At 44.3% G+C, this 257,183-nt stretch overlaps 3 protein-coding genes, 4 long non-coding RNA genes and 1 other non-coding gene across 12 annotated transcripts; 5 read left to right on the top strand and 3 right to left on the bottom strand.

The window, feature by feature from the left end:
- The first annotated feature begins 16,006 nt into the window (after positions 1-16,006).
- ABCA4 (ATP binding cassette subfamily A member 4) lies at positions 16,007-142,268 on the top strand. Its single transcript, XM_045801750.2, has 50 exons — positions 16,007-16,490; positions 24,102-24,195; positions 25,298-25,439; positions 27,360-27,499; positions 32,433-32,560; positions 36,779-36,976; positions 49,856-49,945; positions 52,460-52,700; positions 53,716-53,855; positions 54,467-54,583; positions 55,241-55,438; positions 70,025-70,230; positions 70,873-71,049; positions 72,998-73,220; positions 76,342-76,563; positions 78,444-78,648; positions 82,087-82,152; positions 84,856-84,945; positions 86,700-86,874; positions 89,088-89,219; positions 90,155-90,294; positions 90,722-90,859; positions 91,852-92,045; positions 93,111-93,195; positions 96,254-96,459; positions 96,819-96,867; positions 100,831-101,090; positions 103,545-103,669; positions 104,137-104,235; positions 105,260-105,446; positions 110,151-110,245; positions 111,734-111,766; positions 113,091-113,196; positions 113,300-113,374; positions 113,608-113,777; positions 115,456-115,633; positions 118,833-118,948; positions 119,899-120,046; positions 123,167-123,290; positions 123,632-123,761; positions 125,841-125,961; positions 126,405-126,467; positions 127,661-127,767; positions 130,166-130,307; positions 131,828-131,962; positions 132,771-132,874; positions 132,958-133,050; positions 134,744-134,993; positions 136,309-136,395; positions 141,889-142,268. The coding sequence occupies exons 1-50, from the start codon at positions 16,425-16,427 to the stop codon at positions 141,892-141,894; spliced, it is 6,816 nt and encodes a 2,271-aa protein (XP_045657706.2). The 5' UTR covers positions 16,007-16,424; the 3' UTR covers positions 141,895-142,268.
- A 2,817-nt stretch (positions 142,269-145,085) lies between these two features.
- Positions 145,086-160,059, bottom strand: LOC148109186 (uncharacterized). The gene is made up of 2 exons (XR_015726321.1): positions 159,387-160,059; positions 145,086-147,418 (listed from the first exon to the last, which is right to left on the bottom strand). It is a non-coding gene; the product is annotated as an uncharacterized LOC148109186 (long non-coding RNA).
- LOC123795198 (uncharacterized) lies at positions 152,897-170,343 on the top strand. 3 transcript variants are annotated; one of them, XR_015726319.1, is made up of 6 exons: positions 152,897-153,820; positions 154,533-154,601; positions 162,366-162,669; positions 163,955-164,257; positions 165,007-167,187; positions 168,355-170,343. It is a non-coding gene; the product is annotated as an uncharacterized LOC123795198 (long non-coding RNA). The 3 variants fall into 3 exon arrangements; XR_015726320.1 differs by lacking the exon at positions 168,355-170,343 and having other exon boundaries at positions 152,897-153,194; positions 153,671-153,820; positions 165,007-166,177; XR_006780396.2 differs by lacking the exon at positions 168,355-170,343 and having other exon boundaries at positions 165,007-165,217; positions 165,332-166,177.
- Positions 170,344-176,751: 6,408 nt separating this feature from the next.
- Positions 176,752-195,678, top strand: GCLM (glutamate-cysteine ligase modifier subunit). 2 transcript variants are annotated; one of them, XM_045801752.2, is made up of 7 exons: positions 176,756-177,199; positions 181,516-181,581; positions 182,871-182,955; positions 186,412-186,471; positions 187,480-187,682; positions 188,867-188,981; positions 192,929-195,678. In XM_045801752.2, exons 1-7 carry the CDS (start codon positions 177,074-177,076, stop codon positions 193,096-193,098), a joined length of 825 nt encoding a protein of 274 aa, XP_045657708.1. In that variant the 5' UTR covers positions 176,756-177,073; the 3' UTR covers positions 193,099-195,678. The 2 variants fall into 2 exon arrangements, with proteins under 2 accessions (XP_045657709.1, XP_045657708.1); XM_045801753.2 differs by lacking the exon at positions 186,412-186,471 and having other exon boundaries at positions 176,752-177,199.
- A 5,584-nt stretch (positions 195,679-201,262) lies between these two features.
- DNTTIP2 (deoxynucleotidyltransferase terminal interacting protein 2) lies at positions 201,263-225,516 on the top strand. Of its 2 annotated transcripts, XR_015726317.1 has the most exons (8): positions 201,263-201,730; positions 202,733-204,378; positions 206,820-206,958; positions 209,763-209,858; positions 211,512-211,676; positions 213,120-213,229; positions 220,504-222,957; positions 224,443-225,516. XR_015726317.1 is itself a non-coding variant. In XM_045801754.2 (7 exons), exons 1-7 carry the CDS (start codon positions 201,581-201,583, stop codon positions 220,595-220,597), a joined length of 2,400 nt encoding a protein of 799 aa, XP_045657710.1. In that variant the 5' UTR covers positions 201,263-201,580; the 3' UTR covers positions 220,598-225,516. The 2 variants fall into 2 exon arrangements, 1 of the variants encoding a protein (XP_045657710.1); XM_045801754.2 differs by having other exon boundaries at positions 220,504-225,516.
- On the bottom strand, positions 221,901-231,292 carry LOC148109185 (uncharacterized). Its single transcript, XR_015726318.1, has 2 exons — positions 228,426-231,292; positions 221,901-228,124 (listed from the first exon to the last, which is right to left on the bottom strand). It is a non-coding gene; the product is annotated as an uncharacterized LOC148109185 (long non-coding RNA).
- Positions 231,293-233,906: 2,614 nt separating this feature from the next.
- On the bottom strand, positions 233,907-233,991 carry TRNAR-UCU (transfer RNA arginine (anticodon UCU)). The gene is given in 2 exon segments: positions 233,907-233,942; positions 233,955-233,991. It is a non-coding gene; the product is annotated as a tRNA-Arg (tRNA).
- Positions 233,992-234,856: 865 nt separating this feature from the next.
- Positions 234,857-253,128, top strand: LOC123795201 (uncharacterized). The gene is made up of 3 exons (XR_006780398.2): positions 234,857-234,950; positions 236,336-236,484; positions 251,487-253,128. It is a non-coding gene; the product is annotated as an uncharacterized LOC123795201 (long non-coding RNA).
- The last annotated feature ends 4,055 nt before the right edge of the window (positions 253,129-257,183 follow it).

Genomic DNA, 257,183 nt, shown 5'->3' with positions numbered 1-257,183 from the left:
AAATATTTGTTGCAATTTTCATAAAAGTAATTTCACAGAAACAAGGTTTGTTTTTTTTTTTAACTAAATGTGTTTTTAAAAAGAACCCAAACTAAAACTAGTGTGTTTTATAGCTGTTTATTACATTAATTTAAATACACACTCGTATTATAAATTTACCATTTCATTCGAAGTGTACTTTTAATCTTTAATTATAATTTTAGGGATAAGTATTTCTATTGAGTAGGTAACAGTTTTTATCTAAAGCAGAAAAGAGTATTCACTAATTCCTATGCATCTTTTAGACAGAAAACCTGTTTAAAAACATTAAATATTTCTCTATAATTGTTCTGAGAGTGAGTCCATCTGTCAACTCGGACTTTTTTTGTCAAGGACTACCCAAGTTTGATTTTGATATTTAAAGTTGACAGCACTTTTCTCTTCTTTTCTCTTCTCTTCGCTTTGCTTCTTTTCTCTCTTCTCTTTTCTTTATGACATTATATACCTGCTTGCAGAACAAGAACTCAAAACATCATTCCTCCCTCAAGATGAAAAATGTCTGAAAAACCCCTGACTAACTTCTTCTAAAATCTAATTAGACCTGTAATTCTCCCTGTAGATAGACTACTTTTCGCAAGGCCTTTCAATGAGAGAAATGGCAGACACCAGAAATGTAAATTAAGACCAGTTTTGCAAGTGTTCTTCTAGAATCTGGAATATCACCATTTTGCCCATTGTGAAACCATCCGAGGGAGGTTAAGTAATTTCATTTTATCACAATGTGAACCCAGGCCGGTCTGACTTCTAAGACTGTGGTAGTCCCACTATCCCATAATATAGTGTACACTACTAGAAATGTTGATCAGAATACATAGCTAAAATAAATTGAGAATTTATTAGGTCAGGTACTGTTCCATTTACTTTGCCTCTACCTCTCAACAAACTTCAGTGAGCTCTCTATGGATTTATGAGGTTATACGTCTCTGAACTCAAACGTGGCTATTAATTAAATGCCCTTCAAGTTGTGTTTGTAAAAACTTAATTGACATTCATTCCTTTTTTCAGAAAACAACAGGTTTCTGGCCTTGGACCAAGATGTTCTTTTAAAAAAATGAGTAAATATCTAGACCTTGCTCAACTTCAAATTCTTGAATTGCTTTCAGAGCACTGAGAACATTGCAGTTAAAACATGCAATGACATTCTATCTGCCTCTTGAGTGACATCATTACACTTTATGTTTTGAAACTTACAAATACAACATGCCAACTTAAAATTTTTTTAATTCCATTGATTATTTTACTCCCATAAAGTGCTCTCTTTTAATCTATTTTCAATAAGGTACAGCTGTCAAATCGACAATACAATCAGTAAGATGCAGTTTTTCCTTCTAGAGTGGAACTTAGTGTGTGTTTTTAGAAATAATGTCTCTGGCTACAGTGGTTAAAAAAAATCTCTAATATAAATTATGTACTTGTAAAAAGAGATGACAGGATTTTTTTTTAACAGTTGTCTGCTGTTAAACATAAGCTTCTATCCTCCAAATGACAATTGACAGCTTCATTTTCAAATATTTTTTATAATAGCTAGCAACTATATTTATGTATCTTTATACCAGAATTACAATATTTACCAATGTCAGTCACCTGGATTGCATAAAGATGCATCTAAGCCTGTTTCTGAATCATGTGGTTTAGTTAAATCTCATTAGTTGGATTTTATTTTTTTTTAATTTTTTTTTTAAGATTTTATTTATTCATTTGACAGAGATAGAGACAGCCAGCGAGAGAGGGAACACAAGCAGGGGGAGTGGGAGAGGAAGAAGCAGGCTCGTAGCGGAGGAGCCTGATGTGGGGCTCTATCCCGTAACGCCGGGATCACGCCCTGAGCCGAAGGCAGACGCTTAACCGCTGTGCCACCCAGGTGCCCCTCATTAGTTGGATTTTAAAATATGCTGATAGTTTGTCTTTTGGCACTTAGTCTTCAACGTTTGTAAATTTTAAATTTCCAATCAAATTCTGTGCTCACAAACTTAAATATTTTATATAATGGTGAAAAGTTTCAGAACTAGATTACAGATTAAAAATCACACTGCATGCACAACAAAGCAGAAATATTGGGAGAGGATGAAGTCCTAGTGTTTTAAAGCCATCAAACCTTATTCTGAATAGTCTGACTTCTTTGAACCTCACAATTCAAAAACCAGATTAACTATTTTTTTTATTGTCAAGGGACACAAAACTGTCAACAACTGAAACGTGGGCATAAAAACAAACACAATACAGTTTTAAGCTTTTTTACAATTATATAAGACACTTAGAACTTTGTCATATATTTAGATCAATTACGTATATTATATATGTATCAATTATACATCATATATAATTATATGTCTTCTTTGTGGACAGTGCACAAATTGTTAACTAGTACAGAGATCAGGTTAATTTAAGCTTGTTTTTGAACAGTTGAGTAAGTCGTGTTATTTAGAGTATAATATATGGTTTAGAGCAGGGCAGCAAGCTGTGGCCCACAGACCACATCTGGTCTGCCACCTGTTTTTGTAAATAAAATTTTATTAGAACACAGTCATGCCATTCATTTATATAGTGTCTGTGGCTGCAGTGTCAGAGTTGAGTAGTTAGGACAGAACCCCATGAAAGGCCTAAAATATTTCCTATCTGTCCCTTTACAGAAAATAGTTTGCTGACCCCTGAATATGATGAAGGGGTCAGAGTGTGAGTTGAATATTTCAGTTGCTATTCCAATAAGTGCCATTTTTACCTACGGGAATTCTCTCTTCTAGCTTTTGGCTAATGTGTCTAAACGATAGCCAACATAGCCTAAATGTCCACGTTAGTCCAATCGTATCATATTTGCCTCTAGTAAATGTTCTTTATGGCTTGGTTATAGCCATACATACATACAGTGTATACATAGGTTGCACTTTTACAACCCATTTCAAGGACTCGTGGCTCCTCTGAAATCATGGTCTCTTGGGGTTTTTTTCAAATCTGTGAGCCATTCACTTGGTTTTCAATATTTGGAATCATACTTCCTTTGGCTGTGAGATGCAATACATTTCATGGGAAGTTATATTATCATTCTAAATGGCATTAAGAACTAGAGGTAAAAGAATAGCCCACCCTCTTTGCTTTGGAGTTTTTATTTTAGTCCTCGCTGTGTGAAATATTTGTCCTATTACTTAAGGAAACCTAAATAGAAAGATCATGGTAGCTAACATTGACTGAGCCTCCATCACATGCCAGGCGCTGGTAGGTACTCTATATATAGTCTCTCATTTTATCCACATATGCATAAGAAACAGGTTGGCGTGTTATCCCCATTTTACAAAAGAGGAAACTAAGGCTTAGTTAAGACACTTGCCCAAGATCACATGACCAGTAATCAACACAGCCAGGACTCCTGCATAGAGTTGTGAGATTACAAAGTCGGGGCTCTTAATCTTACCATTCAATAATAGGTGTAAGTATCTCTGCACTTTAATATACCTTCCCATGTCTTTTAACATGCCAATACAACCAAGCCAGAGAATATAATGGAATTAACCAGTAAATGGACATATTTGTCTTCTCTCACTGGTAAATGTCAATCGTTCCTTGCTGTCATTCCTTCCTTCTTGCCTGGTCTCCCTATCCACTCCCAGTACCCTAACCTGTATAATCTGAGACAAGCAGGGAAATTCTGCCTTTGGGGTCCCTGGCATCTCATCCTTTTTATAATCCTCAGCCTGTTGACACTCGCCAGCTTCTGAAGGCCATTGATCAAGAAGAGATGCTGCTTTTTCTATTGTGAAAATCACTAGCTGGAAGCTGACTTACTACAAATGGGCAGGGCGATCCATCTGATGGAAAAGAGCAATGGTGTCGAGCTTAGAAGCCCATGGACTACCAGTAGCCCTTGTGGCTAGTGAACTGTGCAGGTGCGTGAAAACTGGGATCTGCGGGCTTGGGGAATTCTAAGTAATCTGGCCTCAGGATGTGAAGACTCTATTACAAAGATGGGAGGGCATTTAAATATACTCCTTATGGTGCACACTCGGGTAATGAATATTTAGGGATACCAAGATGGATAAAGTGTGTTTCCTGTGATGAATTTTCAATCTGGAGACCTCAAAAGCAAACAGAATAAGACCCTCCCTTCCTTAGCTCATTTACTTGAAAAATGGTACCATGGCTTCGTTAGGCCCAGCCAGTAGACTGCCTCTTACATTTGTGAACTCTGGAGTTTATTTCAGGAATGTATGGATGGTCTTGTAACATAGAATCTATTCACGTAATTGTATTTGGGGTTGGAGCGGGGTGGCAGCCTAAATGTCTACATCATATTTAATGGATGAACACCACCAAAGGTGTCCTGATATAGAGAAACGTAGTAAGCACCTGTCACTGCTACTATTTACCATTGAACATTGTACTAGAAATATTGGCTAACACAATTAAGCAAGAGAAAAAATGTAGAGATAAAAAATTCAGCAAGGACGAGATAAAATGATCACTATTTGTGGATGAAATCTGATTGTAAACCTAAAACCTCAGAGAGAACCACCAACAAAGTACAAAGAGGAAGAGAATTCAGTAAGATGACCCAGTACAGGGACAGGATCCTAAATCAGTGAGTAGCACCTACGAGCTACTTTGGAATGGTGTCGCTGACCCACCTGCTGGTAGTTGTCTCTGGTAAGGGGTCACCACACAATTGACTGTTTTGTTTAGATTTTCTGATTCAGAAACAAAATGTTTATCCTCCCAACTCTGAAAATTCTCTTCAAGTCCATGTCCTCAAATTACGCAACAGAATCTTCCTGAACCAATACAGAGAATAAGGTAAGCTAATTAAGCATTTTTCCTAAGCAGCCTATTCAAAAAACAAAAACAAAACAAACAAACAAAAAAAAACCACCCTCAATGGAAGTTTCGGCATGTTTGTCATCTGAGGGCCACCTCAGTTTGTTCCTGCCCCGAAAATAGTGGTGGTCTTACCGGAGACCTGTCCACGTATGTGAATTGGGTCTTTTGAACATTTTCAAAGAAAAAGCAACTCCCCAGGCAAGGTGGTTGTAGCCCTTTCAGTAATCATCGTGCATATGTCTCCTGTAATAATACTTAAAATCAGATGACGCTGACCCAGTTAGAGCTGAGGATTAAGGAAATCTGCTTAGAACTGACTTGCGTCCACTAGAGCAACTGCCAAGAGAAATGCATTCCCAGAATGCCCTCCAGAGAACCTCTCGTCAGCCAGATGGCCAAGCCTCGATTTCTTTTCACTTGCTATACGACTGCCTGGATTTCATTTAAACATGGATATAATGTGCATATTTGTTTTAGTCTTTCATTTTTCCTGGATAACATACTCCATCTTATGCAGAACTCAGCTATTTGTAGCTCTGCCCTACAATAAAAATTGAAGTCCGTATCATCTTAATACAAATTGCATATACTCTGGATACTTGGTGCAATTTTTCTGTAACTTCCAATACATTAGAATTGTGAAAAAGTTAAAGCATTACCTTCTAAACTAGAACCAGTTTTTGACTATAAGCTTTTAATTTGAAATTCCAAAAACACCAACAGCAGAATCTGTTGCTCCTCCCATCAACCCGATGCGATAGAATCTGCCCAGAGATCTGTCTGTGTTTCGCTAGCCACTGCCAATTCTGCATTTATCCTCCCATCTATGCGCTTGTTTCTAAGTCGGATTTGATGTTATCTTTCGTTGTTGTGTTTTGTCTCTCATGTGTTCTTAATACATGTCCCCTGCCAGATGTATTTATATCAGCATCATCCATTATAGACTAAAAGTTCTCAGAAGGTAGGATTTTTAGCACCGTGGTCTTGAGCCTTGGCCTTGCATTAAACCCACTTGGGGCGGTTTGTGCATTCAAACATGGATGTTGCCCCCAAAGGTTCCGATTCAATAGATGTGGGGTGGGCCCATTCTGCAATATTTTGAAAAAGCTTTACCAGTAATTCTGACGCCCAGCTAAGGGTTGAGAGGCCCTCTTTTTAATATTATGTCTAATTCTATCCACAGTACCCAGCATACTGGCCTGTCGTGTAGACAACCCTTGGTAACTGGTTCTATAATTCGGTGAACTGGTTTGAGATGGAGGCTCACCGGAGGGGCATTGGCAGTCCTTGCTCAAGCCCAGCGATTGGAAGGAACTAGAATGCTGACAAAGCCACAGCTGTGCTTGCTTCACTTGTCACCTGAGCCCACCAGATTATTGATTTAACCCGGACAGGCATGACCTCTTTTGTAATTAAAAAAAATTTTGTGGGGTGCCAGGCTGGCTCAGTCGGTGGAGTGTGCAACTCTTGATGTAAGGGTCATGAGTTCCAGCCTTGCACTGAGTGTAGAGATTACTTTAAAAATATAAAATCTTAAAAAAATTTGTTTTAATTAAAAGATTCCAGGTGCTAACAATCTAAGATTGCAGAAAGAATAGGCTCCTGTTGTCATAAAACATTCTTTATATTTACGGAGTTTTTTCCCTTGACTTAAAAATGGATCAATAACCATCCCTTCCAGTAAAAGGTTCACATATAAGATCCCAGAATTGAGTTATATGATTCAGTAAGTTAAAATTCCCAGAGACTGGGGTGCCTGGGTGGTGCAGTTGGTTAAGTGTCCAACTCTTTATTTTGGCTCAGGTCATGGTCTCAGGGTCGTGAGATCGAGCTGTCTGTCGGGCTGGAGCTCAGTGAGGAGTCTGCTTCAGATTCTCTCTCCCTCTGCCCCTCCCCCCCAATAAAAAATCTTTAAAAAAAAAGTTCCCAAAGATTTGCCGGTGATGTAATGGAAGCCAGTGTTATATTTTCTTGGTGTAAATCAGTTCCATCCTTGGTGGCTCCTACAACAGCGGTTTCTTCGTAGCAATCCTAAAGCTGCGAGCATTAACGGGACTTGGACGACGGGGCCTGAAGGCAGCCCTCGTCCCCCAGTGGAAGAATGGCCTGTCTTTCTGATCTCCGCGGTGCTTCACCAATGCTAGGTGCATCAGAATCGCCTGGAAAGCTTGTGAAGCCTACGGATTCCTAGACCTCACCCCCAGAGACTTTCAGAGTGGCTCAGCCACAAAGCCTGGGAATCCGCATGCTTCACAGCCGCTCCTCGTTGATTCCGATGCAGGGGATGTGACACCGACAGGAAGACCGTGCTGGGTTGTGCTTTGTTCCGTTTTGTTTTGTTTTTCACTTCCAGTATCCGAAGGAAACTTATGGAAGAGCTTAACAACGTAGGCTAGCATGGGACTGTTCCCATGCTAGGCGTGTATTAAACTGTTTTTCTAACCTGTTTTCTAACAAGTGTATTTATACACCAGGGACCGCATCTGCCCCTTGGAGACATTTATTCCTGGTTGAAATTCAGTCTCGGAGTCAATGTTTTCAAACCCAATGAATTAAACTGTCTTATCAAAGCTACTGGGAGTGTTTTTACAAGTTCTACCCTTTAATCTGAATGAAGGTAAAATGTAGACTCCACTAAAACAACTTCAAATAGAACTCATTATCTAATCAAGAGAGAATACTGCTGATCATTTGCCCACATAAGAGTTCTCTGTAGTGGGCAGCAAGTTGGTAAACAGTGTTGCAAAAATGCTCAACTCAAATGGTGGTTCAGGCTGTGAGGTCTTTGTGGGAGGAGAGGAGCGAGGAGGACCTTTCCATTGGCTTCTGTGTTCCTGTGATCTGCCCTACCCTGGGCTGAGGCACTGGGACATGGACCTAAAGTTACACCCTTCCCCCATCTGCTCTCTTCTCCCCATTTACCTCCTCTCTCCCATCTTGGCTTCCCTTACTTTTTCTCGGAGGTGTAGTGAAGTCTGGGACCCAGAGACCTTTGAAGGGGGCTCTACCTGACCTTTGAAAAAGATGGCAGTGATACATTTGCGCACAGGATCTCAGTCAGAGATCTCATCTCACAATTGAAGGGCACAGCGGTTTCTAAAGCCAACCCAGCTTTTCCTCCTTTTGCATGCTCACAGTCTATCATGATGCTTTCTGAAACGGGGAGGAAACAGGAAATTAGTATCCCGAGACTGAACTGGAACCTCGGACAAGCTGCCAATGTGCGGATGAGTCACCGAAAGGTCTGGGAGCTATTTGCCATCTATCAACGCAGAAGGAGGTTAGAATGGAAATCAGCGAAAAACAAATGACTCAGTTTTCCTTTTTAGAAAATGCTCACTTCCAGCGGCCTGAATTCCCTGTTTAAATAAAAGGGATAAAACCATGACCAGCCAACGGCGGTCCAGTCGTAGTTAAGGACAGCTTCCTGCATCAGTGTCAGTCGAAGAGGGGGTGCTTCCCGCTGCTGAGTGCACTGGGTAACTTTTTGCAGAAGCTTATGACATTATGTACCAGGAAGAGGAGATGCAAGTCAGAGGAAGATTCAACCATGTATTTATTTCCTGCTTTGTCAGAGGCTCCTGTGGTTGGAAAGAATGAGAAGGCCTGTGTTTCCGTCCCAATTTTTATATTTACACGCTATGTGACCTCGGCAGGTCATGCAACCTTTCTGAGAGCCTTTTCTCCTCCATGAAATGAGAATGGCAACACCGGGCAGCCGTGAAGGGTAAGTGAGTTAGTATACCTGAGTCAGTGCACGTTTTTAAGCCCTATAAAAACGTGAGGTCATCTTTGCAGCCGTGAAGGTATATGGAGGGATGGCAGTGGTCACTGGGTCACAGAAATGAGGACGGAGAGACGAGAGAGCACCATGGCGGCTTCGAGGGGAGATAGTAAATGTTTGAGTGGACATCCCCGTTATCGCAGGTATGTTTTCCTATGTATGTAGATGGACCTCTGCTATAAAAACTCAATCATGTCCTCATTGATTTCAAAATGTTAGATAGCCAAGGCATCAACAGTAGACATTTCTGATGAAAGTAATAGTAGCCACTACTTAATACTCCCTTTAGACCCAGCACAGTGATAAGCTCTTCTTTCAGATTATCTCATTTAATCACGGCCCTGGGAGGTAGGAGTGCTCAACAGTCACTATCCCCAACAACCCCATGCATCGAGTGTTATTATTCCCACTTTACGGATGATGAAACTCATCAAAATTCAACTTTTACAAACTTTCCCAGGGTCATACACTATTAGGCAGCGGAACGGAGTTTCAAACCCAGGTGTGTCTGACTCAGAAGCACGTATCCTTAACCACCAAAATCTTGAAGAGAATGGAAGCCACAGTTTTCCACTGAATTGGAAGAGAAGTCCTATCTCTGTGACAAGCTGGCCGTGACCTAAGTTCCTGTCTTTAAAATTGGTGCATGATGATGAGAGTAGCGTAAACACACACACGCACACACACACACACACACACAGCTGGCCCCTGTCCACTGTGGTTTGCTAAGGAGAAGTGGATATAACCAAGGAAGAGTGGACACTCTAGTGAGGAGTCAGAAAGCTTAGGCTCTTCCTCCTGCCTTAATACTGACTAGCTATGTGTCGGTGAGTCAGGAATTTAAACTCTGAGCCTTGATTTCTTCCATGAGTGGAGTCCTACTGTGTGTCAGGCCCACCTCTCTGCACATTGCGAGGCTTAAGTGAGACGAAACATGAACACATTTACAGATACTAAAGAAAAGGGAGGGCTTTATTAAGAATCTCTTCAGCCAGAAAGAGGTTGGGAGGAGCTTTGGTACGTAGTACAGAAAAAGAAAAAGAACCATTAACCCCCTACCTGTAATAGTCACTCCTCTCACAATGTATTTGCTCATCTAAAGAAGCGTCTTACAAGCACAGTGTACCTACTGCTGGGACACAAGATTATTTTCAGAGGTGTGTGAAAAATGTATTTTAGTAGTCTATGCTCTCAAGTACTCTAGAAAAATATACAAAACCTGTGATTTCCCTGATCTGTTGAGGATTCAGCTAAGCATGAAAAGTGAGTCGGTTTAAAGTGGACTAATTATTACCAAGCACAGGTGTCACCCAGATCTGGCGATCATGGTCAGCCTAGAAGGCAGGTGCCTTTAGGAAGCATTGACGACACTTCCCGCGTTTGGAAACAGACTTCTCTTGGAGAAGTTTGTCTGGATTCTCTCTGCTTGATCTCTATTGATGTTTTCACGTGTTCACCAGCCATCATCGCAGCAGTGACGCGGTCCCTGGACATTCTCCCCAGAGCTCACCCCACGCCCACCTCCCCTGCTCTGGCCCAGTGGGCTTGAAGGAAACTTGAGCCAAAGGGCTGCTTTATTCCTTCTCTAAGAAATACACTTTTTATCCTGCATTACCGAGGATCCAAACCCGGATGCACCTTCTACACAGAGCATGAGTCGAGTTTAAAAATGTTCTTTTGACATCCTCAAAGTCCAGATCCAGCATGTTTCAGAGAGAAGGCCTAAGTGCTCTGGAAAAGGTTTACAACAGCCCTGCTGGGATTAATTCCTCAGTTTGGGCCCTGAGTGTTTGCCATTCTCAAGCTGCAGTTTAGCTGCTGAAGGTTGAAAGCCAGTGATAACTATTTTACTGCAAGGTTTGCTTTGTCTTTGATGACAGGACTTTCACTTAAGATGGTTTCTCCAGGCCTTGCTGAGAAACCAATATTGACCTAATGTGGCCTCTTAAAAAGGCAACACAGTTTTCTGTATTAAGGATCAGTGGACCGTGTTCCATCTTTCTCCAGGTATAATCTAACTATTTAAACAGTGGCTGAGAGAAAAATAAAGAAGCATCGTTTATTAAGAAAAAGAAAACTTCTTGCATTTTCTCAAGGAGCTCCTGGTTTAATGCAGGCTTTTTCTCTCATCATTTTAATAGCAACATCCAGATTTTTAAAACCTAGGGAGGTCTGGAGATTCACCAGCAGTCCACAGCTGAGGGGCAGATCTGAGATCTGAGCCCAGTTCTGTCTGGTTGCAAAGACCACACCGTTGTATCGTATCGCAGTACTCACACTCAACCCTATATTGAGCGTTAATCAAGGCATAGCGCTTTTTAAAGAATTTGATTTCATTAAGAAGTAAAGAGAATCAGAATTTGATGAAGCTATGGGGACAGAAGCTGCATGCACACCATTCACGGGGCCTCCAGGATGGTCGCTAAGGGGGGTTGCTTGGTCCCCAGCACGGCCATGGTTCTCCGTGTTCGTTAAAACGCCAGAGCAGCATTTCCACCAGGGCTGAGCCAGAGAAGAGTCCAGGGCAGGAACAAAGGCTGACACACCTCTTCCCCGTGCCTCCTTACCTGCCCAAAGGTGTAAAGAGAGAAGGAAGCAGAGGGCCAGGGGTGCTATGAGTCATTGAGGAGGGGAGCGGTAGGGCACTGTCTGAAGGGAGAGACTTCCTCACCCAAGAGAGGGTTTTTTTTTTTCCGTCTCTGACAAATTTAGCTGAAGGAATCCAACAACAAACCACAAGATTTTTTTGTTGGGCTGAGTAGGCAAGATTCATGTGAGTATTTTCCCACGCTGTTTCTGCCACCTCACGGAATACTGCCTGAGTCATTTCCATTTTCCTTCTGCTTCCGCCATTCTCAAGGTCAAACAGTAACTGCAAGACTACGTTGCCTTTGGTCATTGCTTGGTCTTGCCACTTAGCAGGTGAATGGAAGTGAGCGCCTCCAGATCATTCGCCTGTTGCGAGGCTGCCCAGGAGGCGGGCTCTGCACCTGTCGTGGAAAGTGTGTGGCTGGGATCTGCAGAGATTGCCATTGCCAACCTCCAGATGGCAAATGCCCCAGGGCGGGCTCCAGCTCCTCCTCGGCATCGTGAGGAGACACGCACCTTCCACACAGGGACCCAGACTCTTGTCATTACTTATCTCATTAAACGGAGCGCCACAAAGAACTTGTTCTGAATTAGTCCAGGTCCCTGGTTTCAAAAATAATTTTGGGCCCCCAAATGCCTCTTTTCCTCTGTTGTTTAAGTTTGTCATTTGGTTGTGTTGCCTGCCTCTAGCCAGAGCCCCTGGGAATGCCTGACTCTTGAAGCTGAGTTCACGATGCCCCGGGAGTGAGGTTACTCAGGTGTTATCAGACGTGCGCACCGCCAGCGGCTCAAAACCCCGCTCCAGCTCATGTGCCAACAGCCCAGACTAATGGTCTGCTATAAAACACTCCCCGGCATCCCCCAAACTCCGTTATCTGCGAAGCATTTTGCACTTAATACCCAGAAAATGTAAAATCTCTGGGCTCTGGTGGGTTTTCTGAATATCAAGTCAGCAAAACTCTAAGTAGCTTTTGAAGCAAGTGTATGAAATGTGCTTGGAATAGCAATTTGCCTCCTCGCTTTCGGTAACGGCTTGACTATGTTTTCTGCTAGAGCAGCGTTCTTCACACTGGGGTATGTGCCCTGCGCCCCTCCCTTACCTCCCGAAGTCCGCGAAGACTTTCCGAAGGTACCAGGCCAGATAGTTTACACAAATACCTTGCTAGATCTTTAATTTCCATGTGAATAATTTCCCCAAAGTCATCTGCCTTTGGAGGTGGGGGGTGCCCCTAGACACTTCATGCAGTCTAAGCAATGAGAAAAAAATGGAGCCAACTCCAGAGATCTGAGCTGGGCTGAGGGTCCAGGAAAGAGAAATACAGGGAAACCAACAGGGGGCCTTGTGGGGTGCAGCATGGGTGAGGTGGAGGATGAGATCCAGAAACTAGGACCTGGTCTTCCTTTGAAAACAGCAAACCTTTGAAAGGGACCAGTTCTCCTGGAGCAGAATTAACTGTAACTGGGAAAAGAATGTCCAGAGAACATTTCTGTTGGTGCTGATTATTGGTTTAAACTGTTAAGCTGAACCAAATAACAAGATTCTACCTGTGATTTGCCAACTAATTAGATGAATATAATAACGAGTGTGAGGGGGATTGTCTGTGGTGGGAAGGGGTTTATCCACGACTAATTTGGCTCCCGAGAGCTCTACACATTGTCTAGAAATTACTCTGCCATTATATTCCCTCCCTATAAATTGGTGTGTGTGTTATGATTTATAGTTCACAAAGTATTTTCACTTTATCTGACTTAATCTCTTTATTCTTCCTATGCCATAGGGAGGACAGGAGCTGCTAGGGTGAGCTCCCTCGTCTCCCAGCCTCAGTTCCCTGTGAATCCGCACCTGCACCTCCCTGGCCGCCTTCCCTGCAGTGTCCATGGAATGCAGAGTGCCCCTTCCCTGCCCAAGGCTAATTCCACCCCTTCCCCTTCCTGGGGACCCCATCAATCATCCCCCACTAACTTTAGCGTCTTTCTTTCAACTGGCTCTTTCCCACACACTAACATGGCCAAATCTCTCCTGTCTTCAGAGAAACGAAGACCTGGTTGACCTGATGTTCCCTCTGGCTACTGTTTCCAGCATCTGCCTACACGGTCAAGCTACGTGACGGCAGCTGCCTGCTCCCATCTCACTCTTCAGCTTTCTGCCTCTGGGTTCTGCCTCCTTAAAGCCATTCTCACAGGGGTCAGTCATCCAATCCAGCGGTCTTTATGCTGCCTCCTCTCCTCGAGCCATTTAGTACTGAGGAACAATTCCTCCTTTCCGTGGCTGCCAGGGCACCCCTCTTTCCAGACTTTTCCCCATCATATGTAGCTTATCTAGCTCAGTTTCCTTCACTGCATTCTGGTCCTTCAACTGCTCTTTAAAAAATGATGATTATTAAAGTATGACATCCATACAGAGAAGTGTACAAAGCCTGAGTTTACAGACTGATTTTCACCAGCTGAACACACCCAAATAACGGGCACTCAGATCAAAAGAAACACCAGCACCCCCAGAAATACCCGTTGCACCCGCTTACAGCCACCCAACCTCCCAAAGCATAACCACCATCTTGACTTTGAATGTCAGAGATCTGTTTTGCCTGTGCTTAAACTTTATATAAATGTGCACTAAAAATGTTTTGTGTCAGGCTTTTTTTTTTTTTTTTTCCTCAGCATTGCGGGTGGGAGAATTATTTGTCTCATTTGTTCATGCTTGCTGCTCTAGGAGCTTTGACGGAGAGACTACCTCACAATTCATTTATCTGTTCTTCTGTGATAGGCATTCGGGGAGTTTCCACATTTTGCTATTAGAAGGCGTGCTGTGATACAACACTCATGTGCCTGCTTCTTACACAGGGAACTCCCTAGATTTCCATTCTAGTTCTCTCTACGTGGTCCCTCAGAGTGGCTCTGGGATATTTTGGAGGCAAAGATTACTTAGACATGAGAGCAGTGTCTCACTAAGTAGGGAAGAAAGCCTGCAGAAATGTTCTAGGTGACTATGTTTTCAAATAGTACTATTTTCATATGCTAAAATTTAGTATCTGTACACCAGCCAAACAATAAAAACAACGTGAAGTCCAAAATTCTTGCAGGAAAGATTAAATTAGTGCCAGCTCTGTGCAAGATTCTCAGAGGAGAGATTAAATTAGAAAAATAGCATCTATTTCTCCATGTATGGAGCCAGTGATTCCATGATACCACTGAATGCTTAAGTTCTATTAGTTTGGTCTTAATTTCTCCTCCACAGTAATTAGTGATGGGACCTGGATCTCTTTTATGTAAATGTTTCCAGCAAGTCAAAGGAGAAAATGGGTATGCTTTTCTTGCTGCCGTGAGCGGCCACGTCAAAGCAATGTGCAATACCTCCAAGTCCCAAGACTCACTAATGACACCACGTCAAATAAGAGTCAAGATCGATTAATACATGAAATCAAACTAAATATTTTAGGTAAAAGCAAGGTTCTGGGGTTACACTCACATCAATTCTGTAAAAATTTTTATGCATTTTGTTATTGCTTAGCAATTCAGCGACTATTTTTATTTTGGTATAATTATTCTTGGAAAAAATATAAATTTAAATCTATCAATTAGTACTTCACAGTAATAGGTATTAATTCTATACTATCCTGAGGAGGTAGGGAAACATGCCCTACCTCAATTCTCATGATTTCTAATTTTTTCTCCTCCAAAGATATTTTTGAATATGGGACTTTTAGAGATTATTTTTCTGGAGAATTTCCTCTACTCTGTGCCAAATGGTTTTGAAATATTCGTCATTTCTCTCTGATGATAAACTATGTGGTGTTGCTTCCACTTTTAAAAACAAAGGAAAATGTGTTTGTAGTTTCACTTTGAGGCTCTTTGGAGAGAATTCTTGTAACAGTGAATGGTAAATAAATTTTAAACCAGAAGTTGGTTCAAAACTGGGAACAAATATCACTATCCCACTTAACTCACTGGCCGCCAAAGTGTTTGGAGAATCAGTTGATACAATTCTGTATATTTGGATCAATTAGAAAGTGGCTTAGTCCCAGCTAATAATGTATAATGACTGATGTGTTTTAAACCTGCCACACAACTTCCCTCTTGCTCTGCCTTCACACGGCTTCGCATGTTTTAAAACATTGTCAACCTTTTCCTAATAGATACAGGGGCTGACAATATTGAATATTTTGGAGTTCTTTTACTTCCTTAAAAGATATTCATGACACTGTAGTTCTTTTCTTTTAAACTTTGCTGCAACGCTTTTGAGTTTTCTGCTTGTATTAATATTGCAATCAGGTACCTACAGAGGAACCGTATGCAGACACACTCCCATAGGCTGCAAATAATTTTGTTGGCCTGATGTCAGTTGGTCCAGGCCACATCCTCTCCTTGACTAAGATAACTCACAATAGGCAGGAATCTTTTGGTTGCAACTGATAGGACCTGAATGAGCCAACTTGGGCAAAGGAGGATTTTACTGGAAGGACTGGGAATATCTCATATCTACACTGCCTGAAAGAAAAGCAGGGGAGCAGCTGTGTCCCAAGGACAGCTGAAATCAGGGACTGGGCCAAGCTGGGACTCATGCCCTCTGCCTCGGCCTCTCTGTGCATTCCCTTCATTCCCTCTTACTGCAGATCGGATTTCTCCGGTGCTGGGGTACGCAGCCTCGGGGCTCTGCCAGCCCATATGGCGCTGCTCTGGGTGGAGGTGACCTCACACTTGTATCGTTTGGTGAGCAGAAGGGCCCTTTGTGAAAAGAAAAAGGCACTCCTTTTTTTGGATGCAGTCCTCTAGCAGGGCCCAAGCTTCAGTTGGCAGAAGCAAGGGAGATCGCAGCCCAAGCTCTGTTCTTCACCTGGGCGCCTTTGCCCGGAGGACCCACCGCACAGCTCGAATTTCTCAGCTTCTGTCCGTGTGTAAGGGGGCTCACGCTTCCCTCACGTTCCCCGTGAAATGCCCCCACCTCCATTTGCCAAATGCCCAGCCACTCGTGTCTTCAGCTTTCTCTTTCTCTTCCTAAGAAGGAGCCAACAGAGTGGCAGCCTGCTTTCCTCAACAAAAGGCTTACGTGAATTAAAAGGGATTATGCTTTGAAGGAGGAAACTAGCCTTTAATCGCCCGGAGAAGGACACCGCTGGAGCCAGAGGAGCTCTGAGTGCCATTTATGTCCGTCGCTGTCCCTCCACAGACGGAGGGCTCCGAGTGATCTCCTGTTCCTGTGGTCACCAGCATGGGCTTTGCGAGACAGATCCAGCTTTTGCTCTGGAAGAACTGGACCCTGAGGAAAAGGCAAAAGGTAACAGGTGCAGTCTGCGGTCTCAAAGTGAGGTGTGGCGCAAATAAACAGTGGAGGGGGTGGGCTGGGGTAGGGGTGGGGAAGGTGAGCTGTCGGTGGGCTCATTGCCATTTAGCACCGAAGCAATGCTTAGGTGGATGCTTCCTGAACCTCTCCGACAACTGTCCTTCACAGGAAGACCTGTTTCTCTGTCCAGAGATGGACACTTTCCACCTGCAGCCCAGCATGGCCACAGTATCGTCTTCTTTTGCTCTCCCTGCATATGAATCCATTGCCTGGCCCTCCCTTCCCCCACGCCCTGGTTTTGAAACCTGCCAGTCCAGCCCACAAGCCCTTGAGCATCCATAGGGTGCTATGGGAAGATCCTAAGCCTCAGAGAACAGGCTCAAAGGAAAACAACACTCTCTAAGAGCCTCCCAGACCAATGACACTATGTTTCATTGATTCTATGAGGTACACTGGCTTTCCACTTTTCACATTTCTGACATGGGGACACAGCTCACAATCAAGTGGCAGTTTTACTAGACACATCGGTTTCTTTCTTAGTTGTGCAAAAAGTAACAGTGCACCTTACAAATGATGGTGTCTTAGATTCAGTGAGATATGATAACTTAACAACCAACACAGACGTTTACTGAGCCCTTTCAGGGAGCAGATCTAAGGGCTGGGCTGGACCAGGGAATTAAAAGCAAAAGACATAGATTCTGCCCTGGACTCCTAGTCTGGCTAGTGAAACCTGTAGTGTGTTTTTTCAGATCAAGAACAATGAAAGTAGCAACGGCCAAATATCCCCTGAGAAGTTCCGGCAAGAGCCACAGGCGATCAGAGGACCCCGAGACTGTACATGCAAATGCCACTTGGCTTCTAATTTTTTTCTGGAAAGAGATGAAGAGTGAATATGTAACTATAAGGAAACATGCACTTTGCTACAGCCTTGTGGTCTTGCAAACACCAAATGATGCCAAATGGCTAAAGACTCTGAAGGGGGGTGGGGGAAGGAAAGAGGGGTGAGTAGAGCTGAGATTAGACAGGCAGGAAGCAGGCAAGGCCAGGAGATTTTGGAAGGAGGACAGGGAGGAAGATTGGCTGTGAGGACGAAGAGAATGGATTTGTTCCAAGCATCAGTTTAAAATGGGTTTATGCAGGTGGGACACGGTTTTCTTGGGCATTGGAAAAAATGTTAGGAAAGAAGGGGGCCAACGGGTGGAACATCTGAAGGCCTGTGATTGAGTGTCTTGGTCAGGGTTCAGTCAGAGAGAATCTGGAATATAGAACAGTGTCAGCTAAGTACAAGGCTGGTCACTGAGTGGATGAGAGAGAACAAGGTATCATGGAGGCAGCAGTCGTACGATGGAGCTTACACCCCTAGCATTGAGGGAACCGAGGGAAGAACATGGAACTCGTAGCACTTGGGAACACAGAGGAGATGTTGATGGAGCTGTAACTTGGACCTGTGGGGAAGGGGCACAGTGAGGCTGCCGTTGGGGTCTCCTGCCCAGACCCGCCAAGAGGGACCCTGGCTAGGTTTGGAGCAGAGGGACAATAGCTTAATAATTAGCCCCAAAAAGAGCAAATAGCAAAGGACATAACCCAACCATGTGCACTGGTGGTCGGTCCTTTCTGCTGTGTGTCACTGGGACGGGACTTAGGGAGGCTGCAGGGGAAAGCCAAGTTAGGACCCCTCAGACATGGGAAACACCGCTGTCCTCAGGCTGCTTTCCTTGTCAAAGCTACTCTGATTTTCAAATTAGTGTTGAGGTTATTTGTTGCCCTCAGGAGCCAAGTGCTAGCAGTAATCAAGGACTCAATCCCTTGCTTCCAAAAGCTTCCCTTCCAGAATGAAAATAAAGTTAAGCAAGATTCACTATTAAATTCATATATTTATTAATGTGTTCCTTCAGTCAACAAATATTAGTCAGCAGGCACTGTGCCAGGTGCTGGGTACATAAGGGCAAACAAGACAAGCACGGTCCCTGGCCACATGGTGTTTACAGTCTATGAAATGCCAAGGAAAATCTAACAACTGTTTCTTTCTCTCTCTTTCTCATAAGAAATTAAGATTCTCACTTAGTTCTACCCTCGATGTGCTCTTTGCAGCCCCCAAACAATATCCTTGAGGATTTTACCTGCGGGAATGGTTCCATTTCTGTGGCAAGCATGTTGCTATTACAGAGAATAACCCTATTTTCAAAGACAGGGTTTGGCTCAGGGGCCCTCACAGCCTCTGCTCCCTTTCCCTGGTGTTGGCGGTTGTCCCCTGCTCAGGGACTCCATCTTTCCCGCATTTTGCTCCCTGGGGACACGTTGCCAGCCTCTCTGTGGTGAGAGAGGACCGCTCCAGCCGAGAACCCTGGCTGGGGGAAGCTCCCAGGACTAGACTAGTCTGGGTGGACATTCATTTGATGCCATCCTGCTGGCCTGCAATTTGAGATCTCTGTCTGGTGTGCCTCCAGCTGACTTGCCCACCACCACCATATTCCGGGAATGACCAGGATGTCTGAATAAAGATGGAGGCATCTTTCACAGCTCTGACAGGGGTCCGTGGCTCCTTCCCTAAGTTTTTGGTTCTTCTGGAAGGTTTTGCCTCAACAAAATGGTGACTCTAAAGAAAGGACAGCACACCTCACCCTTAACTCAATTCCTCGGGGTTTTTTTAACTCCTCAAACTTCCATGATGTTGGTTATTCACTGTTGAGAACAAGGGCAAAACAGATACCAAATTTCCCCATTCCTCTTCTCCCAATCCCTGAGGGCGTTAAGATGAAAATCTTTAGATCTCTGCATTCCTCCTTTCTTTTTATTTTCTTCTTCCGTTAACACTTGTCAAGTATTACTAAGTGTCTGGCACTGTACGGTCACCTCAGGTCCACGAGAGAGATACCACTAGTGTCCCCGTGGGGACTGAGGCTTCAGAGAAGCCTAGTGACTGGTGGAGCCAGCAGACATGGCCATTACCACACACTGTGGTCGCGGAGACTGCAAAGACTGGGTGGGGTGGCTGTCATCCAAACCAGGGCAGTTTTGAAAGTGAAAGGTGGTCCTAGGAACAATGGCAGCAGGGCAATACACGTAGTCTAACACTTGACCTGGCAAACTGGGCCGTACAGTCACCCCGTCCCTCCAGGACAGCCGGCTGAGTTAGACGCAGCCCCCACCCTCGGGGAACTCGGAGCCAGGTGGGAGCTCGCGCCTGCGCAAAGCTGACTGAATGTGCTCAGCTGTGTAGCAGGAAGCACGGGGTGGGGGGCGAGGGTGAGCCCTGGGGGCTCAGAAGAGAAATGGGGTTTGGAGAGCGGGAGAGAGGACTTCTCAAGGAGTTCGGCCATAGAACGGACACTTCCAGTGACAAGAGCTCTCCCCACCGTCCCGGGCAAATATCCACTGCCCATATTTGCTCTGGGCCGGGCCCTGTGCCAGGGACGGTTTATAGAGATCATTGGGTGTGCCTCCTTTCCCTGCGAGCTCACAGTGTCAGGCCTCGCTGGTGTCAGCCCCTTGTCCCAGCTTCCACGTCAGAGCAGGATATTTGGGGGGGCCTGAGGACTCAGGAGCGGAGGGGGCGTATCTTGTCCTGGACACCTGGTGCGGCTGCCAGCTCTGGTCCGGGACCCAGCATTAGGCAAGGAGAAGCTGGCAGGGTGCAGGGAGGGTGGGCAGCCCGCCGCAAGCGTACCCAGGTCCTGGGTCCGTATTCATCCAGGCAAGAATCCTGGCCGGATTGTGGGTGCAGAAGGGAGAATTAAACAGCTTGTTCCAAGCCTCAGCTACCCACCTTTAAATTGGAAACAGACGAGGAGGGAAGGAAATCTAGCTGGCTGAGATTTAAAACAACAAGCACAACTCTGCCCTTCCCTGCAACCCCTCCTCCCCCATGTAGATTGAGTGGTAAAAAGAGGGGGAGGGGAAGCAAAAAAAAAAGAGAGAGAGAGAACAAGGAAATACCAGTTTGGGGGGAAAAAATTTCCATCGGCCCCTTCTGAGCCTTGGCTGGGCTTAATTAAAGTTACAGACATGTTTAAAGGGAAAGGGTGGGGGGAGTCAGAGCCGCCCTGAAAACATGTTTTTAATTACGCTGTGGAATTTCTCCCTGGGGTATGCCTGTGCACAGTTGAGCATCAAGGACAAGGATGCCGCTTTGGGGTGGGGATGCAGAGCGCGACTGGGGCGGGGGCCACAGGGAGAGGTTGTTGTGAGGACCTGCCTGGCTGGAAATGAACCGCCGGTGGTCTTTGTGCAGGAGGGAGTGTGAAATGCAGCCCCTCCAAAACAAACCCTTGCAGAGTTAGAACAATAACACTGACCTCTCAATAAACGTTTGTCAAAGATTACCAAGCACTATGTATGCCAGTGGGTCTCAGCCCAAGGTGCACATTGGAATTACCTGGGAAGTGTTAGAAACAAAGAGCAACCTGATGTCCCACAGCAGAGAAACCCGGGTAATTGATGTGGGGCATGGCCTGAGCTCCTCACCTGATTCCACCAGCCGCCACCTGGGAGCTGCCTTCAAAGAGGGTAGTCAAGTGAGGGGCAGGGACTCGGGGCAAAAACAGCGGCCCTAACTCAGAGAGACGGGGAAGGCAGACACCTGCAAGGCCACATTCGTCCTAGGCCCGCCAAAGAATGAAGGAAAGAACGAGACTTCTGATCTGGTCCCCCCACCAAGGGGGTGGGCTTCATAACACAATGCCTCGCAAAGACCAGATACTTCAAAACTACAAGAACGAATGAGTGAGTAGAGGAGAGAGCGTATGACAAACAAAAGGGTGGGTTTGGGTGTTTTATCCATGCGCCAGGCCAGCCAGGCGGACTGATCCCTCCCCCAGTCCAAGCCCCAAGAGCGGGTAGAGAAGGGGACGGTGGGTGGTCACTGTCTCAGGAAGCCCCACGTTTCCAACCTGGCAAATGAGCAGTTCTGAATCCAGAAAGAGGGAAGGGGAGAAAACATGGACATGACTGGGGGGAGGGGGCTAAGAGCTTGCAGGTCGTTTTAACGATACCTCCTTGCTCTTCAGCCTGTGCAGTGTGTCGTGACCTACAGTGTCCCTGCGGTCTTTGTGGGAAGTGAGGGTCAGGAATAAAGGGCTTGTGTTTATTGAATGTTACCTCGTGCCAGAGTGTGCTCTGGGAGGTAGGTTCTGGTACCAGCCCCCTTTTTACAGATGAGGTTCTGAGGGAGCGATTGGACGGGCTACCCAAGGTCATACAATAGGGAGCAGAGCCGGATAAAAACCACAGAACTGACACATTCAACCCTTAGGGGATACTGAAGGAGAAAATTGTCTCATTTCACAGATAGGAAAACTGAGACTCGGTGATGAATCAAGCCCAAAAGTGATTCTTAACCTAGATCTTCCCGTTCCCAAACGTCTGACATACCAGACTACTCCCAGACAGACATTGCTACATGGAAGGAAGCGGACTGACTTGGGAGAAAGCCAAGGTTGCACACAATTGTCTTAAAGGGAAGAATCAGATGTGTGGAATCTGGACTGATTGCCTCACTTCCTCGGTGAAGACAGCACGAACAACTTCCGGTTTCATCGCTTGCTCCTATCCCTCACTCTGCGATCTTGCCAGACTTGCTCCACAATCTTACTCACGGTCGGAAGGACCTGGGATGGAAGGCATGAAGCCAGTGTACAGAACATGCCTCTGGGGGTGCGGTTTGTTAAATCTGCCAAGTGTCGGTGACCTGAGTGTCACCTCCAGCTTCCCAAGGAGACTCCTAGACCAGTCCTTGACAAAGGCTCACTCATTCCATATTTATTGGGCACCTATTATGAAGCTGGCCCTGTGTCGGGTGCTAGAATCACAGTAGTGACAAAGATAGACGTGGTCCCTGCCCTCAGGCAGCTCACAACCAGTGAGGGTTCCATTTTCATGAAGGCGTAATGACCCTGATTTATGATGAGTGATAAGACAAGGAAAGTGCAGGGTGCCGTGGGACCAGCAGCTGGTCTATAAGGGCGGGAGTGTGAACAGTGAGATAGGGTCCCTGGGGAAGAGGCTCAGCCCCTCCTCCTCCTTTGGTTTGCTGGCCCTGGGGGAACGGCCAACGTTCCAATGGCTATCAAGTGTGCTTGGGGTCAGTCTCTGTAACACTGGATGGGATTGTCCAATATTGATGTTTTGCCATCTTGCAGGAGAATGTGTTGGGGGAGCCCTGAAAAGTGAGTGCCTTAAGGAAAATCTACATCATGTATAATATATAATAATATTTTGGTGTGTTTCCTCTAACATATCTTCCCTAGACATATTTTGAATAAAACACTGAGTAAAAAGTTACAACTGCATAATTGCCATCTGCCCTAAACATTTTTTTTCTGCAATGCATTATCTCCCCCCCACACACACACACACCAATTTATGTTACAATTTGCCATAATTCTGTAGCCAGCAGAACATACTAGCAGGAAAGGAATAAACATTTACTGAGTACCTGCTATGGTGTCTACCACTTCGCTGAGCATTTATGTACATTTCTTTGAAAGGAATGACAAAGGGTTAAAGACCATGCAAATGGCCCCTAGCTGGTCTATGTATACTTAAGTCTCTATTCTCAGGGAGCGCACAAGTTCTCCTTCAGATCTTAGGAGTGTCCTTCCTAAGGTCTCTGGAGTGGGGGTTGGATAGAAGAGTTCTTCCATTCCCCAGATCACACCCCCTTCCTCCCCTTCCTCCCCACAACCATCCCACACCTGCAACCCACGCCCTTACGTGCAATGCCACGGAGTGAGGCTGCACCAACCAACTGCTTCTTCCTTTGGAGTCAGGAGTCCTTAAAACTCTAAGTCGAACCTAAATTTAAGTTCCGGCTTTCAACCTATGTTGTTGTCAGCAGCCTCTGCCGGTATTGTAAAAACTGACAGCAGTATGCCCCGCTTTCTTCCTCGAAGCAACGAGAAACTTGTGGAAGGAAAGATGTTGGTAAACCCAGATTTTTGTTGACTCTGCTGTGGATCACAGTGTTTCAGAGTCCTGTGTTCATTCATTCAGTGACCACGTATGCAAGGTCTAGTGTGCGCTAGAAGACGGCAGGGCAGTGGGGAAGGGCAGAAAGAGCACGTGAGGCACTCGAGAGCTCGTGGGGCCCTACAGAACAGGATCTGTGTTCACGTGCAGTGACATCTGAGAAGTACTGAAGCACACATCTTGGTGAAAGTCCTGTGTTAATGCAGTTTCCTGAAATAGAGGCAGAGTAGAACCTGGATGGACACAAAGTCTTGTGAGTTTAATATATCAGGGCAGAGGTAGTGAGGGAAAGGGGACAGGAGAAGGAAATCTGGGGCGCCTGGGTGGCTCAGTCGGTTCAGTATCTGACTCTTGATTTCGGCTCAGGTCATGATCTCAGGGTCATGAGATCGAGCCCTGCATCGGGACATGGAGCCTGCTTAAGATTATCTTAGATTCTCTCTCTCCTTCTGTACCCTCCCCCTGCCCCCGGCACTCTCTCTCTAAAAGAGACAGAGAGAGAAGGAAGTCCTTTAGGAAATATACCATAACCAAGCCCTATTGCACAGACACGTGCCGAGTTGTGTGTCCACTCTGGGTGTGTCGCCTGTAATCTCTTAGCATCACTGGTCTTTCTCTCTTTTTGTCTTGTTTTTCCAGATTCGCTTTGTGGTGGAACTTGTATGGCCTTTATCTTTATTTCTGATCTTGATTTGGTTAAGGAATACCAACCCACTCTACAGCCAACATGAATGTAAGCATGAAGGGGGGATACCCTGGCAAGACTGGAGGTCCAAACCTTTCATTTAGAAAGGTCTTGGGGACCAGGGATGTACTGTATGGTGACTAACATAATATAATAAAAAAACAGTAATTCCAAAGAAAGAAAGAAAGAAAGAAAGAAAGAAAGAAAGAAAGAAAGAAAGAAAGGTAGGTAGGTCTTGGGGGTTTGGGGTGCCAGGATTGGATCTACTCATCATCATGTCATGCCTCCAGTGCAAAAAACAGAGATTCATCAGCATGATACAAATGAACTTCTTAATCCTACATTTTTGAAAATACTTGTATGTGGTTACTAAAAGCATTGTGAAATTAGTTTTTGTTTTTGTTGGTCCTTTTTTTTCCCTATACCTAAACTCTTACTAGTTTTAGAGAGAGCAGATTATAAATAGGTACTTAAAATATTCTGGAGACCAATTTAGGAAATGATATATACGGTGCTAGACAAAGATGAGAAGGGGTGATATACAGCCATGTGTAGTAACATATTATTTCTTGGATCCCAGAGGTATCCTGGGACCTGGGAGGAGCCTGTGAATGCCTCTTTTATACTCTGCTCATAGGGTCTTGCCTGCTCCTCAGTCTCCTGTCCATCAAAGTCTTGCTTCTTTACCTTGTACTCCCTGCCCCCTGACCCCCAATCCCATCACCGCCCCCTCCCCCACTGCCAAAGGAGCCCATAACTTGCAACCATCTTGCATGCTTGGGGTAGGTGCTCATAAGAACAGTTATGGAAGGAGTAGATGAACCGCCTCTCCTGAAGCATGAGCAATGCTGTGGAGCCATCTTGAGCTAACATCCCTCCACGGTCCCCCTACCCTCTATTCCCTCGCCATGCCTCTATTAGAACATTTGTCGGTTACCCCACTGCACTGGGCACTTGAGAGGAGAGACCCGGTCTCCGACACTCAGCACAGGGCCTGGGTATATATTAGATGCTCCTGCTTCTTCAGTGTGGATGAATGAAAGAAAACACCAGAGGGTTGGGCTCCTTCCTGCAGAGGCCCCAGCAGCTGGAAGCAGCATCCCCCATGGTTTCCATAAGTGACTCCTTGTCTTCATTTCCTGTCTTCAAGGCCATTTTCCCAACAAGGCGATGCCCTCAGCAGGAATGTTGCCGTGGCTCCAGGGGATGTTTTGCAACGTGAACAATCCTTGTTTTCAAAGCCCCACCCCGGGAGAATCTCCTGGAATTGTGTCAAACTATAACAACTCCATGTAAGTGTTGAGATTCCCAAAATCTTAGCATATGGCTTGAGGGCATTGGTTCTTTACCTGGGGGGTTAAAGACCGTTCCGAGAAGCTGATGAAAACTGATGGCCCCTCTTCCCCCCAAAATGGACACACGCATAAAACATTACATGGTGCATAAGATTTCAGGGGACTTGTGGACTCCAGGTTAATGACCTCTCATCTGGGGTCTAACCCCCCATAGGAAGAGAGTCTACCTTTGGGGTTCCCTTTCAGAGCAGGAGGTGGGAGAACACGATGTGAGCATGTCCTGTAGACAGAGACTCAGGGATGTGCACAGGCTCCTCCTTCACCCACTGGGCTGATCTGGAGCTCACCTGAGGAACACCAACAAGGGCTTGCTGGGGAGTGGGCTTCACTATACTTATATAAACACCAGGTCAGACGGAAACAAGATATTTGGTTACTCCAGTTTTTTCCCTAAAAGTAGCTCTGGATATAATTCATCTGGAATAAGCCTGCATTTTGACTTAAAAAAAAGGGACACTTGGCAAGTCAGCCTAATGCTCAGAGGTAGCCTTCCCCATTGGGAACAAACTATGGTTGCTTTTGCCCTACCGCGGCATAGCAGAGTAGTTGTGATAGAGACCTACGGCCTGCAAGCCTGTAATACGCATCTGTTTGCCAAACCCCGGAATATAGAAAGAAGAGAGAACATCTGTCTTCCTGAGAATGTCAGGGAGGTGACGTTTTAGCTGGGCTCACAGGGTTGCAAACACTGCCTGGAGACTCTAATTTATAATCTATAACTTCAGCCTGAGTCTCCTTGAGGTTCCTGAGAAGGAACAGCTAGCCATCCGTAGAGACGGCACGGGGTCGCCCAGTGGGATCGGGGAGCCTAGGAGACACTGCAGTGGAGGCTAGCGGGGGCTCTGGTGGGACCGGCACTGGCGGTGTCTATAACCTGAGGGAGATGGGGAAGGAGGGCTTCAGACTCCACCTGTACTCAGCATTGAACCAGGAAATCTGGGTTTCACATTTCACACGCTCATTATAGGTGAAATACTGGCTTATTTAAGGTTCTTTTGCTTGCAAGGCACAGAAGCCCATTCCAACAAGCTGAAGCTCTAGAGGGAAATATATGATTTGGACATGAGACTTTCTTGCAAAGCCAGGGGAAGCCAGGCAGGCTCAGGAGAGACAGGACAGAAGCCAGATGGCTGCAGACCTGCTCTCTCCTGTCCAGGCCTGCAGGGTTCAGCCTCTGCCCCTTTCTGGGCATCTACTATATTTACCTCTCTCACTGACCGATGTCCCTGCTTCTCAATGCCCACACTGCCTCTGGTTGCCCAGCTCAGAGCACTTGGACTTGGGCAACTGGAAGAGCATTGTTGAAAACCATTCGAATTCCTGGGAACATAGCTGATTGGTTCAACTTCATTATCTTCGTCCAGTCAGCCACAGCAGAGTGTGTGTGTGTGTGTGTGTGTGTGTGTGTGTGTGTGTGTGCGCGCGCGCGCGCGCACGCGCGCGAGCTCGCTGCAGAGGAGGAACTTGTGGATTAAGCATGGCTGTCCATGCCTATATTCATAGGCTGGAAGGGCAGATCTCAGAGAAGTGGGAACAGCTGGAAGAACCTCCCACACTACCTTCTAATGTCATCCTGCTTAAGGCTTCTCTGGGCAGGAGACACGGTGCGTGGGGTTAAGAGGTGACTTGGCCCTGCCAAAGCTGGAAAACTGAACAAATTGCTTACCTGCCCTATTAGCTTATATGTACAATGAAGTCAAAATAGCCTTTTCTCCTTTGGCCTTGGCAGTATTAGAAGGATACGTAATGTCGTAGCTAGGTCAAGCATGTGGTATCTTAAAAACTAACAAGCAGTGTTATTACTATTATGAAAATGACAACGATATCTTTACTGATGAAGCTTTGTGTTTCTCACAGCTTGGCGAGGGTGTTTCGGGATTTTCAGGAACTCCTCATGCAGGCACCAGAGAGGCAGCACCTTGGCCATGTTTGGAAGGAACTTCAAACCTTGTCTCAACTCATGGACACCCTCCGGACTCACCCTGAGAGAGTTGCGGGTACGCTGGGCTTGCGTGTTCTCAACCATCACTTGCCTCACCCATCAGAGAGACCAAAGGCACAGGAAAGAGCAGGAGATTTGGTGGGAAAAGATACTGGAGGAGGCAGGAAGGAAGGGCTCTAGAGGTGGCATGAAGCTCACCTTGGTGAAGACTCCTCTTTCCATCAGCTTAGAAGTTTGGAAGTTGAGGAGGGCCGGAAAGTTCTCATTCCAGGCAAGTCTAGAGACAGAAAGGAGAATGCCGAGAGAGGTTGCACTCTAGGAAGGATGAGGCTAGGTTAAGTCTGGAAGCAGGAGGAAAGGGGTAAAGGGAAAGGTGTGGGAGCATTTTCATGGAGCACTAGAGAGTGAGCTAACCAGGACTGTGTGGAAGCAACGCCAAGTAAGGGGCCAGGGCGGTCAGAGCGCATATGTTTATCGTGGCGTAAATATGTACAATCGTTCCATTTCTTCCAAGGTTATTCAGCGTCCCGGGCCCCACGGCACAGCAGGTGCAGGGCTGCGGGCTTTAGGGAGGTACTGCAGAAGGTCCAGGAGGCAAGGGGTGAAAGGTGGTGACTGGAAAACAGGCATCAAGTCCAGGCTGCGTAAGGATGGATGGGAAGCCGGAAGTACTGAAATGGCCTGGGGAAGATGGGGGAACAAGGGAACAGAGGTCCCCGGGAGTTCTATGATCCTGCTTAAGGACTGGGTGACTGAGCAGGATGGAGGGCTTGATGACTGCGGTCAAAGAGTGAGCTCTGTGGCTTCAGGATTTGGAAGGCAGGCAGGAGCAGTGAGAAGGAGCCCCTGGGCGTGGCCATGGTGGCTGATGTGGGGCAGAGGCCAAGGTTGAGCTGATGAAGAGACTGAAGGAACGAGAGGTCAGGCTGTTGGGTCGCTGTGCAGGCAGGTAGAGGAGCTGGGCACCAGGGTAGGAGAGCCACTTGGGCTCAGGAACAGTGAGGGCTGGAGGTGGCAGAGGCCTAGGCGCCAGCTGGAAGCCTCCCCCACCACTCCTGCCATCCCCAGGAGGGCAGATGAGCAGATGTGAGGGAGAAAGCCCTGCCAGAATTCGAGGGCTCTCTGCAGTCCTACAAGTCTCCACCTGCAGGGGCTCGAGGCTCAGAGGCTGTGAAGGAAGAGGTTTGGAGATGCTGTATGCCTCCTATGTTCCTAGAATAGGGATGGGCAGCGGTGACTCTCGGGACGACCTCAGAGGATGACAGGGATAAGCAAGGGGTCTACCAAGGGGACGGGAGAGGCTGGATAGAATAGCTCTTGTTCAGGGTTCTGAACTAGAGAAGTGCGCGAATGGTACAAATCAGCCCTTTGGGGGTCCTCACCCATGCAGGTGGACCGATGGGACCAAGCGGGTGCCCATGCCAAGGGTTCAGTAGAAGGACTGAAAGAATAGTGACCACACCTTGGGGAGGGCGGTGGAGGGAAGCAGGGGGGCTTCAGGAGCGCCTTTGTTACATTTTAATTCTCTCAAAAATAGTAACACATGTACTTCGTGTAGTAATTTTCTACATAGCGGATTACAAACAGGAGCTTCTTTGCTGCCCTGGATAGAAGAGTTTACTTAGCTCAGGCTTGAAGGACTTTCTAAGGTGCGAGCACAAATAGCAATTTCGTAGTAAGAAAAACAGGGGGAGAGGCAGCAACCAGGAAGCACTGTTTTCCAGGATTAAAGAAGCAGATGGGAACATGGGCAGTCTAACCCCTGGAGTGATTGCCTACCCCATCCATCCAGTGGGATCTGGAATGAGGCAGACATTTTATTTTGTTGTCCCATTGTCAGATGGAGTCCAGCTGGGAGGAAATGTAAGGGAAGTCATTTCAAACCACAATTTATCTGTGGTCTTTACAGTATGTATATGAGAACCGAAGTCACTGCCTCCCAACCCCAACACAGGACTAGTTTTGAATTGGCATGCAGGTGGTTCCTTCTGCGGGCCTTCAGGCTGTGGGGGAAATTCTGTAAATGAAAGCAGCTTCAGAGGTCTGGGGAGACAGGGCCAGAAAAGGGCAGCCAAGTCTCCCCAAAGGAATTTGGGGGCCGGGGACAGAGATTCTACAGCACCCCTGAACATGGTGGCCATAAGAGGGGACAGGGGACCATCCCCAAAGTCTCCAAAGGAATTCCAGGCCAGGGACTGAGGTCCAGCATCAGCATGGCAGACTGTTTCAGGGTCCATCCCAGGGTCACTTGGGGACCTTGCTCACTGTGAACATTGAATCCTCGGCCCAAAGCCCCAGTGGAGGGTAAAGCCTTCGAGAGCAAGGTGGGCGGCTGTCATGGGTATGTGCTTTTGCCTGTCAGTTTCCAGTCACCTGGGAAAGTATGCTGATGGTTGACCCAGGTGGCCTTTTCTTTTCCTAGCAAACCTGTCTTACAGCATTCTCAGCAGGGGAGGATTAATGGTAAAACACGAGAAGTGAAGCCCCCTCCCCTCTCACCCCCAAACAAGCACTGTGGTCTCTCAATCATCTTCAGGCACCTTCTTCCCACGAGACCCACACATTCTCCTGGCTTCTCTCCCACCCCAACTCTCCCCTCCCCTCAGCTCCCCAGGCCTCAGCAGCCCCCTCCCCCAGCCTCTTCCCAGGGGAAACGAACAAGAAGAACCACATTTTAAACAAAATTTATTTTTCTTTCCTCGGGCCCCCAGTTCACATTTCTCCCTCGGGAGTCTAGTGGAGCTTCTGTCTGGTATCAGCCACCTCTTACATCTGGGTGGCCCCCCAGCCCTCTGCAGGTGTGTGGAACCAGCAGGCTCCTGCCCCTTCCGCCTAGGGCCACGGCAGCCCAGTCACGGGGTGGGGGTGGGGGATGGCTATCCTCCCCAGCAAGATATTCGTACCCAAGGTCAGGTGAGTGAGTTAAAGACTAACTAATTGATAAACAGTCAAACGGGGGTCCCAACTCTCAGGTCACGCCAACAGGTATTTATTGGGTGCCTCCTGTCATTCCATGGGTATTTATCGAGGCCCTGATTCCATGTCAGGCTCTCATGCTGGGTGTCAGAGAGAGGTGAGCTGAAGGGCTTGCATCTGTGCGCCCACCACTGCTAGGTATGATGAGGGGTATAATGAGAGCAGGGTCCGGAGCCCCCTCCTCTCCCGACACTGTGCGCGCGCGCGTGTGTGTGTGTGTCTGAGGGGTCACTGAGGCCAGTATATAACGTAATGCTGAGTGTGAAGGAGTGACTGGGAGAAAGCAGAATAAGGGAGCTGGGGTCCAGGGGAAGGAAGAAAGAAGCGGGGTTTGGAAGATGACATGACTTATGCCATCAGGAAAAGGGGAAGGCAAGAATAAAATAGAGCAGCCCCTTTCAGACCCCCTCCTGCTCCCGGGCTCCCTCCTGTATTCCGGTTCCCCTGAAGCCTTTGGGCTTTCCCTGTGGGAAAGGCAGTGAGACTGGTTGGTGGCACAACCCCTGAGAGGCTGCGATGGAGCCAAGTGTCAGGGCTGGTTGCCCCTGCCCTAGCTGCGTCGGCAGGCCTGTGAAGAGGAAATTAGCAGCAGCCTCCGTCTGGACAAGGCTCTTCAGGGAAAGGCACAGCCTGGAAACAGAAGGGAAGGCTGTCAAGCACGCGGGGGACTAGGCCTCTTGGTCCCCTGGCGAGGGGAGAATTTGGGGGAGAGAAGATGGGGTGCTGGGGTGTTAGGACCAGGAAGCAGCTGGGGCATTTGATAATTAGAGTTAGTTGAAGAAGAACTAAGGGGTAAGTAGTCAACCAGTCTCCCGGGGCGGGGGTGGGGGGGGGTTGGGATGTAGACATGGACACTTTCATGTAACCCAGACACTTTCCCTTAATGTTGAAATGATTTCCTAAGGATCTGGGCCTGTAACCTTCTTTGCTGGCCAGCGCCTCGTGAACTGTGGCAGTGGCCCACTTGAGGCTGCGTGTTGGCCCTGGAAGCAGGCAGCGGAGGTGGGTACCCTGGGGGTGAAGCCCCTGGGAGGTGTCAAAATATTAATGCAATCCGAACAAGCATCTGTGGAGGGGACTCACTGTTTCCAGGCCTAGGAGTTAGCCCTTCACAGACCTTACCCTGAGTCACCCTCAAAATAACCCTGGGAGGTGTGCAAAGGACAGACACAAAGGGTTCAATCACTTGCCACAGGGTCACCTTAATGGTTAGGAGTCCTTTATGCCTCCTTATAAAAAATTGCTGCTCTTTGTATGTTTTGAGGGAATCCAGAGAGAATATGACTGGGGCCGATCAAGGCACAAAATCAGAAGTCCAGGCAATAGACCATCCCCTCTTTCCCACTGCAAGCTTTTCTTGCCCCAAACAGCCCCATCTCTCCTAGTCCATGTCAGCACCCTGAGCTTAGAGCCTTAGCTGAGATGACAGAAATGCCAGGAAGAACACTCTACCCCATGACAACACAGTGTGGACACGACATGTGTGTCCTCTCATTCTAGACTAGGCTTTTTCAACCTTAACATTAATGCCATTTTGGACCAGATGGTTGGTTCTTTGTTTTGTAGTGGGGAGGGAATTATCCTATCCATTGTGGATGTGTTACCAGCATCCCTGGCCTCTACCCAGTACCAATTGCAGCACTCAAAAATGTCTCCGGACATTGCCAAATATTTCCAGGGGAGACAAAATTGCCTCACCCCCCATCTGGTTGAGAGTCATTGCTCTAGACCAACCCCGCAACGCATCTGATGACCCCTCTCCTGCCCTGAGCTAACTCTTTTCACCTTCTTCTTTTCACCAAAATAAGTTTTGCCTGGCTGTGTCATCAGTAAATGCTGTGACTGTGTTGGTGACAGCCCACTGGCAGGATCCCTGCCTCCAAACTCCCAGGGAACCCAAGAACAGAGCCTTCTGCGGAGAGCCAATTAGAAATGTTTCCAATCAGTTCTACATGTTCTCCCTTTTTTGACTTATTCCCCATTCGACACCCTGTTCTTTCACTCATATGCAGGAAGAGGGATACGAATTCGGGATGTCCTAAAAGATGAAGAAACACTGACACTATTTCTCATGAAAAACATTGGCCTGTCTGACTCAGTTGTCTACCTTCTGGTCAACTCCCAAGTTCGTCCAGAGCAGGTAGGTGGATATACTGGTCTCTGGACGGGAGGGGGGAGCCCTGAGCCTGAGAAAAACAGGGGAGACCTTGCATTATTTTCCCTTCTTGCTTTCACATTCAGAATCCATGATTTGTTCCAAATATTCAGAAAAATACCTGGGGGGTTGGTCACTTGAAACAATGCTCCTTCCCGGTATAGGACTCCCAAGCAGCCCAAATCCTGGCAGCACTTCAAACAGCTCAGATTTGCATAACTAGAAAGAACCTTAGAGAACACGTGGCTCAGAATCTTCTTAGAGTTGAGGAAACTGAGGTTTACTCATGTATTCATCAAATATTTAGGGACATTTTAGGTACCAGAATACGGTAGTGAACAATACAGGCAAACCCCTGACTCTGGGAGCTTGCATTCCAGGGGGACAACAGGGGATAATCAAATACGCAAAGATACGCAGCGTTTCCAGGTCGAGGTAGGTGAGAGGAAAATCTGGCAGGGTTGGGAGTTAGGGAGGGGCTGGGAGGGGCTCGGAGGCACGAAATGGGGGCAGCGTGAAATGAGATGGTCAGGGAAAGGCCTTCCTGCCGAGGTGGTATCTGACCCGACCTGCCTGAACAGAAGGCAGCCGTGGGAAGAGCTGGGAGAGGAGCGTTCCGGCGGGAGAAAAGGGCCGCGCCTGCGCAGTGTCTGAGTGCGCGGAGATAACCGGCCAGCGTTACAGACCTCTCATTTCCTGTACGTCTTCTTCTCGGTGCCAGGCAAGCTCCTTCTTCTGTCCCCACTGCACACTCTGATTCATGCCCCCCCGAAATCGATCTCATGCATTTTATAATCTCCTATATGTATTCAGAGCATTTTCCCCACTAACACATGACTTTCCCCATCTGTGAAAGTCTGGGCCTCATGGGCTCCTGCCCAGCATCCTGGGCGTGCGGGTTCCTGGCGTGATGAACACAGTGAGAATGCAAGATAAGCAGTGGCCCGATCGTGCAGACACCCCTCCCGCCTCTCCTGGCCAGGTCTGCACCTCCTCCAGACTCCAGGGGAGAGACTGAGACATAAACAGAGAATTTCAGGGCCTGTGTCAGTACTGAGATAAAGGTCTGAGCCCAGAGGAGGGAGGGGGACCCCCCAAGCCTGGGCAGGGCTGGCTCTGTCGAAAGGGGTTTTCAGACTGGTTCCCTGCGTAGCGGTGAAGAAGCCCGTACCTGCTTTTCTGGCTTCTCAGACCCTGAGGTTTTCCCTGAAACTGCACGAGGGAAACTGAGGGTCTGCCCTGAGACGGTGTGTCAGGGCCCTTGGAGCGCAGTGCCTGCAGTGCCCAGGCCCTTGAACTCAGGCCTCGCTGCCCTGATCCACTCTCCCTCCCACTCCCACCAGGCGGGGGGAGGGGGTTGTTGGCGGGGCAGCATCCATGGCTCATTCTCCCCTTTGCTTTCTCTTAGCTCATAAAACTCAAGTCCTGGAAATGCCTGTGATGACTTCCAGTTGGTAATAAAAGGGAGATGGAGATAAGGGCAGGAATTTAGGGGAAATTTCTCTCCAGTTCCTCACTGACATGACATTTGGATCTCTAGTTGCTGTGTTGCTGGCATCAGAGCTGAGCCTTTCATGTGGGGAGAAAGGGCTGTGTCACTGGGTTGTGCTATTATGTAGTGTTGCTTGCTCTGATTAGCTGGTGCTTCCCTCATTAGCAAACGTCAGAGCTTAAGAGGAAGCCCAGAGCCCCTGATCCTGGAAGAGGCTGGTCCTGTTGTCCCGGCTCTCTCTGGGCCCTGAGCCCTCCCTGCTTCCCAGCATGGTCTCCGGCTGCACCTGCCTCCCCATCTCTGTCTCGGGTCTCCATCCAGCTGCGCACTCCTTACAGGCGCCGTCCACCACAACTTTCTTCCACAATGGCGGTGTTCGCTCTCTGTGCCGTCCAAGATGGTAGCCACCAGCCACACATGGCTGGTAGGCACTTGAGATGGGCCTAGGGCAGCTGAGGAACTGAATTTTAAATATTATTTAATGTTGATTAGTTTAAATTTAGATAGCCACATGGGGCTTACAGCTCTCCAATTGGTCAATCTCAGCAAACATGGGATTTTGTCCTTCATCAGGACTGCATGTCCCTCCTGGGTCCTCTCTGCCCGACAGTGTGAGGACCGAGTACCTCTCTCCCCATCTAGGAAATTGTTAGACGATGAGAGTGGAAGAGTTGTTTGGTTCATCACTCACCCCACCCCCAACCCCAGCCTTGTAAACTCCTGGACTTGCTTCAATGCCCAGCTCAAGTGTTGCCTCCCCAGTGAAATCATTCATAAACCCTCCCTTCTTTGTTCTGCCCCCTCCCACTTCCCTACTCAGTGAAGAGCTAACCGGTAGTGATGAAGCACAAGCTCTGGGTTCAAATCTCAGCAAGGCCACACAGTTAACTGTGTGACCTCAAGCAAGTTAAATAACCACTCTATGCCTCTGAGTCCTCATTTATAAAATGGAGATGGTAAAAGTACCTATGATTATTAGGGGGGGGTCAAAAAAATTAATATGTGTAAAGCAGTAAGAACAGTGCCTGGCACACAGTAAACACTCAAAAAACACAGGCTATTCTTAACACTTCCTCTTCTGTGCTCTGGTTTTACTACGTTCAATTTAGCACTTACCACGCCTGCATTTCCAGCCAGCCGGTAAGCGCCTTGGAGAGCAGAAAACTCACCTTATTCTCTGTATCCCCAGTAACTGTTCTAGTCCCTGCAGAATGGGACTCAGTGAATGGGCATTGAATGAATGAGTCACTGTGTGAAAGAAGGAGCTGGGACCTTCATGCTGTTCCAGCTTTCCCACTAGTCTGCTGTGTAATTTCTCCTCCATCACTTTTCTCCCCTAGAATATTAGAGGTTTGGACAAAGTGAGCTCATTGACTCCCTCCACCTCTGAATGTTTTAGACGCTGGGATTAGGGCTGGGGATAAGAAGCAATGTGTGGGCAACACAAGAAGGCTCTGTTGGAACGTGCACCCAGTTACAGTCCCCTGAGATTGATGAAGTCCACACCAACCCAGTGTCAGCCATGACCTCAGGAGGTGGGGGTGGGGTGTGGTGTGAGTAGAGCCTGAGCCTGCTCTGCATTCCTGCCCTGAGAGCTGTGTAATCGGAAGCCCTGGGGAGACTACAGAGGCCAGGGAAGCCCATGAAACTGTTCATGGTACGGGTGTTGGGAGTCCAAGACTCCAGGAGGCCAATTACTGTACTAGGTGGCCAAGGGTCTCTGGCTAAGGCTGTGGCCTCCTTGGTCTCTGAGGCCAAAATGGGGATTGTGATTCACTGTCCAAGAGTCCTTGTCCATGAGCTCCACAGGCACTATAAGATGTGGGCTATCCAGCAGTTGGGGGTCACCAGATAAAATACAGGATATCCAGTTTAGTTTGAATTTCAGATAAATGAATAATTTTTTAACATAAGTATGTCTAATTTGGACCCTATTTGGGACATACCTGTACTAAAAACTGTTCATTGTTTATCTGAAATTTAAATTTAACTGGGTGTCCAGGATTTGTATTTGCTAAATCTGTTGAGAAAGGAGAAAAGGGGCTGGTCATATGCCATTGTTCCAGATGCATTCTAGCCACTCCCTGTCCTTAGCTTCAGGGAAGTAAGTCCTGATGGTCCTTAGCATCGCGCTGGAAACAGAGCGCTCATATTTTAAGTGGCTCTCTGGTAAAATGAGGCTTGGGAGGGTATTAGTTTCCTGTGACTGCTGTAACAAACCACCACAATCTTTTAGTGGCTTAAAACAACACAAATTTATTATCTTATGGCTCTGGAGGTCAGAAGTCTGAAAGTCAAGATGTTGGTAGGGCTTCATTTCTTACTGGGGGATCTAGAGGGAAATCCATTTCCAGTTTCCAGAGACTGTCCACACTCTTTGGCTGGTGGCCTCCTTTCATCTTCAAGGCCAGCAGTGGCCAGTCAAGTCCTTCTCATGTCACATTACTTTGACATTGTTTCTCCTACCTCCTTCTTCCACCAGGCTTTTAAAAAACCCTTGTGATACATTGGGCCCACCTAGATAATCTAAAATAACCTCTTTATCTTAAAGTCAGCTGATTAGCACCCTTAATTTCATCTGCAATCCTAATTCCCCTTGCCCTACAACATAATGTATTCACAGGTTCTGTGGGTTAGGACATGGACATCTTTGGGGTGGCTGGTATTCTCCTACCACAGGGAGGTTTCCAATTTTACTTCTCCTCCTGCAGTTTGCTCACGGAGTCCCAGACCTGATGCTGAAGGACATCGCCTGCAGCGAGGCTCTCCTGAAGCGCTTCATAATCTTTAGCCAGCGCCACGGGGCACAGACAGTGCGCGACGCCATGTGCTCCCTCTCCCAGGGTACCCTACAGTGGGTGGAAGACACTCTGTATGCCAATGTGGACTTCTTCAAGATCTTCCGTGTGGTAAGGGAGGTATTTAGCTGCTTACCCCTTGGAAGGTAATTCCTGGGTGCAGTAGGGCCTGCTGGCAAATCATCGGGGACTCATGAATTGATACTCAGGAGAGCATGAGCCTGGTGTTCAAGACAGTGCTTGAGGAAGTTCCAGGCTCCAAAGACTGAAGGAATCTTGACCGATAATATTTTTAGAGCAGTGGCCCAGGCACCCAGGAGTCACTGTTAGGTTCACCATTAGTTATGTGGTTTGGCAGGTCTGAGTCCACTCCAAATGTGGGATAAATCCTCTCCACCACCTCTAGCAGTGTGGAAAGGAGGAGGCCTGGTTTGACTCCCTGCCCTACTACTTTCTAAGATAGTTGACCTTTGCTGGCCCCATCACTCATCTATATAACAAATATAATACTTTATAGAATGGCAGGAAAAGATACATGAAAAAAACAGATGCAAATCATTAAATAAATTTTGATAAATCAGATCTTCACACTCTGGGTCTGCTCTTGACCACAAATGTTGCTGTTGCCGGGTAGAAAAGAATAACAGAAAATGTCATAGTCTCAAAAATTTGGAAAACCCTCATCTAGCTCAACCCTGTGTTCTAGAACTGCATCTCAGGTTCACTTCTTGGGACCTGATAATGCATCCTCTTTTGCTAGAAGGCTGAGAGGGAATTATAAAAAGAAGGTGAAGAACGGCAGTTCTTATACTTCAGAGTGCATGAACATCACGAGGGAAGCTGGTAAAGATGCAAATTCCAAATTGCCATCTCCAGAGACTGATTCAGAAGATCTGGGCTGGGTCCAGCATCTGCCCTGTTACCTTAGGTGATTCCAATGGAGGTCATTGTAGGCCATACTTTAAGAAACACTCAAAATTAGAATCTTTCAGAGAAGGTGACATATATAAAAATATACATATTGTTTCTATAATTATAAAATGTTTCTAGGATCCAATTGTGTTTTTTTCTTGTGCTTGCATTTTAATTTCTGAAACTGTGTTGTAGGGTATGTCAATTATGAGAACTTGGTTCAGGAATTTGTGTTTTGCCTTTTTATGGTTCTTCTCTCAAGTCCCAGAAAACCCACTCTCAGCTTGTCTTAAAAAGCAAGTTGAAGGCTTTTGAAAACAACAACAAAAATAAAACAACACCCCTCAAGTTTCTGGCAGAGTTCACACTTGATTCCTTTCAAAACATGACTTTCCCTTGGAACGTTACTCTCCAATGTTCCCAGCTCATCAGGGTGGGTCTCCAGAATGTTAAGAGGGGTTAGTACTTACATAAGCCATCACCACTGAGAGCCCAGAACCCCAGAGAAGTCCCCTCAGCTCCCCATGCTACAGGGAGAATAAAAAGGCATGTGGTTCAAACTTCTCTGTCTAAAATTCCAAAAGGAAGTCAATTTTCGATTGTTTTCAGAATCATTAAGAGTGAGTAAGGCAGTAAAGATCCCTTATGCTGGGCAGCTGAACACCAGCGAAGCTAGGGACCAGTACCTGTGTTTGCAGAGATGTTAATGTCCCTGGGCACCCAGGATGGTGCAATCCTCCAGGCAATAGAAAAAAGGCAGGGTCATGCATCTCTTTTTGAAGTATCTTGGCTGCTGGTATAGGTAAATGTACCTTTGGAGCATGACCAGCAATACTAGGAAGAACAGTTCTGGATGTAGCAGAATCAAGGGAGACCTGGGCAAAACTTTCCATTAGGAGCTGGAACCAAGCTCAGATCACTGGCTTCAGAATGTCTATCACACCAGAAAGTCTTTCCTTCTACAAGTGCTAGAGTTCAGAGACCAGAGGAGAACGTTGGCTGGTTGCCCTTACTGACCTGAGGCATATCCTGTGTGCTTGCTCACCACCTCTGTTCCTGAGTGCATGCACTCAAACGTGACCCTGGTGCCTTCAAGGGGCCAGGCACTGTGCTGAGGCTGATGCTCCAACCATGATCCTACCACCCTCACTGAACCCTTAGCCTGAGAAAAGCAAAAAGGCCATGTCACAGCAGTTGGTGTTAGAAACACCCAACACCAACAACATTTGGGCGCTGGAGCAGTGGTTCCCAGCCTGGCTGCACATTGAACCCTGAGAGAGCTTTTAAAAACTACCAATGCCTGGTTCACACCCCCAGAGATGTTGATTCCATGGGCCTTTAGTGTTTTTAAAAGCTCCCCAGATCATTCCAATGTCCAGCTGGGTTGGATTCACTGACCTAGAACATAGGAGTTTGATTTACAATCTCAGTTTCTGTAGACCAAGCATAATAATAATACCCCAAATGCCACTAAGGATTCAAAGCACTTCATTTGAGAGCACCCATGAGACCAGGGTGCTTTGGACCCATCCTCCCTGCCATGCTCCTAACAAAGACAGTTGTCCCAGAGATAGCCTGGAGGAAAAAAACCCAGCAGGAGGTGGGTCCCTAGGACCACCCCTACCTGCCCTCTTCTTGCCCCTGCTCATCTTTGCGTGGAAAGACCAGACCAAGACAGGACACGTGGAGTGCAGGCAAAGAAACAAACACCCTGTCTGGTGCCCTTGAAATGTGCTTCTTCATTTGACAAGTGGACAGAGTGGCTAAACGTTTTTGGTTTTTTTTTTTTAATTACTAATAAGGAAACCCAAAAGAAACTGCAGGCATAGAGAGACAGGATTTTTGCTTTCATTGCTCCTGTACCCATCTTATCCGTATTTTCAGAACAACAACCCTGAGGCAGCATAGAAAAGCTCAGGGAAGACCCTCAGACCCTCTGAGAGGGGCATCGGGGAAGCAGAGGCTGCTCCAAGGCCAGGGGTGGGGGCCTCTCTGGGACGAGGCTGTTATTGCAGCTGGTTGGCGGGCAGCCACGCTTAGCTCCAGCACCGGGGAATGCTGTGCCTTCTGTTCTCTTGGGCTGTTTCTCATACACATGTACACCAGTGCGCAAAGGTTTTATTAAATGCCAAGGCAGCGCTCATTAACAAAGAAAGAGGGGCAATGTCAGGAAGCCGGGGTGATGGCCCCAGCCCTTGCTGTGTATGGAGCTGGGGCGTGAGTGGGTGGGCGTGCAACCTCCAGACCCGGCCCTCGGAGCTGAGGAGATCCGAGAGGAGGGTTTGGCGGTTAGCACCAACTGGGGCCAGCTGTGTTTTCCCTCGGCCCCTTGGTAATCAGAAGCCAGTGTTCTCATCCCCAAATAATCCCAACACAATCACCGTGGCCTCACTCCACCCCACCCGTCCCCATACGTACTCACGCACACCCAGCGCACGTGCCTGCCGGAGCGTGCGCAGAGGCACGCAGACGCGCGCACGCACGCGCACTGCATGCCAGTCACCTAGGTGGGCTGTCAGGTGGTTGGATTTTTCTCTGAGGAGCTTCAGGCACGCTTGGTTTCAGCTTGGCTGAGTGAGCTTGAAAGAGCTTGCCTTCACCTGTGGTCCTCTCGGGCTTGACGCCCCCAGCTGGAAAACCAGCAGCTCAGCCCTGGCCTCACGGTATCAGTATCATGTATCATGCCGGCCAACACTACCTGAAACATTTCACACCTCGTAAAAATGGTATGTCAGTTTCGGGTGAGGGGTTGGGACGTTTCCCATCTGATTTGGCCCAAGGCAGGAATGCCCCTCCTCCTCCTCCTCCTCCCTCTACGGTCCTTCCTGTTTTCTCTCTGACTCTGGTGCACAGCTTTGAAATCTTGCTGAGAAGCAAATCTGTCCCTTCTGCTCTGAATGTTTATTTGTGGAAGTTCGGCAGGGGAACGGAGGCTGTGCCAAGACCTGCCACACTGCTGGGAAATCTGAATTTCCCTCCCTTCCCCCTTCTCAATGGATGTTGATAGAGGAAATTTGGCCTCCCCGGCATTTTGGCCCCCGGTTTTCCCCTTTGCAATCGCTTCCAGTGTGGCATGATTCAGTTTTCTTTACTTGCCCTCAACCACTATTCTGTCGCAGTTTTTACTTTTCTGACTTCATTTCACCCGTGTCTTTTTGACTGTGGGGTGGCTGAACATTGGTTTGGGACGGGCCAAAGGACCCAGTCTTGGGGGCCCTGACTACATGTGCCTTTCAATGTCCTGCTTTGTTCTTGGCTCTGCTCCCTAAATTGCTGAATCGTTGGGAATAAATGTGGGTGGACTACTTGCTGCTGCCCAGTGTGAGCTGGCCATGGTTTCTCTTCTGTGGGATCTTTCATTGCAGTTTGTTAAATTCAACTTACGCGTTTCAATTTTCGGATAATATTGAAGTGTCACAATTCTCTGGAAAAGCCCCACATCTCCAGAAATTTATAATGAGGTCCCATTAATGACTTAACCTCATGATTTCCTCTCCTTTCTGATTCTGAATCTTTGGACTTGTCAACTTTCTCCCACTTCTGTGTGAGGGTTTTGAGAGGGAAGGAGGGAGAGGAGTGATAGCCAGTGCCAGCAGTATGAGGTGGGGGGTGGGGGGGCAGCAGGGCTGTTGTTGGGTGACAGTATGACGTGGGGGGCAGGGGGCAGCAAGGCTGTTGGGTGAATATAAAATTAAGTCAGAAGGTAGGTTTTGGGGGGGGGTTGAAAATTATGAAACCCACAGCAAGTATATTTGATTTACAGCATTAGTATTTATTCTCCTTACATCTGTAAAACTATAGATCTCCTCTGGGTGAATGAAATCTCCCCTGGGTGAATGAATTTCAGTAAAAAAGAAATAAAAAGGAAATAGGAAAGAGGAACTTTAATGTACATTAAATGTTCCTTAGGCCTGTGGGCATAACTGTCATTGGCCTGCTTTGATTTCTTGTGGGCTCCAGACATACAGGAGGCCACAGCTTATTTTCATGATAGATTAGATGTCGTTTTTATGAATTTGAAAAGAAAAAAATACCGAGTAGTCAAAATTAAAATCACTTCAGACACAAGAAGACCCCTGTGAAGGTTGCTGTTTTGATGATGGGTCCTGGGTCCTGACCTTTATTTAGCTAATACAGATTGAATACCAATGTATTAGGGATTAGGTTCTCTCCAGAGTAAACTGGTTTTGAAAAGGATTTTGGCCTCTGATAGTTCATCTCTCCACAGAACAGTAATTCTTAACCTTTTTATGAATTAGGACTACCTTTGAGAATCTGATAACAGCTCTAAACCTTTTTTCTAGAGAAATATAAGTTCACACAAACACAGAAGGCGTAGGGGCTCATGGGGCCTCTGAAGCCAGGCCCCAGTTAAGAACTTTTGCATTAAAATTTCTTTCCTACCTACCATTAATATATGCCCTTTCCTAAAGTGTCTCTCACTCAGTATAGCCACAGATTCTTCCTTAACTTTACTTATGAAGTAGTCAGCTTCTCCCCCTGAGCATGGGACCCGATGGTGAGAGGACCAGAGGCTGGGCAGCCCGCTGGAGCACACACAGTTCTGGTGGTCAGGACACTGGGTTCTGGCTCTGGACTGGCCCCTAACTTGCTGTCATTTAAGTAATCCTTGCTTACTTGCTACACTTGCTACACTCTCCATCTGTAAAATCAAGGTAACAAGATCTATGCTACCTGTCTCAGAAGCTGATAGCAGAAATTCACATCAGAGAAGAGATGAACAAGCACTTGGAAGCAAAAAGCATTTTTGCTCTTACCAAAGCAAGAATGCAGCCGCTTTGCAGAGGCCCCATTGTTCCCTTGTCATTGCTACACTCTCGGAAATGTTCTTCTCAAACACTTAGGTGGGACGTTCTTCTTTCTCAGACCCCTCAGACCAGCAAGAGGTCTGTCTCATGCATTGACCTTTTGACTGCCCCTAGATTCCAAACGCTGTTCTGCTTTCATCAACCACAAATATCAGGACTGAAGTCACAGCAGAGAAAAAAAGCCCTAGTTTCTTTTGAGCCAAAGAAAGTACCATCACTTGTCTGTTCACATACTCCAGAGCCCACCCTCTCATCCTGACACTCTGTTCCCTTCAGTCCTGGGAGATAGCATGTCTCTGTGACCTCTCCTGGTAGAGACAGTTTGGCATTTCCCCCAAACCCGAGTGATTTAGTCTGAATTCTGCACTCATGACGCATTTCCTGGTACTCAGGGTGTCCCCTCCTGGTTGCCCCCTTAACCACTCAAGCCAGCTTCCTCTCTTTTCATCTGATGCTTAACAACTGTCAGGTTGCAACAAACATACTTCAAATCCACATTCTCCCAGTTGCCTAGCAACAACTTCCCTCCTGGATAAATCTGGATTTCCTGTAGCAGTGGCCCAGGACTGAACACAGTAAGCCTGTACTGTCTGTCCACTGCTTTGTCTGCTTTTCACCTCTGTCTGGGTGCTTTCAAGACAGCAGTTCATCCTTCTACCAGCTCCCAAAGGCCATGTCATCTGTGTAAACACACTGTTAACTGAAGGCTACCTATTTACCCTCGTGTTAGGTAGATCCTCAGCTTAGAAATAATACTGTTTTGTAGATGGTCTTCTTGAATCAGAGAAAGTAAAACAAACAAAAACTTCAACTCACAAAACATTCTTTTGTGCGCTGGCAGATTGGCATCCATTTGATTAATCTATTGGGTCTAAAGCATCAGCAAATATTGCTCAAACAAGTTTCTTTTTAGTAGCTAATATGCTTTGTTCTGCCCTAAGAAAAAAAATATTACATATTCCCATAGGACAGACATATTTCTTGTTCATTGAGAACCCAAACAGAGACCTAGTATAGTCAGAATCTTCTTGACTGCCAGCTATGGCCTTCTGTCCATTTCTTTGAGTATAGATCAAGGCCCAGGATCCCTCCCACCCCCAAAAACCAGCCATAGCTGATGGGAAATGATAGAGACATACCCTTTCCATAGCCCTATTTATATATCCAGTCTTTCTTCAGAGGCCTAATCAGATCTTGAAATTGGGTTGACAGTGCTGAGCCCAGTTGTTACATGGAAGGGTTACTAGTTATTTGGGAAATCAAGAGAATTTGTTGGCATAGGAAGCACTGGTGTGTGTGTGTGTGAGAGAGAGAGAGAGAGAGAGAGAGAGAGAGAGAGAGATGATACTTACCATTTTGGTCTATTAGCTTTTCTCCAGAAATGTTTTTACATTTTCATTCAAATAAACTTAACAGTCTCTTCCGGTTCTCTTGGCAGGAACAATCCATGTGAATTTGAATAGATAATGGGGGAGGGAACCAAAGGAAGAGGAGAGCCCTGGGAAAGTTATTTTATAATTTATGGCAACATCAGTCAGACAGTTGGTGGCCAGATACGTGTGGAGGGTTCCCTGGGGGGCCAGACACTGTTCTGAGTTGTAAGTGGTAACAGAGATGTGAATCCAAGACCCTCATCATTTACTATCTCCACTGGAAAGAGCCAGAAAAAGAATTGCAACTATGGTACCAAGGACATAGCTGGAGCTCAGTAAACATTTGAGTAATGAGCATCATTAAGTTATTAACAAGATCAAAAAAGAAAGTGTTAACTAGACCCAAAAATGCCTCTCAAGCTGTTGTTTTTCCTGTTCCCTCTCCCCCAAATTCCTGGTCTTGTTCTTATCTGGCTGTCTCTCTAGTCACTCTCTCCACATTCCTCTCTCCACCTGGAATTCCTGGCCCTCCCCTTCCATCCACAAACACTGCCCTTACCCTCAGGATCATCACCTTGTCTTCTTTCAAACATCAGATCAAGTGTTACCTTCCCCAGCCCCGGGTGGAACTGACCACTCCCTTCCTGTAAGTCACCATCATATCTGTAGAGACATACCTCATGGAACCCAAAACCTCAATAGGCTCTGTCTTTTTCCTACTAGATTTTAGCTAATTTACTCATTAATTAATATAAAATATTTATTGAGCATGTACTGTGTACCATGTCCTGCAGATATAAAACAAAATAAAGCCTATCTTTATGCTTACTGAGTTTACAGTATAGTGGAGAGACACATACATTAAAAATAATAGCAAATCAATACAAAAGTGATAAATGGATGCACTGAGAATTCTATTAGCAGCTAGGAGAAGCACCTAACACCTGGGGTAGGAAGCCAGGAAGAGCATGGAATGAAGAAAGGAAGGGTTTTTGGAGAAGCTGAGGTGGTTTCAGACGAGTTGACAATGGCCACTAGGGGTGATGGTGAGGATGCAGTGGAATGGGCTGAGTTGGCTGTATTATTTATTTGGCTCCAAAATAATGGGTGTAGTAGATTTGCAGAGGCCTACAAGAATGTTTGATAACTGAAAATGAAAAATTATGGCTCTGAAATACAAAGAAAAAGCTTTAAAACTGAAATCAATAAGTATTTCATTGAATGTTTAAGGGAAGTATTCAATTTTATTATTAAATTTAGTGTTCATAAAATTTGAAATTCAAAAACAAGTTTATAGGGGGCGCCTGGGTGGCACAGCGGTTAAGCGTCTGCCTTTGGCTCAGGGCGTGATCCCGGTGTTGTGGGATAGAGCCCCACATCAGGCTCTTCTGCTATGAGCCTGCTTCTTCCTCTCCCACTCCCCCTGCTTGTGTTCCCTCTCTCACTGGCTGTCTCTATCTCTGTCGAATAAAAAAAAAAAAAAAAATCTTAAAAAAAAAAAAAACAAGTTTATAGTTCAGGTTTATAGTTCAGTGTAGTCCCACTTTACAAACATTCCTAAGTATTTGCACTGATTGCTGAGAAATCATACCAGATCATTCATTAAATGAGATACTCAAAGCCAATAATTTCAAAAGCAAAATATATAGAAATCTAGCTAGAGGTATACATGGATATAGATACATATAAGTATGACAGAGACACAGGTGCTTTTCACTGTGTTGAATTTGCTGCAGGACAGAGTTTTAAGAACAGAATGTGCCTAGAACCTATGGAGGTAAAGGAAAAGCATTTTAGAGAAGATGCACACTTAGGCAGAACACAGCCACAGATCATCTCTAGCCCATAGCCAAGTGAAGAAAACAGACAACAAACTCACAAAGAAGGGGAAGTGATTATGAGCAATTGGAGCTGGGGACTAACTGATGTCCAATCTCTTTGGACACATGAATATGACAGTTCCTTATTTTCTGTGCTCTGTGCTCCTAGCCTTTCTTAGGTCCCTTCCCATTATGTAGGACCTGGTTATTTTTTCTCCGCACAGCTCTTAGGACTCCAGTCCTGATTCCAGCTTCCTCCAGTTTTTCAGATACCCCTTGGCTACCCTTTTTGCAAAGAGAGGGCTCATCCTGCCCCACACTCAGACCCAGTACCAGTTCCTAGGTCTCCAGGCTGGAGATTTTGACAATGGGATGGGGATGGGGAAGAGTGAGTGGTGACTTTCAGGCTTTTAGCTTTGGTGACAGAGCAGAAGGTGGTGCCACTAGCTGAAGAAGTAGTCACAGGAGCAGAAACCAATTTGGGAAAAGTGATGTAATCAGTCTAGGCTGAATTGGATCTGGCTGGGGGGTTAGAGGTACAGATTTAAAAGTCTCAAACAAAAAGGTAGCAGATTAAATGATAAAGGGAATGAGTCTATGCAGAGTGAGAGGAGTAAGACCACGGAGCTCAGGAACCTCAGCGCTGAAGGAGAAGGTGGAGGCAGAGGAGCTCATGGGAAAGCAGGCAAGGATCAGAGCAAACCAGACAAGAGCAGTGTCACAGACATCGAGGGGTGAAGAGGACATGATCAAAAGTGTTGAGAGAAGCAGAGAGGTCTGAAAAGACAAGAACCAAAAGTATCCATTAGACTTAAAAACTAGGAGGAAACTGGGGATTTAACTAGAATGTTAAAGTGTCTTCATTGGACGGTGAGGGTGGAAGACAGGAGTGTTGGTGAGAAATTGAAGTCACTGCACATGGACTACTCTTCCAAGAAGTGTGGGAATAAAGGGAATAAAGCGGGAAGGCAGTTAGACTGTAGCTACGGGGGAATAAGGCATCAGATCTTGAGCACATATATGTGATAAAAGTGAAGGGAAACTTGAAGATACATCAGTGAGATTCTTGCAGGTAAACTTCATGAAGGAAGGACTTTGTTTTGATCATTGCTATACACCCCCCCCAGCCGCTGGCGCAGAGCGGACAGTCTATACATATTTTTCAAATGTGTAATTATGTCATTTAGAAACTATAATTGGCTGCAACAGAATGCTGAAGAAACAGTGGCTTTCATATTCCTCCCAAAGTGGAGTCCTGTCATGGGTCATTCAGGATTGGTGTGGAGGCTCCACAAATTTCCCCAAGAACGCAGGCTCCTCTTCTTTTCCATCACTCATCCCTAGCATGTGCTTATCATCTGCTGATCTTAAGATGTCTCCTCTACATCCTGCAGCACATCAATGTTCCAGGCAGGCAGAGGGCCCTCCTTTAATAGGCCTTCCCCAAAAGCCCCACTCTGTGACTTCTCCTGATATCTTATTGGTCGGGATTTCGTCGCATGACCACCCCATGTACAATAGAGGCTGGGAAATGTAGTTTTTAGCCAAGCATTATCACCATTAGCAAAATCAAATGACATACATATTAGGAAATGTAGAAAGAAGTCCAGGAAGAGAAGCAAGAGAGAAGGTGAGAGGGGGAGCCATGTGTGTCCAGTGCTGGAGGCAGTGGGGAGCCATGTAAGATCTTTGAGCTGGAGAGGTGACATGGTTGGATTGGTCTGTTAGGTAACCCAGGCTACAGTGTGGGGAGTGCATTGGAAGGGAGGAATCTAGAGACAAGGGAACAGCAAGAAGACTATTCTGATGAAAGTGTCTGGGAGAGAGGCAAGGAGAGCGTGAGCAAAGGCAGTCCTAGTGAGGAAGAGAAAAAAGAGAGAAGAGAGTATTTATTTAGTATTCATTCATTCAGCTATTTATTTATTCTTGCATGCAAAAAGCCTCTTTATTTTTAAATCTTTCTATTACAAAAATAAGTATAAAAGTAGAGAGAATAATGTAATGAACTCCCATGGATCCGTCACACAGCTTCAGCTGTTTTCAACATTTGGCCATTATTATTTAATCTCCTCCTCACTTTTTTGTCCCCTGAAATATTTTAAAACAAATCACAGATAACATATTCTTTCACCCTTACATACTTCCCTATATATCTCTAACACATGGAAACTTACTTGTTTTAACAAAACCACAATTCTGCCATCACACCCAACAAAATTAACAATAATTCCTTAATATGATTTAATACCCAATCATGTTCACTTTCCTCTGATTGTTACAGCTGTTTTGTTCAGATCAAAATAAAGTCCACACATAGCATTTTATTGCTGTATCTCTTAGATCTTCTTTCATCTCTAATAGATCGTATTGGAGTAGTCAGGAGGTGAATCACAGGAGTTGGTGATAACTTGCCACTGGCACACATTTTTACCTGCTGGCTTCCTCCCTACCTACTGTTCTCAGCCCCACCCTCTCATGGAATTAAAGCAGGAATTAAAGTGCTTTGCCCAGCATTCCCTGAAACTATTTTCAAGGAGTTTGTAAAGAAGTCCTGGCAAGACCAACATCTAGGCTCAGTGTGAAGGTTAAGAAGAGAAGATGCTTCTCAGTGGTATAGTTGCAAGGGTGGTTTTGCTGCTGTTTCCTCTGGTAAATTGTTCTCCTGTCTGCTTTGTAGCCCTCATAACAAAGCCTTCCATTTTACAGTTCATAAATGAACCAGAAATGCTGATGTTCCATGAGTGTTCCTGTATTCATTCTTTGGTATCAGGACCAAAGAGACTGTGAGGACCCCAGCCCCGACAGCAGGGAGAAGAGAGGATAGGACCACTGCTAGAAATGGGAGGCTGGGCTGCTCAAACCTAACGCCACCTTCTCAACTGGGCTGCAGCTGGGTCAGCCCACCCATCATTTAGGAGAACCCCCTAGCAAATAAAAAGCTGAGATTTGTGGCTTGTGGTCCACAGATCCTTGAGTCACAATTACACATTGATCTTGTGAAAAATGCAGAGCCCCTGAAGACATACTCAAGATGCACACTTGAGTTTGAAAACCACCATCTTAAAACTTAGAATTCAGTCCTAAAAGACACAGGATCAGTGAGTCAATCAGTTTTGAAACTGTCAAGAATGAAGTCATTCAGGGGTACCTGGGTGGCTCAGTCGTTAAGTGTCTGCCTTTAGCCCAGGGTGTGATCCCAGGGTCCTGGGATCGAGCCCTCTCCCACTCCTCTTGCTTGTGTTCCCTCTCTTGCTGGCTCTGTCTCTCTCTGTCAAATAAATAAATAAAATCTTAAAAAAAAAAAAAAAAAAGAATGAAGTCATTCATTCAGGACTTGAACTTAGTTTCCGGAAAACAAGTTGTTCACGTTGGGCTCAGTTTTGGAGCCAGCAAACTTGCGTGCTTCCACATTCCCCATGTAAGTGAAAAGTGCATGAGTAGTTTTGTGTTGTCTCGTGGGCCTGGGGTCACCAGAACACTGCTGTCAAGTGGGTAATCTGCAAGGAAACTTATCTTCAAAGCTGCCAGCAGCAGCTTTAAAAGAAAGATGATATAACTAGCCAAATCTTCCATATAAGAAAGTCGTGTTGAACAGAAGAGACACAACCTACCTGAAAAAGCCTCAAAGGGAGCAGAGATGTGAACAGTGAGGAAGCCTGAGCTTGTCTGCAGAGCCCAAGGTGCTCAGATGGGCCTTCCTTTACAGTCCAGCAGCTGCGTCGGTTTCCTTCCGGGAGGTTTGTTTGGTGTTGCTAAATCAGCAATCAGAATCACTTTGGCAGATTTAATGTCACTGTGAAACTATTTGTGATTGACTAGCTCAGCAGGGAGCTGAGCCTGGAATCAGACTTGGAATAAGAGCCTTTGATTTTTCTCAATTAAATGAAACAAGTTTGTTTTTGAAAGTAATCCAGCAGAAGAGGTCCTGTGATCAGAAAAAAGGGAGGAAATGTTTGTTTTTCAAGCATACAGGAGATCAGATAGCACCATGTATAAATTATACATGTATGTATATACACACGTATATATTTTGTATTTTTTTCCTATCAATTACAGCTTCCCACACTCCTAGACAGCAGTTCTCAAGGTATCAATCTGAGATTCTGGGGAAGAATATTATCTGATATGTCGCCAAAAATTCAAGAGGTAAGCGGCCTGATGATACTAATGATAATGTTATTATATCTTTCTACCATTTTACCACACTTATTATATCAAACAATTTAATTGTACCTCAGGCCTGTTCAAGGAGAAATACATTTGAACTTTCTATCTAGCAATTTCAGAGCACCTGTTCACATCCTAAATTATCTGTGCTCCTAGGTTGGAGGCAAAAAGAAGGGAACCATCCTTCTGATTTCACACCTAGGGAAAGAATGCCACCATATCTTGTGTGGCAGATTATCAGTGGACTTACACTGAATCTAAGTCCTTCCAGTATCGATGTGGTCTATCCTATTATGCTCTTACAATACACCTAAATCTATACTGCTAATAAGAATAGCATACACTCACAAAGTGCTTACAGGCATTATTTTAAAGTCTTGAATATATTGACTCATTCCATCACAAAAAAACCCAATTGACGTTTTTGTGTTGTTTGGTGAAAGATGTGCATGTTTCAATTAACATCTGGTTGCATAACCTTTTTCCTGTATAGAAATTGATTCTCCACTCGGTAGATGAGAGGTGCTGGGTGCATAATGATGAAGAGACAGGTGTGGTCACTACCCTAGTGAAACATACAATCTAATGGGGGAAGAACAATGTGAAATAAACAATTACCTTCAAGTGTGGTGTATATTATGAAAGGGAGGCAAAAGGTGAAGCATAATTTTCCCCAAACATTTTCCCCTCCAATATGCTCAGCTGACTTGGGCTTAGCCAACCTGGAAAATTGCTTTGTGAAATCTGTGTTCATAAAACTAAGTTCAACCTGAGCAGAGTGTGAGTGCTACTGTTCAGGGAAGCTAGAGAAGGGCCCATTGTACTGATGACCATCTGCTCTAGCAGGAGTCTCTTTTTAACATTCTTTTCTTCATGAGCATTTAAAAAATTCTTATCAGTATAATAGGGTTGAAAATGATAGAGAATGTGAAAAAAGTCCCCAAAGCATATCAACACTCCTCAGTCTGTGAGGGAGTTCCAGAAGGTTTCTTGCCTGTCTAGAGAGCAAGTGTAAGCGTTTGTGAACTAGGTTGCTGCAGATGGCTCCGTTTATATTAACTGATACTAGACCATTTGACCCCAGAACAGCCCCTTCATCTCCCAAGTGCTTTGCTTAAATGAGCAATGTAATAATGATAATAACCCCTTATAAGACTGTCATGAGACTTACTGTTGTCGAAGCAATTTGAGATTCCAAGTTTATTATTGAAGCCTAGACTGTGATTATAGGCATGACTCACAGTGTGGATCCTACACAGCACTCAAGAGTTTCAGAGGGAAGTGTTGGCATGCGGACAAAGACAGGGATGACAGGTAAACATCACTTATTGAAGTAGGGGAACTGTTTTCAGTCTCACCTGACTGAATCCTAATGTTTTTTTTCAATTCCCAAGTGCCTTTGAAAATTAGTAATAAGTGTGTTGGAGGAATAAGAGCAGCACAGTTTTTATTTTGCATATTCCCCTAAAGCAAAGCCAGATGACATATGGGTGCTGAGACCCTTGCAACTCTGGCAACCCTCAACTTAGTTCTCAGCATTACAGATCTGCCTTCAAAAGATGAGTCCAACAAGGGCCACGGGTACTTATATGGAGAAGAGAAGGCCACCAGCCTTTTCTTAGTTTGGTACAGAATTTGAAGTGTTCTTCCATGGGTGCTTGGGTGGCTCAGTCTGTTTAGCACATGCTTTCGACTCAGGTCAGATCCTGGTCCTGGGGTCGAACCCTACCTCGGGAGCCTGCTTCTCCCTCTCCTCCCTTCTGCTGCTCTCTCTTGCTAGCTCTGTCTCTCTCTCCAAAAAATAAAATATTTTTTTAAAAATAAAATAAATAAATAAACTCTTCTTCCAAGAATGGAGACTTCATCTGTTCTATATTTGCTTAGATCTTAACACACACACACACACACACACACACACACACACACACAGAAACCACAAACCACAGATTTCAGGGAAATGGAAGAACTCACATTTGGTAAAATTAAGCTAATAAGAAGATAATTTTCCAAATATAAGAAACTAAATTCTAAACTACTTGGCCAAAGAAATTTGCTGTGATCTTGCTTTTCTAGGACAGAGCCATTCCTCCATCATTTTATTTCCCACTTTTTCCCCCAGTATTCCCATCTTGATGGGATAACAGAACCCAAGAGCTGGCTTACAAAGAAATACTCCTTACATTTGTCCAAGGACACATTCCCAAGGAATTCAGATAAAAGAGACTAGAAGAAAGAAGTGATATGAAAATACGTTGGGGTTCACTCTTTGATTTTCTTTAAGACTTGTTCTAGTTTCCTTTTAGGCTCTGAGTAAATGGCAGTAGGTTTTTATTTCACAGCTGGATTAAGAATTGCTGAGAATATGCATGTTTTCTTTTAAATGTGGAAGTCAAATGCGTATGTGGAGGTCTCCCCATACTTTGGAGCTCTGGCATCGCAGTGATTATGATGCTAACTGCCTTAAGATAACCTGAAGCCTTTGCTTTGCCATAGTTCATCCATCGACCAAGTGTTCAAGACTTGCTGTGGGTAGCCAGGCCTCTCATGCAGACTGGTGGTCCAGAGACCTTCACACAGCTGATGAGCATCCTGTCTGATCTCTTGTGTGGCTACCCAGAGGGAGGAGGCTCTCGAGTGTTCTCTTTCAACTGGTATGAAGACAATAACTATAAGGCCTTCCTAGGGATTGACTCCACAAGGAAGGATCCTATCTATTCTTATGACAAAAGAACAAGTAAGTTTTCTGAGTCATATATACAAAACAGCATCTGATGTTGTTGAAGCCAATGGCTTAACACTTCTAGGGAAACCCAGCCCTGGGGTTTAGTCGGTCCTGTTGAGGGGCCCTGAGCAGAAAGGCTTCTGCTCCCAGAAAGTCCATTTCCCCTTGTAGGAAAGGGGCGGTGCTCATAAAGAATTCTGAATATGAGCCATGGAAAGAACTGAGACCCACTTGGAAAGGGAACAGAGGGGACATTTCCCACTGATCTGATTGAACTAGGGTTAAGTTCTAGAGGAAGGGAAGAAAGATAAATGAGGAGACAACCCAGAGTTGCAAGCAAAGCTCAGGTCAGAAGGGCCCTGGCAAGTAAACACGGCTGTGGGATGTTTTAACAAACACAGGCAGGGAAAATCTGTGTGTGCAGTACTGAGTTACGTTCCAAATGGCAAGTCCCTAGCAAGCCATGTTTCCCCCCTTTTATTATTTTGGGAGGGGGAGGCTTCTGTGGGGTAAAGGAAGGTGGGGTGGGAGGAAATGCAACTGGGTGAACTTTGAGTTAAAAATTGAAAAGAAGCAGCAAGGCACGCACCAAAAGTAGTTGGGGCCTAATATAGCTCACATGACAAAGAAATTAAGCAGCTATGTGAAGGGAAATTATCGAGGCTAAAGCTGAGATTCCAAGGGGAGGTCTTGTTTGGCCTCTTGTCCCTTTCATGTGAGAATGGCATCTGTTCCTTGCAGTAATCCCAGGCAGGCTTCTTAGCCTCCTTCTAAAGCAGAATAAACCACAGGGCAAGCCCCATTCTTTGTTTCTCTGATGAGGCCCTTATTGAGATGCACTGTGGCATTTTGTTACTTACTAATGATGAGCTTGTTATTGGTGGGGTACAGCCTATTAATTTAGGTTATTTGTCAAATCCTCCAGCATAGGGTTGAATGAGACATGTGATTTGAACACACTAATGACTATGTTTAGCTCTGAGCAACGGGGAGTTTCTAAAAAAATCTGTCCCTTCTCTCCTGGCAGCAACCTTTTGTAATGCATTGATCCAGAGCCTGGAGTCAAACCCTCTCACCAAAATAGCCTGGAGGGCAGCAAAGCCTTTGCTGATGGGAAAAATCCTCTTTACTCCAGATTCTCCGGCAGCACGCAGAATACTGCAGAATGTAAGGTCCAAGCTGGGCTTGTCCTTTTTACTTTGGACCTCCCAGAAGAATGAGAGAGAGAGAGAGAGAGCGCGCGCACGTGCCTGCTCCAGCGCTCATAGTCTCCTGGTAGCAAGCCTTAGGTTTGTTTCTTGGTTAGTGGAGTCTTGGGTTCCTCCCCCATCCACAGCCATCATTGGAATGTTTTGCACCCCTGTCCCTGCCTGCGCCCTCCCTTCTCTACAAAACCTATGATGAGGTTTTCTTCCCCAGTGCCTGAATTTTATCCCTAATGGAAGGGCTCACAGTTCTCTGAATCCTGGTTACCCGGAAGAGACAAAGGCAGGAAGGGAGGAAGAGCATTTCCTTACAGGGAGTCTCTGGGACAATGACATTGTCAGTATTACATGGGTCTCTGAGATATTAAGAAACTAGATTTTGGCAGTGTGGAGGCTAGGAAACAGCAGATTGTTCTGAGAAATATCAGTAGACTAGGAAGTAAAGACACTTCCTTGAAAAGCCTTTCCCAAACACTGAGGGTTTGTGACAGACATAGGGAAGGTACAATCAAAAGTTCTCTCTCACGTTTTTCCTCCCTGTTCTTGTCTCTGTCTGTCTCTGCCTGGTTTTAGGCCAACTCAACTTTTGAAGAGCTGGAGCGCCTTAGGAAGTTGGTCAAAGCCTGGGAAGAAGTGGGCCCCCAGATCTGGTACTTCTTTGACAAGAGCACACAGATCACCATGATCAGAGTACGAATGGTTGGGGGGGTGGGGTAGAGAAGGGCCAAGAAAGTTCCATAAATTTCCTTTTCTCAGTAAAGGGTTGATCTGCTGGAGTTGGATCAAAATATAATAAGCAGGGGCCAAAGGCACTAGTTCCAGAAGCTGTCACCAAGTGGAGTCACTGACTTTGGGTGGGAACTGTTTCTTGAATTCTGGGAGAAATGTAAAAACTGATCAATGGCTTCCTGCAGTTTCTTGCTTTTTTAAATTCGCTTGAGGGCCTCAGATTCAAAGGGACATCTCCCAGGTGGCCAGCCTTGTAACTGCAAAGGTGGTTGAGTATGTCTCTGCTGTCATTTCCAGCTTTGCAAAGCCAGGAGATCAGAGTCTTATATAGCAGGGATAATTAAAAGAAAACAACAACAACAAAAACATTAAAAAAAAAAAAAAGAAAGAAAGCTTCCTATATACTATTTTTCCAGTCCTTCTTCCCCAACCCCCAACATTCACATTTTCCTTCTAGAGAGGAAGGAAATTCCTTATCATGGAATAAAACCCACTCACTCGCTTTTTAGGGAGGCTTAATATCTATCCCTTTTCATTAAAAATCAAAAATGGCCTGAAAACAAGACCAGAGATCCTGTAAAATTTCTAAATACTGTGACTGTATTTCTTCCTCCCAAGGACACCCTGGAGAACCCAACAGTGAAAGGCTTTTTGAATAGTCAGCTTGGTGAAGAAGGTATCACTGCAGAAGCCGTGCTGAACTTCCTGGATAGGGGTGCTCGAGAGAGCCAGGCAGATGGCGTGGCCAGCTTCAACTGGAGGGATGTATTTAACATCACGGATCGCACCCTGCGCCTGGCTAGCAGATACCTGGAGGTGAGGAATCTCCTTTTCCGCACTGATGCACCAAGAATTCTCACAGCTCCCAAAGAGAGATGGATCCTGTTCCCTGGTAGCTTATCCACATGTAGAACGGTTCCCTTTTCACATGTCCGCCCTCCTCCTGGCTCCCTGACTCCTCCTGGGCTGCTCCTCCTCCCTTGTAGCCTGTGAAGGAGTTGCATCTGTCCTCCCCCCTCTCTTGTCTGCCATAGATTTGATCATCATTGGCCAGAAACCTCAAGTTCTCAGGTGCCACTGCTTGCTGGAAACTCTCACCCCCAGCTTCTACAGGCATATCACGCTCAAAGTAGCTCAAAATAGATTTGTGTTCTCCTCCCCAGAGAACCTGTCTTCCTGTGGCATTTCCTACCCTGACCCTTGTCCTCAGCATTATTCCAAATGATCAAGCCAGAGACTGGGGGTCATCCTTAGTTACCTTTCTTCCTCACCTTCCACACAACAGCTGTTATTGATTGAGGGTTTCTTTGTGCCAAGCACTGTGCTCAGTGCCTTCGTACACAATCACTCATTTCATCCTCGCAAGAGTTCCATGAAGTGTGCGTTGTTACCATTCTTATTTTAACAGATGCAGAAGCTGAGGCTTAAAGAGGTTAAATAAGATTGCATTCCGTAGCTGTTATGTGTAGCAGATCACAGCCAGATCTGGGTGTGTCTGAATTCAGAGCCCGCCCTTCTGACCCCTCTACTGTCTCTTTCCTGTCCGGTCACTGAGGACAATGATGCACCCAGTTCCAACACATGATGGTTTTTCCCACACCACCAAGAGATTCTTCAAAACCAGCTGGTGTCCTGCAGTTCAACTCAGTGCTGATGCTACCTGGAGATAGTGACAGATCCCCTCGGTTAAGGGCTCAGTCCCATGACACTGGCGCCCACCCCCACTTCTGCCCACAGGTTTAGATGGCAGGTTCCCATGACCCCTTCTTGGATTCCATTAATTTGCCAGAGTGGCTCACAAGACTCAGAAACATTTTACCCATTAGATCACTGGTTTATAATAAAAGGATGTAACTCAGGAGCAGCCAAATGGAAGAGATACACAGGGCAAGGGATGAGAAAAGGGTGTGGAGGAGCTTCTTTGTGCTCTCTAGGCACACCACTCTCCCCAAACCTCCACATGTTCACCAACCCGGAAGCTCTCCAAACCCCATCCTTTTGAGTTTTCGTGAGGGCTTCATGACTTAGACATGGTTGATTAAACCATGGCCATTAGTGATTGAACTCAGCTTCCAGCCCACACCCCACGTCTCCCCTCCCGCCCTATAATCACATGGTTGGCTCCTCTGGCAACCAGTCCTCATCTTTAGGTGAGGTCCAAAAGTCACCTAATGAACATAACAAAACACACATTAATGGTGTTCATCACTTAGGAAATTCTAAGGGTTTTAGGAGCTCTGTACCAGAAACAGACAAAGACCAAACACATATATCTTATTATAAATCATAGTATCACACTGAGCTTTGACTATCTCCTAAATATGTCTCAACGCCACCTCTTGCTTTTAAGGCTCTCTGAGTTCTGGAAGCATTGTCATCTCTCTACCAGCCTCTTCCAGTGGCTTCCTCCCTGGGCTCCAGGGTCCAGTCTCTGTTGGCTCAGGCATTTCTCCACACTGCCACCAGAGCTACATTTCAAACACACATCTGCTATCATCACTCTCATGCTAAAAATCTCACTGAGTCAGTCCCCAGAGAGCACAAGTGGCTTCCACACCTGCCACAGCCCGCCTGCCCAGCCAGCCCTCACTCACACATCTGCTGCTCTGCTCCACTGGCCCTTTTGCCACCCTCCGGCATACCCTGACTGCTCATGATTTTACCCTTTGCAAATGCTGCCACTGATTAGAGCTTTCCTGCTTAAACAAAAAAGAGAATTTATTCGTTGACCTACCCCGGAAGTTCAGGGGATCTAGGGATTGAACACCACCATAAGACCCTTGTGCCCTTCCATGTCATGGTTGTGCTTGCCTCTGCCTAGCTTCGATCTCAGCGAGGCTCTCTCCATTTGATGGTGCATCAGCTGCTCACAGCCCTCAGTTGTCAGCTTTACCCCAGAAAGCCTGCAGAAAGAGGGAGTGGCTTTCCCATAGCATAAGCAGTACTCCTGGACCATTTTCTGATCAGCCTAGCCCTACCTATCTCTGAGTCTCTGGGGGGATTGTGTACTATGATAGGGAGGTGTGGGTCATACACCCACTATGAGGTAAGGAAAGCAAGATTAGCTTAATCTGAATCTCAGGGACTGAACACGATTACCGTGAAGTGGGGGAGGCTGTTTCCCCCAAAAGAAGAAATATAAGGTAGAAAAGCCTGAAATGACTTTTCCTTCCCCATCTGTTGAGCTTCCATTTCATTTGTTCTTTGAGACTCAGCTCTCAAGTGTCACTTCTGCTTTAACATAAGTTTAGCTATTCACTCCTCTGAGCTTTCTCTACCACATGTGTCCCCATCCCTGGCCATGTCACCACCATCCACCTGCTGTGGTTATAACAAGGCAGGGCTCTGGGAGGGGGTGTGGATGGGAGAGAAGAGCTGTATTCCTTTACTCTTGCAGAATGGAGTTCAGTGGTTCTCACAGTGTTTTTGTTAGGTACATCGGTAGTAAAGAATACTTCTTGTCTTTTGTTTGACTTGACATTTGCTTGGTGACATAAAGGTCTTATTTTCTTTTTCTTTTTTTTTTTTTTTAAAGATTTTATTTATTTATTTATTTGACAGAGAGAGAGACAGCCGGCGAGAGAGGGAACACAAGCAGGGGGAGTGGGAGAGGAAGAAGCAGGCTCATAGCAGAGGAGCCTGATGTGGGGCTCGATCCCATAACGCCGGGATCACGCCCTGAGCCGAAGGCAGACGCTTAACGACTGTGCCACCCAGGCGCCCCAAAGGTCTTATTTTCTTGTAGGATTATTGTGCTTGTGCTTCATGTAGTGCCAGGCATCCAACAGGAACTTAATATATACAAACTGCTTAGGTGGATAAGAATTCAGTTTCTAGAACCAGACTGACTGGGTTCAAATCTCTGCTACTTGTGCCTCAGTTTCTGAATCTGTAAAATGGAAATATTAATAGTACTTACCTAATAGACTTGATATGAGAATTAACTGAGTTATTTCAAGCAAAGTACTTGGAACAATGCCTGGAATATAGTAAACACTTTAATACTAACTTTTTAACAAAATACAAACCAACCAAAAAGACTGCTTAGGAGAAAGACAGTGGCATTAGTGAAATCAGACCCAGCCACTGAGCTGTTCCTGGTGCCCCTCTAAGGATTATGAGTAGCTAATTACATCCTGCCTCAGCCACCAAGATTTCCAAGGGCCTTGCAATCCCATTAGCTGAGCTAAGTGCTCCTAAGCAAAGGCTATGGTGGCCACAGGTCAGTGGCCAACCCCAGGGGTTCCTAAGAGGGATTTTGATGGAGGCCAGAAGCCCAGCAGGTGATTATGATGAGGTTTCTGGTCTTCCTGCTCTTTCAGGGGTCAGAGGGAGGAGGAAAGCAAGGGGGTGCTGAACTGAAAGGAGAATGTAGGAGGGGGAAATGTGCGATGAGGAAGAAACCAGTCATTGCAATTGGTCCCGGAATGTTCTGCTTTTATTCTGTGCTTCGGCAAGTCTGGAAGAGCCTCAAAGACCCTCCAGCTCCCAACCTGAGGCCTGCTCAATACCAGACTGGGAGGAAGACTCTTCCCAGATGGCTTTAAGGGTCTCTTCAGGACAGGGCAAGAATGTTCCTTCACAGCCTTGTTTAAGACCTGACTGAAGCTCTCCTTTCCAGGAATATGCCTTGGACTAAAGAAGTTTGAGAGCTTCCTCCTGGGCCAGCCTTGTTGCCTACTTCCCCCCCTATTTAAGAAAGAAAAAAAATCATATCAGGACAATTAAAGGAAAAGTAGTCTTTTAAATGAAAATTATGTTGATCTAGGTCAACATGGCACTCAGATGTGATACTGAACAGTAACAGAAGCTCCAGAACGAAAAGCAAATACCTTTAAGCCTTTTGTCCTTATAGGAAAAGGGAATGATTCAATAGGTTTTCTTCTTCAACTAATAGAAGAGCTAAAACCCCTTCCTTTTTACTTGAATGAGGCTTTAGTTACTGGACATTCCATTAAGTAGCCTGGAGAGTTCCCATTCCCCAGGAGCCGCCTTGTTGGGTCATTTGTATGCCATGTTAGGCCACTGAGTGTGGAATCTTCTCACCTGTCCAGTGAGGACAGATGGGCCTGAATCTCTGCTTCTCATAAGCTATGTCACTCTAAGAAATTCACTTTACCTGCTAAGGCTTGATAAGGTAAAATCCAGATAACACAACAGACCTCATAGAGTTATTGTCAGGACAAAATGAGAGAAGTGTGCAGAGCACACACTTCATGACATTGACAGTTAGGCATGTGTGTAAATTCTCCACCTTGGGTTCTTTGGCTGTTAGGTGGGAGGGGTAACGCCCTCCTTTCCAGGTAGCTGTGAAGATGAAACAGGAGAGGGCCGACACATAGTAGAGATGTTCCATGCATGGCAGCTCTTCCCCTCTCATGAACCACTTGAGTGTCTTCCCCTGAACCATAGACTAAGTGAGGTCTTACTCAGATTGAAACACTTTGTGTAAACATTAACCAGACACTATGAAACTACTCTCTATATCAACCTTAGTGAATTGGCTTAGAATTGGGCCTGCCAGACCATTCCTAAAGACCCAGCAGGATGGCCCTGCCCTGGGTGCCATTTTGTAACTTCTGTGGACAATGGTCTAGAAATTTTGTTGTCCTCAGAGCACCAGCTCAACAAGGGGCTTCTGTAATTTCATTCATTCCATTATCACATTCTGTCTTTCCCCTGATTCCCTGCCCCTAGCAGAGAAAAATAAATGAACAAGAGGCAACCCCCCTAGTGAGAAGGTGGGCAGTGGGCTAGGGAAGGGGGTGAAGGTGGTATTTGGGGAGCCCCACATCTCCAACATGTGAAGAGATTCATTTCTGCAGGCATTCAGATCATCCTCTTCCCCAAATTTAAAGAGACTCAAGGCAAATGAGTCTTCACATAAGTTAATCTCTTAACGTAACCTCTACGTATATTTTTATAGCCATAATTTCTGTGTCTTATCCACATGTATTTTTCTTCTTGAGAAAAAAAAAGAAAAATTAACAAATTTTTCCTCTGATTACCCTTTAGTTAAAACAAACATGCGCACCCCTCCCTTTTGATTTCTTCATTTAGCGAAAGGTTAGCCTGGCACAGATGGAATACTATTTAGAGTTCACAATGTACTTAAATTACATAGTAATTTAATTCAGGTCTTGAATTTCACATCAGGCAGGTGAATTTAGCCAAATTTCAATATGAAAATACCTCTGATCAAGGCATAAAATTGTACTTTAACCAGTCACAACTACCTTTCCCTAAGTCTTGAGAAAACTTGTATTCATTTACTGCTTTAGCCTCTGCTGTCCTCATAATCAATATATGTGCATAGCTAATATTTATTATCTTCATGGTAATTATCTTGTTGATGAATTAGCAGTAGTGGGATATTTTGGATTCATTTTCCTCTGTACCTTGCATGCTCCTGGCGACATGCCTCCACCACCCAACCAGAATGTGCTCAGGGAGTATAGTTTTCAGGCTAGCCTAAGAAAAAATAGGATTAGGAAGATAAAGCCACTGATCACAAATACCTTCAGGGTCAGATATATAGATTTTTGTGGAGTATATACTGCTTTCTTCTGTCGATTTCACCGGCTCCAGATATACATTGGGAAGTTAGAAGGAAATCAGGGGAGAGGTAGAGTGCAGAAGTCTACACCGCAAGAGCAGCGTTATTTCAAGGGCCATGAACTGGATCATAAGTGACCTTATTTTATGCCTCTCCGGTCTCTCAGAAGCATAGAATGGGACTGAGGAAGGAGAGTGCAGGTGAGGGGTGGGCTGGGGTCATGGGTGGAGGGAAGGGACTTGTATCTGAGGCTCTTGCCAGCCAGCCACTGTGTCTGGCACTTTTATGTGCCCTTTCCTGTAACCCTCCCAACCGCCTGCCTGTAGGCATAATTGTTTTCATTTTACAGAACTAAAAATGGAGGCTCAAAGAAGTTGACTAACTCACCTAACAACACAGCAGATAAGTGGGGGATCCAGAATTGGAATCCAGACCTGTCTGGATTCTAAAGTTCTTATTCCTTTAATATGAGGGGCACATTAGTGGGGCACATTAGTGTAGGCTCAGTATGTATTGTTTGGATAAATTATATAATGAGTTGGATGAAGACAGCAATTATTTTATAATACTCTGAATAACAGACACTGTTCTGATTGGGTCTTTTCTGCATGAAAATAACTAGATTTAGGGTAAGAAACCAAAAAGATTTTAGCTGACTTGGTCATTCATATATTCGCATGCATTGAACTATCTACATCTGAATAAATACAAGTAACCCCTGACCCCTAGAAGCTCACATTTTATTGGGAGAGAGAAGCGTGTTATCAAATAGTGCCATATTAATGGTCTCTCAAAGGACTACTACAGCAATAATTCAATCTGAGGGAGTAGAAACAAATTGCACAAATCCAAATTCAAGTGTCACACATCCTCTAAGAACTGTCAGTTCTTCCTCCAAATTATCTCTGAAATCCCTGCTTCCTCTCCCTCTCCATGTATGGCCTCTTTACAGAGTCTGTACCATCTCTCCTAGCTGGCCCCTGGACCTCCACCCTCTGCTGCTTCTGCTCAGCTCCCACATTGCCTCCAGTGGGATCTTTCTAAAACCCGTCTTGCCATGACGTTCCTGCTTAAAGTTCCTTAGTGACACCTGGTTGCTGTAAAGGTGAAGTCACTCCCAGTCTAGCCCCTTCACAGGTCTTCCACATTGTGTGGGATGGCATGCTGCCCCAGGCCTCCTACCTGTGCAGGCAGACTCCTTGCCTCCTGCACCCCCTGGCTCCCCTTCAGGACTCAGTTCCTGTGTTTCAGGCCTTCCTCTACACACCATATTCCTCCATTGTAGCCCTTGATAAATATTTGTTCATATGCCTCCCCATCCCTGTAGACCTGAGCCACTTAAGGGCTGAAACTCTGTCTTATTTATCTTTCGATTTCCCATTTTATGTTAGTGGAGCTGCAGTGACATAAAGTAGACACCAGTGCAAGCCATTAAAACTGAAAATACATTTATCCTGAGCCTTAAAGACTGAACTTGCTGGCTAAGCAAGGCAGAAAGACAATTTCAGACAGAAGCAAGAGCATAAGACCAGTGCAGAGGTGTGCTGTAGCATCAGGGGAGTAGGTGGTAGGTGGGGGTGGGGAGGAGCAGTAGGGTCTGGAGGTGCAGCTAGAAGGTCAGCTTTACCCCGCAGGCTACAGGATGCCATCTCCAGCACTTACTTATGGGTTCTGTCATTGGGGGCCACAGTGCTGTTCCACTGCCGGAAAAGTGAGGATGACGTCTTGTGCTACAGTTTGGGGAGTGTTCGCAGCTATGGTGGAACTTGGTTATTTGCAACCAGAATGTGTTCTCATTGGTCAGTGCCTGACTCTGTTGATTATGAAATATCTTTGATATAGTAACACTGACCTCCCAGAGTTGGTGGGATGATTAAACCAGAAAGCGTTGAGAGCTGGCGTCTTCTGGTTACCAGCCAGGTTGTTGTGTCTTCCCTCGGACCCAATTAGGTAAGAAGCATTACCTGGTGGCTTTGCCCAGTGTGCGACTTGGCGCTCCAACATGACTTTTTGTTTCATTATTTATTTATTTTAGAAACAGACATATTTTAACAGCTGTGCATTTCCTGTCCCTTTGTTTTCCAGTCGTGGTGCATTTCCTCACTCTTTGTTGTAGAAGGTTTCAGATGTCTGTTTCACAGTGCCTAGTGTGTTAGATAAAATTTATGGTAGTGCCTTTGGCCTCTGTCTCACCATCCCAACCAACTCAAACAGCCCACAGCTATTTTATTTAGTGGCTTTTTCCATGTGGTGGGAAATGAATCTTGAGTGTTAGAGCCTAGATCTGCCAGGAAATTCATTCTGGGATGTTTGCCCACATCCATTGGCATTTTTCAAAAGGAACCCCAGGTGTCTACATTAACACCAGCAGGACCACTTCAGGCCTCCATGGGCATTCATCAGCTGCTTTGTTCTCAGCCTAAGTATGGAAGTTAAAGATGTAAGAGGCAGGATTGTAGAGCCAACATCTCTAAGGGTACAGCCCCTCCCTTATCCTTGGACTCACCCCTGACACGTCCTGGGTGTATTAGTCAGAATACGTCAGCACAGGGTGCCATCCCCCACTTGATTATCAAGTTCAAACAAAAAGAAAGATTCTTTCTTTCTTTGCTTCCACTAGACAATGTTTCCCACTTAATATATAATTTAATTCATCTGTTACTTAATGTGTTTGAATTTAGAGTCTGGCAGGTCAGAGATGAAGAAGGAAGCCTGCTGCTACTGCAGCTTCTGCTCCCAAGGTGGTGTTTGATTTAGCGGTATAAACAAATGACCGCATTCTCAAGAGGTCTTGGGCACAGCTGCCTGCCCTGGAGAGAGCTCGAACCTCTTCCGCTAGGGTGAACTCTGCTTCCTGGGGAGTATCAGCAAAACAGCCGACAAGGAAATGTAGGACTGTGTGGACTTCAAATAGTAGTGGCCCTGCCACCAGTGTTTGGCTACAGCAGTTGGGAAATGAGGGGAAAAAGGAAACCTCTTTCTTTTCTGCCCTTTGCTAGCATAGGGCATTGTAATGGTTCTCTTTTAGATTCTGAACTCTGGTTGCAAAATTTGCCCAGAATTTGCCTCTGAGGCCATAAGACACTGTCCTTTTATTCACTGAAGATGCCCTTTGAATTTTTTCCCATTAGCAGTGCTGCCTTTATGTTGAGCCCCCTAAACTAGTCTTCTTATCTACCTACATTATTCTTCCCTAACATCCAGGACCATACAGTTTCTCTGTGTGTAGAACCAAACAGCTTTTATAGATAGACTCCATGGCATCAGCCTTGTTAGAATCTACTGTGTTTTCACTCGTAAGCTAATCAGACCAGACCAAATATGTCAAAATCCATGACCCTGGCTATGGGTTTAGTCATTCATCTTTGCCTCCCAAACACATTCATGCACATACTCACATAAACATACGTGTCAAGATTTTAACTTCAGGGACCAGAGCAAGTACCAACAGAGAATGAGGCTACTTTCTCTGCAGCAGGTGACCTCTGCATGAAAAGCAAGGGTACATCATGAGTCATACCTCAGAGAATGACCCAGGAACTTCTGAGTTATGTCCAAAGCAGCTTCCATAATTGATGTGCCTTTACTTCAGGGAGATTTGGTGAGGATGGCGTTCTGGATGATCTTCATAAGCCCTTCCTCTGGGTAGAGTTGTCTGACTTTCACTTACCACTGAGCAGCTAGTGAACACCAGTGGTTTAGGACTCACCCCCAACCCTACCCCTATTGTCCAGGTGGGACATGGGGCTTTAACTTCAGTCTATAGCATTGTTGCAACCAGAAGATCAGCTTGGGATGGGTTGTGTTCTCAGCCATATTATTTAACAAACAAAACAAAACAGAACAAAACTGCCTTCCTCCCAGACAGACAGCTGTCACAAATGAAAGGTAGCCTGGCAGGGGCTTAAGAGCCATCAGACTCTGTTGACTTTTAAGAGATTTTGCAAAAACAGTAATAAAAATGGTATTTATCAAGTTCTCATTATTTGTGAGACTGGTTAATATCCTCCAGAGGAAGGTTGCCTTATTATGCCTCGTCAGTGAGCTTGGAGTGATCACTATAACCGGCCTCATAAAGTGGTGGTAAGGGCTCAAGGGTTCATATGAGCAGAGCATTGGGCCAATTTGGGTGCAAAATGAGCCTCCAGTAAGCACCAGAGGCACTGGCTGGCCCTCCCCAAACACTGTCATGTGATCCTTAGGATACACCTATGAAGTAGGGTATATCTTACTTTTGCAGATAGGGAAACAGACCATACAGTTAGAAAACAGCAGAGTAGGGATGGCATTCAGGACTGTCTGTCTCTTCAATACTACACCATACCACTTTCCAAGATGGAGAAAATAACCCAACTTTGAAAATGGGTCAGATGTTTCAGGATAGAAATGAGTGTTTGAGAACTTGTAAGTTTTGTTTTTTTCACAGAGTATCAGGGTACTAATCTAAGGGGATGCAGCAGGAAACATGACTGTGAATCCACTGCCTGATAAAACAGCCAGGATGGAGCCCACGTCACTGTGGGGCTCAGCAATGTCATTGAAAACATCAGCTGCTTATTCCAGTATGGATTTCCCTTTAAAACATGAAAGGAGAGTTCAAAGAGAATGAGCTAGCTGGCTCAGAAAGCTACATTATTATAATATGTTTGTTTTTGTTAGCTTTTTTGCTTCAGTGAGAATTATACTCTCATTAACATTGTACCGAAAACTCACTTTTCACTAATTATTTCTAGTTTATGCTCTGAATCGAGGGTGCACAGGATTATGTTCAAAATACAGTAGTAAAGCTGTATTTCTTACAGCAATCAAGACTTCTAAATTTAAATCAACTCAATTCAGTAAACACTCATTGAATTCTTTTCATGAGAAAATACTCTGCCAGAGACCACAATGAACAAGAATGACCCCTGACCTTCAGGAACTTACTGTCTCTAGACTTGTGGTGACTTACACAGTAACCAGGGGCCATGTGTGGCTATTTAAATATCGATCAGAAAAATTCAGTGCCTCAGATGCACTACACACATTTTAAGTGCTCCACAGCTTTCTTTGGTTACTGGCTACTGTGTTGAATATGGCAGATATAGAACATTTCCACCATGCAGAAGGTTCTCTGGACAGTGCTGCTCTACCAGACAGGGGCAAGAGATCTAGTTCAGGAATTCCATTGCTCCGACTTTGTGGTTGGAGTGTGACTTACTCTTAGACTAACAAGTGGAAACAGTACCACCCTTCAGACTTGACGTCTGAAGACATGGATTCAGATTCTGCTCCTGACCTATATTGACATTGGGCAAGGCCCTTTGTCCCTGTGAGGCCGGTTTCCTTACCAGTAAAGCAAGGACATCAGGTCACAAAACCTCTATGACTCCTGTCCAAATGCCCTGTGATGCTGTGAGTGAATTGGTAGGGTATTCTGTGTGTGTGTATATGTGTCATAATGTACCACAGCTAAAAGAAGCTACAAAGAAGAATTTCCATCTCCCAAAATAATTTTTTCATTTTAGAAATTTAATTTCAAATTCACTTTAATTGTCAATGTTAAAATTCTATATATGCAGACCTAAACTTACTAAACTGATTTATTTTTTTATTTTTTAAGATTTTATTTTTAAGTAATCTCTACACTCAACATGAGGCTTGAACTCACTACCCCAAGATCAAGAGTCCCATGCTCCATCAACTAAGCCAGCCAGTGGCTCCCGAACTGATTTTTTTTTTCTAATTTTTTTTTTAAGATTTTATTTATTTATTTGACAGAGAGAGAGAGCCAGAGAGAGAGGGAACACAAGCAGGGGGAGTGGGAGAGGAAGAAGCAGGCTCCCAGCAGAAGAGCCTGATGTGGGGCTTGATCACGCCCTGAGCCGAAGGCAGACGCTTAAGGACTGAGCCACCAAGGCGCCCCTGAACTGATTTTGTTTTTAATGAGATTATTTTATTATTCATTTTTGTAGAACAAGGTCTCTCCCCAGGGGAAACTTAAAGGTGTTTCTTTTTCTTTCTTTCTTTTTTTAATGTACTCTAGCAGTTTAGTTTTGATGCTTCCTTGCCCAAGCAGGTTGCCAATTCTCTGTCCCCATAGTGTGCTGTTAAGTGCTGACAAATGCTGGGAACCAGGCCCTTGGTCTTCAACTGTGGTGAAAGTCTACATTCCCCATCAAAAAAGACCAAAAACCAAAAACCATAAAATAGCAAACCCTATGTTATTTCTAGAAAAAAATAAACACGTATTAAGGACTTTCAGTGTCATGAGGTACTTAAGTCCTTTATCTCATTACAGGACTGCCCAGTGTTAAGCTGGGTGGTGCCTGTTTGCAAAAGAAGAGCGGGGTAAAGAGAATTTCCTATTTTTCTTAATTCTATGATATGTGACTACACTTGTATTTTTTTAAAGAAATTCCACTTCCATTTAAAATACCTATCTTCTTAGAATGGTGTCACTTAAGCCTTGGCTCTCTGTATCTTCTCATTACCTGTGTTCCTCTTTCCCGTATCAGCTGGAATGCTGACAGTTTCTTTTGTTTTCTTTGTTCTTATCTAGAAGACTGAGAACATTACATGAGACCTGCTCCCAGGATATGGAGCCCAAGGTGGGACAGTTTAGTTCAGGAGTCACAGGGTGGGTGTGCGGTCCTCTGTTGTTCAGATTCAGCTCCTCGGCACAGTGAGGCTTCTGGCTCGCCCTCCGAGGTTGCCTGAGGGGGACCTAGCAGTGAGGGGGTGGGTGAAGGAATGGGGCTTGCTTGTTTCTTACCAGGTTTGCGGGAGCTCGGTCCTCTGATCACCTCCTTATGACCTGTCAACCTTCCTCTCTTCTCTACTTCTCCTGGTACGAGTTGTAGGATCAAATGAACTGGAGTTTGACCCCTACTCCACCACTTTGGGAAGTGACTCAGTTTCTTGGAGCCTAAGTTCCCTGGGCTTCAAAGGGAGGATAAATAATAACTGTGCTCTCCCACTCTACAGGACAGCTGGGAGCACGTGGAGGGCCATGGAGTGGGCTGTACCTGTGGCTCCTGATATGGGGGGAATAGTCTGGGCCTCTGGAAAGTAGGGAGGGAATCCAGGGCCAGCCACTTGCTAGCCGTATGACCTCTAGCAGGTCTCCTGGAGTTCAGTTTCCTCTTCAGTAAACTGAGAATTCCAGGTAACTCACAGGCTCTATGTGAGATGTGTTCCTTTAAGCCTGTGTTACAACAGTCTTCTAACCAAGCTTCCTGCTTCCCCTCTTGCCCCCACCAGTGATTGTTTGGAAACACAATTGGATCTCACATATCCTACCCTTGCTTAAAACCCTCCACTGGTTTCTTAGGGCCTTTTAGAATTTGCCTGGAAGTCTTCTGGTCTTAGCACGGAAAGCCTCTTGTCCTAGGAAGCCCCTTGTTGGTTGGTCACACTGCAAGTCCAGCAGGGCAACTGACGTGGTCCCCACCCACCTTCCTTCTCTAGTGCTCACCTCTCATCACTTACCTCTGGTTACTTCTACTTCTCCGCACAGTGCAAAGACCTAAGGAGCATTCAACACAATGCTGATGCCCTGGCCCTGCCTTTTAAGAGTCTGATTTCATTGCTTGGAGTGGGCCCTGAGAGTAGGTGTCTTTTTAAGGCTCCCCAGTGGTTCTAAGCACAGCCAAGGATGGGAACCACTGCTCTTTTCTTACACGTCTCCAGACACCCCATGTGTTATTCTCTGTGCTGGAGCTGATCTTCCCCCTTCTCTCTTCCTTTGGCTAATTCCTTCTCATCCTCATCCTACTCAGGAGTCCTTTCCTTCAGGCAGCCCTCCTGCACCCCTCCAGGTAAATTTAGCTACCGATGGGCTCCCAGACTACTCTGGGCTTGCTTTCATCAGAGCCCAGTCATTTTGCATTATGATTGCTGGTTTACTCCATACCTCTCCCTCATTAGGTCTAGAGTTTCTTTCAGGAAGAGATTTTATCATTCCTCCTTGTATCCCTGGAGCCAAGCAGGCTCTGGCACACTACAGGGCTTCAGTAAGTATTGGGTGAACAAATTAATCAAGACAAGGCCATCTGACCTCTTGTGAGTTACATTCTAAGAAAGAAATATCGACACAATAACCCTAGTGTATTATAAGAACAAGAGGTTAAGGAAAAACCAGATTCCAGTATAGTCTAATACTTTAAAAATCTACAGATTTATTGGACAACCCCCAATATTCAAATTAAAAGAAATTCTTAGTTTTGTTTTCCTGTAGGTAATGATTTTTTCTCTTCCAATGGAGAGAAAGAAGACCTATTAGGAAATTCCTCTCCCACCCCCATTACCTGTCAGAACTGTAACTGGAAATGATTTCTCTGACTAAATCATTCTGACTCTCTGTTATTTTCTTTCTTCCCCCTTACTCTTCCCTCAGCTGGCCATCATTGTGTGTTTGCAGAGAGGCAGGAAGGTTCACTGCTACGACTGCTCCTCTCCCTCTTTAAAACTCTTTTATCGGCTTGCTTTCTGATCTTCAAAGCAGTCTGTATCCTGTGTGACCCCACTCCCTTGCCTCCCCATGCTGAGGAGTGAGAGCTGGGAGTATTTTTTGTCATTTTGAAGGCTTGCATATTTGGACAGCCTTGGACAGCCGGGTAGTGCGGCCCTCACCAAATCTGCAGGGATGAGAGCAAGTCAGCATTTGTAAACCCCCTTTGCCCCCCAAATCTAGACACAGTGACAAATTGACACCAGACGCCACAGTTAAGCAAACAATAAGTTTATAGATCTTGCAATAGGCCCATCCCCTGGGGCAGCAGCCCTTATCCCCTGCCCTTCTTTTGCAGTTGAGTCTTTGCTGTTGGTGTTCTTCACATGTTCTCAACCTTTGTGATTATCTACAGTGCTTGATCCTGGATAAGTTTGAAAGCTATGATGATGAAATTCAGCTAACTCAAAGAGCCCTGTCTCTGCTGGAGGAAAGCAGGTTCTGGGCTGGTGTCGTGTTCCCTGACATGTATCCCTGGACCAGTGCCCTACCACCCCACGTGAAGTATAAGATCCGGATGGACATCGATGTGGTGGAGAAGACCAATAAGATCAAAGACAGGTGATGTCTCAGGGAATCTGAAAGGCCCTGCGTATCCCCAGGAATGTATGTGGCAAGGAGCAGGGGCTCCTCTGGGCTCAGGTCCCCATCTTCTCGTAGGGACAGGAGGGTTACTTGGAAAGGCACAGAAACACTTGAGTATTAGAGAACTAAGCTCACTAACCAGTTGGCCCTGTTAATTGGTGGAACCAGGAGAGCTCGGTTGCCCTCTCGTCACTCCCTCAATTTAGCACTTGGCCCTGGCTGGCCTTTGGGCAGTTTGGAGATGGAAACCTCTAGGTATTGAATTATCTTCACATAGAGGTTCTGCAACTGAAGCTTCTCCAAAGTCACTGGGAAATTACATTTGGTACAGAGTGAGGGATTGAGATGGGACTCCGCCTAAAAATAGTAAAATTAAGAGGAGATAAGATATTTTGTAAAGCTCAATGTAGAGTCCTTGAATTAAAACAATTACAAGTCACTGTGGCTAATATTTGTAACTGAGATTTAAACTGTGAACTAGAAAATAGAATCAGTTTGGAACATTTTAGGGGTGAGGTTTCAAGGGAGTGAGTTTCGAGTCCCCTTGTGCCTGTGAACTTGCAGTAAACTGTCCATTCCCATTCACATCCATTGTCCCTCCCTCCGGTTTCTTTGTAGGTACTGGGATTCTGGTCCCAGAGCTGATCCCGTGGAAGATTTCCGATACATCTGGGGAGGATTTGCCTATCTACAGGACATGATTGAACAGGGGATCGCCAGGAGTCAGGCTCAGGTTGAGTTTCCAGTTGGAATCTATCTCCAGCAGATGCCTTACCCCTGCTTCGTGGATGACTCGTGAGTCAGAGGCTTCCAGTCTCCCCCCCAAGACACACTCATCAGGTTGCTGGGGTGGGATGGGAATACTCCCCTGGCTTCAGTCTCTTTGGAGAGAAACCCAGGGAGAGGGGCCAGCTTGAAGAGAAGGAGCTCTGAATGAGGAGCCGGCTTCTCCCAGACTCCAGGCAGAGCCAGATGGGCAAGTGAAGTGGCAGGGAGAAAGGAGTTGGTGGTGTGGGTGGAAAAGGGAAGGTGAAAATAAAAGCAAGGGAAGTGAGGTTGGGAAAGGGGACAAAGGCTTTTTAAGTTTCCACTACGTAGTATGTTTGGTATGTGGAAGAGTTCTGGTCAGAGTGTTTGCCCAATGATTGCCAAATCAGCAAATTAGGACTCTGCATTGCAAGTAGGTCTGGTTCCTAGGAGCCTCAGAATAATGCAGCTCCTTCCCTAATTAACATTCCCATGGTGCATACTTAATGAGAAGGTAGAGGAATGTGTTGGATGAGCTGGAACCCTCCCTTCCTGCCCACCCCCACCCTCAGGCCTGTACATGTGTTGGCTGATAGCAAGCTAAGCAAGTAGCCTATATTTTCTGAACATATACTTGGGGGGTGATAGAGAGAGGGACAGAGAGGAAGAGAGGACTAGGTGGACTCATTTACCATGGTGAATGGGGGCAGGAATACCCCCAGGACAGCAGCAAAGACCTACAACTGGCTTAGGTTTCAACTTCTAGAAAAAAACTGGGAAGTTCACCATAGCACACATTGTGTCAGTGGGGTTCAGGGAGGAGAGGAACACTCACAGCCTGAAGAAAGGAAAGGTCAAATTGCCACCTGACGAACAGTTAAGATAAAGCCCAGTATGGGCAAAGGAAGCCCTCTATCAAAACTCTGGTCCAATTGGTTCTCCTTCCTCAGCTCTACAGAAGACTAAAGAGATAACGGTGGCTGTTTTGCAGTCAGTTTGGGTTTGGACAATAGGCGGAGATGGGACGCGGAGCCAGGAGCAAGAGCCCAGTTCCATATTTAGGATCAGAATGGGGGTGTCTGGAAGGGTAGTGGGGTACACAATAAGGAGGCAGTGGGGAGTCTAGCCATTTAGAGTGGGAGAGCCCTCTGGTGGCAGATCCTAGAAGTGCAGGCTTTGTGCATTTCTGGTTCTCTCCTCAGGGCCATCCTGAGAATCCTCCCACACTGGAATTGGCCCTTCCTGTGACAACCAACAATTTTCGCTACATAATAGTCCCAAGGGCTTTACTAGCACATCAAGCACAGGGAAAATATGTGTAAAGTTCACAATAAAATAATTCCAGAATATAAAATCTATCCTGCTTGCTAAATGAACATCCATGGAATTACTCTATTGGTACATGGCTGGTGGAGTTAGTCGCTATTGGATCACTGATTGATTTATTGATGGGTCAATTGCCTCTGCAAGTGCCACACTGAATAGTTATTTTGTGCCTCTTCCTGCCTAACTGCGGTTTTATCTCCTGGGATAGATAGTGCTAAGGTGGCTGACGCCCCTGGGGAGCCCAATTATTTCTTTCACCGCCAGCACCAGTTCCCTTTGTTTGTGGTTCACTTTCTTGGACTTCAGCGTCAGTTAGCATGTATCTATTCCAGTCACAACCACATCAAGTTTGCAGTTCTTTCCAGAGAGATCTTGCAAGAAGGTGTATATTGTGTAACATACAGAGTACAATTTTATTTTATACATACAACTTGTAGAGCATTCATCTGGACTAACCAAAAAGCTACCATCTTGCTCTAAGGAAAAAGTAATCCTTCGGGGCAAAGTGCAATGTATTTAAAGGATTCAAGCCCACTGAATGGCCAGTGGGGATTTTCTGCCTTTCCCTCCATGTGGGCTTTGTTCTCAACACATCCAGTCAACAAACATCTACTCCTCCTCTACCAGGTACAGGGTATTCTACTATTCTGCTTCTCTCCTCTTGCTTCAGTTTTATGATCATCCTGAACCGCTGTTTCCCTGTCTTCATGGTGCTGGCCTGGATCTACTCTGTCTCCATGACTGTGAAGAGCATCGTCTTGGAGAAGGAGTTGAGACTGAAGGAGACCTTGAAAAATCAGGGTGTCTCCAATGCAGTGATTTGGTGTACCTGGTTCCTGGACAGCTTCTCTATCATGTCAATGAGCATCTTCCTCCTGACCATATTCATCATGGTAAGCCAGATAGAGAAGGCCCAGAAAATCTTGAATAGTTTTGTACCTCTCACCTTTCCTCCTATTAATGAACATATGCCTGCATTAGTCATCTGGCCACCAAGGGTAGCCTGACATGTAGCTACCAAGCCATTTTAGCCAGCATGGCCACATGCAGCTGCCCAGTCATGTCAGCCAAGGTAGAAACACTCAGAGTGCCCCCCCCAACCAGGAGCCCCAGTATCATAATGTGTTCCCCGCTCCCACTTCTGCCTGGGGAGCCACAGTCCACATAGATTATCTAGCCCCATTCCATGGACTATCTGGAGAAGCTGCTGTTAGGAGAGCCCAATGCAGCATGACTATATGTGCAAAGGGTTCTCTCTTTCTAGGCACAGAAGCAATGAGTACAAAGAGTGTTTTCCTGAGATTACTGTCTCAACCAGCAGCTGGGGTTGGAATGTGAAGAGCCTTTTCATTGTATTAGGAGAGCAGACCTAGACTGTTTATTAATTACCATCATGGTCACACCATTCATGGCTTGACCAAAGGAAATTCTGCTGCCTGAAAAGTCTCCAAAGCATTTTAAAGGATAGAACTTAAAGAGTCCATCCTTTCTCAGCAGTAGGAATTTTTATAGCTGCGGGCAGCATGCATAGGTCCATCGTCTGCAAGCCTGCAGCTCCCTCACAAGCTGGACTTGGAAATAAAACATTATTTCATAATATGTTCTTTCCCTCCATTTTTAGTTCCTCCATAGTAGATGATCTTTTGTATTTGTTAAACGATAAGTTCATAAGTTAGTGTAGTTTTTTATATTTATTTGATGGGATTTGGCGTAAACTTCAGACTTTAGGCTTTGCAAGCTCCTGTTATGGTGTTATCAAGTTTGTTTTATTTTTCTACCATTGTCATATTAAGTGCCGCCCTACAGTAAGCAGTATGTGTGCTGAACCATAGACTCTGGCTAAGTGTGTCCCATCCCATGCTGGACCATACTGGTGCCAGGAAAGTTCTATCACATATCCTGTCCATCCAGCAGATGTTCAGTTAAACCAAATCCTACCCTTTCTCTTTGCAGTAAAATGTACTAATTCTGAAGGGTTTTGTTTTCGGCCTTAGTCAAAGCCTGTGCTAGAGCCCTATCAAAACCAATGCTGATATAGAGGTCATTCTGCTCAAGCAACCTAGCTTTAAATTTGTGGCTTTAAATTTGCAGGGTCCTTGAGCTCCACAAAGATGGGGGGAGAAGCTGCGCTCCTTGTCATCTAGTGGTTCCTTGTTCCTTCCCATCCTTCAGTCTGCCCCTTTTCCCATTTCCAAGATGTTTTGTGTCCTCCAAATTAAAGGAGTCAAAATGCAGAAGTGTCTGACTTATGCAAAGTACATAAACATGTATGATATCCTGCAATGTCTGTTAAGTGACTTTGAGATCTGCCTTCCTGAGAGTGGGCATTAAGACTTCAAAGCTTTTAGGACGTGAGGTAAAGAATGTTCACCAAGAGTTTCTTGCACAAAGGGGTTTCTCCTTGTGGGAACCAGAACATTGTTCCAGTGATGACGGAAACAGAGCTTTGCACACAAAATAGGATTCCTTAGAATGACGCTCCCATCTTTGCCTTGTCCTTCCTTCCCACCTCAACTATGCAGGAAAGAAGCTGGAAGCTGGGACAATGGGAAGGTTCCAGTTATTCAAGCTATTAGGAACAGAAAAGAAAAGTGGTCATTAGAGGAAGCCAAGGCCTGTGAAGCTGTTGGGTCAGCCCAGTGACTTTCTTTCATCTCTGCCTGAAGTCATTGAGAGACTATATGGGCCTAGAAGCTTGTGGGACTTTGTTTTGAGCTGGGATAAGAAATTGATTTCATTCTCCTGAGAATACCAACAACCATCTTAAAGTTCTTCCAGCCATAGCCACGTGTTCAGCCGTGGACTCGCCTTTCCTGGACTGTGTAATTAAGGAAAAGGAGTGAGCTTTCCAGGGTGATGTGGAGAGCTCTTTGATACACAAAGTCAGGAGCTCTGAGTCCTAATCTTGATTTTCATTTAGAGTTCCTCAGAGTTTGGTTCTAGCTACGTGCAGCCCTCTTCCAACCTCTTTTGCCATTTGTTTTATTCTGTTTTTCAATCTGTTCCATTGGTGCCTGGCAGGCACAAGAATATGAATGAGGGAGAAACAGTAGCAATGGAAGACAGGTGGCACATTTCTTCCTCTCAGCTCTCGCACACCCATGACAGATAATGCTCATTGTCCCTCTCTTCAAGAACTCAGCACTTCAGGTCACCACTAACAGTTGATTGGAACTCATTCAAGAGATGAACCTGTTTGTACATTTACATTCCCAAGAAAAGAACAAGATGATCTATATGTATTTGGAGTTCTGTGCAGAGAGTAAAATTCCTCATAGGAAGTCTGTAGTAAAGGAGAACCAAGAAGGCCTAATAAATTTGAACATCTCAATGCATCCTATAATGGAAGTGGGCAGCAGCTCACTTAGTGCAAATTGTTAATTTGGTCCTCTTTTCTACATAGCCAAAGTGATTGCCTCATTAGGCTAATGTCAAAGATGTGGAGTATTGCCCCAGGTTCTATGTATTTGTATGATAGTGATGAAAGGGGAAGATTAATCCACTTCCAAGTGATATGGATTAATTGCTGTTATTTTCACCAGTGTGAGTGGTAAATCTCAGAATGCAAGTATATATGATTGAGTCAGCAGGCCAGGCCCCAAACAAAATGTTACAGATTGTTGGGGGGTCTCTTACCTCCCTTTTTTGTCCCTCATTTACTTAGTGTGTCTTGGAGCTGTTGATGTTCTAAGGTCTTCCTCCCCCGCTCTAGGCTTATTTCTCCCTTCCCACCAAGGATTTGCTTACTTAAATACATAATAATTACTTGTACTGATAGGCAGCCTAATGCGTTGCCCTTCCAGGGAGAACGGCACTCGGAGGATTAAAGGAATTCAACAGCATTGGGTCTCAACTATGGAAATTTGGCACCCATAAGAGGTGGTGGGAGAGATCTCTCTGGAGTAGAGGGCTTCTGAGGGCCCAGAATCACGGCACAGAGGCTGCCCCCCTGGGAGGGATGGTGCCCTGGACATGGGTGGAAAGTACTGACTCAGATGGCCTGTTTGGTTTCAGCATGGAAGGATCCTGCATTACAGCAATCCATTCATCCTCTTCCTGTTCCTGTCGGCTTTCTCCACGGCTACGATCATGCAGTGCTTCCTGCTCAGCACCTTCTTCTCCAGGGCCAGCCTGGCAGCAGCCTGCAGTGGCGTCATCTACTTCACCCTCTACCTGCCACACATTCTCTGTTTCGCCTGGCAGGACCGGATGACAGCTGACCTCAAGATGGCTGTGGTGAGGGACCTTGGGCTTGCCCCTAATACGCAAAACACTTTCGAGGAGGCCTCTGTAGTAGTCCTGGAAAACTGGCCTGCCCTTTGTGGGATCAACTTTGCCTTTTGGACTAAAGGGACGTAAGGTGTAAAGGCATAGGGACAAAAGTTGGGACAGTCTTCATCCTGAGCTACCCAACAGTCCCTCCTTAACAAACCTGCCTGAGGAGTCTGCCCTGGGAAGCAATCAAAAACCAGTTTAACTCACAGGTCCTTTGTGTGTCCACAAGAGGAGAATAGCCTGACCCATTTCACTCACTTTTCTTTTTGCAGCGTGTGAGAAGATTCAGAAGGGAGGGAACTTGCCCCCAACTGTTCTGCCCAGAAAGATGTTTCCATTCATTAAAAGCATTTGTTTCTCTCCATAAAAACTTGAATCCGGGTAGCTTACAAGGGTCTTTAGCATGCTGTACCACTGCATGCAGAAAGGAGTGCAGTAATGAGCCAGTTAAGAACCAAGCCCTCTTGCCAGGAGAGGACTCTAGAAATTGACTTGATTGCTTGAGAGACAGACCTCTTGGTTCACAATTCCCAAACTAACAGCACTGTCTTCTTCTCTAATCAGTTTCAAATGGGCCATTTCTACCCTCTCATTAACCAGGCTAACTGGCCTCCAGGTTCTCTAGGGTGCAGCTTCCCTTGTGCTCCAGAACTTCCCTCCAGTTCTCTATGCAGTGGAGTCAAGAAAGGACTACCACCGACTTCTTATTGGGGAAAGATCTAAGATATAAGTTGTTCTAATAATCCAAACTTATTTGGCTACAGAGCTGCCAGGGCATCTGTCTTTTATTTCTCATGTTAAACAAGAAATTAATTGCTGCTATTTATAACACCCAATTTTCTAAAAAGATCACAGTGGGCTAGTAGGAAAAAATCCTTATGACTCAGCCTATGGGCAGAGCTGGGCTATCTGATATACTGGGTAGACATCAGTGCTTTGAGGCCACAGCTAGCTTCATGGGTGTGTGGATCCACCAAGAAGCTATAGTTCGGGCAGTGTGTGGACTGGGGCTGAGCTGAGATTTGTTAAATGCTTTTTGTGAACATACAGCTGAGGAAATCTCTTCCTTCTATGGAGAGATGGTTTCAACCCCACCCTGGGTCCTACAGACCACAGAGAGGCCTCTGGGCGGAGGAAATGAGAATAGCCCATCGCTGCGTATGTGCTTGTGTGCTTTCTGCCATGCCGGCAACAACCTATGGGGACTTGGCTGAGGGTCCTCCTCTTCAACTTCCATTTGCACACCACCTGTTTAGTTGACTTGTTCTCTCTACAGAAAACCTAAGCAAATGATTGTCCTTAGTATGGAGAGGAGAAAAGATGACCTCAGTGGAATCTGAGGCTCTTCTGGCCTCACCGATAGGCCTTGGAGGTCATGGGACCATCCCTTGCCTGGCCTCCTAGACTGTCCCAGGACACTGATGACTTTGTGGACCCTTCTAATGGGATTCACACAAAACAGCTCAAGTTATCTTCTTTGTTTTATCAAGAACTGTGTGATCTCAAGAAGGAGGTAGGAAGAAAGGGGAAAAGGTAGGAAGGTAAACCTGAGGACCTTTGGTCTTTTGGTATGGTGCGTTTTGTGGTGTTTGTCTTTCCCATTACGCAACTACACTCCATTGAACAGATGAGAGTTGGCTCGGTGAGTATTGTGTGAGGTCCCTGAGGCATTTCCAGAATTCCCTTTCTGTGGAAAGACTGCCTTATGCCCTCCCTGGGTTATCCTGGACACAAGCTGGACCACTCTTTAGGTCCTCGTCCCTACCTTGTGGGCAAGGGGGGCTGTTGGGTGGGGTGAGAGACCTCCACTCATCTTGGGTGCCCTCTTTGCCTCACTGCAGAGCCTGCTGTCTCCTGTGGCATTTGGGTTTGGCACTGAGTACCTGGCTCGCTTTGAGGAGCAAGGCCTGGGGCTGCAGTGGAGCAATATCGGGAATAGTCCCATGGAAGGGGATGAATTCAGTTTCCTGATGTCCATGAAGATGATGCTTCTCGATGCTGCTCTGTATGGCCTGCTTGCCTGGTACCTTGACCAGGTGTTTCCGGGTAAGGGTTAACTCCCACAGGGTAAAGGTACTGATATTGGGTTCTCTCCCCCACCGTTCATCTAGTTTAACTCTTATCCTTTCTAAGCTCTTTCAGTTTGGGTCCTCAGAGCCAGCATTTGAAACTTATGTCAAAAATCCATCAGTGAATGCTGGTGGTTCTACTTTAGAAACAGGTCTGGAATCTGATCCCTCATCACCACCTCCACCACCACCTTCCCAGTCCAAGCCTCCTTCCATATCATTGCCTACCAGTCTGCTCTCCACACTGTAGTCAGCGATCCTTTCAGAATCTGGGTCAGATGATGTCTACCTTCTGTTCACATCTCTCCAGTGACTTTTCCTCTTGTTCAGAGTAAAATCCAGTGTCCCAGTCCTGGCCTATAAGATGCTTCATTATCAGCATCCAACTATCTGTCTTCCTCATTTCATGTCCTTCCCTTCTCCCTCATGTTCTCTGCTCCAGCCACATCTGCCTCCTTACTGGCTGTTCTTCAATACGCTCAGTACATTTCTTCCTCAGGACCTCTGTACCTGTTCTCACTGCCTGCAGCATGTTTCTGCACCCCACCCCCATATCTGCAGGCTTACTTCCTCACTTTCATTCAGGTCTAAGTTCAGATGTCACCTCGGCACTGGGATCTTTCCAGATTGAAAATATCTAAATATCTGCCCCTATATATATATCACATTCCTTCAGTGTTTCTGTCCCCTTTATCCAACTTTATTTTTGTGACATCACTATCTGACATGATGTATTTTTCCTTGTTTGTTTATTGACTCTCTACCTCTAGTAGAATATGGGCCCATGACAACAGGCCCACAGTCTATTTTGTTCAATGTTATAGGCTCAGTGCCAACAAATAGTGCCTGACTTTTGGTGGACATTGAATAAATACCTGATTAATCTGCAGCATGGAAAAGCAGCTCCTGAGTCAAAAGTGGGTGTTTGCACAGTTTCATATTTGCTTTGTTAAAATCAGCTTTTCCTTCAGATTAGTATTTCCTCGTAGCTAGAGAAGTCCCACTTCCATCTGAGTGGGCTCCAAGTCAACCAACAGCCACCTTGTGCTGTGGCCTGGAGCAGGCGGGGGAGAGAGGCTGGGCCCAGTCCCTGAAGGGAGAAACGCACATCATCTTGGGGCAGCCTTTGTTGGGAGAAATCCATGGGCAGCAACCCTGGAATAGGAGAAAGATTGCTAGGCTGAGCCAGGAGGCCTGGGTTTGGATCCTAGCCATGTGATTATATTAGTTTTCTAGGGCTGCCATAACAAAGCACCACAAACTGGGTAGCTTAAAACAACATTTTTTTGGTCTCACAGTTCTGGAGGCTAGAAGTCGATAATCAAGGTGTTGGCAGGGCCATGCTCCCTCTGAAATCTGCGGGTGAAGGAGCCTTCCCTGCCTCTTCCAGCTTCTGGTGGTTTTTCAACAATCTCTGTCTTCACACGGTGTTCTCCGTGTGTGTGTGTGTGTGTCTGTCTGTCTGTCTGTCCTCACATGGCCGTCTTCTTAAAAGGACACCAGTCATATTGGATTAGGCTCCCATGTAGTCCGATGTGACTTAATCTCAACTAAGCACATTAGCAATAACTATTTCCAAACAAGGCCAAGGGTTATGACTCTGGTATCTTTTTTTCCTGATACCAAATGTGTCATTCCCCGCCCCCCTCCAATATCGGCTCTTTCTCTAATACAAATCAGGTGTCCAACAATCAGTTCAGTTCTACCCAGTTCAGTAACTACCCAGAATTAGCGCAGACCCCACAAACAGATTCAGTCCTGCAAGACTGCTCCCACTTCAGAGGCCAGCAGCAAATTCAGTGCCTGGGCTGCCTACACTTTTGTCCAACTGACTATAAATTCAGGAGTTCTCACAACCACCACCTCCCAGGTTCAGTTATTCACTAGAACCACTCACAGAACTCAGGGAAGTAGTCTACTTGCAGTTACAATGTATGATAAAGACTACAGCTCAGCAGCAGCCAAATGGAAGAGATGCCTAAGGGGAGGGACAGGAGGGGCGGGCATGGAGCTTCCATACCCTCTCCAGGTGCACTACCCTCCCAGCACCTTGATGTGCTCAGCACCCTGGGAGCTCCCTGAATCTCCCTCCAGAGTTTTTAGAATTCGATCTCCAGCCGCCTTCTCCTCCCTCAAGATGGAGAGTGGGGCTGAAAGTGTGCATCCTTTTTGCCCAGGCCTGGTCTTTCTGGTGACCAGCCCCACCCTGAAGCTCTCTAGGGGCCCTCCCCTGAGTCACCTCATTAGCATAAACTCAGGTGTGGTTGAGAAAGGGGCTCTGCTCCTTGTGAACAAAAAAAGACGTTCCTATTGCTCAGGAAATTCCAGGGGTTTTACAAGCTCTGTGCTGGGAACTGGGGACAAGACCAAGTATTATTTTGTACTCTCCCATGGGCCTCAACATACCTTTTTGTGAGGGTGGGGCGGGCACAGTTCAACCCATAACGGTGATTTTGAGCAATACATTTGACCTTGCCCTGCCTCAGCTTTTCTATCTTACTGTACCGCTAGAAGGAGATATAATAAGTGAAAACTAGTTGGATTGAAAATGAAGTTTGTCCATGATTCAAGAGCTTTATTTTAGGCCAGCTAAAGCTTTAATTTGTCCAATAACTATTTACTGACCAACACCTATATGTTAGGCTCAGCACTAGTTTTGGGGAAAAAAAGGATGGAAGAGACAGACCCAAACCTGCCCTTGAAGGGCTGACAGTCTAGTGGCCATGGAACATGGGACAGTGTTAAATAAGCAAAGATAGTGTGTTCTCACAAAATTAAGATTTTATAGGGAGCAAAGTCCACTAAGAGAACTAGCTAAGAAATTTGGGAGTCTTTTCCTTGGAATCCAGTAGAATGGGGTGGTTAAGATCAGGGGTATTAGAACCAGATTACCCATATTGGAATTCCCACACCTTTGTTTAATTAGCTGTGATCTTGGGCAGATGATTCAAAGTCAGTGTGCCTCTGTTTCCTTATTCACAGGAATACCACTACCTATCTCTTAGGGTTGTTTGGAGAATTAAATTTTTAATGCCTGAAAAGTGCTTACAATAGAATACCTGACGTGGGAAGAGCATCCAAGAAATGTTACTGACGATCGTCATCATTGCTATTATCTGGTAATTGTGGAGAAAGGGCATGATTAAATTCTTTAATAACACGTTTTCTTGGAAAACTATTATCAACCAAGATTATCATTCTTAGCATTGCTGGTTCCACCCAAAAAAAAAAAGTGACTTTTAAAACCAAAACACGTTAGAAGGACTAGTCTTTGTGGTAGCCCATGGATAGCTGTGTAATGCTTATGAACTATGAATATCTGTAGCTATGGTTTGAGGTGCAGATAAATTCTCGACTTTGTAGAGCTGTGGTAGGTCTATCAAGGCTTTTCCCCTTATTTCTCTGTCATTTCTAGGGGACTATGGAACCCCACTTCCTTGGTACTTCCTTCTACAAGAGTCCTATTGGCTTGGTGGTGAAGGTGAGTTATTTAAATTTTTTTTAATTAAAAATAACCCCCCCCCCAAAAAAAACCCTTCGTGTTTGAAACTAGCTCCTTTGGCTATGTCCTGCATATGTGTGGGCTGTGGAGGGGGCTCCTTATGTCAAGTGTGTGGTTCCTGATTAGTCAGCTACCTCCTGGGCTCTGCCACTGTGGCGCAGCGTCATAGCCTCTGGGAACACACCTTCTGTGAGTCACTGGGCCAGGGTGAATGGCTGAGCACTGACAAACCCTCGTACCCCATACAACTGGTGCCCAAAGGATGAAATTGGCCTCGTGAAAGAAGGCCAAACCACTCTGGGGAGCAAATGACTTTCGCAATTCCTTGATTTAAAGCAGAGATCCACAGAATCATGAAGTCTTTGCACTGGTCTTCTGCCTCCTCTCCTGCTTTTTTAATCCTTTCCAAAATATAAATTAATTCATTCTCCTAAGGTGAAGGCCCATCCAGAGGCTGGGGCAGAGCTATGACCTTCAAGGCAAACACTCCTAGACTCTCCTAAAATTCATCTTACTTTGTGATTGGGGAAGAAGGCCAAGGGGCATTTGCCCAGATTGCATCTTAGATAAAATTTACCTTTACTAGTAAACAGGACAGGAGGCCCAGGGAGAGTTCTAGAAATTCTATAGACTCTATTGTGAGGTATGAAAAGGCAAGAAATTCCTGACCTGGGAGCTGGGGACTTCATTGGAGCTGGGAGTTTCTAGAAGCAAAGGAAATACTTTCCAATCTGTTTGTTCCTCACCTACCTGCCCTTTACTTTGTATTTCTGGACCTGGGCAGGATTTATCCTTTAAGCACTAAGATAGAGGTTTGTTTTCTCTAGGGCGTTAGCCTAGGGCCTTTAAAAGGCTTGGGCAGTTTTTTTCTTTTGTTTTGTTTTTATGGTTCAAACAAATAGCACTTCGACAGCTCAGTATTTTTCCATTATGTTGGTTTGTCTGTCTTGTCTATGAACTTTTAAATTTCAACTACGATAAGGTTATAATCCATTATAAATGGGAATTTCCGACACAGGAGTATGTTCTTGGAATATTTCTAATTTCAATGAATATCAGGACTTGTGGGCATTTTTTTCCCTCTATAATCTCAGCAGATAAACTGCCCCTCAAAAAAAAATTCTTAAGACAAATGTGCTCTTTCAAAAATGAATCATATATTTTTGCTAACAGAAGCCAAATATTTTTCACCTGCCTCACAGGCTAGACTGAAATAGATTCCTAAATCTCTCTAAAATCAGAAAAGAGGGGCGCCTGGGTGGCTCAGCCAGTTAAGTATCCAACTCTTGGTTTCAGCTCAGGTTGTGATCTCAAGGGTCCTGAGATGGAACCCTGCGTCAGGCTCCACTGAGCATGGAGCCTGCTTAAGATTCTTTCTCTGCCTCCCCGCCCTCGCCCCACACTTGCATGAACGTGTGCGCTCTCTCTCTAAAAAAATAAATAAAATCAGAAAAGAACTGAATTTCCCCACCTAACCCCCTCTTCTCACAGATGAAGAAATGGTGCCCAAGAGGACCAATGTCTTGCCCATGTTCCTGCTGATCTCTTGGGACAAAAATCTGGAACTGGGAAACACATTTCCTGGCAAGGAACTCATCCCATGACTGAACTATGTAGAAGAATATTTCCCCCTGCTATTTTGCTGCACGTTAGTGCAGTAGGAGAGCTAGTAAAGTGATCCAAGGCATTGTGGGCAGTAGAACTGAAAATCGTTCAGGTGGCAGAAATAGAAGTGCTGGAGGTGACAGGTCCCTGACCACGAGGCCCGCTCCTTGCTGTTCCGCCTTCAGCCCGCAGATCTACAGAGGGCAGCCAGGAGTGATGGAGGCTCTGGTTGGCTGCTGCATTAAAAACTCCCCCTATCCACATCTGTGCTCTGGAGGCCAGAACTTTTAGATGCATGGCGACAGCAGTTTCCTCCTGCCCCTGCTTTCCTCTCTTGCTGGCTCGCGCCTCTGCTTCTCTTCCCCTTCCAGGATGTCCGGATGTCCTTTTAAACCAAATGCCAAATTTACAGAAAAAAAAAAAATTGCCTCTATGTGTGTGTGTGTATGCATGTTTGATGTGTGTGAGAGAGTGTGTGTGTGTGTCAGTGTGAGATTGTGTGTGTGTGTTTACACCACACTTCACAATTTATATAAGCCTGTACATCAACCAGGCTCAACTCTGGTGTTAGCCCCGAAATCTATAATTTAAGCTGGCTATCCGTCATACCACCTTGAGTGAGTTTTCTCAAGGTTCTCCATGTCTTTGATATGTTTTTGGTTGGAGCAAGAAGTACTGTTGGTGAGGTAAAGAAAATTAATCTATTGCAAACTCAATCCTGATTTTGTGAATAGTTTTTAAAATTATAATTTCTGACATTGTGGGCCCTTGCTGGTGTGTTAAGAGGATGAGGTGAAATGCCTATCATTAAACTCCGTCTGGGTTCGGCAAAGGTTGACAAGCCAGCCAGCCAGGAGCCACTGGCGGTCATTTGCAGGACTTTACAGCCCACAGGTCAGTGGGCGGCAGAACCATGCTCAGGGCTGGTCCCTGGGAATGCTGACTTGGCCTTTTGAGGGAACTGTGTTTTCTACCTGTGGTAGGGAACTCTTCCACCCCTGCCTTCTCCCCTCCTTTTCCTGCCTTTACTGATTGTTAGCTCTCACGAGGAGTAACCTTGGCTTCTGGTTGGTGCAGGGTGTTCAACCAGAGAAGAACGGGCCCTGGAAAAGACAGAGCCCATAACAGAGGAAATGGAGGATCCCGAACACCCAGAAGGAATAAATGGTAAAACAAACAAACAAACAAACAACAACAACAAAAACCCCACACACATCAGTGAACACAGAGCAGAAGCAAGGAGAAGGGCAGAGTACTGTAAAAGGATGGAGCAAAGCACTTCATGACTGGGGTGGAGTGGACCCCAGGAAACTGACTCTGTTGACAGGGGCTAAACCTGATAGCTTCTCAAGGGCCAAGCTGCACGTGTGTGGAATGAATGGTCCAGCCAGACATTAACGCATATTTCCTGGAGAAAGCAAATCCCGAGTATGTGGTGTGTTTGTGCCCTTGTTAGGCAAGTCCCGAGTGAGTTGCACAAATGTGCTGACTTCCGAGGATTTAGCAAGAACAATAACTTGGGTCACTGAGACTTAAAGCGGATATGAGCTATAAGGAAAGACAAAAATAAATGCTTCTGTGCACAGGAGGAAGGAGTCTAGTGGAGCTGACCACACTTCATTCGTGGTTTACAAATCTACAAGCCCATTCATTCAAACCATCAAAAGCCTTTCCTGACTGTGGAAGTTACCTAATAATTCCTGAACTAATGGATTAGGTTTGCAAGTGTTCCCTTGGCTTTGCCTTCCTTACCTTCTCTCTTAGACCAGTTCCATACTTCTCCCCATGTTCTCCCTTCCCTAAGCATATGTACTTCTCTGTGAATGCTAAAATACTCTTGCTATCCCCACCTTGGGTTCAGAGTTCCACCCTCTGGACTTTGCCTGCAACTGTGTGAGAAGGTCCAGCCTCCAGACCTCTGGCCCAACCCAGGTGCCATTTCGCAAAGCTGAGCTCAGTGGCCTCTGGCCCCTCAGAGAACTGGTTTGCAGTCAACACACAGTGCCTCTGGGATGGCCCTCCTCCCAGAGTGGAATTCTAAGAGCAAAATCAGAGGGCTGGGGCCTGGTCCCATCGTAGTTACAGGAGAGACCAGAAGGCACACATAGGAGAAGGATGTTTTTTTGCAAGGGAATCAAGGCTCAGAACTAGGGTGTTAACAAAGTAAGTGGTGTTGTACAGGGTGAACTCAAGCAGAGGGGGACTAGAGGTTGGGAGAAGTGGACAGAATGGTCATGAGAGTCTGTACTAGGAAGGGCATGGATGAGTGGAGAGGTGGAGTTTGAGGGGCAGTGATGAAGAAGAGTGGACTGTCCTAACCAGTAACTGAGAAACTCTCAAGTTCTGAGAAGCAAGAAGTCCGCAAAGTTAACACAAAGGCTTGAACCAAGGTGGCCAGGAGAAGGGCAGTTACAGAAGTGGACGTGGGAGTGTCTGAGGGAAAATTGTGTTTTGGGAGTATGATAAGGAGCCCGAGCTGGTACCAGAAGCCTGTGAGGAAATGCACCACAGACTGTGGGAAAGGACAGCTTCAGGCTAACTCTCCATATATACAGTGAGTGCACCTGGGTTCGAATTCCAGCTCTGCTCTTCATGAGCTGTGTGACCTTGATTGGATAGTTGATGTCTCTGTGCCTTAGGTTTCCCCATCTATAAAAATGGTCATAATAACATCTCTCCCCAGGAGCTGTTATAAGGGTAAAATGAGGTAATCCATATAAAGCACTTAGACAATGCCTGGCATTATAGTAACTGCTCAATAAAGGTTAGGTACTATTATTACCATGATTATTTTGTAGTCATCCTTATGAAGGTCACAGCAAAAGCCATGCGGGCAAAAGACAGTGGTCTGAAGATCGAGCCTTGGGGAATGTGTACATTGAAGCATTATACTTACATCATGTTCATTTTTTTCCTCCAAGACTCCTTCTTTGAACGTGAACTTCCAGGCTTGGTTCCTGGGGTATGTGTGAAAAATCTGGTGAAGATTTTTGAGCCCTACGGCAGACCAGCCGTGGACCGTCTTAGCATTACCTTCTACGAGAACCAGATCACCGCGTTCCTTGGTCACAATGGAGCGGGGAAAACCACCACCTTGTGAGTTTTCAGGCAGAGCCTGATTGCTCTTCTATCCTGTCGTTCTCTGGCTCTGTTCTGCCCCATTAGCTGCAGTCTGCTCTTTCCCATTGAGTATTAGTAACAAAATTGTAATATGTATCTGTGTCCCAAGAATATGTAAAGCACACTGCAGTATTCAGAGCTCATTCATGTATGTTGTTTTATTTGATCCTCATAAGAAGTGAGAGAGGGATGTGAAGGAAGTTTACTGCCCCCTTTGTGTGCTGGGGAAGTGGACATCTAGAGAGTCGAAGTGACTTTCTGGGGTCGCCAGTTTGTAATGGTTCAGTGAGGGCAAGAGCCAGGTCTTTTCAGTTGTCTGGTTTCTGGCACTGTGAGCCTGTCCGCCCAGCCCCAACCTCTCCAGTGTTACTGCCATCAGTGATGGTGCTAAAGTCATGGCCATCACCATCACATGCCCTTGGTCCATAGAGTACTACTTATTTTCAAAGAGGATTCCTTTACCTACCTGTTTTGGAGAAAGTAAAAAGGGTGTGCTTCCTAGAGAGGCCTGTGAGGTAACCACCCGGAGACTGAAGATAAAGTTCAGGGAAGATGCAAGCTCTGCATAGAAAGGTCAGGAAACTCCCCCTTGCTTTCGAAGGGACCAGAGCTCCATCTGCTGAGAAGGAGAACAGGGCTATTTAAGGTTTCTCAAGGAGCGTCAGAAGCAGCCCTCTCAGGGGTCTGGGAAGCCTTGTGATACATGGTCTTCAAGTCCTTTGACCTCTTACATAGCGCCAGGAAGGAACAGCAGTATACACCCTACATTGGAATGTTCTCTGAGGGAGGTTCAGTGTCAATGGAATGTGGGGCTGGTGCCATTATATTTGGTTCTGTTTCCCTCTAGTGGTTGATCAACAGAGATTTCAGCTTCTAAGTACAAGTTCAGATAACCTGAGATTGTATCTAAACTCAGGCACAGAGCTGGCTGGGCCAGATAGCTCTAAATCCAACTGATGGCTCACCTTGTTAACTAACACGGTCAGAGAACCCGGAGCACCACCCAAGACCTCAGGGCTTCTCGAGGCAAACACATTACTTCATCAGCTGCTGAAATGCAACTTCCCCTGGGGGTTGAAACACAGTTTAATAAAAATAGTAATCATACTTTTGAGTTTTACTTTATGCTGGCACAGTTTTAAGTGCTTTACAAGTATAAACTCATTTAATCCTCACAACACACCCATGAAGTGGGTGTCATTATTTCTCATTTTACCAAAAAAAGGCCAACATGGATATCGAGCTTTTTGTTTTGAATCCAAAAATGATGTTGGTGGTAATTCCTCTGCCTGACTTCAGTCACTTAATCAACAAATACACATTGAATGTCTGAGCTCTCATTAAGACCCTCCCCTATGGGGATGCCTGGGTGGTTCAGTTGGTTAAGCGTCTGCCTTTGGCCCCGGTCTTGATCCCAGGGTCCTGGGATTGAGCCCCACATCGGGCTCCCTCCTCAGCGAGGAGTGTGTTTCTCCCTCTCCCTCTGACCCTCCTCCCCACTTGTGCTCTCTCTCTCTCTTTCTGTCTCAAATAAATAGATAACATCTTTAAAAAAAATCCTCCTCTATGCTTTGTAATAATGATATCAGGTACAGTATTGACCTATGCACTGGACACCTTTAATCAAGCCCCTACAGCACCAGCAGTGGTGATGACTGAGCTGGGGAGGGATGTTGTGTAGTGAATGTTCTGCAGCTGCGACCCCTGAGGATCCATCAGTGCCTGCCCAGGGTCCTAGGAGCTAAGTAGAAGCAGAGAAAGCAGATCTGGTCATCCGCAATAGGGGCTGGATGTACACACTGCTTCTAAGGCCTATACGGGAAATTGTTGGTCCCCACAGCTAATAATGGTTTGGGTTCAATTTGAGAGCCAAGGCAGGAGTCACTGTGAGAGTCCTCACCAACCCCAGAGTGGGACGCTGCTGAAGGTCATCTTTTCTTTTCTTTTTTTTTTTTTTTTAAAGATTTTATTTATTTATTTGACAGAGATAGAGACAGCCAGCGAGAGAGGGAACACAAGCAGAGGGAGTGGGAGAGGAAGAAGCAGGCTCATAGCAGAGGAGCCTGATGTGGGGCTCGATCCTGGAACTCCAGGATCACGCCCTGAGCCGAAGGCAGACGCTTTAACCGCTGTGCCACCCAGGCGCCCCGAAGGTCATCTTTTCTGCCACTGACTCCTGCATTTGGCAGGTCCATCCTGACGGGTCTGTTGCCACCAACATCAGGGACTGTGCTCATCGGGGGAAAGGACATTGAAACCAGCCTGGATGCAGTCCGGCAGAGTCTTGGCATGTGTCCACAGCACAACATCCTGTTCCACCAGTAAGTAGAACAGGAACTGAGACCCTCTCCATGCTTTATTCCTACCCAGCTCCCCCCCTCCCCCAACACATGTTCTCTAGAGCTGAGCTCAAGGGTGCCAGTTCTGGCAGCAGGAGGCAGTATTCTTGTTTGGGTTCCCCATGTTCAAGGTCATTGGTTCTGCTTGCTATGAGAGGTATCCTTCAGAAAGTCAGATTATGCCTCTGGCACTGGGAGCTGAGGTGTGCCCCCTCAGAAGAGTAAAGCCCCCTGCTCTCTGACAGGGTGGCCCATCCTGGGGCCCCTCACTCAGCCTTGAAATGCTCCCTTTCGGGGACCAAGAAAGGAGACCATTGTTCCTTTTTCTCTCTTAAACCAGGCACTAAAAACTGACTTTTCAGGAGGCTTTTCAAGTTGCTTTTTTCCCCAAACTTTTATTTGTTATTTAAATATAGTAATTAAAGAATGGAAGGGATGAAATACAGATAAAAAGAAGAAAATAGAAGTCAGCTGTAATTTCACCATGCAGAGAAAACCACGGTTCACACCTTGGTATATGATTTTTCAAAACTTTCTCCTATGCATGCATAGATATATTATTTTACATTATAAAGGAGAGTAAAACTCTGCATACAATTTTATAATCTGCCATTTTTAATGCAAGTGTGTTTTTTTCACTCAAGATATCATGAACATCTTTTCATGTCATTACATATTCTTCAATAAAATATTTTTTATGTTTATATACTGTGCCATTGTATACATGTACCGTCCCCTCTTACTAGATATTTAACAGGATCTGGGTTTTGTTTTGGTTTTTTTTTGTATTATAAACAGCACCACAGTGAACATCTTCATTGCTAAAACTTTGGCTCATACTTAATTATTCCTATAAGGTGAATCATTAGATGTGGAATTGCTGAACCTATTGCCTCTCTCACTACCCTGTCCCCTAGCCTCACAGTGGCTGAACACATCCTGTTCTACGCCCAGCTGAAAGGGAAGTCTTGGGAGGAGGCCCAGCTGGAGATGGAAGCCATGTTGGAGGACACAGGCCTCCACCACAAGAGGAACGAGGAAGCTCAGGACCTATCAGGTGCTTGGTATTGGAAAAAGACAGGGCTACAGATGGCAAATCTGTTGTCTTCTAGAACACTGGCAGAAGGGGAGGCTTCTGTAAAGTTACTCTGTGCACCTAAGAGCAACCCACCTCTGGATCATTCCCCACATGGAACCCTGTCTTGTAGCAGCCTGGGCTGTATTTGTTCTGACGTTTGTGTTTGAACTCAAACGTGAAAACAGCCTTCAAATGGTGTTACCTGTTTCTGCGTTTTTGCATTTCTTGCCTTTTCTGCATTTAAAGAGGCCTGTACACCACTAGGGTTTGAACACTGTGTAAACATCTAAGGCGGCAGCATCAAGCTGCTGCCGGACGTAAGGCACAGTCCCCCTTATGCCGCCAGCCCTTTCTCCTCCCGTCCTCCACAGCCCTCGTGACCCTGTTGCCTTGTACCGACCTCTAGGTGGCATGCAGAGGAAGCTGTCTGTAGCCATTGCCTTTGTGGGAGGTGCCAAGGTTGTCATTCTGGATGAGCCCACCTCCGGGGTGGACCCCTACTCGAGACGCTCAATTTGGGACTTGCTCCTGAAGTATCGCTCAGGTAATGGCCGCTGCTCGGTGCCCTGTGCTCTCACCGAGGCTTTATCTGGGGCCCCCACTCTCACATGTGGTGCTTTGGAACTGAGCGTACTTAACAGCCATAACTATAACTACGCTCTGATGGGGTGTAAGCAGTGACTTAAGTGAATCCCACTTCCAGTGGAAGCGACCTGAAATTTTTACACAACTAAAGACAGGAAGTCACTGTTGGAGCAGCCTACTTCCCCAAATATTCTAAAAGGTTCTCTCAACCTGCAGCCCCTCTGTCTGGAACAAGGCATGCAGCTCTAGGTGAAATTCCTCTTTGACTCAGAAGACCCAGGTCACATGCAGACATCCCAGGAAACTCCACAGCTGTCAGATGACCACTCAGGACCAGGTGTGAGGGTGACATGCATGTGTCTGGTGCTCCAGAGTACGACTGCAGATAGCAGGGTCTCAAAATGGGACGTGCTTTCCCCTATCGCAACACCTTCTAACCAGAGGGTGCAGATCCAGGAGGATGGCAGGCAGAGCTCAGAGTGCCCGTGAACATGATCACATGGCTCAATCCCACAGTCAGTTTGCCATCTTGGAATCCTCATTACTGTTTTCTTTTAATGACATCTCCCACTGGTTTCAAAGTATGTGTGTGTTCTTTGCAGAGATTATAAGAGCAGTGCTTAATGATCCAGAGAATATATATATGGAATGCAATAGATGTCGACTAACTTTAATAAATATGATCCCTACACAGTGATTTCTTGGAAGTAGGTCCAATGCCAGATGAAGAGATACTGTAGGTGACTGTGCTTTACAGCATGCAGGATGCTATAAAATGTTAGCTTTTGTCAGGATTAGTCTAGTATTCTGGACTTTGCTGCAGAATACTTGTTTTTATTGATCCACTTACAGTTTTTATGCCCATGTCCCAGGGAGATTGTTTGTTCTACATCCTCTCCCCTCAGCCCTGCCTGGGCCTGTCCGGTGATCCCCCGACCTCTGCTTTTGCAGGCAGAACCATCATCATGTCCACTCACCACATGGACGAGGCCGACCTCCTCGGGGACCGCATCGCCATCATCTCCCAGGGAAGGCTCTACTGCTCGGGCACCCCGCTCTTCCTGAAGAACTGCTTTGGCACGGGCTTCTACTTAACCTTGGTGCGCAAGATGAAAAACATCCAGAGCCAAAGAGCGGGCTGTGAGGTATGTGTATGCCCAGGGAAAGAGTCCGTGTTCGTTCAGCAGAAATGCACGGTGTGGAACTGCCATGCCCGGCATCTCTCCCCAGTCAGATCCTAGAGGCCGGCATCAGCCGCTTTGCTTCTGAAACTCTTGGCAGATTTTGATAAATGGATGCTCCGAACCCTCCTGCAGAGATGCATTACCCCAAATGAAACAAGCTGAGATTATGGTACTCCAGGACCCTACACACACGTGGCATGCAGCCATGCAGAAGTGTCTCAGGCTGCAAGGCGGCATGGGAAGGAGAGTGGCTTTTGAAGCTTCCTATGTTTCATTCCAACATTTATGTTCCCTAACTGAACCCAAAGTCCACTGGGAAATGAAAGACAAGGAAAGGTGTTCTTGGGAACTATAACCGGAAAATGATAAAGCCAGACGATACCCATTAGCAGAGACCCCCTCAGCATTGTCAGGAGACCAGGTTCGGGTCTGGGTAGCAAGGTGAAGGACTGTGTCATCCCCGGAAAATTCCTTACTTGCTCGTCAGTGTTGGTTTCTTTGCACACAGAAAACGAAACTGATCAGCTCTGCTTCTGCTTGGCAGGGACGCGGAGGCGATAAGTGAGAGAAAGCCTTATGAATGTCCTCTGGCCTCCTCGAGAATAGGCTCTGCTCCTGTTTGGTCAGGCTGGTTACTTTGTAGCATGACCTAGGCCTCTGGCTGCCGCAGTGTAAGGGGCTGCCTCCAGGTTTTCCTGCCCTGGGCGGGCTTCCACAGGCCAGCATGCATCCAAGGGACAGAGGAGCAGCACGTCTTGCCCAGGCCAACCTACAGCTGTCATGTGATAATGACAAACCAAGGGTGTCCTTTGAGGTCCTGTTAGTCTCTATGCCTGATTCATACACTCTCTGCGATAAATTCAAATAACCACACCCTCAGAACGCTCACATGAAGTAATATATTAAAATGGGGGGCAAAATCTGTCGATCACTTTTGGCGGCAAGAATCAAATGAGGCACAGTGGGGACAGCAGTCTGCATCAGGGAGATGCTGTCGTTCAAGTGACTGACACCCATCTGTTGTAGGGGACCTGCAGCTGTGCATCTGAGGGTTTCTCCAGCAGGTGTCCAGCCCACGTAGATGAGATAACTCCGGAACAAGTCTTGGACGGTACGCACTGGGGCAGGCTTGTCTGGCGATCTTGTCTGGCGATCATCTCTCGATATGGTTGGGTGTGTCTTGTTGTCAAATGTTTTAATGGGAGAAAAGAACACTGTATATTTCTCAAGCCCATGGCCAGGTAATTGCTCATCTTTCTCTTTCACCTTCTTTCTCCTCCATTCTCAGAGACTTTAAAAGCCCTGGACCTAAGGGCCTCTTCCCTTAATTGAGGAATCCAGTCTTTGTTCACTCTTCGTTGGTGGCCCATGTTAAACCTCCCTTCCTGGGTCCTTCTGCCCTGCTCCAGGCAGCATTACTTAAGCATCTGGAGAAGGGCTACTGTAGGTGCCAGGTGAGGCCCTCGAGTGAAGCCATGGTGATATACAGCTCTCAGAGTGAACACTCTGAGACTCCAGAGAGTCACACTGCATCAAATGGATGCCAGGTCACACAACCTTGTTACACTCCTGACTTTCCCCTCAGTGTCCCAACTTCCTAGCATTTCTCCCTTGAGTTAGGGTGCATTAAACCTCGTCAGGGGCACCCCCACCTCCAGGGAGATGCAGAAGAGAGGATCTCACTGTAAGCACTCATCCCACAGGAACTGACTTCAGGGGTCCAGAGTGCTTGCCGACAACTCTTGCTGTCCTCCATGAAGGCCCACTTCCATCCAATGTCTGGGGTGTCTTTGCAAATTGAATACCACACACCCCATATCCCTAAGAGGGAACAAAATGAAACCTGTGTACTGACCCAGGTTGATGACAGGGGAAAACTATCTGCTTAGCAAATTAAAAACAAAGTTTTCTATTTTGCACAAAATTTTTTTTTCTAAATCTGGGGAATTTGCTGACTAAAATCTGGTGAAACAGGAAAACTAGGCACTATTTATATACTGGGCTTGAAATTTGAGGGAAAATGCCCAGGTCTGCATCACGTTTGCTCTCTCTCCCATTCTTTGCACGGACAGAACCCGTGGCACACAGGAACACATCCTTTCAGGGTGACAGCTCTCTGTCTTTTCCCTAGCCTGCCTTGCCGTGGGTCTTTCCCTGCTTGCTGGAGTTTCCTCCCAGGAGAAATCTTGGTCAAGACATTGATGTTTTCTTTTTTAAAGATTTTATTTATTTATTTGAGAGAGAGAGAGAGCGTGAGTGAGAGAGCAGAAGCAGGGGGAGCAGCAGAGGGAGAGGGAGAAGACACTCCACTGAGCAGGGAGTCCAATGTGGGACTCGATCCCAGGATCCCCGGATCATGATCCAAGCTGAAGGCAGCTAATTAACTGACTAAGCCACACAGGCGCCCCAAGACACTGATGGTTTTTAAAAACCAATATAGTGATACACCAAAATCAAGTTGGAAACAGGGCCTGCTGGCTGGAGCAATTTTTTTTAAATATTCTTGTATTTCTAAACAAATGTTTATTTATTTATTTTTTACTCCAAGAGGGATGCCATGAACCGTAGGAAGCATAGTAAGTCGTTATGCCCCAAATAAAAGATCATTCTGCTCCCCAGTTAGCTCCTCGGAAGGCTTTCCCCTCATACACAATTGCGCATCACACACACACACACACACACACACACACACACACACACACAGACCTCTCTGCCAGACACGGTGAGCCTGTGCCCTCCAGGACTCCCCCTAGAAGGCTGACACACATGACTAAGACACAATTCCTGGGAATCCAGCAGCTTTGGGCTCGATTTCCTTCCTCAGAGAACAATGCACATGACCCCTGGAGAGCTGTTTAGGGCAAAGCTGCTTCCTCACACAAGGAACCCTCCAGCCCCTGTGTGAAGTCATCCCAGAGCTAAAGACAATAGAGTCCACTTTGTGAATCCGACATAAAGCAAGCCTTCTAGTCCAGCTAGACAGAAGGACATGGATTGAAAGCCATGAAATCGTACCCCCTCCCCACAGGTCATGTTTAAAACAAAGAAAGAAGAGAGCCCACCGGGTGGCCCTAACTGAGAGGGCTGCTTGCAGAAATGCTCGAGACCTGGGTTCTGAGTCCCTAGAATCCCTCTCCCTTTGACCTGCTTTTTAAGATAATAGGGAACCGTCTCTTCACATACATGCTTTAACATTTTTTAATTAGATTTTAAATTTCAAAGTAATACATGCTTATGCATAAAATTCAATTCTGACTGTATGAGGGTGTTGGGTAAATACTTGTTACTGGACACTTCCTCACGCCCCATGTTGTACACCCCACACTCCATCCCCCCCACCCCAGTCTTACCCACAGCTTCTGGATCCCCTTCAGCATTTCCTGAGATCAGGGTGTTAAGATTGGTTAGTTTGTTTGTTGGAGGAGGCAGGTGCAGTCCCAAGGGAAATGGCACATTTCTTCGAAGAATTAGACCAGACATCGGTGTGTGATTTAGGAAGGGGAGTTCTTCTCCAGCTTGGGCACCAGTCCCAGGTACGCATATTGGGCAAGTCACCTATAGCTTGGGCCAGACAAGGAAAATGAAAGCAACTTTGACTTAACCTTCAGGCTTATGGTGAATAAGAATGAGCAACAATAATGAGAAGAGCTTTCTTACTAGAGATGATGTTCATGATTACAATAGCAGCTAATACTTAACCTAGGCGCCAGACACGTCATTCTAAGTGTTTTGTGTATATTAACTCATCCAGGCCTCATAAATAACAGTAAAGTGGGTGGGTGCCATTATTTTCCCCTTTGAACAGATGAATAAACTAGGGTAGGACCTGCATGATGTTACATAGCTTGCAAGGGACAGACCATTTGATTGCACAAAGGAGGAAACTGTCAGGCGAGCGTTACATGACCTCCCAAGTTTGCCCGACTAGTTAGTAAGGAGTGCTGTGGCTTCCCTCTCCCTCTCAGTGCTCTTCAGGGGCCAATGAAGCTAAAACGGGGACGGGACGCTGGGAGGCAGCATCAGTCCTCCGCAGGAGTCACTGCTGAGGAGTGAAATGCCCTTTCTTCAAATGGGAAGCAGAAGAAAGTTGGGGATATGAGTAAGCTCAGTCTCCCAGGCTCGGTTCTAGAAGACAGAGTTGATGTCAGTCTCTTTTTTTTTTGTCCTAGGAGATGTGAATGAGCTGATGGATATGGTACAACACCATGTCCCAGAGGCAAAGCTGGTGGAATGCATCGGTCAAGAACTTATCTTCCTTCTTCCAAATAAGAATTTCAAGCAGAGAGCGTACGCCAGCCTTTTCAGAGAGCTAGAGGACACGCTAGCCGACCTGGGGCTCAGCAGTTTTGGAATTTCTGACACTCCCCTGGAAGAGGTAAGGCATAGATTCCAGCTGGTTTCTATCAGGTAGCAGAAAAGGAGGTTCTTTGCAGAAGTCTAATACTAGAGGGACGTTTTATAAAGGCAAAAAGCTGTAACTCCCCACCCAAGCATAGCAACTATCTTCATTTTTGGCTTGCTTCCTCATGCTTCTGTCCATGCAGAAACATGTTTCATGTAGTTGTGGTCACTGTGCGCCTATACTTTTATATTTATAGAAGACTGCTCTTAGATAAATCGCAATGTATTTTCCTTCCATTGTGAAGCAGTAACCGACCAAATTGAGCTTGGGTTAGATTTTTTTCTGAGAATGGAACGCCTAAACCAAATGTTCTCTTTTTCCTTTCTTGACAGATTTTTCTGAAGGTCACGGAAGATTCTGATTCAGGACCTCTGTTTGCTGGTATGGTTCCAGAGTGTGTTCCCTCACCACACTCCCCAAGCTCTGTATTGAAAATCTGAGCAAAATTTCATGAAACAACAAAACAGGCAAATACTCCCTCCATTGTATTTATCTGACCTCCAAATAACACACATTTTGCATTCTCGGTTCCTTTAAATGACAGAGAAATGACAAATGGAATCAGGTCTGGGTGGAAAGAGTCTAGACGAATCAGGATTCTTAAGGAGATCAGGCTGGGAGCTTCACCACCCACAAGCTTCTCATCCCCCTTTTGGGTCTCCTATACCTGCTACATCACCATCCTCATCTGCTCCTCTTAACTCCACCAGGCCTCTGATCCACTCCTGTCTGCATGAGTGACAGCCCACAGAGTCCCTAGAGAGCATGGTGACAGTGAATACAACCCAGATGCCAGCTGGGGTCTTCTGGCCTCTTTGAGATAGAGAGAAAATTATTCTGAGCCTTCATTTACTGCCCTGTGGAACTTTACAACTGTGGAGGCCATAATTGCTGTGGATTTGGGGGTCTCTCTTCTACATGTGTGAGCCTGGGCACCAACTAGCCCCTTCTGTGATTTCTACCCAAACCCCAGAGCCACACAAAGCGTTCCTGATTGAATTTACTGTGGAGGATAGGGGATAGGGAGATGGCCATGCAGGCAGGATTACCTGCCATGACACAGGCCTCTTCTGATAGAAGAATAGGCATCCACCCACACTGATAAAATCCTCTATCTGGTTCCTCTTTCTCCATTGTGTTTTCCTCTCTTCTACTCACCGGCAAAGCTGCATGGCCATTCTCCTTCGATGCCTTGGGCTCCTACTCTTGGTTACCTCTTTCTACCCAGTATAGTAATATCATAGTATTTTCCTGTGCAAAGATGATTTCCTCCCCTTGAAATTTCTGATAACTCTTAAGATACATGGTTTTTGTCTTGACTTCGTAAGTGGTCCCAGAAGTCTGTTTATTAGCTATGCCTAGAACTACCAGTGGTCATATACACCAGCCCAAATGTGCTGCCTGGCCCAGGTGAGTCATGTGGTGGCCAGAAGAGGTGCGCATCCTGGCAGAGTGGGGGGGAAGGGCAGTCTGCCGGAGACGGTGGGAGCAGTTCACCACCGGGCCCAGGTATTCTTTCCAGCTTTACAGACACGGAAATGGAATTCTCCCAGATCACTCAAAGACAAAGACTTACATTAACCAAAACCAGAATGAAAATATGCAAATTTGTATCAGAAGCTATGATGTTTCCAAGAGTTGGGGCTTTCATCAGCACAAAATACTCCTTAATAATTAGATCTTCTCAGGAGAATGAATTGGACATCAGAAGACTGGTCAGCCTGGTCATAGAATAGGATGTTCCAAAGAGACATGCAGGGATAGAGGTTAAGAGAGTAGCTGCTAAAGTAAGGGAGATCTTCATAATTTGCTCCACAATTTGCTAACTGAGTGGCTTTGGGTAAATACTTAGCCTCTTTGTACCTCTGATTCCTCATCTGCAAAATGGGGCAAATAATAGTATCCACCTTTTAGGATTGTTGAGAGAATTAAATGAGTTAATACATGCCAAGTTTTAACACAGTATGTGATTTCTGATTAAGATTTAGCAACATCCTAATCTCAACATTTGCAAATCATCTTTTACCTCAAACTTGTTTAGCCCTTTATACTTCATGGAGCACGTAACATCCATTGTTTTGATTGTCACTATGATCTTATGAGGCTGCTAAGACAGGGATTAGCCCCATCTGGGGGAAACTGAGCCCACACAGATTGGATGACTTGCCTTAAAGTCACACAGCCTTCTGAGTCTTCCTCCCTGGTTTTAGCTCTCAAACTAGGAGCAAGTCCACACCCTTTCTGCCACCCGTTTTTCAGATGGCTAAATGCGGTTTTTTTTAATTGGCTCAGTTTTAGAGGATGACAGTGTTTCTGATCTTATCTCCAAAGTCTGAAGGAACTTGTAGCTATCCGTTGGGGTCCCAAATTTCAAGGTACCAAAACGGTCAGCGCGCCCTCTAAATCTGTGGCTCACAGCCAGTGACCACTAGAGGGCAGCAGAAAGCCAGGAACAAACATGGTTCTGTCTGCCCTCAGCAGTGCTCTCAGCTCTTGCCTCCGCAGTGAGCTCCAGTCCGAATGGGATATCAGAGAGAGAGCAAAGCTCATGGAATAGACATGAGGAAAAGCACCAGGTATCCTACCAGAGGGAGGGCACACATCAAATCTGAGCCCATGGGACACCTTGGTGGCTCAGTCAGTTAAGCATCCGTCTCTTGGTTTCCGCTGGGGTGATGATCTCAGGGTCATGGAATCTAGGACCCCCCCACATTGGGCTACCCGCTTAGCAGGGAGTCTACTTCTCTCTCCCTCTCTCCTTCTGCCCCCCACCCCCACTCGCACTCCCTTACGCTCTCTCTAAAATAAATAAATAAATCTTCAAAAAAAGAGAAAAAAAGCCTGAGCACAGATCAGAGAAAGGAGGCAGGAGAACTGGGGCTATGGCACTAGGTGATGAGTGAGCCTGCAGAAGCCAGGATGCTGCATTGCGAGTGCCCACAAATGTTAGCTGAAAGGATGACTGGGCTGACCCAGCTCCCTTTGCAGTGGCCGTTGTGCTGGGGGACTGTTGGAGGTGTTTTAAGAAAGCAGTGGGGGACCAACCAGCAGTCCTCTAGGCTCTCCCTTTATATCCAACAACATGTTCTGCAAATGAACATTAATCAGTGATGATAAACTATAGCTTCAACGTAACTAGTGACTTGCAGTGAGTAGTTCTTAAAGCACATTTACGTGTTAGCTCACTTAATCCTCATAACAACCCCGTGGAATGTTTTCATTTTCATTTTACAGAGGTGAAAACTCAGATTCAGACAGAGTCCAATTTATGCATCTAGTAAGAGTCAGGATTCAAACCCAGGTCACCTAACTCCTAGTTTACTAGTCTTTCCACTTCTCAGTGGCCTCTAAGAATTTAGAAAAAAACAGGGGCGCCTGGGTGGCACAGCGGTTGAGCGTCTGCCTTCGGCTCAGGGCATGATCCCGGCGTTATGGGATCAAGCCCCACATCAGGCTCCTCCACTATGAGCCTGCTCCTTCCTCTCCCACTCCCCCTGCTTGTGTTCCCTCTCTCACTGGCTATCTCTGTCTCTGTCGAGTAACTAAATAAAAAAAAAAAATACTAATAGCACAGTGTCTTTCAAAAAAAAAAAAGAATTTAGAAAAAAACAAAAAAAAACCAAGTCAACTCTGACTTTTACTTAAGTTCACAGGTTACACATGAATATATTTGCTGTTTAAAAATTCAAATAATACAAAAAAGGCTAAAATCACCCTTCCCCTTTATCCCCACCCCTTATCCAGCTCTACCCCTGCAGTAGTAACCTCTTTTAATAGTTGGTGGGTATTCGGTCAGAGCTTTGCAGTTACATATGGCTGTGTGTGTGTATGTATAACATATAATTCGTTGTGTATGATATACGTGCTCTCTAATGTAAATGTGATCTTATTACACACATTGCTCTGTAACGTCAATTTTTTTTACTTAGTTATATGTTTTAGACCTCTCTGTCAATGCATTTATATCCTCTTCTCTTTAGCTACTGTAGATAATTTTTAAAGGATTTCAGGTGATTCTGTCTATAGATGATTCACCTAAAAAATGGAATCGTTATTTTATTTTTATTTATTTATTTTCTTTTTAGTAGGCTCCACACCCAATGTGGGGCTTAAACTCATGACCCTTGAATTTAAGTGTCGTATGCTCTACTGACTGAGCCAGCTAGGTGCCCCCCAAAATAGAATTTTTAAAAGCGTATTAACCTACCTGGCCTGATATTTTGTTGCTGATTTAAACAAAGGGAAAAACCAGTGCAGTAAGGAAAAAATGGCATGTGAAAGCCATACCCTGTGAGTATTTTTCTAAATTTCTAATTGAATTTCTAATTCAATCTTCCAAATCAGGTGGCACTCAACAGAAAAGAGAAAACATCAGCCTCCGACACCCCTGGTTGGGTCCAAGAGAGAAGGCCAGAGAGATTCCCCAGGGCTCCAATGGCTGCTCTGCGGAGCCAGCTCCTCCCCCGGGGGTCCAGCCCTCCTCAGAGCCAGAGCAGCGCAGAAGGCTCAACACAGGGGCGCAGCTCCTCCTCCAGCATGTGCAGGCGTTGCTGGTCAAGCGATTCCACCACACGGTGCGCAGTTACAAGGACTTCTTGGCCCAGGTACTACTGTGGATCCTTGCCTGTGCTTGGCCGCTGGCGGCCAAGGCCTGCCTTCCCCTCCTGGCCCTTCCCGCCTCTCTTGGGCTTTCTTCTGCCCGCGCTTCAAACACAGTGATGAGCACCCTCTTTAGGTCCTGTCTGCTTTGCTTTCTCCTTGCCAACCTTTATTTTGATTCTTAGTAACATAAAGATCCTTCTTAAGTGTTTGACCTCACTTAGCAGAGAAAATAAAATAATAGTGAATATGTTGAGATTGTTTTCATTTTTACAGTGAAGGGTAGTCATATTTGCATTCATTTTTGCAATGACCCTATATATTAAGGTCATAGGCCTCTTTTTTCTTTTTACTCTTTTTTAAAATTAACTTTTTAATTTTAATTCCAGTATTATGAAACTACAGTGTTATATTAGTTTCAGGTGTACAATATAGTGAGTGATTCAGCACTTCTATATATTACTCAGTGCTCATTATGACCAGTGCATTCCTCAGTCCCCATCAACTATTTCACCCCCGCTTTGGTAACCGTCAGTTTGTTCTCTATAGTTAAGAGTCTGTTTCTTGGTTTGTCTCTCTCTTTTTCTTGCCTTTGCTCATTAGTTTTGTTTCTTAAATTCCACATATGAGATCACATGATACTTGTCTTTGACTGACTTATTTCGCTTAGCATTATTTTTTCGCTAGCTCCATCCATGTCATTGCAAATGACAAGATTTCATTTTTTTTTATGACTAATATTCCATTGTATATATCTCATGTCTTCTTTATCCATTCGTCTGCCCATGGACACTTGGGCTGCTTCCATAGTTTGGCTATTGTAAATCATGCTGCAATAAACACAGGGGTGCGTGTGTCCCTTTGAATTAGTGTTTTTGTATTTTTTGGGTAAATATCCAATAGTGCAATTACTGGATCATAGGGTAGTTCTGTTTTTAATACTGTTTTCCACAGTGGCTGCACCAGTTTGCATTCCCACCAACGGTTCCTTTTTCTCCACATCCTTGCCAACGTTTGTTTCTTGTGTTTTTGATTTTACCCATCTGACAGGTGTGAGGTGATATCTCATTGTGGTTGTCGTTTGCATTCCCTGATAATGAATGCTTTCGAGTATCTTTTCATGTGCCTGTTGGCCATCTGTATGCCTTCTTTGGAGAAGTGTCTGTCTTGTCTTGTGCCCATTTTTAAATTGGATTATTTGGCTTTTGGGGTGTTGAGTTGTTTCAGTTCTTTATATATTTTGGATACTAACCCTCTATCTGACACATCATTTGCAAATATCTTTTCCCACTCCATAAGTTGCCTTTTGGCTTTGTTGATTACTTCCTTTGCTGTGCAGAAGCTTTTTATTCTGATATAGTTTCAATAGTTTATTTTTGCTTTTATCTCCCTTGCCTCAGGGGACATATCTAAAAAAATGTTGCTATGGCTGATGTCACAGAAATTACTGCCTGTGCTCTCTTCTGGGGTTTTTGTGGTTTCAGGTCTCACATTCAGGTCTCTTATCCATTTTGAGTTATACGTGTGTATCTGTAAGAAAGTGGTCCAGTGTCATCCTTTTGCATGTAGCAGTAGAGTTTTCCCAGTGCCATTTGTTGAAGAGATGTGTTCTTCCCATGACTAATTCTTTCCTCCTTTGTCAAAGATTAATTGAGGGGCGCCTGGGTGGCACAGCGGTTAAGCGTCTGCCTTCGGCTCAGGGCGTGATCCCGGCGTTATGGGATCAAGCCCCACATCGGGCTCCTCCACTATGAGCCTGCTTCTTCCTCTTCCACTCCCCCTGCTTGTGTTCCCTCTCTCGCTGGCTGTCTCTGTCTCTGTCGAATAAATAAATAAAATCTTTAAAAAAAAAAAAGATTAATTGAGGGTGTATTTCTGGGATTTCAATTGTGTTCTGTTGATCTATTTGTCTGTTTTTGTGCCAGTACCATACTGTTTTGATTACTACAGTTTTGTAATGTAACTTGAGGTCTGGAATTGTGATATCTCCGGTTTTGTTCTTCTTTTTCAAAATTGCTTTGGCTATTCAGGGTCTTTGGTGGTTCCATACAAATTTTAGGATTGTTTGTTCTAGTTCTGTGAAAAATGTTGTTGGTATTTTGATAGGGATTGCATTCAATCTATAGATTGCTTTGGGTACTCTTTTTTTCTTTTTATATTTTTTATTCAAATACAGAAACTCTGGTTCACCTCTGGCTGAACATCGGCTACCACAGTGCTCAGTGTCGGCCTCTTCAGCCATTCTTGAATGGCCACCAGAACATCCTGTTTTCTCCTACACACCTTGCCTTTGCACCTCCCTTATAATGTTCCCCAGAAGCCTGACCTCCTTCACCAGGGCCCAGTTATGAGGCTGCAAGATAAATGTTTAGAAGAATAAATGTGTGTGTGTGTGTGTGTGTGTGTTTCTTTACATAGCACATACCACAGCCCATGTTGCCATCTTTATTTTCCAACAGATTGTGCTCCCAGCCACTTTTGTGTTTTTGGCTCTGATGCTTTCCATCATCGTCCCTCCCTTTGGTGAATATCCTGCTTTGATCCTTCACCCCTGGATGTATGGGCAACAGTACACTTTCTTCAGGTGTGTAGACTCATCCCTAAAGGTTATCATTCACCCCCATGAGTTGTGGGGCTCCCAGGTCAGACTGTTTGGTGGACCCTTCCCCTTTCCACAGCAACCAATGTGGTAGGGGGCCTTGGACTGCCTTCCAGAAGGAAGTTAATATACCTGCCACTTGGGAAAGGTGATCCCAAGTGGGCAACCAGGACTGCCAGGAGTAAGAAAGAGAAAGTAAAGGTTGGGTGAGTAGGTTGAATTCCATCTTTTTGAGGTGCAGACATGATACGCCAGCAGATCGCTGGGCATGTGGGAATAGCACACTGCCTTCCCAGGAGACCTACAACCACCCCTAGGCAGCGTTCTGTGGCTTGCATACATACAAGTATGGAGCAACCATTCACTGCACGCCTGTCGAGTTGCACATTGGATGCTTTGTCCCTTTGTCCCAGTCATGTATCTGTCGAGTAAGCTCCTCTCACTCTGTCTAGTTTGGACCAGCCGGGCAGTGAACAGCTTGCAGCACTTGCAGACGTCCTCCTGAACAAGCCGGGCTTTGGCAATCGCTGCCTGAAGGAAGAGTGGCTTCCGTAAGTCCCTACGCACCCGTGTCCTCCCACCAGCCGCTGCCCCGGGGGAGCCCTGAGGGCGGGGTCCCAGGATGGCAGGTCAGGAGAGGCCCCATCTCCATCCTGCTCTTTGTTACACAGGTGCTTCCACATCCCTGACTGTCACCCTTCCTCTCCTTCAACACACATTTGCAAGGGTGTCACCACCTTTTAGGAAGCCCCTGCATCACCAGGCAGCTGTATATTTCTAGAATTCCCAATGTAGAAAGTTCCATACTGAGTTGACATATGCTTCCCACAACGTATTTGAAAGGAATCTGAACAGGGAAAGGAGGGAGGTGGGGGATGTGTTGTTGTTTAATTGGACCTAGAATGGCATTAATTACAGAACTTTAAATTATTGCTGTAAGTATAGAGAAGGGACTTATAGAGGGCAGTTGAAATCTACCAAGAATCCTAAAATTTCAATATAATTTTAACTGCTTCTCTCATTCACTGTTTTTTTCAGAGCTATAGATAAGGACCAAAACAGACTAAGTTCCAACTCCTCTTTTAATTGTTCTGTTTCTCAACAGCTAGAGGTGCCAGGAGGAAGAAGGGAGCTAAAACAGCCCACAAAGTAGATAGTTATTGCCCAGTCCCACACCTAGTCAATCAACCAAATTCTAGTCTTGATTTTTTTTTTTTGAAGATTTTATTTATTTATTTGACAGTGAGAGACAGTGACAGAGGGAATACAGGCAGAGGGGAGTTGGAGAGGGAGAAGCAGTCTCCTCACCGAGCAGGGAGCCCAATGTGGGGCTCGATCCCAGAATGCTGGGATCATGACCTGAGCCGAAGGCAGACACTTAACGACTGAGCCACCCAGGCGCCGCGTAGTCTTGATTTTTTTGAGCAGAAACTAACCTCCGAGAATAGAAGAAGAAAATGTGTGGGTCCGAGGAGATAGAGGAAAGGCTAAGGAGAGGGTTGGGCACTATTTCTCATTTTTAGGGATTCTTATCAACTGGAGCTGCTTGTGAAATATTTTCTTGCCTTCCATGAGGGAGTACCCGTGTGGCAATTCAACCCCCTGGAAGACTCCTCCTGTGTCCCCGAACATCACCCACCTGTTCCAGAAGCAGAAATGGACGCCAGAGAACCCCTCGCCCTCCTGCTTGTGCAGCACCAGAGAGAAGCTCACCATGCTCCCTGAGTGCCCCGAGGGCGCAGGGGGGCTCCCACCCCCTCAGGTACCTCGACCCTCCGTGGGAAACTAGGGGCCCCGAAGCTGCCTGTGACAGCAGGGATTGGGGGAGATGCACTGTGCCTCCTGAGTTTCTAGCCGACTAGCATGTCAAACTGACAGCTGACTGAAGGTCCAGAGGAGTCCCAGGGTCCTCTCTGAGGGGCATGCTAAAGGGCCCTGTCACAGCCAGTAGTTCCATTTTCCACCAGGCGCTCCCTCTTCAATCTTATTTTAAAAACTTTAAATTTTGAAAAAATATACAAGTCGGGATGCCTTGTGGCTCAGCTGGTTAAGCATCTGCCTTAGGCTCAGGTCATGATTCCAGGGCTGCCGCTCCCACTGCTTGTGCTATCTTTCTCTCTCTCTGACAAATAAATAAATAAATAATATTTTTTTTAAAAAGCATTTAAAAAATATATATATATACAAGTCATGTATGCTTGTTACAGAAAAATTAGAAAATACAGTTGAGTCAGAAGGAAAAAATCATCCTACAATTGGAGATAACCAATAACATTTGCTCTTTCTCCATTCAAACAGGATTATATTTCAAAATGCTGTCTTGAAACCTGCTATTTTCATTTAAAAACATATCATGAACATATGTTCACGTCAATAAATATACATCATCGCTTTTAATACCTATATACTATCCCATTTCATTTAATTTAACCTCTCATTGAACATGTGAGTTTTCAGTGTTTTCCATTGTAAACAATGTAGTGTCCATTCAAATGTATATGTATTTGCACACTTGTTAACCTAATTAAGACATTTACCGCATGCTGTGTAACTAACATGCATACACATGCATGTGCACACACACACACACACACAGCCAGCTACTTACATTTTTTTCTGAGCAGCATCCTATTCTGGGAGTTCTTTTTTTTTTAAGATTTTATTTATTTATTTATTTATTTGAGAAAGAGGGGGCGGAGAGAGAGAGAGATCACATGCAGGGGGTGGGGTAGAGGGAGAAGCAGATTCCCCGCTGAGCAGGGAGCCCAATGCAGGACTCCATCCCAGGACCTGGGATCGTGACATGAGTTGAAAGGCAGATGCTTAACTGACTGATCCACCCAGGCTCCCTCTTTTGGGAGTTCTGAACTCCTTGATGTATCACTCCAGTGAGCCTCTCCCAGGGGTGTCAGAGACAGTGAAAGGAGCCAGGGGACTCTTACTCTGTCTTCAGTTGCTAACAGGCCTCCCAGCTGACGGGCTTGAACTGGGCCTTGTGTGGCCCTCTCTACTGATCTGCTGGTGAATGAACGATTCCCCGAGAAGCAGCGTGTCCCAGGGGGCTGAGCACTGGCTTTGGCATCAGAGAGCCCCTGGCTAGTTACTTGGCCTCTCTGAGCCTTAACTTCCTCATTTATAAGTTAAAGGTAACTACTTATTTCATAGTGTTATTATGAGAACTCAATGAAATAATGTGGGTAAAGAAACTATATTATTAGCGTTAGATTCTTTTTTTTTTTTTTTTTTAGAGCTTATTTATTTATTTGACAGAGAGACAGCCAGCGAGAGGGGGAACACAGGCAGGGGGAGTGGGAGAGGAAGAAGCAGGCTTCCAGAGGAGGAGCCCGATGTGGGGCTCGATCCCAGAATGCTGAGCCGAAGGCAGACGCTTAACGACTGAGCCACCCAGGCGCCCCTGTTTAGCATTAGATTCAACTCAACTGATGATAACCTCAGACTGACAGTGGATAAAATAAGACACAATTTGTTTCCCTCTCACTGGAAAGTTGATTCAGGCAGTCCGTGACATTGTGTTTTGTATGCTCCTCCCTGGTAAACACGCCTAGCCTCATCGGCCAACATAGCAAATCTACTTTCCTGGTAGCAGAATAGAAGACAAAGAGAGGGCAAAGTGTGCAAATGCACTATCTTTTAGGGAAGATATCCAGAAGCCGCCACACTGCACTTTCTCTTACACATGATTAGCCAGAGCTGAACATCAAGGAAGACTGGGAACTGTATCGTCTTTATTCTGGAGGCCTTGAACCCACACAAAAGTGTGTTACTATGGCATGCAGCAGAAGGCAGAGCACATAATGAGGACAGCTAAATTTTGCCATAGCATCAATCACAGTTGCTGGCCTAGGAGTGATTCTGTGTTTGTGAGCATCCTCCTGTCTTTCTCTTTTTTTATTTGCTAAAAGCATACACCTTTATGTTTCTCAAGCAGTATGTTTTCCCTTTGAACCACAACTCCGCCACTGTAGCATCACAGAGATCCCAGAGGAGGGAATCAGGGAGCTCGTTCTGATTCTCTGTATCCCAAGAGGGAGCTTTGCTTCTGTGGGGGTGACTGAGGGTCCCTGCGGCTGCTGCTCAGATACACGCAGCCTCAGGACACAGCCCAGGAGTCCTCGGCTGGGAAGGCGGGGAGGAAGGCCAAGCCTAGCTCCGTAGAGATCCTACCTTCAAGCTGCCTGCCTAACTTAGGAACTTTTTTCAATAATCAGTCCTTGGTCCCTGGTGGGAAAATTTAACAGATCCCCATAGCCAGAGTCCGGGTGATTTTTTTTTTAATCACTCCTGCATTTCCTCACTATCATTGATGCTTCTGTTGGGAGCAAAATTGAATCTCAGGCATCAGCACAGGAGATGCTGTGTGTGTGTGTGTGTGTGTGTGTGTGTGTGTGTGTGTGTGTGTAGAAGATACACACACACACACACACACACACACTCATATTTAGACCCACTCACCCCACTCACTCAAACACACTCTCCTATTCGGCCTGGAATAAAGCCAAAGGGTATGGGCTTCATACAGGAGATGCTCTGTGTGTGTATGTGTGTGTGTGTGTGTGTGTGTGTAAAAGATACACACACACACACACACACTCATATTTAGACCCACTCACCCCACTCACTTAAACACACTCTCCTATTCGTCCTGGAATAAAGCCAAAGGGTATGGGCTTCACTCAGAGCTAGTAAAGTGTACATGTCAGGAGAATGGGGGTGGGGATGCAGTCTTCTCTAGGGTCCCTTTCTGTCCTAACATTTTTTGAATGGTGGTAGGTCCTAAGGTGGAAGTGCTCCATTCCTGACTTCTAGAATACACAGAGATCAAGTTGTAGGAGTCTTTTATTTGATAGCATTTTTAGAAAATAATTTATCACAAATTACCAGACACCTGCAACTGTGCCAGCCTAGATTCTACCAGAGTAGCATGGCAGGTGCCCCAGGTGCCATTCTCAGCCTGAGAAGCAGGTGATAGAGTGAAAAGAGCAGGGCTATGGAGACAGACCAATGTAGGTTCAAAGCCTAGATCAACCCCCTATAACTTCTATAACCTGGTGCAAGTTAGCTGAGCTTTCTTTCTGGACCTCAGTTTCTCTGGCTGTAAATTAAAGCAACAATTCCTCTTTCATAAGAGTATAAGGATTAAGGGAGACAATGAATATAGAGCATTTGACACAGTGCTTGGGACACAGTAAGCATTCAGTAGATGCTAGTTCTGGAACCAAGTGAAGAAAGTGAATTGAAGGGACTAAAATAGGAAAGGGGGCAAGGGAGGCAGAAAGTGTATAAAAATGAAAAGAATGGTATGTGATGGTGTGTGATGTGTTTTTAATGCCACCAAAAATACCCTCAGCTACATCTGAGTTGTACCCTTGACACCCCAGGTTCTTGATTGACCAGAACTGAACCAACACTATGTAGACCCAAATTTAAAGTAATATTGCCACCTGGTGGCCGAACTCATGCGCTTTTTGAATCTTCCAAAGGCGAAACCAGCTTCCAGTTGTGAATATATTTTGAACGCAATCTATAAATTGTAAGGGACTGTTTGAATTCTTTCATCCATGTCATAAATTTAGTGTTTCACCTGCATTCCAGGTACTATTCTGAGTGCTGGGGACACCACAGAGAAAGTCCTGCTCTCCCAGAATGTATATCATACAGAGAGGTAACAGATAAAAACAAGGAAGCAGATGAACTGGAAAGAAAATTTGAGATAGAGATGTAAATGAGAAGATAATGCAGCAGTAGGTTATGATAGAGAGTGACTAGAAATAGACAGTACTTCTCTGAGGAGTAAAATGTAGGCCGATAACTTGAATGACGATGAGCTAGCCATGTGCGGTTGTCTGGGCAGAGTAATGCAGGTGGAGGCACAGCCAGGTGCAAAGCTACCTCAAGAATGAGGGGTGTGCAGTGGAGAAGCAGGGAGGACAGGTGAGGAGGGTAAGGAGTAAGGAGAGTGATGACCAAAGGGCTCAGAGAGCAGGGCAGGGCCAGATCATGTGACCCTGTCAGCCTTGGCGATGGTCCTCAGAGGAATGTAGGGAAAGCAAGGAAGGTGCTATTCTGATCTACATTTTTAAAGCTCAGTCTGGCTGCTGGATAGAGAATGGACTTTGGAGGGCCAGGGTGGGATGAGGAGACCAGTCTGGAAGTATCTGTCGAGGTCCAGGTGAGGTCTGAGTGGAGGCTTGGACTAGGGTGGTAGTCTGGAATTGGAGCAATGGGGATGGAGTGGAGATTTATTTTGGAGTTGGAACTATCCTATCTTGTCAATGGGTTGGAGAAAAGAGAAGGATCCAAGATGGCTCCCACATCTTTGATGTGGGAACTAGGGACATGCCAGTGCTTTATTCAGTATCTTCCCAGCAGCAGAGTCCATAAATAATTTTTGGAGAACAGATCTCAGATTCCAAGGTGACTAACACAGATTTCTCATTTGCCTCAGAGAATACAGCGCAGCACTGAAATTCTACAAGACCTTACCAACAGGAACATCTCCGACTTCTTGGTAAAAACATATCCTGCTCTTATACGTGGCAGGTAAGGAGAGATTCTCTCATACTTTACATCCTGCTCCCTGTAGAAAATACTAGAGGTGGAAGATAATTTATTCTCACAACTTATCGGCAATCGGGGCAGTGGAAAATTTTCTTTTTCCTGATTTACCCAAAAAAGCAATTGAGACATATATAAGTAGAATGCAATTTAAGATTAATTTTGTTTTCATTTTTTGTTTTATTTAGGCCAAGCAGTCTTAAAGTTTAACCCAGTTACCATTAAAAATAAAATAAAAAAGCACAGAATGCATCCAATAATGCAGCCTTATGTTTTAACTAGTTCAGAAAGAGAGACAACATTCGGAGGGGAGGGTAAAGGAGAAAAAGGAGAGAAGCAAGAGGGAAAGTAAGAAGCAAAACGAGAAAGGAACAAATCGGACCAACATAGGAAAAAAGCAGTGAGATGGCAGCGTGTGAGGGAGGCCACAGGTTGGCCGGGTTAGCCTCCCCTTGTCACACCCTAGCTACAAATTCTCCTCTCAGCCACTGGCCTTGCAGTATGCCCGTGAGCTCTTCTGCGAGCACCCCCTTCTCCCAGCTCCGCAGCTGCTCTTCTCAGGCCCCAACGGCGGGTGAGCAGCGTCAGCAGCCCCTGTCCGAGCTTGACAAGAGCATGCTCTAAAAAGGGGGTCATGGGGAGCCTGACCCAGTCCCCATGTGTCTAGGGCCTTAAAATAAAACCCCATACTGTCTAATTTTCATAGTCCTTTCAGTGGCTTCCTCTGCCAGACCTGAACAAAGGATGAACGGACTCGGTTAACTAGAACACGCAGCCAGGGGTGAGAGCTGCTGCTGAGAAGGCAGTGCCGAGCCAGCGCTAGCAGGATGAAAAACGCCGTCCAAGCACAAAAATAAGACCAGCGTGCCTCGTATTTATTCAATAATGCCGTAAAACAACCACCACCCCAAACTTGGCTCTCAGCAATATATTTGCAATATGGAATTTGGGATTTTGTGCTTGATGATAGTGATAGTTTGGGGGACTGAACTATGAGGTCTGTAATTGGCATCTGCTCATTACTTGTCATTTTACCCCTGATTGGCTGGAAGTCAGTCACTTAACTTTGGGCTTAGATGAAGTCTGCACTTCTCCCAAGTGTGCATGTGATTAATATTAGAGTCTTGCTTGTGCACAGTGGAAGATGGGAGGGGTGCAGACTTCAATCCACACTGGTATCATGGTTGCCCCATTTTCTGGGTCCAGATGGTCTGACAAATGACCTGACCACAGGACCACCCAGAAAGCCCAAAATGCAGGATGTGACTTGGAGAGCCAATGGTGGCACACAGTGCTTCCCCTCCATGTGTACTTGGGCTCGGCCCCTGGGCCGGAAGGTTTCCCCGTTGTTTTGATATCAGGAAATTCAAAACTGCCCTGCAAGACTGAGCGGCCCCAGTGAGTGTTTGGAAGGAAAGTTAACACTACCGCCTTCCTTAGGGTATTCATTGTATGGTTTGTTTTGGCTTTCAGCTTAAAGAGCAAATTCTGGGTCAACGAACAGAGGTAAGAAACTACTTTTATAAGAAATTAAAATCTCAGGTTGATCCATTTAAAATAACTGCACATTAAAAAAGCCACACCTGGAGCCATGTGGGCTGTTCTGTATGGATTCAGGGCCTCACAGTTGTGTCCTGAAGGATAGGTGGCAAAGTAGCAGATGTCCCTGGAGGATATGTAGGGGAGACGGTGTTGCCTGAAGAGGTATTCCAGAGCATTCTCACTTGGAGGGGGTTCTAAAACCTCACAAGGCTGCAGTGATAGGACAGGTAACCTAAGCCCTGCCACTCTCTTCCCATCCCTCTTGAGCCTCAGGCAGTCTGGCCCAGCCCTAGGCTCACCCTGTTCCTGCAGCATTCTGGAGGCTCAAGTAGTTTCAGAGGTTTGGAGAATCATCCAAGAATATTCTAAGAGTGAGCTGGACTCACAGGGTCCCTCCGCAATAGGGCTTCTAGAATGAATGCAGAGCTGATATTAACTTGATTTCCTGGGTGGATTCTAAACCATGAGAGGGAAATCCAGCCTTTAGAATTGCTTCCTAGGGAAGAATTTTCCCTAGAGGGAAGTGTGGGACCTCGGTTGAAGCAGAAATGGGGGGGAACAGTCTGAGTCCCTGAGAAATAAAGCTCCCCTCCTCTGCCTTGCCTAAGCAGCAGATTAATTTTATTCTGTCAAGGAGCTTGACTTTTTTCTGGCACTGAAGGGCTTTATACCAGAGAGCAACAGGCCCAGATTGGTGTTTGGGCATGATCACTTGAAGCTGCCAAGCAGTGTGGAAGATGGGTGAGAGCAGGAGAAAGCCGATGCTAGGACCCCAGTTAAGGTGCTAGAAGCAGTGTTAGGGCAGGGGATCTGCAAAACACGGAAGTGGCTCCAAAAAGGAATCCTCGGTTGGGGTGTAAGGAGAATCAGGGAAAACCTCAAAGAGAAGATGAGAGATGAGTTGGAGTTGGCCAGATGCTCAAAAAAGGGAAAAGCACTCCTGGGAAGCTAGCAGCCCGGATCGGCAGAGATGCCAAGGCAGCCTGCACCAGCGGGGGCTCTGGAAGTGATCTAACATGGCTGGAATATGCCACTCGAGGGAAGGCATGAGGAAGGGCAATATTGGAAAGGTGGGCAGAGACCAAACTCAGTAAAGATTGGGACTTACCCTGGAGGCAACAAGGAAGCATTAATAATTGGTTTGTGAAGTGGAGCCATGTTGCTGACTAGTCCGGACAATTCCCCCCGAAGTACACATGTCCCTGCAGAAACCAAGAGAGCTATTGACAGGTGTGAAGCACAGCATGGTTCGTGGCCCTGACTTGAGGACTTCTTGTTCCCTTGTCAGGTACGGAGGGATTTCCATCGGAGGAAAGCTCCCAGTTCTTCCCATCACTGGGGAAGCACTTGCTGAATTTTTAAGCCACCTTGGCCAGATGATGAATGTGAGCGGGGTATGTAAACAGCCTGGAGATTTGGGTAGAACTTCTGATGTGCTGGTTATCATGAAACAGAAATAATCATGAGTGCTAAGTGGGGGAAAAAATGGTTTTCTAGGGCCCTATCACCAGAGAGGCCTTTAAGGAAATGCCTGCTTTCCTTAAACATCTAGAAACTGAAGACAACATTAAGGTATTGGTCCTGCCTAAGATTTAGCCTAGAGCTAAAAATTCACGTGAGCTAGTTATTTTAGTTTTATTTTCCCAGCTTAATTACATTCCATCCCTCCTCCTGTTAAAATCTAGCCTGGAATGTCTTCCAGCTGCCAAACCCTTCCTCCTCCTCCTCACATTCTTTCTCCCGCAGCTCGTTTTTTTCTTTAAACAGCTGTAGCACCCCTGCCAAAGCCTGTCTCTGCCCTGTAGGTGTGGTTTAACAACAAAGGCTGGCATGCCCTGGTGAGCTTTCTCAACGTGGCCCACAGCGCCGTCTTACGGGCCGGCCTGCCCAAGGACAAGGACCCCGAGGAGTATGGCATCACCGTCATCAGCCAGCCCCTGAACCTGACCAAGGAGCAGCTCTCAGAGATCACAGTGTAAGCCGCCATGGCCCCCAGCCTCCCAGCTCGCTGCTCGCCCTCTCCACTCTAGGGACACCCCGAGAGGATTCTCACTAACGTGAGCTGCTGGGCCAGATGTCAAGGTTGTTAAATCAGGCACACATGAACATGAGACTTTCAAATGCCTCGTGTACCAAACGGCTTGGCCATTCTTTCTCTTCATATTTATTTGGAAAGTAAGCATTAGATTTGGTTCTCTTCCCCATTGGCTCTTGATAACAAGTTGCTCCTGGAGCTTACACAAATATTCTCCTTACCAGTTTGCAAAGTGACTGCCGGGAACTGGGAAAGTGGAGCCAATCTTTCATCTCCCCAGGAGATGAAATCATCTTCGATTCTGGTAATTTCTCTCAGATGGCCGGACTTTTAAGATGTCAACAGATCCTTGCCTTCCTCAAGCTTAGGGTCTTACTGCACGGCTTCAGGCAGTAAAAGACATCAGTCCAGGGCAATCTGTAGTATGTGTGCGCCATTTGAGGCCTATATTCGGTGAGAATGGCTTCATGAGTGTAGACTTCTTCTGGCAGGCTGTGAGGGTCCTCATGTTCCTGTCCCAGTGTGTTCAGTGCCCTGAACACTCATCCTGAACATGTCAAGTGTCATTGGCTAAAACTTGGGCCCTGGTCCCCCTGGGGCTTTCCTTTGGACACCCTCTGAGGCCCTCAACTGAGGAATAATAATCTGTCCTATGCCAGTTCTCATTCGGCCGAGGTTTCTGCATCTCCTGTCAAGCCTCTTGAATCTGAAATAAGAAATAGGAGTCCACTGTGGTTATAAAAGTAGTACATAAAATAGTATATGCTCATTAAATAAAGTATACAGAACAGAGTTTTTAAAACTTATTTTCTACAACCCTGCACAGTTTAGGGAGTTGCCTCTAAACACTTTTGTGTGTTTCCTTCCAGTTATTTATTCTCTTCTTCCTGCGTGTGCAGATCATGCTCTTTGTAGTTTCATCAGGGCAGTGCCTGGTACATGTGGTGCCTCGTGGGAATTAGTAGGAAGTGCTCTGTTCTCCGTGCAGGCACTGTCCCACGCCAGGGCCGTGCTCACATGTGAAGCTCAGGTGGGACTTCAGCCCACACCTGCCGCCTTTGCCACATGCGTACTCAGCAATCCAGGAAAGGGTGAATAGAACCAAGCTCCTGTATAACCGGCCTGTTCTCTTTTCACTTAAATTTACATGATGAATATTTCCCCATGTTGTGATATTTCTTGAAAACATGATGTAACAAGATTTCGCAGACCATATCACTGTCTACATAGAAAATCCAAGAGTTATCTATGGACAAATTATGAGAACTAATAAGAGCAGTGTAGTATATGAGATTAATATAAGAATCCATTTCTATACACCAACAAATAATTAGAAAAGGTAATAAAATTTGTTTAGATTATTACATTAACATGGAAAATGTTGTATATTAACATTAATATTAGTATTCAGTAGTAACATGGAACAGGAAACCCACAGATAGCCACTTAACCTTGACCCAGTTTGACTAGCAAAACTGAGTGAAACAAGCTTCCAGGGGATTCTGGAGGCTATTACGTGGAGTTGGGTGAGGCCCTCCCAGAGCCTAACTTTGTCCTTCTCCTGCTTCTGCTCCTCCTTCTTCACCTCTCTCTCACTGTGTCTCTCATCCTGCTGCAGGCTGACCACTTCGGTGGATGCTGTGGTTGCCATCTGTGTGATTTTCGCCATGTCCTTCGTCCCAGCCAGCTTTGTCCTTTATTTGATCCAAGAGAGGGTAAACAAAGCGAAACACCTCCAGTTTGTCAGCGGAGTGAACCCCACCACCTACTGGCTGACCAACTTCGTCTGGGACATTGTAAGTGTCAGGTCATGGTGCTTCCCTCGCCTCCATGGGCCCACGGTGGGCAGGTGTTTGTCTGCTCTGACTGAGGGGACATGGTGGGATGGGCTGTTGGCAGGGGCTGAGCTGAGGGCCTTGTGTGTTCGCTGTTTCTTGGAAAGGCACAGAATTAGGAGCCCCAAGCTGGGGAAGGATGTGGGGCTTAGCTTAACAACTGCTGAGTTGAGGGTCTGCATGCCCTGCACCAAGGGGCCTTCTGACCCACTGAGTAATCACTGCACCACAGGCATGAGGCTGGCTTTCCTGGGAATAATCTGGAGCTGAAGAGGTAATATCAGGAGGTCCTTCATCCTACATTTTCTTCTTACATCCTGATCTACCCTAAAGGGGAAAGGATGGAACTTCTCCTGTAGGAGAGTCACCAAATAAATATAGGACAGCAGTTAAATTTAAATTTCAGATAAAACAATTAATGATTTTAGTATAAGTGTATTCCACCCACTAAATATTGCATGGGACATATACTAAAAAAAAGAAAGTATTGGTTTTTTATCTGAAATTCACATTTAAATGAGCATCCTACATTTTTATTGGCTAAATCTGGCCACCCTACCCAGTGGCCTTACTTTGCTTTCCCACAGTAACCAGACCTCCACTAAATCAGATTAGCCACCACTTTAGGGAATATAAAGAAAAAGTTATTTATCAAGTCAACAGCAGACTGCCACCTCTCTCAAAACCAGGATTGTTGGGGCAGGAAGGAGTTGGGATGGGTTACTTTATGACAGACCACAGGGTCAAAATAAATTGGCAGCAAAGCCCTAATTATAATGTAGCGGGGATCATTTGACACCAGCTCCAGTGTTTTCTGGGCACTGTGGCTAACAAGATCCTTTGTTTTATGCCAACTTTCTAAGACTAACATGAGTTTCCATTTCATGTTAGGGTAAGATATATCATGATAGAGACCAACACAAACCACCTTTTTCATGGTGGTTTAGAATAATGATGACAAATATTAAGGTTTATAAATACATGGCTTCTTTTATCTTAGCTTCCTAAATGCAATCATCACCGAACAATACAAAACCAGAAATCATCAGTAGCAACTAAATTCTTTCTTCTCTATCCTATCTACCTGAGAAAACACTTACAAGTGCATGGGGAGGAGTCAGAACCTGCACGCCTCACTTTGGACAAGAACGTCACTGTAGCTACCCACACTGCCCTGCCTTCAAGCATGAAAGGAGCGAGGCTCACCTGCACTGAAAAGCTGTGAAAGTGCTGGGCTTTCCATTCTACTTTTTTTTAAAAGACGAAGATTATAGAATTTACACTTTGGGCTGACCCATGCATGTGCCTAGCTACAGAGATCTCTGAGCCTAAAGAGAAATATGTGGATAGAAGGCTGGAGTGGGTGTCTGGATGGGAGGTGATACTTGCAAAGTAGACACTTAGCAGGCCAATGAAGACCTACAAGATGATGAATATGACACTAGCAGGCTTCTGAAGCTCTAGAATTTTAAGGCTGGCCTGGAATTGAAACTCTAGGACCTATAGCGTTGGAGCTTAGCACCCTCATTAGCCAGCAGCAAAAAGATAACATATATGCCCGAGGGTCATTGTTGAATGAATGAACAAACACTTATTGTTTATGTCATTCACTCAGCATGGATAGGATGTTTTAAGTCCTTATTTTTTATATGTCATCTGGTTTTCTTTTAAATTTGGAAACAATCACAAAATTGTTAGAAATACAGTTCAAAACTTTTTTCTAGGCCATTGGAGAATACCTTCCCAACAAGATGCCCTTTGCACACATACACACATACGCACCAACTCCTCCAATGTCTACCTCCTGTAAGTGAGGACACACCCCACACAATCACAGCATAACTGTCAACACCAGGACACTAGCCCTGATGCATCATCTCCCTCTTTTCCTCAGACCCACTCAGATTTCGCCCATTGCCCCAGTAATGACTTCTGTAGAAAAGGATCCAGCTCAGAGTCATTGCATTTAGTAGTCCTCTCCCGTCTCCTTCAGCCTGCAATGGTTCCTAGTCTTTTCTCAACATGTGCAACCTTGACACTTTTGAAGATCACAGGCCAGTTGTTTTGCAGAATGTCCTTTAATTTGAGTTTGCCCAGTGTTTTCTCACGGTCGGATCCAGGTTACGGCAGTGGTATCATGAAGGCATACTCTGTTCTTCTCACTGTGTCTGACCAGGTAGCTTCTGACTTCAGTTTGTTCTATTACTGATGATGGTCATTTTGGTCCCTTGATTTAGGTGGTGTCTGCTGCGCCCTTCCACTGTAAAGTTACTCTTTCCCCCTTTATAATTAATAAGAATTGGGGGAGAGGTAGATATCCTATTTGTTATCAAACTTCCAGGCTCTCTCTCTTTCCATAGTTGCGACTCGTCTCCAAGAGCAAGAAAGTGGCTTCTATTACCCCTGACTTATGCAGCTACTGAGCAGTATACCTGTAGGTAGTAAGTTTCCCATAGCTGCCACCATCCTCTCCCTCATGTGGACACCCTCCTCTCCCTGCTCCAGCTGGCCCCCATATGGAGGTCCTCCTCATTTGGCTCCGGCTCTGATAGCCCCAACCAGATGGACCCCCTATAAGGACACCCTCCTACACCCGACACAAGCCCACCCTCTGTGGGATGTCCTCCTCACCCTTCTCGGATTCTCATCCTGCTCGGGACCACTGTGACATCTCCTTTGACCCCACTGTGGCTGCCCCCCTCTCCCTATCTGTCCTAACGGCTTTAGGACTGAATTGTGTAGGAAGGGAAGAAAAGGGATAAAACGATAAAAGGGTATCATCTATTTGAACTTCATGAGGCCAAGGACTAAATATTTTGAGTTTTTCTGAATTCAGGAGACATGCTTAGAAAGTAGAATCCGTAGAGCTTTGCGACCAATTAGAAAGAGAAGATGACAGACCAGGTAGATTTTTATAATTCATTCTCTCAAAAGATAAGAGGCTGAAGGTTCCATGCATTGCGAGGTGGGAGTGGGGAGTGGTAGGAGGACTGGGGACAACTTGATGAATGTTTGCTGATCAAGAACTGTTTAGACAAATAGAATCAGCATCCCAGACCATTACAAGTGCTGAAGGAGGCTGGCCCAAGCCTCGTTTTACAGAAGAGGAGACAGAGGTCCTGAGAAGTTAAGTGCCTTGTTCTCCTCTTCTCTCTTCAAGATGAATTATGCTGTGAGCGCTGCACTGGTGGTGGGAATCTTCATCGGGTTTCAGAAGAAAGCCTACACTTCTCCAGAAAATCTTCCTGCCCTTGTTGCCCTCCTCATGCTGTATGGGTGAGTTGTTTGGGCCGTTAGCTCATGCCACCACAAGGGGGGCCAGGGGAGGGGCGTGCTCTTCTGACAGAAAACCAGGGTTTCTGGCAGCCAGGTTAGCTCTCAGCCCCCGGCAGGGTGTGCAGCTACTGACCAGGAATCTGTCTGACTTCTGTTTCAAACTCCACACACAGAGCTGTACCTGAGGCTCAACTGAATCTTCTTCCATTCAAACTGGCGCCTGACCAGGGTCTGGGAGTACGTCCCTCTCCCGCCTCTGATTCTGATTCATCTGTAGCCAACCTGTCCATCTCGGTGTCTCCAGCTGGACTGGCTAAGAGTTATTTGCACACAGAGGACTGCAGCTGAAAGTGGCCCCTGAGCCAGGGCCAGAGGATGACACAGGGATTAAATTCCATAGAATCATAGAGCAAGGCATGCAACTTTATATCCAGGCCTACCCCCCACTGTGTATGTACTCATGGACAAGTAATTACCCTATCTGGGCCTCAGTTTCCTCATCTGTAAAATGGAGATAATGACACCTGGTCCTTCCTGCAAGGGCCCTTGAGGTCTTACTGGAGCAGTGGTTTCTCTTGGAAATAGAGAATTCAGGAGCCAGCATGACTGTCAACTGTAAAGATGAGCTTCCTGGGATCTCAGCTCAGCTTTGCTGATCCAGACTAGAGTGGGAAGCAGTGCAGGGTAGAGACTGCCCCTCTGCCTTGTAAAAGGCGTATTCACAGCCACCATCTCACTTGCTCCTCACAAAACCCCTGGGAGATGGCTAGGGAAGGCATCATTATCTCCCTTCAAAGATGGGGAATGAAGACCAAGGCACGGAGCAGCTTTCTGGTCCTCCTGGGACTCTCACCAGTTCAGACATGTCACCTCGTGTGAGGGGAATGCATTATATCTAGTGGTACAGAGACTGGAACTGTGTCCCACTGCATTGTGTCATTTCCACACAGATGGGCAGTCATTCCCATGATGTACCCAGCGTCCTTCCTGTTTGATATCCCCAGCACAGCCTATGTGGCCTTGTCTTGTGCTAACCTGTTCATCGGCATCAACAGCACTGCAATCACCTTCATCCTGGAATTATTTGAGAATAACCAGGTGAGCATGACTTTAGTGGCTTCCTTGTTTGATTACTAAAATACTAGAGAGAGTATTTGATGGTCAAGCAGAGCCAGGGGCAAACACTATGGCTGGATAATCTTATGCATATGTGAATGTGCCTTCCTCCTTTCCTCCCTCTCTCCCTCCTTCCATGCCTGCCTGTCTGCCTCCTTCCCTTCACTTCCTGCCTTCTCTCCTTCCCTCCTTCTCTCCCTCCTCCCTCCCCTCCCCTACCCTTCTTCCTTCTCTCCTTCCTCCCTTCCGCCCTTCCCCCCCTCCCTCCATTCCTTCCCCTCTTCCTTCCTTCCTTGTTTTCTTTAAGCTCGTTCAACTCTATTTGTGTGCTCTGAGTGTCATGGTTTTCCGAGCTCATTCTGCAAGCTATAAATGACCTTTTGTGATCCCAAGCTTTTAGATTTTCTTACTCCTTCAGGGTGTCCTTGGTGACTTTGGGTGTTAGGTTTTTCTACATACACACATTCAGACATACATGTGTGAGTGCATTGATGTGATTTCAAAAGAGCAAAAAGGCATACAAGGAAGTCTCCTTCCTACCTCTGTTTCCCAGTCACCTGCTTTGCTTCTCCAAAGGGAACCTTTCATTTCAGTTTCTTAGGTGTTCTGGCAACAAATCAGCAAATACATAAATTTTCTTTCTCCCATTTTCGTACACATATTGTAACAGAGTAACATTTACTATTCTACATGAAACTTAATTCTGAGGATAGGGTTAGAAATGTATGGTGCTGAATGACTCATTTTTTGAGCTATAAAGTACAGTTGTCCTGTCCACACTCCCCAGACGTCGCTTTGCCCAGAAGGAGCTGGCCAGGCTAATCCCTAAGACAATGGCAACGGCATAAAAAAAAAAAAAGGCAATGGCAATGGCTCCAGGGCTGTCTGTGCACCACTCTCCCACTCGCAGCCAGCCGTGTCTGAGCCCGCTGTGGCCGCCGAGCACTCTCAAGCACCAGCAGGCTTGCCAAGCACCCGCGTCCCCAGTTCCTCCCTCACTAGTCTTCGAGTTCAGAGGGCGGGCACCAGCCAGCACTTCAGTGCTGTCGCCACTCCTACCTCTGGGCCCTGCTGGGAGGACCTAACGCAAATCTACACTAGCCCCCAGTCCCATGGCCTCCTGAGTGAGGCTTCCCTGGACCTTGTCAGACTTCCTGCGACCACTAAGCAAGAAACAAAACCTCATTTGTCCCATGACTGGTAAAAAAAAATGTACCCCAGAAGAGAGATGGATGAGAAAGAACACAGACTCTGCTGATGGCAGAGCCTCCTGGCAGACTGAAAATGCTTCTCTTCAGAACTGTTTGTCACGGGCTCACAGCCCACTGCGTCTTAAGAGATTGTGTTACTTCAGAAAAATTAGAGTAAGCTCGAAGCATCTCAAAACTCTCTCCCTCCTGAGGGCTTCCCTCACTTAGCTGACATTTACGGAGCACGCCCCCTTCCCTGCAGAAAAGCTGCTTGCTTTCATGTAAGTCCTCAGAGAGGCAGATGCTACAGAGATTCCCAGGGTCCCTCAAGAGGCGTACAGGTCCCAGTAGCTGCTGTCCCTACTGAGTCAAGAGTTATCAAGTAGGTGAGCACCATGTAATGGATGTGCTGATGTGAACACGTGTGACCTGCCGTCCAACCCTGCAGGAACTCCCATTCCGGTCGAGAAATGACCTGTGCACCAAGCTAGGAACCAATATGAACCACAGTACCTGACATTCCATAAGGCAGCGTGTGATAGAACAGCAAGGGAAGGAGACAGATAAAACACTGCAGATCAGAATGGGCCGAAAGAGCTGGGGAAATTCAATTGAGCCTGGCCTGGAATAAGTAGGATTTTGTTAGCCCATTTAATAAATAATGAGGTGCCTACTATGAGCTAATCATTAAGTAAGGTATTTAGAAAGGACACCAAAATAATGAGGACCCCAGTCCATATCCTCCAGGGACCACTGACTAGTGGGCATAGCAGGCAAGGAAGAAGTAATTAACCTTGGCTGACAATGTTGTAAGTACTAGAAGAGAGAAATAGGTATTTTACATGGGAATCTGAAAAGGCTTTTGAGAGAAGGGGTTATTCGAACTAGCTTTTTTTTTTTAAGATTTTATTTATTTGTTTATTTATTTATTTGGGAGAGGGAGAGAGAATCTCAAGCAGACTCCATGCTGAGCATAGAGCCTGAAATGGGGCTCGATCTCATGACCCTGAAATCGTGACCTGAGCCAAAACCAAGAGTTGGATGTTTAATGGACTGTGCTACCCAGGCATCCTTCCAGCTAGCTTTCTAAAGAAGGTCTGGAATCTTCCAGAGAACAGAAGGCGAGAGAGCATTCTTTCCTAATAGCAATGGTTAATAGAAACTGGGTGTGCAAAGGCCTAGAGACCCAAAAGCACTGTGCTGGGAGCAGGGGAGAGGGGGTCCATGGGGAGGGCAGCAAGAGAGAGGTCATGTGAGCAAAGGTGTGGAGGCCAGGAGGAAGCCAGTTGTGCGGTAGGGAGGGGCCAGATGAGTGGGCAGCAGCGTCCCCTCTGCCATCTTGGGGGAGGCTCTGCCCAACACTGCTGGGCGAAAGTAGCAAACACAACCTGACCATCTGAAAACAAGTCCCCCCAACTCAGCACACGCACCAGAGAGTCCCTGGCCCTCTTTTCTACTGGCAGCAGCCACACACCTAGCTGTCCTGTGGTTGCTGAGAAGCAGAGCTGGAAGACACGCAGGGCCTTCTCCTCTTTGGCACGAGCTGGGCTGAGAGCAGATGAGCGAGCCTCAGAAGCCGGTAACAGCTCACAGCTGTCCCAAAGCAGAGACAGCCTGGGCCTCACTCCCAGCAGCTGTTGCATCTGCCAGGAACAAATGCCTCGGAGGGCTCATGTGGAATTTCCAAGTGAGTCTGCAGTGACAGCTCCCCAGGTAGGCTGCCTGGCTAGGGGCACCTCCTGTGAGTGTCCCAAAACCTCCGTATCTGTGTGACATATTCCTTCTGCAGCCAGCCTGGCTGCTGGGCCCCCTCTGTCTGCAGGCCTTCCCCTGGTCCTGCCCTATGAGGGCATCAGGAGGGGCAGGCGGGCTCAATCCCCACAGTTGACTGTCCTGCTTTTCTATGTTTCAGACGCTGCTCAGATTCAACGCCATGCTGAGGAAGCTGCTCATTATCTTCCCCCACTTCTGCCTGGGCCGGGGCCTCATTGACCTGGCGCTGAGCCAAGCTGTGACGGATGTCTATGCCCGGTTTGGTGGGTGGCATTCGAGGCCCGTGAAACATGGCTACAGATCCTCTGTGCCGGGGCAGGCTGCCGCGGGAGGTCCTACACCAGACCTGCAGCGTGGGCTGGAGCCAGGGGACACCTGGCTGGTCTGGGAGTGTCCTACTGCCCAGAAGGGATCAGTTGCCTTTGTCTCTGTGGCTGAGGAGCTGACTTTTCCCTACTCTTCCCTACTCTGACTCAAGAAACCGAGATGAGGCTGAGGTGCAGCTCTCGCTTACTCCTTTGCGTAAAGACCAGCTGGGCCAAACGTTGTGACTAGTCTCTAGGGGCCAATGGGGCAGCTGAGTGGACTTAATTCCTGTTCACAGGTGAGGAGCACTCTGCAAATCCATTCCAGTGGGACCTGATTGGGAAGAACTTGGTTGCCATGGCCGCAGAGGGGGTGGTATACTTCCTTCTGACTCTCCTTATCCAGCACCACTTCTTCCTCACCCAATGGTACGTTCAGGCTGCCGCCCTAAGGGTTCCAAGGGCAGCTCCTTGCATTTGTCCAGGGACTTGGCTTCACATCCACGTAGCCCTCTCTTTCCTCACCAGCCCCACTCCATGATGGTTTTTTACACCCTTAAAGCCTGGCTTGTTCTGAATGACACAAGGAGAGAGACATTAAAATAGGCACGAATAGGAATTTGTGAAGAATCGAAACTTTAAAGTATTTAAAATCCAGTTTTTAATTTCAGTCACTAGTATTTAATCCCTCTCACCTCATTAACAGATACTCATTTTACGTTGGAGAATAGCCTTACAAATGATAATAGTTAAGGGAGATCCAAAGTACTGGGAAATAGACTTATGCATTCACAAGAAAATAGACAAAGTGAGCCCCTTTGCTAATTAGAGATATGAGAGTGGGGACAAGGAGTAATATGGGGGTGATATCCAAAGCTACTGAAGCCAGGAGCAGTGTGAAGGGAGAGGGGCAGGGATTGTGCCCCTGTAGGTGGGGGCAGAAGGGGGCAGTGACTGCCAACTGTGACCCAGCCCAGCTGTGCCATTCTTCCCTGGCTTCTTGACCCAGGCCTTGCCTCCTTCTGATATGGGCATTCAGGTTTGCAGAGGCTGTCCCTCTGCCATCCAGGCTGACCTTCACTAGGGCTCCGCCCAGGGCCCTGAGCTACAAATCACTGGGCTCTTGGAATGCACTTTCCCAGGCAGTGGTTTGTTTCTTATCCTTTCATCCTCTCTGGCTGAGTCTTACTACATATAAATAAAGATACAGAGGACTTGGTTTAGGTTTTAATCCACAGGGAATCGAGTTACTAGAAACAAATCAACCTCCCTACTCACAGGGCTGTGAAGATTGAATGAGATAATGTGTGCCAACACACTTGGAATAAAATGACATGACCAGGAAGTGGTGCTAGTTATGGGGGACAGTGTGGGGGATTGATGTCCATGGGACCCTCAGCCTCACAGGCCCCTTTCTACAGCTTTGGCCACATCTAGAAGAGACCTTTGGATAGGAGGGAGGAGGTAGACTTGTTGAGCAAAACAGACTCGGTAGCTTCAAACTCTGGTGCCAAACAATTGAGCAAGTCTTGCCACACTAGGCCTGAAAGAGCACCAGAGAAGCATGGCATGACCTCTGGCTTCAGGAAGCCCACAGCCATGCACATGCTGAGAGGCAACCGGGCAAAGAGAAGAAGGGAAGGGCAGAAGAAAGGGTGCTTTTGGTAGAGGACAAGCTAACCTGTGGGGAGTTCACAGAAGGGGGAAGGTGAGGGGGGTGGGAGAGGAGCCTGGAGATGTAGGCAGAGCCAAGTCCTGAAATGCCCCTCACCTTGGTGAGGACTTCAAGTTTAAGCCTGAAGGCAGCAGGGCACTGTTGGGGTGTTTTAATCAGGCAGGTGAATGAGTTGCCAGGTCTAGAAGCAGAGAGCCCAGACAGGAGCCATTTTGGCACCCAAGGAAGAGTCAGTAGTGACCTGGATAGGAGTGCGGCCATTGGGAGATGAAGAAAAATAGGTTGACTAGAATAAACAGTAGACAAGACAAGATTTAAAGACGAATTAGATGTGGCCAGTGAGGTTATAGGCCAAGGTGGTCAGGGATGGTTTCAGAGAAGACGCTGTGTCTTTAAGGGTGGGGAGGATTCTATTCCGCAGGGCAGGAGGAAGAGAATGACGAGGCCCTGGAAATGCCTATAGAGGCTGGAAGTCAGGGAAGACCAGCAGGGGCTGGGGACCAAGGCTTGATCGAATGGACGGGAGAGGAGTTAGTTCAAGAGATAAGCGGGAGACGGGTGACATTTACTGAGTGCTTACCATAGATGAAGTGTTTCAGTAATGATAACAGCAGCCAGGTTTTGAGTTCTGACCCTGTGCCAGATGCTGTGCCAAGTTCATCTTCTCCACAGTCCTGTGAGGTAGACACTGTTTTCCCCTCCCTACCATATGGTTGAAGGAGGTGAGGTTTAGAGAGGTTCAGTGACAAAGCCAAGGTCACACATGGGGAGGCCAGGACTGGAAACCAGGGACACTGCACACCAACCCAGCCCTCCCCCCTTCTATCCTCTAGGATTGCCGAGCCTGCTAAGGAGTCCATCATAGATGAAGATGACGATGTGGCTGAAGAAAGACAAAGAATTATTAGTGGGGGAAATAAAACTGATATCTTAAGGCTAAATGAACTAACCAAGGTAAGGGACTCGGTGTAGACGAGTTAGTTTGGAGATGCCAGTTGGATCCAGAGATGGCATAACATTAGAATAAGCAATATGCCCATGCAAGCAATTCATTTTCCTAATTTTATGTGAGGTTGTCATCTCTGTGTTATAACTTGACTTCCAAGAGCACCTAATTCCAGTGCATTCTCCCCAGTATTCATCTTGGGCACTGGCACAGGGCCTCAGTGTGAGCCCCTACACCTGAGCCTCACTCACCCTTCTCCCTTCCATCTCTGCACAGTGGGTCAGCTTTGAGGTTTCCCAGGGCTCACAATACCTCTCTGAACACCCATGCCAGTATGTAACCTCCTTGTGTCGATAGTTCTAACCTAAACCATCCTTTGCTCTTTGCTCTGTCTTCCCTTTCACCTCTAACCCTCTCTCAGTTCTCAGTCCAGTTTCTCTGCATCTTGCAGATTTATTCGGGCACCTCCAGCCCAGCAGTGGACAGGCTGTGTGTCGGAGTCCGCCCTGGAGAGGTGGGTACCCTGCACACTCCTGGGCACGCTGCTTCTCCCCACTACAGCACAGCTAGTGCAAAGAAATCAAACTCGGCCACAGAGGTCATTTTAAATTTTCTAGCAGCCACATGAAAAAAGTGAAAAAAAAGAAAACAGAGGAAATTAATCTTTATCATTTATTTTACCTAATATATCTGAAATATTGTCATGTCAACATGTAATTTATATAAAACATTATTGATGCAATACTTTACATTCTTTGTTGTTGTTGTTGTTTTAAGTTTTCAAAATCCAGGGCATGTTTTATATGTACAGCGCATATCATTTCAGACCAGTGCATTTCAAGTGCTCAGTGGTCACTATAAGAAAGGAAAATCCTCTTACCTCTACCCTCCTGGGTTCTCTGCATAGAGCTCTGTAAATTGGACTAATGAAAGATTAAGAAGAGAAAAACAGACATTTATTAGGGAATGATTAGAGATACATGACACGAGAGGTGGTTAGAACTTGGGCTTATATAGCATCTTGGCAAAGGAATGACATGTTTAGAGAAGTGACAAGACTGAGTCAGTAGGGGTGGCAAATTACAGAAAAGGCAAATATGGAGGGAACTAATGATAGATAAAGGCTAGTGAGTAAAGTCTGTTATGTAGATTCCTCTGGCGCTGTCTCCAGGCTAAGGCTCTAATTCTGGCAATTAACTTTTAGTCTTTCTGGTAGAGAGGGCAAGAGAGGACACCTTGTAAATTTATGTCTTGCCTTTAGGCAAACGGGAGGGCAGAGAGCTTTTGTTTCTTTTTTTTCTTTTTAAGATTTTATTTATTTATTTGACAGAGAGCACAAGCAGGGGGAGCAGGAGAGGGAGAAGCAGACTCCCCACTGAGCAGGGAGCCTGATGTGGGACTCGATCCCAGGACCCTGGGATCATGACCTGAGCCGAAGGCAGACACTTAACCAACTGAGCCACCCAGGTGCCCCCAGAGAGCTTGTCTTTTATCTGCTGCTTCTTAATTGCCTTCAGCTCAAAATCATCATTATGGACAAGTGGCATATCTTGAGGTGCCCAGTTCTGCTAGCCTGTACCACACATGGCTAGTGGCCTCTGTCATGGCAGCCCAGGTTGAAAGTCACTTGCCCTAGGGCCTGACAGTCCACTCTCCCTGGGCTGCTGGGGTTCTAGGATGAGGCCAGCTCTGTGTGTTCTCCCTCAGTGCTTTGGTCTTCTGGGCGTGAACGGAGCTGGCAAGACAACCACATTCAAGATGCTCACTGGGGACACCACAGTAACCTCAGGCGACGCCACTATAGCAGGCAAGAGGTGAGTGTCCTGCTCCTCCAGGCTCAGGGTGTCTCTCACAGGTCCTGGGCCATGTTCCCGTCCCAGCACAGGGAGAGTGAGCATCAGAGCCTGTACTGAGAATGACTCTGAGAGCACGGAAGATCCGTGCAGAGGAATCAGCCTCCAAGAGAGCGTGGTCCAAAAAGTACAAGACATAGACTTTCTGGGAAATTGAATTGAATTGTGATTGTTAAGACATGCCCCCGGAAGCAGGGATTCTTGGAAACTTCTGGGGAGCACTATGTCAGTGGTTTTTTAGTCTTTGGGGGGTTATAGACTCCTTTAAATATCTGATAAACAACTATACTTTCTTCCTATAAAAATAGACCATTATTGGGGCACCTGGCTGGCTCATTTGGTAGAGCATGTGACTCTCGATCTTGGGGTTGTGGATTCAAGGCCCACATTGGGTGTAGAGATTACTTAAAAAAAAATAAAGTCTTAAAAATACACATACCCATCATTATCCCCCATTATTTCCCTCCATATGTTTTTGCAAAGAGTTTAAGGGAATTTACTGAGGCCTGAAGCACATTTATGGTCCTGCAGGATCCCTGGGCCCCAGGTTAAGAACCCCTGTGGGGAAGTACCCGTTCTCTGGATCCAGTTTCTAGATGGGGGCTGGTTTAAGAGCCTTCAGGGGCTTTAGTCTGATTTGGCTATTTCTGTGCTGATGCTTGGCTTTACCAGGCCAAGGAGCCTTCATAAAGGGAAAACTGGCATGTGTCCTTGGATTCTGATGGGTGCCTGCTGCTCTCTGCACCAAGGCGTGAGTAAAACAGACTGGTCCTCTGTGGCACAGGATCAAGAACATGAGCCTACACTGTTTGCCACTTTCCAGGCTGCTCCCTGCACAGCAGAGCTCGCAAGCATCAAGTGTGCCCGGAGGAAGCCTCTGCCGTGGTTTATAAGTGGATTTAGGCAGTATGGACTTCTGTTCATCATCTGCCTGACCGGGGCCTCTTTCCTTTCCCTGGGAGCCACGCTCAGCAACATGGCTGAAGGCCCACTGGACATGGCTCAGACAGGATGGATTCGGTTCCCCGGCCTTCCCCAGCCATATTGGGTCTAGAGCAAAGGAACAAGCAGGGGTGAAGCCGGGCCGTGGCTGAGTCTGTCTCATCTGCAGATCCAGCTTACCTGCAACCAAACAAGTAATTTGTCAGTGGTAACAAAAGGAGTCTTGGGGGACCAAGGGACAGCAGGCAGGAGGCTATCATGGGATTTACCATAAGACATCAAATGACAGTCCAAGTAAGACACAGCCTGATGCCTAGAAGATGGAAGTTAAGTGAGGTGGAAACTGGAACACAACTGTGGGTTTAAGATGTGGGATTGGGTTCCTCTGGTGGGGCAGCTCCCATGAATTTGGCAAAGTACTCTCCTTGCTTCCCTGGCTGGTTTTAATTGGCACAGCCATTCCTGAAGTACTTTTTATTATAGTGGGGGCTGCCTGGTGCCTCTCTGTCCCATCCTGTTGCATCTATCTTTTATTCATAGATCCTAAGCTACAAGGGAAGCAGGGAGAGATTAGACCAGATTAGACAGTTCATTTTTTCATCAAGGCAATGTGTTTTCTAGTGGGGGAGAATATTATCAGTCAAAGGGACTTGATAGAACTCAGTTCACTTCCTCTCTATTCCCTGCTGGTCTCCTGCTCTGGGTAGGGCTCTCACTGGTTCCTCTTTCATTTCCTGTATCTCTGCCAATAAGCCCAGACAAAGAAGTTTACTTCCTTTAGAGAGCATGCGTCTTCTCTGTTACGTCCCAAATGCCTGAAAGGGATCAGAAATCACTGGTCATTTTCTTTTTTTTTTCTTTTAAAGATTTACTTATTTTAGAGAGAGAGTGTGTGTGTACTGAATGGGGAAAAGGGCAGAGGGCAAGGGAGAGAGAGAGAGAGAGAGAATCTCAAGCAGACTCCCCACTGAACAAGGACCCCAATGCGGGACTTGATCCCAAGACCCCTGAGATCATGACCTGAGCCAAAATCACAAGTAGAAGGCTTAACGGATTGAGCCACCCAGGTACCCCTCACTGGTCGTTTTCTAAAGCCTGATCTTCCCTTTGTTTTTAAACCCACATATGAGGTGATCCACTCCAAAACTAAAGCTGACTTTGGGTAACAGATATTCAGCTTATTCTAGGCAGAGAAACTGGGAAAGATCTATTGGAGTCAAAGCTCAGAATTCCAGAAGTTCATTAGTTTCTAACCAAAGGGCCCCTGCTTTGATTCATAAATGTCGTGCACATTTCTGAAGCAAAGCAGAAGAGGAGAGGTAGCTTGCTTGTCCCATTGACAGAAACTCTCCAGCCCCATCTCTGTTGTCACCCCCCTCTTTGAAGGAAACTTGCTAATTGCTTTTTCTTCCTGCAGTATTTTAACCAATATATCTGATGTCCATCAAAATATGGGCTACTGTCCTCAGTTTGATGCAGTTGACGACTTGCTCACAGGACGAGAACATCTTTACCTTTATGCCCGGCTTCGAGGTGTACCAGCAGATGAAATTGAGAGGGTAAAAAATGGTTTCTTTTAGCCACTCAGGAGTTCAGTAAACCCTAAGTCTATTTAACGAGAGTGAATTTATTTAGAGATGGGAAAGTTGGAACATGCTGTCCATTCAACAAATGCTTTCTGCGTGCCTACGATATGCCAAATACTACTACATTTGAGGGTACAGCAGTAAACAAAACAAGAAAATCCCTGGCCTCCTACCTAACAAAATAATGTATGCATTTACCCTTTGATTCAGCAATCCCACTTACAGGAATTTACCCCAAAGATATACCTCCCACAGTGCAAAATACACAGGTTAAATATTGCGTTAGTAGCCACAAAACATTGGGCCAGTTGGCAAAACCTGACTATGAAGGGTAGATCAGATGAAGGTATCAGAACAATGTTAAATTTACCAGCACTGGTAACTGTACTGTGGTTATGTAAGAGTATTCCTCTTCTTAGGAAGTAGACACTAAAGTACTTAGGAGTAAAGGGCCATGATATACAACTTACCTTAAATGGCTCTGAAAAAATCATACATGTGTGCGTCTGTATGTGGTTGTGCACATGCGCACGCATGAGAAAGGGAAAAAGAGAAAAAGAGTAAAGTGTTTATGAATGTTTTTGTAATATTCTTATTTTTAAACATTGCTATACGTTCTAGTGGGAAGGACAGATAATAATTAGGTAAGTAAGTAAAATATACAGTACATTTGCAAGTGAAAAGTCAGTAGGGGAAAAATAAAGTTGGGAAGAATTTTTAGGTAAGGTGGCACAGGGCCAGCATCACAGAGGAAGTGACCTCTGAGTGAAGACCTATAGGAGCTGACAGAGTGAGCCATGGGCATATCTAGGGGAAGAACATCCAGGCAGAGGTACCATAAGTACAGAAGGCAGAAGCATGGTGGGCTTGTCTCCAAGGACTTCTCTAGTTTTCTTCCTATGCACATTCACACACACACACACACACACACACACACACACTATTCTTTATCATAATTTCCGTTGATTTTCCTCAAAGCACTTTTACAGTCTGTCATTATTCTGTTTATGGTGTGTCATCCACCACTCCATCTGTGAGTACAACAGCAGTGGCTATGTTCACCATTATTCTCCAGTGCCTAGTACAACGTTTGACTCATAGCAGTGGCTAAATAAGTATATATTAGATGCAGGAGACTTCAAGTGTGACCCTGTCAAAGGGTAGAAACAACGGGTCTGAGACCCACCATCAGACCCTGGGACTTTTCCACTCTTAGCCATAGTCTGGGACCCTGAGTGGGAAGCACTGTCTTGGTCTTCATAAGGTTGAAGGTCTTTTCTCCGGGGGCTGCACCAAGCCAAACTGCAGCGTGAGGCACAGTATGGAAAGGAGACATCTGGTTCCTGAAGCCCATGAACCTGACCCAGAAGGTGCCCTTATGTCAGCCTAGCTGTGTCTGACCTGAAGGTGTGAAATCTGGGAGCCTAAGACTGGGAACTGGTGGAGGTTTGCTTGTTTGTCTTTTCACAATGGGCTTTCCTCCTCTTCCCTAGGTGGCAAACTGGAGTATTCAGAGCCTAGGCCTGTCTCTCTATGCAGACCGCCTGGTCGGCACCTACAGTGGAGGCAACAAGCGGAAGCTCTCTACAGCCATTGCACTGATGGGCTGCCCGCCTCTGGTGCTGCTGGTGAGGGTCACCGGGACCTGTGGGGACAGATGGGCCCAAGGGCTTGAACCAAGAGCTGCATCTCTGTGGTTGGGCCAGCATATTTAGAAAATGCAGCGATCTGTTTTCGTCTAGACTGTTTCCTGTACTGCTCGTTTTGAGCAAATCAACCCAGTGTTTGGTTCATGGGTACAAGAACTCTTGGGGGGAAACTCTTGGGGGAAACTGGAGTCACAACATAGTCTCACTCTGAGCCCCTGGGAAGTCTGTTTTGGGCCAAAAGGCTCACAGCAGGGAAGTTCATCCCCTCTGGTCGGAAATTACTACTGCTGGAGGAAGTCTGCTTGGGATGTAAAGTGGGCAGGAGCACTGGCCTGGATCAAAGGCTCATGTGATTCTCACTGGAGCTGCACCAGACCCAAGGCCTTTGTGCCCATGCTGTTGGCGTTTTATGAGGGCATGGGTTGCAGGACTGGGAGGTGACTCATACAAGTCACTTGGTCTATCTCTCGCATCCTTGCAAATGTATATGTAAGACTGTTGGTTTTTTTATTTTTAAGATAATTCTGCCATTGCCTTAATCAACCTTAATCCACTCGTGGGCTGAAATGGGTCAGTGGATATGCATAATGTCTCTTTACTCTCCTAGTTGACCCCCTGCCTTCCCTACCCAAAGCCTGGGTTCCCCAAATCTTGCCCACTTGGGGAGGCACTTTGTGTACTGTCTGCCAGAGGACAGAGCTGCTCAGAGGGAGTCAGCCAAGGAGGGTGCAGTACCAGGAGAGGCTGGCTCCAAGCCCAGCTCCCTGCCCTCCCTGCCGCCCCACAGGACGAGCCCACCACAGGCATGGACCCCCAGGCACGCCGCATGCTGTGGAACGCCATTGTGAGCATCATCAGAGAAGGGAGAGCTGTGGTCCTCACATCCCACAGGCAAGAGATTCTCAGGGGCTGGGGTAGAACAGGGGGGCAGACAGGGCACCCCCCTCTTTACTTCCTCTCTCCTGCCCCCACAGCATGGAAGAATGCGAGGCTCTGTGTACGCGGTTGGCCATCATGGTAAAGGGCACCTTTCAGTGTCTGGGCACCATTCAGCACCTCAAGTACAAGTAAGGATATGCTGGGGGGTCGCCTTTGTTACCTTCCTTGGTGGTAGAGGGGGTCCTCCAGGCCCCATGCTCTCTACTGACACTTGGGGGGGTGTCCTGCTGCCTTATCCTGTGGGCGGAGGCATGTGGTCTGGGCCTTGTTCCACAGCAGACAGAGAAATCTGCTGTGCTGAAAGAAACTTCTCTAGGTTGGACTAATTGCCTGTGGTTTAGGGCTCCCTGAGTTTCTAGATGGGGTTCTGATTGGGGCATATGCAGAGCCTGGCTGGGATGAAGGAGGGTCCCTACCACTGCCTCATTACCCCACCACTTATCCCAGCAGATCCAGCATCGATGACCTAGTTAAGAAGAGTCCATGACCAACATAGGAATGGTTAGGAGACCAAATAGCCTGAGAATCAGTTTTCCCTTCAGACATGTTCATGCTTTTGAGTTTGAGAAGTGACTATGTAGTATATGACAAGCCAACAATGCCAGTAATCTTCAGTAGGATTACCCTGTCCCCATAAATTGTAAACTGCTGTAAATAATGCATTATTAATAACAGTGTGTGTGCCAAAGCCAACAATCAGTTAAAATAAGGTTATGATAATCATGCCATGCTTCCTTGCATTCTGATATGTTTTATAAACTAGGAAGGGTGGATTCGTAGTTATTAATCATTTATTTAACAAACACTTTTTAAGAGCCCAGAACATAAAAGTCACTGCACTAGTTGGTAAAAGGAACAGTACATAACCTACCTTATCTAGGCTGAAATGCTTAGTCTTGTACCCATGGGACTGTTGCACAGGACACATCATCCTTCATATGCATCAGGGCAGATAAGTGATTGAGAGGAAGGTCTAGTAGATTAGCTGCATTTGGGTATTGGACCTGTGATTTCTTGAGCAATTACAGCTTGGATACTGCACAAATATCTAGGGGGGATGTCAGCTCAGCCTATGAGGTCACCAGAGCCGTGTCATAGCTTCCTGGGTCCAACAGCAGGAGACATGGATGGATTACCCACTGCTTTCCCTCTCATCAGTATCCTCATGGTAGAGCAGATGAGAAGGGAATGTCTGCCATGTGGAGGGACAGTCAGTTTTCCAGAGCTGAAGGGAAAGGTATTTTATTGTAGAGGGGATCAACCCTTGGTCATAGAAGGAGCATTGAAGTAAATTATAAATGACACGGAAGGGGAGGGGTTAAGAGTCCTGACCCTAGCAGTTCCCATTTGTTCTGGAAGTTTCCACAAGGAAGTGCTACCTCCCCGTCTTAGTGGCCTCTTGGAGATCTCTTTGAAGGAGGAGGCAGCCTTTCCATTACTGAGTAAACACTAGTTCCAGAGGCCTTCATGGGCAGGTTGTGTTCTCCACAACCGGCTAAAACCACCTTTGACTTCAGCAGGTAAATGGGAGGGAAAGGAGCAGGGAGCATCCAGTGTACCAGGAGTTGGACCCAGGAAGCTGTGACACAGGTCTGGTGACTCACTTCACCACATAGACATTTAGACCTCTCAAAACTAATATCAGACTGTTTTTTCCAGGAACTGTCACGCATTTTTTCCTACTAGTTTTAAACATGCACACAGGTCTATAGTATGGGCCTTTCATCCCCATTATTTTTGGTGAATTTATTCCTTATTTCAGAATTGCCTTAGACCTAGCCCCTAACAGGCCCATGCTGTGCCACCCTGCATATCACCTAGGTTTGGAGATGGCTACATTGTCACGATGAAAATCAGATCCCCAAAGGAAGACTTGCTTCCCGACCTGAATCCAGTGGAGCAGTTCTTCCAGGGCAACTTCCCGGGCAGCGTGCAGAGGGAGAGACACTACAACATGCTCCAGTTCCAGGTCCCCTCCTCCTCCCTGGCCCGCATCTTCCGGCTGCTCATCGCCCACAAGGACAGCCTGCTCATCGAGGAGTACTCCGTCACACAGACCACGCTGGACCAGGCAGGTTGCCTGCTGGGCCCCATGTGCACAGACTGGGCTGGAAGCCACTTGAGAGGGGGCGTGCCACCCCTGATTTGTAACACTCTGGTTCCTCTGTCCATTAGGGCAAAGCTTGGTAGATTCGACATTGTTTTCTAACGATATTTTAGCCATCAGCAAATTTTATTGACTTTACATCATCCTTCCCCTCAATGCTATGACCTTATTTCATCCTTCCTGGTTGGTGGTTGAAAATTTTTTTCTTTTCTTTTCAAATCAATGTTATTGATGCTTAATTTACATACAATCAAATTCACCCATTCAAAGTTTTCAATTCGGGGATTTTTGATTAGCCTGCATGCCATGAATTAGGGTTTTTAATGTGATCACTTTTATTACAGCAAAGTATATATAACATAATTTTTCTTAAGTGTACAATTCAATGGCATTAAGTACAGTTACATTATTGTGAAATAGATCACCACCCTCCATCTCCAGAAATTTTTCATCTTCCCAAACTGAAACTGTATATCCATTAGACAAGAATACCCCATTAACCTCTTCCCCCAGCCACCGGTAACTACTGTTCTACTTTCTGTTGACTACTCCACATATTTTATGTAAGTGGAATCATATAGCGTTTGTCCTTTTGTGTCTAGCTTTATTTCACTTAACATCATGTCCTCCAGTTCATTCACGTAGCATGTGTCAGAATCTCCTTCTTTTAAAGGCTGAGTCATATTCCATTTTATGTATATACCATGTTTGTTTATCCATTCATCCATTTGGACATTTGAGTGTTTCTGGGGGTCACTGTTGTTGCCATTTGTTTGTTTTAAATAAACATCCTTAAGACTGTTTAATAAAGCAGTGGAAATAGGCAAGTTGCCATATACCCTTTGAGGAGCTGGCCCACCAGCCCCTCCTTGCCAGCAGATGAAGGCAGGAGCAGGAGTCATAGCCATACTGCACATTGAATAAAGAACAGAGAAAGAGGAGATCGGACTCCTGCTTTTGTTTTTGTATTTTGTTTTTAGTTTCTTTAGAGGTTTAGGAGGATGCTGCTAGCTGAGAATCTACCCAGAGTCTTTTGAATCCTCCCATGGGAATTCCTTTGGCTCAGCTCAGAATTCTAAGAAACGAGCCTGTCCTGGGCCCTGATGGCTAGGCTTTGTGGGGGGTCACCCTCCCCTCCTGCAGGACACAGCTGCTCTAGTGGTGCATTAACTGTAATACATTAACTATGGAAGAGACACAGAACGTTGGGTGGGTGGATGGGTAGAGGAAACCATTTTTATGGAAACATTTACCTACTCTCTCCTACTCTTGTCTCCAGGTATTTGTGAATTTTGCTAAACAGCAGACTGAAATTCATGACCTTCCTTTGCACCCTCGAGCCGCTGGAGCCAGCCAGCAACCCAAGGTACTCCTGCCCCTCTTTCATAGTCCACTGTTTGAGGCAGATCCTCAGCTCAGGGACTGGTCCACTGGGCCTGAGGGGCCCCAAGGCCCAGATATGCCTCCCAGAGAGAGTCCCCTCCCCGTACCACATCCCTACCACATCCCTGCCACTCCCCACCAGCTCTGTGCTGAGGGACTGTGGGTTGTGGAGGTTCCTTTTATAATCAGGAAGTCATCTGGATGGTGTGGGAGAGCATTTTTGAAAAGAACTTCCCCACATGTTTTTGCTTATAGTGAAAAGACTTTTTAGAAATATGAAGTTTTAGAAATACGAAGCAGGGAAAATAGTATTAAAATGTTCGTGTTGTTGGGATACTTGACATTTATGTTTTTGGTCATATGTTTGAGTTTCAAAGGAAGGAAATTACCTAGGACTCCATTTCAATGGTGGACATATTTGGTTAGAGCAAAGAAGAGGTCTTGTTGTTCTGCATAAAAATATCAAGGGGCGCCCGGCTGGCTCAGTTGGTGGAGCATGCTACTCTTGATCGTGGGGCTGTGAGTTCAAGCCCTACATTGGGTATAGAGATTACTTAAAAAATTAATTAATTAAAAAAAATGTCAAGAGGTGGAAGAAGAAGCAATAGAAAGTGTGAATCCTGGCCAGTGATAACTCTTGGGTTAGGTGCTTCCAGGATCCTCCCCTGGCAGGGTGCTCCATGTAAGGAGCACGTCTACCCCATCCCAGTTCCCCAGACAGAAAGAGAGCACTAGAGAAAGTACTGGAGGATGTGCCAGTATCCAAGTGCCTTGCCTTAAGCCTGGGAATTTTTTTAAAAAAATTTTTATGTAGGCTCCGTGCCCAATGTGGGGCTTGAATTCAGACCCTGAGATTGAGAGTCTCGTGCTCCACTGACTGAGCCAGCCAGGTGCCCCAAGCCTGGGATTTTAAAGGGACAAATTAATTCAGCCATTCTGTCCAAACTTACCTGGAGAATAAAATGAAAGCATTTCTCTAATAAGCAAAGGTGTGAAACATCTTATTTCCCATAAAATTCTCATTCCTCCCACCAGTTTTTTTCTCAGTTTCAGTGTTTCACCCCATTTTATTTTTTAAATAAGTTTGAAAGCTCTTAAGTATTTGACTTATGTTTTTTTATCCAATCAAGGAACACTTATGGGCTTGTTTGCTGTCTTCTTAAAGTTATATACCCTTACTTCTGAACTAACTCTCTAGGAAGTATTAAGTGATCTCTTATCTACATGTGGTATTATTAAATCACCCAATTTCACATTTATAGATTTCTTAACCAAAGAATTCATAGGCAAGTTTTCAATTTTAACATGTAGAGCTATACGTGCCATATGACTATTTGTTCCAAAATAAAGTTATAATAATGGACGCCACTCCTGGATTCTACGTTACATCAGTGATATATAGTAATATATGCTTTATTCATACTCAAGAGTGGATACTTCCATTTTTCTAGTAAGTGTGGAAAAGATTAAAATAATCAATTTGGAATAATGGAATTCAAATTCTATTTTTGAAACTTAAAGACAACACTGGAACTTAGCCAAAAGTGGTAGATAATATGGTTGTTAATAGAATTTATCAAAAGGTAGATAAAGTAAGCATCCTGAAGCTATCTACTTCTGAAAACAATAACAGGCAGACTTTTGGCAGGTGCTAATTTGTCTTACTATGTCGATTCAAGTTTTATTAAAATTCTGTTGTCTCTTCAAGGATGAGCGTCAGTGGTATATAGAATAGTGAAGCCTTATTCAGGGTGCTGTTTACTCATGAATCACAGCACACACTAGCAGCACTGCTTTGACAACGCAGAACCTAAAGCATCTTTTCCAAATATCTTAGCCAACGGTACCTTTGTCTATATTTCTCTGTATATGGAAGTTGACACTTGTCTTGTGTATTGCTCCCTAGTATAATCACGTCTGAAAACTTTTCAATGAACTCTACTATTTTAAATATGTTCCTTTATAGCTGAACCTCCCACCAGTTTCTTTTTTTCTTTTTTTAAGATTTTTATTTATTTATTTGACAGAGAGACAGCCAGCGAGAGAGGGAACACAAGCAGGGGGAGTGGGAGAGGAAGAAGCAGGCTCCCAGCAGAGGAGCCTGATGTGGGGCTCGATCCCAGAACGCCGGGATCACGCCCTGAGCCAAAGGCAGACGCTTAACGACTGCGCCACCCAGGCGCCCCCTCCCACCAGTTTCTTAATTGCAAAAAAACCCACAAATCTTACCACTGGTTGAAATACTCCTTTTCAAGGCCATGTTTGCAATGAATTTTTCCCCTTCCTCTTGACTAGTAGAGACCTAACAGCTACTTGGCAAGTTTAACCTTGCCCTCCATCTCCCTAGAGGACCCTGAGGCACCGGTCCCGGGAATGGTAGTTCTGCTAAGATTTCCTAGCCACTCCTCCTCATTTACAAATCTTATACTTGGTGTTTACACCTGTAGAAAATTATTCTTTGAAAGCCACTTGCAGTTATGAGCCCCTTTTATAACTCATTGGGTAGCAAAAGTGTTTCCTAGAACTACCAACGGTCTCTGCACCCCAGCCTAGTATATTCTCTCTCAAAGGGCTAAACCCAGGTCATCTCTAGGCCAGGTAAGGGGCAGTGATGGTCTATAACCTGCAGCATTTAATTCCAAATTTTCCCCCTTACTGGATGTGACCATTTTTCTATTTTGTTTGTCACCTTTTAGTATACAAATATTATAATAGAAAACCTCCTTCAACACATTTATCAAATTGGTATGCTTTTATAATAAATTTGTGGTTCAAACCCTGACTTAATGACATACTACCTTTACAAAGTTTTGCAAAAGATCTTTTGTATAATGTTTTATTTAAATAAATGTCATGAAACAAATAGTAATTACATTCTTGTTTACATTAGGCCACTTTCAAATAATTTCCTTTAATGTCTCTTACAAACAAGAAAAAGGTGATTTCTCTCAATAAGTTCTAGAAAACATTCACAACTTGCTTCCAAATGCATGTGACAGCACAGCATGAGGAAGCCCAGCAGGCTGGTGGCTTCCCAACCCCACTTGTGAGTAAGGACCACCACCAGCATTTCATTATCTAGACAGCAGAGTGTCTGATTATCAAGAATGCTTTGAATTCTTAAAGGACTCAGTACTGGGAAATATCTTTTGGGATAAGGTTTGTGGAATGTCACAATCTGTTTTATGGAAACAAGTGAGGGTTAAGGTTTCAATACATAACTAGGTGATAGATGATCAGTCAACTTAGAAACGTCCTAAAGGGGCTTATAAATTCGCAACCATCACATGTGTTTTCCAGAAGCAGGAACAACTCAGATCAGTTTCTGACCCTTAGTCTTTTTTTTTTTTTTTGTCTGCAATTTTTTTTTGAAGTGTTGTTGACATACAATATTATATTAGTTTCAAGTGTATGACATAAATTGTTGTGAAAATGTAGTGATTTGGCAATTGCATACATTACCAAATGCTCACCTTAGTCACCATACAACACTGTTAAATATTACTGACTATATTCCCTATGCTATACTTTTCATCCCTATGACTTATTTATTTTACAACTGGAAGTTTGTATCTCTTTATCTCCTTTGCCCATTTCACCCATCCTCCCAACACTCCCCTCTGGCAACCACCAGTTTATTCTCTGAATTTATGAGTCTGTTTCTGGTGTGTTTATTTGTTTTGATTTTTAGATTCTGTGTATAAATGAAATCACATGGTATTTGTCTTTCTGTCTGACTTATTTCACTTAGCATAATACTGTGTAGGTCCATCCATGTCATGAATAGCAGAATTTCATTCTTTTATGGCTCAATAATATTGCATTGTATATATGTGTCACATCTTTTTTTTTTTTTAGTTTTTTTTTTTTTTAGTATAGTTGACACACAATGTTACCTTAGTTTCAGGTGTACAATAATAATGATTCAGCTTCTTTATACTTTATGCTGTGCTCACCACAATATACCATACCTTTATCCATTCATCATCTATCAGTGGGTACTTGGGTTGCTTCCATATCTTGGCTGTTGTAAATACACTGCAGTAAACATAGAGATGCATGTATCCCTTTGAATTAGTGTTTTTGTTTTCTTTGGGTAAATACCCAGAAGTAGAATTATTGGATCAAATGGTATTTCTGTTTTCCACAGTGTTTTCCAGAGTGGCTGTACCAATTTATATTCCCTCCAACAGTGCATGAGGGTTCCATTTTCTCCACATCCTCATCAACACATATTGTTTCTTGTCTTTTTGATACTAGCCATTTTGACTAGTGTGAGGTGATATCTCATTGTGGGTTCAATTTGCATTTTCGTCATGAATAGTGATGTTGAGCATCTTTTCATGTGTCTCCTGGCCATTTCTTTGGAAAAATGTCTATTCAGGTACTCTGCCCATTTTTTATTTATTTTAATTAATTTTTTTTAAAGTAGACTCCATGTCCGGTGTGGAGCCCAACGTGGTGCTTAATCTCACGGCACTGATTTCAAGACCTGAGCTGAGACCAAGAGTTGAATGCTCAACGAACTGAGCCACCCAGGGGCCCCCTTCTGCCCATTTTTTAATTGGATTTTTTGGGTTTTTTGGTGTTGAGTCTGATCCTTATTCATTGTTAAAGAGTTTCCATGTATAATTTATATCCTTACCAGTTAGTTTCTGAAGGACCTGCAGGCTTGCCTGGGATCTTTGCCCTACCTCAAAGCATGTTCTTAGCCCTTAATACTAGATTAATCATCTTCTCAAGAGCATTTGTGGTTTTTAAGCTAGATAATTGATAAACCACATTTTGTCTAGATTTGGGCAGGCCTACATCTCACCCCCTCCTTGCTGACATTCCTCTCACTCCCCACAACTGGTATAGGAATTCAGCCTGTACCTTCTAAGTGGAGACCATGTCTCTCCAGTTAGAAAGGTGCCCATTTCTTCAGGAGCTGGACGTAATGCCTGAGCTTTGATCTGGAGCCTGCTGTCCTAAACCCTAGCTCCAATTTCTCCCACCCTTCCATCCGCCCAACTCAGATTTTCCTGCTTCCCAGGAGCCACCTCTGTAGGAACTATACAAAGGGAATTCTGCACCTCATGAATGACCCAAATTATGACTTCTTGGCTTTTGAGACAGGAAGAGCATGGTTGCATTTTTAGGCTAAAAAGCAAACCAGAAGATACCATGACAGCCTTTGGAAGTTGCACAGAGGGTGTAGATTCCCTCGAAGAGGTGAGCATGTGCACCCAGATGGCGTGGGTTTTTATAAAGTCTGCACCATAGAGCCAGAAAGACCTGAGGGGCCACCTGCCTTTTCACAGACAAGGAAGCAAGCATAGCCCATGACCTTGTTGACCGACAGAACCACAGGATCATCTGCAGAACTTCCTCCAGCAATTGATTGACAGCTGTTTAACTTTTAAAACTTAAAAGCTGCTGTGCCATCTCTTCACAAAACCAAGATGACAAGAGTCCGTCTGCTCTACTTCCACAGGTCTGATCTCCACACTACCCGATCGCTGTAGCCGGCAAGAATCTCTGGGCAGCTGGAAGTGCGGGAGTCTCTGCCATCCGGTCAGCCGATGGGACTGGCTTGGCTGCAGAAACGAACCCGCGCAGGCTGCACTCCGCGCGGGGCTCTTTCAGAGAGAACCCGCAGCTCCCTCGCTCACCTGGAGCACCTGAGGGTGAAAGCAACCCGGCCAAACAAATGCAAAACCCTCCTCATCCAGCCCTCCCGCTAGTAGCACCGACTCCACCTCACGCTCATTTTCAATGGATCTGCTGTCGTGTGTGTGTGTGTGTGTGTGTGTGTGTGTGTGTGTGTGTGTGTGTGTTATTTTTAAGGAGAAAATAAAGTACAAATGTACTTGTCACAGACCGTTTGAATTCACTCATGTCCCTGGTGGGCCCCATCTGGTGTTTAGACATCCTCTGTGCCTGTGTAGCCTCCTGGTGTGAACTTCTGGGAGCGTCACTGCCACAGAAGTGCTAGTCATGGCAAGATTCTGCACCGCAGGGTGAACGTGAATGGACTGGTCTTGATGTCCCATGTCAAGTCTGTTTTGGGGGCGCCTGGGTGGCTCAGTCGTTAAGCGTCTGCCTTTGGCTCAGGGCGTGATCCCAGAGTCCTGGGATCGAGCCCCATATTAGGCTCCTCCGCCGGGAGCCTGCTTCTTCCTCTCCCACTCCCCCTGCTTGTGTTCCCTCTCTCGCTGGCTGTCTCTCTCTCTGTCAAATAAATAAAATCTTTAAAAAAAAAAAGTCTGCTTTGTAGGGTTTGAAGAAAACTCCCAACTGGCAATGCACGTAAACTTTATCCATTGTCAGGGGGTATTACTGAAGCTAGGCTTCATGTCTGTTTGCCCCGCTTATGTGAGTGCCTACCTCATAGGCGTAATTAGGACAGGAGACAAAGAGGTAAGGACAAGTGAGAGTGGGACGGGAGATCCAGCATGTCTCTCTAACTGTTTAGAGATGTCATGTAGTGCTGTGCCATTTCCACGGTGCCAACGTGCACATCTTCAGGGATGTTAGGGGGTAGTGGCTCACAGGACATCTAACGGTTTGCAGAAAAGCTCACAAAGAATCAGAACATAAGTGTTTTAAACCAAACCATTTTGGGGGCGCCTGTGTGGGGGATGGGGAGCATAAGCACTCATTTACGGTGGGCTGCGATGGTTTTAGAAAGGCATCCAGGACTGGGAAGAGTCAGGTATGGGGAAAACCCCAAACTGCCTAGAGGAGGGAAGCTCACCTTTGCTGTCTGTCTCTACTACACCTGAGCTCTTCGCTGGATATGTCTGTGTCTTTTTTGTCACTTTCCACAGCTTCTGATTCAACAATTACTTGCCAAACTGAACACTATAAAAATCCAGCAAAGAAAAGCATATGGAAAAGAAGTACATCAAAGAAAATGATACCTAAAAAGCTAAAGACAACAGGAAAGGGCAGGTAGAGCAACAGGGATACTATGCTTTAAAAAAATACCAATCACAAAACATAAGCCAGAAAAAAAAAATCAAGGAGGAGGAGGCATGTCCACACTTCGTTTGGGTTTGAAGAGAATTCACGTTGGAAGCGTGGCTCAGATCTCCTGAGAACGTGTAACTCTATTGAAAGGTTTCCCAATCTGGTTGAATAAGGGAGATTTACAAAGAAGAGGAAGAGAAAATGGAGAGTCAATTCAGAAAACAAGACCACTCAGAAGATGTTCCAGGAATATGACTTGTTGCCAGATCTTCTCAGGTTCCAATTCTTTGGGAACTCGAGATTTTGAAATAGTGGGAATCAAAAAAGAATGTTTCACTCTGAGTAAAAAACTCATAGAAAGCTTCATTTGTGCCTGCTATTATGACTCTCTTAAAGAGACAGTAAGGGGAAAGTGGGGTAGACTACAAGCTTTGGATTTGAAAGAAAGAATCTCTGTGACACCCTGGTTACTTGCCCTGGGACCAATAAGGATGGAGTGCTCTACCAGCAGGCCTGCAAAGCTTATAGAGAAGGGAAGAAGGTGTTCCCTAGAAATATGGCAGTGTCACGTTGGTGGGGCAACTGTTTCAGGCACCAGAAAGACTTTGACCTCTGAGCCCAAGCTATGTGGGGCTTGGTTTCCTCAATGTGGTAATTCAGTGCCTCAGGAGATCCTGAGATTAATAGTTCGTGACTCCTGATGTTCACAGAGCAGAATTACTATGACATTTTGTCCAAGGTCGATGTCACGTTAGGGAAAGCTTAGGTACTAGAAGTTTCAGATTCATAGAACCACAGGTTTGTGGAACTGCAAAATACCTCAGTGCTCAAAAACTAAGCCCTTATCTAATTGTTTTGTTTTGTACTGTTTTATTGGAAAAGGAAACCAAGTCCCAGAAAAGATTAAAATACTTGGCTGGCCCTGCAGCCTTCCCTGCAGGCCCCACTCTGGTCCTTCTCCAGTTAGTTCATTCCCATGTCCAATGAGACATGCCCATCAGACCCAGAACTCTGGAATTCCCTCCCCAAATGTTCTAAAGTCTGCTCATAGGGCCTGTGTGGGCCTCTTTCCTGGGTCATAGGTAGTCCTTGATCATGTGGGCTCATGTCTGTCCTTGGCACATGAGGCCCTTTGGGAAAGCAGGAAAGGGAGGTGAGCCATGGGGCAGCTGGCTCTGTGCCAGCGTAGCCCAATGGGGAGCTCCATGGAAACCAAGAAGTCAGAATTTCAATCTACATCATCGTGAAGGTCATTATTTAGTAGTGTGATAGCTTCATTGATATTCTTAAAGAATTGAGACATATATGGCATAAGGACTCCCAAAAGGTACTCTCCTCAGAGCCTTTCCCAAAGCTCACCATGACATACACTCAGCTTTCTGGGCAGGTGCCTGATGTTAAGGTTCAGATGTATATGTCTTGTGGGGCTTTGCCTAAACTAGTCATCCTCTTGATCTTGTACGTGTGTAACTTTCATAAGGATCACAGCTTACTGTCACCAAATCCCATAGTCTTGGGTCATGGTGAGTTTCAGGAAGCACATTTCATCTATAAGCACGGATAGCACCTGGTCAGAGAGCATTAGAGGCACCCAGTTTAGCAGTAGTGCTATGTTTGTTTTCCACCAGATCCTGGCAATCTCTTTGGTCTTGAATGATACTGACTGCTGCCAGAGAGGCAAAGGGGTAACAGAGAAGAGAAAGAGGAAACTGAGGGCTTAAGAGGAACAGAAAAAATTCAATATTCCATTTTCTGGGAATTCAGCTGCAGAGAAGACACAGCCTCTATCTTCATGGTGTTAACATTCTCACGCAGGGGTCAGTGCACTTTCTGTAAAGATAGTCAACATTTTCCACGTTGCAGGTCATACAGTCTCCAGTTGAAACACTCAGCTTGGCTGTTGTGGCACAGAAGCAGTCGTAGGCAATACCTAACGGAATGGGTGAGGCTGGATTGGCCCACAGGCCATTCTGTCCCACCCGTTCCAGTAAGTAAGCAGAGTTAGGATTAGAGGGACAGCAAAAGAAGCTCCTGATGCCTTTTAGGGACCCCCCCCAAACCACTTGTTGCCTTTCCCCTCTTATGCAGTAGGGACTTAACTCCAATTGAGCAAAGATAATTCTTAGGATGGAGAATGGGGAAGATTTTCAAGCTCAGAAACTATCATTTTAGATCTCCAGTCTTGATCGATGCTCCAAAATACAAGATGATCCTTATCGATACCAACCGACAGCAGCCAGCCTGCAGGACGGTGTCACTGAGCTTGGCTTTTTACCTGCTTCACATCCACTGCGTCTCATGCAACAAGATACCAATTCCTGCCTCAAGCAGTGTCTAAGGGCCCGGCTCCACATATCCGTGTTTGTTCCCTCAGCTGATGAAAAAGCTCTATAGAAACAGAATGGCCAATAGATTGTTTAATTTTTAAATTTGGGCTCTCAGGCAAAAATGTCAGGGAAGAACCAGGAAATCTGCTTATTTTTAGTCCCCTCTTTGGAGAAAGTTTCCCTTTCTTGGAGTACCCAGTGTTTTTTACTACTGTAAAGATATAAGCAATGAGAACTACTGAATGCTAAGTAATTATAAGGCAATTTTATACTTTTTAAAAATTTTATCATCACTCGCTGAGATTCTGACCTGATCTGTTTTCCTCTATTATAGGCATGACTTTTCTCCTCATCCTCAAACTCAGACTCAAAATCTCAGAGTCACCCTCCTCCTCCTCCTTCTTCTCTTCCTTCACACTCTGCATTTGGCCAGGTGAAGACGCAGCTTCCAGCATCACTACTAGGTCGTTCCCAGCTGTCCTTCTTGTTTTGCTTTTATCACTGCCCTTTCTCCACTACCTTTACTACTTATTGCCGGGTGATGTTCCAGCTCTAACTGGGCTTGCCTGTCTTCTCTTCCACCCATTGATACTATACTCTGCTTCCTAAAATTGAGCTCTCGAATTCTGTTCAGTAATCACTACTGAGCCACTATTTTGAAACAAGCACTGGGAGACAATTACTGGGAGACAAGAACAAAGCTCCAACACCACTGGTTGGAAAGCTGTCCCAGAAACAAATCAGGTCAATGCAGTAGGGAGAGAGTGCAATAGACCGAATGTTTATGTCCCCTCAAACTTCATATGATGAAATCTAACCCCCAGTGTGATAGTATTCGGAGGTGGTGGGGCCTTTGGGAGGTGATTAGGTCATGAAGGTAGAACCCTCATGAATGGGATTAGTGCCCTTACAAAAGAGACCCTAGAGAGCCCCCCTGCCCTCCTACCATGTATGGTTACAGGGAAAAGACAGCAGTCTGTGAAATAGGAGGTGGGTCTTGACCAGACGCTGAATCTGCCAGCACCTTGATCTTAGACTTCTAGCCTCCAAAACTGTGAGAAATAAATTTCTGCTGTTGCTAAGCTACCCAGTCTGTGCTATTCCATGGTAGCAGTCTGAACAGACTGAGATAGAAGGAAGAGGGAAAAAGAAGGAGAGAAAGAGAGAATATGAATGAATGACTTACAGGAGCCCAGAGAAAGCCCATTCAGTCCTGACAGGCAGAAAGTAGGAAGGAATAGGGAAGTCTTCCCAAAAGGACCATTCACCTATTCAAGTTTTCAGAGATTCTCATAACCCTCATAATATGGTTCAAAACCCTCACCTTGGCATTAATAGCCTTTCTTTTGTCCCCAGTTCACCCTTTCAGCTTTATCTCTTGTCAGTCCCCATTATATATGTATAATCCAGCCAAACCAAATCCCTACAAGGTCTTCATTTTCCTATCTCCCTGTGTTTGATCACTTCTTCCCTCCTAGTATCCAGATATAAGGAACTCCTAAGATTCAATAAGATAAGACAAACAGCCCAAAAGAAAAATGTACGGGGTACCTGGGTAGTGCAGTCGTTAAGCATCTGCCTTGGGCTCAGGGTGTGATCCCGGCGTTCTGGGATCGAGCCCCACATCCGGCTCCTCCGCTATGAGCCTGCTTCTTCCTCTCCCACTCCCCCTGCTCGTGCTCCCTCTCTCGCTGGCTGTCTCTCTGTCACATAAATAAATAAAATCTTTAAAAAAAAAAGAAAGAAAAGAAAAATGAACAAGGAATATGAATAGGCGCTTGACAGAAGAGGAAACTCAGATTGTCACTGAACATATGAAAAGATGCTTAATCTCACTGGTCATCAAGGAAATGGAAACCCAAATAACAGGATATGACTTCACACCTATCAGGTTGACAAAAATTAGAAAGTCAGATAATACTGCTTTCAGTCAATTTGGGCTGCTGTAACGAAGTACCACGGACTGGGTGACTTATGAACAACAGAAACGTACTTCTCATGGTTCTAGCAGCTGGAGGTCAGGCACCAACATGGTCAGGTTCTGGTGAGAGCCCCTTCTGAGTTGCAGACTGCTGACTCTTTGTTGTATCCTCACAGGCAGAAAGAGAGTGAGCTAGCTTTCTAGCTTCCTCTTATAAGGGCACTCATCCGGGGTGCCTGGGTGGCACAGCGGTTAAGCGTCTGCCTTTGGCTCAGGGCGTGATCCCGGCGTTATGGGATCGAGCCCCATATCGGGCTCCTCTGCTATGAGCCTGCTTCTTCCTCTCCCACTCCCCCATTCTGTTGAATAAATAAATAAAATCTTAAAAAAAAAAATAAGGGCACTCATCACATTCATAAGAGCTCCACCATCAGGACCTAATTACCTCCCAAAGACCCCCACCTCCTAATACCATCCCACTGAGGTTAGATTTCAGTATATGAATGTTAGGGAAACACAAACATTCAATCCATAAAAAATATCAAATCCGGCAAAGTCATGGGGTTATGGGAACTCTCACTACTGGTGGGAGTATGTGGTGGTTGTCCCCAAGGCCACCCCTGTGTTCAGAGATTGGCTAGGAGGACTTACAGGATTCGGCATATAGTTGTAGTCATGGCTAAGGCTTATTATGGCAATGTAGTGTCCATTCTCTTCTCCCATAATGACAGAGTCATGGTGTGGTGTGTGGTTGTCCAGGTAGGGACTGCATTCCTCAAGACTTTTAGTAAGGTGTGGTCTTGTCACTGAGTTCACTCTAGCAGAATGAAGTGGAAGTGATCGTGTGCGCCATTGGAACAGGAGTGCCCCTCCATGCTCTCTTCCCCAATCTGCTGTCTGGGCTTGGTTTTGTGCTACCCCAGCTTCAACCATGGAAACAACCTCAAGGGCTCAGGATGGTAAAGCTACAAGACAGAAGGACTCTGGGTTCCTGAGTGTGTGTATGTTTAAGGGAGGGGGGCGGAGCTACCCAGCAATGCAGCACACACTCCTCCCAGACCATGAAGTGGCCCAAATTAGTTTACGTCTTTGTTATAGCAGCCTAGCTTGGTTGACTTAAGTAATGTGATAGAAATATCATTTTTTACTCCCCCAACAACCAAAACTGAGCCCTTCTAGACTCCAGCCAAGAAGCCAATGCTGTAACAGGCCCCTAGGCCTTGTGCATTGGCAGCAAGTGGTCCTGGATCAACTGCAAAGGAGTTTGCCTTAGAGGGGAAGTTAATGTGCTCTCTATCCCAGTGGGGAAGCACGCTCGCTCCAAAGGAACTCAAGCAGCTGCCTGAGTTTGCTCTCAACAGAGCAAGCCTGGAAACCCTGGCTTAGAAGCACAGATGTCCTCAGGAGAACCCAGAACCCTTCCTGCAAGCCTGGGGTGGGCTGCCAGGAGCTCAGCAGCCAGCCCCACACTAACCACTTGGAACTTTTTCTCTAGGAGACACAGCAAGCAAGATCACTGGACCCGAAAACCAGCTGGGCTGTGTCAGATGGACCAGGGAGAGAGATTGTTTATCAAGCGGGATTGAAACTCCATAGGATTATCTTGTTCCCAAAAAGGCTACAAACAGCTCCCAAGGCATGTGAGTTCCAAATCCAACCAGCTACTCACCAGATAATATCTAGGGATCAAGGATCAGTTGTTACACAACACACACACACACACACACACACACACACACACACACACTTTTCTTTGGCAACAGACTTTGGCTTTTATAACCACATTGTACTTGAATTTGCACAGAAGTGGTTTTTTTTATTTTTAATAACTATAAATAATGAATGTCTATTTTTGATGTTCTATAAAAAATAGACCAACTATCTGAGGTGCTCAGGCAGAGGGAAACTAGAGTATCTGACCCTGGACCTTGCAGAAAGGAATGTGGAATTTGCCCAAAGATGCAACTGTGAAGATATTTTCAATGATTAGCATTTTCAACAATTTTCAGCCTGTCCCTAAGACACAGCCTGGACTCTTCGTTAGAGCCAGTAAAAAAGAAAAGATTTAAGAAACTTGCCCAAGGCCAGAGGGAAACTCAATGTCAGAGCCAAAATCAGGCTCAAGTCTTGACGGCCCCCCTCCCGTCTTCAGCCCACACTCACACCTTCCGCCCTTTTAATTAAAAAGAAGAGCAGAGAAGATGGGTATCAAGCAAAGGCCAAAACTGCATGTGGATGCTTGTCAGACTCTCTGCTCAAAAAGCATAGTATTTCTATAATTACCCGAAATTACTGGAAAGAAGGAAAGAAGGAATGAAGGAGAGGGATATGTTGTGGTGCTTAAAACACTAATGAGAAGCAGAGCTTGGGATTCGACAGTAGACTAGGTGGAGACAGGATTTGAAACAGTGCTGTAACTGTGAGCAGGGAGACCTGGTGGCCGAGGTCATGCACAGAGCGGGGCAGGGAGCATCAGGCCCAGGATAGAAGCTGGGGCACATGGGGACAGTAGTGGCTCATGACACTCCCCAACAGCATGGCAAACCCGATGAACAAACCTTGTTTCATTCAACTCTGTGATGAGGTGAAAAGCATGGCAGATACTGACCAAACTTGAAGTGAAGAGACAAAAGGATTTAAGCACAATCAAGAAGTGGAAGTGGTGAGACACTTGGAATAAACACTCTGGAGCTGACACACCCTGGGGCTCCGGGAACAGACTCTATCTGCATGGGGAGGCTGCCCAGGGCCTTCCTGTCAGGCCACAGCTGAAAAAGGCAGGCGGAGGGAAAGCAGGTGGCGGGTGTCTAGGAACCCACGTCTCATCTCAGAGACACCTGCAAAAGGAAAGAGGCTCACCGCCTTAAGAGTGTCGAGAAAGTTTCAAACACGCAAACGCACAGGCCTACCGTTCCGTGACCTGACTCCACATGGGGCACAAGAGAATAAAGAAGATGTACGGTTGGGCAGAGCTGAAAGAGGGATGGTGGCCTCTTTTAAACTCTCACAAAGCCGTGGTCAGTAGCAGAGTCCGAGAAGGGAGGCTGGAACCAGAAAGCTTGCTTCCTCTCTCTGCTCTCAGCTATGTGAGATCACAAGACAAGTCAGCAGTGTGCACCCAAGAAGAGGGTCCTCACCAGAACTCCACCCTGCTGACACCATCTTCTGAAACTTCCAGCCTCCAGAACCGTGAGAAATACATTTCTGTTGTTTTATTTAAACAGGGATGGGGGGGTGGTTAAGACTGTTGTCAAGGGGCTTTTTGATGCCAGGCCCAGATGCCCACCCTCCCGTGGGTGCCATGTTTCCATGAACACACACACAAGGCCCACAACTAGTCTTCAGTGGACTGCCCAAAACAAGGCCTTCATTGTCAAACCTCATCACGGAAGCCTGCCACCCTGTCCCCAGAGCTCCAGGAGGGTGATGCTAGCCCTACCTTTTCCAAACGCCTCACAGTTCTTGGCCCAGTTTTTGTCTGGTTCCTGACTCTTGATGATGGTGGTGTTCACAGTTGCTGCCTTCGGGACTTGGTGACATCACTTGTTCTTAGGAGTGCCAACCATTGGTGTGCCTGCCAAGACTGACCCAGACCTCTGACTCCTTTCTCCTTGATAGTCCTGGGGTACGGCCTCTATCTTAGTTTCAGCCTCTAGGTTCCTGACTCCCAGCTACAACTTACCACCACCACCCCCGCCCCAGTACCCTACCAGTCCAACCCCAGACCTGTAAGCATGGTTTTGCATAGTTTAACCGGACAGGACCACAGTGGGACTTGTGATCGTACCTCCATTTGTAGTTTGTTGTTCATGTGATGCCTGACAATCTCTACTAAAGTGCACATCCTTAGTCTTACTGCCCCAGCTTCTTCTGCATCAATCCCTTTGTTGTCCTTAAGAGAATTTCAGTACCACTACTACTATTTGAGTTCTGTAAGATGTACTCAGCACAGTAGACCCACGTCTCTGGCACCTCTAACTTGAGAACTTGATTCATTTGCAACTGTTCCTGAGCCTCTACTCAGGGCCAGGAAGCATAGTAGCAAACCAGGGGCAAGAGTTGGCCCCCATCGTCATAGTCCAATGGGGAGAAAGACGAGTACCCAAATGGTTATGAGTCAGCGTAAGCCCCACAAAGAGGTAAGTAGAGGAGGTGTGCCTAACCCAAAGGAGACATGACTGAGTACCTTGTTAAAAGGAATAAAAGAATAACAGAGGGAAGGGGGAGGGGGATTGGCAGAGAGCATGTTCAAAGCAGTGGGAGCAATATGGGGTGAGAGACCCTAATTCTCAGCAGTGCATCAGTTTGGCTAGAAGCAGGGAGTGCAGGGTGGGTGGGTGCTTCCAGGGAGATGAGAAGATAGAGACAGGCAGATCCACATTCTGGTGGGTCTTATACTCCAGGCTAAGCGGTTTGGACTTTATCCTGTAATGTACTATGGTCTCAAACTTTAGTGTATATAAGACTCTCTGGGGGAGGGGCATCTTTGTGGTCAGTCGGTCGGGCATCTGCCTTCGGCTCAGGTCATGATCCTGGGGTTGAGTCCTGTATCGGGCTTGCTGCTCGGTGGGAGCCTGCTTTTTCCTCTCCCTCTGCCCTTCCCCTGCGCCCCCTCATACTCTGTCTCACTCTCTCTCAAATAAATAAAGAAAATATTTTTTTAAAAAAGAAAGAAAGAAAAAGAAAGACTCTGTGGGGGAGTTTGTTTTAACTGTGGTTTAACTGTGGTCCCAAACACTGCACAAAGAAATTCGGATTCAGCAGGTCAGGGAGTGGACCCAGGAACCTGCATTTTAATAATCACTCCCTGTGCTGGGTGAGTTTGTTGAGAGGATGACTGGGCAACACTTTCCTAAATACAGCTGTAGGAGATGTAGAGCCATAGAGGGGTGGCGTGATCAGATCTGTTTCAGAAAAGTCACTCTGGCAGAAAGTACCCCATCCATGCTCACTCAGCAAAGCCCCCTAATCCTCTGATAATCCCCCAGTAACCTCCTGCTGCCCATGGGTTGTAGAGCTTGGAGCTGGCTCTGAAAGAGACAGACTCCCGACAAGAGAGGCCGCTGGGAGGGTCATGCCTGAGTACTCCTGGACTGTTTTCCTTGTGACATCTGTAGCCCCAAAAGCCAGGCAACGAGGAGTGCTGGCTGTGAAAACAGGAAAGCCTTGGGCCCCACATCCACTGAGGTATTTCTAGGTTCTAGAGAATGCAGGCTCTGCTGGGGGCTGGGGCCTGGAGTAAGTCCAGGTCTGATTTCCTCAGTGCTCCAGGAGCTCTGGACAGGACAGGGCCTGTGCTCACTTGGTTAACAAAGGCCCAGGGGAAATTTGGGTGCAGGCCAGGTCAGCTATTTACCTGAAATGCCAATTATATCATTTCAGAGAATGGAACCCACCCTGATTCGTGTAGCCTCGTTTCCTGCAGCCAGTGGTGATGAACACATTGATAAATATTTTGTGGTGGCTACAACAATGACATTCCAACCAAGAGCCTGCCCACTCGCTCCTTGGAACTGCCTGATGGATGGAGCCGGATTTCTGCACAAACTGCCTTCTCATTATCTGGTGATTCTGAGCCTGGTAAGAAACCCAAGCTGACTGATGCTGGCTGACAGCACAGAGGGCTGGGTAATGCTCCCATTACCTCGGTGCTCACCGCCCCCGCGCACCCCGGGATGAACCTTTGGAACCCAGCACCAGTCCCATCCTCCCTGCCTCTCCCTCGGCAAAGCTGCAGCTCCCCCAGAGTTGCACAATGCTGTAGTGAGTAACATTTCCTTTCATATTCTACCATCTCAGAGGGCAAGAACCATACGTCTCAGGCTTCTTTTTTCTGACTCCCTGCACCAAGAGCAGCCGCTCAGAGGAACAGGTCTGAAACAACCACGAGGCCTCTGTCTGGGCCCGTGTTCAGCCCCTGAGCCAACGTCCTGACAGCTCAGCTCTGCAGCCACCTAGTCACCAGCCTCTAGACCAAGACATCTGTTACCTGAACACTCCCTAGATTTTTTTAATTTTTTTTTTCTTTATGCTTAACTGGATTGCCCCATCACTAGCTGAATCCTGACTGGCATTTGCTGAGACTAAACCTCATTGACACTCTGGTGGAACACCATTGAGGATCTAGAGAAGAAAATGGAAAAATAATCACCTTCAGTTGCTTTAAAAAGGCAGCGGGAGATGATTCCATTTATAGCAGCTGCAAGGTAACTAACTCAAATATTTTGGCTTTCTGTGTCAACTTGTCTGTCAGTTTCTAGGCCATAAACATTTAAATATCATTTGCGTGTGATCTAATGATGTTCGTGAGTGTGTTCTCAATACCTAAAAAAATCTAAGAAACATCAACCTGCTATCATCAATCAAAGGTAAGTTTCACTAACGGTATCAAAAATATTTATCATTAACAATGAGTCTATAAAGAGTCAAGCGTTCGTAACCAACTTTCAATACCAAATAGATAGAGATGGCTATCAAAGATACTATTCTACTCTAAAGAACTAAAAGAATAATGTCATTACAGTTCATTAACATGTGAGTAGTTGAGTGGTTGACCTTAGTGGGACCTGGTCAAGAACCCTATGTCTTGGTACAGAGGCCAAGAAGTCAACACAATCCAGTGATGAACGTCTCTCTGCTGTCTGTGATGTCTGGGGACAGGGGTTTGTGACTCACCCAAATGGCGGTCACTGTCACCACCCACTGTGATCAGGAATAAAGACACCTGAAACCTCGAGAGAACTTTAAGATTTGGGATTCAGGAATTTGTTTATTCTAATTAAAATAAACCTTTAAGTAGTCTTCAGAATGCAGTCTTTAAATGCAGTCTTTTATAGATAGCTATTTTGTCAAAAATAAGGACATGTATGTCAGATTCTTTCACTTACACAAAATTCATTCCATGTCATTTAATTCTAGATATTATTATCCCAACTTTTATTAAGAGGATTGACCTGAGGCTCAGAGAGACTCAAGATCATATAACTGGTAAGTCGCAGAGTTGGGATTCACCCAGATCTGTCTGCCCAATTTCCATATTCTTTCTGCTACTCTTTCTATTACACCACACCTATGATACCTAGGTTTCCTCCTTTATCCAGAAGACACAGTTGTTTCTCGGTCTTATGGTCAAGAGTTTCCACCTGGTGTAGATCAGAATTACAAAGAAAAACTCTACATATTGGTCATATGTGTCCTACTGGTCTAGGATAACCCTAGCATATTTATACCAGTGCCATTAAGGGCAGAACCAAAGGTCAGGGGGCCCCACTGCCACACCTGTATCCTTCCCACGTGCCCTCAGCACAGGGACACTACTAGGAAGCACAGGACAAGCTTTCAGACACCAATGACATAAGTGAGTTTCAGGAGATCAATGTTTACTCGTGTACACAAAGAGCTGTGTTGCCCTTCGTCTTACAGCCATATAAAAGGCTTTATATGCACCTGGCTGCTTCCTCTCAGAGACTATATTACCAGACAGGTTGGGCTGAGTCCTTCCCATTTCAAATTGTCCCTCCACTTATAAATTCCAATTGCCCCAGACTGTAATAATTGTATGGCAAAGGCTGTGACTCCCTAACCACCCCACCCCATGGCAGACAGAGCAGGCTAAAGAGACATAAGAGGAATGACGGGCACACGAACATTTGTCAAGTTCCCATCATGAGCCAAAGGTTTCAAAATAATCCTGTGAAGTAGTTATTCTTGCCCTGCTTTTTAGAGGAGGCCACCCAAACTCTGGGAGATTGAATTATCTATCAGGCTCATAGAGCTAATGAGAGGCAAAGCTAAGATTTGAACTTAAGTCTGTCTCTCTTAACACCCATAGGTTTAGAGGACTGTGTTCAGGGCTGTGTTTTGTTGCATATGGGGCAAGCTGAAGAATCACTGTAGACCACCAGGACTGTGTTTCAGAGGGGGCCAGGAGTCTCCTGCCCACGATGTCTCTCCGTACCCCAGGGGGCTGGGGGGGAATGAGTTATGAGTTGCTCTGAGCCCCTAAGATCATTGATGTCTCCTAGCTAACCTCATCAGTGAGGATACCTTATTCTCTTTCTTTCTTTCTTTCTTTCTTTCTTTCTTTCTTTCTTTCTTTCTTTTTTTTTTTTAAGATGGAGAGAGAGCAAGAGAGGGAATTGGGGGGCAGAGAGAGAGAGGGAGAATCTTAAGCAGGCTCCACATCCAGTGTGGAGCCCAACATGGGGCTCAATCTCATGACCCTGACATGATAACCTGAGCTGAAATCAAGAGTTGGATGCTTAACTCACTGAGCTATCCAGGCGACCCTACGTTATTCTATTTCATTTAATGGTTGTGTCTTTAATGGTTTTGAAGTTACCTCATTTCATTTCATTTAATGTAATTTACTCTTCCTCACATTGTGATGAAGGTATTCTTATTCATAACATACATCTTTCTGACCATAGCTAAATTTATGCTGAGGTGGTGACTAGTGGTAGGGCCCTACATAGCTTCAGGATGGGGGCTGGTCACCAGGGGGAGGAGAGATTAGATCTGGGGAGGGGAGAATGGCTGAAAATCAAGTTCAATCACTAATTGCCATGATTTCATCAAGCATGCTTATATAATGAAACTCCATATAAAAACTCTAAACAAGAGAGTTTGGAGAGCTTCTAATTGTTAAATATAATCACATGCTGGGAGCATGGTGTGCCCTTATTCCAGCAGGAAAAAAACTCCTACACTGGAGACCTTTCTGGACCTCATCCTATATACCTCTTCAGCTGGTCCAGATACATTCTTTACAATAAACTGCGATACCAAGTTCCTGTGATAAATTCCTGAGTTCTGTGTGTTGTTCTAGCAAATTATCAAACTTGAGGGCATGGGAGGATCATGGGAGCCCCCAGTTTTGTAGTCACCTGGGAAGAAATGCTGGTAGCCTGGAGACCCCGTTTGTAGTTGACATCTGAAGGGGGGGGCAGTCTTGTGAGACTGAGCTCTTAACCCGTGAGGTCTACACTAACTTTGAACAGTCAGTGTCGAAATTGAGTTGAACTGTTGGACACCCAGTTGGTATTGGAGAATTGGGTGTTGATGGAAAATGACACACTTATGCTCCTAGAAAAGTACCTGGCACATAATAGGCACTCAATAAATATTTGCTGAATAGATGGATGGAAGGAATGTCATCTCCCCTACTCAGAACTGCCATTAGTGTTCTCCTCTTTTGGCCATCACCTTCTTGGGCATCTGTACATCCTTCCTAATGGCTCTCTGACAATCTGACAAGTAAATATTTTTGAGGCCCCAGCAAGTGCCAGGTTCAAAGAGGTACCATCATTGATGAAGTTAGCCGAGAGTCATCGAGGATCTTAGGATCTTAGAGCCGCTCAGAACTCATAGTTACTTGCCCACTCCCCCCCAGGGAAGGGCTGGACCTTGTGGGCGGGAGAGTCCCGGCCCCCTCTAAAGTGTAGTCCACAGGCAACAAAATGAACACATCCAAACTTCTGAAGCCTGGACTAACATCACACAGAAAATACTGGCTCTAAAGACACAAAGTTTGAGAGTCATTCTCAGCGGGAAGCAGATGGAGCCACAAGCTGGCCAAGAGCAAAATCGTCTTTGTTTTCAGCAAACAAGCCTCTCCTACACAGGGCATCCAAGAGCTAGCGAAGTCTCTTGGTCTATCTCTTTTATCTTTCAGCTTCTGCACCCAACTTTTTGGGGGATTTTAAAGATTTTATTTATTTATTTATGAGCGAGAGCACGAGAGGAGGGAGAAGCAGAGAGGGGGAGAGACAGAGAATCTGTAGCCGACTCTGTTCTGAGCATGGAGCCTGATGCAGGGCTCGATCTCTCAACCGTGAGATCGTGACCTTAACCAAAACCAGGAGCTGGATGCTTAACTGACTGAGCCACCCAGGTGCCCCTGGGGAATTTTTAAGAAATTCCACTTACCACACAACATTCACAAGAACAATTTCCAGATAGGTGAAAGTGTTTAACTTAAATATATAACTCCTACATTACTAGAAAAGAATATTATTATAGTCTTGTGGTGGAAGAATCCTTAACACAGAGGTAAAAAAGGAAAAATTAGGTAGATCAGACTAAATAAATTGTGAACCTTCTTAAGGACAAAGGATAAGACTAACAATGTTAAAGATAAACTGATACAAATATTCTCAATGTAGATTAATAGTGATCATACATAAAGGCTAATAACATGCAATACTGATAACACAGAAAGAGATGCTGCAAATTAATATAAACCCTTTGAAGACAAAGAACAAGAAAGAAGAGACTTTTCTTTGTGAGGGGGGCCAGGGGCCAAAAAAAGGGTAAGGAACAGTAAAAAAGAAGAACACCTCCCCTTCCACTTGATGCCCAGACCAACTTTGAGGCCCTTACTGGAGGCATTAGCAGCAGAAATTGATGGGACCATTCGGGAAAGATGTCGAGACTCGGGATCGAAGAAGAGCAGCTTTGGGGCCCCCAATGACAAAGGGTGGTTGGCATGTGGTGAGCAGATGGTCTTCTCCCCATATCTGCTTGAAGCTCAGTGTCCTAAGTCTGCCAACCAAGGACTGGAAACTTTGGAAACATGCAACCCATGACAGGGACTTTGGTGTTCGGCTTCTGTGAATTTCTTCAAGCTTCTCTGAGCAGTGGATACACAAGAAACAGAGAAATTGCTACATGGAGGGACAATTGACAGGTTTATGGACCCAGGTGAGGCACCCTTTTGGGGACTTCCAAAAAGAACTGGAGGACAGTTTAAGGGGCCAGAGAGCCTATTTTTGCATGGGATCCTACAATAGAAACTATCTGGAGATATAGATATATATACATAAACACACACACACATTCTTTTTAAAGTCTGGAAGGATAATGGTTTTCTTAGGGAAATGGGATTATAAGACGAAGCAGGAAATTCCACTTTCTATTGTATACACTTATGGGATGTTTAATTTTTTGTAAGGAACATATATTACTTTTGTAATAGTAAGATAAAGAAGACAGTCCCATTTAGAAAAACAAACAAACAAGCAATACACTGGACACAGCCCTCGGCTTTCCAGTGCGCTGGTGACAGACGGCACGAGCCTGCAACCACGCCACCGAGTGTGTTGCAGCCTGTGGCAGGGAATAAAGCACAGGGCAGCGGGATTCACGGCAGCTTCCATACCCCAGTGTCTGCAACTGAACCATGTCCAAGGGCAAAAGCTGGTTTGGTGGCCAGCGTGGAGTGGCAGGGTTAGTTATTATCCCTGGCGTAGAGGCCCTGACTTGTTCTGCCTCCATAGTTTAAAAAAAACAAAAAACCACCTTCTTTTGTGGGCAGTCCCCATAGGGTCCAAAGGGTTCGTCTCTCGCACACGCTTAGGCTGCAAGCAAGAGATGGAATCCAGGTCCCACACGCTGCTGCTCTCATGAGAATGTGAGACGTCTTCATCAAGATTCACGAGGCATGGACCCTGACTTCCTCTCCAGCCTATCTCTCCCCTCTTCCAGCTCCTGCTCCAGGCAGTAAACTAAGTGCTGCCCCCAAACCGTCACCTCTCTAACCTGGAGCCCCTCACCTGCCCCTTCACTCCATCTTCCATTCCCAGCTGCACTATTACCCCCTTGCAGAGAGTCCTCCCAGCAGCCCCCCACTAGTGCGATCCCATCAGCTGTGCTCCTGGAACACCCTGGGTCATCCCCGGAAACATTACCACTCTGCAGAATGGTTGCTTGATGACATGCCCATGGCTCCCACCAGCCCGGTAGCTGTTGTCCTGGCAAGGGCGATAGACTCACCACAGTAACCTCCAGGTCTGGGCGTCAGGCTCCATAAACATGTGCTGAATGAGTAACCTGCTGGCCCAGCCTGACCTTCCAGACAGCCTCAAGGCAGGCGCCACCGTGCTCTCACCGGCTCATCCGTAAGCTCCTCGGACTCGCCCAGGGGGAGACGGTGGCAAGACTCCAACAAGTAAGCGCACTTCCTAAGGCATCTCGCCTGGAAGAGAAACTGCAACACCAAGAGGGAGTTATGCACCCACAGAGGTGACGGCACTGCGGACCTTCTCCCCAAAGTTCTCCCTGTGTCAGTTTACCAGGAACAAAGAGGAGTTACAGGGCCCTGGCCAGGCAGAGGAAAACATGTACCAAGGGACTGGAGCTGGGATTCTGACTCCACCCCACAGCACTGTAACTTCGGGCAAATCCCTTCACCTCTCTGACCTGTCCCCGGGCCTGTGAAGTAAAGGGCTGGGTCAGGTGCTGGCTAAAATCCTGGGAGGAGAGGTAGGAGAGAAGCTGACCCACCCAAAAAGCACATCAGTTGGGCTCCAACCAACTTTGACCTCAGCCCTGGATACAGCCCAACTCAAATCCTCCTCCCTAAAACCAACCACCCTACAGTCGACATTTACGGTCTGGGCCACCGGGCAAAAATCCCACCAAGGCCCTGCAGCGGCTGCTTTTTACAAACAAGCAAATCTAGACCAGACGGGTACCTTTCCTTTAAGAGGAAGGACACATGCCCCCTCGCACCCCATTCCCCACAGTACAAATTGTGCTCGGACCTTATTCCTACCAAAACCAGGCAATTACCAGCCCCACAGTGCTGGGCTGGGTTACCAGCCTGAGCCTCCCTCCGCGAGACACCTCTGGAGGCAAATTCACGCCGCCTTTCCAAGGCACTGGGGTTGGGAAGCTGCTGACCGCATTATAAAGAAGAGGGGAACACATCTATTCCCACGGATTTCCCCAAGCTGGGGGGCAGGGAGGAAGGAGAGTGTATGCTGATGTTCTTCCTCTGTCCTACCAAATGCACCACTTGGGTGTTGATCGGACGCGAGTTCAAGTCCTGATTCTGCCACTCTCTACTTACTTAACTTTGGGCCAGTTGCCAGCCTCTCTGCATCTGTTTCGCATCTGTGGAGTCGGGGTATAACGCCCACCCGGAAGGCCTGTCTGCACAGGCCGTTGCAAGCATTAAATGAAATGCCTGTCAAACATCCAGCTCAGGGCCTGCCAGGCGCACATAAGTGCTTAGCAAACGCTAGCAGCCTGGAAATGTCTGGCACGGAGCAAGGGGGCTTAAGTTTCTAAAAGAATTTCCCCCATGAATCATGGTCAGGACCAAATCCTGATCCCACAGCCCGGAATTCAGGGCCTGTCCTGCCCCCTCCCTTCCTGCCCCCTGGTTGCAGCTACTTGTGATTACACAACTGAGCTCAGAATTGTGACAATGAAAACCCCCCTGCAGAGACCGGCTGCTGCTGACCACAGCCGCAGGCCCCCAAGCTCAGGAGTCCCCACCGCTCAGATCTGCCCCAGGCGGCACAGCCCTGAGATCAGGCCGCCCAATTTCAAGTTACTGACTTGGACCCTGTGGTGCCTCTGCCCCAGTGAGCTTTCGCTTACTCACAGCGGAACCTTCAGAATAGTTACTTTTTAACCTCCTGAAAAGTCCCTGCAGCCTGCTTTGTGGGGGAGCGGTGAGTACCCGGAAGTTAGGAACACCTTCGGGGTGCGTGATAACGAATGGCCCTTGGACAGAGAGGTGAGTCCTCAGGCGCCTCTGCCAGCTCTGGGCCAATAAATCTTTTTGTTTTGTTTGGGTTGGCCTCAGTTTCCTATATTTAAATAAAACCAAAGGATCAAGATGGGGGCGGGCAATAGGGCGAATAAAGACTAACGCCCCACAGGTCAGTGAGGGTCCTCAGCCAAACCCTCCTTGGCTTGGTTAATATATAAGCCAGTGATTAAGCTGCTCTAGCACATTCTATTCTGTAGCTCAGAAGGGACCCTCCTCATTGCAAGGGACATGGACATTGGATTAGTAGCTTCAATCCCTATCCAACTTCCCTGTCTCTGTGTCTGCTCTGTGTGGTAGGTGACAGGACCACCCCCGACCCCACAGTCACTTCTGGGACACCTCCAAGATCAGAAAGGATCCAGCGGCCAAAAGAAGTCTCTAGGGCCCTGCTGAACCAAGTTGGCCCATGAGGGCATGGTGTATGCCTGGCAGTACGCCAACCACTTTCCATGTATCTCCTCAGTTAGTCCTCATAACGCCATACTGTGGAACTGTTATTAGTGTGAAGGCTCAGAGAAACCGGCAGAAGGCCTGTTCAAGAAACCGGCAGAAATAATCTTAAACCCCTCAACCTGATGCAGGAGGGTATCCTATAACACTGCCTTTACCATTTTACTACAAATTACAAATGATGTAGTCTTTCCAAAAATTAGGTACTCAGTGAGCAGTGGAGTTATTTGGGAAGGCTTGGAAAAGGGGGAGGATTTGGAGGGCTCCAGGGGAAGGGGAAGAAGCAAGCACCCCCATGTTGGGAAGGAGCCCTACATGTGCAGGAAGCAGGGGTAAGACCAAGCACAGACTTTTCTACAGCAAAGTTGGATCTAATCTATAAGTTAAAGGCTACCTGAACGTGTATGAATGAGGGCTATAAAAACACCTGTTAATTTGAGCAGCTCTTATAAATGCCTCGCCCTGGCACCCAGGATGAGAGAGCTGTGGAGCAGGCATGTGTCTTCCCAAGCCGTTCTCCTCAGCCAGCCTCTGCTGACATTCCGTTCCCTCCACAGATGCACTGCAAAGTGGGGCGGCTCATGAGAGCTTCCTGTGCATAAGCTCTTTAGACTCAAAATCCTTTTTCAAAAAAGTTCCTCTTTCTTTGCTCTTTGGACATTCCACTGTTTAGATGGTTCTGCAAGTTTAATTTCTTCAATTTTTGGCATTGACAGAAAGTTTGCTTTTGTTTTTAACAGACTTCTACGAATCAAACTCTTCATATTTCTCTTAAATTGAGGTCATCTGGGTGACAAGTTCAAGATTCAGAACAAGACATGTTCCAGGTTGTCCTGACACAACCAGAGAGGACTGTCACTACGTGACTGAGCCCCCAGCTCCCTGTGGGGAAATGTTGAGCCCATGCAGTCAGCCTCTACCTCCCACATAGCGTGAGTCCCTCCCTCCTCAGGCCCTCAGTCCGAGGTCTATGCCTCTCCTGAAGTCTCTGCCTCTGACCTCGTGTATCTCTGTGACCAGACCACATGCATGGAGTTTCTGGAGGTGAGTGTCATGCTTCAACCACTCTTCCAACAAGTATGCCTTATTCCCTCTAGGGCAAGGAAATTGCTGGGCCCTGGAATACAGCTGTGAGCAGACTGTCTTGGTATTATTGGAAAGGCATCTTACTTAGGAGTATAGACTCTGGAGCTAGACTGCCTGGATCAGAATCCCAGCTTTCCCCCATGCTAAGGATGTGACCCTGGGAAAGTCACCTGCGTCTTTTAGTTTTCTCATGTATACAGTGGTGATGACAACAGTACCTACCTCAGAGCAATGAGAGAGTTAAGTGAATTCATATTTATGTGGATTCATGTGTAAGTGAATTCACTGCAGACACGTGGGTGGCTCAGTCGGTTACACATCTGCCTTCGGCTCGGGTCATGATCCCAGGGTCCTGGAATCAAAACCCACATTGGGCTCCCTGCTCAACAGGGAGTCTGCTTCTCTCTCTCCCTCTGCTTCTTCCCCTGCTTGTGCTCGCTGGTGCACTCTAATAAACAAATAAAATCTTTTTTAAAAAGGTTAAAAAACTAAGTGAATTCCCTGTGTTCATGATTAGTAGCCAGTGAGTCCTATGTAGACGTTATTACGACAGACCGTAGTGCTAATGAAACAAACCTATACAATAACATGTAAGGGCTCTCTACAGCAAGGGTCAGGACAAGATGCTTTAGGAGCACACGAGAGGGATGCAGAACCCAGACAGGAGGGCTTCCCAAAAGATGTCACACTTTAAGCAGAGACTAAAAGAATCAGATAACCTCAATAGTGAGGGGATGTGAGGACAGGGAGAAGAGCGCTCCAGAGTGAGGGAAAAGCATGGATGAAGGCATGGAGGCAAAAATCCATGCTTTCATTGGCAAGTTTGCTTCATTTAAAGAAATAAACTGTAAGTCAGTCACTAAATGACCGTTATTACACATTTGTAATGTGTCTTAACCATCAAGGTACCAACAGCAAAGAATTCAGACTCAGATGAGGAAGAGCAAGGCTGAACTGAATTTGTCTTTGAAGGTTATGCTAGTGAGGTCAGCATGGCTCACGAGGTTCTCTTTATTTTCAATAGGAAACAGACATTTGTGGACCTCACAATTCTGGGTTAATTGGATCATTTCTTGGCAGATTTCTGATCATAGCAGAGTCTTGGTTTTTGCTCCCCACCTCTGTCCCCAGCACAGCACCTTGCATGGGGTAGTTACACAACAAATGCCTTTTTTTCTTTTATACCCAAATGCGCTGAATTTTAGTTTGTATTCTAATTTTTTTTTTTAACAATGCTTTTTAGATGGCGAATGTTACGAAGAATTTTGCCAATGCCCAGTGCTTCTCTTCCTACTCAAGTCACAGGAGGCGAGTTCGGGCCGGCCTCTGATCTCTTGGAGCAGCAGGCTGATCTCCAAGATGATCTCACTGCAGAGCTGTGTTTTATAATCAGCGAACAACTCTCAGCATGAACTGACAGCGAAGGTTAGAAAGACAATAAAAATACAAACAAGCCATGATTGTACAAGTCAAGTCAGTTCAGAGAACCAGCTGGACCTATGATTAGATTTTAAGAAAACTATAGGAGGACAAACCTTCCCAGTAGGTAAGAATCCTTCTCAGAAGGCCCGCAGTCTTGTCTTGTCTTGTCTTTTCTTTTCTTTTTTTTTATTTTTAAAATTTACTTATTTCCTTATTTGAGAGAGAGAAAGGGGGGAGGGGCAGAGGGAGAAGGAGAGAGAGAATCTCAAGCTGACTCCACTGAGCGTGGAGTCTGTTGCAGAGCTCGATCTCATGACCACGAGATCATGACCTGAGCTGAAATCAAGAGTCAGATGCTTAAACAACTGAGCCACCTAGGCACCCCTTCTTTTTGTATTTTTTTTAAGATTTATTTATTTATTTGAGGGGGAGGGGCAGAGGAAGAAGGAGAATCCTCAAGGAGACTCCCCACTAAGCACTGAGCCCGATGTGGGGCTTGATCCCAGGACCCTGAGATCATGACCTGAACCAAAATCAGGAACCAGCTGCTTAACCCACCGAGTCACCCAGGCGCCCCCTGCAAAGCCTTTTTCTTATGAACAAATAAGAATTTGTAGTTCCTGAGATAATAAACAAAGAAAAAGGATTTTAAAATTCATCTAACCCACGGATTTTCAAACAGGTTTTGCCTGAGGGAACCCTTTGTTCAAACTAGATATTACCAACATGTGTAAACAAATAAAACACACCAAGACAGAGCTGCTCTGGTGAAAGGCAGGATCCAGGCCCCAGTTCTAGCTGTGGCCTCGCTACCCTTGAGCACTTCTAAAACCACTCATTGTATTCTAACCCACTGCCCTGTCATTTTTTCAGAAGAAAAGCCTGAGGCTGAGAAGAAAATATTTGACTTGTCCTAGGTCACACAGCTAGTTGCTAGCAGAGCCAAGATAAATTCCTATGTCTACTGCTCCAAATACAGTGACCCTTCCACGACAGCACGCAGATGGCAGGGGAGAGCAGATGAGTTCACTGGGAGCAGCAAAGATGGCCCAGAAGGCAAGACACCTGCGCAGTGTTTCCAAGGGTGAGTTTGTCACCAGGCTGACAGGATAGGGGAGGCTTCTCAATCAGAGTACAGAAACAGGTTTTATTTATTTACTTTATTTTATTTTAAAGATTTTATTTATTTATTTGACAGAGAGAGACCACAACCAGGGGGAGCGGCAGGCAGAGGGAGAGGGAGAAGAAGGCTTCCTGCTGAGCAGGGAGCCCCATGCGGGGCTCAATCCGAGGACTCTGGGATCATGACCTGAGCCGAATGAAGGCAGACGCTTAACTGACTGAGCCATCCAGGCGCCCCTAGAAACAGGTTTTAAATGGAGGCAAAAGATGCCCGTTTGCTGTTGAGAAAGATCACCAAGGTGGCACTGTGGAGAGCCACAGCACGAGGGGGCTTCTGCACAGGATGAACAGAGGGGACCAAAAACAGGGATGGCAAACAGGGGTGGTTTTCACAAAGAAAATCAGCATGAGGGTAGGAGCCATAGAGGAGGACCCAAGGGCTCCCCTGGTTTTCATGGGCCCTGGGGAAACTTCTAGAAAGTGGTAGACCAAGTGAGATACAGAACAGTTTAGGAGGGAAAACAGGGAGCCAGCTTTAACTGCCAAGAGTTGGAGGTGCCAGTCGGCCCTCCAAGGGATGGTGTCCAGCCAGGAGACGGGTGTAGGAATCGTACGATGCGGCACACAGCACAGGGCTCTAATTTCTAAAGGACGGATCACTTGCCTCTTTCCCCTTGTGTGTACAGAGCTTGTTTTAGCCCCCTCTCCAAGGGCTTTTAATAACTAGAATTTACTGAAATTGTGTGTTAGGTGTTTTCTTTTTCCCTAAGCTATCTACCAGAATCCAAACCCTATCAACTTGTACCACAAGTTAGCTGGAGAATGCAGCCAGCCACACCCCAGAGAAACCGCTTCTTCCGTTACATCGAAATTAGCAAGCACATTTATTTGAAGCAATAATAAAAACACACAACACTGAAAAGTGTAGAGTGTCCAATTTCGCTTTGTCCCATTCTTTTATGGAATAAAATTATCACCATGTTGCAAGCAAGAAAAGTAAGATATAAAGAAGGTAAATATATAGCGGCCTGAACCAGGGAATCCCGCAATTACTCTGAACTGGATTAAGTAACACCATTACTCATTCTGTCGTGTCCTCACCAAGTAACCTACTGCATTCAAATGGTCTGAAACGCCAGAGGATGGGAGAGATTAGGACAGAAGAGTGTAAGAAATAGCACCTCAGCTCCAGGAGCTAATAATTGATTGGCAAATACAAAAATGAGAATTGAAGAACATACGTGACAAAGGTTAATAGAAATTAAATGTCACAGAAGTTCAGAAGTAGGAAATGGGAAGTTTGGGGGTGGGGTTGAGATCTTATTTTTAAGTCGTCTCTAAATCCAATGTGGGGTTTGAATTTACAACCCGGAGATTAAGAGTCACCTGCTCCACCAGCTCAGCTAGTCAGGCACAAACATCCCCCCCACCCCGAAAGTTTAGCCAGAGTAATGAGGAACCGGTCCATCGAGAAGAGATTCCATGGAAACTTAGTGTGAAAGGAGGAGCTGGGTTCAAGCGGCAAATAAAAGGGAGTGCAGCTAGGGTGGAGGGGAGAACAGACTAGGTGTTGCAGGACACAGAGAAGAGAGTCTGGTTGGAACAGGGTTCCCATGGGGGACTGACCTGGGACAGGACTGGAGGGGGTCTGAGGGCCTTAACCCTCTTGGACATTATCACGGAGGTCATAGGCAATCCCGGAACCAGCTTGGAGCGGAAACGGCACGCGGCCTCGGAGGAGGCTGCTAACCGGTCCTACCCGCGGGGAAGAAAAGAACGGGACCACGGGCAGAGTGGCGCAGCACAGAGGCCAGGCTGGCTTCACGAAGAAGAGGCGTGTGAGATGGCTGGAGGTGGGGCTTCTTTGGATGTTGAGATGGGAGAGCCAAGTCGGGAGGCTGCAAACGTGCACAGAGTCCAGCCGCCTTCGAGGTAGGGTGCACATAGGAGTCAAAGGTGCGGGGCCCGTAGAGAATTTGGATTTGCCCAACAGGCAGTGAGACTCCCTGGAAGTGGGTGGTGAGAGAATTTACTGCATCTGAATCGGTGTGTGTGAGCCACCCTGGTAATGGGGGCCCCACTGCCGTCCCCAGCGGTGGTCGGGCGGTTCAGCTCGGTAGTCAGGAGGGTGGTAAGAAGGGCCAAGACAGACCCGGGAGAGGCACCTTGCTGGCTCGCTGGGAAGAGCGTGGGACTCTGGATCTCGGAGTGGTGCGTTCACTCCCCACCTTGTGTGTAGATATTACTAAAGAAATAATGAATGAACAAGCTTTAAAAAACAAAAAACAAACAAAACAGACAGACCAGGGAACGCTACTGAGGTTGGGCAGAAGGAGTGGAAGGAGCTGGACACCAGGCAGTGCTTGCCTAAATCAGAGTGTGGATACCAGGAGGAATGGGAAGGAGGGTTGTGGGGGACATCTGAGGGCCTGACCTGAAAGTCTGAATGTGTTGTGGGAGAGGAGGTTTGGAGGTTTTGAACAAACACCCTCACAGACCTTCTGCTTCTGTGAACTATGAACCATTCCAGAATAATATAATGTTTATGTCCATCTATGCCACCCAGCCTTTCCAAGGACAGTTGACCCTTGAGTAACACGGGGTTGAACTGCGGGTCCGCTCATATGCGGGGGGGGGGGGGTTCAATAAATACAGTATAGTACTGTAAATGTATTTTCTCTTACGATATTCTTCATAACACTTTCTCTTCTCTACTCACCTTAAGTAAGAATACAGTATATAATGCACAGAACATACGAAATATGTGTTAATTAACTGCTTATATTATTGGTTAGGCTTCTGGCCAACAGACTACTAGTAGTTCAGTTTTGGGGACGCCAATGGTTATGTGTGGATTTTCAACTTTGTGGGGGGTCAGCACCCCTAACTCCCCTGGTGTTCCAAGGTCAACTGTATAAGGATCCACTACTCTGGCTATTTTAAAAATCCTCTCTGAAAAAATGCTTGAAAGCTACTCTGAGTGCAGTAAGAATTTCTAAGATCATTCCTAAATTGTGAGACATCTTTACAGAAAAAGTAAGTAAAACATTGGTGTGGCTTGAATTATTGTAAGGTGAACCCCTGTGTAACCTCCCTCAGGTCAGAAAGTAAAATGTCCACAGCATTCCAGAAGCCAGTGGTGTGCACGAGAGCTCTCCATTCACAACCTTGCCCTCACTCTCCGAAGTGACCACTGTCCTGAATTTTGTGACGACCGCTTCTTTTCTTTACTTCCTACTTTTGATACGTACGTATGGATCCTCAAATGGTATGGCATAGTTTTTTTTTTTTAAGATTTTATTTATTTATTTGACAGAGAGAGAGACAGCCAGCGAGAGAGGAAACACAAGCAGGGGGAGTGGGAGAGGAAGAAGCAGGCTCCCAGCAGAGGAGCCCGATGCGGGGCTCGATCCCAGGATCCTGGGATCATGCCCTGAGCCAAAGGCACACGCTTAACGACTGAGCCACCCAGGCGCCCCATGGTATGGCATAGTTTTATCAATATTAGTGAACTCATACTATGAGATTAAAATAAATGAAATAAAGTAACATGATCGTGTGCCACTGGATGGGAGACAGATAAATAGAAGAGAATTCAAAGACTAGAAACAAACCCAAGAAACAAACCCAAGTTTATGAATTAGATGATACCTATTTTATATACTGTATCCAAAAAAAATCCAAACGAATTAAGATTTTGTGTAGAAATTGTAGCAGTGAAAGTACTAGGAGAAAATAGAAAGAGATATTTATGTTACCTTGTGGTACAAAGGCCTTTCTAAGCATAACCCCAAAGGCTGAAGCCTTAAAGGAAAAGAATGCCAGATTTGTTTATAAAGAAACAAAAAGCTTCCATAAATCAATAAACACCGCAACCAAAACTAGCAAGAAAATGCCAAACAGGGGAAATTATATGTGACACAAGACTAACAAAGCAATTAGGTCCTAGTTCTTACAAATCAGTAAGAAAATAATACAGTAGAAAAGTGGCTAGGGCATTGCATCAGTTAGCTTCTGCCACCAAAATCAATCATAAATAGGCCCAGAATTCACTGGCAAAAAACAACATTTATTCTCACTTCTGTTGTGTAGCTCACTAAAGTTGTTTGGGTACTGGATGTAGCTGGGCCTGTCACAGGCTGCAGGTTGGATCGGGTCTGTTCCACGTGTTTCTTATCCTTTTGGCCAGGAGGCTGGCCACGGCGTGTTCTTCTCACAGTGATGGCAGAAGACCAACAGAGCACTCCCCACCACGCAATCACATTTTAGACCTTTAGTCACATACCTTCCACCAACATTGTATGAGCAAGTCACATGCCAAAGCCTAACCTTAGTGGGGTGTGGAAACAGACTCCACTGCTCGGTGGAGGGAGAGCAATCAATATCTGCTGAGTGATCCAAACCGTGCCAGTGCGGCAGACTGAATGCTGTGTCCTCTCCAGATTCATATGTATCCTAACCCCCCAGGTGATGGTATGAGCAGGCAGGGCCTTTGGAAGGTGATAAGTCATGAGAGGGAAGTTCTCATGAATGAGATGGATTAATGCCCTTATAAAAGAGATCCCAGAGAGTTCCTCACTCCTTCTGTCCCCTGAGGACATTGAGAAGAGGGCATCTGTGAGCCAGGAAGCAGATCCTCACCAGACACTGAAATGCTAGTGCCTTGGTCTTGGACTTCCAGCCTCCAGATCTGTGAGAGATAAATTTCTGTTGTTTATAAGCCCCCCCAGCCTATGGTAATTTGTTACAGCAGCCTGATTGGCCTAAGACAGCAGGTATCAATAAGGGACATTAACAGGATACAGAATTATGTGATAAAAGCAAGAATTAAGAAACCTTTTGAAATTGGAGATGATGAAAGAAATGATACTAACCAGTGTTGTCAAGAATATATAGTAGATTTTATGTTGTGTATGTATTACCACAAAAAACAAAAACAAAACTAAGAGTTAAGCAAAGGCTTGGCTACAAAGATAATCAACAATATAACAAAAAAAAAAGTCTTCACAATATGAGATTGTTTAAATCAATTATGCCTTCTCCATAAAATAGAATATTATACTATTCCATCACTAAAAATATATAGATGAATATTAACATAAAAAGACTTGCAATATAGTAAATACAAATAGATTACAAAACAGTTCAAAAGTATGTTTTGTTTTAAAAATAAATATGTACAAAAAATAAGTATATATATTATATATGTGCAGAAAAATGTCTAGACAGAGATATATCTTAGTACAATGGTGATTTCTGGAGGATAGGATATGGACTTTATTCTCTATTTGTATATTTTTTCTATAATAAATAGGCATTAATTTTGTCATAAGAAAAAATGATGGTTTAGAAATGTTAATGACGCTTAAAAGTAGGTTTTCAAAAAAGATTTACTTACTAATTTTATATAAAGAGAGCACGTAGGGCAGAGGAAGAGAGAGCCCCAAGCAGAGTCTGAGATGAGCACAGAGCTGGACGCAGGGCTCCACTTGGCACTCGATCTCATGACCCTGAGATCACTACCAGAGCCAAAATCAAGAGTCAGCCACTTAATTGACTGCACCACCTACGTAACCCTGCTTAAAAATTGTTTCAATAACATGGGGAAATGTCTTCTATGATATTAAGTTTTTTTTTTAATAAAGGAAGATAGTTGTTGACAGTATGAATGGATGTCAGGTAAAAAAAATGTATTTAAAAAAACAAAGTAGGTACCTTTGAGTACTATGATTTTTCTTCTTTCTACTTTTCTGCATAGCCCAAATGTTCTGCAATGAAATTACATCCTTTTTATAACTAAAAAAAAATAAAGAAAAACACTGGCAAAATGATTTGAATTCCTTAACAAATTGAATTGTCTCTGTGGTCAGTTGTCAAAATACATATAGAAGACCAGTGGTTCTCAAATTGCAGGGACCCTAGGAGGTGTATGGAAGACTAAGACAATCCTAACAGTATAATGTGAATACGAATCGCTCAACACAATATCTTCTAATAAGGACCAATTTCTCATTATATCTCTAAGTACTATAATACTGTTCCCTTTTTTATCTCTAATTTTCAACCCTTATGATAATAAACCTTTGTTTTCTCAGTTGCCAGTTACTCAGAAAAGTCCTTCTTTTGGGGAAGTGGCCAGTCCTTGGGAAATAGCATCATTCCAACCCGTTCCTTTACTTCACAAACGAGATTCTGACAATACCTGCCTGAGCTCCCTCTGCTGCCTGCTGCTGAGGCCCCGGCTCCTGCTCCTGTTCCCCAGGCCCCAGAATCCCCAGCAGCTCCGGGCGTTCTCCAGCGCCTTCAGTTTTTCAATGGTAATTCTTCATTTAATGGTAACTCTTTTATTCTGACTGTGGTCTGTGCTCACCTTGGGATGGGGTCATTGTCTGGGACAGTTCAGACAGAATCTAGGCGACCACATTCAGCCGGGCGCTGGCAGCTTAGACTTGACCCTCAAGCCCGCGGGTCCCCAGATTTACATCCCGCAACTTAACGTAAGCCCGGAGGTGGCTCAACACTACTAGTCAGATTTTAAATATAGCTTGTACAGAATTAGCAAGTATTAGTGAGTTTTGAATACATTTGAAGGTAATTTCTTTCATCATCTAGTATTTCCTCAGGGATTTTGGAGGAATCTTTGAGGAAGGCAGCCAGCATACCATAGATCATATGAAATAATATATAGAAATAACTAAAACTAGGGGGCGCCTGGGTGGTGCAGTCATTAAGCATCTGCCTTCAGCTCAGGGCGTGATCCTGGCGTTCTGGGATCGAGCCCCACATGGGGCTTCTCCGCTGGGGGCCTGCTTCTTCCTCTCCCACTCCCCTGCTATGTTCCCTCTCTCACTGGCTGTCTCTCTCTGTCAAATAAATAAATAAAATCTTTTAAAAAAAAAAGAAATAACTAAAACTAGAAACCAGTAAGTATGGTTTCCTTGCCAGAAAATTTTAGAATCCTTGTCCTAATCGTCTTGTGTTGTCTCAGTACATCATGCAAATATATGTATGTCCCTATGATTATCACCATTTATTAAGCTATATATGCCACACATCATGCTAAGAATTTTACATATATTATCTCATTTACATAACAACTGTATGAATTGAGTGCTAGTGTTAGCCCAAATTTCTGGATGAGGAAACTGAGGCTTAGAGAGAACAAAAAACTTACTCAAACCTCTGCTGTGGCCCAGTGTTGGAGCCAGGGTTTGAACCGAGCTTATCTGATGCAACGTTCTTGCTCTCCTAACAATTCTACTAGAATGTTTCTGTGGCTAGCTATTGTCTATCATTCATCTATCTATGAGTATAATCCTCAAAATGCACATCAGAATTAGGAGTTTTCCCCATTTTTAATCTTCCTAGAACTTTGCTCTCATATTTTTATATAAAAATATATTTAAAGTATGTGTGTCATACTTATGGATGCTCTTCCGAGTACACAATTTCGAACTAAAGTTGGCACTTTGCCCAAATGTGTAAACTCTTATATCAATGGACACTTAAAAATTATAGAATGATGTTTATCAGAGATGAGAAAAAAATTTATTTTACATTTTCAATGTAGTAATACAATTCAAATGTGATTATAAGAACAGAAATGGTATCAGCCAGGGTTCACCTGTGGGAACAGAAACCACTCTATTTTAAGCAGAAGCTATTTCATACACGGAGTCGGGCGCTCACAAAGCTGAAGGTTGGACAAATGAGCTCTGCACTGGGCCTCTAGGAATGACTCTGAGATCAATGCTGCTAAACGAAGTGTCCTGCTAGGAGAGCTCATCCTGTGTCATAATAAGAAGGGTGAGCCATCAGGAGATTGCCATTGAATCTGCTGATTTGGAGAGAGTATTACTCTTGCTTTGATCCAAGGATCAGTAAGTGGCTGAAACTGCCTCCTGACACCTGTAAACCTGGGGATAGGACATCAGAGCGTGGCTGTCACAAAGCTCAACAGCTGAAGATGCAGGAAGGTGCTCTCCAGCACACTTCCACCTTCGAAATCTAAAACCAGCACATGGAATTGACATAACCTGATTTTTACCTAGAAGGAGAGCTATAAGGGATGCTGAGAATTACAGTGTTTAGCTTCCAGGCTCTGTCGTACAGGAAGGCACCCTAGAAGGAATTTGGGGATTGAGTGCCAACGAAGATTTCTACCACAGAGCACATTATGAAATAGTGTGGCCTGGAGTTCCTACAGCAGTGAGGCAGACTACAGTCTGTGTCCCACGGGCAGACCACCACCTCAGTAACTGAACAGCAGCCTCTAGCCCTTCACGGAATGGTGTCTAACACCCCGACTGGAATTGCTACAGAAACAGGAACCAAGAGAGAGGAACCTTGTCTTATGAATTTTTTTAAACGTCTAAATTACCTCTTGCTAAAAGCTTGTTCGTCTCCAGGGGTTACATACTGGCAACAGCTGTCTTGATGAAACAAGTTTTATGGCAAAAAAAAATTGACAAGAATTAGCAATGTCCTTGTGTGTGTGTCAACAGAGACTGGAAAATAATTCAGTATAATAACACGAGAAAAATGCTTATGATACAATATTAACTTTAAAGGCATGCAAAATCACAGAGAGTATGATCACATTGTATCATAAATAATGAAATCTTACCAGTAATCAAAGAATAACAAGATACACTTACCCATCGGCTTGGCGAAAATTGAAGAGACTGATAATGTCTAGTGTTAGTGATTGTGGGAGGAAATAGGTAGTCTTATGCAATTTAGATTGGAGTGTAAATTGGTTCAGCAATAGCTATTAAATGTGCACACCTTCAAGATAGTAATATGTAACATGTAGTTATTGGAGAAAAATGTTCCCCCATGTACAAATAGGCAAGTACAAAGAATGTGTATGGCCACAGTGTTTATCCTAGCAAAAGCCTGAAAGCAACCTACCTGGCCATCAGATACAGAGAATAAATAAATTCTAGATATTCATGTAATACAGTATTAGGTTGTTTTTAATATGGATGAGATAGACATCTATGTACTATATTTTCTGTTATGGAGAATAATATAATAATTATTATTAAATTTAAAATCGATTGCATAAAATATTAAACCAAAATTTGAGAACTTAAATCCATTTTGCATCATTAAGAATAAGATGTACCAGGTGATCTCTTAATAAGATAAAATGAATTCTAATTCTCACATTTTATTTATTCTTGTATAAAGTGAAAACAAACTATGAATAAAAATGTGATCACTTCCTGTAACAATTAATTCATCCATGAGACCATTTTGGCTATTTGCTTTAAATTTAAACATTTACAGCTTATAAGCTCCTGTTGGGCTTCCAACAGTTCATTATGATTTTTTAAATTGTTCTGTGATCAAATATGTTGAGGAAACTAGGGTGCAGTATATTATAAGCCAGTTGAGGAGAGTGGGTCTCAAAGGGGATCATGGACAGTAGTATCAGATTTTGGAAAGGTCAAAGAAAATGAAAAAAAGAGCGGTGCATGTTAGTGACTTTTATATTTACAAGAATTTTAAAGCACATAAAACCAAAGTCACACTATTCTCAAAGTTGGAAATGTCAGCAATATTTACTCCTCCTCTATAGAAGAGATTCCTTCAAAATAACTATATATAATAAAGTCCTGATTTTTCATTTTTTTGTTTTTGTCACCAAATAAATTTAGAAGATTAAGTTTGCCTTTCTTAAAACTATGGTGCTATGATAACAGTATCAGTAAGTACAATATATAGTTTTACAAAAGCTGTACAGGCATAAAAAGCATATAAATCATGCACACACACATACAAGAATTAAAATCACCTCAATAAATTGTAGCATGCAAGAGTAAGGAGTTCGAAGATAAGGGATCTAGGTTTTGATTGGGGCCCCAACACTTACTAACGAGATTTTCAATAAGTTATTTATCTGAGTTGCTATGAAGAGTAAATGAGTTTACATAATGTAAAATTTAAAAACATAACACAATGCTGCTGTGATTTCATGTCATGAATTTGCCACTGCTTTGAGAACTGGATTGTAAGGGGGAAAGGGCAGAGGCATTAATAATAGGAGCTCTCACTTACTGAACCTTTACCATGAGCCAAATACTCTACTAAGGGCTTTTGGTAAGCTCTCTAATTCCTCACTCCTACTCAGTGTGGTAGATACTGTATCAGGTGGAACCATGGCACCTAGCCATTTCTGTAGGTCAAAAATGGTCAATTATCAGCAATTTCCTATGGTTTAAACTAACATCTGGCCCAGATTGCAGAACGTGAAACAGAGACTAAGTGACCTAAGTTAAACTAGCCAGTACCTGGTAAAGTCAGATTTGCAAGCCACACAGCTTTATATCCGTGAGCAATATGCTACATAAATTCCCAGCAAGAAAGCAGGTCTAGTAGTTTAAGAGGTTCAACCTCTAAGTTTAAATCAAGAATTATTTGTATGGTATTAGAGAATATACAAGAAGACAAGAAATGATGCACCAGGAAATTCAGCATAAGGATCAAATGTTTACATTAATTAAAATACCCTATGCTTCTTCCTGCTTCTGGCATTACCCTTCTCTTCAAAGAATTTTTACCTTCATTCAGCCAACGAAGATTTACTCAAAATCAGGCTCGTCTCCAGCCACCTACTAGAAGGAGCTGCTTTTCCACTTCACCCTGAATTCTTACCAACTGGAATTTATCCTTTATAATAGCATTTTGCCTTTTAATATATCTGATTTCTTTTAACAAAGGAAAGCTCAATAAATGTTCAACTTGAGATTCATACCAAGTCTACCATACATGAAATTCAATAGGAGTAAAGAATCACAACCATCTCTAACGGAATGGCTGATAAAATCTTCCCGAAGAAGTGTTCTCTTTAATCTGAACTCATGTGGAAACTGCCCTAAACTACTCTTTCATATGCTTAGGCCTTAACTTTGAACTAGAGTTTTAGCTTCTCAAAGGCAAAGATTAAGTCTTACTCGCACACTGTCCGGCAAAAGTCAGTAGATCTGTAATGAATGAACATGAAGAAAAACGCGCAGTTCCGGGGATGGGGGGAGACCTGGAGAAAGAAAATGAACTAAAAGGGTAAAAAAGCAATGAAGGGGCACTTTGCCTTAACACCCGCCTTTGAGAACTAAAACCAGCTAGGATTTCAAAGCCTTGGTAGCGGCTTTCGCTGTCTTTTTAAAGAGGTGTGGAAGGAAATCACCAGCGCGACCGCCCATTGGCTGGGAGGCGAGGCCGCGGGCGCAGCTGGCGACGCTGGGCGGAGCGGACCCGGGCCGGCGCGCCGTCCTCTGACCGGCAGGGGGAGCCCTGCCGAGCGCCGGGTCCCGCGCCGCGCCGCGCCGCCCCGCCCAGCGCACCCCGCGCTCTCCCCGCCGCGCGCCCGCCCGCCGCCCGGCGCCACGCCCGCCACAGGCCAAGGGCCAGTCACCCGCGGGCGGGCGTCCAGCAGCTCTCTCGCCGCCCCGCCCCGCCCCGCCCGGCCCGGCCCGGCCCCGCCGCGGGACGGGTAACGGTTACCAAGCACTTTCTCATCCGCGGTTTCTGCTTAGTCATTGTCTTCCAGGAAACGGTCCCTTCAGTTGGGAATCAACTCTCCGGCGGCGGCCGCACTAGCAGCAGCCGCCGCGGCCAGAGCGTCCTTCCCGGGCCGCCGCTCCGCCACCGTCCGGCCTCCCTCGGTCCCGAGCACAGGCCGAGGTCCCGCCGCGTGGGGCGGCCAGTCTCGCGCTCGGCTCTCCGGCCTCGGGCTCCGCGTCCTGCGGGGCGGCCTCCATCCCCGCCTGCGGCCCCGTCGCCGCCTGGCCCCCCTCCGTGGGCCGCTGCCATGGGCACCGACAGCCGCGCGGCCGGGGCGCTGCTGGCGCGGGCCCGCACCCTGCACCTGCAGACAGGGAACCTGCTGAACTGGGGTCGCCTGCGGAAGAAGTGCCCGTCCACGCACAGCGAGGAGGTGAGAGACGCGGGGCTCCGGGGCAGGCCGCGGGCCGGCCGGCCCCCAGGGGGAAGCAGCGCCCGGAGGGGAGGGCGGGCGGGCTCGGGGCGCCCGGTGAGGCGCGCACCTGGGCTCCGCCGGCGCGGGGAGGCTGGGGACACTGGGGTTGCGACGTCGCCTCCAAACCTGCAGCCGGGGGCCGCGCGCCTTAAAACACTTGGCAGGTGCAGCTTCATCCCGAAGGACGCCTCTGTCGATGCTCCCAACTCTCGAACGTACTAGACCCCTCTTCTTTGCGGGGCCCAAAGGGGTGCAGAGAGGACCAGCACTTCCCTCCCACCCTCCCCCAGCCTCTCGCCCCCTGTCCCCCACACCGCGGCCAGGTGAAGACATAGCTTAAGAGATTCGCTTTTCCAGGATTCAGGTGAAGGTAGTAGTAATAATCCACTTAGCTCTGAGGCTGTTAACAGTAGTTTTTCTGTTGCTGTGAGGCACAGGACTGACTCAACGCTCAGATTCGGCTTGGGAATAAGGTATGCATTTTTCTTGCTGAAGATGAATCTGCCTCAGTTTATTTGCCTGAAGACTAATCACTAGTTTGAGGTGGCAGAGATTAATCTGGAATTATACATGTGATGCATATTTGGTCCGCAGCTGGTCATTCCTGGGTGGAGAGTCAGGGTGCCCAGTGAATTGCGGAGGCATATAGGTGGTATAGGACGGCTTTGCTTTTGAAAAATAACAGTGAATAAAAACAAACCTTTAATTTAGGAGCTGTGTGACTTTGGGAAAGTCACCTTCTCTGAGTCTGTTTACACAGCTTCGAAGTTGGATAATGATAAGGTCTTCATTAACTCACTGTAAGGATTTAAAAAGATAATACAGGACAGTGCTCACCGTGGAGGCATTTATCTACCTTTTTATCAAGATTTTTTTTTTAAGATTCTATTTATTTGTTTGATAGAGCGCGCACAAGTAGGCAGAGCAGCAAACAGAGGGAGAGGAAGAAGCAGGCTCCCCGCTGAACAGGGAGCCCAACACGGGGCTCCATCCTGGGACCCTGAGATCATAACCTGAGCTGAAGGTGGAGGCATAACCGACTGAGCCACCCAGGCACCCCTTTTTATCAAGATTTTAAACCAATCTTAAATAAAAGAAAAAATGTCCCATGCCATATTATATGATACGATGATTATGATATCAGCTGTATTCCTAGGCAGTTTTTGCTCTTTTATATAAGATGTTGGTGATATACTATGCAGGAGCACATGGCATCCCTCTGAGTATGCTCTGGGCCTGTGAGCACCCATCAGATGAGAACTCTTGGTTATAACTTTAATAGGAACCAAAATCTGTACTGTATTCTGTGACCAGGTTCCATCTATCTCAGTTTGTATACCTTTTTTGTTTAAACCACCCCACTTAGACTATTTCTCCCCCAAATAAATATTTCTGTATTTAGTTCTACTCTTTGAATTTCCTCCCAGAGCTGCTGGTTCAATACACCATTTTCCATTTTTATTGACAATATTGGGTGAAATTTTTGCTCTCTTGTTTCACTACAATACACTTTAGAGTAGTGGCCTTCGAAGTTTTTTGACTGCAAACCCAGTAAGAAATTTTACCTTGCAATCTAGTGCATAGTCCGTAAGGACAGAAAGTAGGATGAGTGGTTACCTTGGGCTGGGGTAAGAATGGGTAGTGACTGCTGGTGGGCACATGGAGATGTTCTAGAATTGGATTGTAGTGATGGCTGCACGGCTCTGTAAAACTCTTTACAAACTTTCTAAAAAGCATTGAATTGTGCACTTAAGTGAATTTTGTGTATAAATTATACATCAGTAAAGCTGTTAAAAAATCTATCTCAAAGGTTTTATGGAGAGATTAACTGTGTATTCTGATATTTTTCTATCCTATTTTAATTTTTAAAAACTCTATTTCTTAATGTAACAAGTCACACTCCACAGTTTGAAAACCCTGTTCAAAGGACTAACCTCTAGTTTTTTCTTTTTTGGGGGGAGGACTGCTACATAAGAGGGACAAAATAAACTAGAAAACATTTGAAGAAAACTTGAAGATAGGGCAGCATATTGTAGGAAAATAGGACAGTTTAGTTAGGAGAGACATATTTTGTTTCCATGTAAAAAAAACACACACACAAACCCAAAACAAAACTTTGTAACAAACGGAACTCCAAATTGGGATATGCTACTTGAAACAGTTTAACCTTGTAGAATAAAGAAACTGAATAAATCATTCATTATTAAGAAAATTTACACATTGAGTAGCAAATTAGATCAAGTTTCCTAAAAGGTCTCTTCTAGTTCTTATGTATATGTTTTTTTTAAATTCCATTATCTTTAAAAAAATTTTTTTCACTAGAACTTTATGAGATCAAATTTTGTTTTTTAAATGGGCCATTATAGGACTGTTTTGCTCCATTCTTTGTTGTAAGAGTATTTGGCCATATGAATCATGTAGTATATTTAAAACTCTTATATGACTCCAGATCTAATGATAACCATTATGATGATACTTACTTCAATGATCCTATGCATATATGATAAAAATGAACAAAGAACAAAATACAAGGTTAATGTTCAGTCAATATAGATAATATATAAAAGATTAGAAATCATTAGATTTGTGATACAGTCAGTGAATTTTTCATCGTAACATTGACTGTTCTGTGATTTGTCCTGACATTTTGCAGAATCCAAGATTAATTAAAGAAATGGTTTCAAGAAGGGGGTGAATATTCTGAAGATATACTTACCTTCCCGAATTGGGCTTCTTATCAGGAAAACCTTTAGTATACAATTGAGCCATCCTTCCAGAGGAAATTTTCTTAAAATTCTCCTATGATTTGAGCCAAAGCGTTCCGATAGAATTGTTAACTTCTAGTCCTGCTGCCCCAACTTTTACCAATTTTGAAAAGAATATTGACGTGTAATAATTATCAACTAATTTTTATTTAATATCTTAAATTTGATTATAAATATATTTTCCATGAAGGTAGAGACCTTGTAGATTGAATTCATGTGGATTATTGTGGATAGCACATAAGATTTTTGTTGTGGCTTATGAAGCTTAATGTAGATGACTCTGAGTTCTTAAATTGATAAACCAGTTGTGCCTTATAATTATCTGTACTAAGATAAAAGCAGTAAAGTGCTTGTGTCTGTTTTTATCATAAGCAATCATAGATAAGTGAGTTCAGAAGTTTAGTCTGTGTTATTGCTATTAAGAAAGTGCTTTTGCAGTTTAGGGACTTGCTCCCAGTTATTCATTTATTTTTTCATTGATTGCCCACAGAATGCAGAGCACTGTGTCCTTGGATATTTATAAGGTAGTGATTTCAAATTGCTAGTGTTGCCCATTAGTGGTCATAAATCAGTTTGGTAAGCCATAGAACAGCATTTTTTTTTTTTCTAATTAAGAGACTAGAAGCCATCAGAGTGCCTAGCATGTAGTGAACATACCGTTTTGCAAATGTTTTGTTCTGTTATATGTATTTAGGTCCTTACTCTCTATGTGAATGTATGTAGGTCTTACTTTGGAGCTCTGTCAGACAAGTTTGAAATACACCGACATAAGGGATGAAAGATGCATGAACAGTTTAATGGATTTAAATATACTATAATGTTAGTGTAAACAAGATTTTTTTTTCTTTGTATAAGGAAACATTGAAGACTGGTTGGAGGTATACCTAAGTGGTAGGCAATGACATGTGGGCTGACATTATGCAGGTTGACTTGTGTGAGATAGGACTGTTGTAGATCTCAGACTTTACATTTTGACTCCTTGGGATGCTTGTTAAAATGCATTTCTGCTGCCCTTAGAGCAGGTCTAGGATGGGCCCGGGAACTGGAATTTTTAATGAACACCACAGGTGAATAATGGAGTTCCTCTGGCCACATTTAGACAATCATTTATTTGTCTTTGAGGATTATCTCATAGTGGTTAATATTAATTTTAGTCAGGCTTCCTGAGCTTGAACTCACGTTCCTCTGTTTATAAGCCTTATTCTTGAAAAATTTTATTTCTTTGTAAATGCTTTTATGTCTCAAAGGCTTACTTAACCTTTCATTGGTACAAAAACACTTTAAAAATAGATTACTGTTTTACATCAACATTCGAAGATTAGGATAAAAACAGAGCTAAACTTGTTTTGTTAAAACAAAAACCTTGTAGAACTAAAATTTTGTTTTTTTATGGTTTTTCCTATTGACATCTTCTTTTTCCAACTTATCAAACTAATATATTCTTATTGTAGAAGTACAGAAAAATGTATAGAATTTGATTGACAGGTTCAAAATGCATTCCTTTTACAGCTTCGAGATTGTATCCAAAAGACCTTGAATGAGTGGAGTTCCCAAATCAGCCCCGATTTGGTCAGGGTGAGTAAAATGTTAATGAAGAAATCTCGTAGGTCGAAAGGGAAGTGCAGTATGCAGAAGATTAGATTTCCCCAGTTTTGACAGGGAAGTCAAATAGGCAATTAGCACAAAATTCCCTGTGGCTGATTTACTGAGATGGCTGTCTGACCCAGTATACTTAAGCATAAAACAGAAAATCCAGGATGTATCACCAACTCTCCAACTAGACTAGATAACAGATTCTCTGCTTAATTCCCATCACAGTTGCTTCACTGTGTTCCAGTTTATATTTGGTCTAGTAAAGAAGTGACTATTTAACAGTTTTGGTTGTTAAATTGCTTTGGCAGAGTATCATAATAATATAGTCACTAGAAATAATTTAATGTCCGTTTCAAGGGAAACACTGGGTATTTCATTAAATGTTAATAAATGACTTATAAATGTTAGTATGCAGACCACCTGTCTGCAAACCACTCTTTGGAATCCACCTCAGCCAAAGGCTCATAACAAATTACATCGACTACTTTAAAACTATGAGAGGACATGCGCTGGAAACAGTTGTTGCCATGGGCATTGTGCAAGTTTAAACTCTATAGCTGCTAGGCAGATGTTGATTAATGTCTTCTATCAGTCTCTGTTTCTCTGAAATGACCATTTGCTTCTATTTATGCATGACTGACAAACACTTATTAAGCCTTTGATATGTGCCAGGCATTGTAATATGCCCAAGAATTGTGGGAAAGGCCTCACTGTTTACTTTGTTTTAATCTTGTAAATGTGAGTTAGTATATTTCTGATTTATATGTACTAACATTTTACCATATTCTTCATAAATTATTAATTATAATGCATTACAGTTGCCTTTACTTTTTTATTGCACTCAGAAAAAAAGTCTTGGTTTAAAATGTTTGTGATTAATATAAGAAGCTTTTAACATGTCATTATGCAGAATGGGTAAATATTTATTATTTTTCATTGGTTTCATTTTTAAGTTAAATTATATACTGTGTTAGCGGTTCTAACTCCTCACATGCTGCCCCCCCCACCACCATGTGTTGGGGTTTTGGTCATGCATTCCTCTGAGTACCTGATCAAAAGGAGATCCTTTTTCCCAGAAAACGGATACACACACAGCATTTTACCTTTGTTTCAGGGCTTTACAAACCTGATGAAGCCCATCCAGACATCAGGTTAAGAACCCTGTTATCTTATGGGTTCCCTGTTTCTAAAGGACATTACGGGATAATAGAAAATATATAGCTAATTAAAAACATTAATTTTATATTTATTGTAAACATTGTTTATTATAGGAATTTCCAGATGTCTTGGAATGTACTGTATCTCATGCAGTAGAAAAGATAAATCCTGATGAAAGAGAAGAAATGAAAGTTTCTGGTAAGGTCCAGCCTTTACAACTTATTTTGTTATACAGTGGAAATGATAGCTTTTGTCAGGCAGGGGGAATAAGCCTTTCTTTGGTTCTGGTAATGAGTGACTCAGTCACTAAGTGTGAGAAATATAAAGATTCTTTTTTTTTTAAGATTTTATTTGAGCAAGTGAGCTAGAGAGAGCAAGTGAGCGAGAGCATGAGCTGGGAGAAGAGGGAGAAGCAGGCTCCCTGCTGAGCAGGGAGCCTGATGTGGGGCTCGATCCCAGGACCCAGAGATCATGACCTGAGCCAAAGGCAGATGCTTAACCAACTGAGCCACCCAGGCGCCCCTAAAGATTCTTTTTAAACATAATGTAAACTCCCAAGAGGAAGTTATAGAAGGTCAGTTTTGGCTACTTAAGTGGAGTCAGAAGAGGACTTCACCTTGCTGTTCTTCACGATGGTCTCATTAATTTATATGTTGGACTTCAGGAATATTAAGGTGGACGAAATGGAAAGAGTAAAAGGAAGGCTTAAGAGCAGTGTCATCCAAAGCAAGCATAGGCCCTCCCTTCCTGGTGGAACACTGCTAAGCAATGGCTGAAGTCACCTGGAAGTGTAGACTGAAGTCTGGGCAGCAAGTTGCATGAAGAGAAATAAAATCCATATTCTACCCATTCAACAAATGTACTGAGTGACTATTTACCAGAGACCATGCTAAGCTCAAGGAATGAAAAAAATGAAGAGATGGGCTGTTCTTGCCCTCAGCTTACAGTCAGCATAGTACAGTCATTAAAAGCTTGAACTTAACTAGATCGAAATTCCTCAGTATGCAGATTACTGACTGGTATAACCTTGGGCTAACAAGTTATTTGACCTCTCTGAGCCTCATTTTCTCATTTGTAAAATAGGGATGCGTCTGTTTCACAGGCTTCTTTGTAAATTAGATAAAATAACAAATGCACTTAGCACAGTGCTTGGCAAAAAGTTAAGTGCTAAGTAGCTGTTATTTATTACCATTTGTAGTTTTGTGTTGGTTGTTATTTTTTTATTAGGATGGACAAGTAAGATGAGAGAGGGTATTGTTTTTTTGACTCAATAACTACCATTTATTGAGTCTATTTTGTACCAGGCACTGAACTTCGCACATTTTGGTTATATTTCTTCACATGATTCTCAAAACAGTTCTACAAGGTAGGTATATTATCTGCATTGCATAAGTGACATTAAATAACTTGAAAGTTGTCATATAACCAGTAAGTGGTTGAACCAGGAATCCATCCAGGTATGCCTCATTCCAAATCCCATTTCTTTCTATTAATTTCACATTGCTGTTTGTGTTGGAAAGGAATTAAAAGCAACCTCTTCTCTGTGGTTGATTGCAATTCCTCATGGTTTAGGTCTATCTTGTAGCTCTCACAGGTTGTCCTCAGTTCCTAGAGGGCTTGAGATTTTTGATAGGTATCAAAATTCTCCCTATATGAAGAGCTTTCCTTTCTCTACTTACCTAAGAATACCTCTTGTTTCGGAGAAAGGAGACCGTTTCAAATGGCACAAATTCATGGCCAGAGGGTTAGTGGTAGGGAGGGTTTCATGGAGTATAATTATGGGAGCTCTGGGTGGATTAAAGTGGTGAAGATTGACTCTCACCTGGTTGGTAGGGGAGTGGTGATGACTTTTAAATAGAGAAGTCGAGTAAAGAAAGCAATGCTTTAGGAAGATTATCTAGCAGTAGAAAAGAAAGGACAAATAAATGTATAAGGTAAATTTGTTATATTTGTTGAATACCAGGCAATTTACACATAGATATTTCATGAGCCCTCGTTTCTCTCCATTCCCTTTTCTGATTTTCTGTATTACTACTCTACCTTTTTGTCTATTGAGTAAATTTAGATTTTGAACAGTGAATTTACATAAAGTAAATCTATGTAAATAAATTTGAGTTTGAATCAAGTTAAAGCCTCAATTTTAATAGAAAACTACTCAGCTTTCCTGGTAACCAAAGAAATGCCAATTAATGCAGTCCTGGGCAGGTATATATTGTACATACTAAATTAGCAAAAACTATATTTTTGATAGTGTCATATATTGTTAGAATAATTCTTTTAGTTGGCTGGTAAACTGGTACAAATCTTTTAAATAAAAGTAGGAAATAAATAAAATAGGACAAGATTCAGGGTGCCTGGATGGCTCAATCAGTTAAATGTGGATTTTGGCTCAGGTCATGATCTCAGGGTCCTGGGATTAAGCCCCACATCTGGCCACGTTCAGTGGGGGTCTGCCTCCCCCTCTGCCCCTCCTCCTGCTCTCTCTCTCTCTCTCTCTCTCAAACAAATGAAATCTTTAAAAAAAACCCAAAAAACAAAAAAACCTAAGATTCACAAAAAAGATCATTCCCTTTGCCTCATACACATTTCTGACAATTTGTCCTTGGGAAATGCTTCAGCAGAAAGTTAACAAAGTTACCAAGATGTTTATTTTAGCATTGTATGTGATAACAAAAAACTGGAACTAATGTAAATGTTCAAAAAGTAGGAAATCATTTGAGTTATACCCTATCAAAATTACAGAATAATGTTTAACCACTAAAAATGAGTATGTAAAATTGTTCATTAAAAATAGAGTATACAAAAATCTAAACAGTGACTGCTTTCAGTGATGAGACTATTGGCAATTTTTTTTAGTCTTTCTACTCTTGGGTTTTTCTCATTTTTATTTTTTTTCCAGTTTTTAATTTAAATTAATTAATGTACAATGTAGTACTGGTTTCAGAGGTAGAGTTCAGTGATTCATCAGTCTTATATAACATCGTGCTCGTTAACATCACGTGCTCTTCTTAATGCCCATCACCCAGTTACCCCACTCCCCAACCCCCTTCCCTTGGTTTTTCTCATTTCTAGAGTGAATATGTTACGATTTTTAAAAATGTTAAGAGAACTAAATACTTCATAAAGATATAAAAAAAATATTACAGAAAGATAAACTAAATAGAAGTAGAATAAATGTTATACCCTGCTTCATATGACCAAAAGCTGGACACTAATGTCTAAAAATTAAAATGATTGTATTAGGAAGGTGGGATTGTGGGGTTTTTCTTTTCATTTTTCTTCACATTACAAGCAATTTGTTTATTGAAGAATGTATATAATATGTTCCATTAATATTTAATTCATAAAAATGTATCTTTTGAGTAATTTATGTTTGTATATTTATGTGACCTGCCTTCTAACAAATGGAAAATTAATATTTGCTTTTTTGTTTTGACGAACGGATATTTTTTGGCAATTGGCATGTGATTTAAAAAGTCCAATGGAAAGGTACTTTCATGTCTTAAAATGGAAACTATACAATTATGTGCCTAGAAAAGGAAAAATAATTCCTTCAGGATTCTCTGTCAACTTAGTATTGTTGGCAGTGTTAATACTGTTTAGTAGAATGTTACCCAAATGTAGTGATCAGTTTTGTCTTCTTTTGTTACCCAGCAAAACTGTTCATTGTAGGATCAAACTCTTCATCATCAACTAGAAATGCAGTAGACATGGGTAAGCAAAAAGTTAACTTTTTACCTTCATAACTTTAAATTAGTGTAGGTGTATTAGTTATATCTTGTGTTCAGGACCAGGTGAAAAAGAAGAAGAGCTCATTCCAATTTTACTTTTTAAAGTTTTAGCCTAATTTCTTAAGGCTTCTGTCAGATCATATCGACTTATGTAGGTTCATATTTTGATATAGATAAGGAACGTAAAAGATGTAACGTAATTAAATGTTAACTATACGTTTGGAGATGAAGTTCTCCTTAACCATATTCTTAGCCCTTGTAGTACTACACATGAAACACCATGACCATCATCACCACAACAACACAAGCATTTTCATCTTTGTTTGGCACTTGGTTAGATTATTGTGATAATACAGTTATTCAACATTTTCTCTTTTAAAACATTCTTCCAATATTATAGGTGTTGAACGCTTAAATAATGAGCTCTTTGATATAACTACAGAATGAACAATAATCATTTAAAATAAACCCTTTAAATTATTTTTACAGAAATCAAATTATCTACCTCTATATAGATTAGTACCATAAATTTAGTTTTTCAGAGTCTCAAGACTATTCTTTGCCATGACTACAAATTACAGAATATGAGGTCAGAATTCTTGTGATCATCCATACAAGAAAACTAGTAGAACTGGAGAAGAAAATTTTATGAAGATAAAGAAGCTACCAAAAAATTCCTGGGGCCTAGGAAACAAGGAGGCATGTTCCCCAGAAGGACTGTCGGAGCTGTGAGTCCCTAGGAAGGAGGCAGGTCAAAGAAACTGACCTGTCTACCATACAGACCAAGCAGACAAACAGGGACTTCTGCTTTGTTAAGAGATGCCAGTGTTCTAAATGATAGGTAAATTATGAAACTGAATGAAACAATCTGCTATATTAGAAAACTAGTGAACTGTATGGACAGAATTTACTGGGATACTTGAAGGACATTAGAAATACTCGTTTTCATTATGTAACAAATATTTACCTATTGTGTTTTCCTTCACATCAGCCTGTTCAGTCCTTGGAGTTGCACAGTTGGATTCTGTGATCATTGCTTCACCTCCTATTGAAGATGGAGTTAATCTGTCCTTGGAGCATTTGCAGCCTTACTGGGAGGAATTAGAAAACTTGGTTCAGAGCAAAAAGATTGTTGCGATAGGTACCTCTGATCTAGACAAAACTCAGTTGGAACAGCTGTATCAGTGGGCACAGGTAAAGCACAGCTAGATCACAAGTGCTCTGGGAGGAGCCTGTCGTTTACAGTCTTTGCTTCACACCGTTTAGCATCGTGCACAATAGTGGACACTCACGGCGGGGCGGCGGGGGGGACTGTTCCCAGTGTGGGAGTTTTGAGGCAAGCTTTAAAGCACTGGATTTTTTCATCTCAAATATATACCCAATTTACCTTAATATTAATCTCATTTAAAAGGATGGACAAAAACACTAGAAAATGTGTGCCAAAGTATTTATAGCCAAAATGAATTCAGGTTATTTCCTTCGGTTTTACTGTTGTGATAAAAATATTACATTTTTCTTCAGATATGATTAGGTCTTGGTTCTGATTTCTTAGGTAAGGGAATATCATATGTAACAAATATTTTGCTGTTATTTAAAGATATAAAAGACTTCCGGTTCATAGAATTTGCTAAGGAATAGGTGTCATAAATTAATCACCACCACTTTCTGGCCTCTAATAATGTACAATATTATTAGGGAAGTTGCTTACCAGTATTTTACCCTTACTCTCTGTATTTTTCTTTACTCCTTTTACTTCATCCCCAGCCTTCTCCTTTGCAGAGCTTTCAGTTTCTTATAGACAGGAAGACCTTAGAGAAAGTATTGCCCCTTCTCCCTTTGATTTGGTGATAGCCAGAATGTGGCTAAGATTTAGTGAGAGAGACTTGGGTCATCTGGAATGTATCTGCAAATTAATCAGAGTAGCTATTAGCAATTATCTAATTCTTTTGCAAAATGTGTCTAATTTATAACCACATTTTATACTTTAACACAAAATATTCTTATTGTTTCTATTTGATCCTTTACCTTTAAGACCCATTCCCTCTTTAGCTAGAATCATCGCACTTAGAACCATGTTTGTTAATGAGGCAAATCTAATAAATAAGCTGTATTAGATTGCAGGAGCTTAGAAACTGTATTGGCTTTTCCAGTAGCACTGTAGCTTCCCCCGCCCTCCCCCCAAGCTTTCCTTTCCTTGTTACCGCTAACATGAGTTAGGAAAGCATACATTAGTAAATATATTCATATAAAAATGTTTTATAAATTTTAAGCAGTATAAAATGCAGTCTTTCGTATTTTCTAAAATGATGTTCTTTTATTGCTTTCCACTTTTTGTAGTACTTAATTTAGTGCAATGTCATGATTTTTTTCACTTCTAGGTAAAACCAAATAGTAATCAAGTTAATCTTGCCTCCTGCTGTGTGATGCCACCGGACTTGACTGCATTTGCTAAACAATTTGACATACAGCTATTGACTCATAATGATCCAAAAGGTAAGACTGAGGTTTTCATTTGTTGATTGATCATGAGCTTTTATCTTACAAGAAGCTACTTGTTAAAATTTAATTTTTAATTTTGTGCAGTGATAAATGTTACCTAGAACTTTTCTTAGTAATCCAAAATATATATCCATTTAGTTTCAGAAAGCTTTGTCTATCAATGAGAAAAAAATGGAAGGGATCATTTTCTGAACATCCAGTCTGTTGAAGTTTATAAATATTAAGCTACACAAAAAAGATCTTTTAAGATACTCTAAATAGTATCATATAAAATCTTGTCTAGTATGGCAAAAAATTGTACCAAACAGCCACTTTGTTAAAAAGGGTAAATATCTGGAAAGAGAGGCAGATAAAATTTAATTTGAAATTTAAGCATCTTAAAATAGGTAATTGAGGGGCGCCTGGGTGGCGCAGTCGTTAAGCATCTGCCTGCAGCTCAGGGCGTGATCCCGGCGTTCTGGGATTGAATCCCACATCGGGCTCCTCCGCTGGGAGCCTGCTTCTTCCTCTCCCACTCCTCTACTGTGCTCCCTCTCTCGCTGGCTGTCTCTCTCTGTCAAATAAGTAAATAAAATCTTTAAAAAAAAAAAAAGATAGGTAATCGATTAGGTATTTTATTAATCATTACTATCAAGACCTATATGTTTGGTGTCAATCAGAAACATTATTTGATAAATGAGAACAGCTTGTCCACCTTCTGTAGTGTGATGTTTTATCAACATTTTACAGGATAAGTAGGAAAGCTAGGAAGAGAATGTTTATACTTTATAATTATTTATTTAGCAGTCTGCTCCATTCTCATTTTTTCACTGTTTTATAGGAAGAGGAGGAGCTTTAAGAGTTATTGCTCCTCACATGCTAGGAATCAAGCTAAATGCCTTAGAGGGATGATCTGTAATTCTCACAGCAACTGAAACTAGGCATTTTATCATTGAGGAAATAGAGCCTCAGAATTTAAGAAACCAGCCAAGGTCACCCAGTGGGCATGGGACAAAGTTTAAACTTGGACTTGGTCCTGGCTGAATTGAGAGCCTTTCCCCCTATACTGTACAATCTTTTTTATTTGAAATATTAGCATTGTAGTATTTCAGTCTGAAAATCTTACTTACTTATCAGTTACCATTTAAATGATACCAGAATAGGAGATAATGACTTTTGCCTCTCCCTTCAGTAATTACTTTCACAAGTAATTAGATTCATTAAAAAAAAAAAGTCATCTTAGTGAAAATCTAACAAAGAATTTCTATGCCGACTTATTCTGAAACATAAACCATTTAAATTCCAACTTTCTATATGTTGGCATATATCATATCATTTATCTGTTTTACTTCTATATGTTGGCATATATCATATCATTTATCTGTTTACTTGGGCTCTTCCAGCAGTAATTATTATCAACAGCTGATGGATGAGCCTGCACCCCGTTCTAGCTCCACTTGAAAAAAACTCTTTCCTTTTTCTGGTAGGAAAAGATTAAGGTGTCTGGTATTTTATTTCCATGGTACCTAAATGTTGACATGTGGATATGTGCTAATGTATCGTTCTTATGGCAAACTAAATTGCATATGTGTATGAGAAGAGAGATTTAATCCATTTTTGGTATGTTTTTGCTTTACTGACATAACTTGACATTTGAATGTCTTTCTAAATTTAATCCTAAACCCTTTGATTAGAATTTATAGGCTGATCCTGCATATAGCATTAATGAATCTTCAGACACTTTGATCTGTAATGAAGCAATCTTTTCTTAAAAGATTTATTGTGTTTACTGATTCTAAAAAGCTCGCATAAGTATATTTAAAAGTATGTAGTTAAGTTGATGAATAGCATAGCTCTCTGATTATGTGTCACATTTTATTTTTTAAGCAATCAAGTTGTAAAACATTTAACTCTGCTTGTCACCTGCAATAGTAGAGTTTTGTTTATAAGTCCCCTCTAAAGCCCTTCACCTGTTCTAAAATTACCCTATTCTTCAGAAAGTGCTTATTTTCCATTACTCTTTGTCCTAGAAGTTGTGGTAACAATTTAACTACAGTCAGCATGAAATTATGAAGTAGGTGATCCTGACTCAGAACCTTCCCCTTTTTATTTGTTTTATCCTTCCCTCCTTCCCATTAAATCTGATCTGCCTTATGCCTCATTCCCTCCAGGTCTTGGTCTCTGTCAGACAAACTAATAAACAAATCCACGTTCATGTTACCCTCCCAAAGAGATATTTGCCTTCCATTTATGAAAGCTGCCATTTACTGGCTGCATGACCTTGGGCAAGTTACCTAACCTATCTGCCTCAATTGCCGCCTGGAAAAGGGGAGAGTATTATCTATCTTGTAGGGTTAACAGGTAGATTAAAGAAGCTAATACATGTAAAGTACTCAGAAAAGTGCGTGGCACATGATAATAGCTAACACTTACAGAGTTTACTATTGATGTTACTCAAAGATCACAGCAGTTCTTTTGGGACAGGTGGGTCCTTTAGCACACTCCCCAATCACACTGTATAGTTGGTCACTTAGTCTCTGTGTGGTTGGTTCTGACCCTAGTAGAATCTTTCCATATTGATTGATTGATTGATTCAGCAGACATTTGAGTACCTACAATGTGTCATTGTTCAAAGTGCTAGGGATATAAGGACCAAGTCAGATAAATTCCAACGTTCATGGGATTTATATTCTGTTGGGAGGAGATGGACAATAAGGTAAATGTTAAATGTGAGAAATGGTGGTATATGCCATGGAGAAAAGTTGGCTGAGGGAGAAAAGAGTGCCCAGGTTAGGGGGTGTTTTATGTACGGTAGTAAGGGAGGCCTCTCTGCTAAGATGATATTAATCAGAGACCTGCAGGAGGGATGATAGTCCTGTGAGAATCTGGAAGAAGAGTGTTCAGGGAAGAGAGAGCAGCTGATTCAAAGGCCCCAAAGTGTGAGTGTGTTTGAGGATTTCAAGATACAGGTATGAGGCCAGTGTGGCTGGAGAAGAGGCAGTGAGGAGGGGAGTAGTACGTTGGAGCCAGAGTAGAGGGCTTGGAGAGCAAACGTGGAATTAGAAAATAATTATTTCATCACAGAGATGCAAATAAAAACCATTTTTATTTGGCAACAACCATTGCCAAAGAGTTTTTTAAATGATTGCTGGTGCTTGTGAGGATATGGTAAGATTGGCACTCTAACATTATCAACTGCTAGTAGAAGTAAAATATAGCCTTTCTGAAAAGCAATTGGCAATATACTGTCTATCAAGCCTTCAAAATGTGCTTGTACTTTGACTTTGTCATCCTGTAGCCAGGCATGCATTTTAAAGATGTTCAGCATAACATTATTTTTATTAGAAAAATACTAAGAAAAACCTAAATTTTTTGGTCAACAATGAGGAAATATATAAATTATGATATCTATATAATATAGTATCTGGGTAATTATTAAAAATGATGCTTCCACAGAATATTTAATTACACGGGAAGATTCATAATAAAAGTTGAAAAGATAAGTAAATTAGGTTGTAATTACAGCATGATTTTTAGTTTTTGAGATATGGAAAGATACAGAAAAGTTGGAAGGATATACATGGCAATGGAAATAATCTATCTCAGGTTGATAGGATTATGGGTACCTTTCCTTTTTCTTCCGTGTATGCACTTTGCTGTATTTTCACTGGCTCTACATTACAATTGCCTGGAAGTCTTCAAAAACAAAAAAAAACACATGCAGGCTCCACTCACCAGAGGTTATGAATTAAATAGGCTGGGTTAGAGGTGTAGGGACTTTCTAAAGAACTGCCTGGATCTTTTTAATATTCTGGTTCAGATTCATAGCACACATGAAAGAAAAGCATATATTATATTCAATTTCGAATTGTTAGTTTTTTTGTGTTTAAATGTTTACCTACATGGTAAAGTGCCGTTATTTTCAAATTTAACACTTTGGGTTTTTATTTGTTTGTTTTAAGAACTGCTTTCTGAAGCCAGTTTCCAAGAAGCTCTTCAGGAAAGCATCCCTGACATTCAAGCACATGAGTGGGTGCCCCTGTGGCTACTGCGGTATTCGGTCATTGTGAAAAGTAGAGGAATTATCAAATCAAAAGGCTACATTTTACAAGCTAAAAAAAGGGGCTCTTAACTACGACTTAGGATCATAACCTACTGACTTGTATTTTCCTTGAATATAAGATAAAATTGAGATGTATAAAAATTAGTTACTGCCTGTAAATGGTGTCATGGAGGCAGATAGTCTTCAGTTATATTTGACGATATGTTATCTGTCAAGTTCTGAATACTTCTCTTGCCTCCATATCAGTTCATTCACATGAACCACTGTATTGTTTTCATTAAACTCTTGTTTTCTAATTGAAATTGTCTATAAAGAAAATACTTGCAATATATTTTTCCTTTATTTTTATGACTAATAGAAATCAAGAAAAATTGTTAGATATATTTTGGGCCTAGGTATCAGGGTAATGTATATACATATTTTTTATTTCTGAAAATTAATTAATGGCTTCTTATCTATAGTACCACTAAGCAATTTAATTATAATTGTTAAAACTGAAATACTGGAAGATATTTTTTCTGTTATTGATAAGATGATTATATCCCAGAGTAACTGGAGTAGCTGAGATCTACTAGTAGTGTAAGTAAAATTCATTTCTTCAATACATGAATGAAAACTTAAACTTAATTGTCCTTGCTTGTAGTTTACCTATAATGATTTAATCTTGTATTCTTGTGCCATATTTTCCTTGCTACTATTTCCAAGACAAACCAAAGTAAATCTGAAAAAGGAGACTAGAAACTTCGAAATTATTATTTAGGGGTTTTATAAAAACAACTATTATCATCTCCAGATTCTTCTTAATACTTGATCCATCCTTAATATTTTGCTATTCATTCAAGAATATTCAAAAAGTATTGAGTGTTTATCATATGCTGGGCACTGTGGGCTCTGGGGAGAAGGGGGGGCACAAGGAGTCAGAATCAGTTGAGTAAAATATGTAATATTTGCTCCCCACTAATAACTGACTCGGAGGGACTAACAGCCAGAAAAGGAGTGAAAAAATCTTTAATTCACGGTGAACATTGTCTATTTAGACAACTTTTTTTGAGATACAGTCTTAACTATTTAAAAGCAAATGATATAATCAAAACTTTAGAGCTAGAAGAGGTTATAGATTATTTATTATATTCCTCATTAGTTTAAGAACCAGAAAATAGCAAATAAATACGCTGTGGCCATTGATATAGACTACAGGTCTCCTTAGTTCTATAAATTTTTATCTGTAAACCAGATATTTTGAAAAGTTCTTCAAAAATCTCTTGAATGTCAGTCAGTACTTTTAAACCATGCGTCTTAATACATGGTTTATAAAAAAACTAATACAGGGTGCCTGGGTGGCTCAGTCAGTTAAGTGTCTGCCTTTGGCCCAGGTCATGATCCCGGGGTCCTGGGATCGAGTCCCACATCAGGCTCCCTGCTCAGCGGCGAGTCTGCTTCTCCCTCTGCCCCTCCTCCCTGCTCATTCTCTCTCTCTCTCATAAATAAAATCCTTAAAAAAAAAAAAAACTAATATGTAAAACTAATTTTGCCCAGGCTTTTTCAACTTAGAGAAAAGTGGTTCCATAGCCAAAGTAAATACACTAGGAGCGCCTGGGTGGTGCAGTTGGTTAAGTGTCCGACTCTTGCTTTGGCTCAGGGTCATGAGATCAAGCCCCACGTAGCACCAGAGTCTGCTTGGGATTCTCTTTCTCCCTCTGCCCCAACCCTGCATGTGTGCGTGCATGCGTGCACTCTCTAATAAATAGATCTTTAAAAAGAAAAAAAAAGGTAAATACACCAGACTCTTCCTATCCTAAATAAGGTTTTGTAGTTTATTGGTTAGATAATTTGATCATTAGAATTGTAACATGAAATCAGCTGATTTACTTGCTAAAATTCATTTAGACTTAGAGCTTCCTAAAGCCTTATATAGCCTCTATGTTAATCGTATATAATGTTATTGAATGTATATAGTTAACTTTTTTCTTTGGAAATGTGCAACATTTTTTTCATACAACATAAGTCTTTAAACAAATGCTCATTTTAATTTAAGCCTAAACAGTGAATTGGTCAAGATATCTTAAGAGGGAACTTAATATCACATTTGTTGCTTTTTAAAACCCTAGACTTATAAAAATGGATTGTTTGAAGGGTTATTTTGAAAACGAAAAAAAAAAAAAAAACCAAAAACTTATGTTTCTAATTGATCCAAAACTTCAGAGGAGCTTTTTTTGTGTTCTTTCTCCCTGCCTCTCTTGACAAAGAAGCAAGATTGTAGATTCATTTTGTGAAGGGGATTGTGTATGTATGGAATTTTAAAATGAGTTTTTTATTTCACTTCTGTACCTTTAATTTCTGTTATTGAATAACCATTTTTTTAAAAAAACTGATTTTTTTTTAAGACTTGGCAATTTTCCAGTCTGGTGTTCACATCTATTTTTTTTTTTTTTTTTTTGTAAACTATGAGAATATAGTGAGTGCTTTTCAAGTATTTAAGGACTTAATGTTTAAAAAGCCATAAAATAAAGAACAGTGATACTACCAAATAATTGCTTAAAGCTGAAAGCTAAGTTATCAATAGTGTATATAACAGATATGTTTTCTGGGGAGAGGTGTATCCAATGACTCAAGGTAGAAAGAATTTATATAATTGTGGTTTTTTTTTTTCAGTAAACATGAGAAGAAGCTACAGTTTATTACATTTCCAAGATACACTGGAGCCTTACATTAACACAATGTACTGTAACTTAGAATTTGTTCTGTGATGAGTCTATCTTATATTCTCATCCAAGAAACTGTAGTCACCAGAAGGACCAAGATGTCTTATAAAATCTGTTCACATGGTGTAAATTCTGCAGGCCACACTGTGCTAGTACGCTAGCAGAGTGTCCTCTTAGGGATAGCCAGTGCTGGATTGAATCACAAGTAGCTAATAATTTTTCTGTTCTCAAAGAAGATCACTTAAACAGCTATGTGTGGAATGGAAAATAAAGTTACTCTATTTTGAATTAATGGTCAGACTTTCCCCTACCAGAGCCAAGTAAGTAGTAACTGAAATAGAATCTCAGTTTTCAGTGATAAAAGGTATAAGATTCATGTAATTACAACTCATTTTTTAACAGATTTTCTTTCCAAATTTTCCACCCAGCATTTTCAGTATTGGGGAATGAAATGATTGACAGTTCATCTCTCTGACAATTGTACATTTAGAGAAATTTGAAGTTGTTTTAATGAGAATATAAACCATTTGTTTTCATTATCAAATATACCAACTTATGATTCTGAAAATATTTTTTTAAGCTAACTTCCTGATGTACCAGAACTTGTACCTGTCATTTCCTTATAAAGTTGTTGATGGGATATGTCAGTTTTGTTTTTGAAGAGTATGTAACATAACTTTCATTAATATTTTTTATAATTTTCAGAATTAGAAATACATTTAGGGCAGGAAAATGTTTTCATTAGATAATTCTACTTTTATGTGTCTATAGTGGTGTATTATAAAATACAGACAAAATATAAAGCATTAATAAATTTTTATAAGTCTTTAATTTCGCCTATGAGTATTATGAATTATCTAATTAAAATAAAGTATGTTGTATACTGTTTGAGTTGTTTGAAATAGTTGAAAGCATCCTAGAGTATTATATTGATTTTGACCTATTTGAACTCAAACTGAGTATGATTTGAAAATAAATTATGAATAATTTTTAAATATCCAAGCCATAAAGCTATTCATGCATTCATTCATTCAAAGATTTATCAAATGCCTGCTATATGCCAGCCACTCTGTGTAAGGTATTGGCAGATTTACACAGAAATAAACAACCTCTGTCTTCAAGGAGCACATAGTATATGTGGGGAGGGGAGAGATCTGTACACGAACAAGAGCAGTAGAGTCCATCTGTTAATGATCAAAGTGGGGAAAAGGGATTGGGGGCGTATAGAAGGAAGTGGGGCTACTGCAGAAATTAGCCTTAGAGTAGGCTGAGAGGATGGCTGGGCATTCTGGCAGAGGCCTGTGTTTGCCTTGTTTGTAAATAGGCTTTTATTGAATGATGAACAATTTATATGTAAACTTTAGAAATTCAGTGAAAACACTTTCTTAAAGAGCTTGCCCTTACATATAGAAAGGAATGGCTTCTGTTGAGACAAGAGTAAGGTTGGAAACGTAATATTTTATTTAAAAAGAGGCTAAAACTTGCTCAAATCCCCCAAATATATCAGAATATTGCTGTTAAAATTTCACTACCAAAAAAGGCAAACAAAATTTTAATATGTATCTCTCAGCAATGAATAAATGCATAAAATGTCATACAAGATTTTTATGTGTCTGTTGGTCCATTATTTTAGAAGGATTCATATTTTACAATATGCATTACTTACTTTGACTCAGCTCTGTTTTCCTTGTTTCTTTCCTCACTGTTGATTCTTGCATCCTACTCCATTTAAGTTCGCTTTTTTCTTAAGCATGTCATTAGTAATTCTTTCACTGAAGGTCTTTGGGCAGTAAACTTTCTAGGTCCTGTTTGTCTGAAAATGTCTTCATTTTGTTCTCAATCTTAAATGATCATTTGACATTATAGAATTCTAAGTTTCTAATGCTTTCCCTGAGCAATCTGAATATTCCATTGATTTTCAGCATATATACTCTTCCTGATGAAACTCTGCATTTCCTTCCCCTAGAAGTAATGTCTTTTTCTCTAGTCTTTTTTTTTTTTAAGTTGAAAATTTCAACTTATTTTGATGTGTATGGAATTGGAACAGAGCAGAAAAATTAAAACTGGCTGCAAAACTTTTTGATAACAAAACATAAAACATTGATAACTGGATTTAATCAAATTTTAAATCTGTCCCTCAAAAGACACTTAAGAAAGTGAAAATACAAGCCACAGACTGGAGGAAAATATTTCCAATACATATTTCTGATGAAAAATAAGACATAATCAAATTATTTTTTTTAATTGCACTTCAAAGGACACTGTCAAAGTAGAGAGACACCCCACAGAATGAGAGAAAATTTTTGTAAATTGTGTCTATAATGGCCTTGTATTCAGATTGCATAAAGAACTCTTACAACTTCATAATAAGACAACTCAATAAAAAATAGGCAAAAGGTTAGAACAGATTTTTCTCCAAAGATAACATATGAATAGCCAATGAAACATTAAAAGATGCTTAACATCATTATCAGGGAAATGCAATTTAAAACCACAAGGAAACATCACCAGAATACAAAATAGCTACGATTTTAAAAGACTGACAGTACCAAGTGTTGACAAGGATGTGGAGCAAGCAGAACTCTCATAGCGCTGGTGGGAACGTAAAATGGTATGACTACTATGGAAAATACCTTGGCATTTCTTGCAAAATTAAATGTTCACTTACCATATGTCCCCATAATTAGTCTCCTAGGTATTTACTCAAGAGAAATAAATACAGATGTCTAAAACGGACATACATAAATGTTTATAGCACTTCACTCATAATAGCTGAAAACTGGAAACCACCCAAATGCTATTAACATTTGAATGGATAAATGAATTGTATTATAATCATGCAATGGAATGCTAAGCAATAAAAATTATATATAGTAACAGATGAGTCTCAGACACATGCTGAGTCAAAGAAGCTAGACATGAAAGGGCATGTACTTACATGAAATTTTACAGCAGACTAAATTATTTAATGACATTTATTGCTGTTTCTGGGTACCTTAAGGTGTCTCAAAAGGTTGCAAAGTATCAGTGGGGATTACAGTCTCATCTATATGCTTGATTGAGGTGGGTCTATTTCCAAGCTCGCTCGTATGGTTGTTGGCTGGATTGAGTTCCTTGTTGGCTATAGGCCAAGAGGCCTCCCTCACCGCCTTGCCACAGGGCCCTCTCCATAGGACAGCTCACAACATGCAACTAGCTTCCCACAGAATGAACAGGTGAGAGAGTGCAAGATGGAAGTCTGCTTTTTTGGTAACCTAATCATGAAAGAGATATCCACCACTTTTGTCATTCTTTTCATTATCACCAGGTCCAGCCCCCACTCAAGGGTTTGAAACTGGGAGATGGGATTATTGGGGGCCAGCTTACAAGCCAAACGTTGTTTTACATGTAATAATGCAGAATAACTTCAGGTAGTATTTATTTTTAGGAGGCTTATGAACTAAAACTCATCTTTTGGTTAATGCTTGAAATTCCAGGGAGAGATTCAACCCTTCAGTTTAAGAGTCTAATTAGTAAAATATTGACTATCAAGGGAGTTTCTCTTTGGGCCTGAGTGATAACTACTGTATTTTCATACTATATCTACCTAAAACTGGGTATACTGTATTTGCCCTAAATCCACATTGGGTAAAGAGGATAGGCAAAAAGGCAGAAACAGAAACAGGGCAAACCTGGTAAGCCCACATAAAACAAAAGCAGATCACATTGCAGTTTTGCCTATTATCAGCCTACCTGTTGTTAGACCAGCTCAGTCTTCTCAGATTGCGAGTATGTACTGACATTTTAATTTTTGTGTTTTGTTTCTTAATCTTTTAGATTGTAATGATTGGGAGTTTTTGTTTTACTTTAAAGTGGCAGTGCTTGCAAGTGAATATTGCATATTGATTTTCTAATATTCCCCAATTTTCTATACCCACTCCTGCGATCTTAATTTCATTTTCATGCATCTGCTCATGTTAAAGTTGTAGAGTTAATGAGTTCATGCATGTAACCTCCAATAGGTTCACTTTCCTTCCCCTACACCATTCTACCTTCTCTTAAAATCTAACCTGTTTTATGTTCCTCCTCTTACATAGTCTCATTGCTATGTGGCCATACTAAAATTCCTTCTTTGGGGCCCCAGGGTGGCTCAGTCAGTAAAGCGTCTGCCTTCGGTTCCGGTCATGATCTCAGAGTCCTGGGATCGAGTCCTGCATTGGCTCCCTGCTCCGCGGGGAGCCTGCTTCTCCCTCTCCCTCTGCCTCTCCACCCTGCTCGTGCTCTTTGCTCGCTCTTGCTCTCAAATATATAAATAAAATATTGTTTATTTTTAAAAAATAATAAAATTCCTTCTTTTTGTTCCTTACCACATTCCCCACAAGGTTCAATCTAAACCTTTTTCCATCCCTCTAAGCAGATGAATCTTCTATTTACAGAGAAGATTGAGGTTATCTATACAAAAGCCCCTCTTTCCTTCCCTCCACTTCAATTTCCTTGCATTCACGTTCTCTACTTCAAATATTAACTCTTCCCTCCTGCCTCAAAGGAAGGACCATTCTTCTCGGCTAACTCCATCTCTATTTTTTTATTCCATTCTTCAGTTGGATTTGGCTCAGCTACAATAAGAGAAAATCCCCCCAAATAACAGTGACTCTAAAAAGACGGGTGTTGTAAGTGATGAATCACTAAATTCTACACCTGAAACTAATATTATGCTGTATGTTAACTAACTGGAATTTAAATAAAAACTTGGGGGGAAAAGCCAGGTGCTACAGGTGAAACAGATCTAGAAGTGGGCTATTGAGGACAGATATGGCAGCTCCATCAGTTGTCAGGGAATCATGTTTTCTTTCTTACTGCTCTCCCATCACTAAAGAGTGGCCTTTATCCTCATTGCACAAACTTGCTGCTTGAAACCTGAGAATACAGCTTTCCAGGGAGGAAAATGAAGTTAAAGAAGGTAGGGAAGACCTCTTTTCCTATGTCCCTAAAGAACTACGCAACAACTTATACTAATTGGCCAAAATTTAGCCACATTTGGCTGGAAAGGAAACCATCAAAGGACCTGCTTAGCTGGGTGGCCATGGGCCCAATGAAAAATCTGTGTTTTATGACAGTAAGAAAAAAAATGGTTTTCTGTTATAAAGAATAGATTCGGTAAAGCACTCATACTTTCTCACCTCCAACAATATCCGTTTCCCTACTTCTTCAATCCCTTTCCATTCTCCTCAAATATATTCTAACTCTCCATACTTCATCCTAAAAGAACACCAAACACCTTCTCTTGATTCTGGTCATTCTCTTCACGGCGAAAAAAATTTTTTATCGCTCTCCTTTAAAATTTAACAGTTCTTTTCTGCTTATTTCCGATCCCTAGTCACCATCTCCCCTTTAAATTAGATAGCTTCCTAGTCTCTTGTGTTTCTGGAACATTTAACAAATACATCTTTGCCCCAAACGAGTCTTTCGATTTTACTTATTAATAAAAAATTCAATTAATATTTAATTTCACGAATAAGACAAGAGTACGTCGTTACCAAAAAAAAAAAAAGTATTATAAATAATGCAAACGCCTCCTTCGGTCACACCCATGAAGACCAAACATATGAGAGGATGGTTGAAGTTGGAAAGAAGATGAAATTTTCCAATTCGTTTGTGTGAAACTGGAACGAGGGCTCTCCGTCACTACGGGTTCGCCGCCCCCACGAACGTCTCTCCCTGCCATCGGCCGGCGGGTCTGACTTTCACCGCACTGGAGTGAACGCCAGAAACCGTTGCCTTAACAATCTCTAGGTCCGAGCCGCCTGACCTAGGTCGGTGGGCTGGAGGCCGGTACGAGATTCTCGTTACTTCCGGGATCCTCGCGGAAAATGAGAGCGAGACGCTTCTTTGACGCATTTCCGGTGCGCTGGAACAGAGGCAAGTCGAGGTGGCGGCGAGCCGGGAAGATGGTGGTGACCAGGTCCGGGAGGCCTCAGGCCACGATCCAAGCCACGTTGGCTGAAAACTCCCAACAGAAGGTAGGAGATCGCAGAGCGCCTTCATCTCTGCCGCTGCTTCACAGAGCGGCGTTCAGGGTGGTAGGGCGGCGCGAAGGTCCGGCGCAGCAGCGTGACGAGAAGCGGAGGAAAGGGCCTGAGTTTGTCGCGCGCTGCAGTGTCAGACCCAGTGCTAAGCCCGTAGCTTCCTCTTCAGTCCTCGCTACGGTTGCTTTAAGACAGTCCTTAGCCTGGAACAGAGAGGTCAGGTAACTTGCTTTGGGTAGTTCACGTTCGTAACGAAAGATGCACAGCCGAGGCCTTTTAACCTGTTACAACCGTACGAAGAAGGTTTAATTTCGGCCGCCAAGTGTGAGTCTAATTATAATGAGCAGGGTTGAAGAGAAGGTTACCGTTGTCACGTGGGGAGCTGGTAGGGGCCCCACAGCCCTTTATACTGGAGTGGGGAAGGCTGCAGTGACGCCGCCTGGCGGCTGTTAGTGGCTCTAGCCGTCCGCTGGCTCTGATTCTGCGACGAAGGGAATAGAGCGTTAATTCATTTATGTATGTAAAGGTAAGGGCCGCGACTGATTCCGTTGATGTGTGTGTTCCCAAACACATCTGTGCTCATAGTTAATATTTCCTTTCTTCTCTCTTCCCGTGTGTCAGAATGTAGGTCTACCAACCATATTTGGCATTTGATACTTTAGTGCAGAAAATTTTCAGTTAATTGTTTAGCTCCCTCAAATTAGATCTAGGTCTTGGGTGAGGCGACTGAAGCAGGGTCCTGCAAATGCAGAGTCAGATCCAGTATATGTTTTTTGTTCTTATTTTAAAAATCATGGGTACTGGTGGTTGTGAGGCAGGGTCTTGCAAATGCAGTGTTAGATCCGGTATTTAGTATTTACGTGTTTTTTTTTTTTTAATGGGTGGTGGTTTTGTATATTTACTGAGCTTTGTAGTACCCTCTTAAAATGTGCTCCAGAGAGGAGTGCCCTAGTTCCAGTCCTCCCTAAATTACAGTGTATTTATTCTGGCTTACAGAATTCTGCTAAAAGAATTCAGGCACATCCAAAAGGCAGGAAGGAATGTCTGCCTGTTGACCTAACTACTGCGGAATCACAAACCACTAGGAAACAAAGTCCAGTCTCTAGAACTCCTAAAACCAGAAAGAGGAAGAGCGGAACTACAGTTTCATTATCAGAAATGAACAAACCATCTACTGATGGAGAGACCTCTGAAGCAGAGTCAAATTGTTCTGTGTCTGAGCTCCAGGATCCCATTTTAAGAGTAACTAGGAGACGGCAGATCTTAGTTGCATGCACTCCAGTGTCCAGTGTTCGGAAAAGGCTGAAAGTAACTGCTGTAAATCAGTCTCATACTGAAGAAGACAACTGCGACTCTGAAGCTGAATCACATGTCTCAGGTATTTCTAGAATTGTGCCGCCCACAGTAATAACTACAAGGACCAGAAGAAGTAAGGCTAAATCTGTAAGAGATCCAAGCCAAGAATTACATGCAGAAGCTATTTCTGATGCTGAGTCATCATACTCAGACATTTCTTCAATTTCTGGAGTTGCAACAATGAGAACAAGGAGTATGCAGAAGAAATTACATGCACAAACTGAGGAGAAAGATATTGATATTGTACCGGAAAATGAAAAACAAATCATAAATATTCCTGTGAATTCAGAGGATTCAGATACCAGACAAACAACTTGTTTACTAGTAAGATCTCTTTCTCAGATAAATAAGCCAAATTTCTATAATAATGAAATTTATAATGACTTTGATGATGATTCCTTCCGCAGCAATTCAGAAAAAAAACAAACAGTGCAAAAACGCCAACGTTTTAATGTAAGAGAGGAGAAAAAGGCCAGTGTTGCACCTCTCAAAGAAATAACAAAGGAGAATTGTAAGAATTTAGATGAAGAAGCCAAGGGAATAGTAGATGAGGAAAAAGAAATAAATAAGAAAAATTCTCAGTTGGAGAGCCTTTCTGAACCTCGGGATACTGGCATTCAGCGGTTAGTTTCTCAAAGGCATTCAACCCCCCAAAATAATAAGACCACATCAGAGCCCTCAAATCTGAACTGTGAGGCTATAATGAAATCATTAGCTCAGACATTTGCTGTGGTGGAAGTGGACAGATGGAATGAAGAAAGAAAGAGCACCGTAAAAACAAGTGACTTGACAGAATTTGATGATGGTGGTAGTGATGAAGAAGAGTGTGCAGTTACAGGTATCAGTGAAGACAGGAATGAAAGAAGGGATGTAGATTTTGAGTGTGAAACCAAGCTGTTCAAGTCTGAGCTCCACACAGCCCTGGACAAAGATGATTCTGTTTTATTAGTTCTCAGCAGTGATGAAAGCCAGCAGTCTGAAAATAGTGAGAATGAAGAGGACACTGTGTGTTTTGTTGAAAATAATGGTCAAAAGGAGTCATTACATGGAGAATCAGAAAATAGGTCATGTGACAATGCATTGTTTGTAATTGACACAACTCCTGGCTTGAGTACTGATAAACATTTTTACTTGGATGAGGGAGACAAGGCAAGTGAAGCTGCTACTGAGGAAGAAAAAGAGGAGGAAGAGGATGAAAAAAGTGAAGAACCATCGGACCATGACGGAAACAAAGATAGTGAGTTTAGTGATGAAGACGACTTACTAAATAGCACAAAGTCTAAACTGTAAGTTGTACCTTTATTTTTAAAAGTAAGTTTTTGATACATATTTCAAGTGGCCGATTTACCATAACAATATAAAATATTAGAAACCATGGGAATTGAGAAAAGTACTGCCTCAGGTTCTTTATGGTAGAGCTCTTTTATCCAGCATTTCCCTAGTCTGGGTGCCTTTGTTAGTCATATTTCTCCCACCAGTGATCTATTTGAAATCATCTGTTAAGATTTTTCCTGCAAGAATTTATTTTTTTTTTTTATTTTTTTTTTTTTTTAAAGATTTTATTTATTTGACAGAGATAGAGACAGCCAGCGAGAGAGGGAACACAAGCAGGGGGAGTGGGAGAGGAAGAAGCAGGCTCATAGCAGAAGAGCCTGATGTGGGGCTCGATCCCAGATCGCCGGGATCACGCCCTGAGCCGAAGGCAGACGCTTAACCGCTGTGCCACCCAGGCGCCCCAAGAATTTATTTTTTTAAAGATTTTACTTATTTGTCAGAGAGAGAGAGATTGAGAGAGCACAAGCTGGGGAAGCGGCAGGCAGAGGGAGAAGCAGACTTCTTGATGAGAAGGGAGCCCGGTGTGGGACTCGATACCAGGACCCCAGGATCATGACCTGAGCCAGAGGCAGACACTCAACCAACTGAGCCACCCAGGTGTCCCTAGATTTTCCTGCATGATTGTTAAGAGCAACAAAAAAGCGAAGGAAAGGAACTTTTATCTTTTCTCCATGCTAATTGCAGAGAAGTTGAAAAATAGAGAAAAACTGGAGAAAAATAATTATAATCCCATCGATCAACCATTGAAAAGCGCTAACTTTTGAGGCTATTTCTTTAATTTCTTTTTTTCTGTTTTAAATTTGTTTTTCTTAGGCACAGGGCCCTGGTGGCCCCATATCCACTGGAAATACATCCCTTTTTTTTTTTTTTTTAATATTTATTTATTTATTTATTTGACAGAGACAGCCAGCGAGAGAGGGAACACAAGCAGGGGGAGTGGGAGAGGAAGAAGCAGGTTGCTAGTGGAGGAGCCCGATGTGGGGCTCGATCCCAGAATGCAGGGATCACACCCTGAGCCGAAGGCAGATGCTTAACGACTGCGCCACCCAGGCGCCCCTGGAAATACATCCTTGGCAAGGGTCTATACATTAACAGATGCCCGGTTTTCACTCTAAACGAATGAAATAAATTTCTGAGGCTAACCTCAAGCATGCTTATTTTTTAAAAGCTACACTCTTCTCCAGGATAATTCTAATGTCTCTTTAGGGTTGAGAATCACTACAAAACCACTGCAGTAGAATGATTTCACTTTCCAGTAGAGGTTGATCAAAGCTTTCAACTGTTCAGTTTATATGAATAATTAGGCAAGAAAGTAACTGGAAGTCCAAATGTATTTATTTTATAAAAAGGACCTTTCAGTAATACGAAAGTAGAAATTCTAATTACATAAATATAGCAGGAGCCCAGACCCAACTGATTTGGTAGATATGGGGTATGACTTCTGTATTTTGAAAATCTCTGGTGGGAAATACAGGTGTTCACCGCTGTTTAAAACTCACTGATTTAGAGGCACTACCAAATTCCCTTATTTACCCAGAAAAACTTCTAAGCTTGGATGACCTGGAAGTTCAGAACCTGTTTTTCTCATTGGTTTTAGAGATAGAGGTACATACATTTGTTAACTCAACTACCTGTATATGAAGTTGAGCTGAATTGCCAGATGTATCTCCTCATCTCTGTAATTTTCTTTGTAAAATCCCTTTATGAAGTCTAGTGGCATATTATATAGTCTTAATTTTCTTTAAGTTAATCTGAGGAATAGATTTAGATGTGCTCCCAAAAAACTTTTTTCATTCATTATTCATCCCGGAATTTTGTTCTAAATGATTTTATTAGATTTAAAACATGTGTTTCAGATTTTCAGAAACTCCATTGTAAAAATAAGACTTCCTTTTGTGTGTGTGTGTGTTTGTGGTCATTAGCAAGCAGTAAAAGGGGAGAGAAGAGAAAAGTGATTTTAAAAATAGTCTCAGGGGGCGCCTGGGTGGCACAGCGGTTAAGCGTCTGCCTTCGGCTCAGGGCGTGATCCCGGCGTGATGGGATCGAGCCCCACATCAGGCTCTTCTGCTATGAGCCTGCTTCTTCCTCTCCCACTCCCCCTGCTTGTGTTCCCTCTCTCGCTGGCTGTCTCTATCTCTGTCGAATAAATAAATAAAATCTTAAAAAAAAAAAAAAAGTCTCAGGACGCCTTGGTCTTTGCTCAGTCAGTTAAGTGTCTCCCTTTGGCTCAGGTCATGATACCAGGGTCCTGGGAATGAGTCCCGCATCAGGCTCCTCTCTCTCGCTCTCTCCCTATGACAAATAAAATCTTTAAAAACAAATAAAAATACAGTCTCCGTTGTGTCCATTTTGATCTGATTACTTGATCTTTAAGTGATCATTTCTCTTTCAGTCTGAAGTTGACGAGCAGCAGCATAGACCCTGGTATGAGTATCAAGCAGTTGGGTGGTTTGTATATTAATTTCAATGCAGACAAACTACAGTCGAACAAGAGAACCCTAACACAGATCAAGGAGAAAAAGAAAAATGAGGTAAGTTACATGGAGTGTCCTGTTGGTTTTTACAGAACTAACCAATCACTTCTAGACATGATTAGTCCTTGGTAAGAGACTAATTTTCCTGCAGTGAAACCACGTTAGTCTACTGTGCTCCTTTTTTAACACTTGAAAAATAAATCAATACAGGATCAGCGTTCCTCTTGCACCTACGAGTTGTCTTAGGGGTTGTGCTTTCTTCTCTTTTCTTGCTGTATTTTTATTTCATAACTGTTCTGGATGCTGTTGAGAATCTGAAAACTGTGGGTGCCACTTCTCACCAGGAAAAATATACATATGCACATAGGCATAAAACTGTACATATAATTTCAGAAGGGAATTACAGAGTAGGTAACCTCATCCAAACCCTCAGCTTTAGTCAGCATGGCATGGCTTCCCCAACTCTGTATTCTCCAGCCTTGCTGTCCCTCCAGGTCTTTAAATCCTGTTGTGCCTGTTGACTGTGTATTCAGATGTGCTCATCTTAGCACTTGACCTCCCTAATTGCCCTCCTTCGCTTCCCTTCCTGAACCAGCTGCTACTTTAGTATCCTCTGGCTTGATTAATGGTGCCAAACTCTCTTTCCCTTTTGCAATCTCTGAACCTGGCAGATGCTGTTGCTTACATACTCTGTTGCCTCCTTTTCACCCCATTTTTCATCTAGACTACTACAGTAGCCTCCTTACTCTTTTCTCCCCCCAACCTCTGTACTTTTGATAGATTTCTCTTTTAAAAAACAAAAAAGAGTACCTGGCTGGCTCAGTCAGAAGAGCATGTGACCCCTTGATCTCCAGGTTGTGAGTTCAAGCCCCGTGTTGAAGGTAGATATTACTTCAAAACAAAGCAAAACACAAACCTGACTGTGATATTCTCCTGTTTAAGTCCCTCAGAACGTTCAAGATGCTTTTGTTCCTTCAGCTTTGTCCACCTGCTGTGTTCTTGCCACTGAAGACTACTGTAGTTCCCTGAACATACCCTGCTCTTTCCAGGCCAGCGCAGAGATCATGGATCACTGCCTTTGGGAAAATTCTCTGACTCTGGTCCTCTCCACTCCTCCTCTGTGCTTCTGCAACACCAAGTATAGATTTGACTCATTATTGATCATATTGTCATTTTACTGTTTTTCCTAAATCAGTTCCTAAAACAGGATTCTCAGCCTCAGCAATACTGGTATTTTGGGCTGGGTGGTTCTTTGTTGTGGGAGGATGTCTTGTAGGATATGTAGCGGCATCCCTTGTGTCTACCCAGTAGTTGTCAGTAGCATCCAGCACCCCTTAACCCCTCTGCACACACATGCCCCAAAAGTATCTTCAGACATTGCCATTTGCTCCCAGTTGAGAACCACTGTCCTGAAGCCCACTATAGTACCTGACACACAATAAGCTCTTAAGCTGCTAAATATCAAGCTCTCATTTCTGAGTGAAAGGAAAGTCTAGACTGCTGCCCTACTATCTAGAAACTTCTAGGGGATTTGGGGATTTCTGAATTGATAATTTCAAATGTTACTGACCAAATTAGTGTTTCTGTGAACTATCTGACAGCTAAGGAGCAATCTTTAGTTCATACCCTATGGGAGATGACTAATTAATTACCCTGAGGACCTTTTAGTGACATAAACAGTATTATGACAATATTGTTCATTCTGTGCAAACAAAGAATGCAGTAGTTATTTAGGAAAAGATTAATAGGTTTGACTACACAAAATTTAAAAATTTTCACAATTAACACCTTAACAAAGACAAGTGTAAGAGACCATAGGTTAATAACACCAAGATACAAAGTACATTTCTACAAATTAATAAAAACAACCATTTATAAAAATGAAAAAGAACCCCAAAAAGTACAGGCGTCTCCCACAGAAGACTTATACATAGCTAATAAAAACACAAAAAGATGATCAACAGCAAATGAAAACAGCCACGGGCACCAGTGACAACACACAAAAAGATAATACCCAGTGTTGGTGGCAATGTAAAGAGAAAGGGCACTGATTAACTGTTGGTAGGATTTAACGTTACTTGAATGCAAGGCAATTTAGTAGTACCTGTCAAAATTTAAGTGATGCATTTTGGAATCTTACAGAAATAATCACAAGTGTGCATAGATGACGTTTACAGTGTTTAATGGAAAAAGGTTTGATGGAGACTTAAACTAAATGTCAGAAGAAAAATGTTGGTGCATAACAGCTATTAAAAAGAATGAAGTTGATCTGTGTGAACTGATATTGAAAGAGCGTCTAAGATGTATTGTTGAAGCAAAAAGCAGGTTTATCTAGACAGATAAATATGTTGTTTAATCAAACCTGTAACACTGTACTTATTAATAATACAGTCTCCTCAAATCAGAAGAAGCTTTTTTTCCAACATCAAAAGAACTTATTAAAAACCAGTTAGGGTTGTTTGTTTATTTGTTTTCAGAGATTTCAAGAGCCATTGTGGCATTTGTTCCTGTGACTGTTTTCCAGTTTGGTGCACATGGCTGGTTGTAAACCAGTAAATACAAATTCAGCACATTAATGTAAATCTGATATATGCTGATTCAATTTAGAAAAAGAAATTTAAGATGAATGAAGTTTCTTAAAATAATCCTTCAGTTTGCCTTCTAAAGCATTTTTATTGTGATATAATTTATAAACTTAAGGACTGAAACAACTTTGCAGTAGTATGGTTGTGTATAAAGAGGGTTAATATATTTGGAGTAGTCTTCAGTGTGGGAGATGTTTCTCTTATAAAGCAAAAGATGTTGGGAAAAATTATGTGATATTCTGATATTATTTTAAAACCACTTGAATATTTTTATAGCTTTTGCAGAAAGCTGTCATTACTCCTGATTTTGAAAAGAACTACTGTGTCCCACCTTATAGTGAATCAAAGCATCAACTTCAGAAAAAACGCAGAGTAAGTATAGTGACTCATTATTTAGATTGTTGAGGTATGTTTGATTATATACATTCATCCTATACAACATGGTTGTATAATTTAAAAATACATATTTTCGGGGCACCTACCTGGCTCATTCAGTAAAGCATGCAACTCCTGATCGTAGGTTTTGAGTTCTAGCCCCACATTGGGTGTGGAGATTACTTTAAAAAATAAAATCTTAAAAAGTAAAAATAAAATATTAAAAAAATAATATATTTGCAAGTAAAGTTTTCACAGAAATTTAAGGGCCCATAAAATACAGTTCCAAAAACACATTTTATATAGATTTTCGCAGTGAAAGTGCACCGAGTGGTGCACACAGAAAACAGCTTTTTTTCCCCCTTTCATAAAAACAGTGACAGCCAGCATATAAGGTCATTGTCCATACTTCTTGGCTTGTAGGTAGTGTTCACCAAGAGCTAAGAGCTCCATTGCAGGCCTTTCTGGGAACTTAACGTAGCCACCTAAAAACCCAAGTCTCTCTAGTCTGCCCAGTGAGAGGGTAGGAAACTCTTCTTTTGTAAAAGTTAGGGGATTGTTTCCGTCTTCCATTTCAACTAATAAGTGTAAAGAAGTTACCAAGAGAATTTGAAGGAAATTTGAGGGTGGTGTGCCAGTAACGTCTCATCACTAATATGGAGCATGCTGGCACATGGTAGACACTCTATGATGTATGAATGAAATAAGAAATAAAATCAAGTAAATAAAACTTGCTTAAAAAAATACAAAGGAGGGGCGCCTAGGTGGTTCAGTTGTTAAGCATCTGCCTTCAGCTCAGGGCATGATCCCAGAGTCCTGGGATCGAGCCCCACATTGGGCTCCCTGCTCTGCTGGGAGCCTGCTTCTTCCTCTCCCACTCCCCCTGCTTGTGTTCCCTCTCTCTCTGGCTGTCTCTCTCTGTCCAATAAATAAATAAAATAATTTTTTAAAAAAATACAAAGGAATTTCCCAAAAAATACAACTTTTTTTTAAATTTTAGAAATAATATAGATTTCTGGACTGGTTGGAGTGACTTTGAGTCAACTTGGTGAGTGAATAAAATTGTTAATATTTACATATTAGCTCCAGAAGTGAAAATGTTTTTATACTTATCTCTTGTGTAGGATATATTGCACAATAAAAATTGGAGCTGTGTATTGTTCTCCCAGCAAGTCAGCAGGGTTTTTTTAAGATTTTATTTGTTTTACTTGAGGGAGGGAGAGAGCACAAGCTGGGGGAGCAGCAGCGAGAGAGGGAGAAGCAGACTCCCTACTGAGCAGGGAGCTGACACGGGGCTTGATCCCAGGACCCCAGGATCATGACCGGAGCCAAAGGCAGACACTTAACCAGCTGAGCCACCCAGGCACCCCTGCAAGTCAGCAGTTCTTACTAAGATAAAAAAATTAATTTTAAGGACCCTTCATTTATAAAACTGATAATACTATGCCCAAATTACCAAAGAAAACACTGTGATTTAATTTATTTTGTGAAAAGTAAGTCTGGGAACTAATATATTCTGCTAAGTAATGTCATTTGTTTTTAATTCATGAAGTTTTCTGTATATACAATTTTGGAGAGAATGAGGTGTAGTTTATACATTGCTTATTAAAGTTAGAATTTTATGTTTAATTTTTGAAATCTGAATTTCAGAAAGAACGACAGAAAACAGCAGGTGATGGCTGGTTTGGTATGAAAGCTCCAGAACTGACAGATGAACTAAAAAATGATCTCAAAGCACTGAAGATGAGAGCTAGCATGGACCCAAAAAGGTTTTACAAGAAAAATGATAGGGATGGCTTCCCCAAGTACTTCCAGGTATAAAACAAACAGTAATGGCGTTGATGTTCTGTGGATTTTAGTTTGGAAAGCACAATAGTGTTCTTTCTGTTTACTCTTAACATAGGTGAGTATTTGTAGTGCATATCTGCTTAGGCTATATAATAATGGGCAGAACCCAATTCGGACAACCTTTTGGCCACCAGCTTGTAATGGTGTTCCATATAGAGAGAAGGTGTTGCAAATGATAACTAAGTTTCCAGGTCATACTTCTAAAAGTTACGGAACCTCTAAGTTGGGTATACCATATATGAATAGTATTAGCCTAACAGCAAGAATCCTTACATGATGGAGGAGGAAATAGGCAGTCATTTGCACCAAACTCCTCTTCTCCAGATAGAGGGGCATCCCCAGGCAAATGCTGAAAATAAGTTAAAGGTTGGTTTTCAAAGTGTTTCCAGATGAAAATCCAGTTGAGAACCTTCTGGTAGCCGTCAGCTTCATTTGGTAGCTGTCAACTTCATTCTGTTCTTCTTTCTTGTCACTTATCTGAATTACTCTAATAGTCCTTCACCTCCAGGTCTGCTCTCCCTTCTAGTCCATCCTTCACATTGTAGCCAGTCATCTGTTCTTTTTACAAAAGGGCAGTATGTTCATGATACACCTCTGCTCAGTGATATTACAGATAACATTCAATGACAGCTTTGGTGATTTTTTATGACCTGTAGGGTAGAGTCTATACGGTCTGCTTCATACCAGCTCACCAGCTCTTCTGTCACATAGCCCTCGTTAGCTCTAACACACTTGGAGGAGCCTTGACCTCCCTTAGGTAGAGTTGGTCACTTATTTTTTTAGGGCATCTATAGTGTTTTGTTCAACATAATAATTATGTTATGCTTTAATCTTTTAGTTACTTGTCTGTGGATTTTCCTTAAGACTATGGGCTCCTTGCTGGCAAGGACCAGATATTCTTTATCTTTATTTCCCAAACACTTAGCACACTACCTGGCACATAGTGGACACTATAAATTTCACTTGGTTGAATGTATGAACAAATGCAGAGAGGTTACTAAGAAGGTTCTATGCTGGTAGCACTTATGATAACCTAGGAGATCAAATAGTTGTATAGTAGAGTTTATGTGTCAATTTTATTAAATTAGGAGACAAAAAAGAATTGATATTGTCTGTCCGACTTTTCTAGTTAAACTGTTCATCAAGAATTTACTGTCCTGCCTAGCACTAAATTATATAAGGATTTTTGGCTTTATTATAAATTCTAATGAAATGTCATTAGTAGGACCCAGTGCCAATTGAATAGGTGACTTTGCTTTAAAAAATGGCAAAACCAACTTTAATATTGATATCCTTTAAGTTGGGTTTTCCATTCCTTTCTACAAAGATACTTTGTTAGAGCTACCCTGAAATATGGAAGCAACTTAGCATTCAAATATTGCATGACTTATTTCAATCAATTGCTCATAGATTGGAACCATTGTTGACAATCCAGCTGACTTCTACCATTCACGAATTCCCAAAAAACAAAGGAAGAGAACTATAGTGGAAGAATTGCTGGCTGATTCTGAGTTCAGAAGGTAAAGGAATTTATGTTTCACTTTGTATTGTGTATGTTTTCCTTTAGAATATACATAAACTTTGGGGCGCCTGGGTGGCACAGCGGTTAAGCATCTGCCTTCGGCTCAAGGCGTGATCCCGGCGTTATGGGATCGAGCCCCACATCAGGCTCCTCTGCTGTGAGCCTGCTTCTTCCTCTCCCACTCCCCCTGCTTGTGTTCCCTCTCTCGCTGGCTGTCTCTATCTCTGTCGAATAAATAAATAAAATCTTTAAAAAAAAAAAAAGAATATACGTAAACTTTACAATTTCAGGTAATTTTTAAATGGCTTTAGCACAGTATCTCAACAACAGCACTGTTTACATTTTGGATGGAATAATTCTTTATTAGGGGGAACTGTCCTGTGTATTGTAGAATGTTTAACAGCATCCCTGTCCTCTACTCACTAGATGCCAGTAGCACCGCATCCCCAATTTGTGACAAAAATGCCGACATTTCCAAATGTCCCCGTGGAGCATAAGCATTCCCAGTTTAGAACCACTGCTTTAGATGGAAGCTTGAAAATATTTGGCTAGAGGAGAATGAGCCTGCAAAGGAGATTAGGAAAGAATAGCTAAGGGGCCATTAAGAAAACCAGGATGGCATAGTGTCACAGAAGTCAAGAATGGAGAATGTTTTGAGCAGATACAAATGGAGGGAGTGGTTAACAGGAATAAATGCTGCTAAGAGATCAAACTGGGTGATGGGCATTAAGGAGGGCACGTGATGTAATGAGTACTGGGTGTTACATACAACTGATGAAACACTGAACTGTACCTCTGAAACTAATAATGCACTGTGTGTTAGTTAATTGAATTTAAACAAAATTAAATTTTTTTAAAAAAACCTAAAATTAAAAACTTCCTTTGGATATACATGGAGGTCAAAACATTTTTGCCAGGAGTTTTAGGGGAGTGATGAGGAGGAAACCAGACTGGAGAGGACTGGAGAGTGAGTTGAAAATGAAGAAATGGAGGCAATTCTTTGAAGTTTGGGAAGAGGGAGAGAGGCAAGGCTAGTAGTGGGCATGGAGTTGGAGGATTTTTTTTTAAGAGGGAGCATTTGGGAATATGTTTAAATGTCCTTGAAGCAGCTGTGTATATATAATAGGAGATTTAAAAGCATACCTCATGTAGAAACCCTTGTTGAACTTCCGGATTGATTTAATAGCAAAAGTGAAGAGATGTGTCAAGGGTTTTAAAAACGTTGTCATCATGGAAAACAAATTTAACACAAGTGTTATGTAAGCTATTTAATTAGCCTGGGTAATGGTAAAAATTGTAGAAATGAGCAATGCTCTTTTCTTGCTTATTATTCTCTCCTTGGAAATCTTATCCCCTATAGGGCTTTAATTATAATCTATATACTGTTGGCTTCCAAATGTAGTATGTCTAGTCCAGATCGCTCCTGAGTGCAGACCCACATACCCAGCTGCTGCCTCAGGAACATCCAGTGGGTTTCTCATAAGCATCTCTAGGAGTTAGTTAACTTGGCCTTTCCTGACTCCACCCTTCCAGTAAAAGCTAATCCTCTCCCAGTGCTCTATATCTCATGACTGAACAGCATCACCATCCACCCGTTAGCAGGTCTTGACACCTCCTCCTTCAGTCCACATTCATAGGCAGTCTCTCCCATTTTCCTAACTCTCTCAAGCCTGTCTTTTTCTCCATCTGCACACAGGCATGGTGCAAGCTGATTAAGTCTTTGTTTACCACGTGTTAACCATATGTTCTGGTTAAAAATTGACCTGTATTTTGTAATATTGATGATAGCAATTTCAGAAATCACAGCAGTGTTGATAGTGCTTTCACTAAAAAATAATAGCATGAGGAAGTTGGGGGAGTAAACTGGAAATTTCGTAGAATGAATCTCACAAAATTGTGGGTTAGAGGTAGTGTTCTTAGTTCATTGTTACCATACTTCAGTCACTGAATACCATTTTCACAATGTTTGCATTATCTGTATGCTGCCTGCTTTATTTTAAAAGGAAACTTTATATTGCCTACTGTAAATGGGTTTGCTGGCTTATAATTTTTGTAATGTGCATGAAGATAAATACATTGCTTAAAGTGAATATTGTCTGTCACCTAGATTTATGTATCACACTATGTGAAACACTCTACTGGCCCATCTCCACGGAATGTTTTAATTCCTTCTACAACATTCTGTTTAAGAGGTTTCTGGCCTCTGAACACTTTGGGATAGGGAACTTCATTGAACGTATTTAATGCGTCATATGTTCATTAGTAGGTATATCTTGGGACAGAAGAAGTAAGCGTAATATACAGGAGAAAATGTGATTTTCTGTGTTGTGTGTGATTTTTGGTATTGTTTGTTGAGGTACAGTTGACTACAGTGTTACATTAGTTCCACGTATGCAATGTAGTGATTTGATAATTCTGTACATTACAAAATGCTCACTAGTATAAGTGTAGTCACCATCTGTCACCATACAATGTTGTGATACTGTTGACAGTGTTGTCCTGCTGGGCTTTTCATCTCCATGACTTACTTTATAACTGGAAGTTTATACCTCTTTATCCCCTTCACCTATTTCACCCATCCCCCACCTCTGGCAGCCACCAGTTTCTTCTCTCTTTTTGAGGAACCTCCGTACTGTTTTGGCACAAGCATAGTGGTTGTGCCAAATTACATTCCCACCAACAAAAGCACAAGGGTTCCTTTTTCTCACATCCTCACTAACACTTGTTACTTCTTTTTGATCCTAGGCATTCTGACTAGTATTTGAGAGTCTGTTTTTTGTTTGCTTTTTTAGATTCCGCTTATACATGAAATCATATGGTATTTGTCTTCCTCTGTGTGACTTCTTTCACTTAGCTTTATACCCTCTAGGTCCATCCATGTTGTCCTGAATGGCAAGATTTCATTTTTTTATATGGCTCAGTAATATTTCTCTGTGTGTGTGTGTGTATCTGTCTCACATCATCTTTATTCATTCATCTATCAATGGGACACTTGGGTTGCTTCCATATCTTGGCTATTATAAATAATCGTGGGGTGCATATATCTTGAGTTAGTGTTTTTATTTGGGTATATACCTGGTAGTGGAATTACTAAGTCATATGGTATTTTTGTTTTTAATTTTTTGAGGAACCTCCATACTTTTTTCAACAGTGGTTACACCAATTTACATTCCTACAAACAGTACTTGAAGGTTCCCTTTTCTCCAAGTCCTTGCCAACATTTGTTACTTCTTGTATTTTTGATACCAGCCATTCTGACTGGTGTGATGTGATGTCGCACTTTGATTTTGATTTACATTTGCCTTGTGATTAGTGATGTTGAGCATCTTTTCATGTGTGTGTTATCCTTTTTCTGCATGTCTTTGGGGAAATGTTCAGGTCCTCTGACCATTTTTTAATCAGATTGTTTGGTTATTTGGTGTGAGTTGTGTAAGTTACTTATATATTTTGGATAGTAACTCCTTTTTTTTTTTAAGATTTTATTTTATTTATTTATTTGACAGAGAGAGAGATAGCCAGTGAAAGAGGGACCACAAAGAGGGGGAGTGGGAGAGGAAGCAGCAGGCCTCCCACGGAGGAGCCTGATGTGGGGCTTGATCCCAGAACACCGGGATCACGCCCTGAGCAGACGCTTAACGACTGTGCTACCCAGGCGCCCCTGAATAGTAACTCCTTAACAGAGAGATCATTTGCACATAAATCTTCTTCCATTTAGTAGGTTGCCTTTTTGTTTTATTGGTTTCCTTTGCTCTGCAAAAGCTTTTTATTTTGGTGTAGTCCCACTTGTTTATTTTTACTTTTGTTTCCCTTGCCTGAAGAGACATATCCATAAATATTTTGGTAAGGGTTATGTCCCAAGAGATTGGTGCTTGTGTTTTCTTCTAGGAGTTTTGTGGTTTCAGGTCTTACATTTAGATCTTTAATCCATTTTGATTTTTGCGTATGGTATAAGAAAGTGGTCTGGTTTCATTCTTTTGCGTGTAGCTGTCGTGTTTTCCCAGTACCATTTATTATTTAAAAGACTGTTTTCTCCATTGTTTGTTCTTGCCTCCTTTGTCATAGATTAATTGGCCATGTATCTGTGTGTATTTCCGGGCTCTCGTCTGTTCCATTGATCTGTTTTTGTGCCAGTACCTTACTGTTTTGATTACTATAGCTTTGTAGTATATCTTGAAATCTGGGTTTGTGACTGTTTTTTAAAAGGTGGGGGGTGGGGGGCAGAGGGAGAGACAGAGAACCCTAAGCAGGCTCCACGCCCAGCAGGGAGTCCAACACGGGGCTTGATCGCACTACCCTGAGATCATGACCTGAGCCAAAATCAAGAGTCCGACGCTTAACCAACTGAGCCACCCAGGCACCCCAACAAATGGTGGGGTTTTTTTGTTTTGTTTTTTGATCACCTGTTGAGATGATCATATGGTTTTTCTTCTTTTTCTGGTCAATGTACATTGATTTGCAAATATTATACTGCTTTTGCATGCATGGTTTAAATCCCACTTGATCGTGGTAACTGATGTTTTTTAATGTATTATTGGATTCAGTTTGCTTATATTTTGTTGAGGATTTTTGCATCTGTGTTCATGGGGCATATTGACCTGTAGTTTTCTTTTTTTGTAGTGTCTTTGTCTGGCTTTGGTATGAGAGAAATGCTGGTCTCATAGAATGATTTTGGAAGTTTTCCTTTTGAATTTTTTGGAATAGTTTGAGAAGAATAGGTATTAACTCTTCTTTAAACGTTTGGAAGAATTCAGCTATGGCTCCATCTGGTCTTGAATTTTGTTGGGAGTCTTTTGATTACTGATTCAGTTTTTTTAGTAGTAGATCTGTTCAAATTTTCCATTTTTTCCTGACTTAGTTTTAGAAGATTGTATGTTTCTAGCAATCTATCCATTTTTTTCCTAGGTTGTCCCAATTCGTCGGCATATACTTTTTCATAGTATTTTCTTGTAATTTTTTTTATTCCTATGGCATCTGTTAATTCTTCATTTCTGATTTTGAGTTCTCTTTTTTCTTGATGAGTCTGTTTTTTTTGCCTTTTTATTTTATTTCTACTCTAATCTTTATTTTTTTCCATCCTTCTACTAACTTTGGGCTTTGTTTGTTCTTTTCTAGTTCCCTTAGGTATAAGGCTAGATGGTTTGAAATTTTTGTTTATTGAGGTAGGCCTGTATCACTATAAACTTCCTCAAATCCTCTTTTGCTGCATCCCAAAGATTTTTGACCATTTTCATTTGTCTTCATGTATTTTTTTGCTCTACTTTTTGATTTCTTCATTGACCCATTGGTATTTAGTAGCATGTTGTTTAGCTTCCGTGTTTTTATGTTTTCCTTATAATTCATTTTCTTTCATATCATTCTTTAGAAAAGATGCTTGGTATAATTTCAGTCTTCTTAAATTTATTGAGACTTGTTTTGTGGGCTAGCATATGGTCTGTCTTGGAGAATGTTCCATGTGCACTTGAAAAGAATGTGTATTCTGTTGCTTTTGGATGGAACGTTCTCTACATATCTGTTAAGTCTGTCTGATCCAATGTGTCATTCAAAGCCATTGTTTCCTGGTTGATTTTCTGTTTGGATGACCCATCTATTGATGTAAATGGGATGTTAAAGTCCCCTACTATTGTATTACTGTCAACTTCTCCCTTCATGTCTGTTAATTTTTGCTTTATTTAGGTGCTTCTATGTTGGATGCATAGAAATTTACAGTTATATCCTCTTGTTTGAACCCTTTATTATATAATGCCATTCTGGGTCTCTTGCTACAGTCTTTGTTTAAAGTCTATTTTGCCTGATGAAAGTATTGCTGACCCGGCTTTTTTTCCCCCACTGCATTTGCATGGCATATCTCTTTTCACTCCTTCACTTTCAGTTTGTATGTGTCTTTAAGTCTGAAGCAAGTCTGTTACAGGCACATGTAGATGAGTCTTGTTTTTTTATTCAATTGGTCCCCTATGTCTTTTGATTGGAGCATTTAGTCCATTTACATTTAAAGTAATTGCTGATAGGTCTATAGTTACTGCCATTTTAATTGTTTTTTGGGGGGTTTTTTTGTAGTTTTTCTGTTATCTTGCTCTCTTCCCTCGTGGTTTGATGGCTTTCTTTAGAATTGTTTGGATTCCTGTTTTTTGTGTATCTATTATGGTTTTTGATTTGTGGTCACCTTGGATTCATATGTAACATCCCATGTGACAGCAGTCTATGTTAATTTGATGTCACGTTTGAACACATTTGATTAGGTTTTATTTCATTTTTAATGTTATCTTAGGTGTGTTAGAATGTGTAAATTGGGGGGCGCCTGGGTGGCTCAGTCATTAAGCATCTGCCTTCGGCTCAGGGCTTGATCCTGGCATTCTGGGATCGAGCCCCGCATTGGGCTCCCTGCTCTGCTGGGAGCCTGCTTCTTCCTCTCCTACTCCCCCTGCTTGTGTTCCCTCTCTCACTGGCTGTCTCTCTGTCAAATAAATAAATAAAATCTTAAAAAAAAAAAAAAAAAAGAATGTGTAAATTGTGCTGCTGACTTCTTGTAGGATTGAGTGAGCTATAAAGTTGTAAAAGGCTTAAATAGCTTTAGAGTATCAGCTAATTATCATCTTAAGTAGTAACAGATTTATGTAACACAGTGAAAGTGGTCTAGAACAGTTTTATATGGTTAAAGAATTTTTAATTTTTCCTAATCAAACTGTACTGATAAGCCTTTCTTTTGAACTTCTGTGGACTACATTTATCACTATTTACCATAATGGCAATTAAAATTAAGAAACTTTAAAAATATTGATTCCTTTTAAAATAAAATATCCCATTACACATTGGTATATATTTTCATGAACAAAACAAAAATGATTTAGTGCAGATCTCTTTAATGTCTGGCTTAAAGATAGTTGGAACCTCATACCTGCTGCTGCATCAGTCTGCTATTTTTACATTTTCATCCTACAGAAATGTTTAAAGCATTTGGTATCATCTGGTAACTGGATGTGGCATATGGGTCTCCAGTGGTTGAAAGTTTTCAAAAGCCCTCCTGTTATAGTTGCCATTTTTTTCTCACTAGACTGCAGGCTCTGCAAGGGTAGGGACTATGGTTGTCTTGTTCACTGCTCAGTCCCCCAGCTCCAAATACGGTTCCACATGGTGGAATTGAGTACAAAAATGCTAAAATAGTGAAAATACAAACAATTTTTTGATATTTAGAAGTTACACCACCACATCACCACCCCCATTACATTAAGTTCTGTTGTCATACTTTAAAACTTAAAAGTTTGGTTTTCTTTTTAGGTATAACCGAAGGAAGTACTCAGAGATCATGGCTGAAAAAGCAGCAAATGCAGCAGGAAAGAAGTTTCGAAAGAAGAAGAAATTTCGCAATTAAGATTCACCAAGCCACAGTATTTTACATCCCCTTTTATTTGCTCAAGATGTTTTGAAAATTAGCATCATCACACAAATTAATATAGACTGGCCCTGTTTGAAAAAAGTTGACTTGAGGGAGAATCAGTCACATACCCCTTGGGATAAAAAGATGTGTCTACTAAAGACGCACCCATGTTTAGACCCATTGAGGAAGAAAAAGGAAAACCTCTACCATTTTAATATGATTAACATTTTTGTAAAGTTTTCAACACTTGGTTATTTAAAGAACATTGAATTAAAAACATTTAGAAGGTATAAAGTTAACATATACAGAAAACTTTAAAATTACGCAATCAAAGCTAAACAATACTATAGAGCGTGTGTGTGTTTGTGTGTGTGTGTGTGTAGCGGGGAGACGGTATACCAGAAATGCCCTTTTCTAAGTTCGAGTCCAGAAAATTGGTGAAGCTGGGATACAGAAATCTGCTTGTTGCAAGCATAAAAGTCATAGTTGAGACAAAAGTATTCTTGGAGCAAATGTTAGTATATGACAGAAGAACTAAATGAAGCTATATAAAAAGAACTTAAAAAGGTAATGAAGACTTCCTAGAAAGTTTGGGTTAAAGGTGGACGAAGCAAGAGAACTGTTTTCTTTGTTTAGCAACTGAAACAAGAAGAAAGATTAATTTTATCCAGAGTCAGTGTTGTGTTCCAGGTGAATTAGGATTAAATCAATATAATTTTAACTTGGCCAGGAATAATTTTAAAGTGGTTATTTAATACCTCTCCAGTGGCAGTACACATCCTGACCAGTCTACTTGTGCTACCTAAGGAGTGTTGGCTGTTTCCCGTAATGCTTCTTAGTGGGTTCTTCCTTTAATGTCATTTTTTAAGGAACCTCTGTTTTCCCAGCAAACTGCTTGGGATTTCAGTAAATACACAATCTCATATTTTGTATTTATTGCTTGGGATCATAACCAACCTTTTGATTGGTTAATAATAGAACTGACAATGACATTCATATGTGGATTTAGGCAAGTATCTGTATCTGTTCTCTTTTACAGAAAAACTTTTATTCCAAGAATATTAAGTTTTGCCTTCCATTGGGTAAAATAAGGACCCGCTATGAAAGAATTAAATCTCAAAACGAGAAGTTAGTTTACCCTTTGCACATTCTTCCAGAAGGAGTCGTTCTCAGAACACTGCTTCAACTCATGCTACTCTGCCATAAGAATACTCAGAATTGTTTATCATTTGGTATGATGTCTCTGCACAGAAAGTTGAGGACTTACCCAGTTTTTCTCAGGGTCAAAGTGTGGATCAACAACTTTTTTTTTTTTTTTTTTTTAAGATTTTATTTATTTGACAGAGAGAGAGACAGCCAGTGAGAGAGGGAACACAAGCAGGGAGAGTGGGAGAGGAAGAAGCCGGCTCCCAGCGGAGCAGGGACCCTGATGCGGGGCTTGATCCCAGGACCCTGGAATCACGCCCTGAGCCGAAGGCAGACGCTTAACGACTGAGCCACCCAGGTGCCCCAGGATCAACTTCTTAACCTACCACATGATTTTGGGGATGGTTTCTGACTCATGAATGCTCCTACAGGTTGAAATATTTGGTACTTGAAAACTGCAGTCATATTTGTGATGTTACAGTTTGTATTACAAGTAAAACATTACTGACCTCTAATCTTTGCCACACATAAAAGCAGCATTAGAGCTTTCTGGATTAGAGGGCAGTGCTAAGGAAAGAGAATTGAGCCTAAGCGCTAAGTCTGGCTGTGTCCTTAAGCCACCTTAAGAGATGTTTTTTTGAGCATTTACTTCTAGTTAAATTTTAACATGCTTTCTTTTGTCTCCACAGATTCATTTTTAATTTTATTTCATTATATGCATTTTTGTAAGCCACTTAAATAACTTGGAACAATATAGAGAGTTTTTAACAATTACAAAGTACTTAGTGAAATAAACTGAAATGATTCAACTAGAAATCACTTAAAGTCACCTCTATTAATGTTTAAGGAACTGAAACTGGTAATACAGCTTCTTTATCTCAAATGTGATCTTCAAAAATTTATTTTAAATCTTCAAAACTAAAGAACACTATCAAAGTATAATTACAGGTAAAGGTCAGAAGGAAGTCTTCGTGTTCCCAGCCTTCTACAAATATCTGGATATTTGAATAATGGATGTATTTTCCTTTGTTTTTTAAGCAAAGCAAGTCTGGTTTTAATGATTTTTGGCTTGTGTCACTGAAGGTTCACTTACTGGAACTCATCTAAGGCTTCCCGTCTATGAGAAAGTACCCTGACTCCTCAACTGAGAAGCAACGAAGTGCTGACATGGTAGAGTGTGCGGATGAAAGAAGGGCCTTCAAAATACTGTAAGAGCTTGAAAGATTTCCGAAACACCCCATCTCTCTGCACAGTGCCTTTAAGACCACTTACTAAAAATGTCTATAACGCAACTAGTTTGTTAAGTGAGGAAATTAGGGAGAGGAAAAGGAGGGTGGAAGAAATCCGATGAAACCAGGCTGAAGTTAGTAAAATGATTCTGTGAAATGGAGTGTAACAGTTGGTAAAGGAGGGCCCTGAGCTTCCTAGTATCTAACACAAAAACCAGTTCTGTGTTTGCTGTTGATAGAAGATAAAAACTAACTGCTCTGGAGAAACTGCATTATTCCTTATTAAGACCTGAGAAACTGTCTCATGGGTCCTCATAACAAGGATGTCTGGTGAGAGGCCATACTTGGCTGCCCAGAGGACACATGGCAGGATTTTAAAGAAAAAGAAAAGGGGGGTTCAATACAACCTTGAGTAACTGGGATAAACTTATGGGATCCCACTCTTAGTTACAAGAAAACATCAAATGACATATTAATACCATTTCTGAGGTATGTACATTTTCAGTTCAGTCTCTCCATCGCTGACAACTGTTGTTCAGAGTGATAACCTAGAACATTTTATTGAAAGTTTTCAGTAAGGGTTGAAGCAAAAAATGCTTTCTAGTTAGCTGTTCCCAAGCATCTGACCCAATTGAGATATAAAATGCAGGTCTTCTCATGATTACACAAGTTTAAAGTGAGGAAGAAGTGTTTCTAGTTTAAAAGTGAAGAAGGAATGAATGCTTCCAGTTACTAATAGCTTCCAACTAGCAGGGTTAATAGCATGACCTGTAATTAAATGTCATAGCAAATCAATGTTTTATCAAAGAAATGAAACCCCAAAATGAACTTATGAAATGTGAAGTTGGTAGAACAGTGGAGAGAGGTCCTAAAGTGGAAAAAAGTTCTCAGTAAAAACTTAACATGAATGGTGAGGAAGGCAAATTATTTTAGTTACGGGTGATGGGTGGTGGACAGATGTTCCAGTTATCAGTGCATAACAAATTAACCCCAAAACTCAGTGACTCAAAAGCACCACCATGTTCTTATATATCCTGATTTGGTGGGTCAGGGCTCGGCTGGGTGGTTTGTACTCTACAGGGTATCAAATGAGGTGACTCAGCTAGTAGCAGAATCGATCTGGAAGGTTCAAGACACTTCCCTAACATGCTTAGCACCTTGTAATGTTCTCTTTTAAAAATAGGACAACGTGAAATTTTTCTTCAGGATAGCACGGAATTGCTATAAAACCAAAAGACCCACACGCTTTATGTGGCACTGAGGGGTGTGGCCTGGTTAAGTGGACTGAATGCATAGTTATTTAGGAAATTCTACTCCCCACCCACCTCTTCCCTTGTCCTGAGGGAGGAGGAGTTGCTAACTAGATTGAAGTGAGCCCAAGATACACTGGGCTCTATTTCTACAAATGAAGAGAGTTGCTGTATTAACAGGTCAAAAAACATGTGCCGTCACTCTTCCTGTTAGGGCGAAGGCCTATCATCCTCGCTTCCAACAAAGGAGGTGGGAAACTGGACTTGGAGCTTTCCTGAGCTGCACTTTTTCTCTACTAAAGGTAGGGGATGATGGGAACATAAGTTGTTCCAACAACTTAGCTGAGAAGCCATGCAGTCAGGGGGTCTCTTCCAGCTATGAGCTGAGTGGTGCTTTCCTTCCTCGGGGCTCTTAACAGTTATAACCAGAACTGCATAGGAGGGACTGGTAAGGCTCAGGCACCAAATCCTGACCTCATACCCCATGCAACATACTGAAATTCTGAGGTCTTGTTCATTAGCTCTTTTCCTGACCTTTTTAAAATAATAGGAAAGTGCTTATAGTCATCTATGTGAGAAGAAATGGATGAAGCTTTGTTCAATCTCTCATTCCTACCTACACCTACCCCCCCCCATGCCCCATAACTCAGGGAAGTTCAGAGGCGTAACATTAAAGAAAAGTACAAACAAGACACATTGTGGTTAACTAGACTTTTTCTATATCTTAAAGTCAGTGTGTTATCCAGTAAGACTTATTTTTTTCCTTAAATGTGTGTGCGTATTTACACATACAGAAAAATAGCAATGAGACGATGAGAACAAGTGATAGCTTACTTCTGGAATGTGAAGCTCATTAAAACCTTTGCTAATTTATCTGCCAAATCTGCCACTTCTCCCCACTTGAGCTTCAAAACAGGTCATCTCAGCTCCTTGATGTGGAGGGGACCAGATACGAAAGTGAGATGAAATGGTACTAGACAACTGGGCCAGTGCCTTCTCCATGCCTTGGTGATTGCAACTACTGCCCTTTTTACCTTTAGAGAGACTCTTGATTTTTTTCCTTTAGTGAAATCACTATCCTGATTAAATCAAAAGCATTTCACTCAAGATGACCCTACAGTTGCTCAGTCTCATTCAATGTCATCAATTCCAGCCACCCTCATTTCCACTCCACTTCAGCCAACTGCTGTCATTGCCTTAGACTTGTTACTTAAAACTGTTCAAAGGTCAAGGTGCTGAACTCTCAGGGTACCCCAATCTGTTAGCCTTCTTCCTTTTTTTTTTTTTTTTAAGATTTTATTTATTTGAGAGAGAGAAAGAGAACCAGTGGGAGGAGGGGCAGAAGGAGAAGCAGACTCCCTGCTGAGCAGGGATCCTGACCTGGGTCTCAATCCCAGCATCCTAGGATCATGACCTGGGCCAAAGGCAGATGCTTCATCAACTGAGCCACCCAGGCTCCCAGCCTTCTTCCTTCTAATCCAGCCTTGGCTGCACTTTGGAATTACCTGAGGCAGCTTCAATAATACTGATGCCTGGGTGCCACCCCCAAAGATGTCAAGTCCTGATCTCAAGCATTGCAGCCACTCAACTCTCCCAATCCTCCATCCCATCAAGATACATTTTCCTCCCTAATCAATCCGGACCCAATTGGTCAGACATCTCAAAAATTCTTGGTTTATCCCATTGTCTATTTTTTTCTGTTTCTGTCACCTATGAGGCCCAGCCAGGGAAGCACCTACTATTTCTTATTTGTGCAGCTTACTGAGATTTGGGAAACTACCATAAGCTATAGACTCTCAGCTGGGCTTGCACAGCTGCTCCATAGTTCTTCTATTCAATTCTGATTACTTTCTACCAAATTCAGTCTGAAAGTCAGCCAGTCACCACAAAATTGAGTCCTATCGATTATTTAAGCACCAGGGTACACCAGTAAAGACCTAGCCCCTAAACCCAGATTCACTTACCAGCTGGCTTCCCAGTAAGGCACTGACACAAGATAGGAGGGCAGGAGAAGGAGAGAAGTCAGAGTATTTCTCTCCCTCTGCTTTAGACTGGGTTAGGGCTCTGCCATTTCCCAGTCCCCACCAGGCAGCCCTCCACCACTGGATGGCCCAGGCTTCTGGGTTCTGGTAACATCATCTCCCAATGACCCTGTGGCACTAAGAGTGATAGAGGTTTCCTACTTTTCCAGTCTCTGGGTTGCCCACACTTTGAGCACTTCCATCACCTGTATAACAATTTCCTATATTAAATTCTCTAGAGTGATGCATTTTTCTGCCTGGACCCAACTGATACATTTCAGCCAAACCAAACTAGTTGATACGGAGTGTTCAGTGAATATATATTGAGTTCTATGCATGCCAGCTACTCTGCCAGATACAGTGAGTTTTTCACCTTTTATGTCATTGTTCATATGGTTAACTCCACCTAAAATATTCCTTGCTTCCTTCCCACCTAACAAAAAACTTGACCTTTCAAGCTTATAAGAAGCCAGTATTCTGAGCATCTACTCTGGGAAAGGCATGCTGCTGGGGGTACGCCCCAGGCATCATAGAACTGACAGTCTACATTTCTTCATAAAATGTTTTATCAGATTTTCTCTACTGATGTGTACACTCTTAAAATTCCCATTTGACTGCTTTAAAAAAAAATGTATTTAACAAACACCTGTGTAGCACTACTAGGCACTGTTCTAAAAACTTATAAATACAGCTGGTTTTTATGTAACCGTTCATGTATCTAAGTATGAAACATTATATATGTACAGAACAATGTAGGTAACCTTAGGTAAACCTATACCTATGTAGTAGGTGCTACGATTACCCTCATTTTATAAGTGAAGAAATGGAGGCACAGAGAGGTCAAGTAACCTAAGGTCACAGAGCTAGTAAGTAGAACTCACGCTCTTATTTTAACCTTGCACTGTGGCTGTCTGCATACCTGTTTCCACATCACCAGCAAAAACTGCTGAACTTTTTCCCTTCCTTTACCAGTTACAGAACACATGCTTTTTAGCTGGGAATGTGGCTACCTGGAAAAAAGCTATGGTTCTCACCTTTCCATGGGATGTGAATGAAAGCAGTATGTGCAACTTCTGGGAAGTGTCCCTCAGAGAAGGGTGAGCTTGAAGTGGGGTTCTCTTTCTTCTCCCCACTAACTAGTATGTTGACCTGATGGCAGGGGAGGAGCTTTTAGAACATCAGGAAAACTGCGTTTTAAGGTGAAAGAATAAAAAAGAGCTTGGATCTCTCATGATCAGGTAGTTGCCACTGCCTGAACTTTCACATGAGGAAGAAACCTCCATCTTGCCGAATCCATTGTTATTTTGAGTTTCCTGCCACTCACACCAAAGCCAATCCTAAATAATGAGATTATCCATCCGTGGCTCCCTGCCCCACACGAGGGTGAACTCTAAGAAAATGCACTCGATCTCACTCACCTTTGTATTTCTTTCCAGTGTGGTTCTTTGAACAAAGCTCGTACTCAAAAATACATATCCAACTGAGGATGAATGAAATTATAAAATATTTTTTAAATGCTGATGGATGTAGAAAGCCTCAAATCAGGAGGAAGCTGGAATGCAACCACCGCTGGCCTCTGGTCCTAGAGTCTGTTCCGACCACAGGCAGCAATAAGATGGGAGTGTCTCCACGCCCTGGGGCAACTCCCTCTTTGTCAGTACCTTCCTGGAATCCTGGGTATGTGAGGCGGAGCTGTAAAAGAGCACAAAGGAAACAGGTCTTCAAAACGGAACACCTTCAATTTTTCCTTCACTTTCATGCTTTTATCCTTGCACTCTTCCTACCTGCTGAAGAAGAGCAGACATTTTCCCATCATTCGTAGGCTTATCTTCTCACCTTACTCCCATAACATCTTTGCATCTTAAATGTTCTCATCTGTAAAATGGGGATAATTATTCCTTATTAGGACTTGGGGAATAATTAAATGGCAAGGGCTAAATAAACTTGTCGGCGTTTAGAAAAATGTTAGATGTTTCCCTTTTCCTCTTGACTCTCTTCTAGAGGCAACTTGCTTCGTCAGGTTTTGGAGAGAATACTTTCCTAGTTTTCTTCCTACCTCTCTGGCTGCCGTTTCTTAGACTCCAAAAAACTCATTCTTTGCCTATCCTTCAAATGCATGTGCTCTGGGTTTCTCCATGCACCACCTCTCTAGTTCCAGCCTCCATCATTTTCTTACCGAGACAACTCCAACTGCCCTGAACGGGTCTCCCAGCTTCCAGTCCCGCACTCTTCCAGTCAGGCATCCACACTACAGCCAGAACGGGGACAGAAGGAACACATCTAAGCACACTGCTTCCACCTAAAAACAATTGATGGTTTCCTATTGCCGTTTGAGTAAAGTCCACAGACATTAACATGTTGTACAAGACCTTCAGGACATGCTGCCTGCTGGAATCACTATAAAGAGAGATTTTGTTTACATTTCTGCACGTTAAGGGTGGGGGGGAGTTAAAAGGTATACTTATGGCTGAGACCCAGCATATAGTAAAATGTAAGGAGTCAATAAATGTTGAACGCAATTCAGAAAATCCTCAGTGGATAAGCAGTATCAGAGCTGCCCATGTGAAAGTGATCTAGCAACAATGTTTGAACTTCATCATTAATATTGGGTTTTGTTTTCATTTTTTTTTAAACTTGACTTTTTTATTACAAGGATAAGATAGGCTTATTATGAAAAAATTCAGACATTACAATGAAATATAAAGTAAAAAATGCCTTCCCTCCCTTCATATCACTGCTCCTTCTCCCAGCACTGTTAACTGTATATGCTTCCAGAAAGTTGCTATGCACAATCATAGTAATGCACATGTTATTACTATTATTAGCATTATTTAACACAAGTAGAATGATACTAAACATGTTCATTTTTATATCCGCTTTTTTCATATAATCTTGGATATTTTTCCATAGCAGTATACATACGTCTTCCTCATTTTTTAAAGGTCTGTATTGTATTCAATTATATGGCTCTACTATACTTTCTTCAAATAGTTTATTATTTTTTTAATTTTTTAACTGAAGTGTAGTTGGCATTTATTAGTTTCAGGTGTACAACAGCGATTGACAATTCTATACGTTACACAATGCTCACCGTGATAAGTGTAGTCACTATCTGTCACCAAAGTTATTACAATATTGACTATATGCCTGATGCTGTACTTCTCATCCCTGTGACTTATTTTAAAACTTAAGTTTGTACTTTTTTAAGATTTTATTTATTTGACAGAGAGAGCACACAAGCATGGGGAGAGGCAGACTCCCCACTAAGGAGGGAGCCTGACCCAAGCCAAAGGCAGATGCTTAAATGACTGAGCCACCCAGGCATCCCTGAAGTTTGTACCTCTTAATCTCCCTTACCTATTTTGCCCATCCTCCCACCCCCAGAAACCACCAGTTTGTTCTCTGTGTATTTGAGTCTGTTTCTGTTTATTTTCGAACAGTTCATTATTGATAGACATCTAGGTTACTTCCAGTTTGGGGCCATCCTAAATAATGCTGCATTTATGGTAGATAAATAAATGTCAATTTTTCTAAATATACAAAAATGCAAAGTATTAGAATACTAAAATAAATATACATCACAACCAAGTAGGATTCACTTAAGAAATGCAAGGGTTAAATGTTAGAAAATCTGTTCATATATTGCATAATATGAACAGATCAAAGGGGGAAAAAACATCCTTAGGTTACTGACAACTAGGGATAGTTTCTTAATGTGATAAAATGTGTGTGTCTATGCATGCATGCGTGTGCACCAACCCCAAAGCCAGCATCATGCTTAGTGGAGAAGCATTCCTATAATGGTCAGAAACAGGACAACTCAGTCTGTCACCATTATCACAAAAATTAACGTTTTCTGGAGATACTAGCAGATGCTTTATAAGAGAAGCATTGAGGCATAAGAATTAGAAAAAAGCTAAAATTATAATTATTTGTGAGTGATAGATTTCCAGGAAACACAACATAGTTAACTGAAAAAACTTTTCCTTTTAAAAAATTGAGATGTAATTCACATACCATAAAATTCATCCCTTTAAAAATGTTTAGTACAGTGGGTTTTTGTATATGCAGAGTTGTGCAATTATCACCACTTATTCCAGAACGTTTCTGTCACTCCCCCCAAATTAAATACCCAGTCACTTCACATTCCCCTTAGCCCCAGCACTTAGCAACAACTAATTTCTGTCTCAATAGATTTGCCTGTTTAGGATATTTTATATAAATGGAATCATACAATATGTGGTCTTTTACGACTGACTTCTTTTACTTGGCATAATGTTTTCAAAGTTTATCCATGTTGCAACCAGAATCAGTATTTCATTCCTTTTTATTGCTGAATAATAATATTCCATTGTATGGATATACCACATTTTGCTTATCCACTCATCAGTTGGTGGACATTTAGGTTGTTTTTACTTTTTATTAATAATGCTACTATGAACAATCATGTACAGATTTTTGTGTTAACATATGTTTTCACTTCTCTTGGGTATATACCTAGGTGTAAAATCGCTGGGTTATATAGTAATTCTGTATAAATTTTTGACTAATTGCCAAACTATTTTCCAAAGAGACTACAATTTTACCTCCCCACTGGCAGTGTATGAGGGTTCTAACTTCTCCACATCCTTGCCAACACTTGTTATTGTCTATCTCTTTTTTTTTTAAGATTGTATTTATTTATATGAGAGAGTGTGCATTACGGGGTGGGAGATCAGGACCTGAGCCAAAGGCAGACACTTAACCCACTGAGCCACCGAGGCACCCCTGTCTGTCTGTCTTATTATAGCCATCCTTGTGGATGTGAAGTGGTATCCCATGGTTTGGAACTGAAAAATCACTTTAAATAGTAAAATAGTTCAATTAAGATGGCTGGATATAAATTTATTTTTTAAAATATCAAAATCACTTAGAAAATATAATGGAAGAAAAGATCTCCACAAAAAAAAAACTATCTAGGAATAAAGTTAACAAGTCAAGATACATATACAGAGAAAAAAAAATTTTTTTTTTTTAAGATTAGAGACAGCCAGCAAGAGAGGGAACATAAGCAGGGGGGGTGGGAGAGGAAGAAGCAGGCTCACAGCGGAGGAGCCTGATGTGGGGCTCGATCCCATCACGCGGGGATCACCTGAGCCGAAGGCAGACACTTAACGACTGCCCCACCCAGAAGAGAAAACTTTTAACATACTTTTGAAAGGAACAGAAGGACTGAATAAATGGAAAAGCATATGTGTTCTTTCTCCACCCCCCCCCCGCTGCTGCTCTTAAATAGGAAGAGTCAACATAGTTAGTTCAATTCTCCCTATATTAATAACATGACTCCAACACAAAAATATCTCCTAAAATGAGAACCAGATTAGCTGTAACTAAAGCTCATGTGAAAAGACAATATAGAATCATGGCTTTACTCAAAGACCCAGGCATTCTGGCATGCTGCTTATTAGCTGTGTATGCCTGGACAATTTACTTAACCTCTATGTCTAGATGCCCCTTCCATGAAAGGGGATAATACCAACCTGGTAGGGTCGTCAGGAGGATTAAATGCCTTAAAATGCAAAAAGCGCTTAAAACAGTACCTGGTATATAAAATGCTAAATAAATGCTAGTTGTTAACATTATGTGAGAAAAACAATTCAAGAATAGATGAAAAAATCTTCCAAAAGAAGTTATGAGAAAGGATTGGCCCCACTAGATATAAAAACAGCACAGTTTTGGTGAATCATAATTAAGACAGATCAATGGAACAGAACAGAGAATCCAGAAACCCAAATGGAAATTTAGAAAATGATAAAAATGGCATTTCAAATAAATGAGTAGAGAAGAGAAGGGTGTTCATTACCAGTGATTCTGGGACCAAATTCCCACTTCACCCCTTATACAAAAGTATATTCTGGATGAAATAAAGATTTAAGTACAAAAATAAACCATATAAAGCACTACAATAAAACAATAAAATTATTTAATAATCTTAGTGCTGTATAACCCCAAACCTAGAAGCCATAAAGGAAAAGATTGATAAATCCTAATATATGAATTTCTGTAAGGCAATAAAATAAAATATATATGAAATCAAAAGGCAAATACATTGAGAAAGAATAATTTTATCACATATCATAAACAAAGGACTGGTTTCCATCATACGTAAAGAACTCCTACAAACCAATAAGATAATGACCAATTATGCAATAGAAAAATGAATAACTCAAGAACATAAATCACAGAAAAGAAATACAAGTTAGTCTACATATGAAAAAATGCTCATCTTTCCCTCATAATAAAAGACATAAATTGACACTGCAACTAGAAACCATTTTCCCCCTATTTGATAACACATGGGCTGTGAGGAAATGGGCAGTCTCATACACTGCTGGTGAGAGTAAATCAGGTATAATCTCTGTGACAGCAATGTGGCAATATCCATCAAAGAATGCACAAACCTTTGACCCAGCAATCCAACTTCCTAGGAATCTATCCTATAGATATACTTGCACTTGTGTACAATAACGTAAGAACAAGCATGTTCACTGAAGCACTGTAACAGGAAAATATGCCTAAGTGTTCAACTATTGGGGACTGAAATCATTACAGTACATATATGTACACTGGAACAAGGCAGCTCCATTTCACTTTATCAATAAGTGAAAGAGTAAGTATAGCATATTACCAATTGTGTATTACCTATATCAACATCAACAAACATAGAGGCAATATATGTAAAAATGACATGAACATAAGATAAATCTGAAAATATTTCCAAGAAACCATTTTCACTAATATAGAGACAATTGCAAGGTTAAGATATAGGAACAACAACGACGCTTATTTTTCTCTGTACCTTTGTTGACAATTTTGGGTTTTGGATTTTTTGCAGCAAGTTTGTTACAATGAATTTTGAAAATTCCATTCATTGACTCATTGGTTCGCATTTAGTGAGGTGGAACCCGAATCTCATGCAAACCCATGAGTTGTCAGGGGAAGAGAAGTTAGCAACCCCTGCCTGGAAATGCTGACGGGCAGGATGGACCTCGGACCTCTTCGCCCTGGAATCATGGGAGAGAACGGCAGGCAGTCTTATCAGAAATGCAAATTCCTGGGCCCCATCCCCGATCGACTGAATCCGAGTTCCGCGCTGAGGCCGGGAAATCTGCATTTCTTACAGGATCCCAGTGGGGATTCCCTTACGTGACAATTTTGAAGCCTTCTGGGCTGGAACGGCAGTTACCCAGCACAGCGCAGGTCAGGGTGTAGGCGTGTTTTCTCATCCTTCCCTCGCCCTCCCTAGTTGTCACGGTCGCGATCCGGGCAAGGGAGTGTCAGCCCTGGAGCGTGGGGGCAGCTCCTCGGAACACCCAACACCCTGACCACCTTTGGGCCGAAACAGCGAGGGCCCGCTTGGCCGCCGCCCGGAGCCGCTGCCCGCGGTTCCTGGATCAGGCTCCGCTGTGAGCTGGGCCCAGACCCTGAGCCACCGAGCTGAGGGAGCGGGGCGGGGGCGGGGGCACCCGCGCGAGCTGTTAGAGGTGGAACGGCCGCAGAAGCCGCATGCAGAAGGAAAAAGGGCAGAGAAGGAGAGGCAAGTCCAACCGTCTAAGAAAAAAAGAGGGAGGAGAGAAATGACGGGGTCAGAAAATATATTATGGGGAGGGAAAAACTGCGACTCCGCCGGGACTCGAACCCGGAACCTTTGAATGTCTTCAGCCTCTAGAAGTCCAATGCGCTATCCATTGCGCCACGGAGCCACCTGTTGGAGTCTTCGCGCATCTGCTGTGTTAAGCCAGAGGCGACGGCCCCGCGCCCTTCCCACCGCCCCCTTATCCGTCCCCGCAGCCTCCCGTCTGTGTCGCCGAGGCCAGGGCATTGCTAGCCTGGGCAGCAGCCACCGAAAGCGAGCCGCAGGCGCCCGTGCTTCGCCGGCAGCCGCCTCTCACAAGGTCGACGAGCCCGGCGAATCCGCCGGCCCCGGTCGGTCGGTCGGTTGGTCTGAGGGCTGCCACAGTCCCGTCTCCGGCCTGCCCAGGGCGCGGCCGCGCAGGAGAAATCACACCCGCGCTCTTTCCTCCCCGGTCCCTTCCTGCCCCGAGCGCCCCCGCCTACCGGGTCTCTCCGGCGGCCGGTCCCGCCCGGCCCGGGCCCCGGCGCCGGCGCCGGCGAGGCGGAACCAGGCCGGCCGTTGCGCCGTTAAGCCGGGCCGGTAACGCCGGGCACTTACGTCGCACCTTTTAGCGGCCGATCTCGAACGGCGGCCCCTCCCGGGTCCCGGACTCTTCCCTGGCGGGCCGCGGCGGCGTCTGTGTGCGTGCTTGTGCGTGTTTTATTTGCGCAGGGTTCAGTAAAACGGGGTTTGGGTTGCATTTCGCTCCCCACAGACCCAGAGCCGAATTTCTGAGGTATCCGGGCTCTGGTGGACTGAGGGGGGCGACACGCCCCGCGCCACAGCATCCTCTGAGAGCTCATCCAAGTGCTGGGACCTGCCTCCGCGGGCGCCGCGCAGCCGCCCCCAGCCCGCGCGCCGAGAGCACGCGGCTACGTGGGCGGCAGCCGCGAGGGTGGCTGCGCGCGTGGGAGCGCAGGGAGCATGCGTGTGCGAGTGCGTGCGGCTGCAGGGCGCGCGCCCGAGCGCGGCCGCGAGGTTTCTCGGCGCTGGCGAGCGGTGGCCGAGCCCGAGGCTCCTCAGAATGGCGCCTTCGCCAGGAATCAGGTGGGTGATGAGGTGGGGGGTGGGGTCTTCAGTGGCCGGGTAGTCCCCCCTCAGCACTGCCCCGAAGCCACTTGAAATAAACAATCTAAGTAAATACCGCGTAGTTGCTATGCAACAGCAGCAGACAAAATCCCTGGCTTCCCGTTCCAATCAGTTTGCGGCTCTCCGACCCCGCCCACGTAGAAATTGCGGCGCTGCCGCTGTGCGCGCTTTCGAGGTGGGTCCAGAGCCCACTTCTGCACCAAACCACGCTCAGCCACAGCCCACACCGTGTTCCACGTCGTTCGTCCCTGCCTGGCATCATCAGGCTTCAAAGCAAGGTGGTCTCCGTCAGTGTTCTGAAGAGTGAAAGGGAGCTCCCAGGAAGAATCTAGTGTGGTAAGGACCTTCCCATTCTCAATCTAACCCCACAACAGTGCCATGAGGCAGGTACTATAGTCCCTTTTATAAAGACGGGACACTGCAGCTAAGAAAGGTTAAATTAATTGTGTAGGGACACCCAGCTAGTAAGTACCAAGAACTGTGAAGAATCTGAGATTTTACCCTCCTTGCAGGGTAACAGGTCAGCTTGTCAGTTTCACGGATACTGACCGAGCACGTGAGAGAATACTGGGTCAGAAATGACTGTTACAGCAAAAGCAGCAGCATGTTTGTGTTGGTTTTCCGGACCCCATTCTCACAGGAATGAAGCAGATGGGCCCAGATGGATACTTGCACACAAAACGGGTTGCGTTACAGGAGAGGAATGTTAAACTTGGGGAACCCGCCATTATAGAGCAAGCAGTAAGCAAGCCTTCTCTTTGTCCCATGGGGAGACACCCTCATCCCTCAAGTTTGCTCACTGCAAGCACAACGCTGAGAAATGGCCTAAGTGAGCAGGGCCTTGAATTCTTAGCGTATGTGGTAGGAGTGTGCAAGGGGACCCATGGTAGATTGCCTCTCCAAACAGTAAGTGGCAGAACCCTGATAGCTGCCAGGCCTGGTTCATTCCACTGTAATATAAGTAACATTCCTTGACAACGAACATTTCATGTATAGTATTGCTATGCCCCCCTTAAGATTTATGAAATAAAACACATCTTGGCATACATCAAGGAATTCTCACATATGCAAAACTAGCCCACAAAATAGAGTATGACTTTTAATCATTTTTTTAAAGATTTTATTTATTTATTAGAGAGAGACAGCCAGCGAGAGAGGGAACACAAGCAGGGGGAGTGGCAGAGGAAGAAGCAGGCTCCCAGCAGAGGAGCCTGATGTGGGGCTCGATCCCATAACGCCGGGATCATGCCCTGAGCCGAAGGCAGACGCTTAACGACTGAGCCACCCAGGCGCCCTGACTTTTAATCATTTTTATATAAACAAATCTTTATTGAACTCTGCAGTTGAGCTCTACCAGCCACTGGCAGCATTTCAGTCTTCACTGGTCCTTGGAGGCGAACATGACGGAACAGGAGAAGAGAGGCCTCAGTACCCGGTGGGAACACCATACAGAGGAATTCTGCGTGGGAGTGTTGGAGCCAACTCTCCAATGGTCAGTCATTGACGCAACTAAGTGACAATTTATATAAAAGTTCTGGGAAGGAGGGTATGGGGAAAGACACAACGTGCTAGGGAAAGATGTGGGTGTTCCTAATTCCACTTGATGAATTAAACTAAGAATTCTGGATATTTGATTCCTCTCACTAGTTGAGACCAAAACGCCCTTGTCCTGTCATGGAAAACATTACCAAGATACAGGGTTAACAGACAATATGGGAAAAACGAGGCTTGTGTGACAAACCCTGCCAACACACAAGGTTCTACTTTTAGAAGACTGGGACAGCGGAACAAGCTCTGTGTGTGTTCTGCGACAATTAGTAAGCGGTTTATAGTGAACCTAGCTTCAGAGGCAGCAATATTAGCGTGTAAAAGGAATTAAAATATGTATTTAGTTGTCATTGGAGGAGAAAGAGTAAATTTTCCTAAACCTTTTCTAACCCTGAGACTAATCTCAGGCAGTACATGCAGTAAACAGAGGCCATTATACAACCTGGACTAAGAATTTCTCCAAAAAAAAAAAAAAGTTTCCTGCCGGCAGAGGGAGCCAAAGCACGCACTATAACCACCGCCAAGCCGGCTGATTGCCCAGGGGCAGTTTGAGTTTCCTGGACAGCAAAACCCTAATTAAATACAACTTCATTTTGGGGTTTTAAAGTTCAAATCCACTATACACCTCTGGGAGTCTGCAGTAACACTTTTCATGTTTGTACAGAAGAATTACTTTTAAGTTACTATGTTGTTGTATTTGCAGTGCTTGGTAGCAGCTCCAGCCTGCCCGAGAAAGTCTAGAAATCGATGTGCTGTTATGTATTTTCACTAGCTTTGCTTTGCCTCAGAGGGAGAAGGTTGGAGTATCGGTTTAATTCAACTCAATGCGTATTTAAGAAGGATATACGTGAGCCTACTGTGGGAGACACAGTGAAAGTTTAAATCACAATCCAAAGAGACTTCAAATTCCTTGGGAGAAATACGACCAATGAAAATGAAGCAATAAGCAAGTAATGCAATACAGCATATGAAAGCCAATGGCGAAGTGTGATGGGCACTCCCAACCAGTAGGTTTTTGAGTTTGCACTCCCAAGTAATAAGTATGTATGACTATATTCATTATAAGCATACCCCAAAAAGAAGTTTTAAAAGCTTGAGATTTTTTACAAAATAAAGATGCTGAGATGTGGAGCACAGACTGTGGAGTCAGACTCCTGGTGTGCATATCTTGGCTGGGATTCTTCCTTGCAAGACATGCTCAACTTCGCGGAGCCTTCTTTTCCTCATCTGAAAAATCCCAAAGTTGTGAGGATTATAGGAGTTAATCCTTGCAAGGTTTTATCTCAGGCCTTGCATATCGTAAGTATGTAACAACTGTTTGCTGTTATTAGCAAGTAACTCCCAATGAAGACATCCCGCACCCTGCAGGAACAAACCAAAGTTCAGATACAACATCAGCTAAATTTGTTGCAACCCAAGACCCATTATCCATCTCCCTACCCAGCTCCCACTGGACTGTAGACATCATTTATGTTACCAAACAGAACACCCGGCCTCTCAGACTGAAAACTGCAAACATTTACCTTCAGCTTCATGATTTCCTCACGGTTCTGTCCCAAGAACCTTGGGTGGATTCTTGTTTTCACGTGTGCCACTGCACGGTTTTCCAAAACAAGGATTTTTTTGTCAGACAAAAATCTCTCAACATTTAAATGATGGCCCTTCTCATCCTAAAAAATCTTAGCACCGAGTTATTAGCCAGACCAATAACCAAACTACATAGACGGCAAGACGGAAAGGAGGAAAGGAAATGAAATTTTCCAGGATGAAGAAAGCTAGACATTAAGATAGAAAAGAGGGACAAATTGGCCCTTACAGAAGTACTGTTGGGAGTGAGGAGTTGAGTCAGGAGACGAGGCGGGACAGGTGGGATTGAAGCCACATGTGGCAAAGCCGCCCAGGGAAGACTTGATTCAGGATGAGGAATGTGGATTTAATGCTGCGGGCAATGGGGAGCTTCTAGTATCTTCCGCATGTGCTTTGGATGACAGTGCTTTAGAATGATTAACTTAGGGGGTGGCATGCAGGCTGAGTGGGGTGGGGCCCAAGTGTCAGGGAGACCATCGAACTTCATTTCATTTGTGCTTGGTCTTTTTCTCGGCCGCTTCACCTCTTCAGCAAGCAGTGACTGAGGGCCTACCTGAGATACAAAGAAAACACGTTTGAGCCTGGTTTACAGCCTAACGGAAACTATCACAGGCACACGAACACTGTGATGCAAGGTCAGGAGTTCTCCGAGTGCGTGCAGGCAGTCTGGGACTTCAGGGGGGAGAGAGCTTACAGTCGGAGAAGGGGAATGAAGGAGGAAGGCTGCATTTGAAAACACTCTAACCTGGGGCCGACCTGTGCAAGGCTACTGGCGGGCATGAGGAAAGGGCCTGGGGAATGTGAGGGAGAAGGCAGGACAGACGGGGCGCGCTAGGAAAACGACGGAGGCTGAGCAATCCAGGGCATGGTGTGAAGAAGGGTCTGGCTAACCCGGCCTTGGCTGCGGTGCTAGTGCAGAAGGTGCTAGCGGAGAAGCCTGCGGTCAGGTCTGTGGTTCTGTGCCATCAGCCTGCTCTCGAGAGGACAAGAATCACAGCTGAGGAGAAACGGAACATGATCCAGTCCCCAAAAGGGAGGGCTCGGGAAGAGCTGGTTCAAAGTCTCAGACTAGTAGGCTGGTGTGCAGAGACAAGGGTCCCGTCACAAAGGGAAACTGGGGTAGCAGCAGGTATATTGTATCTGCGGGGAGGCCGCATCAGTTCTGGGCCTTGTGGCTGGGTTGACTGGGCGGCCAAACAGGCTTCCCAGCAGAGCTCTGGAAGGATGTAGGACCATCCTGTAGGGGGCAGTCACCATCTGCTGGCAAGATGGTGGGATAAAGGCCAAGCCTGATCAGTCTTGGGCTGGGCACTGCACTGGTCTCTGGGGACGAGAGACACTGGTGAAGACAACACATGGCATCCTGTCTCCCATGTACCGTGCAATCTTGACCGAAGTCAGACAGGAGAGCATGGATGGGTGCAGGAAATGGGCTTGACCTGGCAGGAGAGACTTCTGAGTCAGTGGGGAAAAGACTCTGAAGTGCTTCAAATGTGAGGCTGTAGGGCTTCAAACTGTCAGCCCACATCACTTCAAGAACATTCCTATACATTCTTCTGTCTGGGGTGGAGGGTGGGGGGACTCCAGGGTTGGGGGTGATGTGGTTTTGTTATATAGGTGAGGTTTGGTGGGGTGGAGTCCAGGGCCGAGGACCAAGAAAGAATTCTTGAGGCGTCTCTGATGCAAAATGGTGGTTTATTAAAGCACAGGGACAGGACTCGTGGGCAGAAAGACCCACTGCCCCGGGTTGTGAGGGGTGGCTGATTATATACTAGGAGGTTGGGGGAGGTAAGGAAAAAGGGAGGTTTAGAAAGTACTTTCATGTGTTAAAGAAAACTCACAGGACAGAGAGGCCTTGCCATTGTCAAGGTTGTTTTTCCTCTAGCAAGGCATTAGCATTAAGATGGCTGGGGGCTTCCTGGAAGAATGTCACACATGTCCCACCCAGGAGTGGGGGGTGGAGTGGGGGGAGGTTGCAGGGTGTCAGCTTATGCTTTGTCTTCAGCTACCCTTCTGGTCCCTCATCATTCCTCCCCCCCCCCCCCCGAACAATTTTGACCCTTAAATCTTTAAGGTCGTTGAAGGTGGAAGGTCTCATCTTTTGTAATGTCTTCTTGCTGAATAGGGGCGTAGAGATGTCCCTACCTATGGGTTAATATTGGTCAGTTGGGGAACGTACAGGGGAGTTATGAAAGGGGAGGCAGGTGAATCCAACGCGGGTCAACATATATGAACGTCCTTGCGTAGAAAAATCGTCTGTTAGCTGGAAGTTATGGCAGTGAGGGAGTCTTGACACGAGGCAGGGAGACACAGGAAATGACAGCAAAATAAGGTTAATATCAGAAAAAGTCAGAATAAAAGATCTTTGATAGTTGATCTTTGATAATTTTCTTCCAGTCCAGGAGTTTAAAGCAATCACTAAAGGAAAGAGATCATTTAAAGCATCAATTTGAGCATTCCTGTCAGGTAGAAACCCAGAAGTATTTTCGTGGTAATCTGGAATGTATACAGAGCTTTGTGCAACAGTTAAAACATCTAATGCCATTCTGTTTTGTAAAGCTGCTTTACATATTTGTATTACTTAGTATTTAATAGAGAAATGCTATTTATTCTGAGTGTCATTTAGGGCTTTGACCATGTACTTAAAGAGTTTCCATGTGCCAAACATTCTCCAGTCTCAGAGAGGTAACAAAGATAGATGCTAGGTGGTCATACCAATGAGACACAGAACATGTCCACCATGGTTTTAAATTTGGAAGGCTGGCTGGATTGGTAATGGTTTTAATAACGCACCCGTGCATCCAGCAAAACCCAGAGTACAGTGGCTTACCCAGCAAAGGGGAAGTTATGGATACGGGTTAGAGTCGCATAGCCATTGGGTCCTAGCCAGGAGCCATTCATATAATACTGGGCCTCCTTGAACTGCAGTCAGGATTTCAAGGGCTACTCAGTTTGAGGGCCATACGTGCAATAATTTCAGGCCCGTATTTGATAAGAGTTATGGCTTGATAATAATCCCCTTTTCTTCAAAATGCTCGATGGGCACGTTAAGACTAGAAAGGAATATTTGGAGTCACTATATTTAAGGCTTTTGCCAATTGCAAAGCACGAGTGCACACTACAGCATACCCAGTTTTTTTTTTCTTTATTCCCTTTTCCATGAAACCATTGCCATTAGTAAACCAACCGTCAATTTGTATTTTCAATAAGGGCATCTTAAATCTGGTCACCTAGAATAAGCAAGATCAATAACCTCTGAACAGTTATGCTCTGTAGAAGTACAATGGTCAGGTCCAGGCATAAGAGTAGCTAGGTTTAAAGTCTGACAGGTTTCAAGTATAATTTCAGGCATATCTATAAGTGTAGCCTGGTATTTAATAAGTCGGCTTCCCATCATCCATTGGTGGCTTCTGGTCTTGGACCCGATGTGAAGTCATTACAGTCAGAGACTGTCCCATAGTGAGCTCTGAGGCTCCTTTTACCCGAAGGGCTATTGTATGCTTGGCTAAAGCCTCTCCTTGTAATTGTACATCCATGGAGGTGGCTTCTAGGGTAAATGTAACTACACGGGATGAAACCATTAAGAAGCCCTCTTTGAGGTCTAGCCTTAGTATCTTAAAAGTATCAATTAATAATGGCAAATGGGGAAGACTTGTTAAGAGATAAGGGCATCCCAAGTCATCAGCCAATCCAATCACAAGGAAAGTGGGGTCATCCGTTATCTCCACAAGCCCATAGGTAACCCTATAGAGGTGGGGTATGCTCTGGCTTTTAAGGACCAATTTCATCAACCCAGCCACATAGAATTGGTCAGGGTGATAGTCAAGTTATGCAATTGTTGGGGAATCTATCCCATTTCTCAGTTGTTCAAATAATTAATTATTTGCCCATGGGGTCTGTTATTAGCCCCACAGAATAAAAAGCACGAAGATGATCTATATGTGAGCCACTGTGTATAAATAGAAAAAGCTATTTCTCTGAAGTTTACCTCAAGTAGTCTAGCTTAAGCAAACATTTAAGGACAATCAGGTCTAGAATTTAACATCCAAAAAGATGGGTTATTTAAACATAATTTTTCTCTCTAAAGTAACCTTCATTTCCAGAGATAGCCAAATCAGGACGAAATTATTTGAAAAGCGAGTCCAGTTTTAACAAACTTGGCCCAACTATTTACATAAGCTCAGCAAGAATAGGATTGATCACATAGATCTTTTAGAATCTGCTTTGCTGGAGCTTTATTTAAAAGGAATCTCCAGGGCGCCTGGGTAGCGCAGTCGTTAAAGCGTCTGCCTTTGGCTCAGGGCGTGATCCCGGCGTTCTGGGATCGTTCTGGGATCGTTCTGGGATCGTTCTGGGATCGTTCTGGGATCGAGTCCCACATCGGGCTCCTCCGCTGGGAGCCTGCTTCTTCCTCTCTCACTCCCCTGCTGTGTTCCCTCTCTCGCTGGCTGTCTCTCTGTCACATAAATAAATAAAATCTTTAAAAAAAATAAAAAATAAAAGGAATCTCCAGGTTGAACTTTTAGTAGCCTCTCCAGGCCAGAAGCCAAGCCAAGCACTTGGCATCAGACGTGCCTGCAATACCTGTAGATTTGGGCGGATTCCTCTTCACAAGGTCCCACATATATCTTGAGGTTCCTGCGCCTGCCAGGAAGTGACATTCTTTACTCACCTGGTGAGGCTGCTGAAACTCTGTAACCAAAGAGTCAGGCCAACAGTTCCAAAGCGCTTTATGGCTCCAGGTTTCATAAAGTCAACCTTAGTTCCTTAAAGCTGTTTGGTCATATCTGAGTCTATGCATGTCTCCTAAATATGACATTCCAGTCAAAGCCTGGGTAAAATAACCAATGTTTCCAATGGTGTCCTGTTACAAGGAGCATAGATTCTTAATGAACTTACGCAAATGATTATGATTGCCATGGAAGAAAGAATACTTACTGAGACCTTTTTAATTTCAGAGGTTTCAAGTAGAGAGAAAAGTTAAATGCTTTAATTAGCTTTCTTATTATTATTTCTCTGTATCACTGATGTCTTAAGGGAAAGTTTCCTCGATCTGGAAGAGCAAACATTAGAGAACAAGCAATGTTTCAAACAAGTCACAACACCGTATCTTTTAGTTCATTTAGTCCCATGTTACTAATTCTTGTTAAGTCTGAATGCAGCTTCAGTTAGTTCTAGAAATTCTTACCCATTTCAGTTTTAGGATTCTATAAAGTCTAAAAGTAATTTATATGAATCTCCTTGAAGATGAAACTCATTTTACCAGAGAATAAGAACAATTATAAATGACAAAAACTCAGAATGGACGTGGTTAGAGATACAGCTGGCAAGGAAATCATGTTATTTCTGTGACCCATAACACTGCGACAGCCAGAATATCGAGTGATGACGACCTTATACTAGAACATTAAACTTTCAGGAATCACACATTATCTCTAGAATAGTCACAGCATTTACCCAAAGGTAACCTAAGGCTTATCATTTGTTTAACAGTACTTCCCAAGTAACTTAGCACACCAAAGAAAAAGGCCTAATGAGTTAGACTTCACTTACAATTTAAATCTTGGGAAGTTTGTTATAACCGTAGAAAAGTTTAAAGCACATACATGCCTGAATAGGACTACAGATTACAAAACTCTATTTTTATTTCACCAACGTGACAATAAGATTTGAAAGGCAAATATGTAGGGTTCTACAGTTGTTAGCAGAACTTAGCTCCTTTAATACTGAGAAGTCTTAACCAAGTGATCAAAGACCTGATAATGACAAAACATAGAAACTGGTTTTCTGGACAAAGAAAACAACTGTTTACATTTCTTTTTAAGAGCAGATAAATTAATTCAAGAAAACTTTGTCTTTTTGAACAGAAGCAAACTTATGTATCTTATACCACTGTACTTCAAAAATCCATTCATTTCAATCTTAGTCCGTCCCGACCACACCTAAAATTCCTTTCCAAGGATTTCCCTTCACAAACGTCTACAACCTTATTTTGCATTCAGATTTTATTCCATGCCATCTTTCCAAACAACCATCTTATTTAGAACAAAATTACTTTCTTTTACCTTCAACAAAAATCTACTTTTCTACATTGAGTTGCTTCTCTTATTTCCATCAGTCTTCATTACATTTAGTAGAAATCTGCATTCTTTGGAAACCTTAGTCTCCAGTGAAGATTAAGTAGTAACCAACTGTGAACTGTTAAACCAAAGCCTTTAGATGGCAAATTTATGAATCAATTAAGCACAAAACATGTTTACCAACCGATTTAAATATCCTTAGTTTCTTTGCAGTAAGTAGTCAAAAGCACACACCTACATCCAGTAATCATTGACTCAACACTGTATCCCATTTGGAAAAGACCTAGATGTCCCAGTTATCACCCAAGCAAAACTTTAAAGATTCAGGTTACCAAAGACTTTGAAAGCTGTTTTAACAATTACCCACGAGAACTCTGAGACAATTAACCATCATTTTAGTCATCTTTTTACTAACAACTCGCAAGAGAGATAACACAAGTTTGACCTTCAGTAAACCTCAACAGAATAAGAGTTTCACGTTTAGTGCTGATAACTTTAAAGACATGTCTATTTTAATTAAACTGACCAACTTAGATACTGAATTATGTTCCGCCTGGATCCTCCCCATTGTCAGTTTTTACCTGAGACACTGGTGGGGAATCTGGAGTGGTTGGTGTTAAGTCCACGGGGTGCTCTTCTTGCTCCTGGACAGTGAGAGGAGGAGGAGGAGCCATGGTGCCTGAGGCACCGAGGATGGTACAGAAGCCAGTTGTGCAGGCCGCACCCCAGGTGGTGCAGAAGGAAGGAGGAGGGGGAGACAGAGGAGACAAAGTGCCACCAGAAGGCAGAGAAGGGGTTTCCGGTTTTTGAGCTCATCAGCTCCAGCAGAGGAGCAGACGCCGTGTTTTCCCGCTAACAAGGGGGAATAGGCAGTCCATGTCCGGCCAGAGAAGACAGGGAATTTCCCGAAACAAAGGGAGTTTCAGCAGCTGCTTGGGAATGAATATTCAAAGTCCCCGTCCTGGTGTAGACTAACCGCAGATGGCTCCAGTTATAGCCATTAACCTGGGAAGCGAGTGAGGGAGAAGCCTCCACATCCATTAGAAGAAGCAGTGAAAGAGAAGAGAGTCAAGAGTCCCCTTTGTCTGGGGTGGCCTGTGTTTCCTCCAGCAACCTACCAGGAGGAGACCTACTTAAATAACTACCATCCAATGTCAGGGGAGTTTACTAGCCAAATGTGTTCTGCAAGAGGCCACCGAGGTGCTGGTGTAGAGCAACGAAGGCCTAGGTACACGCAATGAAGGTACCTTAGGTCCATTTGCCCCAGAAGACACCTAACGATGGATCCCACTGAGGCCATACAGTGTTACAGGAGATCGGTACTTTCCTAAGTTTTGCAATCCGAATTTGTTTCCAGTGGGTTAAAAGGCATCCCAAGAGAGAATCCTTGGGGACTGAAGAAGCTCCCATCCTTGAAGAACCTGCAGTTTTAAACCCATGGAGAACACTAGAAAAGTTCTGCAAGGGAAAATTACCAAATTTTATAGATTTAATAGTTAGTAGAGGACATTGATGGAAAACTAGTAAAGATAGAAATCCATCATGGTCTAAGCGACATTCCAACACACATGGTCCTTACAGCCAGCTTCCCTAGGAAACGGTCCCCGGTTGGGTTGTAATTCCATCGGGTACTGTTCAGCTGGCTCCGAGTGGAGGTCCCGCAGAAGTGGCTAGACTGGGGATGTGGAGGGGATCACATTAGATCAATCAGGAAGAAATCTCACACAAGGGTCTTAGGATTGGCAGCCGTGCTAGTCACTTAGGTGGCTGTCCCGTGCCCAAGACAGATGACTTTGTGTAAGGACAGGAATAAAGAGAGGGCATCAGGTTTCTGGGCCTTATTACCATCCCGGCCAGGGTACTCACTTCCAGCCAGAAGGCCGACTTTCTCCTCCCCATAGAGTAGCCACGGGCTAGAGGATTGCAGCCTGAGCAATCGATATGTAAGTGTTCCCGTAAGACCGTACTCCTTGAAGAGCCCCTGGAATGAGAGTAAAGGAAGCATAGAGAAACTACTCCCCAATTTTGCACCAAAGCTCAGAGTCCAGAAGTAAAGACTCAAAGCCCATGTTCGGGCACCGTATGATGTGGTTTTGGAATATTGGTGAGGTTCGGCGGGTTGGAATCCGGAGCCAACGACCAAGAAAGAACTCTTGAGGCGTCTTTGGTGCAAAACGGTGGTTTATTAAAGCACGAGGACAGGACCCGCGCGCAGAAAGACCTGCCGCCCCGGGTGGTGAGGGAAGGCTGATTATATACTTTGGGATTGGGGGAGGTAAGGAAAAAGGGAGGTTGAGAAAGTACTTTCATATGTTAAATTTAGAAGAATCACAGGACACCTTGCCATTGTCAAGTTATACTTGTTTTTCCCTCTAGCGAGGCATTAGCATTAAGATGGGTGGGGGCTTCCTGGAAGAATGTCACAGATGTCCCACCCAAGAGTGGGGGTAAGGGGAGGTTGCAGGGTGTCAGCTTAGGCTTTGTCTTCGGCCTGCCTTCTGTTCCCTCATCATTAGCACAATGCCCTGTACACAGTGGGCACTCCATAAATGCTTCCAGAACAACCGTGTGGAAGTAGGAGTTGTCCTGCAGTGTCCTAATTCTGCTTTCAGTGACCCAGTTTGGGGGAGCAGGTCTTGAACCTCCCCCCATCTCTTCCTTCCAAGTTCTCAACAAACAAAGGCATTTCCCCACTCCTGGGCACAACAATGGAAAACCATCTACTAAAGTTTAACTAATTTTAATCCTTCAGCAGTTGAGAGTAATAATGAAGTGATAAATCATGCCAGGCCCCATTCTGAGGTCTCCATGTGTATGCGGACGGGCCTCATCCTTACAACAACTCTGCAAGGGGCATTGCCCCTGTCCGGATGGGAAGGCAAACATGAGGAGAGCAGCAGGACTGGGTCAAGCCCTGTCCCCAGAATCACAGTTATTCTGCGCTGCAGCCACTGCTCCTTGGAAAGGAATCAGGAGGGAACCAGCAACTGGAGCCAGGCTTGTTAGACCAGGGGTCCTGAAATCCTGCCACATGCTAGAATCCGATGCCCAGGATGCTCCTGAGACCAAGGAAAGCAGAGTTTCTGGGGCCGGGGCCCGAGCATCTGTCAATTCTCATATGTAGCCAAGTTTAAGAACAAATGCTTTCTGCCCATTCCTACTACAGCAGTGACTGTGGCCCAGGAGCATCAGCAGAGCCCGTGAGCTGGACAAACATGCAGGCTCTGGGACCTTCCCCAGACCAGACCTGCTGGATTCAGAATCTGTAGTTTTCTTTCTTTCTTTCTTTTTTTTTTTTTTCCTTCAGGGAGGGTGGAGTGTCGGGTTTTTTCAGGGAGGGAAATAGAGCTCACAGGGTGCAATTCATGGCTTGGGGTATGTGTGGGGGAGTTGGGGGTGCAGGGAGAGGCTGAACTGGAGTGCACTGAGCTGGAATCTGCATTTTAATAAGGTCTGTCAAGTGATTCATTTGCATTAAAATTTGAGAAGCGCTAGCTTGGGATTTAGGCGTTCACACTCTTGTTAGTCCACTTCATGGCTTCCCTTATCTCGGCATTAATTTGAATCCTTGAGCAGATCTCAAAGCTACATCAAAAAGCTCAGAATTGGGGTGCCCGGCTGGCTCCGTTGGTGGAGCATGACTCTTGATTCTGGGGTTGTGATTTGGGCTCCATGTGGGGTATAGAGATTACTTAAAAATAAAATCTTAAAAACGAAACAAAACAAAACTCAGAATCAATCTGATTTATTGGCCCAAAACATTAGCGCAAAGGAAATTATGCCCTTTTACTTCCCACAGTGTGGGGAATTGAGGAAGAAAAGATACATTGCTAATGATGTCCTGCAGAACCTAGGTCGGGTCCCTTCTCGAACAGGCAGAAAAATCCCTCCAGGCTGCCTTTCTCCTGAGTTAGGTGGAGGGACAGGGCTTAGGACCTCAGGTCCTTCAGGACAGCACCTGGGCCCTCAAGATGAGTTGAGAAGGAAATCCCTCCAGCCAGAGGTGTCCAAGCTTTTAGGGCCTCAGCCGTTTCCCCATGGTGTGTCTGTCATAGACCCACTAATGACACCAACAACCCTTTGTCTCAGTGGAGGTCTTGTTATTTGTCCACCAGATTTCTGATTCTAATTAGAAACATTGTCCATTTTTTAGTTATTTCATTTACTTGTCATTGTTGTAAAGATTGATTGATTTTAGAGAAAGAGAGTGCACACACGTGGTGGGGGGGAGGTGGAGAGGGCTGAAGGAGAGAGAGAATCTGAAGCAGACTCCCTGCTGAGAGTGGAGCCCAACGTGGGGCTTGAGTTCATGACCCTAAGATCATGACCCTGAGATCATGACTTGAGCCGAAACCAAGAGTCAAACACTTAACTGATTGAGGCACTCAGGAGCCCAATTTTCATTGCTTTAAAATGCCATTTACTTCACCTTGTCTCCACCAAGTTCTCAAAATTGCTTCACAGGGTGTGTAAGAATAAATTTTTGTAGGCAGGGGTAGTTTTCAAATCCTCACCCACCCCCACCCTGTGATGGTATAATCTCATCATTAAACCTGAGACCTCGCTTGGTAGGACAGCCTGGCTCATCTCTGGAGGTCAGTGAGAGGGGGAGGGAGAAATTCTGAGAAGTGTGACTGAGTGAGGCAGCATGGTTTAGCGGGCTTTGAGGCAGTTTATGACCCTGGGAAATTACCTCTCTGAATTTTCACACCTCAAAAATGGAGAAAATAATTTCTGTTTTACAAGATTGTCATGGGAATTAACTGAGTTTCTAACATGCACTGACATGACAGGGATATAATAGTTGTCTTTTGCTGCATTAACATATCACCCCAGCCCTTAGCAGCATAAAACAATAAGAATTTTATTACCTCACAGTTTCTGTGGGTCAGGGAGCATATGCTGAGTGGTTCACACTCAGGGTCTCTTGTGAGGTTGTTTAGGGTTGTGATTATCTGAAGGTTTGACTGGGGCTGGAGGATCTGCTTCCAAGATGACCCACTCCCATGGCTGGTGGCAGCAGGCCTCAGATCCTTGACCTCTACACAGGCTGCATCCCCCAGAGGGAGTAATCCAAGGGAGAGAGAGAGCAAGGCAGAAACCACATGTCTTTTATGACCTGGCCTCAGGTCAATCCTGACCGTCACTTCTATTGTATTCTATTGGTCACACAGACCAACTCTAATACAGTGTGGTAGGAGACGACACAGTAGTGTGAATACCAGGAGGTAGGAATATTGGGGGTCTATCTTGGAAGTTGGTCTCCCCGGCATCTATAACATTAGTTCCTGCCACTTTTTAACATGACAGCTATATTCTTGCTCCTCTACTTCAATCAACAAAGACTCTGAAAAGGAAGACAGTTGAAATGATTCACCTTTCTTCTTCTCACACTAAATTACTTTGACTGAGCTGGAAGTTTCCACCCTCACATCAGATTTGCAGTCGACTCAGAAATTTGGGACTAGATTCATTATATCTCCCAGTTCATCTGAAGGACACGGAGGTCCACTGGGATGTTCCTTGTTTTACTATTCTTTGGTCCTTGCACACTTTCCCCTAGAAATGATTCATTCTATGCATTTTATTATATTCTCAAGATGTCTAAAGTAGACAGTCTCAAGTAGTAGCAAATATGCTGGCTGAGTTCCCCTCTTTGTTCTGGAATATTTGCTCTTGAATACAAATGATTTACTCTTGGATCCCTGACACTGTGATTATAAAACTGTGGATTCATTTGTATAGTTGTGGAGTCATCATGACTTTTTTTCTCAGCTCTCCAGTAGCAGACTTGAAATTCCCAGAAAGGAAAGGGCTAATACATACCAAGTTCTTCAACACTAGCAAAGAGGAGGCACAAATGATATAAAAAGAAGGGCAGCTCTTCCCCTCTGTTTTTCTGGGTAATCCTACTTGGTTGCTAAGGGTTTGTCATTTTTAAGCCTGTGGTAAACAATAATGATAAATACAAAGACCTCCGGGGTATTGTCATGGCAGATTCCGTGCTAGCGCCTTGAACATGACTCATGTAGGTGTTCAACAAATGGATGCTTGGATGATGGATGAATTCTTCCGGTGCAATATGCCCAGGGCTGATACCCCACTGGTAGTGCCTGTGTGGAGTAAGGGCCAGGGTCCATTCCCATTGGTCAAGCCTCCATTCAGCTGGGCTGACACACATACTACACTGGTCATTACAGATAGCGCCTAGTCTGGGAGAATGTGGCTCCATGTTGAAAACAGGGTTACAAAGAAATGTTTAGAACCCAAATGATATGGCTGACGCATCGTACTGGTTAGAGCCTGATTCTGGGAATCTGGAAGGAGCAGGACCTGATAGTCTCAGAGTTGCAATAAGATGAATCTTGGAGCAGGTGTCAGAATTCGAAGTAGATCAAACTGCGAATGAATGAAGATAGCTGTCACATAAATCTGGGGGCAAAACCTGAGGAGTCCAAATGGAGGAGAGACAAGGAACAAGGGCTAGGTGAGCAGAGGCTCACTGCAGTTGACACGAATGGAAAAAAGAGCAAGAGGGAAAAGTATATTAAGTTCAGCTGTAAGTGACAGAAAAGCAAAGCAACAGAGACTTAATTGAACTAGAACTTGATTTGGTTGTAGGTAATAAAGAGAGCTGTCCACAGCTGGGATGGCAGTTTGGGGATCACCAGGAATCCAGATGACTTTTCTCTTGTTGCTTTATCATCCTCAACATGTGACTTCCACCTCATGGTCAAAGGTGGCAGTTCAGACTCTGGCCTTCACATGACAGTTCAGTCAGGGGTACCGGGGAAGGAATGAGATGAGCCTGACCTGTCCCTTTGAGATGGGGTTTCTCAGTCTTGGTACTACTGGCATTTTGGGTCAGATATTTCATTATTGGAGGGGCTATCCTGTGCATTGTGGGATGTTTAGCGGCATCGTTGGCCTCTACCCGTGAGATGCCGGTGTTAACTTCCTCCTTCTCAGGTGGGACAAACACAAGTGTCACCAGACATTGCCAAATGTCCCCTGGGGGCACAGTCTCTCCAGCTGGAGAACCACTGCTTTCAGTTGACTTTCCGAGACTGCACCTGATCCCTCTGCTTACGTGCCATTGATGAGACCTTAGTCACAGAGGCAGCCCGGCGACAAGGAGCTGGGAAACGCAGTCTTTATTCCAGGCAGTCACGTGCCAGCTAAAACTCAGGATTCTCCTAGTAGAAGGAAGGAGAGACAAGAGATATGGGAGGTAATCCAAGTGTGAGGACTCAGACAAACCTTGGCTATTTTGTTCCAGATCCCAGCTCCTACCTCCTGGCTAAGGATGGAACAGCCTTAAGTAGAAGGATGTGTGGTCCCATCTACAGCCAATGGCATCCTGGATCTAGGCGGCGGACACTCTCCTCCCAGAGCTGAGCCTCTCGCTGAAAGATGAACACTGGGTTCTCTTACTGCCTTTCGACAAGTCGCCTTTGCTCAGGGTAGGAGCGTGTTATAAGACAGTGTTTCCTAGTCACTCTTCTGCCCCCCAACCCCACTCTCCTCTCTCCCTTTCTTCCCTTTAGATGTGCTTATAAGAGGCTCAGAGCCAGCCTGGAGTGTAAGTCGCTCAACCTCTCTGGCTTCAGTGTTCTCATCTATAAAACGAGGGGCCGACCAGAGGACCCCCAGAGTCCTCCTTGGCTCTGAAATGCTTTGATTCTCTGAAGTCCCCAAGACCGCAGGGAGTAGCAGAGGAAGCCCCTCTCTGATGAGTAGCATCAAGACAGCCCCTGGCTGGGTCTCTGTGTGCCAGACTTCCCTGCTGCGTCACGTCCCAGCCTGGCAGATGTCACTTAGATTCCCCCCAACTGGCTCCAGAGAGCTCCAGTGTGCTTTGGATCCCGGGCACACTTGTCTTGCGAAATCTGACCCAATCAAATCCTGCCATATGGGCTCATTACAAACGTCCTTGCGTCAGTCAGACGGATGCGGTGCTTCCTGGGCTCCCAGCGGAAGGTCGAAATGGCTCTCATGGTAGCACAGCCAGCCTTGAGCGGTGGTTTTGTTTCACTTGTCATATCTCCACGTCCCATTTAAATTGTGTTTCTCTAGTTAAAGTGTTTTCCTTTATTTAATAAACACTTCTGGAGCACCTGTTACTCTGTGGGGCCCCAGGAATACAAAAAACAATGGAGACCCTCCCTTTCCGGAGCTGGCCCTGAACGTGGCCTTTCCACGTGTTCCCTGATGTTTTCCTACCTGACTCTGCAGTCTGTTTTCCTCCTGGCTGCATGTTCTGCGCGTGGTCCTCCCGCCTGGCACATTGTCTCTTTCCCTGTGGAGGTTTGGCTCCTGCACCTGCTCAGCGTGAACTGGGACCCCAGCCCTGTCTCTCTCTCTCACACACACACACACCCCTACCTCTCACTCTGGACTTCCTCCTTCTCTAGGTTTCAGCTGAAATGTTCTGTCTTTAGGGAGACGGTCCCTGACTGTCCCACCCCAACCCCAGACTAAAAACTCCCCTCTTATATATTCCTATAGCACCCTGACCCTTCTTTTCTTTTCTCTTCTTTTTTCTTTTCTTTTCTTTTTTTAAGATTTTATTTGAAAGAGAGAGTGAGTGCGCACACCCACAAGTGGGGGGGTAGGGGCAGAGGGAGAAGCAGGCTCCCCGCTGACCATGGAGCCTGATGTAGGGCTCAATTTGGGGCTCGATCCCAGGACCCCAAGATCATGACCTGAGCAGAAGGCAGATGCTTGCTTATCTGACTGAGCCACCCAGGCGCCCCAACCCTCCTTTTCAATACAGTCACCATCTCATAACTCCTCCTTAAGTCTGCTCCTCCATCCCTGGCCTGGGAGCTGCCTAGGGGCTCTGGGGAGCCTTGTCTCTCTCTCACTGCTGGGCCAATTCCAGGATGAACAAGGAATGAGTGTGTACATGGATGAGCAGAGCTGTGAGGCGGAGAAACGTGGAGACAAATATATTCAGTAAAGTGCTACTCCAAGAATGTGGACAAGGCTGATGGCCAGCTGGTAGGAAGGGCCCCAGCCACTGGGACTGGGGAAGGTGGTGGGAAGGTCTTGCGGGACATTTATAGCTGATGTTGAGGGACTAGGGATGGGAAGTTTGAAGAGGAGAGGAAGGCGCAGCCCAAGTAGAAGAAACAACAGGAGTGAAGACAAGAGGTGTGGCCCTGGTGTCCCCAGGACCAGCGCAGAGGAGCTGAGGGGCAGACGCGGAGTGGCCAGCCCTTGGCCCACCTTCTCGCCAGAGCATGGCAGCTTGTCCCTTCTGCTCGGCCTCTCTCCCCCCCGCCCCGCCTCCACCCACCCCAGACACTTGGCTTAAGAGCTATCAGAGTCTCTGGGGTCCTTCGGGTAGCAGTACACTCCAGACAGCAGACTTCTGCCTCCCTCCCCTCTTCCTTCCTTCCTTCCCTTTCTTCCTTCCGTCACCCAATTCAGCTTGTTTACTGAGTTCCTTCTATGTGTCCAGAGTTAGAGAATTTTCTTTCTTTTTGGAAGCTTTGAAAAATGAATCCAGCCAAAACCCAGCAACGGTTCCACTGGGCTGGAACTGTGGTCAGGGACGCTGAGGAAGGCTGGCACATGGGCAAAGAAGGGTGGAGACAGGCTTCTGGCTGGATCCCAAAGTAGCTACAGATTTAGAGGGGGCCGGTTGCTGAGCTGCCCAGAACAGAAATGGGGCAAAGAGAGCCAAACAAGCCCCCTCGTGTTGAGTGCCCCCTGAATGACTCTCCTTGGCTCCCCGCAGAAGTGCCTGGCCAGTGGCTGCTGAGGCCAAAGCCTGGGCCCTGGGGAAGAAGGGAGGCTCCGCTCAGGAGAGGCAAGAGGGCCATCCTGAATCTCCACCAGAAGGGGAGGGCAGAGAACGCAGAAAGGCAGGGAGCGGGGCTTGTTTGCTTTCCACAAAAGAAGTATTACTTTCTCCTGCTGGATGACCTCTGGCTCTGTCTCTTAAGAGACCTTGACCTTGGTTGCTTTTCTCTACAAGGGGGAGGAGCTTAAACCTGCAAAATGCCTTACCTCCCTGCAGGTGGGAAGGAGAATAGGCCAACCAAGGCCGCTACTTAGCTCCTGAAAGCTGAGCGGAATGGGCCGGGCAGGACGAGATCTGGAGGCCGGGCTGCCTGCGGTGAGTGTGTGGGTGGGTGGGTGTGCGCACACGCGTGTGCACGTGTAGCGTGCACGCTGGCGGAGCTGCCAGATAAGGTGGAGGCAGGCAGCGATGGCCCTGGAAATGAGACTGTAGCCCTGAGGTTGGCTTGGGGACATACATTTAGCTCTCAGGTATTTTATCTTGTATCACTGAGTGGGGTGGGGTGGGGTGTGCACGGGCTCCCTCACGGGCCCTGGGTGTTGAAATACTGTCATCCACGTATAGGTCACCCCGGAATCCGTCCCAGAGCTGACTGAAGCCGCTGCGGGGTCTCAGGCGGTAGCTGGGAGTTGGGACGGGCTGGAGAGGTGAGGGAGGGAGGACCCGAGCGGACTCAGGCGTGTGGCTCGCAGGGCGCCTGTCCCAGAGGCCGCCCCCGGCCGGCGGCGCTCCCCTGGCAAGGACTGCGCCTCGGGCGCCTGCGCACGCGGAGCCACCGGCCCGGCAGGCGACCTTCAATCCGGTTTAGGTGCCTTTTTTTGATGAGAGGTGGAAGAAACGAGGAGGAGGAAAGGCCCCGGCGGACAGCTTTGGGCTTACAGAGGGCACACGCGCGCGCACGCACACAAGTGTCCTCTGAGGAACGGGGAGGGAAGACAAAGAGGTTAGTGTGGCGGGAAGGCTGGGAGGAATAAAGCCAGGAAGCAGCGTAGGAGGGAAAGAGGGCCGCCGAGAGAGGCAGAGGACCCTTGCCCGGAGGAGGCAGAGGAGCAGAGGCGTGAGGGCCGGAGCGTGGAAGCACGCGGGGAGAGCGAGGGAGGCCGCCGCGGGAAGGGGGAGCGGCCGGCTCCGGGCCAGGGTTTCTCCCCACGCGGGGCCGGGAGTCCAGCCCCGCCCAGCCTCCGGAGGGGCCAGCCCGGCCCTCTCAGACGGAATGCCCTGCGCGGGAGGGAGCTCGGCCCCGTAGCGGAAGCCTCGGCCGCCCGCCCGCCCGCCATGCCCGAGTCCAGCCGCCTCGTGTCCCTTCCCGGAGACGGGCCCGGCGGCACCGCGAATTCTGAGGGAGAGTGTGGCGGGAGGTTATCTCCGTCCAGACTATTTTATTCTTTGGGAGTCCTCAACAGACTGGCGAGGACAGTTCCCAGGGCTGGCGCAGGACACTTTAGGCAGGGAGTACGCAGGGGCCGGGGCTGCAGGTGTGCGCCGGGCCTGGGGTGACGGCCCAGGGGTCACTTGTTCATTCGACAAACGTTTGTTGAATCTGAGAACAGAGCAAACAAGACAAAGTCTCTGTCTCTTGGATTCTAGTTTACGTTCTAGATTACATTCTAGTCAAAGGTGAGAGACAAGTGAACAGTAGGACGGCTCTGTAGGAATGTGAAGCAAACTCCTCGGTTCTTTTGGTCATCTTCACTCCACTTCACTTCACTCACTCACTTCACACCTTCCCTAGAACCAGGTCTTCCCCACTCCAGTGGCAACAGGCCGGAGCAGAAACCCAGTCCTTTTGTAGGTCACTGCTAACTTGATTTTGTAAACCCTGTTTGTATTTTTCTTTTCACTCTTTTCAAGATAGTCTCACCTTTCAGGGGTGAAGAAGAAAGGCTCCTGAGAGTGGACGCCTCCAGAAAGTGAAACAGCTGCCTCCCAACTGGTGTTACTTCCGCCGCTGTCTTCCCCTCACTCACCTTCCTGTACTCCTCGAGGCAGCCCTATCACATGCTAATGTCCTGTGACTCCTAAGAAATAGAAAGCCCTGACTCAGCTGGCATAGCCAAAAGATGCCAATTGTCTCACCCAACGAGGAAGCTGGGCAAGGTGGCCCCCAATAGGCAAATTCAGTGTCTCCAGCCTGGAAGCCCCAGCACTTCCCTTCCTCTGCTCAGCCATTCCCAGGCTGGCTCCCTTCAGGGTGCACAAGGGTTGCTGCATGCAGACCCTCAACACCCAGTGGCAGGAGGCTGTGTGTCTGTGACTGGGAGGAAAGCCTTCCCAGGGCCCCCCCAGGACTTGCCCTCAGGACTTGTGTGTCTCCTCCTAAATCACTGGCAAGGGACTGGCATTTCCACGGTTATCTCTGAGAAGCACAGGACCATGTGGGAAGTCAGTATTCTGACCAAAGAAAGGGGTTCTGTTAGTCAAGAGAAGAGTGTGAGTGGAGACTGGTTGACACGTAGGTCACCACAGGTATGACTTCCTCCTGCTTTCAGGAGAAAACTCAGACTCTGTAGCTGGACATCAAAGGTGCTTCCTGAGCTGGTGCCTGCCTGCTCCTTTAGTCTGATCTTTGTCAAAGCCCAACTGCCTTTCTCGAGCTCTATCAAAGCATGGTGATGATCCGAACCCTCTCGGTTCTTTGGTGACTCAGTGCCTTTGCCCGGACTGTCCCTGGCCCTTCCCCCCCTTGTTCTCCCAGCCAACCCTTCCCCAAACCACCCTGGTCAAGCACACATATGCCCACAAGCCTTCCCTGGCTCCCGCCTCAGGTTGAGTTAGAAGCTGCTCCTTTGCAAGTGGCTTAGTTCCAGCAGTCGGGTATGAATTGGTTACTCATCGAACACAGACATGTACAAAACAACCTAACATACACTGATAATACCTAATATCTAACAACCACTTAGCACTTACTGTGTACCACGCACTGTTTTAAGTGCTTAAGTTCATTTGATCATTTAATCATCACAGCATCTTATGGGTCTCTGTTCCAAGGTCATCTTAGCATGTTATTTAAAAACCACATTGTCGGGGTGCCTGGGTGGCTCAGTCGGTTAAGTGTCCAACTCTTGATTTCGGCTCAGGTCATGATCTCAGGGTCGTGAGATTGAGCCCCGTGATGGGCTCCACGCTGGATGCGCATGTGTTCTCTCTCTCAAAAAAACCCCATCA

Source organism: Ursus americanus, chromosome 12 (genome assembly GCF_024610735.1).
Source record: "Ursus americanus isolate L20-20 chromosome 12, mUrsAme1.1.p, whole genome shotgun sequence".
Taxonomy (NCBI): Eukaryota; Metazoa; Chordata; class Mammalia; order Carnivora; family Ursidae; genus Ursus; species Ursus americanus.
The sequence above is the reverse complement of the archived record's forward strand: the minus strand, read 5'-3'. Positions and strand labels throughout refer to the sequence as shown.

What these genes read in the sequence shown, in the direction of transcription:
- ABCA4 (XM_045801750.2), top strand. Translation starts at nt 16,425, where the DNA reads ATGGGCTTTGCGAGACAGATCCAGCTTTTGCTCTGGAAGAACTGGACC. An exon ending in ACTCTACAGCCAACATGAAT is followed by an intron (nt 24,196 to 25,297) that starts GTAAGCATGAAG and finishes CCTGTCTTCAAG; the next exon opens with GCCATTTTCCCAACAAGGCG. An exon ending in TCTTCAAGATCTTCCGTGTG is followed by an intron (nt 36,977 to 49,855) that starts GTAAGGGAGGTA and finishes TATCAATTACAG; the next exon opens with CTTCCCACACTCCTAGACAG.
- GCLM (XM_045801752.2), top strand. Translation starts at nt 177,074, where the DNA reads ATGGGCACCGACAGCCGCGCGGCCGGGGCGCTGCTGGCGCGGGCCCGC. An exon ending in TAGAAATGCAGTAGACATGG is followed by an intron (nt 186,472 to 187,479) that starts GTAAGCAAAAAG and finishes CCTTCACATCAG; the next exon opens with CCTGTTCAGTCCTTGGAGTT. An exon ending in GACTCATAATGATCCAAAAG is followed by an intron (nt 188,982 to 192,928) that starts GTAAGACTGAGG and finishes GTTTGTTTTAAG; the next exon opens with AACTGCTTTCTGAAGCCAGT.
- DNTTIP2 (XM_045801754.2), top strand. Translation starts at nt 201,581, where the DNA reads ATGAGAGCGAGACGCTTCTTTGACGCATTTCCGGTGCGCTGGAACAGA. An exon ending in AATAGCACAAAGTCTAAACT is followed by an intron (nt 204,379 to 206,819) that starts GTAAGTTGTACC and finishes TTTCTCTTTCAG; the next exon opens with TCTGAAGTTGACGAGCAGCA. An exon ending in GCTGATTCTGAGTTCAGAAG is followed by an intron (nt 213,230 to 220,503) that starts GTAAAGGAATTT and finishes TTTTCTTTTTAG; the next exon opens with GTATAACCGAAGGAAGTACT.